The sequence below is a fragment of the Stegodyphus dumicola genome, chromosome 2 (genome assembly GCF_044657685.1).
Source record: "Stegodyphus dumicola isolate Sdum_Otavi_A_Nest chromosome 2, ASM4465768v1".
NCBI lineage: Eukaryota > Metazoa > Arthropoda > Arachnida > Araneae > Eresidae > Stegodyphus > Stegodyphus dumicola.
Genome location: NC_140769.1, coordinates 246,552,040 through 246,795,832, shown reverse-complemented (window position 1 = coordinate 246,795,832; position 243,793 = coordinate 246,552,040). Strand labels below are relative to the sequence as shown.

Here is a 243,793-nt window from a genome sequence, read left to right as displayed (position 1 = left end):
TGTAGGTGTGCACCTCGTATTTTGGTTGCAATCGGCCGCACCAAACGTATATAAATATATTTATATATATATATCCGCTCTGTTACCTGGCTCAGTGATCTCAGGTTGTTTACTCTTATATGTTTCAAATTTGCACATTTTTTGTTTTAAAAATGATTGAATTATGTTGTTTTTATCTCCGGTTAAGGCTTTTATGCCTTTAGTAAATCTCTATGCAATATTTTTAGAATCATCAACAATTTTAATGTTGTTTAAGTGCCGCTAAGCCTAATCCTCTTCTTGATGGCTACCATTGTTTGTTTACATTTGGAACAGCAGACTAGTGGATTTGTTGCCAATCTAGAGAAACTTAGCTTCGCAGCAACAAAGATAACGCCTTCATTTATTATTGCCAATTAAATCATGCTTAATCCTTTCTGGAATTTTTTGGAGGAAATAAGTGTTTAAGATTTACTTCGTAATTTTTAATATAGATATTTTGTGTTTTTATGTATTTTTGCCTTGTCGCGAAGTGAAAACTGAATTAATTGAATGAGAAATACTCAGTCGTCTGTGAAAAACTGTTTCTTTTTTGTTTTATTTGCTTAATTTCTTTTATACATCTTTCTAGCTTTATTATAGTATTTGAATAGAACATGTGGCAATGATTATATAATTCTTTAAATGATATACATTTTGTGCATTCTGAGTTATAATATGAACGAAATATAAGACTGTTATAAGTGAATCTAGCGCCAGAGTGTCGCTATGGTAAACAAATATAGGGTGGCCCAGAAGTCACTTTACATTTTGAAAATTAAATAACTTTTTCTTAAATGACTGTATTTAATTCTTTTTTAGTTTTTGCTTATTCACATGTCCATTCAAATGGAAATGAGCTTCATCTCCCATGATCAACTTGTGAATAAACTCGTTGTCATTTCTTGCAGTTCTCTGAAACCTGACAGCATAATTTACTCGTTTCTGAAAGTCTGCTGGTTTTAAAGATTGCACTAATTGAACCTTGAAAACGCGTCACTAAGTTCCTTATTGCAGGCCTACTAGGGGGATGTCGAACATTAAAATGGCGCATATCTTTGCGTTGCAACAATTGACCGTCCATTTTCAAAGTAAAATTCAATTGTCTTCACTCGTTGTTCTGTTGTAAACTTATCCATGCCAAAAATTTCCAGGGATTATATTTTTTAATTCTGAAAAGAGAAAAAGAAATATATTAATAGAAAAAAAGTTATTTAATTTTCAAAATGTAAAGTGACTTCTGGGCCACCCTATACTAGCGGGAATTTTAAAGAATGCATTTATTCTATTGTGGTTTATGCGCTGTCGGCGAAGTAGATTTAATTCAATCCAATAAGTTTAAATGAAATGCAAGAAAAAAATGCGTATAATTTAATATTCCGTACAAGGAAGTCATGTGATGTACACATCAGATTTTTTTAATATTATTGTTATGAATTGTGTTTTAATAATATTTTTACGAAATGCCTAGCTGCGGTAAGATAGCTTACCCGCACAGCGGGTTTAGCATTTCCAAAAAATGACAAGGAAAGGCAGGTTTGCCATATTTCGCGTGAAATCGCTCATTTGGCGACAAAATTTATGATATGCCATACACGGATATAGAACATTCTAGAGCGAATTCTTACCGGTTTATCCCCGAATTTTTTCGAAGGTAAGCCAAAAGTTATATAAGCCATCCCTGTAGGCGGAGTAGCAGTGCATCGCGAAGAGTATCTTAAATATGTTGAGTTCAATAATAGTGTTTTGAGTTCAGAGATTAGCCAAACCGAGTCGGGAGCTGTACTTTAGTGCTTTGCCGTGAAGCTGCTTTCACCGTTATAGCCTGAAAGCTGTATTGCTGTTTGTTTCAGCGTGTTTATCGCAGTTTTTTTACGGCTGTAAACGAGCCTTTAGAACTCTCCTGTGTAATACTGGCAAATAAATTGTGTTTCGATTCTTCATCAAGTGTTTTCATCAATCACTCTAAATCCACGAACCGGGCCCACCAGCAGCCGAGCGGTAAAGTCGCTGAACACTGGTAGTTCGGTCCGAGGTTCGAATCCCGCGAACGGGCTGGCTGCATGGGCGTTTTCGTGGTTTTCCCCATGTGTAACGTGTATACGAGCCAGTTTCCCTTAGAAAGTCCTCCACGAAAGGCATCTCTTCCCTTAGGCAGATAGCCCTAGTGTGCTTTGCCATAATTAAATACACCACACCACCACCACCAAATCCACGAACCCGTAGAACGCAACAATATGTTGTTTTTCTGAATTTTAAGATTTGTTTGTTACGAAATAAATGAAATCAAAATATCCTTTGCAATAAAATAATTTGTTTCAAACGTGTTAATCAGTAACTCAAATAATAATTTGAACACTGAAAATTCGTCGAGATCTTTTTGAAGACCACGTTTTTGGTCATTTTAATTTTAAATGAAAATACATCACAAGAATTATCGTCTGCATTTGGAAATGATAACTTGTGTGGGGGGGAGGTAGCAAAACATATTAACAGCTGCATGTCGGAAGTGAGCATGACAAGACGCTACCAATTAACAATACGTTCTGTTCGAAATTTAATTCCTCACCATTTTAAAGATGATAAAATTATTCAAAGTACCGGGTGATCAAAAAGTCAGTATAAATTTGAAAACTTAATAAATCACGGAATAATGTAGATAGAGAGGTAAAAATTGACACACATACTTAGAATGACATGGGGTTTTATTAGAACCAAAAAAAAAAAAAATACTGTTATCGGGCCTTTTTTTCTTCGAGGAAATGCGTGATTCTGGTTTTGTAACTGCTACCGTGACGGGTGAGAGGTACGCCGATATGTTACAGAATCGCATCGTCCCCAGCCTGGCTGATAAACACCTGCTGGAACGTACGATTTTTATGTAGGATGGCGCTCCACCCCATATTGCTAGACGCGTGAAAGATCTCTCGCGCGCGTCGTTTGGTGATGATAGTGTGTTTAGCAGCCACTTTCGTCACGCTTGGCCTCCCAGGTCCCCAGACCTCAGTCCGTGCGATTATTGGCTTTGGGGTTACCTGAAGTCGCAAGTGTATCGTGATCGACCGAGATCTCTAGGGATGCATCATGATGATAAGACAACATCCGACGCCAATGCCTCACCATAACTCCGGACATGCTTTACAGTGCAGTTCACAACATTATTTCTCGACTACAGCTATTGTTGAGGAATGATGGTGAACATATTGAGCATTTCCTGTAAAGAACATCATCTTTGCTTTATCTTAATTTGTTATGCTAATTATTGCTTTTCTAATAAAACCCCATGTCATTCTAAGTATGTGTCTCAATTTTTACCTCTCTATCTACATTATTTCATGATTTATTGAGTTTTCAAATTTATACTGACTTTTTGATCACCCTGTATATTAACAAATTTTTCCCATTTTGAAATCCAAAATATATTCAAGTTCCTGTTAAGATAATAAACTCTCTGATCCGTGTTAGACACCTTTCATTTTATACTGATATTTTCTTGGGTCGGCTTAGCTGTGTGCAGCCGATTTAGCGTTAAGCTAAGGAGCCAGTCGTTAGCTATCTTAATTTAATGTACATTTTACATTCTTATTTTCTGTTAATTTAGTTAGCCGCAAGTGGTGTGTGAGCACTAAGTGTGTGCATCTGTTCATTTTAGTTCAAATAAAAGGTTATTAAAAACCTTCTTCCGTAGTATTTATTATTCAAGACATAGCAAGAATTCGCTGCTTGGGCTTCTACGTAGAGTCTACATTGCATGCTACCTAAAACGCGAAGACTCTATTAGGTTCACTTTCAGAACTTTTCGAATAAACGTTTTTTCACCAAAAAAAAAAAAAAACGTTTTCAATAATAGTTTCGAAAACAAGCATGTTTTTAAAAAAAATGATGATGAATAGCATAATTGAAAGAAAAAGAAGTCATTTGTTTAATATTTATATTTGCAAATAAAATTGAAAAACACAAATGCCGGAAAATAAATGTAAGCCACTGTATAATTAAAATATCGATTAAGGTTCAACAATGTTTTTATATGACGTATGAAAAGAGGAATTCAGGAAAATAATTCAAGAGAAATTTAGGAAAAAAAGATTTGAAAGGAATACGTAAAATTCATCCAAGACAAATATACAAAAGTTAGTTTCCTAGTATCGTTTCCTCCTTTATTTTAAACATTTAATATGAAGTAGAATCTTCGCATTAGAATTAAAATTTTCAACCGCATCCTTTTCATACCGGATCCAACCTTTATTTCTGAGAAAACTTTCGAGAATTCTCGCATCTTGGCTTGAGCACAAATGTCACAGCTGTGAAAATCCCCCGCGATTAACTTCCCTTTGGCCTACTCACGAGCACCCCTCCCTCTGACATTCAAACTAGAAAACTTTCCAACTTGGTAAAAAAAAAAAAAGAAAAGAAAAAAGAAATTGACGTACGCGTGCGACCTTCGTTTTATTTCTTTTCGATACCGCGGCCTCCCTACACTGGAATGGCAACTTTCGCTTTCCCGTTCAGCCGCGCACCCCTACTTTCTCCCATACCGATGCACCCCTTTCTGCAAAACAGACTACTGCTGGGGGTTTCGCCTTCTCTCGGCAATCGACAAATTTCCTAGAAGGCGCGAAAAAATAGCAAACGATATACTGATAATAACCACACCAAAAAAAGAAGAGAAGAACTTGCGGTTTGGATGATGATTAAATGGCCATACTTGCGGTTTTCTTTTTTTTTTTTTTTTTTGTATGTGTGTGTCCCCTCCTCCCATTGACGTGTATTAATAGGGTGTATTATAGTCAAAGTAAATATCTATCGAAAAGTGTATTTACTACGACTATACTACAGCATCTTAGTGACATTCATGAAAAACATGCATCACAGCAAATCTCGATCGAATCGCCTTGAGTGGAAAATATTTTGACCATTTTTGAAACAGTTGTGATTGTTTCTAACGCTAAGCAATTATACATTTAACGACAGAAGAAACTCAATTGTCCAAAGAAAATATGGACCGATGTTACCCAGGTACCCGAAAACTCGGACAGCTTGAAAATACTAATGTGATATTTGAACAAAAATCATGCATATATAATGCACCGGCACATACAAGTACAAAAAAACATATAAAAGCACAAATTACATTTAGGCACATAAAACACATATAAAGGCTTACAATCACTTAAGCATTCATAATAAAATACATATCAATATATAAATCCCATATAGGCACATGTTTTTCGTCAATTGCGGGTTTTGGACGTTTATAGGCGTTGGCCACTTTTAAGGCCGGAAGCGGTGGTCTGTTTATTATGAGGGCACCTAATAGGTGGAGAACTGTTACCTCCTATAAATGGACGGGAAAATTACAACATATTGGCACATAAAACATGTATTAACAATTATAACTACGACATACATATAATACTTACTAAGACTAAAATGTAGTTAATTGCTTACAATTCGATACTGTTTGTATGTCATGGTGTAGATGCTAAGACAGCCTCTCAGATGGTACAGTGGTTAGGGGAGCCTACTGAAGTGCACAGGTTCGAGTCCCGCAGAAAGCACGGATGTTTGTAAATGTATAGTATCTTTGAGGCATGGGGGCATTCTAAATATATGGCGAATGAAAAGTCCTCTCGAGAGGTTGGGGTAGGGAAAGGGGGGTGGAAGACCCACGGACCCATCTTCTCCTGGGGTGCTCTCCATGAAAATTGGGAGCGGAACTGAATGAAGTCATACTGTCGGTGTCTTCCTTTTTCCGTAATTCCTGTTTCCGCGGTTGTCAAAAAAGTTCCTGTTCTTCGCGAAATCATCAATCATCATTACCCCCCATCCGAAAGGGGTTACATAGTGGGGGGTCGAGTGGACCTTGGCCTCTCCCGAAATGCAGGAAAGCAAAAAATTTTTAGATTTAAAAAGAAGAATTTTTATAAGAAATAATATAAAAATATTTACGATCTCAGATCTTTGCATGAATGAAGCTAATACTGTATTTAAAAGGAGAGAAAGAGATATTCAAACTCTGAGATAATTTTAGCAATGAACTAAAAGATTGTTTCCTAAAGTGAAAAACAATATTCTTCCGAAATTCTGCATAAAGGTGAGTTATAACAAAAAATTTTCAGAATAAGTATTCGTTATAGAACGACTTTTTTTTTTTTTCTAAAACGATGACTTCTTTGGTCTTAATTGCACTTTTGCAGCTTTTAATTCTTTCGGTTACGCAAATCCAATAAACTACATTTTCCTAATTTTTATTCTGAATTCGATGCTGATAACCTTTATAAAGGACTTAAGGTTTTTTTTTCCTTTTTAGTTCCAATAATGTCTAAAACATCTATATCGGTTAATTAAGATGTGAAAATAACAGCTAATATTGTAGCAGAATAACAAATGGAATGAAATTAAAGATTTCGAGGGGAGCCTAAAGCCGTGTCGTCTTTAATCTAACGGAGACTAACTTATTCACAAAGAAACTGCCCAGCTCATCTTAATGACTCACCGTGACATTTTCTGAGGAGCTGTGGGAGGAAAACTGTACTCCTATTTCTCGGGAACAGGAAAATTTTGAAAAATGAGGGAAAAGGAATCGCAGAAACAGAACTAATTCGTACTGTCAAACACAATTGATACTTTAGAGATAGTTCACACAGCTATAGGTAGACTGAATTTTTACATAGGAATACATATTGTTACGAAATGTCAAGGCGCGGTGAGTTATCTTCACCGCAAAGTAGGTTTAGGGTTGCCAAAAAATGGCAATGGAAGGCAGCGTTGCCGCATTTGGAGAGAAATCGCCCAATTGGCGACAAAATTGGAGATATGCCATAGACAGGTGGGGAACCTTCTGGAACTAATTCTTACTATTTTAGCCCAGAATGTGCTCGAACACAAGCCAGAAGCTATATAAACCCTGCTGGTACGCGGAGAATTAGTTAGCCTCGTCTAGCGAGGAGTTAGTCCGTGCGGAGTCCATAGAGTTGATAGTGCCGAGTTGGTTGCCGAGTGCACCGGAAGACTCTCTTAGTGTATCGCGATTACTGCATCGTCGAGAGAGTGTGTTGAGCTCCGGCAACGATTGAACCGAGGAGTCGGGAGCTGTACTCTAATGTATCGTCGAATGCATCGCGAATGGTAGAGTGGAGAGGCTGGAGAGTACGTGAAGTTCCGGGAACGACCTAGAAGAGTCTGGAGCTGTAGTCTGGTGTTTTGCAGTGATGCTGTCTTCACCGTTGTAGCCTGATTGCCTGAAGGCTGTGTCGCTGATTGTCCCAGCGTGTTTGAAGTAGATCTTCGACGACTGTAAACGTGCTATTGGAGCTGTCCTGATTAATATTGGCTAAATAAAGCGTGTTCCGATACTTCAATCAAGTGCTGTTGTCGTTATTAACTCCAAATCCGAAAGAACCCGTACGTACATAACGTAAAGGAAGAAAAAAAAATAACGCAACAATATCCATATATATATATATATATATATATATATATACAAAGGCGTATAAGACAAGCTTAGTAAAAGTGTAATACTATGACTTAAAATTAAATTATGATGTAGATAGATGTTGAAGATTCCGTATGATGCAGAAATAAGGAACCTTAGAAATACATAGTATGGAGGCAAAATAAATGCGAAAACGTGAAATCACATCGGGTATTGGAATGCAAAATGCAAACCGGCATGCAGTTATAATAATGCTTTAACACGAAGTTGTACCTTAATTACACATAATACACAGAAGTACAAATGTCACTTAAGAAAACAGAGCACTATCAAATATATCACGTAGTGACAGCCCAATTAATGTACATTCGTATGTGCACACTACACAAAATAGCTCATGTGGGCAATACAACGTACGGCCTATTAAATTATATTAATTATATTAATGCTCGTAATCCTTTCGTACGGCCTGTTAAATTATACACATATTTTGCTGCACTTCAATTAAACTTATTTCCTAGAATTATGCTAACTTTTAACCGATTCCTCAACGCGAATTTAAAATGACAAAAAAAACTGCAAATTTTGAAATTAAATATCCTGGTCAATTTTTGTTGTACGAGAATCAAACTTTTTGCAAATTTATTTTTCCGTAACGAGCAATTTAAATTTTCCAACTACGTATTAGTATACGGCCGGGTGACCGCATTAAAAGCTAGATTTCATTATTTGACGAAAATTATTATTATTTTTTTACTTGACATTCAGAAACATGAATATTTTCGTAATTTAAAAACACTTCTGTATTTGGAATTATATGTCTACGACCAACGACTGCGAAAATAAAAGCCGGGTAAGGACTTTCAAGCCCGGCTAGAGTTGTATATATATATACTTTTGGTACTGCCAATTTCAGTAAAAAAGGGAGGTGCACAACTAGATGTTACAGTAGTCTCATACACAATATTTCAGCATTCCACGGCTATTCAACTTAGAGTTATACGAGATACAAACGGACTGAAGTCACGAAAAAATTCCTGTTGAACACATTTTGAATTAATTTTAGTATTCGTTTTGGAAAAAAGAGTCATTTATTCTGTCTAAAAGTACAAACGGCAGCAAAAAGATCGTCTAAATAGATTCGGAAATGGTCAAAATGGATATTTCCGTTGAAATATGTATGACACCTGAAATTTTTCACGATTACAGCGCTTTGTTACTTCGTACAGTGAAGTAAAAAGAACGAAATTGATGTCCTGTAGCAATAAATCAGATTTTAATACACTAGAAGACATAAAGAAGAATGTTACGACGGTAGATTACAACCTGCTTCAGACCAAAATGTGGTCATATTATCCTATTTGGGGCCTCTTTTTGGTCAGTAATGGACGCGCGCCAAGCACTTGCGTGTATTTATTGAACAGATGGGTTAATTTGGTGTATTTACTTAAGGCAAAGCACCCGAGGGCTAACTGTATGAAAGGAAGTATGCTTTCATGAAAGACTTTCCAAGAAAAATTGGCTAGTATACACATTACGCAAGGGTACTTATAGTTTTCTATCATTCGGTATTTTCAAAAGAAATAATGAATTTCAAATGCTTCAGCAAAGTGTTATTAAGGTGTTAAATATTACAGAAATGTTTCGATTTTTTATTAATTCACTGTTAAAGTGGAGAAGACTGGGATACTTTAACGGCTTTTTTAATTATTTGATGTATTAATTTTTCATCTGCACGTACGCGAGCTTAACTCTGTCAGTAGATCGATTATTTTGCCAATTCATTTCGATATTCTTCAACAGGTGTGCTTCGTAAAAAAGCAATATTGGATGATATTGATATTTAAGAGCTCGTTTTTGTTAATCGGTTGAATGAAGTGCGTGAGTGGTAAAATTATTATAGTAACATTTTCCGGTGTTAGAGCAAGTGTTTTCTGTTTCTGTTACTAACCTGCATTGTTTTGTTGGGACAAATAAAGCCGTTTGAAGAAAAGAAACACTGTCTTACAAGCCATGCCTACCACAGTAAATACTACGTGAGTCCGATTAACGTATGCGTGTTCGCGTTCGGAGTCGCCATTGCCGTAGGAAGACAGCAAGTTAATTGTACAGATAAAAATCCTTCCATGTATAAATGGCAATGCCAATCCTTTTCCCGTACCTGTTGCAATCATTTGTCACGAGAAGTTTATTCAACAGAGTTACGTTACAAACGTAACACGTTATGTAACCATCCCCTTATCGCAAACAACACTCTTAAGTTCTCCATTGTAATCGATGTATAGTTCTTAACAAAAATGCATTCAAAAGATTATATATAATTTTACACTAGACGTGTTACATGGCTTTGTTCGGGTAGATATCCTCTTTTCTGGCATAATGCCGAAATATCATGCACTGTACATCAGATTGGTCACCTTGATCGGTATACTGATTCAGATGAGCCAGTTTCGAATCCCGCATACTTGTAAGCTTGCGTGGGATAGTGGCACTTAGCATAGTGGTGAGCCGAAATTTCTCTCGAGTGTTGGTGGTAGGGAAAGACGAATGGAGTTTCTGAGACAGTCCCCCGGTATTCTTCCTCTTTTCAAACAAATACAAGAGCATGTTTGCAACAGTATAATATTTGGAGAACTCACAAAAAGACAGCTGTGTTTTTAAACCAAAACCAAAAGAACACCGCATGCACTGCCCCTTTCAGTTTACTAGTAAAGCAGACTGCTTTCACTCCTTACACTGTACTTTCGTTGCCCGTCGCTATTAAGACAGCTCCTTTCATCAGGACTTGTGAACAAAATAAGAATCACTGGCTTTAAACAGTTTAAACAGGCTGATAAGCACCTCTTCAAACGAACCAGCTGCCTGTGTCATTGGAGTAAAATAAGTAGAGTGTTCCTCAAAATTTGGGTGGATATGAACAGTTAGATCATTGGAACTATACCTGTATTAAAAAATTGCGAAATTCTGATGTCCCACCCACTTTTGCCTGTACTCATATATCTGATTTTGGAACAGGTACAGAAACGCGTATTAAATTTCAGGGTACCGCCAAAATAATTATACACGTTGTGTTGCAATAGGTGGCTAAAAGTTTTATTTAGGAAATTTCATGCGAATTATTTCAGCATAGCGAACAGAAGGATTCAGTATAGAAATAATATAACTTTTTACATGGTCGCCGTTGATAAAATATCCTGCTAATAAAATACTATTTACGATAGTTTAATAAATACAAAATATTCGACACATATATATGCAAATTTAACGAGACTATTCCAGGAGTAAACGGACATGGAACATTTTTCTATGCCTAATCAAAGCGATTACGATAAGATTTTGAGTAGATATAAGGAGAAATTCTAAAACAAAAAATCGCTTTAGCCAGCAACAATTACGTATTAATTTTAAAAAATCGCTCGTTTCATCTTGTAGATAGTCTCATGGAGTTGTTAATTAGTAGATTATCTGCAAATTTTGCAGGTAAATGCAAGACTCTTCGGATTTAGCTTATAAAAGATATACACCATTTTATCAATTAGACTTTTTGCTCTATAAAAAACATATAAAAAAGTGGTCTCAAAATGGTGGCCCGAGAGCTGCATACCGCCCCGCAATTTTATGCCGCCCGCGAAGTCATTTCAATCATGTATTTGATGTAAATACGGTGTTTCAAAGATTTCAAGTTTTTAATTATTTGAGGTGCGAATTTACATTTTTCGTTAAAAACGAACATGAATAATGCACCAGAGAATCTGTAAATGGAGCTAATTAATTTACATTGGGATATAAATTTTATTCAAAGATTTGAAAATGCACATTGGATTAACTTTTTCTCAAAAAAAAAAAAAAAAAAGTTTAGTTACGAAATGCTGCATTAAGAATAATCCTCTAGTTTCCGAACATATTTAAATTGAAAATTATGGAAATAATAATAATCGAAAATTAATAAGAGACGAACCCAATTAACTGATGAGCATCTACAATCCGCGATGAAGATAATTTTTATTAATTTTTCTCCAAGACCACAGATTTTATCAGAATCGAAACACCATCTAGTGTCAAGCTATGCTAAGAAATAAAGAAGTTTATAATCATTTACCTACAAAATAACAGTAGAATCCCGCAAACTCGACTCCCGATATCTCGACATTCCGTATAACTCGACAACTTTTTAGGAACCTTTTTAAGATATCTTTAGGCCAAACACAGCAAATACTACATAAGTACATATAATTATTATTCATGCGTATGTCCTTTCTGTTCTGTTCAAAGATTTGATTGTCCTTTTTCTGTAATTTTTGCAGTATTTGCAGTATTTGCAGTATTTTCCCCATGTGTAATGCGAGTCCGAGCCAATTTCCTTAGAAAATTCTCCACAAAAGCATCCACCTCTTAAGGAAATAGTTTTGTGCGCTTTTGCCACAATCAGTTTGTAGAGACAGGCATTTTTCTGAAAGCAAGACAGATGAAAAATAGGTAATGCCTTCGCCGGATTCTAACCACGGACCTCTCAAATACGCGCCGAGCGTGCTGACCATTACACCACGAAGGCATGCAAAGAAGGCGGAAGAAATACCTTATAATTTAACTCAACAATAATGATAACTACTGATTTTAAGAAACAATTATTTAATATTAACTCGTTTATCAACTCATTTAACATTATATTTCCGACAAATGAACAATTACGCTTCATTTCATTCATGTAAAACCCCATCTTCATACAGATAATATAATACAGAACCTGCTATTCTTTATGCGACTGATAATTCTACAAGTCAGAAATGTCAGCACTATTAACTCAAGCTGTTTACTCCAAAATTTCGTTCGCAGTTACAAGGAATTAAGTTGTTTGTCCCCATTTTGGGGTTAAAAGGTCACGATTGCATTCTGACATATTCTCTAAAATTCTGTAAAGCTTTCCGAGAAATTTCTTTTGCTGCCTTTTTGCAATAGTAAGGAAGACAGTGGCGTAGTCAAGTTGCAAGAAACGTTTCAATGTATTTTGCGTATAAGTTGGCAACACTTGATTCATCGCCTAGCAGGAATTTACCCTTTGTAATATCAAAGGAAATGCCTTTGTTCTTCAGTTACTTGTATACTTTCTCTAAATATTTGCATCAAAATCGAGAATCTTAGTTATTAAAAATACAGCGCCAGATAAGTTTATCATGGAACACACTATTGCAAAAAAACTTTAAAATGTACCAAAGGGAAACATAATAAAACAATCAATAGTCCCTTCCTTTATGTAAGATTAATTAAAAATTTAAGATTAATTAAAATATTATACAGGCTCTAGAAACTGTATTTTGGAAAATGTTTGCCTATTTAAAATAATTATTCTATTTTTACTTCCTTGTACGAAGTAAAAAGGAAGTTTTGTAATCGCGAAAAATTTCGGGTATCATATTTCAACGAAATTATCCATTTTGACCGCTATCGATTGCAATTTAAAGATGTTTTTGCGTGACATCTGTACGCTGAGAGAGAATAAAGGACAAATTTTCCCCCAAAAAATTATAAAATTGATATAAAATGGATTCTGAGGACCAAAAGTATAATTTTTATATGTTTGTAAATTGTGCATTTTTTGCTTTAAAAATTATTGAATTGTGTTGTTCTTATCTTCTGGTTACGTTTTTTATACTTTACTTAACCTGCATGTTATAGTTGTAGAATTATCAAGAATTTAAAAGTGGTTTAAGTGCGGCTAAGCCTAATTTTTTTTTCCTGCCATAGCAATCATATTTCTTTATATTTGAAATTTAGCAGAATAATGGATTTGCTGCCAGTCTAGAGAAACTAAGCTTCGCAACAACAAAGTAACGTCTTCTTTTATTATTGCGATTTAAATTATGCTTAATCTATTCTGGAATTATCATTTAAGTTAATGAATTATCTCATGTATTGACTCAGCATAGCGTCCACAACAAATGAAATCAGTTTCTACGTCTTCAGTGTCTTTTTTGCCGAGTGAGACCAAAAGTAAACTTTCAGTTTTGTGCACCGAAAACGATGTCTTTTTGCCCGCTGGCCGAATTGCTTGTTTTTGCTTAGAAACTGTAATTTTAATTGTAAAAATAGTTTTTTTTAATTTTTTAAACTGTATTTGATGTTTTATGTTTTTCTATATCTTTCAATTTTTAAGGAATATATTTTGTGTTTTTATTATTTCTACCTTGCTGCGAAGTGAGACCTGAATTAATTGAATGAGAAATACATCTCTAACGAAATTCGAGGAAATAAGTGTGCCATATTAGAGGAAAATACTGTCGCCAGTCTGTTTCGGACAGAGGGGAATGTTTAGGAGTAGCGCATGCGAGTAGCATTAGGTAAGCAACGCTGAATCGTCTGTGAAGAACTGTATTCATTTTTATTTGTTTAATTTCTTTTATACATCGTTTCAGATTTATTATAGTATTTGTATAGAACATGTGGCAAAGATTAGATAATTTTTCAAATGATATAATTTTTGCGCATTCTGAGTTATAAAATGAATGTGATGTGAACCTAGCGCCAGAGTATCGTTATGGTTAATAAATACAGTTAATTTTAAACAGCGCATTTATTCTATTGTGGTTTATGCGCTACGAAGTAGATTTCATTCAATCCAGTAAGTTTAAAGGAAATGCAAGAAAAAATGCTTATAATTTAATATTTCTTAGAAGGAAGCCATGTGGAGTACATATCAGATTTTTAACTTTGGAAAAGTGTGAACTTGAGTGTAATAATTTTTATTTATACCGACACGTGACATAAGATAGATCACGATTTCGATGCAAACCTATAAATGGCATCATACTGTCAATTACTATGTTATGAGATCTTTTTCAGTTTCGTCATGCTGCATTAAGCTACATCACAGGTATTATGGGTTAATTGCCTAATTAATTAAATCTGGGTTAATTGCCTTAATCTTCTAAGTAGATGCTATATTGCTATTTCATAAGGTACCAGAACTTTTATTAATTTGTGCTTCCTCATGTGAAGTAAAGGAAGTATTGTAATCGCGAAAAATTTCATTTACCATATTTCAACAGAAATATCCATTTTGACCGTTCCCGAATCCATCTGGACAATTTTTTGGCGTGATTTCTGTACGCATGGACAGAATAAAAGACTCAATGTTCCAAAACGGATTATAAAATGGATTTAAATGCGATTGAGAAGAGATTTTTTTAATTAGACCAAGTAATTTATTTCTTAATTGCAACGTACCATTTAACACTTTTCCACACGACATCCACTTCCCTTCTATATGAAGAAATAAACATTCGCAGCCTACTTCCATAGATGCACACAAAGTTATTTAAAGTTTCGTATTTTCATCGCTCTGATTTTAATGAAATTAACTAAGATAAGTTCACGTTTCGTTTAGTTTCTTAGGCATTGTCTTTGTGTCAAGCACTTCTCGGTACAAAAATCACTATTCAAATATTATATTAAATTGATTGTTTTCGCTAACATCACAAATCCTTTGACTGCTCCCATCATGGATGCTTCGTCGATAAAAATGCCGACACATTGATGGCATGATAATTTGAACATATTCAGACACGACGCCATCGTGTCAATAAAGAGCTGGCCAGTTGTGCGGCCCAAAACGTATCTGCAGCATAAAAATTACGTTATTATGGTCTGCTCATGAATAATTCGTATACGTCCTAAGGCATGCGTTTCGACATCTATATTTGCTCATTCGTCTACTTGTAATGCAAAGGGCATGTTAACATGTTCACCTACGACTATTTTTCCAACGTTGCAGGACATGTCATTAATTTTTTTTGCGAATCGTGTCATCAGATATCAGAATCTTCAAAATTCCCTTCTTTGCTTTTTCCCCCAAGTGTTATTTCCATTCTTGCACAGCAGATAGGTACAACGAGAGATTATGCTGTCGTGTGTGGCTTTAAATTTAATGCTACTAACACGGCAATTTCTTACGACGCAAATTGAGCTTTATCTCTTATTTTTTGTAGATTTTGTTTTTGTATTTTTAAGAAAGTATTTTTTATACTCATTGAAAAATGACGCCGTAACTTAGGGAGCAAGTTTTCTTCCGCTCACAACGCAGAAGAGAGTTGGACAACTTGTATTTCCGGTCCAGGTAAATCCTAAGTATTTTTCGTCGCACAAGCGATTGACATTTCGAGTTGAAATTAAAAATTTTTATCTCTATTGCCATCGTCTTCAAATCTATTAATACTAACAACATTAACATCATCGTCATCACTGATATCAAAAAGAGATTTCTTCACGAGAAAATTATCCATTATCTGCAATAAAAATGTTTATGAAAGCGACTGTTGTTTCATCCCATTAATGTCGCCAAGTTTGGCGACAACAAAAAGTCCCCAGAGAGATAGTAGTAGATTTAACTCGATACTAAATGGACTTACCTTTATAACCTTATTTTTCCTGCGCTGCTATGCATTTTGAAGCATTTCATGTTATATTAAACAAGAGTCAGAAAAATTTGCATATAATTTCACTAAAATTATTTACATATACATGAATTTCGTAATGGTGTTGTACCCTTCCCAAGACTGCACGTTCCGGGCAGAAGAATTAATTCCTGTACGGTAAACCATACGTAGAATTAAGGAAAATCATTAACTGAGCATTAAATGCAATATTAAAACGAAAACTTCGATAAATAACATACGACAAATTAAATACTAAATCAATCAATCAGTGCAGCAATTTAAAAATTTATATATTCATAGGATTATGGTCTTAGTATACTACTTACATTATGCTCATTATGTGTATTCATTATATTCGTAGGTTATCGGACTGAGTACTAAAGCCATAGTAAGGGACTAGCCACAAGACATCACAATGATGTCTTGTGGACATCACTGCGATAAGCCAGTAAGAACCAAGGTAATTTCTGGTCCCTGTCCTGTTGGTTTCTGGAAACTATCAGCGAGATGTTATTAAGAATGGTTCGGCTAAATCTCTCTATCATGCTGGCTAACTCGTATATAAAGTATCGTTTGTGTTTTGTCTACGCCAAGTAGTTTACAGAGTTTCTTCGATCGCAGTGTAGCTCAACAGACACTCCAACCTAGATTTCCATGTTGGTTGCAAGTATACCCTTGCTACCAAGACAGCCTTTTGATGAGAGATAGGATACTCTTCAGGCCACTCTGTGAAGTAAGTAATGACGACGAGAACATATTTCTTGCCATCAGCAGATCGTGATAGAGGTCCAAGGGTTTGAAGACGATGCCTTCAAAAGACGTTTTTAGGTTGTAACGTCGCATCTAATCTTGACTGTGTTCCTTCGGCCTTTTCCATTCCGTGCATGATAAGCATCGCTTTCGCACGTCAGCCTTTGCTTTCCTGCTGTAAAAGCGCTCTCGAACTCTCTGCAAAGTCTTCATTATTCCGAAGTAGCCTCTTGTAGGACTTTCCGGGATTCAGGATCTTGGAAGCATCAGCTGCCATCGGAATACCTTTCAATATCTTCAAATTTGTTTCCTATTACGGCAGTAATTTTTCTCTTCTTCTTGACTTGCTTCAGTCTTTTTTTTTTAACTCTCTGGACGGTCCCTTTCATCTTTTCTTGGCTCGCTTTAATCTTTTCTTTAACAGACTTCATGGCTACTGCCTTTTTTTCTTGGAATGCAGCAAAGGCTGTCGCCAGTTGTCTTAGTTTCTCTTCCATCACTCTTGTCACCAGCATTCAATCCCACTTCTGATACCAAAAATTGTTAAGTGCTTAAGGGTTCGTAATGGATTTAATGCACACGGAACTGATGATAGCTTGGTGAAATTTATTTTTCAAAAACATTTTACAATTCTGGAACTTTTCTAAAGTACAAAAGTGTTTGTACAACTCATATGAGACAGCACAATCAGTAGTTACCCCTTCAAACTACTAAGAAAGGGAAACAAGGAGATAAAAAAGGCCTTAAATGCGTAAGCTCCCACAATGATCTCTCATTACACTCAATGCTCTGAACTTAACTCTAAATTATAAACTGATTCTGCCTCCGGTCGTATATAATTTTACCCTAAGGCAGGCACAGTTACAGCTACAGAAGGATACCATCGCCAGCTTGGCGCTATCTCAAATATTAAATGGACTTATCGCTCTAACCTCATTTTTCCGGCAATGCTTCGTATCCTGAAGCCTTTCATGTTACATTATAGAAGAGTTATAACAATTTACATATAATTTCATTAGAATTATTTACATATACATTTAACAATACAGTGTGGGGAAGTTTTTTTCAAAATTCGATTTAGATTTATTTAATTTAATGTTGAAATGATTTTTCGCCAAGATGCTCTTTTAACGAAAAAACTTTTTAAAATTTATTAGCCCAGAAAGGCTATTAAATATATATATGTGTCTGGCATTGTGAGAAAAACACCAAAGGTATCTGGAGCCGTCAAATTTTGAATAGCATAGTCGTCCACCCAAATATGTGTGCCTGGAAACCGGAAATTGGAATTTCGAATTTGTTTTATTATCTGTTTTGCATTTTATAAAACTTTAACGAAATTTTGATTAAAATATTCAAGGATTTCAAAGCGAGCAGTGGCAACACTGTGCGGAATATGTGAATATCTATCAGAAATTCTAAAGATATGCTATTTTTAAATATTTTTAGCCTCTCGAAACGTGTATGTGTGTGTAAATGAAAGAAATGCCTCTTTCGGGGTAATATAAAATTTGAAAGCTTTCAGAATTTTTTTTAAGTTTTTATTTTGGATTTTTATTTTTAAATATCATATTCCAGCAAAATGGCTAAGAATAGTTTAAATTTCGAAGAAAGATCGGCGCATTGCTCTAAATTTTATGGATATGCATTGCGCATTTATATTTTTAAATGTCATATTACAGAAAAATGGCTAAGAATAGCTTAAATTCTTAAAGAAAGATCGGCGTGTTACTTTAGACTTTATGGATATGCTCTCGGTGCATTTATATTTTTTAATGTTATATTCCAGCAAAATGGCTAAGAATAATTTAAATTCTTGAAGAAAAATCCGCGTGTTGTTTTGGACTTTATGGAAATGCTTAATATCAATACAAGATTGGGTTTTACAAGACTTGCCACTCTTCTTTATTCATAACAAATGTATTTTTTTTTTAAATTAAAGTAACTTATCAAAGCATTTTCAGCTATGTGCCATTCAGATGCATCAGCTACCATCTTTAAATCATTTCAGGATAAATTAATTATTTCCTTTTTTCAACCACGCAGTAGGCAAAGTTTTAATCTCAAAAGGAAAATTAAATTAAAAGTCTTGTAGCAACAAAATGTAGATAAGAGTATATATGATCATGATCAGCTATTTCCAGCGCAATCTAAAAAGAAATACTGAAAATGATGAGAAGACAAGACGAACATTTTTCTTGCTGAACACGTCTTTTCGTTTGGTTCATGTGTACCCAATGTTCTAAGGTACTGTATCAAAGTAAACGCAGACGATATTACCGCTCGAACGAAAATGATTACGGTTATCGTTAGTGATAACGAATCTAGTCAATTTTGTTAAGCGTGTTGAGTCACGAGTCACTGACTTTTCGGGCATTTTTTTTCCTTTTCTTTCTACCTCTGTTTGTTTTTCCATTCATTCTTAGAAAATTGTCGAACGTTCTGATAACAATTTAAGGCTAAAATTAGATTCATTTCGATACAGTTAGTATTTTTCTTTCAATTCTTTTTTATTCTTGAAAAAGGCGGGAAATGAAAAAAATTCATATCAGTAAAACGTTTAGCGTATTTTTAGATGAATTACTTAAGAAACAAGTATGAAACATCCATATTTTGCTGCGTTTAATCCCCCCTTGAAATAATAACCCAATATTATAGACTTTTTGGCCTTTGAACTATTTTTAAATGTGCACAAAAATCATAAGAATTGTTTGGATTAACTCTGATATCTTTCAAAATGGTAAAACCGACAAATAATGGTCTATACATTTAAAATATATAAGTAAAATTTAATTATTGGGGTTTCAGTTGTAAAGCGCCAGACTTAGAAGCCTATTTAATTATGAACTTTTGTGTAATGATAATATGTTTAATGTTTAATGCGCGCAATGCTGAAACTGTGCGCGATGCCGAGTTTCTACAATTAACTAATGTTTTTAGCGATATACATAGGGAGACCATTAGTTCCTTTCTTCTCGTTCACACAGCGATTTATTTTTATTTAGAAATATTCGATAATTTAACTAATTTGGGCTTCGCCCGTTACGCAAATTGAACATTGTATGTTTTATATCCACTACATATAAAACAGTTATTTAAAAAAAATGCTTTCAATATTTTTGCGGGTTTTTTTTTTTTTTTTTTTTTTTTTTTTATGACACCAGTTGTTATGTTATTTTCTTCCTTCACGTTCGTACAGGGTTCGTCAGGATTTGGAGTTAATAACGACGACACTTGATGATGAAGTATCGAAACACACTTTATTTACCAACATTATATCAGGACAGCCCCAAAACACTTTGACAGTCATCAAAGATCTACTAGACACTCGCTGGAACAATCAACAACAAATCCTTCAGGCTATCAGTCTATCACGGTGAAGACAACTTCACTGCAAAGCACCAGAGTACAGCTCCCGACTCTGCTCGGTCGTTCTCCGAATTCCACTTACTCTCGAGACTCTCCACGCTACAACTCGCGATGCACTCGACGACACACAGAGCACAGCTCTCGACTCTTCGGTTCAGTCGTTCACAGAGCTTAACACACTCTCTTGACGATGCACTAATGGCGATACACTAAGAGACTCTTCGATGCACTCGACGACTCACTCGGTGCTAGACTTCGAGACACTCGCTCAATGACTGACTATCAACTCGCTAGACGAGGCACACTCTATTTCGCACTCTCTGCGAGGCACACTCTGACTCGCCCTCAACGAAGCACTCACTAACTCTCACTTGAACCAGCAGGGTTTATATAGCTTTTGGCTTTTGTTCGAGAACGCTCTGGGCTAACCCGGTAAGAATTCGTTCCAGAAGGTTCTCCCGTTCCAGAAGGTTCTCCATCCGTCCATGGCATATCGCCAAATGTCACCAAATGGGCGATTTCTCGCTAAATGCGGCAATCCTGCCTTCTTTGCTATTTTATGGCAACCATAAACCTGCTTTGCGGGGAAACCATCTTACCGCTCCTGTACATTTCGTAACAATATCATTAGAATACCACCATTTAGTTAGATTTCGAGTCAACGTTTTCGTTTGATGCTAAGTGAAGTCCTATTAAAAGAAAAGTACTTTTATTTAATATACATTTATAGTAAAATATTAAAACAATATTATACTACACTGTAAATTTACGGGGTACGTCTCCTTTTTACTTCCTTGTACGAAATGAAGGAAGTATCGTAATTGAGAAAAATTTCAGGTCAAAGGAAATATCCACTTAGATCGTTTCCGAATTCGTTTGGACAAATTTTTCTCTCTCTATCCCCCCCCCCAGCTGTACGCACGGACAGAATACAGGAAACTGCTTTTCCAAAGCAGTTTGTAAAATGGATTTAAAATAAATTCAGAAGAGATTTTTTTTTTGTAACGTCTGTACGTACACTGCGCAAAAAAATGTGGAGCAGTTCTATACCTCCTGTTCTACTCGGCCGATTGACGAAATTCAGCAAGTTCGGGTGGAGGGCTATATTATTCAAAATTTGAAGACTTTAGCTACCGGTGTTTTCTCACAATGCGAGAAGTATACATACATTCATGAAGATTCTTCATTATTTAATTTCTTTAAATATAAAACAGGGCGATAATATTTAGTGGCAACAATTTGAAAATGATTCAGCTGTTTGTAAGGATTCAACAGAAAATGCAGTTTCGAGAATAACAGCCCTTCTGAGATAACGTCCATTTGGCCTAATAAAAAATATATATTTACAATTAATATTTCCATATATCGTTTATTGCAGAATTAATGCATGCAAGTTTTAAGACTAATAGTGTGTATTATTGTTGTTAAATTGCAATATGAATAGTTATTTAAACTGAAATAACTATTCACATTGCAATTTAATATATTATATTGCAATATTAAGGTCTATATAAAGACCTATTAATAAAAACAAATCATAGCTTGACTACTCAACTCTCCATTGAGATGATATCCACTTGAGGTCTTTATATAGACCAAATTTCAAGTATATAAGTTATCCCGTTGGTATATATATCTTTACTGAGCCTTAGTAAGAAATTTACAAATTTACGTAATTTATTTTGATACATTTCCAGTAACGTCCAGTAACATCTATCTCTTTCTTCCCCCCCCCCTGCAGTACGTTCTGAAATGATATAGAATTCGAAACATGGTAAACTGTCCGTTCAAACTCCTCATTTTGCCAAAGTCATCATGCAAATTTAAAGTAGAAAATGCCAGTTCAATGTATATTATCCATTTCAAAATAAATTCGGCATAAAACTTACTCAAAGTTGATTCACATTGTTCCTTATCATTGCTCTTTGTCATTGTTCATTGTCATAATTCATTGTCATTGATCTTTGCCATTGTCGTCGCTTCGTTAAATGCTTTGCAGACACATAAAAAAATCAAAATAAATTCAAAATCAAAATAATAAATTCGAATCAAAATCAATTCTCATTTCATTCTCTTAATTCAAGAAAATTCTCAATTCGTAGTCAAAGTCAGTATCATTTTTCCAAAATTAAAATCCTCATTCATGTTCAAAATTGTCCAAGTAATAAAGTAAATTGCAGAAATCAAAGCAAATTGAAAGTAAAATTCATTCGAACGTCTAATATTTGCTACAATTCTGAACTTGGTCAAAAGAGCATACCGAAATTTTTATCCCAAAAAAGAGACGTCAGTCCCGAATGGGATATTAGTCTCGAAACGCCATTTTGCGCTGAGTCACTGTAAACGGCTAATCACTTTTTGAATTATTGCCACCAAATATTATCGTCCTGCTTTATAGCTAAAGAAACTAAATAATGAAGAATCTGCATGAATGTATGCATGTTCCTCGTATTGGGAAAAAGCAAACGTACCAAGAGCCATCAAATTCTGATTACCGTAGTCCTCCACCCGAACATGAGCACCTGGAAGTCCGAATTTGAAATTTGTTTTATTACCTGTTTCATGTTTTGTAAAACTTTAACGAATTTTTGATTAACAAACTCAACGATTTCAAAGCGAGTAGTGGCAACACTGTACGGAATAAAACATTTTTATATCCAGCGCGCCAGACTGTCTGACGGAAATACGAAAGATATGCTGTTTTTAAATATTTTATGATTCTGCTGTTGAATCGAATTTTATGTGGCGTAAGTGCCAAGAACATGGTATTTAATAAATAAAGTAAACACGCAAAACGTTAATAATAAAGAGACAAATAAAAGTTTTGTAAAGCTATCATGATAATAAAACATAATTGATATGATGATTTGAGAAAAATGTCGGGGACTTCTAAACGTTTACTGCTATGAAATTTGTGTAATTTTGCTGTTGAATTGTATTTGGAGTAGGTGCGAAGAAAATGATGCCTAATAATAAAGCTAAAAAGACAGAAAAGTGGTCAGTAGCGGTGAGTGTAACAGCATTTTGGTAGACTGCGATCTCAGTGAGATCGCAAAAAATCTTAACAAACCCTTTTGGGAGAACTTAAAATCTGAAATCTTTCAGATTTTTATTTTAATATAATTTTTTATTTATGTATTTATTTATTTATTTTTAATTTTTAATGACTTCTCCTGTTTATACTGGTGTGTGTTCCGCAATCGTCTCAGCATCAGATTCTTAGCCAATGAATTGCTGAATGAAGCCAATGAATCTTAGCCAATTCAATTGTTAGTTTGTGAAACAACAGTCTCGATTGGATTTTTACCATATAATTGATACACAGTTTTCTGCGTTTCAGTTTTAGTTTAGTAGTATTGTATGCAGTTCAGGTTTAGTTCAATAATATTGTATTCTAATTCAGTTTTAAAAAATGTTAAAAAATATAAAACAAACATTACTGTAACGATTTCATTTACGACAAACTACAGTATGTTACTGTATTTAATAAACAATAATTTATTTAGGATTACTTCAGGTTTAGTTCAATAATATTGTATTCTAATTCAGCTTTAAAAAATGTTAAAAAATATAAAACAAACATTACTGTAACGATTTCATTTACGACAAACTACAGTATGTTACTGTATTTAATAAACAATAATTTATTTAGGATTACTTCAGGTTTAGTTCAATAATATTGTATTCTAATTCAGCTTTAAAAATGTTAAAAAATATAAAACAAACATTACTGTAACGATTTCATTTACGACAAACTACAGTATGTTACTGTATTTAATAAACAATAATTTATTTAGGATTCCGCTTAGATTTTACCCTCCAATTTTTTGTGCACATAATGTAAATGCGACAATAATGGCGCCACATTAATTAACTGACATAACAAATGTCAATCACATACGAGGAAGGTGTATCATCGGTATAATCGTTCTTAAAAAAAAAATTAATGTGTATTTTTTTAGCTTCTTCAATGGCAACAGCAACAAGTGAACGCAGAATAACAATCCTTCTAAAGCTGACCTAGACAGAAAAAAAAAAAAAAAAAAAAGGGGTGAAAAAAGACCTCTATTAAAAAAAAAGTTATTCACCACTAAAAATATAGATACACAACAACGGAAGCCAGGTAATACAGAATAGATAAATCCTTGTAAACCCTGCAGGGGGCGGACGCGACTGTCATGTTGCCATTCAATAGGAACAAAAGAAGCGAAAAAAAATATTATCGTTTGCCGTGTCACTGGGAACGCTAACCGGCACGCCTTTATATAAGAAGAGTTGTAGGAAATTAAAGGTGAAAAAAAATAAAGTAGGAAAACGATGTTACCTCCAAGACATTTTTGAGATTTTTAACGCTAAATATAATACTTATTGTTATCTGTAAGGTCTTGAAATAATAACAGGCTTCTCAGAAGTCTCAGGTTTGTTTCAAACATTGTTCGAAAGAAAAAAGCTATTTTTAAAAGACATAATATAATTAAAATAAGGAAATCTTTTCGTTTTATTACACAACTGAAACTACAGAACGAAAAGATTACGTAAGCATTAAAGATTACGTAAATAAATTAAACTTTTTAGTAATTACTGCTACCTGAAGCGAACCTTTACGATAAAATAATAAAAGAATTTAAAACAAAGCTTAGTTAATATAAATAAAAGCAATGAATTGAAATCAAGGTCATAAAATGCAATTTTTTTTTTCATCTAAAGATCCGTCCTATCCGTCCTTTCATAGGAGGCAAACTGGCCCACATATTAGGTGCTTCCATAACAAATTTGGTTCCCACCTCTGGCTTTAGTTGTGGCCAAGCCGAAGTCCGCTGAGGACCCGCCATTGGGAAAACATATTTCACCGATGATAGCATTTTGACCGCTCTTGAAAAATGTGCTAGAGAAATGTGTTTCCATTACCCGAAATAAAATATTTTTCTCTTCTAGGCGCCAGTTTATTGCCGTTCCGTAAAGTGATATTTAATTTTTCTTTGAAATTTAATCCGCATGTTACTGATTAAAAAAACTCAGCGTTTTTTTTTTTTTTTTTTTTTTTTTTCACTTTTCCTAACTGGTCCTGCCCGGTCATCAAAATGCTCCGGCCAGTACTACGCGGACTGGCCTTCACACCAGAACATTACCTAGCAAATTCGGTGCCATCCCAACACTGGGCTACAGAACCATCAGTTCTAGGTCTTCCCTAGAATGCCAGTGTCCGAAGGTTAAATCGTATAGATGATCAATCCGAAATTCTAAACCCCCAGGTTCATGAATTAACTAGCCGAGACTGCCTAGGTACAGATCCTAGACAATAGCTTCATAGAATTCCCTGCGTCGAACGCCTGGGGGGAGAAGATAATATAGAGAATCGATTAATTGGAACTTGAATAATCCGTTTTTTACCACTTTTCAAAAATTTATATACCTTCAGTTTCTTTTCGGGCAAAATGGAGATAAAGAATTATTTGGAATTCTAAATAAAGTATGTCAGAGGAAAACCATTCCAAATCTTAAGGTTTCAGTTTTGCAATGTATTAAAAAACTGATCAATCTTAGCAATTCATTGCAAACTCGTGTTAAATGTTTCCCCAAACTTAGCTTGGGTATTGTATTGTATTGGGACAGTATTGTTTTAAGAAGCTTTTGATAATTTCTACAGGTGTCGCTTTCAACTGAAAATAAATATACCGAATTTTTTTAATGTTAATTTACTGGAAGTTAAAATTAATTGCTTCTCAGGAAAACAGAATGTTCATGTAATTTTTTTTATGTTTAGCGAGAGCAATATATGTCTGGCAAGCAACCATATTAACATTTTCGTGCACAAAAGAGTTAATTAATTTCTCCGATTCAAATGTTTCAGAGCTTGGAAAATTTTTTCAAAATTTCTCGTTTATTTTAATGATAACAGAACTTTATTTTTTGGGGGTAAGAAAGAGTGAAAACTACGCAATGTACATATAAATAAAAAAAATCTAAGAAACTGACGATTCCTTACATGTATTGAGATACTCATTAATAATGAATTATGATTAATGAATACCATATATTCTTTTTCCTTAAAAGATGGAAGAACACTAATAATAAATAGGATATTATTTGAATTCCAAAAAATTCTGAAATATTTTACGTGGTTCACATTTGTTTTCGGGCGCTTGTATTTTTCGGTTTTATTTAGGCAAATATCAGTTCCTAAATATTAGCGAAATAACATTATTTTTTTTCATATATACATTATTATTTTTCATATATTTTTTTTCATATATATTCATATATATTTGATGATTTCTTTTAAAACCTGCTTCTTTTGAAAAATGCTCTTAAAAACATTTTGGTTAAAATAATAATAATAATAATAAAATCTCAATGGTTTCAGATTTTAAATTACGTCAAAAGGGGCGTTTTTTTAATATTTTGTGTGTTTTAATAAATAAAGATAGTACACCTAATAATAATTTTCTTCTCTGATGCTAATGATTTTATTATTAGCTAATAATTTTCTTCTCATTTAAACCATAAAGTTCAATCAAACAGCAATATCGCAAAGTAATTTTAAAATGAGCATATCTTTAGAATTTTCAATACAGAGTCTATCGCGTTGGAGATTTAAAAAAAAAAAAATTTTTTTTTTCGTACAGTGTTGCCATTTCTCGCTTTAAAATCGTTGAGTTTGTTAATAAAAAATTCGTTGAAGTGTTACAAATCCATAATAAAACAAATTTCAAAGTCACATAAGGGCTTCGGCCGCACCAAACAGAGTCGATATATATATATAAATATATTTATATATATATCGACTCTGTTACCCAGCTCAGTGATCTCAGTTTCTTTACTCTTATATGTTTGTAAATTGTACATTTTTTTGCTTTAAAAATGATTGAATTATGTTGTTTTTATCTTCCGGTTAAAGTTTTTATTACTTTAGTAAATCTCTATGCAATATTTTTAGAATTATCAACAATTTTAAAGTTGTTTAAGTGCCGCTAAGCCTAATCCTCTCTTCTTGATGGCGGCCATTGTTTGTTTACATTTGGAACAGAAGACTAGTGGATTTGTTGCCAATATAGAGAAACGTAGCCTCGCAACAACAAAAATAACGCCTTCATTTATTATTGCAAATCAAATCATGCTTAATCCTTTCTGGAATTTGTTCGATTAAATAAATGTTTAAGATTTACTTCGTAATTTTTAATATAGATATTTTGAGTTTTTATGCATTTTTGCCTTCTCGCGAAGTGAGAACTGAATTAATTGAATGAGAAATACTCAATCGTCTGTGAAAAACTGTTTCTTTTTTGTTTTGTTTGCTTAATTTCTTTTATACATCGTTCTAGCTTTATTATAGTATTTGAATAGAACATGTGGCAACGATTAGATAATTCTATTCTTTAAATGATATAAATTTTGTGCATTCTGAGTTATAATATGAACGAAATATAATACTGTTAAGTGAATCTAGTGCCAGAGTGTCGCTATGGTAAACAAATACTAGAGTGAATTTTAAAGAATGCATTTATTCTATTGTGGGTTATGCGCTGTAGATTTAATTCAATCCAATAAGTTTAAATGAAATCCAAGAAAAAATTTGTATAATTTAATATTCCGTACAAGGATTAATGCTGTTTTGGAGTAATAATTTATACAAAACATTCTGAAAATTAATAAGTATTCAGACACTTCGAATAAACATTTTATATTTAATAAAAGGATGAAAATGACGTGACATTTAATATTTTGTTGGATATCTTTTGGCTGAAATTACATTTTTCGTGCGCTTTGGCATGAATTCAACTAACGTTTTCTTATAAGAATATTCCATTTTGCTGTATTCCTACGTACGAATGGCTTTTAAAAGAGCTTTCGAAGAAGTGTCATGTTGTTTTCTTATTCTTTTTTCCAACTCGCTCTATATACGAGTATGTTCGCCAGGATTTAAGTGTGAAAAATACGGATGCGTTTTGATAACTTTAGAACAGTTGTTTAATAACCACTAGCGAACGTTTAAGTCTTTGTGCTTACTGATCGCTATCTTGATAGAACTTGAATATGTACTACATTCCAAGTTTTGTTGCAGATGCTTTAAGGTTTTTATTAAGAATACTATATACAGCTCCATAATATTTTCTTTAAAAAATAAATTTCTCGTCCCAGAGGCAATGAAACCCCCCGCAAAACATTATATTATGCCTTCACCTCCGTGCTGAAGAACTAGCAATAGATTTTTTCGTCGTGAAGTAATTCGTCCATCGAGCCGAAATATATTCAATTTTGACTCGTCTGCGAATATAACGTTATTCCAATATGATAAATCTTTGCTTACTGCAGATTTTTTGAGCGCCAGGCGTATTTTCTTTGCTTTTTTGCTGAGGAAACGTTTCCTACTTGTTGATCGCACGTTGTATCCGTATGACCTTCTGACTCTTCTAACAGTTTTAAGGTTAACTTTTATCGCAAACCTTTTTTTCTAAATGTGGTACAAATTTTACAATATTAATTTTTTAGGCTTACCTGATTTTTTATTTGATAAATCTCCGATTCTTTGGCGTTAGTTTGGAATTCTGTCCAAACTTCAGGACATTTTCAACAATTCCATGCAACTTCTGTGGTTCTAATACATCAGAGACAGCTGAATGTTTTTCGTCAAGGATTTCTTTGATATTTCGAACACTTTTGCCATGTTTAAAATGATAAATAATTAAATTTCTAACAGAACTTGTTGCTGTAGCGTCTTTCCGAGTTCACTTTTAACATGGAACTGTTAATATACTACTTTGCTAAACAAGGAATAATTTCCAAATGCAGGCGATAATTCTTGGAATATATTTTTATTTAAAACAAAAAATTATGACCGTTCACATCGTCTGCCAAAAGATTTCAAAAAAATTTTTGAGTGTTCCAATTATTATTATGTGATTTATTGAATAGCACTTTTTGAATAAATTATTTTATTACAAAGAATTTTTTGATAATACTTATTTCATAACATGCCAGGCTTGAAATACAGAAAAAAAAATGCATTATAAGAAAAGTTCAGGTCTATGTTTCGAAGTTCGAAATCGTAAAATTGTCTTGAATCTCTTGAATCCTTCATACGACATTAATAAAAAGCAAAAGGCAAAATACTTAATATCTAAAGCTTTTATTTAAAGCAAAATATTAAACCTGCGTTTTAAACAAAATTTAAAATACATTTTTCAAATATATATCGACATATACAAAGAAAATGCTAAACGAATTTAGTGAGAGAGAAACTAAATTAAAACTCTTCAAATTTGAGGCTCATTTTCCTAACGTAATTTGACAAAATATTGTTACGAAATGTCCAGGCGCGCTAAGATGGCTTTCCCGCAAAGCAGGTTTAGGGTTGCTATAAAATGGCAAGGGTAGTCAAGAATTATTATTTCAAGAGCTAACGCAGAGAAGCATAAAAGGGATTATAAGATTCCCTCTTTAAACTCTCAGAGCCCAAACGAAGTGATCGAGATCAAGTTAAAATTGTATCAGTCGCATTTTTTTGCACTAGCGGCGCTATTAAACTTAATCCTCATCTTTTCGTTCCTATCACTTTCCAAGGGTATATCAAAAACATAATTAATCCTACCTGACATGTAGACACTTTGTCGTTCACGTTTCTGGCACAAATTCTACCTGTCGAGCTATCTCAGTCGGAGTTTCCCAAGGGTCCCTTCTCAACCCTTTAATTTAATATCTATACTGCTAGAAATATCTATACTACTAAATACAAAAAACTATGCAATTATCTCAAACTCTTGGAAAATCCTCTGGCTTGGGCAAAGCAAGTCACTTACATTGGAATGATCCTCAAAAATTCACTAACATGGACCTACACATTACCTCTATTCTATTTCGATTTAGTTTAGTATGGCAAAGCACACGAGGGCTATCTACCTAAGGGGAAGGATGTCCTCGTGGAGGACTTTTTAAGGGAAACTGGACCGTGTACTCTTTACACAAGGGGAAAACCAAGAAAACGCCCATGCAGCCAGCCCGTTCGCCTGAATTCGAACTCAGGTAGAAGGTACCAGAGTTCAGCGATTTTACCGCTCGGTCGCAGGTGGGTTCCTCCTTTTTTTCTATTATCAGTAAGTTTCGAACTTGCAAAGCTAAATTTTTCCCTTTGATTTTTTGAAATACCGTTCTATCTATTGATAACAAGTTACTAATTTATAAATCCATTCTACGTCTCATGCTATTTTTGCATGCATACTGATTCGTAATGGATTGAATGCACGACACAGAACCGATGATAACTCCATAAAATTTATTTTTACCAAAAAAGAACATTTTACACCTCTGGAGCTCTCCACAAAAATATTCGTACAACTCTTCTCAGTATCACAGAGCACAATCAATATTTACACTTCAAACTACTAAGAACGTTGAACAAACAATGCAAAACGCGTCTAACAGAAGCTCACATGGAGATCTCCCAATACTCCGAACTTAACAACTCAGAACTGATGTTCTGCTCCCGGCCGTCAGAAAATCTCTAATACTTCCATTGCTCGAAGTTACTGGCAGGCCTATATTACAGTAACATATAGGGATCAATTATAGTTATTTAATTACAGAACCAGTTATACAAATAGCAGATCTGACTTTTGGCGATTTTTCGCCAAAACCTTTTCTAGCTTAGCGATATCTCGCCAACTTTGCGAAATAGCCATTTATTTCAATGTTAAATAAACTTGTCCATGTAATCTTATTTTTCCAACGCAGCTTCGTTTCTTCAGAAACACACTTCAAAACACAATTAGTAATTATCATTTCAAACTACTAAGAACACAAAGCAATGCAAAAAAAACCTCAAATGAGTAAGCTTGCACTGTGATCGCTCAGTACTCCAAACTGTGAACCCAACTGAGAACTGATACTTTGTCCTGTCTAATATAGTTTTCCCCCATCCGCCGAGAAATTTCTAGTACCTTCTATTTCAATTATAAAGGGATCAGACTATAATGTTGCCATGTTTGGCGACTTTTGAAGATTTTCTGCCAAATTTGGCGAGCAAAATTAGTTATTAAAACCATCGCCAGCTTGGTACTATCTCGCCATGATATAACCTTAGTGTTAAATGGCGTAGTAAAACCCCTGAAATCCTATTTTTCCGGCGAAGCGTCGTATTTCTGAGGCCTTTCATGTTACATTATATAAGAGATAATACAATTGGCATATAATTTCACTAAAATTATTTCAGAAAATTATGAAATATTCATAAAATATATAATATTTTATAAATATATTCATATAATATTTCATAAAATTCATATAATATTTCGTAAAATTATATAATTCATATAATGTTTCATAGAATTCGTAACAATATTTTAAATGGCATTATCTGCATTATACTCTACAACTATATAAAAAATTATATAGATGTATAATTTACCAATATATTGTCGCATTATTGTTATACTGAAGATAGTAAAGAATAACTTAAATGCGATTCAGTCCTTTTGTCGTAAAAGTTCAAAGAAAACATTTATTCGATAGGCGTGTCGCATTCTGCACTGGTACTACGTCATTCGACACAGCAGAAAATACACACACACACACACACACAAAAAAAAAAAAAAAAAAAAAAAAAAAAAAAAAAAAAAAATGCAACACATAACACTATCGGCAATCCTAAAAACATGCTGCTTTTAAAAAATTTTGTGATTTTACTGTCGAATTTTATGTGGCATAAATACGAAGATAGAGAACATATTCAGTGTTTCTAATTGGGCATTTCATGATTTAAATGCATTTTTAATTAAACTAATCTTACTAAAAATATACAAAATATTCTTAAGAACTATGTTTTTTGCTTTTAATTCTCTTCATTTATTACTCATTCGCAGACAGATTAAATCTGAAAGTTAAATATTTTGTTTAATTATTTTTAAATATTGAAATAGATAAAATTATTTTTAAATATTGATTGTGCTCTGTGATACTTGCTGAATAACAACACGCTGTCGCAAAGAATATAACGTTCGAAAACCATTGGTTTTAAATACCCGAGTTTATTGATTAAAACTGAAAGATAAATGTCATTTGCCGAATGGCAACAGTCTGGCCCGCTGGAGTAAATATATTTTATTTCGAACACTGTTGCCATTACTCTCTTTCAACTCACTAAATTTCTTTAAAAAAAATTCATTAAATTCCTAGGAAGTATAAAATAAATCAAAACCATATTCCAAACATGGACTTCGAGGTGCACATGGGCGGGTGGAGGACATCGTGCATCAAAATTTGGTGGCGCTAGGCGTTTTCGTTTTTCCGCAATAAGAACATACATACATATGTACAGATTCTTCCTTATTTAGAAACTAATAAGCGCCAACTGTCTAACAAATCGAATAACGCTTTAAATTAAAATGATAGAAAAGGGGGGACAGTTCTATCTCTCTCGTTCTACTGGGCTTATTGACGAAATTATCATGTCCGGAAAGCGCGACTTAGGATATACATTAGATTTATAAATAGCAGTTATTCTAACATAGGTATTTTGACACAAAATTGGACTTTTTCTGAAATGACATACCATTTGTTCTTCCATATTTCGATTGTACGACTCAAATTATGCCTAGATGTTAAATTTTGTAAAATTCTGTGCAAAATTTACGGAGAAATTCAAAAATTTATCTTGGCGTATTTCTTTCAGTTTGCGCCAAGAATAATTTACTTGGCGAACTTTTTAATTTATAGCAACCTAATTTTCCTTTCTTGTTTTGCATTGAAGACGAGCGGGGGGAAAAGTCATCTTTCATACCTTCAAATAATTTTAAAAAAGTGCGTAAACCATATTTGGCATTATTATCCTTCAAAAAGATGCCAATTATCAAACCGCGTCAGTATGTAATTTCGTGTATATCTTAGAAAATTTTGAATAAAAAACTGTAAATTTGTGCAGGTGTTCCTAAGAATACATCTACTTTAAGAGGATGTTAAAAATTTTATAACACAAAATTTTTTTTCGAAAAATTTATAAAAAATATTTAAAAATACAAGTTTTAAAAATAAATCATAAAAAATGTGCGAATTATATTTGGATTAAGCCTAAATTTTGAATTCTGAAAGAAGGAATCAAGTAAGTTTAATAAAAAAAGAGACATTAATAAATATATATCCAATGCAATTAACATTAAAGAACTAAAACTTTTTTAAAAAGTACTCGCGTGATTTTTACAAAATTTGTCAGTTTGACATAATTTGAATCGTAGAATCGGAAAATGGGAAAAAAAAAAAAATTGGCATGTCATTTCAGAAAAAAGTCCGATTTTTTGTCAAAATACCTGTGTTAGAATTATTGCTATATATAAATCTAATATTATATCTTAAGTCGCGCTTTCGAGACTTGAAAAAAGCAATTTGAATTTCATCAATTCAGCCCAGTAGAAAGAGAGATATAAAACTGACCCCTCCCTCTTTTCCCTCCCCCCAGCGCAGTGTACCTGTGTCATGTATAAAGTTCAACTCTTATTTTCAGTCCTCAATGATCTATCTCGTTTTTTTTATTGATGTTAACTCTTTCAGCACGCGGAGGCAGTTAAACTTTTTTGACTGCTCAATGATCTTAGTTCGTTTTTTAATTACTCTCTTTTGGAAAACATTGCTTGTAAACTTTGGTTAGTTGAGTGCGTCCACGCCATATATTTTTTTCCTCTTCACCTTTTTGAATCATATTAACCAAGACGCTGATGATACTGCTAACGCCGAAAATACAATTAAACAACAAACAATTACTAAAGTAGGCAAATGATGCTTTAAATCTCGTTCATCTCATAATATCTTAAATATAACATCAAAGCAGTTCGCAGAATGCAAATCATAAAATTAGATCATAATAATAGGACTTGTAACATTCTTAGGATTATATTCGAAATTTTTCGGCTTCCAGGTGCGTATTTTCGGGCGGAGGATTGCGTTATTCAGAATTTGATAGCTCTAGGTAGTGTTGTTTTTCACACTGCGAGAAACATACATACATTCATGCAGATTCTTCATTATTTAATTTTTTTAAATATAATCAGGGAGATAACATTTGGTGGCAACAATTTGAAAAGTAAACGCATTTGAGTGTTTCCGCCAAGAGGTTTAAAATACAGGTATATTATGTAAGCATTATTAAGAAAACTTTGAATCTATTCAAAACTCATGATGCAGCCCTTCTAAATTGATTCTGGCCCTTATTTCGATTTCAAAATTTTTAAATTAGGTCCTCCAGTGTTTTTACATATTTTTCACTGTGGAAGGCAGTTTCCCATTTGTTTTATTGACAATTCCACACGAAATTTTACCTCTTTGCGGAACCCCTCTTTTGATGATAATAATTAATCCTTGATGACATGAAGGATAAAGGCAGAGTGCCTAAGTGCGTCGTAATTGAACCCTTCCTTGGTCCTTGGCGTTACTCCATTTGTTACAATCTCCTTTGTTTCGACGCAAAGAGACGAGACTAATAACCCATTCAGGACTAACATCCCTTTTGGGCTAAAAGAAGAAGAAAAGAAAAAAAAAAAGTGCAACCTTTTTTTTTACAACTTGAAGCAGTAATAATTTTTACAGGTGTAGCTACGCGTAGCTAATCTGGACATTTGCATTCTTCATACACTTTCACCAATTTACATCCCTGATATAAATAGCCCAGCGAATGTCCCCCCCCAAAAAAAAAATGGCTGCATTTAACACTCTGTAAACGTGAGCATTGCTCAGTTGACTGCTTCTATAGTACGCACATTTTTTTCTCTTCGCCTAATATAAGATAGAGATTAAGCTTTCGTAATTCTAATATTCATCTGAAATTGTTTATATTTTATTTTAGCTTCTCTGTATCCTTATAATGCTAAGTGCTTATATTGAATGTAATAAAATAATCGTTAAAACTGCGATAAAAATTCTCAGACGTAATTTTTCACTTAAGAATTGAATAATAATCTATAAATAGAAGTACAACGTTTTTGCATGGAAGACGCGTATTGCTTGACCTTGCAAGGGCGAATGATGACGCATTTACGGCGTCAAATAATCTTGGTAATACCTGCAAAGAATTCAGAAGCAATTTTTTTTCTCTTCTTATGTTTATTTTGAGAAACACAACTAAGTTTATTCTAAGTAGATAACAAAACTATGCTGACTGTAGAAAATACCTACGAAAGGAATTTTAATCTCAGCGAAAAAAATTATAAATAAATAAATTCTGGTTTTATAATGAATAGAAATCTCTGGGAAAAAGCAATATTTTAGATAAAGTAAAAAAAAAAACTACGGGAAAGGAAGTGAAGACATAATCCAATCCTGGTAACATTATCCGTTATCCTGCGTTACATAACGGATCAAAAAAATTACAACGCGAAAGCATCCTGAAATAAACATATCCACGGGTGCACTTTAAAAAAAAAGAGTCTCTAAACAAACACGGGGATGAACAACTTATTGACAACGTGTGGGTGTGTTTGCCTGTTCAAGCAAAAAAAAAAAAAAAAAAATTAATTAATAAAATTGCAAAAGGGTTTTAAATTCAAGGGCAATCGGATGAACACAGTTGCTTGTAGGTCAACCCAGCTACAGTTCCTCCACTAGTTGGCCACGTGAATCATTTCCATAACAACACACGCTCCAAAAAGATTTTCTTTCCTTTTAAATTGTACTGCAGACGATCAGTTGTATTGGTTTGTTTATTCTTCGCTTTTTGCAGTTGGTGCTACTCTTAACACTTTCACTTCTACATTTTATTTTAGTTTTTTTATTCATTCATTTCCCCTTTTTCGCTCATTGTTTTATGTGACATTATTATTGTTTTCTTCATTGTTGTTATTATTATCATCATTATTACCCGTCGATGTTTTTTTTTTTTTTTTTTTTTTTCCTCTTCGCATTTTATGAATCGTTCGAGTCCACTTGTAAGCTAGGGCACTAGGTCGCCGCTAGGCGTCGCTGGTTTTCGGTCATTAATAATGACAAACGATAGTAGTTTTTCGCTGTTTTTTTTTTTTTTTTTTTTTTTTTTTTCTCTCTCTCTTTTATTTATTGAAAAGGGAAAGTTAAGAAAAAAATGGCGGTCTTAAAATATGATTTGTGTTTTTATTTTTTATTTGCATTTTATTATATTTTATTTTTTGTTCGGAGTGATTTGCATGCTCCAATGCCACTGAATCAGTGAAAGTTGCATCAGCGGACACAATCGAGATTTAAGTCTAGCAAGTTACTAGAACGCGACAATTTCTAGTGAGAAATATAAATATGTATGTAACACAGATAATGAAAGGAAGATTTGTGAAGAACACAAACAATAATGCGAAGAGAACTGAACAAACAAACAAAACAAAATCTGAAACGGTTTCAGATTTTAAATTACGTACAAATGGGCGTTTTTTAACATTTTGTCTGTTACCTTAATTTATTAAATATCATGTTCTTCGCACTTAAACCATAAAATTCAGTTCAAAAGCAATGCCGCAAAATAATTTAAAAATGAGCATATCTTTAGAATTTCCGATACAGTTCAGCACGCTGGAGATAAAAATGTCCCCCCCCCGTAGAGTTTTGCCATTGCTCGCTTTGAAATCCTTGAATTTGTTAATCAAAAATTCGTTAAAGTTTTACAAAATAGGAAATCGATCATAAAACAAATTCCAAATTTCGAATTTGGTCTTCCACATGCCCATATTCGCAGTAGGATTACGTCATTCAAAATTCGATGGCTCTAGGTACCGTTGTTTTATTACAATGCGAGAAATATGCATACATTTATGCAGATTTTTCATTATTTAATTTCTTCAAATATAATACAGGACTCTAACATTTGGTGGCAACAGTTTGAAAAGTGAAACGGACATTTATAGTGAACTAGGGCAAAATCGCAAAACGAAAACAGTAGTCCTTCAGCGACAAAGCCCCTTTGAACTAACAAAACAAAAAACCACTGTTATTACCTTTTCTATTGATAATCATATATCGATAACCCTTTTATTTCAACTTAGCTATATATTTTATCGATCTTCATTTGCCTTTTATTGACAAATCAGCTCGAGATCATTGATTTATTCTGCAACATCATTCTTCAATGTATAAAACGTCTAGGTTTTGAATAGTACAATAGTCTTCCATCAGCTGGTCAATTGGTTTTCCATCACTTAAAAATCCTGTGTATTCCAAGATGCCTGTATAAAACTCTGCATAATGTTTTAATTTTTTCATAATTTATCTATCATATATTAACTAAAAATATTTAATTTTCAATGATCTTCAAAGTTATTGGAAATTCATTAAAAATATTTCATTTTAAATTAGCAAAAGCATTATTTACCACAAATTACCATGCTTGCTATTTGTTTGATCTCAAAACATTGAATTTAAAAATGGTGGAAATATATTACTAATCTCAAAATATGGAGTCTGAATCTCAAAATAACGAATACTTGAATATTTGAATTTAAATCTCAAGATATTGAACATCGTATTGGAATTTCAAAATACTGAATATTATGCGTTAAGTATTTAATGATTAATCTCAAAATATTGAGTACAGAATTTGAATCTCGAAGTATTTGAATTTTAATAATAGAATGTAGAATTTGAATGTATTTTGAATGTAGAATGTTATGCACAATATTTGAATTTGTATCTCAAAATACTGAATATCGTACTTGAATCTGAAAATATTGAATATCAAAATAATTAAACGATTAAACTTAAAAAATGAATTCAAAAATCATAAAAATAGGTGATTTATTTCAAAATATTGAATATTTTACATTAAATATTTGAATTTTAATCTCAAAATATTTAATAGTTTAGAATGAATATTTGAATTTAATTTTCAAAATACTAACAATTATATCTGAATTTTAAAATATTGAATACTATACATTCGGTATTTGAATCTGAATCTCAAAATACTGAAATGGCTAATTTCAAAATATTGAACTTGAACGGCAGAACAGCGAATATCATCTACATTGATTATTTGAATTTGAATTTCAAAATATTGAAATGATTAATCTGAAGGTATTGAATTTGAAAATGATGGAAACTGATAATTAATCTAAAAAAACTCAGTACTGAATATGCATCTCGAAGTATTTGAATTTTAAAATATTGAACATTATGCATTGAACAACTGAATTTGAATCACAAAATGCTAAAATGATTAATCCGCAAATTTTGAATTTAAAAGAGATAGAAAAATGTCTTCTTTGCTTTGCACCAAATCTTTATTTTCATTCAAGATAACCTCTGTTATGCAAATGTCACATCTTGATCTCTGACAGTTATGCAAATGTCACATCTTGATTTCATGGAATTTACCAAACCGTTCACCGAGTCTCATAAAATTGCACAACAATTAATTTCTGAAAAGAAAATGCACTGTTTGGATCTTGGAGGGTCTGGAAAAACGTTTGACTCACTGCATGCCCATACATGCCTGAAACATGTCCGGGAAGGAAAATGGTCAGTCCATTCGAGTTTAAAAAATGCTTTTGTTTCCGCAAGAAACACCAAAGATGTTCGATGTAGTTATTTGAGATTGAGACTGAATGAATGATCAGTCAGTCTAAAAAAATATTAGCCAATAGCACCTCTAAACAGCCTTCCGTGGGTTTCCAAGGTGTCATCTACCTGTTGGTGATTGGTTAAAGAACCTTCGTCAAAGATATGCAACTCGGCGTGGCCATTTTTGATAATCCCAAGACAAAACATGAAATTACTTCCGTGGAAATGCGACTTGTCATGGACCAGCGAAGGCCAACTGCGGGCCCTCTCTCCCTCCAGATTAAAACATGCCAAAAATAGCAGCTCAAGGGTCATATCTGGAGTTGTCAGTAAACAGTATGCGATCTTATTCTTCTTGACGACATCACTGCTCTCAAAGGGGCCCCCTTGGAAGATAAAGTAGTGGAACAAAAACCACTAATTTTCTCGCATAAAGTCCAACTTCTTGAAGCCTTCTTTCAGCACTAGAACTGCTGATTTGAGTTTTTATGACAGCCTGAAGCTCTACAACCATCTCTCTTGTAATAGCTTCACGGTTCTTCGAATTAAAAATCGCAGAAAGTGGTTTTCAGATGCTGTTATTGTTCATGCCCCCCTTCCCCAGGCTGTCTACTAACTAATTCACTGCATAAAAAGTGATACCATTTTCTATATATAACGCTATGAGAGGTACTTACGTAGTTCTTTGATCTCCGCCATTTATGTTTGCTTGTTCCATCGAGTCTACTAATTAGCAAATTCTTATTTAAATTATACCTTTGGATCGTAGCTAATGAATAATGATCACTTACAGAAAACATATTAACTATAAGCAAAACTACATACCGGTATAATATACGTATGCGTCCAGTGTGCAACAGCTTGCCAATCGTATTTGCATATTTCCTTCGCATATGCCATGCATCTAGTTTTGTGATCAGTTCCAGATAGCCAACATAAATTATTACACAATTAAACGCCGATTGAAATCTTTAAATAGTAAGCATATTTTTAAGATTATTCTTTTAGCGTTTCAACACTATTGCAATTAATAACAGCTGTTTATACGATTTCTTTTAAATATCTCGATACAATTCGGCCAGCGGGCAAGAAGGCAGATTTTTCGGTGCACAAAACTGAAAGTTTACTTTTGGTCCTACTCGGCAAAAATACACTGAAGGTGCAGAAATGGAATTCACTATTTTGCTAAGTTTCAAATGTAAACAAATATGGCTGCTCTGGCTTAGTCGCACTTAAACAACTTTTATATTGTTGATAATTCTACAACTGTTGCATGCAGATAAAGTAAAGGCATAAAAATCTAAACCGGAACATAAGAACAACATAATTTAATCACTTTTAAAGCAAAAAATACCCATTTTACCAAAATGAGTAATAAATAATAAATAGAATAAAATAAGAATAAAAAAACTGAGCTCAACGAGCCGAGTAATAGAGTGGGTGTATATATATATATATACTGCATCAAATCTCTGTCTCTCTCTCTCTTTCTCTCTCTCTCTCTCTATATATATATGTATTTGAAACAAAGAGGGGTAAACAAAAAAGGCCGATTTGAAACAAAATGGGAGGTGGACAACTAAATGTTATAGCAGTCCCATACACAAAATATCAACGCTCTGAGGCTACTCGTTTCTGAGTTAGGCGAGATATATACATACGTACGTAGAGACGTCACAAAAAGTCTCTTCTGAAGCCATTTTAAATCTATCATATAATCCGTTTAGGGAAAAAAGTCCTTTATTCCATCCGTAAGTACAGATGTCACGCAAAAACATCGTTAAATTGCAACTGGTAGCGGGCAAAATGGATATTTTCGTTGAAATATGATACCCGAAATTTTTCATGATTACAATATTTCCCTTACTTCGTACAAGGATGTAAAAACTATATTAAATCAACAAAATACATTTAAAGTATGCGCGAAATAAAGCTCTGGGCATAATAGAGTAGTTATACTTCTTGAACCACATATAATCGAAACTGTATTACTACTTAAAACCACGGAAACTCTCTATAATAATTTTGTTGTTACAATAAATTGAAACTTTGCAACGATGGAGGAATTGAAATGTTGCTGTACCATTAAGGATATAATATCTTTCCGAAATACAAATATGAAACCAATTATATAGTCTATTCAAATTTAAGTAAATGGGTTATTTAACTAATTATGAAACTAATTACGAATATACAAAATGATTTAATACTTCATGCAAACATTAGAAAAGAGTAAAAGAGTATTGTTGTCTGAATTAATTGGGCAGTTATTAAAAGGAAATCAGCTTTGATTTAAAAATAAGAAACTGAAAAGAAATATTCTTCCTTCATACCAGGAAATATTCCACGAGAATTCTGTATTAAAAGTATTTTAATGGGTAGTATTTAATAATTAGATATCCATCTTATGCTGATTCACGGAAATATTCTGTTTTACAAAGTACGCTAATCTATTTCCACCTTTAATTGAAGTTGAAAAACAAAAATACAATGCAATTTTAAGGAAATAATTGATTTATTTTGATCATTTTTTTATAAAAAAATGTAACAAAACGTATCTGTTTTTATTTCAAAGAAGCTAAAATATGTAAGAGATATATTTTACACATCTGAAATGTATTTTACACATCTGAAATGTAGCCGAACCGTTATCTGGATAACAAGATACCCTTTATCGAGGGAAAATCCCGGAAGACCCTAATTTTTTATCTGTATAACTTGACACAACACTCTGTACCCCTTGTCCCTATTTCAAGACCTCTGATCGGTGCAATGGTTAGCGATGTAGGCTGCTGACCATGATTGTGTTGTGAAGGAACTTGGTAAAATGGTCGACGAAGGTATTTTTAAAGGGAACGATATAAGAAAATTTTTGGGAATTCCTGGACTAATTCATGAGAATGGAAAGAACTGTAAAGATACTGAAAATAAAAATTTCAGTACATCACAAACTACGACATTTTGGCAATTCACGCAAAAGTTTCTTCACCTGTCATTGTTCAGAGCTATGTTTAAATGCATTTCTTATGCAAGAGTTAATCGTCAGCGAGACAGAAACAAAGAAATTGTTAGTTATCAATTTTCTCAAAGGGAAACGAAACACTTTAAAGGTGACATAACTCAACAATCATATAAGGGAAGGAAAAACGAACTACCTAATACGAAATCGTTATCTCTTTGTGCTATATTAATAGCGTCATTTTTAGAACCACTAAAACCCAACAGAAATCTCAAACTGGAGCTCCTTCTTCGGATTGTTTCGGGATTCAAGCTGTATTAGCCCTTTGGATAACCACTCTGCTCTTTTCTGTTGAGGCCATCCTGCTAAATTCTCCTTAGAACAAAATCATCATCGCGATTCTTCTTGTCTATCAGAATTTTAAACCGTCTTCGCTTACAATGGACGAAATGGAAAGTAGGCTAACGGAAAAAAGCGAGAGGGAAAACTTGGCGCCGTGTAACCCCCTTTTTCCATCTTCCTTCGCCTCTCCATCCCGCCCGTTTGGACGGAATCATGCGTGCGCGGCGGTCACAGTTAAACCAACTGACCCAGCGACATACTTGAGGAATTTCCGGTCAAGTAACATTGATAGTGAAAATAATCGCCCGGAGGAATGGAGTACGTAGAGGGCAAGAAGAGGAAAAGGAAAAGGAGAATGAAGTGCGTGATGGTCTGGTGCAGCAGATTTGCAGGTTGTACACGTGGAGCCCCGAAACAGGATTTGGAAGAAGTTTAATGATGGGAAGGGTTCTATTGAACGCGTTTCCTGGCTGTGGCCCAGCAGGCCCACGTGTCTGTCTAACATTTGACTCTGCCATTCCACAAGGAAGTATGAAGAGTCTTCCAAATGGGAAGCTTTCGCCTGAATTTATTTCCCTGCCAGGGATTAACGGGAATAGTCTGACCAGAGGGGACAATTTGAAAAAAACCCGGTATCTTTTTTTGTATATTGGCCACTAATTCAGAAATAAGTCCTTTTTAGCAAAACATTCTTTTCCTGAGCCGGCGTTCATTGCTATTTCTGCCGCCATTAGCTTTTGGTGACGACAACATCAGATTGCTCCTTTCTTACCAAATGACCCCAAACGCATCCACAAACAGATAGAAGTTGAACATAACTGAGCTTCACTCGTCCGTCATCCGTCACTGCGCATCGACCAAGGCCCATCGACCGGATTGCAAATGCCAATCAAAGCGAATTCGCTCCCTGATTGGGGAAACGCATACGCACCTAACGCGTATGCAAGTAGTGAGTGTAAATTTAACATTTGGCATTAAATTTTACCCCTTTGCGGAACCCTCTTTTTGGCGATAAAAATAATTCTTTGATGATGTGGGGATAAAGGCAATAAGCCTAAGTGCCTTGTAAAAGAACACTTCCTTGGTCCTTGGTCAGTAGTGAGTGGAAACGGGCCTCAGGTCACGGGAGTGCCCGGCACCCTCACGAAGTTCAGTTTGCATCATGAAGAATGCCATCAAGATGCCGGGATGTCATGTTAAGATCTTTATAGATTTGAATAGTCCCCGACCTGCATATGAGTGCCGGAATTTTTATGAAATTGTCAGGGTGGCAGCACATGAAAATTACCCCATTTTATGGTATGAAGTAAACAATTACATCGAATAATTATGAATTTGCAACGAGCTATGACGACGGGATTTAAGTCAGTCAATTCAGTTCTCACTTCGCAGCAAGGCACAAATACACAAAACCTCAATCTTCAGTAAAAATTGTAAACTGTAGAAAGGCACAAAAGACCAATTAGAGTTAAAAATAGTTAAAAAGCAATTTTTACAATTAAAATTAGAGTTCGTAAGCTAAAATAAACAATTCATCCAGGGGGCAGGAAGACAGACTTTTCGCTGCCCCAAACTGAAAGTTTACTTTTAGTCCCTCTCGGCAAAAAGACAATGAAGTTGCTTCATCAACTGACTTAATTCGCTATTCTACTAAGAGTTTCAAATGTAAACAAATGGTGCCTCCGTTAGGCTTAGTACTACTTAAGCAACTACTAAATTTTTGACAATTTCAACAACTATTGCATGCAAATTAACTAAAGGCACAAAAACTTTATCTGCGATATAGGAGCAATTCAGTCACTTTTAAAGCAAAAACTTCACAATTTACCAACGCAGAAGGAAAAAAAAAACATGAGTTCATCAAGCCGTGTAACACAGTGGATATGTACATATATCTGTGTTTGGCCGATTGCAATCAAAAAGGAAGCTTGCACAACTACATGTTATAGCAATCCCATATACAAAATTTCAACGCTTTGAGACTACTCGTTTTTGAGTTATGCGAGCTACATACGTACGTGCATACGTACAGATGACACAAAGAAAAATCGCTTCTGAATTCATTTAATTCATGTTATAATCGGTTTTGGAAAAAAAAAAAAGAAAAAAAAGAAAAAAAAAGAGTCCGTTATTCTGTTCCGTACGTATAGATCTCACGCACAAACATCGTTGAAATGGAATCGAGAGGTGTGAAAACGGATATTTTCGTTCAATATGATACCGGAAATTCTTCGCAATTACAATAATTCCTTTACTTCGTATAAGGATGGGGAAAAAAAGTTTATGTCAACTTTCGACCATTTTTGGTTCTTAATTAAAAAAAAAAAAAAAAAAAAAAAAAAAAAAAAAAAAAAGCCAACAGCTCTGTTTCCGCTAATACTAAAGGATATAATACAGCTGTAAAAAATGCAGAAAACTAAACTTTTGCATAATAACGATCTATGAACACAATTAGGAAAGTGTAATTATTTCCACTAAGAAGATTTAAAAGAGCATTCTCTGATGATTTTTAAAAGCGACTTCCTGATTTTGATTTTAAAAACATCAGTTTTAAAGTTTAAAAATTTTCCTGTTCTGATTTTAAGACTTTGAAATTTCAAAAAAAGACAGTATAATCTTTCCTGCTCTGTTTTCATAAAACATTCCGAAGTTTACTACATCGGTTTAAAAGCAGCATCACTTTTCATTAGTTGAATTGATAACGTCTGAGTGCTGCCATCAGAACAATGGAAAATTTCCAAATTACTTGTTAACGAACAAAGGCACTTAAGGTTTGCTGCTCAACTGTAAAGTGAAAACAAAAGTATACATAGATAGAGAAATGTGTGTATAAAACTGTAGCTTGAAGAGTTCAGATTGTTATCTAACACTCAAAAAAAATGTTCTCCTTTAAAATGTTGATTTGTTTTTAACATTAAAAAAAAATAAAATATTTTAAAGCTTTCATATTTTATATTACCCCCAAACAAGCGGGTTTTTTTTTTTTTTACATTTGATGCGTTACCATTATTTATTAAATATCATGTTCTTCGCACTTAAACTATAAAAATCAATTCAACTGCAATATCACAAAATATTTAAAAAAGAGCATATGTTTAGAATTTCCGATACACAGTCTTGCGCGCTAGAGATAATTTTTTTTCCATACAGTGTTGCCATTGCTGGCTTTGAAATCGCTGAGTTTGTTAAACAAAAATTCTTTAAAGTTTTACAAAGTATAAAATAGATAATAAAAACAAATTTCAAATTCTAAATTTGGGTTTCAAGATGCCGATATTCGAGTGGAGGACCACGTTGATGTCTCTAGGGTAGCGTTATTTATTCACAGTGCGAGAAACATACATATTTATGCGGATTCTTCATTATTTAGTTTCTTTAAGTATAATGCAGGGCTTTATTAGTCGGTGGCAACAATTTTAAAGTGAGACGCCGTTTATATTGAACCAACAGAAAATTCTAAAACGAAATTCCGGGCAAATTGGCTCTTCGAGCTAAAAATTAAAATCAAGAAAAGCGTGCAAATATTTTATTTTCTTCTTAAATAAAAGTAATATGTACTGAAACTAAATTTTTATTGAATTAACACACGAGATTTAATTTTTATTATAGAATTAAAGTAAATGTAAATTAAAAACGGATTCCAGTTTTAAAAGTTGTGTTTGTTTCTGCATTTCCTTTTAAAGAAAATATGAAATAGTATAACTAGAAATATATCAGACTGTTTAAAGCGAACAAAATTAAAAACAGAAACACAAATAAAATGTTTGCAACCATATGATACTGCAAAATTTTGTCTCATCCAATAGACTTTATTCTGGATGCAGACGATAGCGTACACAAGAAACAGAGATATAAATTTTTCAATCCATTCATTACAGAATTTTAAAAAGTCTATTTTATTTATAGCTTCATGGTATAAAAATAAGATTTTTCAGAAAGGTTAACTCGCTTTCCATATAGAATGACTTAATTTACATTGCATCGAGCAGCCTACTGTTATAACACTGAAAAGAATGAAATAATTTACGCATCGTCAATTGGCAACAGCGTCTATTTATTGTAGACATGAATTTATGGCAAACTGAAGCAATAAATATATGGAAAAGACTTTTCTTCGAAGTGTTTAAAAAATTACTTTTCAAACGGTACTACTGCCTTTAGAATAACGGAAATGTTTTCTGAAGTAATGTATTGTTGTCACGTGTGTAGTACAAATGAGTTCGCATTTTTTATGTGTGTTGTTCCAAACAACCTTCGCCATTTCTTTCCTATGAAGTTAAATAAGATTTCTTTTGTTTTGGTACTTTTACAGCATACTGTATAAATTAAATCCTAAAATCCTAGAACATATAACAAAGTGAAAGTTAAAATAATAACAACTGTTTATTTCGTTTAACTTTTAACTCATTCATACCTGGCCTTGAAAGTGTTATAATATTAATAATTTACTACACTTTTAAACAAAGCCATTGTTTAAGCAGTGCAAAATAGCATTTCTTTAACAAGTTTAATTCAAAACGGTTGCTATAATTTCAGTATCAGTTATCGTTCTAATATGCTTGCAATAAAGATATCAAAATGAAGTTTTAAGTTACAGAATGGATTATTCCATTGTAGTTCTGCCTCATCAGCTTACTTTAAATACGCCTTTTGCACTTTTAAAATGCATTAAAATGTTTGAATTCTAACTCTGTCTAAAAGCTCTTGGAGCACTTTAAAATAGAAAATCCGTATGTTACATAATATAAAACACCTGGGTGTCATCCACAGTATAAAACACAATATATGATAGTAGTAAGCTAAGGTAACTTGACAACGAAAGTGACGTCAGAGCAAAGGATAGTGGCCTACATCAATTGCTATTATTGATCACGTGATCCAATATGGCGGCGTATTAATGAGGTGTCATGTGGACTAACAGTTTGTAGCGTCATACCTCTGGTGTCACGTGATTGAAGATGGCGGTGATGTAGGCTACACACTTTCCTGAGACGTCATTTTCGCAGCCAGCTTAGCATGGCTTTTTACTTATGGTCCTCTCTTCGTAGCATCCCATTACTTAAGAACTGCAATCGAACTACCAATCTTTAAAAGCTAATTTGTTCCGGAATTATACGTTTTGCTGAGTTTTTTATTGTGTTTGAGCTACTGAAGAAGCATAGCTGTACGAAGATAATTCAGTTTTGCCAGAAATAAATTTACGATATAATTTATTTCATGCAAAGCAAATTTCCATGCGGTCAGTCGAAATGATAGGTTGTACAAGATATCATTTTGATGGTGTATACGAGAAAAAGGAATTAATTGTCAGAGGTTTTCAGATTTCCGTGAACTTGGAACTGTCATTGGATCCCATAAACCCCGACGAATTGCTAAGCTCAAAATTTATTATAAGTAATAGTCATTTAGAAAGAGCGTAAAAGGGAAAATCTTTCTCTCGGACGGTACCAAATTCACATCGAATCTTGCTTAAAATAGACATCGTGCAACAGGTGGAACAGGCTGTTCTGGGAGTAATCTAAGATAATGATGTCCAGAAAGTTGACATACGAATTCTGTCTCATATTGGATCGGAATCTTTGATTAAATTAAAGCACAATATGAATTTTCTGATGGTGACGCCCAGAAATGGTTGTCATCTCTTTTGGACACGTCTGAAAATTCTCCAATCAAATGATCATCTTGCTAGAATGAATGCAAAATACAACCTATTCACACTCTCTGGACGTCTGGTGAACTCACGGTGTTCTGCTGCGACCACGGTGTGAGTTATGATATAACTCACGGTGTGAGTTATGATATAACAGCGCCTATTATGGGATGGTGTGCAAGGTCTTAATCGGATATTGTGTTCAAAAGCCATCGATGATGAAATTCTGAGAATACAAACTGTCAACATCTCATCACCGATACTTAGTGGTCTTTATTAGTCCGAATGGGCTTTGTCCCTGAAGGACTATTGCTTTCGTTTTGCGATTTTGCATTGAATCACTATAAATGTCCGTTTCACTTTTCAAACTGTTGCCACCAAATGTTAGAGTTCTGTATTATATCTTTGAAGGAATTAAATAATGAAAAATCGGCATAAATGTACGTATATTTCTCGCATTGTGATAAAACAACGTTACATAGAGCCATCGAATTTTGAATGACGTAATCCTCCTACGAATATGGGCATGGGGAAGATCAAATTTGCAATTTGGAAATTGTTTTATGATCGATTTCATATTTTGTTAAACGTTAACGAATTTTTGAGTAAAAAACTCAACGATTTAAAAGCGAGCAATGGCAACACTCTACGGGGGGGGGGGGGGGTAAAAAAACCCTTTTATCTCCAGCGCGCGAGGTTGTGTATCAGAAATTCTAAGGATACGCTCATTTTAAAATTATTTTGCGACATTGTTATTGAACTGAATTTTATGGTTTAAGTGCAAAGAATGTGATATTTAGTAAATAAAAGCAACACACAAAACGCTAAAAAAAAAAAAAAAAAAAAAAAAAAAAAAAAAACCCTCCTTTGGACGTAATTTAAAATCTGAAACCTTTCAGATTTTTTTTTTTTTTTTTTAGTCCAAAGGGATTTGAATCCCGAAGGACTATTAGTTTCGTTTTGGCATTTTGCGTCGGACTCATAAATGTCGGTTCACTTTTCAAACTGTTGCCACAAAATGTTAGAGTCCTGCATTATATTTGAAGAAATTAAATAATGAAAAATCTGCATAAATGTATGTATATTTCTCGTATTGTGATAAAACAACGGTACATAGAGTCATCGAATTTTGAATAACGTAATCCTCCAACGAATATGAGCATGTGGAAGACCAAATTTGAAATTTGAAATTTGTTTTATGATCGATTTCCTATTTTTTAAAACTTTGACGAATTTTTGATTAACAAACTCAAGGATTTCAAAGCGAGCAATGGCAACGTTGTGCAGAAAAAACATTTTTATCTCCAGCGCGTGAGTCTCTGTATCGGAAATTCTAAAGATATGCTCGTTTTAAAACTATTTTGCGATATTGCTGTTGCACTGGATCTTATGGTTTAAGTGCGAGGAACATGATATTTAATAAAGAAAGGTAACACACAAAATGTTAAAAAACGCCCCTTTGGACGTAATTTAAAATCTGAAACATTTCAGACTTTTTTTTTTTTTTTCCCCAATACAGAAAAATCCGAATCGTGGTCTTGAAGCATTAGAACCAGCATCTGTTTCTCAGCAATTCTTACATCCAGACATTTCCTTTAGAGAAGAGGTATTTTTCAAACTTTATGGCAGTGCAACTCAATAAAAATGTAAACAACTCCAAAAAACAATTTCGCGACCCCAGTCAGAGCTTCAGCCCTTGGTTATATATAATCAATTCAGACTTTTGGGGATTTCTAAATTTCCGCTATGTCAAAAAGGGCCGTTACCCATAGTTTGAATACCACTTCTTTAGAATAATCTATAATAGAGCAAATGGTATATTGTTCTGATGCCCTTTACTTAAGTTTTGCAATCTGCCATTATAGAAGCTATTCGTTAACATAATTTTTCAATCTTATTGCAAGATCGATTTTATAGTTTAATAATTTAAAAAAAAATAGCAGCTTCAAAAACTGTCCAAAATTTCTCCGTATTCTTAGATCGATCTTAATTAAGTACCATTATAGTACATCAAAAAGAAGGACATAAAAAGTTACATGTTTGACTATTATGCCAGATGAACATTGAAACTTTCATTTATAAATCATTCTGTTATCATATTCTGTAGCATTATTTACTATGTTTTCTTAAAACATAGTTTTACGTAAATATTGAAGTTTCGATCATGTTTAAGAATTGTTGAGTTATGATGTCATATTAATGCTGGAACACGAAAAATATGCAAATCCATCTCTGGAATTCCAACTCCCGAATACGAGTCGAGCGTGTTTCCAATTATATGACGAGGTATGAGAAAAGGAGGAAGAATCTCCCTTTTAAAAAGCGACTGCGAATTACAGTCTAACATTTTTTTCCCAAGCCACTTTAGAGTGATTTAAGAATTTTTCGATGTCAGCAAATCGAAGAAATCCGCAATGCCGCCGCTGAGATTCGAAATCTGGACCTCCGGAAAAAAGCGTCGAAGCGTGCTTCCTGCTACTCCATGAAGGTATGCGGAAAGGAGGGAGAAGATATTTTATATAAATAAAATTTATAAAATATATAAACTTCTGAAATATATAAATTATACCTTATAAAACTATCAGAATTTTCGGGGAGGGAGCCGTTTCGCTAGAGGTAGAAAATACCTTATACATTCATGTCCATAAATTAAGGATAATGCAAAATCAGGCAAAGGAAGAGTTAGAAGGAAAACAAATTTGACTTATTTGTAAAGCTTATTTATTAAACACAAGGTAAAGAGCAAAAAAAGATGCTATATGTTTGATATTATTAAAATTATTAGCGATTTTTTCTCCCTGGAGCAAATTACAAAAAACACCTATTTACAAAAAACCAATATTACATGGTTGGTATGATTGTTAATACATTCTGTGTCTCCCAGACAATTACAGTCCGTACAACACCTAGGCATGCTGAGTATCAAATTATCGATCTGATCTTGGGGGATATTACACCACTCAAAAAAATAATGCTCTCCGAAGTTCCGTCAGACATGTAGGAGGAGGTTGACGGGATGCAACTCGTCGGCCAAGCATATCCCACACGTGCTCTACTGGATTCAAGTCCGGTGAGAATGCTGGCCAGTCCATACATAGAGCCATTCTGTTATACGGGTGATATCCTCCGATCGAAGGCATTCGCTTACGATGTTTGCACGGTGAGGACGGGCGTTGTCATCCATAAACACAAATTGTGCGCCCATTGTGCCCCAAAACAAACGTACATGTTGTTCCAGAATGACGTCCCGATAGATTTGGCTTGTCATGGTTCCAATTTGAACATGCAGCTCAGTTCTGGAACCCAGAATAATTCCACCCCAAACGAGCACTTCTGCACCACCATAACGGTGTCGTTCAATGATGTTTTCTTGGTGGTAACGGGTACCTGGAGCTCTCCATATGAAATTCCGTCGAGAATCAGACTGCAAGCTAAACCTGGACTCGTCGGAAAACATCACACAAGCCCACTGTAGCGGTGTCCACAATGCGTGCTCCCTACTCCAGGCTAACCGCAGGCAACAGTGAGTTGCAGTAAGTGGAACGCATCTGACAGGTCTACGAGCATATAGACCAAACTGCACTAAGCGTCTGTACACGGTCTGCCTTGAAATTGTCGTACCAGTGGCTGAAGAAAGCTGAGGAGACAGGTCTGAGGCTGTGCTCCGCCTGTTTCTTTTGGCAGTAACTGCCAAATACCGGTCCTCATTCGGCGTTGTAACTCTGGGGCGACCTGTACTGTAACGTCTACTCACATTACCATCATCTTCGAATCGTTGCCAAAGCCTGGAGATGACACTCTGGGCAATTCCAAGTTCGTCTGATACTTCCAGTTGGGTACGCTCACATTCCAGATGGCCGATAATTCTACCATGTAAAAAATCATCCAAATGCGTTCTTTGTGTCATAACTATTCGGTTATTGCACTGAAATGCTTATAAAGCGCCTGCGAACAGTTTTACTTCTTTGCCTGTATTCCTTATATATCACTCTCTTACACTCTCGTCATTGTGACGTACCATCGGTGTCATCTGGTTACTTCCTGAAATTTGCATATGATTCATGAAGATGTGTGTAGTGATTTTACAGGTGATATATTTATTTTAGAGTTCGATTTCCGCGTGACCCCGAATTATCCTTAATTTCTGCACATGAGTGTAGAATAACAAGATGTAACTCTCTCAAATCGAAAAAGGAAAAGAAAAGAAAGACCCTTCTTGCTACACTTATTGTTTTTGTTAGAAATATATAGAACTTAGTTAAATATATATATATATATATATATATATATATTTAACTAAGTTCTATATAATAAATAGATAAATTATATATATATATATATATATATATAATTTATCAAGCAAAGCAGTAATTATAATTTTAAAAAAACCAATTTTGGTCTAGAAAACATCTTGCGCAATATGCTGCAAAATAAGTAAAATATAAAAATTGTAGTAAGCTCGCCTAAAAGTTACCAAGAGCTGCTGATATATATATATATATATTAAGCTCAAAGGAGCAATTTTCCTAGAAGGGCTATTAATTTCGTTTTGGCATTTTGTGTCATCCATTATAAAACGGCGTTTCACTTTTCAAATTGTTGCCACCAAATCGTAGAGCCCTGCATTATATTTCAAGAAATTAAGCAATGAATAAGCTGCATACATGTATGTAATGTTTCTCGCCCTGTGAAAAAACAACGGTACCTAGAGCCATCAAATTTGGAATAAAGTAATCCTCCTCTAGAATATGGGCATTTAGAAGTCCAAATTTGGAATTTGTTTTATTGTCTGTTTCATATTTTGTAAAACTTTAACAAATTGTGGATTGACAAACTCGACGATTTCAAAGCGAGCAATGGTAACACTATACGGAAAGAAAAATATTTTATCTCCAACGCACAAGAATGTATATCGGAAATTCTAAAGATATACTCTTTTTAATTATTTTGGGATATGGCTGTTGAACTGAATTTTATGGTTTAAGTGCGAAGAACATGATATTTAATAAATATAGGTAACACAGAAGACGTTACGAAAACGCCCCTTTGAGCGTAATATAAAATCTGAAAGATTTCAGATTTCTTTTTAATTTTATTTAATTTTTTCCCTTTTCTTTTCATGGCCCATATTCAATTGTGTTTAAATATTCTGTTACTCTTATACCGTGTTTTTTGACTAGCCTGTTATGTGTTATCTCATATTTTCAAAATTCTAATATGAAAAATAGATTATGTTACTGTATAGTGTGAAGTAAATGAAAAATGGTTTTATTGCAGACCCATTCAATTTTTATACCTCCATTTGACACATTCTCTAAAGTCAAATAATACATATTATTACGGTAACAGAATATTTAAGCGAAATCTTCAAATTTAAACTAACACAATTAAAAATTAAAAACAGTTACATCAAATATATGACGAATGTTCAACTAGTTAACGTCTTAGATTTGTCAAAATCTCTGGCCATCTCAATATAATCAGACGATTGTTTTTCTAACTTTTCTCATTATTTTCAGAGTTGCCTAGGAACCAGCAAAGACAATCTCTATCTTACCGTTGCCAAAAATATTTCATTTATACCAAAAATAAAGCAAATTACTAAAATGCAGCAAGATATATGAAATATAAAAGCATAAATGCAAAAGTGTTTAGTTTATGAATTTAGAATGGAAAAAAAGAGAGACAAAGAAGCAGAAGTAAGATAGGAAGTAGCAACGAGAAAATATTATGAGAAAAGATTACACATATCTTTGCTGTCTGCACTTTATTAAAGATATCAACAAAATGAGCAAAATTTATCATTTAACCAAACGGCAGTTTAAAATTAATGAAGAAATTAGAGCTACGTCTGATCTTTATTTAAAGCTATATATTTTTAGACAAATGTATATTTATATACACTGCCCTCCAAAAATTAAGGAACAACATGGTTTTTCGTGTCTAATTTGAGAAGGAAGCAACATAGAAACAAGAAATCTACAGCACATGTTCGCTAAACAGTTCTTTAATTAATGACACATAGAATGTTTCTAAAGTTCAATACAAACATGACATACAACAAAAAAAATTGCGCTCTTGGCAGAGAAATCAAGTCTTCGAGAAACAGTATGTCACAGTTTTTTGAGAAAAAATGGGGTGGTAACATTACAGAAATGGGTTCCAATAAGCAATATGTCCACCCCTAGCAGCAATACATTGGCGGCAGCGACGTTCCATGCTGTCAATCAAGTTGTCGGTCAGTGAAATGGAAGCAACGACCAGACACAGAGTAATTCTTGTTCAAGTTCTTCTAACGACCTTGAAGGAGGACTTAAAGTGTCTCCCAAGGTAGTCCCAAAGATGCTGTATCGCATTCAGGTGTGGAGATTAAGCTGGCCATTCCATCCGTTCCATACCATAATCCTCAAGATATTCTTCAACAACCCGAGCTCGGTGCGGTCGCACATTGTCGACCAACAGAAGAAACCCAGTACTACCAGTAACAGCAGCATATGAGCTGACATATTGATCAAGGATCCCGTCTCGATATCTCACACCGGTCAAAGTTTCTCCATGGAACACATGCAGGTCTGTGTGACCACTCAGAGAGATCCCAGCCCAAAGCATTATTCTACCACCTCTGTAACTGTGTCTTTCCACAATGTGGGATTGGTTGATTGTGGTGCGTTGTTCCCTCCAGACCAACTGACGAGCTGAATCACTTTCCAATGTGAACCTGGTCTCTTCTGTGAAGAGAACAGACGCCCATTGTTGACTGGTCCAGAAGACGAGTTCTCTTGCCCATAATGAATGGCCACCTCTTTGTCCTCGGGTCAAGGGGACACAAACAACTGGTCGTCTTGCATACAGACCTGTATTGTGCAGGCATCTACGCTCTGTAGTAGCTGAGATTCTTGTTCCTGTTGCCACTAAATTATATGAGCAGCGGCACAGTAATGTTACTCCTCCTTCGGGCCGAAAGAGCTAAATAACGGTCTCCCGCAGGTGTTGTAACTCTAGGTCTGCCTAGAACATGTCTTCCAGACACAGAATCCTCGGATTCAAACTGATTCCGTAATCGGTGGACCAAACTACAAGAGACATTGAAACGTCTAGAAGCATCAGCTAGTGCCATCCCCATTTCCATCCATCCGATTGCCTGCTACCCCAACGAATCGGGCAAACGACTTCTCCTGGACATTGATAGACTCTCCTGGATATTGTCCACGAAACTGTAATAACAACTAAAGATCAACACTCGCGAACAAAAATTACAATTTTTGCATTTTTTCTCCAACTCCTATATAAGTAAGTATTCATTTTTGTAAAATAAAAGTAGTAGCTCTTGTTTTTGCATATATTTTCTTAAACTTCATTACTGTCATGCATATGAATTGTGAATTTAAACGTTACTGGCGTTTTTGTAATGGTGAGCTTTGAAAAAAACATGCTGTTCCTTAACTTTTAGAGGGCAATATATTTTATTTTACGCTTTTTAGTTTACACAGTGCGAAAAAAAATAACACCAAATTATTGCCATCGTACATATGAAAATTACTTTTTCTGATCAGCTGAAGGTCAGTGAAGGACGCATGACGACATATTTTCCTCAGGGATATCTAATTTATTCAGTGGCGTAAACCTATATACAACTCATTTTGAACTTCTCTTTGACAGACGATCTCATTTAACTTAAATTCGCGGGGCTGCTTGCTACCAATGAAGAATTTAATTTTTCCTTATAAAAATTCTTCATTACTAGCAACCGCAAAATAGGTTCAGTTTCGAACTAATTTAAAAAAAACCATTCAAAATTCTACAAATTACGTTAAAAATTTCAAAAAACTTTTCATTTGGAATATTATTTTTTGGGGTTATCCAACAAAGTAAAGATTAAAATTCTGCGATGGTTAGTTTGACTGCTGAAGAAGATTTACTATGAAAAAAAGTCAGCATTAAATAAAAAAAAAATACGTTTACAGAATTTTGGAAACATTTCCGTGGAAGTTTGCAATTGCACATGCGAAAAATATCTTTAAAAAATTGTTTTATAGAAAAAGTCAAAAGCTATTTTTAAAATTTAGCCCCATAACCAATAATTCCCTCCCAAAAACGAATTAAATAAAATGGTACAAAAAATAAAACATAAATTCTATAGAGATAGAGAAAAATTCATTTCAACTTTATTTCTTATCTATCAGCTTAAGCGAAATAAGTTCAAGTAGGTTTCACTTATTTCGAATAAATTCCATTCACTCTTTTAAAATAAAAAAATAATAATAAACTTGATGTATACACCACGTGACTACCTTGTACGGCTTATTAAGTTATACATAATTTTTTGCTGCGCTTCATTTAAACTTATTTCCTCGATTTATTCTAACCTAAACGAACTCTTAAAGCAAACTGAAAATGGCGTCAAAAATCCCAAATTTTGAAAAAAGCATGGTGCATTCTTGTTGTACGATAATCAAACTTATTATAATTTTATTTTTCCTTAACGATTATAAAACTTTTCTAAATATAAATATAGGAACCTGGAGACCTTATCAAAAGTTCGTTATTTTTCTAAATATTTTTTTCTGAGTTATGCGAGGATACGTACACGTCTCGTGATGTGTCACATCTGTGATACCTCATCTAAAATATCATTATTTTGGTGCCATTGAAGAGATTCATAAGACAGTCAAAATAGGCTTTTCAAAACATGGCTTTCAAATATGGCTTCCAAAATATGAGTTCTTAGGAGGAATCAAGCAGCTTTATGAAAGTGCCAAACCTTGTTTAGATTAAGAAGCACAGCCGATACGCACATGAGCAAAACTGTGCACTTTTAGAACAATCGCTTGAAATAGGCCAGTAACAATATATTAACTAGGCCCACGATGATAAGGTCACAAGGCCAGAAATTTGTTTACTATCTTTATACTTTGTTTATTTATATATTTGTTTATTGTACTTCTTACTTTGTTCAATTCGCAGCAAATATTTTATTTTAATGTTTATAGCTACTGAATTTCCATATCTAAATGCTCAACGAGGAAAACATTTTTCGTAACATACGAACATCAAAATGCAAACAAACTTCTGGCAATATGACATCATCATTATAGGCGGAGTTCATCTGGACTATTATTGGTCAAACTCAAAAGGTTGCTCTAGCAATGTACACTTCGTTTATACGAAGCTCAGACAAGAGTGAGACTCAAGACGCTCAGACAAGAGTGAACGACTTAGAAGAGGTGTCAAATTAGCTGAGAAAAGTTAGAAATTAATTTAAAAAAAAATAATTACGGTTGTAAACTAAGCTTGAAATACGTTAAAAGGCACAGATTTAAAATATCATATTTAAAATAATAAAATTGTATTTACAATATTTATGATAATTTGCAAGTATTACATTCTTGGTACATCTTTCATTCGCTCTGCCATATAACCTAGTTTTCATTAATTATCTTTCCCAGCCTGGAAATAAAAATTATAAAATGGAAAGTATGAAGTTTTCTAGAGACATTATTATTATTATTATTATGGTTATTTTGTGGTTATTTTAAGCAGAAGACATGAAAAATTAGCAATGGCCTTGCCAGGACTCGAACCTCTCGATATGCGCCGAGTGTGTTGGCCATTACATCACGAAGGTATGCTAAGAAGGCTGAAGAACTACCATATTGTCTCTCCGTTTCTGTAGTACGACAATTCATGGTATCAACATAACAAGTTCAAATATGAATGAATTGATTCGTTTTATTAATTTACCACAAGTAAGTTTACCACAAGTTTTTTAGTAAACATTTTCATCTCATTTTTATTCTCCAGACATTTGTACTAAATGCAGTTTAGGTGAATTAAATGAAGACTTCATGGTGTCGATTTGTTCTCAAAAGCATATAGAGTTAAAATTTATTCCATCGTATTAAAGTTGATTTACGTTCTTGGTAATGAGCTTCATAGACTAAACCTGCTAAGGAAACAATACATTACCAATATCAGTAATTCTCGTCTGTTTCCCTTAATCTCAACGACAACTCTACAGCTCTCATTTCGCCATAAGTTTGCCAGACTTCACTAACTGTCACCTAAAATTTGTTTCGGCAGACTTAGTACTCTGGAATGGCATCTGGAGGTTAAACAAGGATGTTTAAGAATGAAGTGACCTTATTATCGGTATCTTTTCGCGTAAAGTTTGGCTTGCTCCACTTATAGTTAAAATTTCGCTATTATATAAAGGTACAGTTTTAATTTTTTGTCTTGATGTCCCATAAACTGCAATGGTGCAGAAGGGGCTACTTCTCGGAATTCAAAATACTATATGTTCTTATACAGGGTGGTCATAAAAAACTTCCCCGATATACGAATTCCTGGCGGCTTATCCGCTCAACCAATAGAAATGAAATTTCAGATATTGTTATTTGAAGGTATGCCCTCGATATTGTGATGATTTAAAATAATACAGTTCTCGTGGTTCCGATTGCAGTTGTTTGACGAATCAGATGAATCGGTACTTTAATTTCATTATACGTTAAGATTGGGAAGTAAAGAGACTAGACAGGACTTGTTGCCAAGACATGGTCTTTGTTGCCAAACTTTGTTAATCAGACCTGCAGAGAAAAATGTTAAAATGATGTCTCCAAAAGACGCTGACAGTTAATTCTGTGGCATAGCGTACCTCAAAATACTTTCGAAAATTACATGTTGCCGATTTGAGTGTTCGTAACTCGAAAAGTGATTCGTAATCTGAGCCGTTTTGTCCTTCCTTGTACGAAGTAAAGCAAGTATTGTAATCACAAAAAAATTCTGGGTATCATATTTCAACAAAAATATCCATTTTGACCTTCATCGAATGCAACTAAATTATTATTTTGCGTGACATCTGTACGTAAGGACAGAATAAAGGACTTTCATTCCCCAAAAGAAAATTATAAAACTGATTTGAAATGGATTCAAAAGGGATTTTTTCGTGGCGTAAGTACGTACGTACGTATGTACATATGTATGTATCTCGCATAACTCAAAAACAGTAGCCTCAGAATGTTGGAATTTTGTATATAGGTCTGCTAGAGCATGTAGATGTGATATAGCATGTAGATATATAAGAGTATGTATGTATATATATATATATATATATATATATATAACATACATACATACATATATATACATACTCTTTTGCAAAAAAAATCGAAGCACCAAGAAGGGCTTTTGCGAGTGTGACGAAATTTGGTATGAAAAACATCTTGATCGAACATGCAAATGATCAAATGAACAGGAATTGTGATCATAGCGCGCATTTCTAGTGCGCAATTCGCAAAGTATAAAACCAGTAATAGAGGCGGAAAACTTATCTTTTTTTGTTGCTGCCATTGCAATTCCGTAAAGAAGCAACTAAAGATGCCATTACGACGATATCGAAGACCTTACATACAACTAAACGACTTAGATCAGAAGTCGTTTAGTTGTATGTAAGGTTAATCGTTGATCACATTGTAGGGTTGCGTGAAGCTGGGTGGTCATACCGAGCAATAGGCCGCCACCTGCAGAGTACATGCACTGCTCTGAAGATGTTGGCAGCAGTGGTTGCTACAAGGAAATTGCCGACGAAATGAAGGCTCTGAAAGGCCAAGGATCACAAATGCGAGGCAAGATAGACCGAACCGCCCCAACGGTATCATTGTCGACTATTCAACGACTATAGCCACGTATATACCTCCCGTGGTACCGTCCACCATCTCACGGGCTTGTCTGAGGCGGGGTTACGATTACAGAAGCCTTTAAGACGTTTGCCTTTGACCCCACAACATCGGCGGTGTCGTCTGGAATGGTGTCGCAGCCGATCATCATAGCTGCCATCAGAGTGGCACCATATAATGTTCAGCAATGAATCCCGCTTCACTCTTGATGCAGATGATCCCCGTGTTCATGTCTGGAGAGGACGAGGCGAGCGGTCCCAATCAGCCTTCGTTTTACAAAGGCATACAGCCATAAGCCCTGGTGTGATGGTGCGGGGCGCTGTTTCTTATGACAGCAGGTCATCTTTAGTCATCCTCCGTACATCTTTAACAGCTCAACGATATGTTGATACCATCCTGCGGCCGTTTGAATTACCCTTCATGGCACGTCATCCTGGGTCCATTTTCCAACAAGATAATGCCAGGCTACATACCGCTCGCATATCTTTGGACTGTCTCCGTGCGGCTGATACTCTTCCTTAACCAGCCAGGTCACCATACCTTTCACCAATCGAGCATGTTGGGGACATGGTAGGCCGCCAGATTCGGGCATCACAAAATATTGCAGATCTGGAGCGACAACTGATGAATGCCTGGCAGAATGTGTCGCAGGATGACATTAGGAACCTCTACCACTCCTTGCCTCGACGAATTCAAGCATGCATTGTCGCAAGAAGCGGTTCAACCAACTACTAATTTGAACACTCAATGGGTGATTATGAGCCGTGAACAGGTACTATGAAGTTGATTTTTTAATCATTTTATTATCTGTGTATGAGCTATACACATATTCAACTTCATCAGAAACAAGCACTTCCTTCAAAGTGCTACAATTTTTTTTTTTTTTTTTTTTTTTGCAAAAGAGTGTATGTTATATTACCACTCTATTACACGGCTTGGGGATCACAATTTCTTTGTTCTTATATGCTTGTAAATTGTGCATTTTTTTATGTAAAGATGACTGAATTAAGTTATTCTTATCTTCCGGTTAAGGTTTTTATGCCTTTATTTAACCTGCATGTTTTAGTTCTAGAATTATCAAGAATTTAAAAGTTGCTTTAGGTGAGTCTAAACCTAATTTTTTTTTTTTTTTTTTTTTTTTTTTTTTTTTTTTTTGCCATAGCAGCCATATTCGTTTGTATTTGAAATTTAGCAGAATAGTGAATGTAGTCTTTCTGCACCTTCAGTGTCTTTTTGCCGAGTGGGACCAAAATGGAACTTTTAGTTATGTGCACCAAAAAATCTGTCTTCTTGCCTGTTGGCTGAATTGCTTGTTTTGGCGTAGAAACTGTAATTTTAATCGTAACAAAAAAAAAAAAAAAAAAAAAAAAAATTGTGAAAGGTTTCAGATTTTAAATTTCGTTTAAAGGAGAGTTTTTTTAATGTTCTGTGTGTTACCTTTATTTATTAAATATCATGTTTTTTGCACTTAAACCATAAAATTCAGTTCAACAGCAATATTGCAGAATAATTTTAAAATGAGCATTTCTTTAAAATATCCGATCCACAGTTCCGCGCACTAGAGATAAAAAGGTTTTTTTCCCGTACAATGTTGCCATTGCTCGCTTTTAAATCGTTCAGTTTGTTAATGAAAAATTCCTTAAAGTTTTACAAAATATGAAATAGACAATAAAAAAAATCCAAATTCTAAATTTGGGCTTGCAGATGCCCATATTCGGGTGGAAACGTACGTTATTCAAAACTGAATGGCTCTAGGTACCGTCGTTCTATCACAATGTGAGAAGCATACATACATGTGTGCAGATTCTTCATTATTTAATTTCTTTAAATACACTGCTCAAAACAATTAAAGGATATTGTAAGTTTTATATAAAATAAAGATATAAGCGAAATTTTTTTTGTCGAAAATGGAAGAAGAGAATCACAAATGCAAATTTTTCTGATTTTCAAACTGTGGAGTATGCTAATTTTGAGTTCGATGTCCAAAACGTCGCTTCAGCGGCAGCGAATGAAATTTGACTTTCAACTGAGCAAAAGGCAATGAAGACAAGGATGATCGGCATTCAGTGACTGCTTTGTTTCGATGAGTACGATGTCTCAGCGAAGTCATTTAACTGATTCAGAAGCTTGGAGAGTTGTTGGTAGGTTAGAAGGGGGCCAAACTCAAGCCGAAGTAGCGCAAGCCATTGGAGTGTCACAAAGTGTGATTTCCAGGATCTGGAACCGTTTTTTGGAAACTGGAAGTGCAGGCCGAAGACCAGGGCAGGGTCGTAGACGGGCAACAACGCCCAATGAAGATCGTTGTTTAGTGTTAACGACTCGGAGACACCGAAACATGAATGCTACTCTTCTCCAACAACACCTTCGCTCGGCTACTGGCAGCACGGTTTCAACTCAGACTGTCCGAAACCGACTCCGTGGTGTAGGTCTGTATGCTCGCCGACCGATGGTATGTGTTAGACTAATATCAAGGCATCTTCGCGACCGCAGGGAGTGGGCAACAGAGCATGTGAATTGGAGGAGAAATGAATGGAGCAATGTTCTTTTTCTGACGAGTCCCGTTTTTCTGTTCATCGTGATAATAAGCGTATTTTCATCTGGAGGGACCGTGGCAGTAGGAATAATCCTGCGTTCGTGCACGAAAGTGTCAGATTTGGCGTTGGGGGAGTGTTGGTGTAGGGTGGCATCTCCATTGACGGGCGCCCAGACCTCTACATCATTCGAGATGGACCTCTGACTGGTCGCCGATATAGGGATGAGATCCTCAGACTTACGCTGCAGCAATCGGAGATGACTTCATTTTAATAGACGATAACTGCAGGCCACATCGTGCTAACCTGGTAGAGGATTTCCTTTTCGAGGAAGGAATCGTACGAATGGAATGGCCAGCGTGTTCTCCAGACATGAATCCAATAGAGCACGTTTGGAACGCTCTAGGAAGACGAGTTGCTGGCCGCCAACCACCCCCACAAACTCTCCAAGAACTGGAAAGAGCTTTCCTGAAAGAGTGGGACAGAATATCCCAACTCATGATTAATAGCCTCATTGTTTCCATGCCTCAAAGGTGTTCAACGTTGCTGGCCGTCCGTGGAAACCATACCCCCTACTGAAAATGATTTACTTTGAAGAAAACACCTTTTCTTATTCTTTTTTCTCATATGCACAAATTGTGCTTTTTTTCCTTTTGTACACAAATGCGCAATAAAATGCGTTTTTTTCTGCCAAACATGTGTAATTTATTCTCATATAACCTACTACGTCTGTCGACCATGTATCAATCAGCTAAAACGTTTCACAGCCACAAGATCCACCTAAAACCGCAATATCCTTTAATTGTTTTGAGCAGTGTATAATACAACGCGATAATATTTGGTGGCAACAATTTGAAAAGTGAATCGGATGTTTATAATGAACCAAAGCAAAATGCCAAACCGAAAATTATAGTCCTCCAGCGCGAATTGCCTCTTTGGACTAAAAATTGTTTTTTAATTGTTTTAATTGTATTTGGTATTTTATGTTTCTCTATATATTTCAATTTTTCATAAAGATATTTTATGTATTTTTGCCTTGCCGCAAAGGGAGAACTGAATTAAATGAATGAGAAATGCAAGTCTAACGAAATTCAATTAAATAATTTGAAATGAAATGCAGGAAAAAATGGGTATAATTTAATATTCCGTACAAGGAAAGTCATGTAGTGTGCACATCAGATTTTTATTCATATTATTTTCTCGTGAAGGGAGGAGTTCGAGATTCGCGGTTTTTCTGTATTTCCTATTTGCAAAAAGGTACCTTTCAGCGATTTATATTTAAAAGCTGAGTTTGTTGTAAATCATTGCATCATTTCCCCAAATACATATAAAGCTACGATTAAAATGTTATAAGAGTTAGAATACCATTTCTCAATCTGTGGCCCTCAAAGCCTTGTGGCTCTTCTAGATTTTCAAAAATGTGCTGTTATTTGTAGAGAAACAAGATTTTACATCATTTCTTGCTGATGGCATCTGGCTAAGTACACTGATATATCTTTATCAAAACTTAATGCTCAATTTACTCTACAAAACTAAATTAACTAAAGCTCAGTCTACAAGTAATTCTTCTGGGCACTGTTCTTAATGTCCTTGCATAAGTTAAGGAGTTTGAGAAAAAACTTAGGTGTGTGGTGTAAAACAGAGAAGTTTAGGTCCGTGGTTCCATTCCCGGCGAAGGCAGTTGCGATTTTTCATCTTTCTTGCTTCCAAAGATATACCTAATGTCTCTATAGTGGAGCCCGAACTAAAAGGGTTGTTGGATGAGGATTCTCCACACCCAGGATTTGGCGATTGGTTACCCTGAAAACCCCAGTAGCCCCTTTAAAAAGGGGCGTATATAAGGTATTTCTCAAACTTTCATAATGTGCCTTTGTTGTGCAGTGGTTCTGCACGCTGGGCCGGTATTCCAGAGGTCCGTGGTTCAATTCTCGGCGAAGGCGGATGCTATTTTTCATCTTTCCCGCTTCCAAAAATATACGTAACATCTCTACAACTTTTGAAATTGTTTCTACCAAATATAGAGCCCTGCATTGCTCGTATTTATACCTAGAGCCATCTAATTTTGAATAACGTAATCTTCCATCGAATATGGGTATCTGGATTCTTCCACTTACCCACATTCGGTGGAATTCCAAATTGTGCAAATTTGGAAAATTCCAAAATTCTAAATTGTGCAAATTTGGAATTTGTTTTATTATCTATTTAATATTTTGTAAAGCATTTATGAGTTTTGATTAACAAACTCAACGATTTCAATGCGAGAAATGGCAATATTGAACGAAAAAGAAAAAGCATTTTTATTTCCAGCGCGGGAGACTGTGCATCGGGAATTCTGAAGATATGCTCATTTTAAAATTATTTTGCCCTATTGCTGTTGAATTTAATTTTATGGTTTAAGTGCGAAGAACGTGATATTTAATAAATAAAGGCAGCACACAAAACGTTAAAAAAAGTCCCTTTGAGACATAATATAAAATGTGAAAGGTTTCAGATTTTATTTAATTTTTAGTCCAAAGGGACTATTAATTTCGTTACGCATTTTGCATCGAAAACTTTAAAAGGCTGTATGACTTTTCAAATCGTTGCCACCATATTTTATCGATCTGTCTTATACTTAAAGAAATTAAATAGTGAAGAATCTGCATAAATGTAGGTATGTTTCTCGCATTGTGATAAAAAACGGTACCTAGAGCCACCAAAATTTGAATAACGTAATCTTCCATAGAATGTGCGCATGTAGAAGCCCTAATTTGAATTTGAAATGTGTTTTATTATCGATTTCAGATTTTGTAACACTTCAACGAATTTTTGATTAATAATCTCAACGATTTCAAAGCTTGCAATGGCAACACTGTAGGGAAAAAAAAAAATCTCTAGCCCGCGAGACTTTGTATCAGAAATTCTAACGGTTATTTTAAAATTAATTTGCGATATTGCTGTTAAATTGAATTTTATAGTTTGAGTACGTAGAACATGATATTTAATAAATAAAAATAACACAAAGAACGGTAAAAAAAATGACCCCTTGGACGTAATTTAAAATCTGAAAACTTTCAGATTTTTATTATTTTTTTTATTATTATTATTAATTTTTTTGAACTTGTGCGAACTTAGTCGGGAAATTTTGCAGACTGCCGTGCAGTAACACCGCACGCAAAACGCTTAGTGCCCAATAATGTAATAAAAATTCCAGAAAAATTAGAATTTCTGAAAATGCATAGCCATCTTTTGCTGAGTTATCTTGAAATAATTTTAAATTAAATTTCTAGAGAATATGTCATTTGTTTACTATAAAAAATTTCCTGTTTTTAAAGTAAGCAAGCACGGTAGATATTTCACGTGTAACAATTACCTCATTAACAACTGATTCGTAAATATATAAGTACATAGAAACAAAGCACAACATATTGTGCTTATCCTAGAAAGATACCGAATTCTGCCTCACTCTGATCTAATTCAACATCCGTTAACAGCAACAAAAAACGATACGCTGTATGTCATATTAAACATAGCACTTTGGGTATGCATACAAAGTACTTCTGCGGATTGCAATTTGCATGCGGTATTTTATTTTGTGGCTTATTTTAATTGTTTCATTCCTTCCCCCCTCTTCCCATTTAAGATCGCATCCGCCCAATTAATATGCAGGGATTGGCGTTCCAGTTACCCACATTCAAAATGGCCGAGAGTGATGCGCGGAGGAATTTCGGTTTATTTTCCACCAGCAGAGTTAGTTAATAAGCAGGTTCATTTAGCTTAGCTAATTATGCATTCGTTCGGAGTGTCATCATGTAACGTCATGCGCTCCTTTCCCTTTTTATGGAAAACGGTGTGGAAAATGAAACATGACGTGAACTTCTCGTTCTCGTGAAAGTTTATTCGCTTATTTAACCGGAATTTCCTCCATATAAATACACATACGTATACATATATATAAAATTATATATATATATATATATAATTTATTTCCTAAACAGTATTGATTAATTGATTATATTATCTCCTAAGTTTAATTAAAGTAGAATTATTTTGTGATCCATACTGGTAAGTGTGAATCCATACTGGTAAGTTATATTTTGAAAGATGTTTTGAAGTAATTTGAAAGCAAAATGTTAATAATGTTTTAACGGGGACTGGAGTTAAATCATCATGAAGATTAAAATTTCAATTGTAAAAGGAAAAATTAAAACATGTAATCATTGTCATTGATCGGAAATTAGTTGACTTTTCAAGGGGAACAAACCAACTCCCGTTCAATGAACAATAATTGATAAAAATACGTAAATACGAAAGTGTTTCGTCTTTACTCGAGTTATAAGTTAAAGCCAAACCGGCAATTCTAGTCAGGCCAAATATTTCCGCGAAAAGAAGGAATTATGAACCAATGTTGATGCTCAAAGAACTTATTCTTATGAAGCATTTTAGTCAATTCAATTTGGAGTAAAAATCAATTACTGTAGAGAAATCCTATTTAACTCGAGTAAGCGTCCCCGACACTTTCATGTTTATGCATTTGAGTACTATATTATTTGTAGAAATTAAACATTGGAAATTTTACAATTTACAATTACAAATTACAAATTTTACAATTGAAATTTTAATCTTCATGATGATTTAACTCCAGTCCCCGTTAAAACATTATTAACATTTTGCTTTCAAATTACTTCAAAACATCTTTCAAAATATAACTTACCAGTAAGGATTCACACTTTTAAAATAATTCTACTTTAATTAAACTTAGGAGATAATATAATCAATTAATCAATACTGTTTAGGAAATAAATTATTATTAACTAACTTTGCAGCAATTGCGCAAGTAGTAATTACTTGTATTCGCACTAAATGGATTTAAGATCATACAACATATAAATATATATATATATATATATATATATATATATATATAATTAATAAGCTAGGTAGTAAGTACAAAAGACCAATTTAGTCTAAAAATTTTTTTTGCGCAATACGCTGCAAAATTAAGGAAATGAGAAGAGAAATTGTAATTAGCTCGCCAAAAAGTTACCAGGAGCCGTGGCTCCAAGAAAAAGTTCATCACAGTTTTTTTAAAAAAACAATGACATTGAAGGGTGAAAAATTAGGCTACACGCGAAATAAAATGTAAAATATAAAACACAGTAAAATACTAATCGATGGAAACAAGTTAATGGCAAAAAATACAGTAAAATACCTATCGATGTGATAAGTGAAAAGTTAAAACATATAAAAAAAACCAATCGATGGAACAAGTTAAAACAAATAAAACAAATAAAAACATATTATAAATTATAAAGCGGAAAATGGTAAATTAGCTCAATTCGAGGTCCAACCTGGCTTTTCAAGGGAAATTTCTGGTTAAACGTCGAACCAAGTTAACTCCATTACGCGTTTCGCCGAAACAGACAATTGAAACTTTTGCGTTACGAAATTTTTAATTAATTAGATGAATTATCCTAAAAAAATTTTTAGTCTCAATTCTCTGTTCCAATTTCCCGACGCGTCCGCACAAAATGATACATTAAGGTGTAAAAAATGTAAATGCAACTCCGAAGTACAGCAAGTTTCCTATTCCTTATGGATTAGCATTCTATGCAATCGAAATCCTTCCCCTTGAATATACAATCTACATTCTACGTCATCAACATTTGCTACTTTTTTTCTTTTTTTCTTTTTTCTTTTTTTTTTTTTTTTCTGTTTTAATCACAATGAAGCATCAAGTATCTATGCCATCAGTTTTCTACTTTCTACGTTTCAGTGTTCCTACATCAGTATTCTCAGTTTGCTTTTATTACAAATATATACACATATATGTATCATTTATGATCTCAAATCATCACTTTATATAGTTAAATAAATAGATACATATATATATAAAGCGATCGATCTTTTACCCACTATGTCATTAAAATCTCATACAAAATTATTGAAATTTTTCAACTGAGGCTACTTTGACTACTTTCAGGCTACTTGATTGACAGGAAATCACATGTTCACCTGTTCGGGTCCTCCACCAGGACATGTGCACCTCGAAGCCCGAATTTTGAATTTCAAATTTGTTTTCCGTTTCCTCCATATTTTGCTCAAATATAAGGAACTTTGGATTTAAAAACTCAGCTTTATGTTGCCATTCATCAGAGCAGAAGGTATGTATGTTTCAAATTTAATAAAATAACTCAACGCTATAAAACAATTGTGCACCCGCTGTGGAAAACGCGTATATATGCCTTTCTAATTTTTTCAATAAACTCAACGGTGTATAAGAAATGTGTTGCCTCCGCCCGAATTAAAATATTTTTAACTTCGACGCGGCAGTGTGTTATCATTCAGCCAAGCATAAGACTGTATTTCCTCGCATATTTTCCCCCTTAGATTTATACCAGGTTCTGAAAATTAAAAAAAATATTCGTGTAATTTTCAGTTTCCATAGTGTGTTCAGAGAGCTTCCCTAAATTTTCAATTTGATCCGCCCATGCAATCATTGTTTCCGTCTACTAACAAAGACAAACCTTCGCAAACTACCTGCGAAGGTTACTCCGAACCTTTCATTTCTAACTGTTGACCTCAATACAAGAACAAGCCCATCACAGCGAAGCAAGCACAAACTACGATTTCATTCAACTGGACCTTCTCTAGTTATCTATGGAGGATTTGAGGTTTGAGGAGTAACAGAGACATAAGAATGGACGAGATTCAAGTTATAGGAAAGAGATTTTATTAGGCATTGTAATGTTAGTATTACTACTTATTCTTTTTGAAATGTAATTTTCTTTTAAAGAAAGAATATTGTAATAGTTACCTGCACTTTATCTATGACTACTTTTCATTGTTTTGTGGTTACTGTAACCATTTCCTTCGGAAATTAAACTATTTGCATTTTTCTCCTCTCGATTTTCAGATGGCAATAAGTAAAAAAAAAAAAAAAAGGAGGGAATACGAGAGAAAATATGGCACTTTAATTTTTCTTTCAAATTTATTTTGTTATTAATTAACTAAATGATTTAAAAACAATAAAAGCAAATTCCTTTAGTTATTATTAACTATTAGCTGGTTTCACTAAAATAATTATATATTCTCTTTTTTATAATAAATATAAGCCGCTGATTGTTAATAAAGAATGAATAATAACGTGTTCAATTTCCGCTGTAAAGTTAAAGTTTTTCAGTTGTAAAATTATCAACAATTAAAAGCGGCGGCTAGGCCTAACTCGGTGGCTGTTTGTTTACATTCGAAAATCTTAGCAGTTAAATGAATTAACTTAGTAGGTGCACCAACTTCAGTGTCTTTTCGCCCAGTGGGACGAAATGGTAACTTCAAATTTTTGTGACCGAAAATATTGTAAATAATAAGAATAATTTATAATTTTGAAAATTAATAAATTTGAAAGAAAAATTAACGGCTTATTGCTCAAAGTTTGAAAAATAATTAATTAAAATAAATTTTAATTACTATTAACCGGAAATATTTTCAGATAAATGGTTAGACACTGCATTGCTTTTTTGTACTTTATCTCATTAAATTAATAAGTTCCCAATAACATTTATTGTTATTTAAAATTCTTTTTCTACTTTTCGATGCCAAAATGGATACTTTCGCGTATATCCTCATAAAACATTTGTGAATGTTTTCTTGTTCTGCGCCACAACACTAAACTTTTATGCTTTTCCGGGTGCGCAAGTGAATCCGGTTTGGAGTTTTCAAAATTTAATAACAAGGGAAGTAGAAAGCAGTTTAAATCCTTCGCAGTATAACTATATTGCATACTTCCCTGGGATATATGCCTGTGCTTTGTAAAACGAGCTCTACAAAAGCGAACACATGTAGCATTTCAGTAGACTAGCAGAATTAAATTAATTCTTAGGGGTGAGCAACAAATATATAAAATTCATCATACGGGATCTTGACGTAAGGAGAAAATTATATCAATAAAAGCTTGTGATTTAACATATCTTTACCTTTCTTATTAATAAAACTGACACCAAATTGTGCTCAATCAGCCATGAGCAGAAATGGATTTAATTCTTTTTCTATCACATAAAAATGCTTTTTACCAATAATTTTTATAAAGACAAGGATGACACCACCAAAACGTATATTATTGTTACTTAAAACATTTATGTAACTGTAAGTGTTATGTAACATTTATGTAACCTAAGAACAATGATTGCGAAAAAACCCAGGAATTTTTGTGTAAGGAGCGTTACCCTAAAAGGGCTTTTAGTCTCGAAACGGCATTTCGTGTTCAATCAACTAAAAGCGGTGTATCACTTTTCAAATTGTTGCCACCAAATATTATCACCTTGCATTATATTAAAAAAAATTAAATAATGAGGAATTAGAATACATGTATGCCTGTTTCTCACATTTTAAAAATAACAACGGTACCTAAAGCCATCAAAATTTGAATACCCTAGTTCTCCACCTGAACATGGGCACCTGGAAGCCAGAATTTCGAATTTCGAATTTGCTTTATTATCTATTTCATAGTCTGTAAAACTTTAACGAATTTTTTATTAACAAACTCAGTGTTTTCAAAGCGAGCAGTTGCAACTCTGTAAGGGAGAAAAAAAACTTTTTATCTTCAGCCCATGAAACTTTCAACCGGAAATTCTAAAGATATGTTGTTTTTAAATATTTTTACCCCAAAGAGAGATGAGCCTAAATGCACTTGAAACGTGTATGTGTTTATAAGTGGGAAAAACGCCTCTTTGTGAGTAATATAAAATCTGAAATCAGATTTTTTTATTACTATTTATTATTTTTTTTAATTATTACTAATTTCATTAGATCTTAACATTAAGAAGAAATAATAATTTTTCGTTTTAGTTCAGACATTTCCTTTTTAATTTATATATAGAGAGAAAGAGATTGAATTCCTCTTCTATTATGTTCCTTTTCTTTAAATTTCATTGATTTTTTTAAACTGGGGTATTGCTTGCTTGAAGAGTTTTGGTTTTAACATTTATTAAATTATTTATTGCATTTATAGGATTACTTAAAATGTATTATTAATGAAAGTCTTTGTGAAAAATTGTTCTAAATTTCTTACTTTATATATATATATTTCAAGGTTCCTTCCCCCCCCTCCTCCGATGAAGTGACATTGAGAGTGATTGAACTCCTCTTCTGTTTTTGTTCATTTTTCTTTTAATTTCATAATTTTTGAAGAGGGGTTTCGATTGTTTGAAATGTTTTGGTTTTAAAAATTTTTAATTTATTATTGCATTTCTATGATTATTTGAAATTTATTAATTATGAATTTCAATTTCTGGTCTTTGTGAAATATTAGTTCTAAATTTCTTACTTTATGTCTTTAATGATAATTTTTCTGAAGCTTAATGCGCGAAAATAACTAACCATTTTTGTGTTTTGTTTTCAAAAGAATTATTTTGTAATATAATATTGTGATGTAGCCGTTTCTCAATAGACACTAATGCCGGCTAGCTTTAAAAAGGATTTATTAACAGAGCAGACAGGAACGGTTACAAACAAAAGAAATATACATAAAAATGGAACATATACCAAATGGAACATCAAACATTAGAATAACAGAGACATAGTAAACTATTATCATGGCGGCTAGAGGTCGACTGACTTTTTTTCATATCGCCACGAGATGGCGTTTAAATAAAATAGTTCGGTTACAGTTCATGAGTTCATGGCGTTGAATAAAATAGTTCAATTACACTTAAATAGTTCTGTTACAATATATATATATATATATATATATATATACTTGTATATTTAGTATCTTTATATATACATATACATATTTCGTATTACCGATTGCAGTAAAAATGGGAGGGGCACAACAATATGTTACAGCAGTGCCATATACAAAATTTCGATGTTCTGCGGCTAATTGTTGTTGAGTTATGCGAGGTACAAATGTACGCATGTACGCTCAGACGTCACAAAAATTCCATTTTAAATCCATTTTACGATTCATTTGGGGGGAAGAATCCTTTATTCTGTACGTACAGATGTCACTCAAAAAAATATTGCAGATGGTCAAAATAGATATTTCCGTTGAAAATTGATTCGGATTCCGTCAAAACAATTTTTTATTAACAAACTCAGTGTTTTCAAAGCGAGCAGTTGCAACTCTGTAAGGGAGAAAAAAAACTTTTTATCTTCAGCCCATGAAACTTTCAACCGGAAATTCTAAAGATATGTTGTTTTTAAATATTTTTACCCCAAAGAGAGATGAGCCTAAATGCACTTGAAACGTGTATGTGTCGTAAATTTGTATGTAAATTTTCCGTCGAAATATGATACACGATATGTTTCGCAATTACAATATTTCTTTAATTTCCTACAAGAAAATAAAAAGAATGAAAATATTTATAAAGATAGTATTTTAAAAGATAAAAGGATGATTTATTATTATTTTCTCATAACTCTGCTTAGCCTTCTTTATCTTTACCGTGTTCATTTCCTGTAAAAGGTAGCTAACTTATTGTTATTAGACTGCAATTTAACTCCCTAAACTTTACTTTAAAATATTTTACGAATTCGTTAAGTTTTCAGTACATCTATGACTAAAATTTTAATTTACTGGAAAATTTATAAAAATTCTTTGTAGAGACATTATGTGTTTTTGGAAGCAGGCAAGATGAAAAATTAGCAACGCCTTCGCCGGGAATCGAACCGCGGACCTCTGGAATACGCGCCCAGCGTGCAGACCACTACACAAAGGCATGCCAAGAAGACGGGAGAAATACCTTATATACTTCCCCTTTTAAAGGGCGACTGGGGTTTTTAGGAGACCCAATCCCCAAATTCTGGTTGGAGAGAATCATCACCCACCCCCCTTTTAATTCGGGTGCCACTGTAGGGACATTAGGTTAATTGGGAAAGCTGGAGAGATGAAAAATATGCAACGCCTTCGCCGGGAATCGAACCGCGGACCTCTGGAATACGCGCTCAGTGTGCAGACCACCACACCACGAAGGCATGCCAAGAAGGCGGGAGAAATACCTTATAACTTAATTCTATCATAGAATTTTAGTTAATAATGTTTAATACTGATATAGAAATTTTATAATACACACACACACACACACACACACATATATATATATATATATATATATATATATATTATTAAAGAGTTAAATTTAATTAAATTTAATAAACTTGAAAATAAACAAACTTTTATAGCTTTAAATTACTAAATAAAAAATAATTTGAAGTTATTTAAAAAAGCAGCAATAGTATCTAGAAAGAGCATGCATCCATTGATGTGATTAGTTAAAGTGAATTACAGTACACCAATGATCTAGGCGTTTGTGTACGAATGATCTAAGGTCATCTATGTTATCCTTTGATTTAATCAATTTCTACTGTTTTGAACTATGAACTGAAAACTAAAATTCTCGATTTCTAAGAAGAAATTTAAACAAGGTCAAAGAATTAATGAAACTTCCCTAATAAAATACTCAAAACAATCTGAATCTCGTTGACCATCTCTGTTGGACGGTAGAAACAATAACACGACACTCACGTGATGCGGCTCGACCCCGAGGGAGTCCCATCACAACAAGCGAACTGACCCCCAGTGCGAAACAACCCCTTCTCCGCTCCCAATTTCGAACAATGCCGGCACATTAAAAAAAGGAACACAAACTCTCTTGCCTAATAAACAAAACCTCTGCGAAACAAAACAGAATGCCGCTCGTCGAGTGATAGTTATAATAGTACTCGCGCGCATTAAAACTCAATCGCGTTCAGTCCCAGTTATTCAATCACGCGGAACGGGACACTTTCTCTGCGACTGTCCGATTTCTCTTGATCCAACTGACAAGTGACCCAAGCAGAGAATTGTGGGAATTGTTTCAAGGTGGAAGACTAGCCATTCGGAACCTACTTGTTCCTCGCGGCCTGATGGGGATCTAATATTAGTGGGGGCTCACCCCGATGCTTGGACTCCTGGAACGATGCAATTCCGATTAGACAATCAGATGAAAGGGTGAATACTGTGATTCCGAAAGTGAGTGTTTATGAAAGTTATCGAAGCATACAGAACAATCCGCGAATTTAGATATCACGCAGATAACAACTTGGTTTGGTTTATACATTCACTATTTCTTGAAATCTTATCAGCTGTTTAGGATACGCTAATGCATCTTAAGCATTTTGGTAGCATAGCTATTTATACAGTAAATTATATACTAGCATCTTCAGACCTCAGGTTCTTTCTCAAGTATACTTATTGTATATGATCACACTGAGTTGAATCACATGCATTGAATTATGTACTACATTGAATACAATCACGATCACGCAACACGCGGTGAAATGAAGAGAAGTAGTATGCATCTTCGGATCTTCGCTTCCCACTAAATCAAAAGTCGGCAGAAATATTTCAAAATTTTATTTTTCGCAAATAATTAGACATCCAGAGTTTTCATTTTTACTAAAACAGTTCCCGTATTTATATTAAATGATGGTACAATCTAAACAGAAATTGATATTATACTCATTTTATGGCGTTTGTATATCGTACAATATCTTAAATTTATTGATTAATCGTTTTTAAATCTAATTATTTAAATCTTTTATTAGACTTACGTACTTTAATTTTTAATAAAATTCTGAATATTATTATAATACTAATATTACCAATTACTGAAATTAACGTTTTTACTTTAATAAGAACGTCGTGAAAATGGTGCAAGGAGTAGCGGAAAAAGTCTTCTGCTAAAATGGAATTAAGATGGAAGTTATTTAAGAAACTCTGCCTAAAGACGTACGCATTAATTGAAAGTTTTTAGTTGAAAGGGCTTTGTCTCTGAGGTACTATTGCTTCGATTTTGCGATTTTGCGTCGAATCACTCTGAATGTCCGTTTCACTTTTTCAAACTGGAGCCAGTTTCCCTTAGAAAGTCCTCTACGAAGGCATCCCTTCCCTTAGGCAGATAGCACTCGAGGCTTTGCCATAAACACACATACACATACACATACACTTTTCAAACTGTTGCCACCCAATATCATCGCCCTGTATTATATTTAAAGAAATTAAATAATGAAGAATCTGCATAAATGTATGTATGGTTCTCGCATTGTGATAAAACAACGGTACCTAGAGCCATCCACTTTTGAATGACGTAATTCCACTGCGAATATGGGCATCTGAAAGCCCAAATTTGAAATTTGGAATTTGTTTTATGATCGATTTCATATTTTGTAAAACTTTTAACGAATTTTTGATTAACAAACTCAACGATTTCAAAGCGAGCAAAGGCAACGTTGTACAGAAAAAACATTTTTATCTCCAACGCGCGAGACTGTGTATCAGAAATTCTAAAGATAAGCTCAATTTAAAATTATTTTGCGATATTGCTGTTGAACTGAATTTTATGGTTTAAGTGCGAAAAACATGATATTTAATAAATAAAGGTAACACACAAAATGTAAAAAAAAAACACCCCTTTGGGTGCAAATTAAAATCTAAAACCTTTCAGTTCCCCCCCCCCTCGAATCTCAAACTTGTACAGACACATCAATGAAGACTTCTGAAACGCTGGTGTTTTCAGTATTATACGCTGCGAATCACAAAAGAACTAGAGGGTTAATAGGTACGGTTAATCGAAAACCCTTCAGTGAATGAGAAAAAAATATAAAAACTGAAAATTCGGAATACATAAATAAAAAATCGCTAGTGTGCGGCTTCTTTCTTTATGTTAGATATCGTGAAATTTGCTCCTAGTTGTGAAAAGAAGACCTTGAAACTCTTCTCTATATGGTTATTCTGGTAGTACTGGGGAAATAATTTTTAATTTGGATTCAGGCGTTTTATTAATATTCTTAACCGCTTTCGGTTTCGGTTTATTTGATTACGGTAAAGGACTCGAGAGCTAACTTTCTTGAGAGAGGATTGCCTTCGTGGAAGACTTTCTAAGGAAACTGTCTCGTATACCTATTATACAAGGGGGAAACCAAGAAAAAGCCCATTCGCCGGGATCGCTTATGGGCCATTCTTACCCAGAGGGCACTGTGTATGGACCATTCGAACGATCTGCTCTGAGCTGGGTAATTATTCCTAAGTTGAACCTGATGAAAAAATTTATGCGAATCCTACAAAATAAACCTGTTGCCAGTGTGCAAAAAATAGTCTAATATTGGATTCTAAGTTGAACTGCAAAGCTCATTGTTACCTAGGATCTGTGAAATACTTTTAACCGCGGGGCAAAAAGGTCTTTTTTAATGCATCTTGTGGGTAGGGATATCGCAGAATGCAATGGTAGTTGTGTAACGATCTTTTACGGTACCTGCACTGTTTGATGAGTTTCATTTCGGGTCAGATTAAGCAATTAAAAGGACCACATATGTCCCGAGGACCGGTTTTATTCCTCTTTGGTCTACGATAATACTGATGCCAAGCAAAACTTCAACGAGCCACTTTCTCGTTTTGAAGAGTCATTAGGTTTCTTTCTTTTCTTTTCTTTTTTTTTTATGCGGAAGACATGAAAAATGTGAAATACCCTCGCCGGGACAAACCCTGGACCTCTCGAATACGCGGCGAATATACTTCCAGTTACACCACAAGGGTATACGGAAAGGAGAAAGAAAATACCTGACAGTTTTATACAGAAAGGAATATGTCTCATGCGATCAGCACTGTCACGTGCTATCCAAATTCAATGACCATGGTCATCAAAAGGAGAGCTGTATTAACCATCAAGCAAAATAAGCCCGAGGTTATTGTATCAAGAAAAAAGGTCATTCCATAAACGTCATTAAGAACTCAAGGGAAAGTGGCATCACAAAAAATTCTCATTTTCGGTTTCTACCACGAAATAGTTCACCTAAACCAAGACCCAGACAGAAGAAATGGGAAGAAACAGGTGTATATATACAAGCGGGCACCAAATCTTGTAAATGTACAGTCCTTCTGAAAGTCTTAATCCGGCCTTGATTAAGAATCACAGTTGTCTGAAAACAAAACATTTCTGCAGTGATTTAGTGCCTTTGATTTATGAGATATTGGCCTTTTCAACCGATGATAACGATACGCAAAAACAAATCCATATCAGGTCTACTTCTAGCGACTTGAATTGTCATAGTAATTCCAACCCATTCATGAAAATAGGTGGTTTTCCCATGTGTAACGTGTATTCCAGTTTCCCTTAAAAATTTCCAGTTTCCCTTAGAAAGTTCTCCACGAAGGCAACCCTCCCTTCGGGCAGATAGCCCTAGTGTGCTTTGCCATAATTGAATGATCCAATCCAATCCATCCATGAAAACAGTTGTAAATGCCGAAGTTGTTCTTGACGAATCCTTCAGAGCTATTAGCAGAAGATCGTCATTGTGGCTTGACACTGTTGTTTTGAGATCTTCGCAGAACCGACCATTTTCCAGAAAGATGTTCGAAGATGTAGGTCATCATTATGGCGTCATCCAGAATCTTGTGCAACGTAACGAAATGCCAGGCCTTGACGATCAAATACAGCCTGACAAAGATAATGCGATCAAAATCCCAGCGATGGCGTTAGAAGTGTTCATGGTTTTCCCCACGTGCAAAGTAAATACGAGTCAGTTTCTCTTAAAAGGTTATCCATGAAAACAGATCATCCTTAAGGAAGATGGCCTTCGAGTTCTTTGCCATAATCAAATAATTGGAATCCTAGTTTTGATACATTTGTCATAACAACTCTCTTTATTCGATACAGACATTTTCCTCGTTACCAAAAGTTTACAACTTCTAATTTAAAGCTTGCAAAAAATCCTAGAATAAAATAGCTGTACTTACAATTCTAATTTTCGTACTCTTCTCTTTTGAAATGATTAAAAATATTATATATTTCTGAAACGGAGACTCACAGCTTTGGCAGCCAATTTGTAACAGGAACATCAATTGCGGAAGGATTAAAAACAAGTGGCAACAAATTAAGTTTATGAACTATAACTGGATAAAGTAGTATATATAATTGTAATATTTAATGTCACCCTTAAAGCAAAATCTGTACAATATTTTGAAGGTAAAATAATAGTATTAATAAATAAATAAAAAAAATCTAAAAGTTTTCGGATTTAATATTACGCCCAAATTGGATTTTTTAACGTTTTGTGAGTTACCTTTATTTATTACATATCACGTTCTTCGCACTTAAAATTCAATTCAACAGCAATATCACAAAATATTTAAAAAAGCATATCTTTAGAATTTCCGATACACCTTTTCGCGCGCTGGAGATACATTTTATTATTATTTTTTCCCCTTGAACAGTGTTACCATGCCTCGCTTTGCAATCGTAGAGTTTGTTAATAAAAAAACTCATAAATGCTTTACAAAATATGAAATAGATTATAAAAAAAATTCCAAATTCCAAATTTGGTTCCATTTGCCCATATTCAGGTGGAGACGTACGTTATACAAAACTGAATGGCTCCGGGTACCGTCGTTTTATCACAATACGAGAAACATGCATACATGTATGCAGATTCTTCATTATTTAATTTCTTTAAATATAATACATGACTCTAATATTTGGTGGCAACAGTGATTCTCCGTTTATAAGTGATTCTCCGTATAAGTGATTCTCCGTTTATAATGAAACAACGCAATATGCCAAAACGAAATAATTAACCCTTCTGGGTTAACCACCTTTGAGCTAATAAACAAAATATTTGAATCTCGAAAATTTCAACATATTTTTATCAGTAAAAAGGGTGTGAAATTTAAATTTTTGACGTTAATCGTGTTTTTTTTTTTTTTTTATTATTATTATTATTTTTTCTTGTGTGTGTGTGTGTGTGTGTGTGTAAAAAACTCGTAAGTAATACGTAATTTTAAATATTTTAAGCAGAGTTATGTCTTATGTTAAGGTTTTATTAATTTCAAGAAATGAAGCGAGAATTTTGCTTTTAGAATAAATCTATTTTTCTATTTTCTTTGAAAAACCCTTCAGTGGAAAAAAACGTATATTTTTCTAATACTAACTGTAAATAAATATCATCAAGAAAATTTAGTTTAGCAATACTAGTTGAAATATTCTTGAAAGAAAGGTTTTTCGAATTTTGACGTACATACACACACACACACATATATAATGGAATGGATGTTTGGAAAAGATAAATGTACTTTTTACAAGCTCATTTTGTAGTTGGAAGTTTCTAAATACCTCATATTGCGAAAAATTTCTGAAAATTTATCTTTTTAATTTCCTAGAAACCAAATTTAGTAAAAGCATTTGGATTTAAGAATCCCATTTCTTTCTGGATGCAAAAGGATCAAATGTCTGTTTATACAATAAGAATTGTGCAACAACCATAGAAATATTGCAAATTACGTACTTTTTTTGCATTTGAAAGTATCTTGTCGTCAGTTTTAAAACTCGAATCTACTAATTAATTATTGGAAGTTCTTTTCCTAATTCTTTGATGAAAGCCGTCTTTTACTTTATGCTTTTTATAAAAGGTAAAAAAAAGCACAGAGGTATATACTATAAAAATTTTGTATGTGTATGAATTAAAATTATTGTTGAGTAACAAGTGATGTTTTAGTTGCACGACACGCGAACCCCAAAACCGAAGATCTGCTTTAATCAAAAGAGAGACAATTTATGTAGAATAATTAATTTTAAGGGGGTAACAGAAGTTTTTCATACTTGAGTTTAGGTAACTTTTAAGGTTGTGGTTTAGTTTATTATGGCAAAGCACGCTAGGGCTATCTGCGTAAGAGGAGGGATGGCTTCGTGCAGGACTTTCTAAGGAAACCTGGCTCATATACACTTTACACAAGGGGAAAAACAAAACTATGAAAACACACATGCAGCCAGCCCGTTCACATGGATTTGAACGCAAAGGAACTACTAGTGCTTAGCGGTTTTACCGCTCGGCCGGTTTGTACACTTTTTTGGATACAGGAGCCATTAAAGCACCTATGGGGGCACAGGATAAATACAGGTACACGGGAATGTATTGTTACGTGCACACATATTCGTAATGGACTGAACTCCTACAGAATCGATAATGGCTTGATAAAATTTATTTACCAAGAGAAACACTTTACAGTTCTGGAACTTTCCCCAAAAATATTGTATAGCTCTTCTCAACGTGACACAGCACAATCGGTACTAATCAGTATTTCCCACGTAAGACTAAAAAGAACGTTAAACACAACGCAACACAAAGCGCCTCTAAAGAGTGAGGCTCGCACGGAGATATCTCAGTACTCCAAAGTCGACTCTGAGCTAAAAATTGACAACTGATGCTTTCTCCATTCTTAGAGTTCCCTCCCCCTTCCGACGAGAAATCTCTAGTAAATTCCATTTTCTCGGCATTCCTGGAAGGCTTACACGGTTAAAGTTACATTTAAGGTCCCGATAGGGTTAAAGTTACATGTAGGGATCAATTACGTTAATTCAATTACAGTTATACAGGGAACGGACTAAAATGTCACCAAATTTCTGCCAAGTTTGGCGACAAAAATTAGTCGCCAAAACCATCACCAGCGTGGCAATATCTCGCCAATTTATCGAGATAGCCATTTTCCTCAATGTGAAACAGACTTGCTCATGTAATCTTATTTATCCAGCAGAGCTTTGTTTTTAAAGCCGTTTAAGTTACGTTATACAAAAATCGCAACAATATAAATAAATAGCTTTACAGATTATCTGCGCTTGAACTCGTCACCTGGCATAAGTTCACACAGTAATCGAGTTCTTGCAGCAACTCGATATCGGTGGTTGAATAGGCTAAATAGCGAATCATGAGTCTGACATGTTTTAAGCGTCACATGTAGTCGAGTGGTTAAAACCCCTGAATGCTAGAAGTTCGACCTGGCTTTGGGTTTGATCCCACGCAAACGGGTTGGCTGCAGGGTTGGTATCGTGTCTTCCCCATGTATAACGTGAACTCGAACCAGCTTCCCTCAGAAAGTTCTCCACGAAGTCTGTTTTCCTCTTAGCAGATAGCCCTCGTGGCTTTGCCATATTCAAACAACCTAACCTAACCAAACCTGACAGGTTCTTGAGATAGAGGCTGGATAAGTGTACATATCGTCTTTGCACCTTTGTAAACATCGCAGGTTGTAATGTCAAGTGAGCTTGGTCTATTTGCGAAATCTCAGTTTATTGGGAGTAGCGAGATCCCCTTGTATTATACACAGTTTCTTTCCTATTGCCTTATGCCAACAACTTTGAATATGTACCATATATCATTCCAAATGTCTCCTCAGATGGTTGCTGCGCACTACTAGTTCGGTCCAGTTCAAATCCCTCTGCACAGCAGTTTCTGTCGTTTTTCCTATATGTAACATGAATGCGAGCACGTTTTCCTCAGAAAGTTCTGCCTGAAGGCAACTTACATTTATTAATTTGTAACTTCCAATAATCATCGAAGGCTCCTATGTGGACCTTGTTGTGAAGCCCTTTCCTTAACTTGGTATCATTGCCATTCCCTTTAGGTAGTTACTCCTCGTGTACTTTGTCTTATTCGATTAAACAAATCCAATTTATCTCAAGATTTGGGGAGCTAACATAGCACAGGAGAGAGTTCCAGACCATCTAGACAATGAAGCTGATCGTAAGGCCTAGTTAATATAGCATATTCAACAGTCATCGGCATCGATCTTTTTGCAACTTACATTTATTAATCTGTAACTTAATTATTCAATAATCATCGAAGGCTCCTATGTGGACCTTGTTGTGAAGCCCTTTCATTAACTTGGTATCACTGCCATCTGATCATAGGCTGTGTGACGGATGTTTTAAGCAAAATAAATTTATAAATTCTATCCTGGTGTTAGAAAAATTACGATATTTCTTCTGTTCGTGGATATCTTAATCATTTCGAACCAAAAGTTCCGAGAACAGTTTCATTCTTTTTGTGCATCCTGTACATTAGATATTGTGCGTATAAAAATAAAAATGAATAATTTGAAACATTTAATTCTATATAACTATTAAAGAGTCCGTACTTAATTAATATGGTTTTTGAATAGGTAGTTGTTTTTTACCAATTTATCTATATTAGGATTAGTTCTCAAAGATGCTAACAGAATTAGGTGCATATCAGTTATTCTTGAACGATATTTTGATTTTATTATGTTAATAATAGAAAACGTGTCTTCACAAGCATATGTTGATCCAAACCTACAACAGTTTATGACAGTCATATCGTGTAAATTTGGAAAAGCGCCTATTGATACAAATTACCAAAATCCAATATAATTTGGATCACTTTCAGATGAAATAAATTCCTTATATTTTCTTTTTAAGCGTAGTATGCTGCCGTAGATCAATAATTTCGATTTGGATTTCAGTTGCGTAACATTTAACTCTTTCCGGCACGCTACCTTTTAAAGTTGGAGTTTTGATTAAAAAAAAAAAAAAAAGGTAGGTAGTCTAATTAGGCCTAGAGGAGTACATAAATAAAATTTTGTGAAGATAGCACTAATCTTTTAATTCTGTGGATGTGCCCAAAGTGGGCACACTGATTGAATAGAGCTTCGAAAAGAGTGCTGAAACGAGCATTGTTGTCAATGAACTGACCGATGAGATGCGTAGAAACAAAGAATACAGACTCTCAGTCGTCCTAGATGATCGGTGAGCTCGGTCTGGGCACACCTAGGGTTCGCCGTTTGATTTTAGGAAGATTTCAAGGTAAAAATTTTAAACTAATATAGAATAAGGCGATTAGCATACAGCCAAAAAAAAAAAAAAAAAAAAAAAAAAAACATAGAAATTTCTTTTCAAACAATTCCTTTTATACCCTAAAAAAATGTGGAAGATTTCTTTGAAAAAGGATCATCAGTTTAAATCTGGTAAGATGGCATGCAGAAATTCTAAAATTAAAAATATGAAACCGTAATTCATGAAATAAAGAACAATTATGATCTAACGGGTATCAAAATTTACAAAAAAAAAGCTTAATATTTATTTGTTTACTTTATTAAACATTTCTTTCAATGTAAGTTGTTTAAGTTGCTTCGTTTTTTTATGTGATAATACATTCTCTTTAATTCTATAAACAAACATAATTTCTTGTTCAGTTACAAAGTTTCGCTGTTCAAGTCCTATAATTGCTGTGTCGAGAATACCGACTAATTTGTCAATCGAAATTTTTTCGTTTTCAATAACCTCTGTTACTTTCTTCGCTATCGGAAGCGAATTATAATGACGAGGAACTTGATTTAAATCATATCAAAGACGGAGTACATCGAGATGAAATACTACATTTAGTAAGGAATTATAAGCCAAATAAAATAAAAACATCTGCCCTGAAGATAAGGATAGTGCTGACAGATCAACTTCCAATTTATTGCGCGCCCCGGAGTTAAAGATAAACAAAGTTTAGCCAAACAAACGTTAAAGTTTAGATAAACAAAGGATATGTCTTTATCCATTTTTTGCAGCAATTCCACTTTTTGTTTAATGGACTTCGAAACGTACTTTCGCTTTGTAGATCCTTTACATATTAGTAAATATACATCAGAAATTCTATTTGACATAATCGACAGTTCAAACTTACTTTTATAAAATTGCTGTTAGGGATGGCAGTCTGCAAAAAATAATAAGCCGAATTCAATTCGAAGATTAAGGAACAACGCAATCTGCAACATTAACTGAATTAGATAATTTTAGCTTAGCTTATACCGTCCGTTATACATTAAACGCGCATTCGTAAACGTATTTTGCACACACGCGTATTCGCAGCCGTAAAGGTCTTACGCGCATGTGTCAACGCAGCTTTGAGGTCCGGATTTTAGATCATTCCGGATTATGGGTGTCCGAATTAACGACTTTTGACTCTATATATATCGCAGTTGTAGAAGAAATAGAGAGATTGATTATTCAAGGGCAATTACTGTTCGAACTAGCATTCGTAACTGTTAGTCATAAATAGAAGCAACTGGTTCTGAATATTAAGGAATTTTTAGCCAAATGGGCAAAATGGTGAAAAAACTGTGAAAGGTATCAATTTTCAACTCTACATGAATTCTGCTGTTATGAACGTACCGCGGGGAAAAGATTACTATATTTGTTGCAATCCTAAATTGGTTCAAGCAGATGTTCTTAGATATACGCATAAATCTCATTTAACTGAATACGGTAAGCAACATGCTCTTGTAAATAATAACAAAATCCTTTCATTTATTATTTTCGCTACTGTTGCCATTTTGTTTAAAAATGTAGCTGGAATTTGAAACAAAACTTATGCGTCACAAAGGATTAGCAGAATAATATAAACGTTGTTAAGATGCACGTAACAGACTGCGAATTCCACTAATCTTTATGATTCTTGCTGCCATTTCTGAATTCCGAATTCTTGCGTGAACAAGCTATAATCCTCTTACATTTAAAGCAATTTTTATTGATTTTGTAGCATTTTCAAGAGTAATTAAGAGTGATTTTTTTTTAAGTAATCTGTTTTCTTTCATCCCTGAAATTTGAAACATAGTTAGAATTTTCTACGTTTAGTTTGCTGAATGTCCTATTTGTTTGTCTAAGCGCATGATCTCTGGCCAGAGACACAAGGTCAAATTCGAACGTGGTTTTGACTTTGATTTCATTTTCCGATGTTAAATAGAGCGCGTTCTCCAATTGCATCGCTTAAACTGATTCCGGCCGCTTGCTTAATTTTAGAAAATTGGGAGAGAAAGTTGAGAAAGTGCTCGAAATAGTTTTTGAAATATCGCCCTACATAAGCCGGCTTTAACTGCACCCACTTTTACGGGTCGCTAGTTCCGTTTGACATGCAATCATTCGGAGATTGACTTCTGGACATTTAACGCAGAGGTAAATAAAGTATCTGGATTTTGTTTTTATTTCAAATGGTTCTCTGCTTCTGAAATTTCTTACGTAACCAACGGAACAAATCATTTAATGTACGTTTAGAGGTAAACTATGAAGGGGACAGCCATAAGAAATAAGGAATTTTGAAACAATATCTACAAAACTTACTTTTCACAGAACAAAATGTGTTACTTTAAAAATTTCATTTTCTCCACGCAGCTATTATTATTTCTTCATCTGAAAGTATCCGAACCTTCATTTTATTCAAGTGTATACAATGTTAAGCATACTTTTCCCGAGCAGTTTTTAAAGCTTTTCTTATTAAGAAAATTAATTCTGCAAAGTTTATATAATTCTTCTTAACAAATATCACGTATTTCTTATATATATTTGTGATGATGAAAAATATCACATAAAAAGTTATTGCATAAGATGGTAATGACAGTGTATCATAAAACTTTGTGCTGCCACTCCGCAAAAGTAAAAATACCTATGTTTCAAATTTTATCAGAAAAGAAGAGCGTTGCCACTCGAAACATATTTATTCTTCAAACTTAATCAACAAGATCGGTGATTTAAGACAAATGTGTGGCCACTGCCCGAATTAAATTTTTTATCTTCCTCGCGGCAGTATTTTGTTGTTCAGCAAAGCGTAAGGCATTTTTTTTTTTCAAATTTATTATAATTTTAATTAACAAACTAAGTGATTTAAAAGCAATAAACACAGATTCATTTGAATTATTATTAATTATTAATTGGACAGGAGCTGGATTCATTGAAATCGTCTATGTTTATAAAGAAGAGTTTCCGTTTTTAGATTATGTGCCTATAATTCATATAAATTTACAATTTTATTCCAATCTTGATGAAATTTTATAAAATCAGCCAACAAAGACATTTATATTAGAACGTTGCGCTCATGTCACCCATCTTATGCTCACGTCGAAGGTGTTACGTTCCCGTTATCAGTGGAATTCATACATGCTAAGCAAGAATTTATATATGTATAGGTCTTTTTAGTATTGCACTTACAACCTAGTTTATAATATTATATATAGATAGATAGATAGATAAATATATTTACAAAAATTAAATACTATATTTCTACACATTTTCAGTTTTGAAATTACGTCACCCATTTTCGGTTTTCGTCGTCGTTGTTGGGTTCCCGCTATCATTTCTTAATCAAACTGTCAGATGGCGTCATATTCGTTTACGTTTTAGAATGATGTTGAACATTTACAGAAGAATTTAGTCCTCTCTGTATTAGTTTTCTACGAACATTTCGAAAACGATAAAGAAAACGGTCAAAGTGCATAGTGATTTTCCGAAAGCTCACTTCCAAAAGAATAATAATAATAAATAACTGGTTAGCACCAATTTTTACTATACATGGCGCGATGTTAGTTCTACACTGTTCTACAGTTTTATTCGAGCTTGGTAAAATTTTATGCAAATCATCTTGAACAAAATAAGAAGAGCCCAAAAACGGCCAAGCGCTAAAGTCTCTGAACACTGGTAGTTCGGTCTGGGATTCGAATCTCGCCGAACGGGCTGAGAACACTACTTTTCGTTCTCATTTTACCGAATGGCAACAGTCTCGCCCGCTGTAGATAACTGTCTGCTTTATTTCGAAAAGCATTGCCATTGCTCGCCTCCATATCGGAGAGTTTGTTAATAAACAATTTATAAGTTTTACAAAATCTGAAATAAAAATATCGTTGCCAAACATTAAATATATTACTATTATATAAGGTCATGTCCTGACGTTGAAGAAAGCACGCGTTTTCATGTGACGTCATTGTGTGTCGAAAATTTTTTGTTAGTGTCAGCATTTAGAATGAATAAATGCTGTTGGCATTTTTTTTTTTTTTTTTTTTTTTTTTTTTTTTTTTTTTTTTTTTAGTCCAAAGGGATCTGAATCCCGAAGGACTATTAGTTTCGTTTTGGCATTTTGCGTCGGACTCATAAATGTCGGTTCACTTTTCAAACTGTTGCCACAAAATGTTAGAGTCCTGCATTATATTTGAAGAAATTAAATAATGAAAAATCTGCATAAATGTATGTATATTTCTCGTATTGTGATAAAACAACGGTACATAGAGTCATCGAATTTTGAATAACGTAATCCTCCAACGAATATGAGCATGTGGAAGACCAAATTTGAAATTTAAAATTTGTTTTATGATCGATTTCCTATTTTTTAAAACTTTGACGAATTTTTGATTAACAAACTCAAGGATTTCAAAGCGAGCAATGGCAACGTTGTGCAGAAAAAACATTTTTATCTCCAGCGCGTGAGTCTCTGTATCGGAAATTCTAAAGATAGGCTCGTTTTAAAACTATTTTGCGATATTGCTGTTGCACTGGATCTTATGGTTTAAGTGCGAGGAACATGATATTTAATAAAGAAAGGTAACACACAAAATGTTAAAAAAACGCCCCTTTGGACGTAATTTAAAATCTGAAACATCTCTTTTTTTTTTTTTTTTTTTTTGTTGTTGTTGTTGTTGTTGTTTTGTTTCAGATTAAGATAATTGACACGGCATTTATTACCACGTTAAATATTTCATTGAAATTGAGAAAAAGTTGTTAATTACATTAAATTTAAATTATGACGTCATACGTATACATACCTGAAATGTCCAAAGTTTTTATTTCCTGGTTTGGCAGCAAAAAAAATTATTTACGAATTGGTTGTTGCTTGAAATGAATGAACAGATTTCATTCATACTGAAAGGATTTTTATGCACTTCCTTTTCAGGTGTACATAGAACTCATAAATTTTACTTTGGTCGCAGCTAGCAGCTTTGTATATAGTACATTAAATCAATAGTTCATTACATTTTCAGTTAGTTGTTAATAAAACTTCAGATTGTGGTTCATTAGAATTGCACGAAAACAATTACTAAATGCCATGACTATTTTAAATAATAAGAAAGTAGAACACTATAATTTTCCTTCAGATTGGAATTTGGAAAGTTTTTAGTAATTTTCAGAAATTTTCTTGTAGTATATAACAGAAGCTTATATTCTCAATGTTTCAAATCCTTGCTTTATGGTTTGTGCACATTTTAAATTCACTGCCATTTGCTAAATTTATTTTAAAGAAAGTAGAATCATTTAATAGGATATTAAGTAGAAAAATAGTCAAGAATCTGTAAATCAGAAATCTCAATGAATCCAGATTTATCTTTACAGCTTAAACTACTGTTTGTTCCGAAAAATTCTTTTATTTTTTCGATTTTCAATAAAAATAATTTTATGTGAAACCAATAAACAGGATATCTGTAATAAAACTGATATAAGAAGAAATGATAATTACCTTCTTTTACCTACAGCAGTTTTGAAATTTAAACTATGTATTTTTTTAATTTTCTGGAATTTCAAAACTCATCCGGAAGTTTTACAGGAAATAGATTTTTCAATATCCTTCAAGTCTCGGAAGGAAGATTCGTTAAAAAAAAAAATAACAACAATTGAGGTCAAAGTATTTCGAGATTGCAGATCAAGAAATCGGGGTCAGTTTCATGAGTTTTTGTTCATAAATCGAATGGATAATCAAAACACAGCTAATGGTGTGCAGGTATCATCTTATGAGTAAAATGTAGAATTCAGTTGCAGACATATTTCAATATTACGTTAAACATATTTAATATTACTGAACTGTGTCTAAAGAGAAACTCCAGGAAAAAAAAAAAAGAAAAGAAAAGAGAATCTGAAAGGTTTCAGATTTTAAATTACGTTCAAAGCGCCGTTTTTTTAACATTTTGTGTGTTACATTTATTTATTAAATATCAAGCTCTTCGCACTCAAGCCATAAAATTCAGTTCAATTTATCGCGAAATAATTTTAAACTGAGCATATCTTTAGAATTTCCGATACAAAGTCTCGCGCGCTGGTGATAATATTTTTTTTTTTTTTTTTTTTTTTGTTTGTTTGTTTGTTTAACGTTGCCATTGCTCGCTTTGAAATCGTTGAGTTTGTTAATAGAAAATTCGTTAAAGTTTTACAAAATAAGACATCGATAATAAAACAAATTCCAAATTTCAAATTTGTTCTTCCAGATGTCCATATTCGCAGTAGGATTACGTCATTCAAAACTGGATGACTCTATGTATCGTCGTTTTATCATGCGAGAAACATGAATAAATTTATACAGATTCTTCATTATTCAATTTCTTAAAATATAATACAGGGCAATAATATTTGGTGGTAACAGTTTGAAAAGTGAAACGGACATTCAGAGTGATTCGACGCAAAATCGCCAAAAGCTCACCTTTTTCATACGACTACTGCGAAAACAATCCATCTTGCATGGCCTGCGCAATGCTAATGACGTGGGTAATTCAAAACCTAAACTCAAAATTTTAAGAACTAAAACCTTTCTAACCTAAAACAAAACCTTCCTGTTGGCGATCTTCCAAACTGGATAAATGCGTACTTTTAGCTTCACCCCCTGGGTGAATATATATATATATATATATATATATATATTGAATGATCTAAAATTCACTGAGTTCGAAAACAAGTTTTTCTAATACTTGCGTTATAGCTGCAAAGTAAGATAATAATAATTTATTTACTTAAAATTATTGTTCATTGAACGGGAGTTGTTTTTTTCCTTTGAAAAGTCAACTAATTTCTGATCAATATCGATATTTTTTTTTTAAATTTCTTTTTCAAAGTTTGAAATTTTGTTATTCATAATTTAAATTCAAGTCCCCGTAAATCGTTTTTTCATGATTTATATTCAAGTTACTTTAAAACACAATTTTCGGAATTAAACTTTCTACATATGGGTTCCCGCTTTTTTGATACATTCTACTAAATTTATATTAGGAGATAATATAATCAATATTTCTTTAGTATATATATATGATGTATCAATCAGCTTTAGTCGTAGCTTAGATAATCAGACGATAAGTTTAAAACACAGGATCCATTTATTATTATTCAGGAGAAATAACAGTTACAAAAATCAGATATCCGAAGTAAATAAAAAGAATTACTAATAACTTTATGTATGAAGTTTACTGCATCGTGACATTTCAGAAAAAGCCCGATATTCCTTTTGCGAGTCTTTTTATAGCCTCTGGAAAGGCGGAGCTTCCAAGAAATGACGTCAGCCTCGTCAGCCAATCCAGTTGGCTTTAAATATCTCGAGAACATTCTATAACTGTACGTGTAGAAAAGGCGGGAAAAACAACTTGACTACGGGCTGTGGATTTCATTCCACGTACTTTCAAATAAGAGACCGTCGCCATTAAAAATGAAAAGAACATGCAATTAGAATTTTAAGTGTAATCTTGACTATGGAATTTTATTATTACAAATATATATATATATATATATATATATATATATATATATATATATATATAATTTAACAAACATTCTCTATTCGTAAAAAGCAAATTAAAAGTTAATTAAATTTAATTGCAAACAAATAAAGGATTAATTATTGCTTCGAACTAATCTACAATATCATTTAAATTCTGAGATCACATGTAAATCAAGTGCAAGCATCAAAATCCCTGAATAAATATATAACTAAAAAAATTTTTTAATCCTAAAAAATTTTATAAAAATCCATAAGTGAATAATTGTTGAGCAGGCAGGAGACAGACTTATCATGGGAAAGTTGCCTCCAAACCTAAGTCTTCAATTATTCAATTCATGTTTCGTCAATCATGTAGGCAAGGGTAAAAGTAAAATTCAAAACCGAAAGTAAAACCAAATGCTGTGAATTACTAAAAAAAAAAAATTAAACAAGTGGAATTTTGAGAAATTAGCAAGTAAATGACTAGAATTAAAATAAAAAAGTCAATTAAGAGTCAATTAAGAGTAGGAAACCAAAGTAATTTAGAAACTCTTGCCGTACAGAAAACTTCCCCGGCATGAATTATGCATATAAATCAAAAAAAAAAAAAAAAAAAGAAAGAAAGAAAGAAAGAAAGAAAGCAACTAGGTACTATCTATGAAAAATATATAAATAATACTAAAACAATAAAACTAAAAAGGTAAGTAAATAGTAAGTTTTAATTTAACTTACCAATGATATTCGTATTTGGAGAGTGGAGGAGCATTTGCCAAACTAAGTGATGTTAAGTAGTGTGTTCCTGCTAACTTTATAAATAGAGGGCGCTAATTTAAAGTTAAGTTGAGTGTTAAGCTGCTAGCTGTTAGATCTATTTTATAAACCTATTTTGTAAACTTTTAAGTAATGTAAAATATGTGTTCAGTTGCAAAAATGTTGCTAACTGTGAAATATTGTAAAAATGTGTAAAAAATTGTAAAAATGCAAACTGTAACGTTATGTGAAAAAAATGGTTGCAAACTATTAAGGATTGTAAAATAATAAGGATTGTAAAAAACTGAAAATGTTTTTGAAATAAAGTACGAAAAAACATTTTTGAAGGGCAATTAAAAAATTTAATTTTAATTTTGAAAAATATTTTAAGTGTTTTTAATAAAGATAAAAAATTTATTCTAAAAGTCTTAATTAATTTAATTAATTAGTCTTAATAATTAGCTGAATTTCAACAGCTTTAATCAAAATTTTACTAAACACTAGCCAAAAGTTAGGAAAATTAGAAAAAATTAAAACTCTTCACTCAATTTGGGCTATAATTGAGACTTTTGAAAAGAGTTTATAAGGCATTTTCTCCCACTTCCCTAGCGTGCCTTCGTGGTGTAACGGTAGCACGCTGGGCCGGTATTCCAGAGGTCCGTGGTTCGATTCCCGGCGAAGGCGGCTGCATATTTTTCATCTATTCTGCTTCCAATTAACCTAAAGACTCTACAAGTTGGACCTTCATTAGTAAAAGGAAAGAATCCAGTATTGATTATATATACATTTTTACAAATTAATATTTACAATAAATATCTACAAGATAATCCCTTGACTCTTCAAAATCCTCCATTACCCCTCCAGTTAAAGTTTAAGGTAATGTTATCATACCATAAAGAGTCAAAAAATTATAAAGAAAAGTTAATGCCTGCCTTTTTAATATATAAATTAATGAATTGTGTTGCGACTTGGTTATTTATTAACTTGAACATTAATTAGCTTTATTATTTCTTCCTTTAAATCTTCTATTTGAGCACATATATTTTTTATTCTGATTATTTGGCTATAAAAAGTGTTACCTATTACTTTTCTAGAGATATTAGAGTTTCAATTGATTAGTTTAACAGTATTAAACTGGAAATTCCTCCTTTTATCATATAATTTAATTTTGCTGTGTTTAATTATGAGCAGGTATAGGTATTCAATAGTATCTTGATTCGTACTAGTTTTATTAAGGGTTAAACTATTTGGGTAAATTTTGAATTGTTCAAGAGCAGATATATAATTAACATAAAGCAACCAAAATTTAAAATACAATTTAATTGGAATCAAGACAAGGCAACGCCCTATTAATATTAATAATAATTGAAACTGTGGAAAAAGTTCACATTGTAACTAAACATAATCAAAATTAATATCAGAGTTCATCAGTAGAATATACCCTAAAAATAAAAAGCAAATTGGTAATCGAAATTGGTAATAAAAACAGCGTTCGAGCAGGAAATTCGATTATGTCCATCAATCCTTAGGCATTCAGAAAGGTCATCTCCTCGGGATTGGCTTGAAAACGCCAGAACTTCCGGGATAGAGTTTTTAAAAAGTTCCTTTTTAGAGCTCCTTGTTTAACCTGCTGCTCTTTCCTAAAAAGAAGCTGAGCCGGAAAATTTCGCTGCATAATTGAGAACTTAACATCAGGGGTACGTATTATAATTCTTCTTCTTCTATCTTACCGCCAGTCAACTTTTCCTCTAAAATGTCCTGAGTAGTAAGTTCTGGAAAGCTGAAAAATATCCTCGCACATACAATGAAATGTAAGGCATAAACACATGCATGATCTACATGATGCATTTTGCTATGCAACGTAAAAGAAGCCAGTTTCCCGCAGGAAGTCCTCCATGATGGCACGTTATCCCTTTGAAAGTAGCTCTCGTACTCTTTTGCAATAATTGGCCAAATAAACTTTATGTATCTTGCAGCTATGTTTTTTTTTTTTCCTTCTCCAGGAGCTATAATTTTACTCTACGCAGGTATCATAAGAATTTGACAAAACGTTGTTTCCACCGTCGTTCGCGCGTCGCGTTGAGATACAATTTTTTTTAACGGCCGAGCGCTTTATTTGATAGCCATTAGCCTTGCGCCAATATAAGGGCCGAAAGTTGTGGCCATTTCTGTATGGAAGCACCTATTAGGTTGACACCGTTGCCTCCTATGAAGAGATGGACAGTTACAGCCATGTCTTCTCTTCCGGCATTCGAAACCAGATCCATCGCTACGGTACTCAGGGTCACTAACCACTATACTGGCTGGGCTTAAGATACAACTTACAGGACGCAGTTTGCTTACGGAAAACATAAACAAAAGCAAGCTAACTTTTAAATCATTAATGTAAGGACTAACTCGAGCATGATAAACAAACAAATGAATACATAAATAGAGAGAAACAAACAAACAAACAAAGAAAAAAAAGGAAAACGACCTTCCTGTGGAAATCAAGTAACTGTGTCTTGAATTCTACAACTTAATAACAATTTCTCAAATCCAGGATCAATAACCCCTTCTAATCTTTGCGCAAGGATTAAAGCGGAAAACAAAACTTCCAAAACTATTATGTGTAAGATATTTCCATAGATCTCTTATGCGGCTCAAGGTAACAAAAAGTTCGACGTACGCGGCACCAATAACGCAACACTGGAAGGTTTATAACCTCTCTCGAAAAAAACCTTGAGCGCGCGTTGTTGCCTAACTCTTCCTTAGGGACCATAACAAATATTGCACAAGCAGAAAGCTGAACTTTTCCTGACGCTCGGTTGAACCTTTCTGGACGGCTTGCGGAAAGTGTCAGTGACAGAACTATAGCCGGTCATTGCTAATCGGGAACTGTCCTAGATGTCCCAACCAAGATCTGCCTAGCTATAGTAACAGAAGGAATCACAAGAAAGCGTGGAAAGTTACTGCCATGATAACATTTTACACTACATTTAAAACCTTTACGACTTGGAGACTTTTTCTTGCATCTTTAGCTCCAAAACTTAGATACTTTTTTCTATGACTTTTATCACTAATATGAAAAAAAAATTCTTACTGAAATACCTTCATTGCTATTGGATGGCCGACATACACCAAACCGGACATGGGAGTCATCACTTGCTTTAGATTCGGTTTATCTTGGAACACTCGATAATGTTTATTAGCATTTAGGATTGCAACTAACTATTCAAAACCACTGAATACTAGTAATTTCTTTCTGAATTTTTATTTCTGTGAGAGATTAAATTCGGTTTGCATAGCGGCGACAACGGCACTGGGGATGTACTATATATAATCCTGCATAGGTGGCATCTTTGGAGTTTCAAAGCTTTGATGATCATATGAGCTAATTCAGCTTCTTGGAACTATACAGAGAAGAAAGAATAGTTTTTACCTCAAACTTCCATGTCGATGTTAAAAAATTTTCGAAAAAAAAAGTCGGTATTCTAAATCTCTAGAAACTTCTTAATGACATGTGAAAGTAAAGAGTATTCCTAAGCCTATGTCTGCTAGTAAAATTAATTCGGGTTCTTTATAGCCCTAGGTGTAAATTAAACAAATAAGTTGCTCTTTTCTGATTTGAAATGCCTAAATGAATGATCGTTGTTTCCGCGTTGAGAAGAATGTCTAGCCTAGGGTAAAAAAATGAAGCCGTTTTTCATCCGTGCTGCATAAATGCTTTTCACTTAATTTTCAAATTATAACAGTACGTAATATTAGTTGAACAAAGTGTTCCATTTAGGAATATCTACCTGTTCTAATATTTCAATATTTTATTAAGGTGACAAGGTATTTTAACCTTCCAGCACGCGCGCTTCGCAATTTTACCGTTTTGGTCACGAAAAACGACAGAAATGAGTGAATATTGATAATAAATTTGTTAAGAAATAAAATATTAATCTTATTATTGTAAAATACAAATGATATCACATTCAAATATAAGTAAATTATTTTTAAGTTCTTATGTTAGTGAGATGGAAATGCAATGATGTATTTCATTATATAAAATTTTAAATTTATTATTTAATAATTATATTTTAAAATCGAAGCTAATTTTAATATTCATCAAAGACAAGTATAGACAATAAAAAAGGAAAACACTTTGGTAGAAGAAAGGTAAGTACTAATACCATTATTAAAGCTAATAAAGAAGTATTTCTACATTTCATCTACAGATATTTCCCTCTAGCTGTATATAATGTTATCAAAGTTCATAATTTAAATGTTTTTGCAGTTCAAATACAAGATTTTGTTAAAATTTTCATTGCAATTTATATTCATTTTTTAAGATTAGAATCCCAGAATATAGATATTTCAATAGTATCTGTATTCTAGCGTTAATTGTTATGAATGAATGTTAGTGCATAACAAAAACCTTCATAGAAAGATAATAAATTTTAATATGCTGTTAACTATTTTACATTTTTTTTTTTTTAAATTTTGTTTCGATTTTATTTGTTTATTTGTTTTCGATTTTTTAGTTTTACCGGATGGTAAAATGGGCATTATTTTTCATTAAAAGAGAAAAGAAATATTTACACGATATTTCTGTTCATACTGCAGCAAAATTCTGCCCTTTGATTTTGGAAATTTTATATTCCCTGCTTACTTATTATATCTATGAACGAATAAATACTTCTTGTTACCAAACGAAAAAAAATCGATTGTGATTTTTGATGGACTCGAGTATTTCATGTGCAAAGAATACCAAGGTACGATGGATGCTTTTAGTATTTAGAAACTGGAATCAGAAATATAAAGATTGCTTTCGGTCGATAATGATATTTGCTGATTACGATTATAATAAGAATTGTAACATCAATTTTATTAAACTTATTGGAAAACGATCAGATTATATTTAAACCGATTTTAACACGCTGTTGTTGTGACTTGTCTGACAGTAGCATCAGAACAAGCCCACGAAATTCTTCGTGGCAAAGAATGCAAGATTCCGCCACTCGGCAAGAGCCATACGCACCATACAGGCAAAGAGTGCAATTCATCGTGGCAAAGACTGCAAGATTCCGCCTGTCGTTGGCAAAAGCCATGTGCATCAGGCAGGTAAAGAGTTAAATTTGTCGGAGCAAAGACTGCAAGATTCCGCCAGTCCTTGGCAAGAGCCATGCGCACCGTACAGGTGACGGTAGTACAAATTTCTTCCGCCCCTTTGATTGGAAGAACCCTTGAGAGGACCGGTTCGAAAGTCTCCCACCTCTGTTTTCCTACCATCAACCTCTCCAGAGGACTTTCGGCTCGCCGCATATTTAGAGGGCCCCATGCTGCACAAACACTATACATTTACAAACATCCATGCCTTCTCCGGGATTCGAACCCGGGCCCTTTAGTACGGCAGTCAGTGTCGCTAACCACTAATTTTCCCGATTGGAGGCCCGGGATTTAAATATTAAATTTACAAGGTATTTTTTCCACCTTCTTGGCATGCCTTCATGGTGCGGTGGTCTGCACGCTCAGTGTGTAATTATGAGGTCCTCGGTTCGATTCCCGACGAAGGCGTTGCTAACTTTTTCATCTTTCCTACTTCCAAAAATACCTAATATCTCTACATTGGCGCCCGAACTAAAAGGGTGTTGAAGATGATGATCCTCGTCCAGGATTTGGTGACTGGGTCCCCTAAAAATTCCAGTCACCCTTTAAAAGGGGCAGTATATAAGGTATTTCTCCCACCTTCTTGGCATACCTTCGTGGTGTGGTGGTCTGCACGCTCAGCGCGTAATTGTGAGGTCCGCGGTTAGATTCCCGACGAAGGCGTTGCTAATTTTTCATCTTGCCTGCTTCAAAAAATACCTAATGTCTCTACAAATTGTAAAAGGATTTACAGCATATTCATGCATGAACACAATTAAATTATATACAAGCAAACAAAGAGGGCAAAAAACACTGAGAATAATTCAAGAATACGCATATGATTATCTTTATGGCTCTATGACTTAATTCGTCGTATTTTCAAAAACAGTCAAAAGGGTTGATATAGATCCCTCCCAAGAGTCTATATGACATGTAAAAAAGTTTGAAAAGTAAATTATAAAAGAACATATAGTATTTTAAGTTCCAGGAATTACCAGCCTCTTTACTCTATTGCAGACAGCAAGAGTCAGATATCATAATTAGCAGTGGAATGTCCATTAAGAATATTTAAATTTTTCTTAGTATGAAGACAGCAAAATGCCGCTTAATATGATTTTAATTATTACAAAAGAAAAGTATTTGTTGGATATGTCTGTTATTTTTGTACTGAGGTTCATGATTTGGAATTAAAATTATAGTGCTTTAATGATGCTTAATACCGCAGTAAAAACGGTGAGCAGTTTTGGAGAAGCATTTTTTTTAATAGTTTCGATTTTTAAATCAAATGTTAATGTGCTATTTCTTATAAGCCAAGGAGAATTGGTTATTTTTCTTAAGGGCTTTATTTTATAGAACTTGTAATTTATAGAGATTTATTTTTGCAGCATGTTTTCATATAGAAGAAGCGTAATGTAAGGTTTTAAAGATTATTGTTTTACGTAATTAGAAACAAAACGACTCCCATGTTTTCTGAAAAAAGTCTTAAGTTAGCTATTGAACCATTATTTTTTTTTTTTTTTTTTTTTTTTTTTTTTTTTTTTTTTAGTTGGGCAAAATAAGTGTTTTAAAAGTGAGTTTGTTATTAAGCATGTTGCCTTGTTATGTGAATTCTTATTTCCAATGTATTTTTGCTTCAAATAACGTGGAAGTGGATGCTAAAAATGAGCGAATGGCCTTCGCGGAAACATGTTTGCTGTTTTCTCTACTTATTTTGTAAATGCTGCGATTATGTGAAAGAAGCATTTGTAATTAATGAATAATGCACATAATTAGCGAAGCAGTGTATTTACTGTGTCAGGAAACGATAGCCGCATTTAAAGAGTACAATCTAAAACGACACCACGAAATAATAAATAAACTGAGATTAGTACAATAAATAAATTGAATAAAACTGCCACTGTTTTATTTAATCTACCTATATTTATTGATTTTTGTGGTGCAATTTACACTTTTTTTGAAAGGCAAAGTTAATTAATAAATGCAATTATTTTTAAAAATGCGGCGTTCCGCTACCACAATGTGTCCCCCCCCGAGTCGAAACAATTGCTCACCCATCCAGCTATTACCACCCATCCAGCTATTACTATCTTCAAGACCAGATCTCAGATTTTCATTATACAGTATAGTTAATTAATTTTTCAAGTGAATGTACATAATAGGGCATCAATGGTAGAGAAAGGATAACTGCTCTTCTCTCTCTGAAAACTATTCGTAAAAGTTATATTTGGGGGGAAAAAAAACTAGTACTGAGATTCTTTGAATCTAAAGCTGAATAACCAGCTCGGGAACTTAGACTATAAGAATTTCAGTGTTTCCTGGAAATGGAGTAAAAAAGAAGAAATACAAAAGGACATTTTAATAAATAAAGGACAGGGAAATGGACGTCTTTAAGCACCATTTAAACACCTCCTATCCGTTTAGAAATGTCCTGGAACTCATAAAAAAGTTGGTTCATTAAATTAAATTAAAATATGTAAAGGCTGCCTCTCGAAACCAGGACGATTTCGTGGAGGACTTCTTGCAGGCAATCGTTTTATATTTATTTTACTAATAGAAAAAACCCTGAAAATCCTGTACAGCCAGTCGCAGAAAACAGAACTCGGAAAGTCTACCAGTCCGAGACTTTAGCCATTAATGAAAAGGAACACACATTTGTTTAGTACACTACAGTGTAAGATATCCAATTCCTAATTCGAAAAATAACCACAACTGAAGGTGTCGTCGGTAAATCGGTAACTGTATTTTGCATCAAAGTATAATAATTTGTAACAAACGTTATTTATGCGTTTGAGATAGCCAAAATGGATTTAGAAATAGGTCCCTTGGACATAAATTGAAGTGCCTCAAAATGATAATTGTTACTTACTAACAGGTTATGATGAATCAACGATAAAAAAACAGCACATCAAGAGCGCGCAAAGCAAGAAATAAACCCAAAGACATGTTCGAAACATTTAAATTTAACGAAGCGATAACATTTAAACACAATTGCAGTTAGAAGTGCAGAATTAAATGGAACTACGGTACAGAATCGCAGGCGAGATGTTATAACACCTATAGTTTAGATGAGTGGTCGCCAACCGGTGGTCCGCAGAAACATTTTGATGGTCCGCAGAAAAATTGGGAGATTATTTATATTTTTATGAAGATTCAGTTTAAAAAAATGACAAGTAACGAAACATATTATGGAATACGGATTATTAATTTCTTAAATTTTAGCTACTACTTTTAGCGAAATTCCTTCTGAATTTAGCGACATTTTAGCTATTTTTGCAGGTGTATCTAGCGACATTTGAAAGGGAGAGTTGGCGTCCATGGATAGGCTGCTGTTATCAATAACAGCTCGAACTGGAATTCTCTTTCCTTTTGAATTACAAATCACACAGTTTTTCTCCGTGTCAATAGACAACTTGATGAATTTTTGTGAAAACCATCTGCATTCGTGTTTTTAATTGCATCTCTGTAAGTTTCCGTTTTCGTTTTGTCTAACTGTTGATCGATGACGCCATTGCTGAGAAAACGATGATTATTATGTTTACAACAGTTAAAAATTGGTGACCTAACACTTTCAGTTTATTGATATTGGTTTGTGTTTCCCGGTTTGTTCTTGCTTTTCGTGAAGTTCCTTTTCAGTGACATGAAATATGAAGCTTTCTGTACAACAAGGTAAGATTTTTGTACTTTTCATATAATTTTTCAATGTGAGCAAAATATGTGTATCAGATTGTTTTAATTGCTACTCATAATCAGAGGTGTAGAATTATTTCCATAAAGGCATGCTGCTGAATACCAAATGTTTCGAAAAGTATATTAACAAATGAAAATTATAATTGCATATATTAGAAAGTTGAATATTGGTTTTGCGTATTAATATGTTTTTTAAGGTCTGATTTAAAGGGTTTTTTTTTTTTTTTTTTTTTTTTTTTAAATTCCTAAGCATACCTAGGGACTTGTCAGCATATACGATAAGGCGAAAGGATCTCTCAAAGTTCAGAAAACAGGGATTCCCATTTCATAAATTCCTCATTATATGGTGCGTATATACCTCTAGCTTAGTGTTAGAGTTTAAAAGAGGAGCGCTCCTCGTTTTCGAAGGTTTTCATGTACAAGTTACCGACGACACGAAGTTATCGAATACGAAGATGTCCTTGGCAGCTCCTAACCTAATTGAAAACTTGGCCATAACATAGGATAGAGCAAAATGTAAGTATAATTCTTGTAGTTAAAATCAGTGTTAAAATGCTACATGAAATAATAGCTCAAAATAAGAGAGAATTATTATATCATTTTGATGTAATTCATATGGAAGCTTATTTTCAGTACAAAGAGGCTTTTTCCCTGAGGTACTATTGCTTTCGTTTTGCGATATTGCGTCGAATCACTCTGAATGTCCGCTTCACTTTTCATACTGTTGCCACCAAATGTTATCGCCCTGTATTATATTTGAAGAAATTAAATAATGAAGAATCTTCATAAATGTATGTGTATTTATCGCACTGTGATAAAACAAGGGTAATTAGAGTCATCCAATTTTGAATGACGTAATCCTACTTCGAATATGGCCATCTGGAACCCCAAATTTGAATTTTGGAGTTTGTTTTATTATCGATTTTATAGTTCATAAAACTTTGACGAATTTTTGATTAACAAACTCGAGGATTTCAAAGCGAGCAATGGCAACGTTGTACAGAAAAATCATTTTTATCTCCAGCGCGTGAGACTGTGTATCATAAATTCTAAAGATATGCTCAATTTAAAATTATTTTGCGATATTGCTCTTGAACTGAATTTTATGGTTTAGTACGAAGAACATGATACTTAATAAAAAAAAAGGTAACACGCAAAATATTAAAAAAACGCCCCGTTGGACGCAATTTAAAATCTGAAACCTTTCAGATTTTCTTTCCTTTTTTTTTTTTTTTTTTTATTATTTAATAAACATTTTTTCTTACATCAAATATCGCATTTCAAAATGAAGCGTTTCCTTACATGATGGATTTGAAGATACTACCATGAAAATATTTTTAAATTTATATTTGTTCTTTCTGTTTTTTATAAAAAGGAAAACAAAAATTGAAAAATAATTTTCCTTACATACATTTATTTTTACTCTTCAGTAGACGAATTTCTTTAAACCGAAATAGAAATGTCAGAAGATCAATCAAGCAATCAAATGCCCGGCAAGTGGTTTTTCTTTGCTCAAAAACATCATCGCTTTTATTTCCAAAATAATGCATCAGCAGATTACTTAATGGTGTCAAAACAATCCTGCATTCGACAAGAGAAAAAAAAGGGCAGGCGATTAAGGGCTATCACAAACTATAGTCCCTAATCATAGTCTTGTCACGTCGTTCCCAACCACAGCAGTAGGACAGTAGGACAATCCTACCTGTCGTGGGGTTTTAAAGAGGTTCGGAATTTTTTTCTTGGAATTTTACGGACAGAGTGTCCTTGGCCAGTTTCCGTGTGTGTGTATGTACTTACGTGCTTTATGTGTGACGCCGATCCCCCCATTGTTCCTTACCCCTTTACCGGTGCGAAACAATGAAAGTGCTTTGTTTGTTCTCTTCGAATATGCAACGAGTAAGGTGGCTGGAATTGTTTGCCGTAATCACGTGTTTGTTACGACGAGTTATGCCCGTGGAACGATAATTTGATTCATCGCAGATGTTTTTTACCCAGTTAAGTTTCGTCTGCAATAGAAGCCTTTTTTTCATTTGTTGAACCGATTTGTTCTGGAAAAAAACAGAAAAACCAGCTAAGCTCTAGAAGAAAATCCTTAGATTTTTACCACCTTTAATCGAAAAACACTCTGTAAGGAACTGTTTGTTTCAGCCAAAATTGCCACTTGTATGATAATAATTTTTAATTATGATTTAAAAGCATAATTAAACTGTGAAAGTAAACATGTGATTCTGAAAGGAAAAGAAATCTAATCTAAGATTTAAAAATAGGCAGAGTTATTGTTTTTAGGGAACATTTTTGTAGTTTATATTTGGATATGCTTTGAGGTTGATGTGTAGCGTCACTAGAATATGCTGGAGGCGTGAAAAATGAGCAATGCCCTCGCCGAGGCTCGAACCTGGACCTCTCGAATACGCGCCGAGTGTGCGACCATTACACTACGAATGCGTGCAGAAAAGAGGGAGAAAGTACTTTACAGATGTTTTTTGAGATTTTTCACTCAAAATAAGCTCTAAACTAAAACTGCTTTATTAATTACTTTTACATTCTTATCCCACAATTTTAATTACTAAAATGTTCACGGTTTTGAAGGCATGCTAAGAACTTCAGATTCTTAACGTCTTTTAAGTCCTCAAACCCTTTTAGGAGGGAGACTCAAGACCATCCAGTAGTTCCTTCTAATCCTATTCCACCCTTGTAGAAACAGAGAAAATACGAATCGGGAGATACAGGAATTATGTTGTGTCAAAACCCACAGAGTTTCTTAATCCGGGCTTGAAAGTATAAAACGTTCACGGTGCAGTTAACTGTTGTCATAAAATTTTGTCTGAGATTCCTTATGACAGTAATCTCAAACTCAAATTACGTGCGGACCGAATGCACGTTTTGAAAATAGCTGACAGGCCAGAATTTATTTATTTATTTAGAAAAATGAATATTTTTTATGAAAAAAGTAACATTTATTTTAAATAAGTTTTAAATTTTACTTACTGTATATTTGTCAAATAATACGTAAACAATAATAATAATATCGAAAAGGAAAAAATCGAATTTTTATTTATTTTCTCTTTGAAATCTTAAGTTTGACTTGCAGGGTGTTTTCGTTGATTACACTTTGTAATTCAAATGACAGTCAAAATATAAAATTCAAACTTGCACTTATCTATAGATCTAAAAAAGAATGTGTGTGTGTTTGGTTGCCCTAATAATAACTCACTACTATAGCTATCGTCACCAAACTTTCTACAATTCTTTTCTAGGTTTTGAAAAACGTTGACGTCCACTTTTTTCCAAAAAAATGTAGCTAAAATCAGAGATATTAATTAAAACTCGGAAAAGCAATCATTTTCGCTCTCATTTTTCTGAGTGGCGACAGTCTCGCAAGCTGGAGATGAAAATCTGCTTTATTTCTAAAGCTGTTGCCACTAAATCCTAGAGTCTGTTAGTAAAAAATTTCTAAGTTTTACGATGAAATAAAAATAGCATTGCCAAACATTAAATACATTATTCCCGATTCCAAAAATTCTTGGGAAACTACTTCGACTGCGTACGACTTTAATCAGCCGAGATATTAATTAAAAACACTCATTTTCGCACTCATTTTTCCGAGTGGCAACAGTCTCTCGCGATGGAGATAAAAATGCTTTATTTCGAAACATGTTGCTACTGCTCGCTTTCAAATCGTAGAGTTTGTTAATCAAAAATTTTTAAGTTTTTCAAAATCTATATGTATAAGGTTCTGTGTGTTTGTTCGCGTTATTGATTTCTGATCAATTACGACCAATTTTTTGACATAATATTTTTTTTTTTCATTTTAATCTACTAAAATTGAATATAAATGAAAAAATGGATGGAAATTGACCATTTAATTAGAAAGACGAAAATCATTAAAAACTGCGTGCCATTGTTGCTGATATATTGAGAGAGAATTAGTTTATTTTTCTATCGAAATTTTTTATGTGTTCCATATCACATTATTACAGAAGGATTATAGCGGTATCGTTGTCTCTGTTAGATGCATTACTCTAAATACAGATTAACTGGCATCGGGTACTTCCGCTAGTTTAAAATAATTCTAACATATTTAATAAATCATTAGAAATGAATTATGATAATTTTCAAAGTTTTCGGAGAAAATTTCCCAAAAGGAGAACAAAAACTGAAATAAAATTATGACAATTTAGTCTCTTACTCTTATTTATTCAGCTTTCCTTCCATGCATAAATAAAATGCATAATCTTCATTTCTTACTGTAGCTTGACCTATGATGACACTTCGATTCTAATAATGTTTGTAGCACTGGGGCCTTCGTCAAGGATTATAGTAGATGCTCATAGATTAATCAAGCTCTTTTCTTCTTAATTTTCAACTAAAAAAAATGCTGACATATAAATTTATTCCCAAACAAAGCTATTATTCTTAGACAAAAATTTGTAAATGAGTGTATTTATTTTTTACAACCATGAATAAAAGTTAACAAAACCTGTATCTTAAAATCTTTGAATAAAACTTATATCACACTGTCAATTAATTAACTCAATTTATAGACTGTCTGGAGCGTCACCAGATTTTTAGTGGTAATAGCAATGATGTTAATTCGCGCTTTAAATAACTAGAATTGTTCAGATTTTATTGTTCATATTTTTAACGGTAGCCCTAAAGGGTTTGTTAAGGTTTTTTTAAGTTCTCGTTGACCTCACAGTATACCGGTTTGTCGCTAATTTAAACCTGTTGATACTTTTTTTAGTCTATTTATTTTCATTATTAAGCATCATTGTCTTCGCACTTACGCCATATGCAATTCAACAGATATATTACAGAAAGTTTAAAAGCAGCATAAGAGCATACGCTAAGAATTCCCGATGCAGCATTAAGTGTTCGCATACATTTCTTCTTCTTTCACTCTTTCATCAGTTCATCATATTAATGTTCAGTTTTCTTACTAGATGGCTTTACAAAACTTTTTTTATTATTAATGGTTTCTGCGTGTACTTTGTATATTAAATATTGATATATTTATAAAAATTAATATAGTTATTAAATATTAATGTATTTATTTTGTGTGGCGCTTACACCACATAAATTTTGATTCAACAGCAGAATCAGAAAAAAAAATTAAATACAGAATATCTTTCGAATTTCCGTTAGGCAGTCTCGCCCTCTGGAGATAAAAATGTTTTATTCCATATAGCGTTGCCATTGCTCGCTTTGAAATCGTCGAGTTTATTAATCAAAAGTTTTACAAAATACGAAATAGATAATAAAACAAATTCGAAATTCAAAATTCGGGCTTAGAGGTGCACATATTCGGGAGAGGACTACTTTATTCGAAATTGGATGGCTCTAGGTACCGTTGTTTTACCTCAGAGCGAGAAACATACAAATATTCATGCAGCTTTCTTTATTATTTAATTTGCTTAAATATAATACAGGGATATAATATTTGGTGGCAACAATCTGAAAAGTGATATGCCGTTTATAATGATTCAACGCAAAATGCCATTTCGATCCTAATATCCCATTTGGGACCAACGTCCCTTTTGGGCCAATAATTTTCCTATTGGCAGCCATTCCTTAGTAAACTTTCTTTCGATTCTCTAATAGGCATTAAAAACGCATTATGCGCAATTTTTAACGCTCAACGCATTAAAAATTGTATAAGATTTTTCAGTCTAAAAAAGTATAACCATATTGTTTAAGTAAAGAAGATAACTGAACGTAACTGGATGAATTCCATCTTGAAGAACAGTGTAACCACAGACACCGAAGTAGCCTTGTTGTCAACAGACCGTCTTGTCATCAGCATGTCATCGGTAACGAAGAAGTGAATGGCTATTGTAACCGACAGCTTCCCACAGCACGAAAACATATGCTGGCACAAATATGGCTTTCCGAAATGTAAATTTGATTATCCGAATTGTTTCCATACAAAAGACTGTCACTGAGTACCAATCAAGCATGATCTATCACTGTCACCAATAAGTTATACGAAACTGTTACACATTATCAAAGCAGATAGAAACAACAATAGGCATAACAGAAATTTATATTCTCATTTCTCTATGATAGCAGACTGGATGTATTGATGCGCAGGCGTTGTGGAGGACGGTATTACACAAATGAATTTTTTTAATGAAATTTCTGTGTTAATTGATGCATCGCAAAGATAATTTCATTCTGAGATCTTTGTGATGGTTAAAAAGCATGTTATCGTGTCCAAGAACGTTCTGGTAACATTGTTAGCGATAGCTTTCAGTTATTAATCAAACAGATAAAATCATTGTATATTAGTAGATGGACTGCTGAACAATGGACAATCACTGAGCGAAAACAAAATAGCTACGTAGCATTTTCCTCTGTTTGCCTGAGAGTTAATGTGCAGAAATCTTTCAGAAAGTCATTCTCTAAAGCAGATGGTTTACATATACTTCTCTTACTTTGTTCTAATATGAATATTTGACTATTTTGATGTAATTCACATGAAATGCAGTTGTTGAAGACTCCCATATTATGTATAATACAGACAATGTTCGCACATTTTTTTAGACGATTTTCATTGTATGTAAAGAAATATTTTACCTAAAATTTTTGTGTTTCAGATATCCCTTTTGATACCCTTTACTCTTTACCATTTTTCTAAGAGTAAGTAAAGAGAATATATTTGAAAATTGGATATAAAATATGCTCCTGGTAATATGTGAATTTGACCTTAACAGTTCTTTTGCACTCTGTTTAATTTTTATTTGTCGTGATATCAAGAACCAGCAACAATCATAAATCTCTTTAAAAAACGTTCCTTAATTTCTTTGAACACTATTCTAATTTTTTTTATCTTTGATGATAATAAATGGATCTCTTTTTACTGCGGTCATTTAAATATATCCAAAATTCATCTACTGTGGCAACACTTTTGCATTTGGGTCCGAATATTTTTTCCTAATGGAGAATTTTGTAGCGCATTCTGCTTTCGGCTATTATGTTAGGAAGAAAGACGATGCACATTACGTTTATTGACCTTTTAAGATTCAAATCGGCATTAATAATGTTGTTTATAGTTGACACTGAGCATTTTAATGACTTTACTTTAACTTCACAGATTGTCTTTTAACATTAAAGTTCTTACCTTTGCAACATTCGAAACATTCCCTTTTCGCTTTGGATATGTAATTTGAAAAATTTGAACCCAAACTCTGACTTTTTTCCCTTTCTTATTGATAATATTATCTATCGTTGCTTTAGATATGGAAAAATCATGGCCTTTCACAGCGTTTTTAATAACTAAATATAAATAATTTGCTTCCGAAAGAGCACAAACATAGCTTTTTGTCCATTGAGACTTTAAAAGCGCCATTTTGCACGAAAACAAAATTGTCAAGAAGCAGACGATAATTTACACTTTCAAAACTGTAGTTGGAATTAAAAGAGAATTTTCCAAGCAGGCGATTTTTTTTAATAGCAAAGTCGTCTAAAATAGCTTCTACATAAATGATACTTTTTGGTTCATGCCAAAATACTGCTTTTTTCAAATGAGATGTAATAAATTCAAGAATTCTGAAGAAAGCCAACTAACGATTTTTTAACTATAGAACATAACATTTAGGAGTCACCAAACCGATTATGCGTAATGAAGATGGAAGAATTTTGAATTTTTTTTACAAATATAACAGAATAATCGCCATAAATAATAATTTAAAAAAATTGTAAAATGCCGAAAAATATAAAATACAAATACAACTGTATTTATATTTTATATTTTTATTAGTATATATTTGTATTAGTTGTAAAAATTGTTTTGTTTTAACTAAAACAAAACAATTTTTACAATTAAAATTAGAATTTCTACGCAAAAACAAGCAATTCGGCCAGAACAGGATAAAATTTTCAATGCCAAAAATTGACAGTTAAATTTTGTTTTTGGAAAATACTTTATTTTAGGCAGTGGCACTTTTAAATTGCTTAGTTTGTTAATTAAATTCGAAAGATAAATATTTTACGTTTTGCAGAGTGGCAACACACTTCTTTCAAATCGCCGAAATCTATAAACTGAATTTGAAAAATAAATATCTTAAGACCTTGCTATGTAAAAAATGATTGCTTTTAAATCGCCGAGTTTGTTTATCAAAAACTCATTCAATTCGCACAAAATATGAAATAATTGAAAAAAGTGCACAAATGTGAAATTCAAAACCTAGACTTCTAGGGGTACGTGACCAAAATTTTGTTTCCTTTACTTGTCGCCACTTTTCCACAATGTGAAGAACATACGTAAATAATACGTACATACAGATTCTTCATTATTTTATAAAAGCGATAAGCACAGCAATTTATAAGCAATCGTAAGCAATGGCTTCTGAAAATATACATATCTGGGGAAGGAAGAACAATACTACGTACGTCACATATTTTACGTATAAAAAAAATAATTCATTATTGTATTTTAGGGTATCAGAATTGCTGTAGATAAGATATAATCACATACCAGGAAAATAATATGAGCAAAAAAATATTTTTATAAATAAAGGTCAATGAGCTAACTCATAGCAGGTAAAGGAAGAATTTTCTTTTAGACGAAAACAGAAATGCATAATTCAAAGATTTCGATAAAAATCAATAAATTATTGTTTATCTACATTTTAGGGCTAAATGCAGATATTTATTTACTTTAATAGATATATGCGTCCATTGCTGTAAATTTGTACAAATATTTGCGTTTATTTGATTACATTTTAATTTTTTTACACACTTTTATTGTGTTATGCATTGTTTTTATTATTTTAGTTGTTAGCATACTTGATGCACTTAATGTAATAATTTTACCGGGTATTTTTAACTAATAGAATTTATATCTGTGTTACCCATTGCACTACGCTGAATTACTCATTATGTTTGTATCTTTCTTTCCAGAAGTACGTATTATGTTATGAATCTCGTGCTGCCGAACTGAAGCTTAAAATATTGGGAAAACTTCAAAATAATTTAATAAAATTTCGTTGCCATGAAACTATTAGTAAATTGCTTCTTTTTACAAAGCAAGGGAAGCATTGTAATCGCGAATAATTTCGGGTTCAACGAAAATATCCATTTTCGTTGCTCTCGCATCCATCTGAACGATGTTTTTGACACATGTACAGAATGGGCATTTGGACAGAATAAAGGACTCTTTTTTACAAACAGATTGTAAAATAAAGAGTTTACGTACGTAAGCCTGTACGTACGTACGTACGAATGTGTGTCGCAATATATATATATGCATGTATATATATTCATATCAAATATTGAATAATTAATTGAAATTCACTAAAATCGAAATAAATTTCCTAATAGTTGCAAATAGCCTTCGCATTTATTAATTATTGTTAATTGAACGGGGGTTGGTCTGTTCCCCTTGAAAAGTCAACCAATTTCCAATCAATGACGATAATTATTTAGTTTATTAATTTTCATTTTTAAAGATGCCATTTCAATTTTTCATGATTTAAATTCAAGTTCCTTTAAAAATATTAGTTTCGGTACTTAATTTCAATGCTTCTGAGTTACTTCATTCAGATACATTCTGCTATATATTAGAACATATTACTTTAATAAATAGTCAATATTACTTTAGTGAATAAATTATATATCCGCTCTGTTAAACAGATAGGTGAGCTCGGTTTTTTATTCTTATGCGTTGGTAAATTATGATTTTTTTATCTTTAAAAGGGACAGAATTATGTTGTTCTTATGGTCCAATTAAGCTTTTTAGGCCTTTAGTTAATCTGCATGCAGTAGTTGTACAATTATTAGCAATTTAAAAGTTGTTTAAGTACGGCTAGGCCTAATTTTTTTATCATAGCAGCCATATTTGTTTACAAGGGAAGTGAATTAAGTCACTTTCTGCACCTTCAGTGTCTTTCTGCCGAGTGGGACCAAGAGTAAACTTTCAGTTTTGCGCACCGAATCACGTGATAAAAATAACATGATTTTACGTTACTTAACAAATTATTATGATGTAAAGCTTTAATATCTTCTTTGCGTACTCCTCACCAAAATACAAATTAGTTATACAGTATTTATTTAAGAAAAGGGTTTGAATGTTTTAGAGCTTCTGGCAGCGTCCCTTGCTATGCACATCTTACGGTCAGCTCTGCCAAAGTTTATTCCGGTTTTAGCCGTTTCGCTGGCCGACGTTTTAAATACTCGCGTTTAATTACTTAAGTCAGCTTAAGTACACTATTCTGTGTGTAGTCTTAGACTACATTACTGGAATTTTAACTTTCAGTTTTATGTTATTTTAAATACCAGCCATTAGCGGGATTATATTCTGTAGTACAAACGGAGTCTTTTGTTAATTTTGTCCGATAAAAGGGTTATTTCAACCTTTATAAGACTTTGTTATCTTAATTCAGGCTAGAGTGATAACTTGCTTGCTGTCTAGTAGGGTCTGAAACTTCAGTACAAAAAGTAACCCTACAAGGTTTACTAGCCTAAAGTAACCCTATAAGTTTTGTTTCTAAGCTCAAAAGTAAATTAATGCTTTTTGAAATAGAAAATAATCAAGTTTCGAAAAAAAAATTATAATGTCATCAAAATTCTGAAAAAAGTCGTCGTAGTTTGAAACAAGTATAATTAATATGAACTTACAATTTTTATATTTTAACTCCGAGAAAGTTACGTAATTAACCTAATTAAAAAAATTAATTTACGGAAGCTCTAATCGATTTTCTGAGAAAAAAAAAGGTCTTTAGAAGAATATCAAAATGGACTAAAGTATCTAATGTTTAAATTAATTGCTTAAACGTTAATATTTGAATTTTGTTTACAAAAAAAGATTTTTTTTTAAACAGAAATTTTTTGCCCTTTCCTTTGCAGAAAAGATGAAAAATAACTATATTAAATTTACATGGAAAACGATATATTTATTCACTAATTCTAGAACTTTTTAATCTTTTGTGAAGGAGGCGATTTTAAACAGAGAAATTTAATGAAAAGAAGATTGAATTCTGCACATTGTTATATTTAACGCAAAAATTTGTTTTGTCGTAAAGGTATAGCTAAAAAAGTGTCTAAAATTTTATTGCTGCAAACATTCGTTCGATATTTCTTAGAGACAATAAAAATATCGGAATATTGGTTTACATCTAAGTATATCGTGATTGCTTGGCAGATTTCTATTTATGAACTCTTTAGTTTTGAACTTCACTTGAGAATTTTCATTTCGTTCTCATTATCAACTGAAATATTTAATCAAAATAAAATGTTTATTTTATAAACTATCACATCATCTTTAATCAAAAAGTTCTTTGTTTAACTCTTAGATCTCTAACTGCATTTTTTAAACACTTGTCATAATTGTTTTTTTCTTAGCTTAAATGCATTATTTTTTCTCCCGGTGTGGGAGAGTTAGGTTATAAGGTATTTCTCTCCCGTTCTTAGCATGCCTTCGTGGTTCGGTGGTCTGCACGCTGGGCGCGTATTCAAGAGGCCCGTGTTTCGATTCCCGGCGAAGGCGTTGTTCATTTTCCATCTCTCCTGCTTTCAAAAAATACCTAATATCTCTGCAGTGGCGCCCGAACTAAAAGGAGGGTGGATGGTGATTCTCCACACACAGGATTTGGCGATTGGGCCTCTAAAAACCCCAGTCGCTCTTTAAAAGAGGGAGTATATAAGGTATTTCTCCCGCCATCTTGGCATGCTTTCGTGGTATGGTGGTATGCATGCTAGGCACGTATTCCAGAGGTCCGTAGTTCGATTCCCGGCGAAGGCGTTGTTTATTTTTCATCTCTCCTGCTTTTAAAAATACCTAATGTCGCTACAAGCTCAGCGATTATTCGCTACACAGTTAAGCATTCTAGCTTTCGAGGACTACAATTTAGCTAGAATATTACAACCTCTAAGCTTGAAATTCTCGGTGGGAAATATTTAAAATGCTCTCTGATATGAGACAAAATTACGATGGCCAAGATCATCATGGAATATTCGTTTTATCTAGTTAAATAATGACCATTGTCTATCATCTTAAGACAATGATCGATTAGACGTTGCTAAGGTTGTACGAATCCAAAATACTTTGAACTTTAATTCCCGGAGACGTACAGACGACATACTGTCTCGTCTTAACCTTCTGAATAAAATAACACCGAGACAGAGGGAAGTTCAAAATAAACCTTTTTATTTATACATCAGACCGACGGTTACATAACCTGTGTAATAATAGAAAATCAAAGTCTCGGCAACTCGCCAGAGTTCAGAAATAAAAGCTCTCAAGTAAAATTAAAATGTTAAATACAAAGTAACATGCGCCTAAAAACTTTCACGGTCAATTACAGGAAGCAGAGCTGAAGTCGATTTGAGTATCTTGTTGCAAAAAGAAGTAATAGCGAGACGATCAGCGAACAGCTGCCAAAAGCTGTTTCTGGAATTTGAAATTTCTTCAGGTCTACAATCACTGGAGGTTTTTAACTGAATCTCTGGATAATGAACTCTGAGAGATTGACTCTCTGGATAGAATTCACCGAAAAGAAGAAATAATGTGCTTAGTGCCACACTACCAATACGAAATCGTATTGTCGTGCTGGGGATGCGGGGGGGGGTTACATCTTTGGAACTCAAGAATTATAAATACGTTAATTAATACATCTCGGTGTGAGACGACAAAAGTTAAAGTGAAAGTTCAGACAAAGTAATTAGATAAACGTTGAACTAACATGAAAACCCTACAAGGTGATTGTAATGTCATAATTATATTCTTGGAATGAGCAAGACAATATCGATAAGTAAATAATAATCGTTTATTTACACTATCGATGTTGCAAGAGGTGTCAGAATTTCTTCAACTGCTGACTTTCGCTAAAACAATTAATATATGCAGAAGCAATTTTAAATTTTAAATGTTATTAGCACTTAAGAAAATACAGTTTCTAGAAGTATAAATAATATTACGTCCTTATGATGCTCGTATAATGAGAAATACCTCAAGGTCATTCGGTAGGTTCTTTATAATTTAGTTTCTGTCATAGAGTCACCTTTTGAGCAATCACCGCACCAGGAGTCGAACCCTGGAACTCTCGAATACGCTCCGAGTGTGCAACCGTTACGCCAGAAAGGCATGCTGGAAGGAGGGAGAAAATACCTTACATACTCCCCCTTTTAAAGGGCGCTTAGGGATTAGGAGACCTATTTGCCAAATCCTGGGGGTGACGAATGATTGTCCACCACATTTTTTTGTTCGGGCGCCACTGTAGATCCTTTGATTATTTTCAAGCAGGAGACGTGAAGAATGAGCAGTGCCCTCGCCGGGACTCGAACCTTACCTCTCGAATACGCGTCGAGCGTGCTGACCACTACACTACGAAGGTATGCTGAGAAGGAGGGAGAAATACCTTATAATGCAAGTTGCAACTTTTGACAAAATATTTCTTATATATATATATATATATAAGAGGTTTAACACAATATCAAAACTAGTTCAATTAAAGGAAGAATTCAAAATTGAACACTCCGAGATTTATCCGAATTGTCTTACACTTAATAAAACTAATAATTCACAGATACAATAGATTTACAACGCGAAATTTTGATCCTTATCAAAATTCTCAAAAATAATCTAATTCCCTTTCAATTTATCAACCATTGCCTTAAAAGAGCAGGCGTTAAATACTCACTCTAAATCATTTAACTGATAGGGATATGATAATTTATTCCTAAACTTGAGAAGGCGGTATAAGTTGGATGACTGTCAGTTGGAAGATTTGTATATAGTGTAATTACTCAATTGTATATATTGTAAAAAGCTAATTGTCTTCAGACATATACTGTTACTACACTGTTACTAAAAAAATGGGCCTATTTCATGCCTTTAGACTGTCTATTAGCTCTTGGACAGTGAAAATGCCTTTTTCCTTTCTTAAATTCTTAATCATTGCGACACGACAATTAGCCAGAAATTAATTAATTTACATTCACTAGTATTTTCAAAAAATCTTAACAGACGGTCTCTCTCAGATAAGAACTCCACAAAATACATCCCTCAAGAATTCCGAGTCCCACCCACTACCATAAATTACTTCACCCAAGTCTTACCGACTGATATTATTCAAAGCCCCTACTGCCGCTAAGAATTTTCGGACACCCTACACTTCTGAGTCAGACACGAAGAGAACACTTTGCCAACTCCCCCACTAGAAAGAATGTAAGTTACTTAATACCTTTCTGGCCTTTATATCTCCATGTACATTCACTGATCTTATTTATATTACTATTATTTCTATATTATTTTTATATTATTTTTATATTTTCTTTGATATGTTTTTACAAAGTTTGCATTATTTATCTTTTTTTTTTATAATCTTCTATGTTTATTTCAACTTTACTTTGAATTCGATTTCATAATGACAATTTCCAATGTTTAATTTATACAAATAATATAGTACTCAAATGCATAAACTTGGAAGTGTCGGGGACGGTTACTCGAGTTTTACAGGATTTCTCTACAGTAATTGATTTTTACTCCAAATTGAATTGACTAAAATGCTTCATAAGAATAAGTTCTTTGAGTATCAGCATTGGTTCATAATTCCTACTATTCGCGGAAATATTTGGCCTGACTAGAATTGCTGGTTTGGCTTTAACTTATAACTCGAGTAAAGACGAAACACTTTCGTATTTACGTATTTTTATCAATTATTGTTCATTGAACGGGAGTTGGTTTGCTCCCCTTGAAAAGTCAACTAATTTCCGATCAATGACAATGATTACATGTTTTAATTTTTCCTTTTACAATTGAAATATTATTCTTCGTGATGATTTAACTCCAGTCCCCGTTAAAACATTATTAACATTTTGCTTTCAAATTACTTCAAAACATCTTTCAAAATATAACTTACTAGTATGGATGCACACTTTTAAAATAATTCTACTTTAATTAAACTTAGGAGATAATATAATCAATTAATCAATACTGTTTAGGAAATAAATTATTATTATTATTATTATATATATATATATATATATATATATACATACATAGGCTAAAAATTCGAATTAAAAAATTAGAATAATTTTTTTTAAACCCGTCCTGCGCTATAGCTGTAGGATTGAAGTAGAATAAACTTAAAGCATCTAAGTAAATTAGTAAATTTGAATAAACGCAAGACAATTCCTCTATAATATAATAATTGAAACCGTGTATAAGAGGTTTAACACAATATCAAAACTAGTTCAATTAAAGGAAGAATTCATAGTAGAACAATCTCGAAAAATAAAATTGCGAAATGGAAAATATACAAAATTATACAAATAAAAATTAATTTCCTTTTATTGAAACGCGAAAATGAATTAAAGCTTCATAAAAGTCGATTAATATGTTTCGTTCTTAAAAGAATTTCATCCAATTTTGATTAAAGACTTTAAAATTCATATAAAACCGAAAACTTGAATCTCAAATGTACCAGAATTTTCCCTACACATTTTCGAAACTCTTGAAAGAAACAAAAAAGAATAAAACATTACATAGTGCCAAAATGACAATTAAAAAACTCTTATCTATCTATATATATATATATGTAATGATATTTTTAAATCAATTGATTAAATTAAATTCTAATAATATTGCTTAATAATGTGTTGGCGATTCTCTACCTAAATTGCATCCCTGTTCCTAAATTTTGGCGAAATCCTTTCTTTAGTATAAAATATATTAACTTGTTGGCGCCCGCCAAATCGCCAAACTCATAAATCTGTCACATTACATAACGTTACATGCTAGTTGTGCGAATGTCACATTACATGCTAGTTGTGCGAATAAGTTTTCAGCAATATTTACAACCAACAGTAACGGTATTGTCTTATCCGCCCCTTAGTTGCGGGGACGTTACATGGTTTGATATCGAAGGTTGTACTAGGTGGTTTGGCTATCCTTGTTCAACATTGGGTGGATGCGTGCCGCCACCAATTCCCTTTGCGTACTTATACTCAGGTTGTATGAAACAAAAATCGTCCCCCTGGGTTGAGCGGGTGGTGTTAGTCCTGCTTGGATCACCTCTAGATGTTGGGGCATTTAACTGGCCTCGAGCTAGCCAGATCTGGATGCCTCTTGCTACTAAGGCTGCGATCAGAAGGCGGCGTAAACGTCACAGAGGCATAGTCACAAGGAATAAAATTTGGGAGTCCCCTTCACACCTGCGACACAGGGTCTAAGCCGCATTCAATTAGAGAAGCTAAATCTGCGCATGAGTGGATTGTGCTTACAGCTTTCCCGCTCTGTTTTCCCAATCACGTTCCCTCTGGACGGGTCGACGCTTAAAGTTGAAAACTTCGAACTTGCTAAGAGCCTCAAACCAGATTTTGTGACGTAGCACAGACTGGTAGCCTGGCAACGCAGCTCGGCTTAAACCACTTATAACGTCGTCTGAACCCAGCTTAATATACTGTTGCCAACTTGGCATAAGAACGAAGTAATCACAGAGAAGTAAAGACGAATTGATATCTGGTTGACGGTTCCGCTGAGTGAGTTACGCATATGCGCATGTGCAGATTTACCTTACCTGATTGTCTGCGATTTAAATCCTATGTAAACAGGTGTGAATGGGCTTAACGACTTTTACGCCTCAACAACAAAACCTTATCATCAAAAAGCCTTCACCTAAATGAAGCCGAAAAGGTTTAAATGTTTGTAGGAGTGCAGTGTCTTTGAGATACGGGGGCGAGTAATATACACCAGCCAAAAATCCTCTTTCCTGGGGAATCCTCCTTCAAAATGATCTGTTTAAACCATGAATAAAATGGATCAAATTTGCAAGTAGTCGGTGACTTAATAATCCTACAGCTGAATCCAAAGATTGTGGCGTAACAGTTTCACTTCTTTTACGGTAAAAAAAATTCTTAATATAACATTTAAACTGAAAGTTTGAATGCCTGCATGCTTGGTATATCATTTTCTATATTTGGCCAATGCTAGTTGTGCGAATAAGTTTTCAGCAATATTTACAACCAACAGTAATTACGAAGAACTCGATAACATCTTAAGCTTTTTAATGGAAATGGTGTATCTATATGCTTGGTATATCGTTTCTTATATTTGGCAAATACTAGCTGTCTGAGTAAATTTTCAACAATGGTAAGCAAATAGTAATTACTCAGAACTCGATAACATCTTCAGCTTTTAAATATAAATGATGTATATGTTATGAAACGGTAATTTTTCAATGTCACCTAGAAAGGATACCGTAATTTTCTAAAGCAAACAACTTTTTTTTTTTTTTTTTTTTTTTTTTTTTTTTTTTTCTTAATCTTTCTTTATCGCCAAATTTCTTCGAAGTCCACAACCTATTTTCAAGCGATTTCATCGATAAATTGAGACAGGTTTGTTACAGTAATGAGGATGATATTTTTTCCTGGTCGTAAGACGTCCTTTTATTATGAATTTTTGTACACGATTGGAACCAATACGGATTAAAACAACTTGAATTCAAGCAACTGTGACAGATAACATCTTAAGCGTTTCTCACGAAAATGTTTTTCGTAATTTTACTTAAGAAAATACAAATTATGCTTCTTCTGACAATGGACAAGTATTCTAAGAGAATTTTAATGACTTGTTTATATCTTTAGAACAATTTTAATCTCGAGCGTTTTGAATATTTTTAGTTAAAGATGATTCTGAATTTCTCGATGGGGTAGGTATATTTTTTATTCCTACATTTTTAGCCCAAAGAGGCTATTTGCCCAGAAGGGCTAATAATTTCGTTTAGCCATTTTGCGTCGGTTCACTTTTCAAATTGTTGCCACCAAATATTAGAGCCCTGCATTATACTTAAAAAAAATTAAATAATGAAGAATCTGCATGAATGTGTGTATCATTCTGGCACTGGGAAAAAACAACGGTACCTAGAGAAATCAAATTTTGAATAAAGTATCCTCCACTCGAATATGGGCATCTGGAAGCCCAAATTTCGAATTTGTTTTATTATATATTTCATATTTTGTAAAGCTTTAACGACTTTTTGATTAAAAAAGTCCACAATTTCAAAGCGAGCGATGGCAACACTGTAGAGAAAGAGAAGTATTTTTATCTCCAGAGCCGCGAGATTGTGTATCGGAAATTCTAAAGATGTGCTGTTTTTAAAATATTCTGTAATATTGCTGTTGAATTGAATTTTATGGTTTCAGTGCGAAGAACATGATTTTCAATAAATAAAGGTAACACATGAAGTGTTAAAAACTACCCCTTTGGACGTCGTATAAAATCAGAAAAGTGTTTAGATTTATTATTATTATTATTATTTATATTTTATGATACTTAACCCTTGTGTTCTATTTCGTCCTTTCGGATAACCGCAGCTGAACGTTATGATCCTGATATGATTCTGCAATTCACAACTGCATTTATATTGCATTAAATATTCCACATGATAAACTGTGCATTGTCATCGTATTTAATGTTAAAAACAATTTGCTGTTAATTTTGTAGGATTTCCTCAAATCAACATCATGATGAATATAATCGTAAGAAACTTAAAAGGAGAAAAGAAGAAGGTACTGCAATCTTTAGTAAATTCTGTTGTACTGTAGAATCACTAATAAGAAACACTGTGATATCAAAAACTATATTCTTACATAAATAGCCAAACTTTTGACTTCGTTGTGCGAAGTAAAGGAAGTATTATAAAGTACAAAGTAAAGGACGCATTATAAGTATCGCAAAAAATTTCAGGTATCCGATTTCGACGAAAATATCCATTTTGACCGAATTTTTTTTTTTTTTTTTCGAGGGGGGGGGGTACATCTGTAGGTATGGACAGAATAAAGGACTATGCTTTTTTTTTTTTTTTTATTTTTTCCCCCGAAACGGATTGCAAAATTAATTCAGAAGACATTTTTTGTGACGTAACACCTAGATGTGCACCTCTCCTTTTTGATGCAATCGGCCGCACAGACTAAAAGAATAAATAATTTTGAACCAATCCATTCAACGATTTAAAAGAAAATAAATAAATTTAAATTAGTACCATTTTGAAACGTCTTTATTAGTTTGAGCAAATTAAAAATGTAAAATTCAGTAAGTTTAAATCACAAGAAGTTTAAAAACTATAGAAATACGTACAAAATTTGAAAAGGAATACAATTAAAATATGATTTTACTAAAAAATTACTTATTATTTTAGTCTTTTGTAGAGACATTAGGTATTTTTTGGAAACAGACAAGATGAAAAATGACCAAACACCTTCGCCGGGAATCGAACCACGAACCTCTTGAATACCGGCCCAGCGTGCAGAACCACTGCACCACGAAAGCACGTTAGGAAGGCGGGAGAAATACCTTATATACTCCCCCTTTTAAGGGGTGACAGGAGATTTTAGGGGACCCAATCGCCATATTCTGGGTGGGGAGACTCATCATCCACACCCTTTTAGTTCGGGCGCCACTGTAGAGACATTAAGTATTTTTTGGAAGCTGGCAAGATGAAAAATGAGCAATCGCTTTCGCCGGGAATCGAACCACTGACCTCTGGAATAACGGCCCAACGTGCAGAACCACTACACCACGAAGGCACGCTAGGAAGGTGGGAGAAATACCTTACACTTTAATTATTTAATTTTTAAGCAGCATTTTACGCAGGAATAATTTTAAGATCTTTTTGCTTAAAAATTTCTACAGATACCCACTCTGTTATCCCGCTCGGTGCGCTCAGTTTTTATTCTGATATGTTGGTAAATTGTGCGTTTTTGGCTTCAAAAGTGAGTGAATTATGTCGCTCTTATGTTCCGGTTAAGGTTCCTATGCTTTTAATATATCCGCATGCAATAGTTGTAGAAGTATCAACAATTAAACAGTGTAAGTGGCGCTAAGCCTAACGAAGGCTTCACTTATTTATATTTGAAAAAACTCTTAGTAGAATAGTGAATTAAGTCCAGTTGGTACACTAACTTCAGGGTCTTTTTTCCCAATGAAAACTAGAGTTAACCTTCAGTTTTGAGAACCGTAAAATCTGTCTTTTTGCCCGCTGGTCGAATTGCTCGTTTTTGAGTAAAAACTCTAATTTAAATTATAAAAATTGTTTTTTTAACTTTTTTAACTGTATTTGGTGTTTTAGGTTTTTTTTTTTTTTTTTTTTTCTTTCCGTATTTTACAATTTTAATAAAAATTGAGTTTTTATGTGTAATTGCCTTGCCGCGAAGAGAATTGAATTAACTGAATGAGAAATATATCTCTAATGAAATTCGAAGTAATAAATTTTAATGAAATACAGAAAAATGTGTGTAATTTAATAGACACTAAAGAAGTCATGTGGTGTCCGCATCAGGTATTTTTATCAAAAGCATTTGAAGTTCTGTTGTCTAATATGTTTCTTATTTTGTGTACGTTTTATCGCTTATTTCCTTATCTGTACGATCTTAAATTTATCCTGTCATTCTATTGCAGAATCTTCCAGACCATCCAAAAAAGAAAATTAAATATAATGAAATGACAAGTTTTTAACTACATACCTACCTAACAATGACTTAAACTAGTAGCCTGGCCTTCAAAATGGCCTCAGTCCAAACCAGTATTCTTCTAATAGCATTTTGCAGTAGTTTCCATCCAAAGCCATGTGTTAGCAACAGTCAGTTGGCATATTATCATCTTTTTTATTAAACACAGCTCCTCTAAGCCTGTTCGACACCTTCATAATGCTAAGGGTGTTATGAGAGCTGGTATAGGATTTGACGTCACACGTGCTCTGGGATTTCTGTGCAATGATTTTATGGCATTTATGTTAAGTCTTAGGAAAGAAATGTTAATTTAATTCTTTTCTTTCTGCCTCTTTTTGCCACGAGGTTGCTCATTCCAGAATTTACGTAGATTTTGAATGGCAAACAATTTTACTATAAAGAGTAGAATTTTACGAATATGGGCTAGAGCATTGGCCTGTTTTCGCTACCCTGCCGATCGAAGAAAAAAACTGCTCCTGCTGGGAATGCTTTATATAGTTAGTTAGTTAGTTCTAAGCACTGGCCCCCAGCCCACCTAGCAGGCAAAACCTGCCATATGGCTATGAGGGGATAGGCCAAGCCACAAAGGCACAACAACAAAAAAAAAAAAAAAAAAAAAACGTAAAATAGATACATACATTCCAAGCACTCCCGGGGAATTAGTATATAAATGCGTCGTTTCCATTTCTGACTTTTTTCTGAAGTTTAAAATCTTTATAAGTTTTACTTTCAATTAGTTATTATTATTCAAATCTTCTTTATATTATCAAAATTCATCTTAAATTTATAAGTTACCTCAATTATTTCTGCTTTCAGTAAGATTTTCTGCTTTATAAAGTATTTTGCCCCCTCCAACCAGAAATACCTTCGTGTTGTAACGGTAGCACACTCGGCGCGTAGTCGAGAGGTTCAGGTCCTAGTACCGGCGAGGGCACTGGACATGTTTCACATCCCCTGCTTCAAAATAATCTAAAGACCACTGGCACCCAATCAGGGACTCAAACCTAGACCTCTCGAATACGCGCCGAGTATGCTACCGTTACGCCACGAAGGCATGCTGGACAAAGGGAGCAAATACTTCCCCCCAATCGCCAAATCCTGGTGGTGACTAATTAACGTCCACCACTTTTTAGTCCAAAATAATCTGAAAACTCTACAGTGTAGCGCAGTCAGGGACTCGAACCTAGACCTCTCGAATACGCGCAGAGTATGCAACCGTTAAGCCACGAAGGCATGCTGGACGGAGGGAGAGAAACCTTACATAATAGGCCTTTTAAAGAGCGACTGCGGGTTAGGAGTCCCAATTTCCAAATCCTGGTGGTGGCGAATTAATATCCACCTCCTTTTAGTTCGGGCGCGCTACTGTAGAGTCATTAGGTTTTTTTTATGCTGGAGACATGCAAGATAAGCAATGCCTTCGCCGGAACTCGAACCTGGACCTCTCGAATACGCGTCGAGTGTGCTACTCTTAACCACGAAGGCATGCTGGAAGGAGGGAGAAAGTACCTCATAAACTGAGGTTAGGTCCTTCTTGGTAAGTACGTGTTCGAACTTATATCACGGTATAAGAAATTTTGTAATCACTGCCTAGGTGAAGTTTAAACTGATGAATTTATAGTCTTTAGGAAAGGAAGCTTTGTTTTGAAACCAGGTCCAAATTGGTTGATAATTTTATGTTTGAACATTTCAATTTAAACACTAACTGTATATGTATATATCTGCGACTTCACATCAGTCTTCCCAAAACATTCTATTCGTGTCCAGCAGATCTACAGAATGTGTCTTTGTCTGCTGACTACCTTATTTTTATGTCCATAATATCATTCAGTTGATAAGTCTTCCATTAACGATTCATCTGTATATTTCATTATTAAAAATTTTTTAAAGGTACATCAAACATATTATATTTTTATCACATATTTTCTTCAGTATCTACATTATTATTAAAACTTCGTAGCTTGCAATTACCTGCATATTGCAAGGTATGAAGACATTGCAAGATTGATACATCTTTATCTAAAATTGCACGAATTTGCAATCCAATCACGCCATACGAACAAACTGTAGAATTCCGTGCATGAATGGCGCTTAAATGAGGGATAAATATACGCTGACGGAAATTGACTCCGTTCTTGAAATGTGCTTATGTAATGATTTACGTGGCAGGAAAATATTACGCGGTAAGATCGTCGAGGTGGTGTTCATTCTGGTAAAAGAACTATAGTTGGACAAGAACTCTAGTAGCATATTACATTTTCAGGTAGAAATTCGATGAATGACAGAATTATTGTTTAATATGACGAACTTGAGCCTGTTTGCAAACTGCGTTGCATTGCTGCAATATGGTAGTTTGAGATTGGGAATATGTTGGTAATTTTTTTTAATGGCCAGGCGCTTTATTTAAGAGCCATTAGCCTTGCGCCACTACAAGGGCGGGATTTGAACCCAGGGCCCATCGCTACGACAGTCAGGATCATGAACCACTCTATCGGCTTAGCGGCAAGTTTGAAAATTATTGGTTGCAAAACATGACGATTCGAGACTGGGAATTACCAACTGCAGAGTGCGATATGCTGCAGAATATGTGAAAATGTAATGAGTTTGGGAATTATTGTTTGCAGAATGCAATGCGCTGCCGAAACGCGAGGATCTGAGGGTGATTTATTAGTTTCAAAATCCAATATAGTTATTAAAAATGAGGCTTTAATTTGCAAATGCGATGATTCTGAGAATTATTAATTGCAGAATGGGATTTATTGCAAAATTTAATGTTTGAGTTTGAAAATTATTAGTTGCAGAATGCAATGCGTTTTAGAAATATGACGAGTTAAGGAGTTATTTGAGTTAAGGAGTGTGAAAAGTTTGGAAATTATTTGCTGCAAAATGCGATGTATTGCAGAAATATGACGGTTTGAGTTTGAGAATCATTGGTTGCAGAATGCGATGTGTTTTAGAAGTATAATGGTTTAAGTTTAGAAATGTAACGAGTCTGGGAATTATTTGTTGCAGAAAAATGGGGATTTGAGAAATTACTGGGAATGTCAAAATTTGGGAATCATTTGCTGCAGAAGGCAATGCGTTTAAGAAATATATTTTGAGATTGGGAATTATTTACTGCAGAAGACGACGTGTTTCGGAAATATGATGGTTTGAGTTTGAGAATTATTTTCGGCAGACAGAGATGGATTTCAAATATATGGTGGTTTGAGTTTGAGAATTATTTGCTGCAGAAGGTGATGGGTTTCAAAAAATATAATGGTTTGAGTTTGAGAATTATTTGCTGCAGAAGGTGATGGGTTTCAAAAGTATGATGGTTTGAGTTTGGGAATTATTTGTTGCGGAATGCGATGTATTGCAGAAATACAAGGTGCACACAAAGGGAGAAAACAAATTAAGAGACCAAACGATAAAATTTAAAAAAAAAAAAAAAAAAAAAAAACGAAAGAATAAATGTATGTTTAGAAACGATGGCCTCTCACTTCTTGCTAAGTCAGTTTAAACTGGTTATTTTATCATTTGCATATTCAAACGGCGGAGTCATTTTCATTTATTGAGAAGACACTGTACAGAAAAATTTGCTTAGATGGAAGAATGTTGTAACATTAAATTTTGTGACAAATTAAGTAAATCTGCTACCGAAACGTTCGAAATGATTCGAAGAGTATATGATGATTCATCGTTATCAAAAACAAATGCGTATGAGTTGTATAACCGCTTTAACCCTTTGCAGCACAGTGTGTCCGGTCTGGACACACCAAAAAATATCCTTCTGTACACACAGAAAAATTGAATGAAAAAGGATTTATAGGTTACTCTGAACCTTCTTTATTTATAGTAGACGGCAACTCAATACAAACCAGTCCATATATTTTAGCCATGTTTCGTTTTTTAAGACCCTCATTTTTCAAAGAAATCTTTCAGATTTTTTTTAGGGTTTAAAAGGAATTGTTTGAAAAGAAATTTCTATGTTATTTTCTGGCTGTATGCTAATCTCCTTATTCTATATTAGTTTTAAATTTTTACCTTGAAATCTTGCCTAAAATCAAACGGCGAACCCTAGGTGTGTCTAGACCGGGCTCACCGATAATCTAGGACAACTGAGAGTCTGTATTCTTTGTTTCTCCGCATCTCATCGGTCAGTTCATTGACAACAATGCTCGTTTCAGCACTCTTTTCGAAGCTCTATTCAATCAGTGTGCCACTTTGAATACACCCACAGAATTAAAACAATAACGATAAGTGCTATCTTCACAAAATTTTACTTGTGTACTCCTCTGGGCCTAATTACATTGCCTACTTTTTTTTTTTTTTTTTTTTTTAAAATCAAAATTTCGATTTTAAAAGGTAGCGTGCCGGAAAGGATTAAATTTGGGCGCGAAAGCGTTAAAGATCAACCAAAACAAATGTTTAGGCGTACTTTGCGAACGATTAATATAATATATAGTATATAAATACTAGGCATATAAATAATGTTTCGATGAAGAAACGCTGGCAAAATTGTATAGGTTTCTCTAGCGAGTATTTTGAAGGAGATAAGTTTATTTGAAGGATAGTAATCTTTTTCTTATTTATAAGAAATTGTCCGATTAATTTATCAGCATACCTTGTATGATGATTTGAGTTTGAGAATTATTGGATATATAAACGCTACGGGTATGAATTTGTTGTAACAATCCCTTACCCAATACCAACTGCGCAGAGAATGAGTGTTTTCAGCGTCTACTCCTATGCAAAATATTTTACATAGTTGGTCAGAGCAGCACATTATTATTATGTGTAGTTAACTCTAACTTTTCGTCACTGTTGTCCAAATATTGGATAATTATTATGTGCAGTTAACTCTAACTTTTCGTCACTGTTGTCCAAATATTGGATAATTATTATGTGTAGTTAACTCTAACTTTTCTTCATTGTTGTCAATATTGGATAATTATTATGTGTAGTTAACTCTAACTTTTCGTCATTGTTGTCCAAATATTGGATAATTATTATGGGTAGTTAACTCTAACTTTTCGTCATTGTTGTCCAAATATTGGATAATTATTATGGGTAGTTAAATCTAACTTTTCTTCATTGTTGTCCAAATATTGGATAATTATTATGTGTAGTTAACTCTAACTTTTCTTCATTGTTGTCCAAACATTGGATAATTATTATGTGTAGTTAACTCTAACTTTTCGTCATTGTTGTCCAAATATTGGATAATTATTATGGGTAGTTAACTCTAACTTTTCGTCATTGTTGTCCAAATATTGGATAGTTATTATGTGTAGTTAACTCTAACTTTTCGTCATTGTTGTCCAAATATTGGATAGTTATTATGTGTAGTTAACTCTAACTTTTCGTCATTGTTGTCCAAATATTGGATAGTTATTATGTGTAGTTAACTCTAACTTTTCGTCATTGTTGTCCAAATATTGGATAAAACAGTATCCTAATTCAGCATATATACTGAAATATTGGTGAACGAATTATGGTTAAGTAATTATTATAAACAGTGGCTAGTGCGTCGCGCAGCTCGCACCGGGGTTCGATCCCCGGGCTGGGCAAGGTTGACTCAGCCTTTCATCCCTTAGTACCAAGTTCGCCTGGTGACTAAACCTCGGGGGGGGGGGTCCTGCGACAACCTGACAACTTGCCCAGAGCGCAAGGTCAAGAAAGCAGATTTTGGGGCACTACTAGGCCCGCTAGGGCTGTTGCGACACTGAGTTTAGTTAATTATTATAAAGATATAAAATCCTGCTTTAAAATTAGAAAACATAACAAATAGGAAAAAAAAATCGCACGTTGTGGATAATACCTCATAACAATGGTTTTGGCAAAAGATTTTCTCAGTTCAAATCCTTATTTCATATTCAGTACATTTTATTTTGAAAGTGCTGATTCTCAATTACAGCTCTTCATTAGAATTTTTAAGAATAGAGGTTTATAAGACTAAGATTGTCTTAAAATTTCAGGATCAAATTCAGAACACAGTAGCAAATTTTGTTCGCACCCCAATCTTCGAATGTTATGCATTGTCGTCTTCACATCATAAATCTTTTCAGCAGGTCAAAAATGCAAAGTCTGTGATGAATGCATAGCAAAAATTAATGGGAGTACGTATGTAAGACAAGAAGATACTGTAAGATAATATATAAGACGCCAGTAAAACAGAAGAGTCTATAAGACAGTGGTATAAGTGGTCTGTAAAGCACAGATAAAACATTGGTGTTAGACACTATAAGACACTGTAAAACATTATCAGATGATAAGCGGAATCAATACCATTTTTGCATCTTCTCCTTTTCTAAACAAAAGGGCTTACCAGCGACAAAAGTCGATGAACACTGGGAGTTCGGTTCGAGGCTCCAATCTCACGGACAACGGGCTTGCTGCATGGGTGTTTCACCTACGTAAAGTGTATACGACCCGTTTCCCTTAGAAAGTCCTCCTCGAAGGCAACCCTTCCTCTTAGGCAGATAACCCTCTAGTCCAGGGGTTCTCGACCGGTGGTACGCAAGAGAAAAATAGGTGGTACGTAAGAAGAGAGATATTTTTAACTTTTAAATTTAAAAATTAAAACCCTAACATCCTGATTGAGTTTTTTTCTCTAACACTCGTAAATTTATGAAATCTAAGCTTTGTTCAAGAGTGGTGATGGTAGCAGTACTTTGTAGTGGTGGTACTAAAGTTTTTAAATTTTTGTCTAGATGGTACTCTTTAGTCAAAAGGTTGAAAACCGCTGCTTTACCATAATTAAATAAACCAAACCAATCTAAACACACACAAACTGGAAATTTTATGCAAAATCTTTTGCCACTATAATACCGCTCGGGATATTTTCTTTACTTATCGAAAGCGCGTTATAAGGTTTTTTTAAATTTATCTTGGTGTGCCACCGAAATGGTAAAGGGGTTAGGGGAGCCAACTACGATAACGAAGGGTCTGGGTTCGAATCCAGGAGAAGGCATGGTTGTAACTGTCCGTCCCTTTATAGGAGGTAACGATGGCCGCTAGGTGCCTCCGCAATAAAATGACCATCACTTCCGGTCTTAGTGCCCGCAGTTCGGGGGGGGGGAGGGGGAACTTTATCTTGGTGTGGGGAAGAGGTAATTTTTTTCTGCTGCAAATTCATGAACAGATCTATTTTCCCTCTAGTGTAAGTTTATTAATAGCCCTTCCGGATAAATTGGGCTAAAAACTAAGTTAGGCACATCGGCACCAGACCCAAACCACGAATCTGCTTCCCCTTACGCGCATTTTCTAATTTATTTTTCGGTGTTTCAAACTTTGCTGCAAGAATGTGTTGAGTACATATGAATTATTATGCAGGAGACAATCTAATCCTTACTAATATTATAAATGCGAATGTGAGTTTGTTTGTTGGTTTGTTTGTTACGCTTTCACGCCTTAATTACTTAACCGATCATCATGAAATTTTCAAGAAATATTTTTGATATACTGTAAAAAGCTATAGGCTGTAAAATGTCTTCGTACGACTTTAATTAGCCGAGATATTAATTAAAAGCTACTTTACTTTTCCCCATCATTTTTTGTTGAGTTTTCCCTATTAAAGGGATTTGGCTACGCGCCAATTTATATTTTCACAAATATCTATGGAACGGCGGTTAGTCGAATTTCGAGACACATATCCCCTGATTCCAAAAATTCGTCGGAATCCATCGATACCATTCTCATCTTCGTACGACTTTAATCAGCAGAGATATTAAATAAAAACTCTGAAAACGCTAATTTGAATGAGACTCTAATTGCGACATTAGGGATTTTTTCTTAGGTTTTTTACCGTGTGGGTCCAATTAGTGATAAAAATTATAACTTTTGATCTAATTATCCAAATTTGTCGAAATTTAGAAACTTGTGTCGCTCTCTAAATGATAGGAACAATGGTGGTGTAACTAACTGATTTTGTCGCTTAATTACACTCATCTCCATAAATTAAGGATAATGCAAAATCAGGCAAAAGAAGAGTTAGAAGCAAACAAATTTGATTTATTTGTAAAGCTTATTTATTAAACAAAAGGTACAGAGCAAAAAAAAAAAAAAGATGCTATATGTTTGATATTATTAAAAAAAATTAGCGATTTTTTTCTCCCTGGCGCAAATTACACACACACACACAAAAAAAACCTATTTACAAAAAAAAAAAAAAAACAATATTACATGGTTGGTATGATTGTTAATACATTGTATGTCTCCCAGACAATGCAATACAGTCCGTACAACGCCTTGGCCCGCTGAGTATCAAATTATCGATCTTATCTTGGGGGATATTACACCACTCAAAAAGCAATGCTCTCCGGAGTTCCGGTAGACATGTAGGAGGAGTTGACGGGCTGCAACTCGTCGGCCAAGCATGTCCCACACGTGCTCTACTGGATTCAAGTCCGGTGAGAATGCTGGCCAGTCCATACGGGTGATAACCTCCGATTGAAGGCATTCGCTTACGATGTTTGCACGGTGAGGACGGGCGTTGTCATCCATAAACACAAATTGTGCGCCCATGGCGCCCCGAAACAAATATACATTCCAGAATGTGTTGTTCCAGAATGACGTCCCGATACATTTGGCTTGTCATGGTTCCAATTTGAACATGCAGGTCAGTTCTGGAACCCAGAATAATTCCACTCCAAACGAGCACTCCTGCACCACCGTAGCGGTGTCGTTCAATGATGATTTCTTCGTGGTAACGGGTACCTGGAGCTCTATATATGAAAGTCCGGCGAGAATCAGACTGCAAGCTAAACCTGGACTCGTCGGAAAACATCACACAAGCCCACTGTTGCGGTGTCCACAATGCATGCTCTCTACTCCAGGCTAACCGCAGGCGACAGTGAGTTGCAGTAAGTGGAACGCACCTGACAGGTCTACGATCATATAGACCAATCTGCCCTAAGCGTCTGTACACGGTCTGCCTTGAAATTGTCGTACCAGAGAATGTCGCTGAAGAGAGCTGACGAGACAGGTCTGAGGCTGTGCTTCGCCTGTTTCTTTCGGCAGTAACTGCCAAATACCGGTCCTCATTCGGCGTTGTAACTCTGGGGCGACCTATGTTGTAACGTCTACTCACATTACCATCATTTTGGGATCGTTGGCAAAGCCTGGAGATGACACTCTGGGCAATTCCAAGTTCGTCTGATACTTCCAGTTGGGTACGTCCACATTCCAGACGGCCGATAATTCTACCACGTAAAAAATCATCCAAATGCGTCCTTTTGTGTCATAACTATTCGGTCATTGCACTGAACTGCTTATAAAGCGCCTGCGAACAATTTTACTTCTTTGCCTGTATTCCTTATGTATCACTCTCGTCATTGTGACGTACCATCGGTGTCATCTGGTCACTTCCTGAAATTTGCATATGATTCTTGAAAATGTGTGTAGTGATTTTACAGGTGATATATTTATTTTAGAGTTCGATTTCCGCGTGACTCCGAATGATCCTTAATTTATGGACATGAGTGTATTTCCAGCTTAATCACAGATAAAACAATACTTCGCTTCCTATTGCTAACTTTTTATTGACAAGCTGCAATTCGAAAGCGACAAAGGGAGAGAGCTGGTATCCGGTCGACCGTTGGGTTGGCGAAAGGGTCAAAGTTCACGGATTTACACGTGGAAAATCATTTTAAAATTAATAACTTCTAATTAACTTACCGACTTAATACTATTATCAACATTTCGATATTTGTCATATATTTGATGTTTTGTTTCATATTTTTTTTAAAGATCTATTCATTCGCGTTGTATATTTCTGTTATTGTTGCTTGAAAAATCGCATTTACATTTTATATTCTTTACATTTTACTGTGTGCGATAAAAAATTTTGTTTTATCATTTTAAGGCCCTCGAATGTTCTTTATTTTGAAATTTTACGCGGAGTGTATTTTTTAAATTCACGCGGAGTTGAAACTTATTGAAGGATATCAACGCGAGCGAAGCCGCAGGTAAATCTAGTATTTCATAAAACCAAACATGTGTCGAAATTTAAAATGATTATTTCTGTAAAGTACAATTTTGCAGATTCGTTGATTTGGCACAGTGCCGTCGATACACTAAAAGATGTAGCTATAATGACTGGCACGCGTGTCATTCATTTGCTGCCGCTGATACTGTAGTGTTCACAGTTAGTTGTTACGTGTTATAAATACAAATCGTATTTTGCATTTGTTCTTGACGCTTGTACTTAATAATCTCCGTGGCACAGATATGGGGAAGGAAGGGTCATCCGGCCTGCTGTACACACATGATGACAAAGCGGCATCCGACAAAACTACCCGATTTCACTTGCAAACAACTACCAACAAATCAGAGCGTGGCAAATTAACGCGACTCCCTACGGCTCCTCCGGCTGCTGGCTAACGGTTCATCCCCCACTTTTACAACACCCCCCTCCTTTTGTACCTGCTAATTGGAATACACAAAGGGAAACAACAGCAGAAACAAAAAAGAAATATTCTCGTCCCGCTGACCCTTTCGAATTGAATGATGAATGTCAAGCGGTAAAAACAAATGAAATAATAAAAGCAAAAGAACAAATAACGGAACGAACAGAACAGCAAGCCGTAAAAACAAAACAAAAAGTCGAGCGGAGAAACCCCACTTTCCGTCGGGACTTTGGTCACAGGTCGGTAAAGAACGGGGACAATTTCTTCACACATCGTCGCTCCTCGGTTGGGGTAGTGTGGGGGGTGGGGTTGTTGAGTGAGAGCATAACCGTTTCTTTCTTAAATGCTTTCGCTTTTTATTGGTCACGTGAGCGTCATGCTCGTGCGTCACACAGTAGTTATGTGACTGCTTCTCCCCCTTGCGAATTCCGGAGAAGGGGAGGTTTTTCTTCAACAGGTAGGGGATGGGATGTGAAAACTAATTTGTAAACTGCTAAAAACTTGAAATATGAAATACACCTTCAATTATTCATTCTTACTAAGAAGACAGGAGAAGTGGAGAAAAATAGTTCGCAAAAACAAATGTTTGTTCCGAACAGTTTGTTTTTCAAAACGGAAGTGCTAAAAATGGTTTATACGTAACGTAAGGGGCAAGAAAATGGGGAAAAGAGACTTAAACATAGGTTACAGTTATATTTTTCATTCTGTTTGCTCCATTTTACGAAAACTAATCGCTTAAAAACCGCTTAACTGAAACGGTGGGGGAAAAATTACATTGAATCGCAAATCTGAAAACCAGTTATTTCCACCACTTTTTATATAAACTTACTATTATTATTATTACTTTTATCATTAATAGTACTTTTGAACCATAGGCACTCCATAACTTATAATCATTGGCATTAATAGTAGTAGTACTTCATTTTATACACGCAAATAAACGTTTTATAATGTAAATAAATGATCTCAAGACTTTACATGCAAAAGTTAATGGACAGTGAAACCTGTACCAGATACTACTTTTGCTGTTGCTGGGACTTATCTCAATTATCGTCTGACAATAACATTCGATCAAGTCCAAGAGTCAAAGGTTGAGCCTATCATTGACTTAGGCCTTTGGTCACCTTATAGGGAACAATACAATTTTTTCCAGCTCCATCCCAGCTTTGAAGGAAAATCCTCCGGGACACGGATCCGAAGATCTGCCTCCAACCTCTCGAGAGGACTTCCAGGTCGACAGTATATTAAGTACCATCATGCCGTAAAGATGCTACACATTAACAAACGTCCATATCTTCTCAGAGATTTGAACCTGAGCCCAAGTTTATAGTAACTAATTCCCTTATCACTGCGCCGACAGAGCAGTGGAGATTACTTTTTATAAGTACCTATATTTGTTAATGGATTATGTCAGCTAAAATTTGCTTTGCTTTAAGAAAAATCACTAAAAATGAGTATGATCTTTTAATTGTCGGGGAAAGTAAATTATACTCTAACCCCCCATTAACCTCCAAAAAGAAAAAAAACTGAGTAGTATCTTTAAGTGAATTTTTCTGCCACTCTATGACGAAATCTATAAATAGATTACCAGTTCAGTTAACTGCAACACCGAGGAATACTACATATAAGCAGCAGAATTAATTGTTATTTAGTAAAGGATATTATGAGTTTTTAATTGCATGGTTTTGTAAATTGTTTATATTGAGAACACATGTGCGTTTATAGTGTAATTCACATTTATACTGCTTTTTCCGAGTTGTTTTAAAAGCTGTGAATGCTGTTTTATTACTTTTAAAGGGAATATTGTCACTATATATGCGTCGTTTCACTTTAATTCGAATATGCTGCCATTCGGCAAAACGTAAAATATTTGTCTTTCATACTGACTCTATGTGTTGTGGATTAACAAACTGAGCTATTTCAAAGCAACAGATACAGTTCTGAAGAATATTTATTTCTGACTTTTGAAGCTGAATGGTTTAAATAATAAAAAAGGAACTTAATTCATGAATTAATTTGAATCTCATTAAAAATATTCAATATTTTCCTTGAATATATAAAACTAATAATTCACAAAATAGCATAGACTTTCTAGATCTTCAAATCATTAACTACAAAAAAATTTTACTTTTTGACAAAACAAGAAACTTCAATTTCAATACTAACAAATTAATAAATTGGAACTCCAACATATCCAAAAAAGTAATTAACAATACTATAATTAATCAAATACAACGAATTAAAACTATATGCACATATACAATAGATTTACAACGCGAAATTTTGATCCTTATCAAAATTCTCAAAAAAAATCTAATTCCCTTTCAATTTATCAACCATTGCCTTAAAAGAGCAGGCGTTAAATACTCACTCTAAATCATTTAACTGATAGGGATATGATAATTTATTCCTAAACCTGAGAAGGCGGTATAAGTTGGATGACTGTCAGTTGAAAGATTTGTATATAGTGTAATTACTCAATTGTATATATTGTAAAAAGCTAATTGTCTTCAGACATATACTGTTACTATACTGTTACTAAAAAAATGGGCCTATTTCCTGCCTTTAGACTGTCCATTAGCTCTTGGACAGCGAAAATGCCTTTTTCCTTTCTTAAATTCTTAATCATTGCGACACGACAATTAGCCAGAAATTAATTAATTTACATTCACTAGTATTTTCAAAAAATCTTAACAGACGGTCTCTCTCAGATAAGAACTCCACAAAATACATCCCTCAAGAATTCCGAGTCCCACCCACTACCATAAATTACTTCACCCAAGTCTTACCGACTGATATTATTCAAAGCCCCTACTGCCGCTAAGAATTTTCGGACACCCTACACTTCTGAGTCAGACACGAAGAGAACACTTTGCCAACTCCCCCACTAGAAAGAATGTAAGTTACTTAATACCTTTCTGGCCTTTATATCTCCATGTACATTCACTGATCTTATTTATATTACTATTATTTTTATATTATTTTTATATTTTCTTTGATTTGTTTTTACAAAGTTTGCATTATTTATCTTTTTTATAATCCTCTATGTTTATTTCAACTTTACTTTGAATTCGATTTCATAATGACAATTTCCAATGTTTAATTTCTACAAATAATATAGTACTCAAATGCGTAACGATGAAAGTGTCGGGGACGGTTACTCGAGTTTTACAGGATTTCTCTACAGTAATTGATTTTTACTCCAAATTGAATTGACTAAAATGCTTCATGAGAATAAGTTCTTTGAGTATCAGCATTGGTTCATAATTCCTACTATTTGCGGAAATATTTGGCCTGACTAGAATTGCCGGTTTGGCTTTAACTTATAACTCGAGTAAAGACGAAACACTTTCGTATTTACGTATTTTTATCAATTATTGTTCATTGAACGGGAGTTGGTTTGTTCCCCTTGAAAAGTCAACTAATTTCCGATGAATGACAATGATTACATGTTTTAATTTTTCCTTTTACAATTGAAATATTATTCTTCGTGATGATTTAACTCCAGTCCCCGTTAAAACATTATTAACATTTTGCTTTCAAATTACTTCAAAACATCTTTCAAAATATAACTTACCAGTATGGATGCACACTTTTAAAATAATTCTACTTTAATTAAACTTAGGAGATAATATAATCAATTAATCAATACTGTTTAGGAAATAAATTATTATTAACTAACTTTGCAGCAATTGCGCAAGTAATAATAACTAGTATTCGCACTAAATGGATTTAAGATCATACAACATTATATATATATATATATATATATATATATTATTATTATTATTATTATTATTATTATTTCTTTAATATTTCGTAAAAATTAAAAATATTTCTGATTAACAAACTCAACGCTTTCAAAACGATCAGTGGAACTTTAACGAATACTGTAAGAAATAAAATATTTTTATGTCCAGGGCGCGAAAATATCTGTCGGAAAATCTTAAGATACGCTGTTTTTAAATATATTACTTAAGTGACTTAAGTGCAAAGAACTTGATATTTAATAAATAAAGTCAACCCACAAAACGTTAATAATAAAAAGGCAAAAAACGTTTTGCAAGTGATCTTACTAAGGAAACTGAACTTAGAAAGATGAATATGATGAACTCGGAAAAAAGTGAAAAAATATAAAAATGTACACCATCACTTAATACTGCATTCGGAGTGCTAAACATATGATACTGTTAAAATTTTCGTGATTTTCCTGTTAAATTATATAAGAAATTCAACAGCAATGTGAAGCAAACGATGCTAATAAAGCTAAAATGACAAGAAAAAAAGGGTGGGAATATGAAGGCTTTCACATTTTACGTTACGTCCAAAGAAGCGTTCTTCTTTTTTTTCCTTTACATGCACATACACGTTTCGATAGCATTTGGGCTAAAAATATTTTAAAAAGTGTATCTTTAATATTTCCGATAGAGAGTCTCAAAGCGCTGGAGATAAAAATGTTTTTTCTCCTACAGTGTTGCTCGCTTTGAATTGGATTGGATTGGATTATTTAATTACGGCAAAGCACACGACGGCTATCTGCCTAACGAGAGGGATGCCTTCGGGGAGGACTTTTAAGGGAACTTGCTCATGTACAAGTTACACATGGGGAAAACCACGAAAACTTCCATGCAGCTAGCCCGTTCGCGGGATTTGAACCTCGGACTAAACTAGCAGTGTTCAGCGTCTTTACCGCTCTGCCGCTGGTGGGCCTGCTCGCTTTGAAATCGTTGAGTTTGTTAATCAAAAATTCGTCAACCTTTTTTTACAAAATTTGAAATACATAATAAAATATTTAAAAACAGCATATCTTTAGAATTTCCGATAGACAATCTCACGCGCTGGATATATTCCCCCACCCCTCCCGTACAGTGTAGCTAGCCATTTTGAAATCATTGAGTTTGTTAATCAAAGATTCGTTAAAGTTCCATAAAATATGAAATACACAACAAAACAAATTCAAAATTCAAAATTCGTGCATCTAGATGTCCATATTCGTGTGGAGGACTACGTTATTCAAAATCTGATGGCTCTAAGTACCGTTGTTTTTTCACAGCGCGAAAAACACACGCATGCATTCATGCAAATTCTTCATTATTTAATTTCTTTAAAGGCAATAATAATTATTGGCAACAATTTTAAAAGTGATTCAGACTTTTATAGTGATTCAATGCAAAAGAACCATTTTGAGAATAATAGCCCTGCTAGGCGAACGCTCCTTTGGGCTAAAAAGCGAGCTGACAGTAGTGAATGTAACAGCAGAATGGTAGACTGCTAGCTCATGAGTTTATGTTTTTTTTTGGGGGGGGGGCGAAAGAGCATTAGCCCAGAAGGGCTATTAATTTCGTTTTGGCATTTTGCGTCGAAAACTTTAAACGTTTTGCAAAACGTTTCACTTTTCAAATTGTTGCCCCCCCCCCCCCGATAAAACAAAGGTACCTGGAGACATCGATTTTTAAATAACGTAATCTTTCACCAAATATGGGCATCTGGAAGCCCTAATTTTGAATTTTGAATTTGTTTTATTATCCATTTCATATTTCGTTACCCTTTAACGAATTTTTGATGAACAAACTTAGCGATTTCAAAGCGGGGAATGGCAACACTTACGAAAGAAAAATTTATCTCCAGCGCGCGAGACTGTGTATCCGAAATTCTAAAGATAGGCTCATTTTAAAATCCCTTTGGGATATTACTGTTGAATTCAATTTTATGATTTAAGTGCGACGATCGTGATATTTAATAAGTAAAGTTAACACACGAAACAACGTTAAAAAAACGCCCCTTTGGGCTCAGTGTAAAATCTAAAAGCTTTCAGTTTTTTTTATTTATTTATATAGGTGGAAATGACTTTGACGATAAATTGTCTAAAGTAACATCTTCTAGATTCCAAATTAGTTCCGTGGTTTTCCCCATGTGTAACGTGTATACGAGCCAGTTTCCCTTAGAAAGTCCTCCACGAAGGCATCCCTCCCCTTAGGCAGATAGCCTTAGTATGTTTTGCCATAATTAAATACACCACCACCACACCACCAAATTAGTTCCGATGACCAGAACGGTAGTGAGCTTTAAATTCTTAAAACTTGAGTTCAAGCATTGTAGTATGACCCCCCCCCCAAAACGTCCCACTTACAGAAGTTTGTAAGACAATTCATGACAGTCATCTAAGAATCTTAACAGCTTGAGAAATAACTTTTTTTTATTAAGTTACCTTCATTAATATCGGCTCACCCGAAACCGAGCGAACTCGAATAATCCGCTATACGTTCTCTCCACAAGTGTCGCATTCTATGCATATTTCATCATACTCTGATTTGTCCAATAGAACTGTTTTTAATCTTTGCTTGGTTCTTACCTAACCTTCTTTAGCCGTATGATTATGTTTCGTAGCTTTATTTGAACTTTCTATATTTTATACTCTTATGTGTTTTGTAAATTTGGGAAATTTGCTCGCATTGCTACACACTGGTGATTATATGAGTTGATCCATCATCTTGTACGTTTGTGGATGTCCAAACCAACTACTTTAAGGACAACGGCGTTTCCAATTTAATTTTGCGACCAGAAATGTAATTAGTAGATTCCTTTCGTAATTTTGATGGAAAAAACTTTCGTAACGGAGTGTTTCCAAAAGTTGCGGAAAATTACGACACATTACACCACCGAAGATAAATCAGCCGTCCGCCCTAGCAAGTAACGAAGCATAAGATGTTTCATCTGCTATATGTCTCGGAATAATCAGTTCTCAGAGTGTTACCAATAGGCAAAAACATAAGAACTTCAATTTATTAGTCCAAAGGAGCAACTTGCCCAAAAGGGCTATTAATTTCGTTTTGGCATTTTGCTTCGCCCGCTATAAAACGGCGATTCGCTTTTCAAATCGTTGCCACCAAATATTAGAGTCCTGCATTATATTTGAAGAAATTAAGTAACGAAGAATCTGCTTCAATGTATGCGTGTTTCTTGCATTGTGAAAAAACAACGGTATCTAGAGACATCAAATTTTGAATTATGTAATCCTCCACCCGAATATGGGTATCTGGAAGCCCAAATTTGGAATTTGTTTCGTTATCTATTTCATATTTTGTAAAACTTTAACAAATTTTTGATTAACAAACTCACCGATTTCAAAGCTAGCAATGGCAACTATGTACGGGGAAAAATATATATATATATATATATATATCCAGCGCGCTAGAGTGCGCATCGGAAATTCTAAAGATATGTTCGTTTTAAATTATTTTATCATATTTCTGTTAAAATGAATTTTATGGTTTGAGTGCGAAGAATATGATATTTAATAACTAAAGGTAATACACAAAACGTTAAAAAAACGTAATATGAAATCTGAAAGCTTTCAGATTTTTTATTTTTAGTCCAAAGGGGCTTTGTCTCTGAAGGACCATTGGTTTCGTTTTGTGTTGAATCACTATAAATGGCCGTTTCACTTTTTTAAACTGTCGCCACCAAATGTTAGAGTCTTGCATTATATTTGAAGAAATTAAATAATGAAAAATCTGCATAAATGTATGTATATTTTTCGCATTGTGATAAAACAACGGTACATAGAGCCATCGAATTCTGAATGACGTAATCCTCCTACGAATATGGGCACGTGGAAAGCAAATTTAAAATTTGTTGTGTTATCGATTTCATATTTTGTAAAACTTTAACGAATTTTTGATTAACAAACTCTAGGATTTCAAAGCGAGCAATGGCAACACTCTACGGAGGGGGGAAAAAAAATTTATCTCCAGCGCCGCGGAACTGTGTATCGGAAATTCTATAAATATTATTAAATAATTAAATTAAAAATTATTTTGCCACATTGCTATTGAACTGAATTTTATGGTTTAAGTGCAAAGAACATGATATTTAATAAATAAAGGTAACACACAAAACCTTAAAAAAACGCCCCTTTGGACGTAATTTAAAATCTGAAACCTTTCAGATTTTTTTTTAAATTTTATTTATTTATTTATTGTGACAGAAAGAGAATGTTAAGGAATTTTTTCTACCATGTAAAATAGGAATGGACATAATTGCAGAATGCATCATTTCTGTTTAATGTAATTGAACATATTTAGGTAAATCCCAGTGCTATTTATTTCTTTTTCTTCTTCTGAATTCACCTGCTGCACGTATATTTTTATTTATTGTATATATAGCTCGTTTCCTACCGCCCCAGGAAATCTTTTACTCAGCTAAACAAGAACAACAAACCGGCACTTCAATCCAACAAAGACGGGGAAAAAAGCACTTTCTGCCATTTTTTCGTTATGTATTATTCCGTGAGGGAAGTTTTTGTTTTATTTGCTTTTATTTTATTTATTTATTTATTTAGTAATGAGACGAACTCTTACATTTAACCCAGTTTTCGCTTGGGATACGCTCGACCCAATGTGGCGTTTATCCGCAACCGCACCGAAAGAGAAAGTTAAACGGTGTGACGTCACGTGGCCGCTCAAGGTTATGTAGGCGGGGTTTCGCTCGCAAGAAGTGCGTTTCCTTTTCATTCTGTTTATGTCACTCGGAAAAGCGAAGAGTAATCGGGCGGAACGAACCGGGATTTTCTGTTTACCTTTTTCTAACTAACCTATTGAATATACATCGCTGTATTTTCGTACCTTCTCAGTAAGAAATAATACGTTTTAAATATCAGCTATTAAAAAAATAACGCTTGATCTGTAATGTGTTTACATTCCTAGTTACGTTACTTTGCATAACAAGTTTAGGTTCGCCGTCAAAGAACTTAACGATGACAGCAAAATATTACAAGAATGACGCATTTTTACTTCATCTCCTCACTTCAGTTTTTTGTTATTTAATATCATTCATTTTTAAAATATGTAAAATGTTCTCATTATTTATTTTTTAGTCATTTCTTTTTCCTCATTTTGTCATGTGTTATTACTCCGATTATATATGCAGTTTTGCAAACTGTAATAAAAGATGCTTTATCGTCATATTTATGTATCCTCGCTCTAGAGGAATAATCGTTTGCAAAAATCTTAATAATTTGTAAATAATAATTTTACTTGAAGTATATCAAACAGAAATACATGATCCTAAGAAATGCTTGAATTACTTTTTTATTTTTTGAATTTATGCAAATAAGAAATTAAACTGTCTTCTAAATGCTGTATTTTGAATATATAAAATGCTTGACTTAAAATATAATTTTTAATCAAGAAGTTTGAAAATCATATCTTAGAATGAATTTATAGAAAGAACAGATATAGTATTTAGTTTATATTTTTTCGATATAATTTAACTTCTGCTACTGTAGTTAACTATAACAGTTTAACATTGTTCAGTAAAATATCTTTTGAATTTTTATCTAATTTAAAATTTAAAACTATCACGCTTCCTTTTTGTATATTAGGTTTATGGAACTACTTTTAACGTGTTATTTTAATCTATAATGAAATAGTTTTACAAAGCGTTTACAATTTTTTAAATATTTTAAACATTTACTGTTTACAGTAAACTTAACCTTTGTAGGCATGTTGTGGACGCTATTTTGAACCAATATATGGTATGATTTAATAACTTAAATGATAATTCCAGAATAATTTAATTCACAATAATAAAAGAAGACTTTGCAGTTGCGACATCAAAGTGAACTCTTTTTTTGTTTACATTTTTTCTGTTGCCAATCTAGAGATATTAAACCTCGCAACAACAAAGAAAATACTATACGTGTAGAGGGAACTACTACAGACAGGTGTTTGAGTTCAGTTAGGTTATTAGCGTGTAACAAACAAGTAAAATTAAATTAAAACAAACTGACTTTTGTAATATTTTATAATAATCTCACCCATTTTTTATCAGATTTATTTGTTTCTTTTCTCTTCTGTTTTCTGTCAACCCTGTATTTGAATATCTTAAAGGAAAATAATTCATATTTACAGTAACAATTTATAAATTTTAAATAATTAGCAAGAACTGTGAGGGTACTATTATTATTCTTTCTAAGATCATATTTATAAATTTATGATAAGCAAAATAATAAGATACCTTAAAATATACTAATGAGAAGAAAATTATTACTTTCACATTTGCTACGGAAACCAAGAACTTAAGCATTTTTAGTTTACAGAACGTAACAAAAATATGAATTATGTTACGTATTGAAAAATATGAACAACAGCGTTAAAAAATATGGATGTTTTTAACACAATTGTAAATTCGGTTTACTTCGTTATTAAGTAATTAATTAGTTGTGTCATTTAAAGGAAGTCGAGAAAACATTTCTATGTGTTTCAGTCTACTTCAAAAGCTGAGTCGTCTGCAAAAAAAAAAAAAAAAAAGTCTTTTCTGTATTTTGATTTCCTTTACAGTTTTTATAAGCATTTAGAGCAATAACAAGCTATATTTGGCAACAGGTGTTTAAATATTCATTACCACTGTATCTTAGTTTGTGACGTCAACCGGAAAGAGGTAAGGCCGCTTTTTACGCGCTCTAGTTTGAATTTAACAACCAGAGCAGAAACAAAAGTAAATTCAAGTTCGCAGTTTTCTAATATGCATCACAAAATTAAAATCAAATGTGAAACAGATTGTGTTAAAATTCACATGTTACCCTTCTATATATCATGCTGTTGCATTTTAATCTGATAAATGATTTTAAATCTCGTAAATAATGCATTTAGGTCATGATATATCTAATTAAAACATAAAATATTTGTATGAAATTACTTTACATATTTTTTTTAGTTTTTTTAATATACAGAAGACTTATAAGGTTCCCATGCTAGTCTAAATGCATATTCATATAATATCCTATAAAATATTTCAATATTATGCTTGGGCCATCTCTATATTATATATAGGCCATATAAAACTTTAAGAGCTCCTCTGGGTGCTCGCTAAAATCTGAATCCTTTCAGATTATTAAGCAAAAGATTTTCGTACTTTAATAGCATATTTTTAGATGAGTTACTGCTTAAAATATGCTAATATATAACAAACAAAAAAAAAAGTAATTCTAGGGAGGGGGAATCTGAATGCTTTCAGATTTTATATTACTCCCAAAGGTTATTTAATTAGTTAATTAATGTTATTTAATTAGAAAACGTTTATTTTTTTAATGGAAAACACAGTGAATGCTTCTGTAGGAGTGATTTCCTCTATAAAACGGCGACCTTTAAAAGGATAAATACTTTTAATAACGTAAATAAACATCGGTACTGAACATCTTCCCTCTAAGGTGACCATCTCCGCAAAAGACCGAAATCTTGAACTGTGGATAACACCTTAGAGAAGTTGAAAGTGTTGAAAATATTCTGCAGATAAGTTTAATGTTGCAGATTTTGACTACAGATCACCTATCGTTGCATATTGTTTATAGATTCAAGCTGTTCGAAATGCTATATATTTAAAATAATTAGAAATAAATAAATAATATTTAATAATATAAATAATATAAATAAATAAAATAATATTAATAAATAAAATAAAATAATATTTAATATAATTCGAAAATTCTATATATTTAAAAATCTAACTCTATAGATAATTTTTTCCTCCATTTATTTTGAAGCTAAGTTTAAAAAATTAAGTTTTAAGCCAAGTTAAAAAAAATAAATGTCACGTGGTTCAATTATCTAATGATATCAAAATATTTTACTAATTCTTCTACATTTACAATGTAGTTATTTTGTTCTCCTGATTCGAAACTGGTAATTTTACACACTTCTCATGACATTCAAGGCCCCTGTGAAAAGCAATTATTCATCAGCAAGATATTTTCATACTTAAATACTGTTTGCTCTTAGGGAAAAAGATAAAAATGTACCTGCTTGAAAATTTTTAGCCCAATTTGCAATCAGGACATTAATTTTTATCGTAATTTCGCATGTTGGGTATGTTCAAATGCCGCGTCAGAAACCAGTTTCTTTATATATTCCTCAATTTGCAATATATATTCAGCATTGAACACGTAATAGTGAGTTCTTTCAAGCATCTAAAATAAACCTAACATAACTACAATAAAATAATATTTTTAAATCTTTAGAAAAAGTCAATTCGAAAATTTAAGATTGGACATTTTTGCACGATGATGATCATATATAAATTAGATTTTGTATCCACGGCGTAACAGAATTCATGGTTACATCTTTAGGGGGGACATTAAGGGGGAAAAAAGAAGTTTTTGCAATGGAGTACGTGATGGAATGTGAAATGCGAACGCGCGGGAACCCGAAATACGAATACGAAGAACATGTAAAACGAAAAGTTATCCGTTTATAACAGCTGTTTTAATCACGCATAAAAATGTTTACTAAATGTTAAAGAATCTGTACGTATGTATGTTTCTCGGAAAAGGGGGGCACATAGAGCCACGAAATGTTAAATAAATGCAATCATTCATCTGAATATGTGCACCTCGAAGCCTAAATTTCGAATTTTTATTTATTTATTAGCCGAAAGGGGACGTTAGTCCCAAATGGGATATTAGTTTCGAAACGACATTTTGTGTTGAATCCTTATAAACGGCTTTTCAAATTGCCACCAAATATTATCGCCCTGTATTATATTTCAAGAAATTAAGTAATGTAGAATCTGCGGGAATGTATGTATTTTTCTGGCTTTGTGAAAAAACGACGGTACCCAGAGCCATCCAATTTTGAATAATTTAGTCCTCGACCCGAACGTGGCACCTGGAAGACCGAATATTGAATTTCCAATTTGTTTTATTATCTTTTCCATATTTTGTAAAACTTTAACGAATTTTTGATTAACAAACTCAATTATTTTAAAGGAAGCAATGGCAACACTGTACGGGAAAAAAAAATTATCTGCGATGATCAAAAACTTTGTAAACTGTGTGTTGCTATTCTGCAAAGAGTAATATTAACATTTCCAATTTAATAAGAAAGTTCGACTGCATAAAGGTGGTTGCCACTCGGCAAAATGCAATATATTTGTCTTTTGAATTTAATCGCATTCTGGAAAATGACGGAACCATCAAGTTTTGAGCACAGTCTTCCATTCCAAGATGTACACTTTGAAATCTATTTTTTCAATTTCGAATTTGATTTTTATTTATACTTTGGACGAATTTAACAAACTTTCGATTTAAAATTCAGCTATATAAAACCTTTAGAGATAGTTTCAGTGATATAAAAGCTTTAGAAAGGAAGCTTTAAATTTCTCACGCATTGCCATTCGGAAAAGCTAAATATGTTTTAAATTTAATTAGAAAACGTTGCTGCATAAAAGAAGAGTGTTGCCAGTCAGCAAAACGCAATATAGCTGTCTTTCTAATTTAATCAAGAAACTCAATGATTAAAAAAAAGGGTTGCGACTGCCCGGGTTAAAATATTTTTATCTTCCGCGCGGCAGTTTATTTTCGTTCAGCAAAGCGTTAAATTATATTTTTTTCCAAATTTATTCTGTTATTAATTAACATATTAAGAGACATAAAATCAAAAAATGCAGATTTATTGCAATTACGATTAAATACTAACTGGACAGGTGAAATGACATTAGCTGGATTAGTTAAAATAATTATATATTTTTAATTCTTCGAAATAGCTATTTTGGGCGGCTAGCCGCACAAGCGACTAATGTTTAATATTTAAAAGAATTTTTCAAATGGACGACTAATATCTTAAGTATAATTTTTCTAAATTGTAAAGCACGCTTCTAAAATTTCGTAGGCGAGGAGAAGAATATCTGCTTTTAATAGAAGGCTAAAAAAACTTGAATGTAGCCTGCAAAAAGTTATTTCTGAAACAGAAGTAGTATATATTTTGGGATAAATGTTAGAGTAATTGTAAATGAATAACAGAATCTCACATTCAAGGCTCTCCACACACCAGCTGCGAATTTTGGAGGGTTAGGTTGCCTGTTCACTGTGATTATCTGACACTCGTGTTTATTCTTATCGGAATCACGAGTCTTTTTTTCTGATGTCATTTCCGCTTTAGTTTTCGCGTGCGTCACGTCGAAACCGCATTCATTCACTAGCCGATTATTACAACCATTGTATTATGATGGATTTTTATAGAATACATGTTGAAATGTTCAGATAGGTGAATTTTTATTTGAGTTTAACTGTCGCAGATAGCAACAAAACATTCCTAGCATTCTTTTAGAACATAGCTAGGGTCCAAAATGTAGAGTTACAAAGAAGAAAAAAAATTCTCGAAGCGTATATGGCAAATACCTGTATTTGTTTCTTTGCTTAAATTCCAATTAAAACGTGAAGATTTAGTTTTCTTAGCTGGCAGTAGAGGGCGTATACTTTTTCAATAGAAATAAGCTTTAGAATGATTAATAAGTAAATTTTACATGATGTATGCTTTTAGAAATTTCTTTTCTAAATAGTAAAAATGGTGTAAATTCGATGCATAAAAGTAGATAATATATATAATGGTATAATATATATAATGATCGCAGCAATAAATGGATAGTAATGTTGTGTATAATTAAATCATATTTAATAATTATCTCATAATTATTTAATTAATTTTGCAGCATATTGCACGACTTTAATAATATGTACTATCTTTATCTGAAATTTCTCAAATGATATATATATATATATATATTATTTATACATGTTGCGTTATATTTATATTATAAACAACATTTATAAATATTAATTAACGTTTTCAAACAACCGTTTTTAGGGTAAGAAGCAATGTTATACCCTGTAATTCGAAAAATAAGATATAAAAAATTTGATGTTGACACCACATGATTTCTTTGTATAACCTATTGCATTATACACACGTTTTGCTGCACTTCATTTAAACTTATTTCCTTGAATTTCCTTAGAGATATATTTTTCATATCAGTTTTCACTTAGCGGCAAGGCAAAATTATATAAAAATTCAAAACTTCTTCATTAAAAATTGTAAAAATAAATAAATAAATAAATCAGAACACCAAATACATTTAAAAACACCTAAAAGAATTTAAAAAAATGCAATTAAAATTGGTTTCTACGGACAAAGAAGCAATTACGCAAGATAGAAAAAAATTTTCGGTGTGCAAAACATTCCTAGCAAGACTTGACAAAAAGACACTAAAGTTTGTGCATCAACTGACTTGATTCAGTATACTATAGTTCGACCGCCTCATCCGCGACCATAAGCGTAAACACGCATGCGTCATTCGGAATGGATTATTCTCAGAATAGGGTGGAAAGATGGGGACTTTTTCCCCCTCGAGCATATTAATTCTGTCTTTCCGGAAGTTTTTTACGTGATTTTTCTCGTCGCAGCAAGTGATAACTCCCCTTTTGGATGTATTTTGGCAGAATGCCAGCCAAGATCGCGTCTGAGACGGTCGAACTGTACTTATAAGAGTTTCAAATGTAAACAAATAGCCGACATGTTAGGCCTAGCACAACTTATACTTTTAAACTATTGATAATTTTACAACTGATCCATGCAGAATAACTTTTGTGTAAACTGAAGTTTTAAGATTCAAGTATGCGCCTTTTAAGCTTCGAAATGTCTGTAGGGAAAATGACAAACCTCTATCGTAATGTAATATAGGTTAATGAAAACAGTGAAGCAGAGATCTCATGAAGCTGGAAATTCATCACATTCAAATTTCAGTGAGGTTAGATTAATAATTTTTACATGATTATTAGATCATGATTAATAAAACTATGTGAGAATATTACTAATATAAATTTGACCTTCGAAAACACTGCATGTGTGAAAATTCTGATATTTTCGACAAATCCTGAAGGCAGTTATGAGTGGGCCAGTTTCTTTGAGACGATTTCAGAACAATCCATGATGTCAAAAATACATTTATCACGTGTTCACATGAATGAAATTCATACATGGAATTCGTCTGCTAAAACGCACGAAATGTATGTAAATATGTATACAGTGAGGTCACATACACACACACACACACAAAAAGACTTCCTTGCTATATGAACCCCTAGCGCCTTATCCTCTCAACCAATCGAAATAAAATTTCAGATATTGTTATTTGATCGTATGAGTTCGTGATTGTGAGGATTTAAAAGAGCAGAGCTCTCACAGTTACGGTTGCAGTGAAAATATTTCGCAACTTTTGAATGGCAACACCCAGTTGTTACTAGGAAAAGTACAGAAATGTACATGCATCAGGAAGTCCGAAGTCATTAATAATGATGATGATGATGATGAAGTGCTGCCATTAAAAAACATAAATCCTTGCATAATATCCTTAATTTAACATTCACATTACTCGGGAAAGTACCAGTTTTCGCTAGCGTTTCATTTCTTGCAGTATGACTTTCTGTTTCAGATTAAAACTGGAAATTGCTTAAGAGACTGAGTGACTTAAAAGCAATTTAGTTATCTTTTATAACTCTATTTTATGTGTTATAATATATTCAATCGATAAAATTTACGATATATATAATTGATAATTTCGGCAAACGTCTGCACCATCAATGTAAATAAATAAAATATGCTTCTAACGCCTCGCTTCTTAACACAGAATAATCGTTTGTTCGCTTACCGCCTAGCAACAAGTTTGTTCTCTTTTTTTTTTCGGGGGGAGGGTGGACTGATTTTTAAAGACGCGGTCTTAGATGAATAACTTTAAATGGAGTTATAAAACTTTTTGTAAGTGGCAAAATGGCAGAAAGGGGCAAAATAATAGTAAAATTATTCCCTTGAATTCATGAGAAAATAAAATTTCGCGTAGCTCGGGCAATTTTGCAGTATCAGTACCAGACTGAGAAAACGAAGACATTTTTTATGCCCACCTCCCGCGAACAGAGCTGATAGAAACAGCGGGTAAACACGCGAGGTCTTCCGTGACGTCACAATGACGTCGCTCTCAGTGTGACGTCGTCCGTCATGCAGTGCTGCCAGATTTCGCAGGCCTTTCTCTTTGCGACAGCAACGTCTAACCCCTTCCCCTTCCATCGACTCGTAGATTCAAAAGAGAAAATGAGAAACGTGCACACATATATAAAAACAGCAAATGTTTTTGAAAACAGGGAAACAATCTAACGAAATAAATATCACAAATGAAATAATGCGAAAGAGAAAAAGTCGGGTTATCATTTTGTTTTATTTTTTTACAAATAGCCATCAATTTATGAAAGTTTTAATGAATAACTTGAAAGCTTATTTTTAATGTTTTTTTTTAATATAAATTTGCAAAAGTACATGTGCAGTATTAGAACTAGGAAGATTTTTACTTCGAAGGTGTCATTGTTTCACCATACTCATTTATTAATCTGATGAAACACCTTTTAATAACAATTTCGAAATTTGCGCGTAAAGAATTAGAGTTTTGATTTAAAGTATTAAAGCTTAAGGAGCATTTTAGATTTTTTTTTTTTTAAATTTATTTACAAAGACAACATAAACAATTTGTTACTTTCGCAATCATAGCTAGGGTTTTCAGCGTCCAGGGGCAGCTGAAGATTTTGCGCCCCTCCTGATTGCTAAGAATGGAAAATATTCAATTCTAAAATTTCGTAACATCAGTTTGGCTCCCCCTGGACGCTTCACCCCCTTGCTTCCTCTAGCTACACCTCTGATTACTTTTACAAAGGGGGGGGGGAAACGAAGAAATCATATGTTTTATAGGAACATCATACAGTGCTGAACTGTTCGAATAGTGTTAAAACAGTGTTCAAAGAGTTTCTTATATGCATGTTGTATATTGTTCTTATGTGCATGCTGTATGTTGTTGTATGTTGTGCATGTTGTTTAAAGAGTTTCTTATGTGCACCTCAGGGTAGAGGCGCGGTCTTCACGAAATTATCACGTACTCAAGCCCAGGCTACAAACAATTTATTTTTAACTGCAGAACCCAGTTTATCCGAAGTAATTGAAAGAAGGAAATTTCGGATAACCGATTGTCAGGCATGTTTTCTGGAATAGCAGAAACTGTTCGTTTTTGCATGTATCATTTTTATAGCGACGTTATTTTTGAATAAATGTGGAGTAAGAAATATTTCAAAATTTCCAATTTAAACTTACATTTTTATTTAAATCACATAAAAAGCAATAAATATACGTTTGTAATTGCAATAAATAAACAAATTAAAATAATTTTTAAAAAGTTCGTTGGAGACGTCAGATTAAAACGGCATTTGGGGATTTTTCTTCTGGCATTCGGGAACGCGAAAAAAAAAAAAAAAAAAAAAGAACTATATATGAAAAGCTGTAAAAATTTTTCAGGTATTTTTCAGTTAAAGCTCCACACTTGGCGCTTCTTTTGTTTTGGCGCTTTTCTTCAGCGTCAGGGTTTCACCAAATCGGTTTCACTCTTTGTTTGGTCGTAACTGCTTTTAACAACTGCTCGCAGGATCACGTTACTCCCCCCCCCCCCGCAAACTGATCAGTAATCCACACTCTACCTCAAACTAGAACAACTTTGTTTTCCCCAACCAGGGCTTTGTAAAAAAATGAAAAAGTGGCTGTCATGTTTCTTCAAGAAAGAGTTCTTGACGAGGAAAAACTGGGCTCGAAATAATCATCTCATGAAATTAAAATGTGATTCGAAACTGAAATGGATATGCAGGTCTCGTCCGCGTAGGCAAGAAAAAGGAGTCCAAAAGCAACTGTGGTAGTTGCTGGATTACGCATTCCTCTTCATTATTGCCATACGATCTATTTACTTATAGTATCAGGAGTTAAGATCTGTTGAGTTTTGCAAACCCAACCTTGCTTCACGTGAATCAATCACAACACAACAGTTGATTCGAATAATTATATACTATATACTAATTCCTTGTTAGCTAGTCCTTACTTTTAAATAGATGGATGCAACAAAATTGGGAAACCGTTGAAAATACTATATTCACAAAATGAAAAAGGAAAATCTGAAAGGTTTCAGATTTTAAATTACGTCCAAAGGGGCGTTTTTTTAACGTTTTGTGTGTTATCTTTATTCATTTTAAATATCATGTTCCATATAATCTTAAACCATAAAAATCAGTTCAACAGCAATGTCGCAAAATAATTTTAAAATGAGCCTATCTTTACAATTTCCGATACACAGTTCAGTTCCGCGCGCTAGAGATAAAAAGGTTCCTCCCCCCCCCCGTAGAGTGTTGTCATGGCTCGCTTTTAAATCGTTGAGTTTGTTCATCAAAAATTCGTCAAAATTTTACAAAATATAGAATCGGTAGTAAAACAAATTCCAAATTTGGGCTTTCAAATGCCCCTAAGTAGGATTACGTCATTCAAAACTGGATGGGTCTAGGTACCGTTGTTTTATCACAGTGCGAGAGACATATATTTCAGAAAAAGTCCGATTTTGTGCCAAAATACCTATGTTAGAACAATGCTATATATAAATATAATATATATCTGAAGTTGCGCTTTCGAGACATGAAAAACGCAATTTGAATTTTATCAAATGGCCCAGTAGAACAGGAAATATATAACTACCCCCTTTTTCTTTTGCGTAGTGTAAACAATGCCCCACAGAAAAAAAAAAAAAAAAAAAAAAAAAAAAAAATTTGTCTCGAAAATAATACAGTAAGACCCCGCTTAACGCTGTTTCGTATACCGCTATTTCGGTTTAGCGCTCTTTTATTTCAACCCGGGGATTCCACGAAATCGCTCGCAGCATACGGGGATTCCCCGAAATATTATGCAGCGATAGGTTTCAAATACATATCCGAACGAGTGTACTTGTATTTCTTGTTTGGTGCGGTATTGTACAGACATATTTTGAAGGGGTAAATGTGGAAGATGTCGAAGAAATAATTCAAGAAACAGCGGCTAGTCTTTCTAATGATGAGCTCAAGGAATTAACTGAACAAGAAGAAAACAAAAATGTTGACAGCAGTGATTCAGAAGAAGAGCAAAAAGAACTTTCGATGGCGTTTGTAAAAAGGAGTTTGTCTACCATAACTGAAATAATGGATCAATTCATTGAAAATGATCCGAATTTTGACAGGAGCTCAAAAGTAAGGCGTGGTGTTAGAGATGCTCTATCCGTTTATGAAGAACTTTTAAGAGAACAACGCAAAAGAAAAAGGCAAACAACATTAGATGCTTTTGTCACAAAAAGGCAGAACACTGAAAACGCGGAAGGCTAACTAAATATGACCGACTTAGAATTTTATTTGTTTTTTTTAAGAATATTCGTTTTGTTATTTATATTTTGTTTTTATTTTTGCAAGAAATAATAATGTGGTATTAATTTGGGCTTTAAGAAATAAATGTTTGGTTTTATTTTTATTAAAAAAACATACTTTTTAAATTTAATACCTAACCAATTTCCTAGCCATCTTCCCCTAACCCCAATATTTACATGTAAAGATAGCCTCGTTTAGCGCTGTTTCGCATTACGCTCTACTTTGATGGAACGTATCCCCCGCGTTAAGCGGGGTCTTACTGTATATGCACAAACTCGTGTTTTGCATCAAATATTGCGTAAATATATTTAAAAAAGAAAAAGAAAAAAGGAATTGCTTAGCGAAGTTCGATATAATTACTACAGCGAAGAATGGCGATTTTTCCCCCTTAAAAGTACGAGATTAATTTTTTTATGAAAAAAGTAGAACCAAATCACGCATCCGAGCTTTAGAAAAGTCGAAAATTCAAATCATCGTTCAATTTTTGCACGACAGCCATATACTCTCAATTAATTATTTTAAGCTTACGGAGTTAAAGTAATTAGCCTGCGAGAACAACCCCTCACTTCGGCGACTTCTCGTTACGACACACACCACCCCTAACGATGCCAAAATTTTAAGTCCCAAATAATGACTCGCAAGGAAAATTCCAGAAAAGTGCTAGGGCTCTCGCTCGTCGTCTTTCCACCCGTGTCGAAGCGATTCTTAATTAGACCGTTTTGACGGCCCGGGATTTCCGAATTATTGTTAAATCCTGGATCCGAAGCGAGAAAAGTTTGTTTTCCGATAAAATTCGGGATTACAATTACGACGCGTTCCGATTTCTGCTTAAATCTTGGTGTGAGTTTAGTTGCCTTTGCGCCCCACGGCTGTGTGTTTGCCTGAAAGCGGACGGCGATGATGTGTGGTGGAGTTAACTGCGAAATGCTGACAGAAATGGTAATTTGGTTTTAAATTTATCATTAAATTTCGTCGAGAATGAAGTATCCCTCCATCGGGAATAAAGTTACGTTTCCTGAAATTAGAAATACGCAGCAGAATTTCAATTATCCGCATTTCTGATGTCCGGAACTTTAATTATCCGGATTTCTTCTTTTCTGTCTTTTTACAGTAAAATTAAATTCAGTAAAATTTGCATTTGGTTTCAGTTTTTCTGTTGATATTTAAATACATTAAAGATAAAATGATACAGTAACATTGTTTCGAAAAAAATTTTATTAAATTAATTTAAGAAATGGTATTCAAAATATTTTTGAAAGCAATGAATTTACAGTAAAAAGCTGAATATGAAAACAGCGAAAAGAAAATGTAGTATGTATTGGAATAGCACTTCTCAATCGAAAAAACACTTCGCCTCTCCCAGGACAGGAATTATTCGATACCAGATTGGTAGATTCAAAGTGTAATGAAAACCACAGGGGGGGATTCTTTCAGTCCTGATTGAAATCATGTGATCATACAGAATAGAAAAATTCTGTTTATTTAATTATTACATAAGAGCGAGCCTTCGTGTTGGCAGGGGGGGGGACACCAGCTGCCGAGCGGTAAAGTCGCTGAAAATCTGTCTTTTTGCACCTGAGGCCGTGTTTTGCTTAGAAACTCCAATCTTAATTCTAAAAATTACTTTTTTAGATTTTTTCACCTGTATTTAGTGTTTTATATTTTTCCGCATTTGACAGTTTTCAGTGAAGACGTTATGAGATTTTACGCATTTTTGCCTTGCCGCGAAGTGAGAAGTGAATTAATGGAATGAGGAATATACAGTGTCTCACAAAAGTGATGGGTCACTTGTGCTTTACGAAAGGAAAAGGTAATAAAATAAATTAAAAGAACATGTAAACAATTTTTGTGGGTGTGTTTCATACTTAAATTTAATAACAATTATTACATAACATACATTTTCTCATAATATTAAAATATTAATTTAATAAAAATACAATTGTTTAGAACGGAGCAAAAAATGGCTCACATAAGTGATGGGACACCATTAGATACTACTACGTACTACAATAAAAATATTTTTGGGGTTTTTTATTTTTACTCAAAAGCAATTGGCTATAATTTATAAAATCGTCCGCAGTATTTCGCTCCAATTTGTTTGGGAATTTTTCTGTTTTTTAGCTCTGTGCAGCCATGAATGCTAAACGAAAAGAAACTCTGCTCGAAATTCGAAAATTAGTTATTAATTTGCATATTGAACGGGGAAAATCTATTATAAAAACTGCTGAAACAGTTAACTTGAGTCATTCAACAATTTTCAATATCATTAAACGATATAAAAAGAATCATATGATTCAGGATATAAGAAGACCTGGCCGACCATCAAAGCTATCCAACGGAATAAAGCGAATTATCGTTCGAAGTATTAAAAAAAAATCCAATAATGAGTGCTCCTAAAGTTGCTGCTGATTTACAAGCATTATATGGAGTAATTGTTAATCCTGAGACTATTAGAAGAGTAATTCGATCTACTGGATATCACGGTAGAGCAGCCAGGAAAAAATTCTTCGTAAGTGAAAAGAATAGAAAACTCAGACTGGCTTTCGCAAAATTCAATATAAATAAGAATTCTGATTACTGGAATGAAGTTATATTTGCTGATGAGAGTAAATTTAATATATTTGGTTCTGACGGTAGAATCTTGATGTGGAGAAAACCCAGGGAAGAGTTTCGCAAACAGAACTTGGAGCCAACAGTAAAACATGGTGGAGGAGGAGTTATGATATGGGGGTGTATGTCGTCCGCTGGAGTTGGTAATCTTGTTTTTATTGACAGTATAATGGATCAGTACAAGTATATTGACATTTTAAATCAAAATTTGAAATCTTCAGCAGGAAAATTGAACCTTCATAACGATTTTAAATTCTACCAGGACAATGACCCCAAGCACACTGCTTTGAACGTCAGACTCTGGCTGCTGTATAACTATCCTGAAATAATAAAAACACCACCACAATCTCCAGACTTAAATCCCATAGAGAATATTTGGCAAGAATTGGAATCAAGAATTCGCAAACACACCATTTCTTCAAAACAACAATTAAAATCGGTGCTTCAAGAAGAATGGGGTAAAAATCACTCCAGAAATCATAAAAAAAAATTAGTCGAAACCATCCCAAGAAGATTAAATCCTGTTTTAAAAGTAAAAGGATATCCAACAAAATATTAAGACCTTTTAAAAAGTAAAATTTTTGGATAAATATTTGACGTAAAAGTAAGTATCCTATCACTTATGTGAGCCATTTTTTGCTCTTCTAAACAATTGTACTTTTATTAAATTATTATTTTAATATTTTGAGAAAATGTATATTAGGTAATAATTGTTACTTAATTTAAGTATGAAACACACAAAAAAATTTTACATGTTTTTTTAATTTATTTTACTAGTTTCCTTTTGTAAAGCACAAGTGTCCCGTCACTTTTGTGAGACACTGTATATAATGAAATTCGAGGAAATAAGTTTAAATGGAGTGCTGCAAAAAATGTATATAATTTAACAGGTAGTACAAGGGACTCACATAATGTCCACATCAGATTTTTTTCCTTTTTAGTTTCTTATTTATTTATTTGAATTTTCTGACACACTAAGAGGGATTTCTTCGAAAGGTTAGACTTCAGGCTAAATATTTTTCCCTTTTGTATTTTCCCTTTTATTTATTGCAAAGTGGGAATTTTCTCACGTAGCTTTTGTTCGAGATCATTTAAGTTTTTAAACAGATTGATTGAATTTACAGCGACGATTATACTGCCCCTTGAACTTCGCTTCCATGTTAAAAGATCACTGACGTCATAAGAGAAAGAAAACACTGCAGTATTCGCCGTAATTTGGAGTAAAGTAAACAATAACAGTTCCCTGAACAACGTACCCTGACCTAATCTCCCAAAACATGCGGCAGTTATCACAGAGGAGCTCTTGATTTATGCGTTCTTCAAAATTCACCAACAATTTAATCGATAAAACGTAACAACAGGTTTAGCGAACAAGCAAAGAAGCGATCGCAGTTGTCATAACAGAAAAGACGACGCAATGAAGGTTAAAAGAAGAGAAAAACAAGTCTTCTTCCAGAAATGTAGTCTGACCTGGTCAGGTGTACATCCAAAAACTGTCAACAACAGCACGTTTAAATTATCTAGCAGGGAAATCCAGATACCTCTTCCCCTTCATTATACACTATCTATCTATTAAGCAGATAAGCGGACACAGTTAAGCACTCCATCGAATTTTCGATGACGCGCTTTTTGAACCCTTTTGGCTTGTTGATATGCTTGCTGTAATGGGAGTAAAGTCCCCTCTTCCCCCCCCATAATGATAAAAGAATGTTTCCCGAAAGGGTCGAAAGTTATATAACTAAATATTTCGAAAGCTTTTTTTTTTTTTTTTTCCCTTTCTTTCTGCTCAGAAGGCCAATTATTGGAACGCGTAGCATTTGCCTGTGGCAGACGATACGGACGAGATATGCGCACGCATTTTAATTGACTTAGTCTTAGAACGGTTTGGGAGAAAAGGTGGGGGGAAGTAAAAATAAAGAACGAATCTCTTGTATCATCAGCTGATTTTAAAACTATCAAATATGTCATACTTTGTTTCCAAAGTACATGTTGTATTTATTATTACTATGATAGTCTTTATGGTAAGCAAAATTACATTAATTTTAATTTTTTTATACATGCACTTTTTTAATCGACCACTACCACCTAAAATTGTTATTATAAAAAAGAATGATATATATCATATAAACACTACGTATAAAACTTTACGTATAAAACTTACACTACGTATAAAACTTACGTATAAAATTCACGTACTTCCCCCTCTCTCTAATATTGTGATAGTTACCTGTAGTTATCCATGTGTACTTTTCTTTTGTTATGTTCTTATTGTAATCATGTCTTTCGGATATTAATTATTCGCATAATTTTCCCCTCTCTATTTTTGGTAAGTATAAAAAATCTGATGCGGATACTACATAACTTCCTTACACATACTATAATATTAAATTATACGTATTTTTGTTGCATTTCATTTAAACTTATTTCCTCGAATTTCATTAGAGATATATTTCTCATTCAATCAAATAAGTTCTTACTTCGCGCCAAGGCAAAAATACATAAAACCTCAATATATCTTCATTAAAATTTGAAAGATAGAGAAAAACATAAAACACCCAAAACAGTTAAAACAATTAAAAAAAAACAATTTTTACAATTAAAATTAGAGTTTCTACGCAAAAACAAGCGATTCGGCCAGCAGGCAAGAAGGCAGATTTTTATTGGTCCCACACGGCAAAAAGACGCTTAAGGTACAGAATCTGACTTAATTCACTATTCTGTTAAGTTTCAAATGTAAGCAAATATGGCTACTATGGTTAAAAAAAAAAAAAAAAAAAAAAAAGTGGGCTTAGCCGCTTTTAAATTGTTGATAATTCTACAACTACTGCATGCAGATTAATATGATAACCGGAATTTCTCGCGATTGGAATACATCCTTTACTTCATACGAGGAAGTAGAAATAGGCATAAAATACGCTAATAAATAGGGTATAATGATTTTTGCATTCACTGCTTTTAAATCGCTTAGTTTGTTAATTACTAACCGAATAAATTCGAAAAAGAAAATTAAATAATATCTTACGCTCTGCTGAAGACAACATACTGCCGCGTCTAAGATAAAAATATCTTAATTTGAGCAGCGACAACACATTTCTCTTAAACTAATGAATTTGTTGATTAAATTCTAAAGCCACACATATATTGCGAATTGCTGAGAGACAACGCACTTCTTTTATGTCGATGCATTTTCTGATTAAATTAGAAGCATACATTACGATTTTCAGGATTGGCAACGCAAGACTTTTATATGTATGTATGTTCCTCGCATACATGCATACGCGTATCTAACAATACAGATAAAAGTGAGTAAAGATCCTGCCGAACTTGCACCAATCATTCCAGCGGAAGTTTAAAGAACACACCGCTCCTAATTTAATTACATTATCAACAGATACAAGCAACAAATAAACCTCAGTACAGTTATAAATATAATTTTGGAACCTTCCTGAATGACCTTCACTTTCGTGTGTCACAAATTTCCACGTTGCATCGCCATTGTTTATCCTATTTCAGCTAAAATCTTTTGTTATTTCCATTGACCAGGATTGGATTAAGACCTTCAGAAGTCTAAAACACTTAAAATATTTCGTTGCCACACATACATTTACTATTTATTATGAATGATGAGTCTTGCTAGAATAATTTCACAAAAATATATATTTCTGATAAGACATCTCAAGATTTTAATGCATTTTAGTTTAAATCACTCAGATTTAAAAATACGTAGACATATTCCCTTAAGAAATGAGCTCATTTCAAATTCCTTGGCTTGTTAACCTACAGCAGAAAGATTAAATGTGAAAGTTGAATATATTACGCTTTACTGAACGGTAATACATTAGCGCGTGGAAGATAAACGTATTTTATTTCCGGCAATACCAACATAGCCGAGCTTGCTGGTTAAAATTGAAAAATATATATTTTACATTTTATCAAGTGGCAACAGTGTTAAATAAAAAATGTTTTACTTTAAGCAGTGTTGCCAATGTTCGCTTTTAAACTGCTGTGTTTTTAATCAAAATTCTGCCGAGTTTCCAGAGTCCAAGGAACATACATATTTACTATTTCTTTATCATTTAATAAATGAGATAATATAATAACTGAGATTGTCCCCCCCCCCCAATTTCTTGTTTCTGGCTCCTGATTTAGCTGCACCATATGGACCGCGGTAAAGCTGGCTATAGGACATTTTTGTGGTATCTTCTTTCATTTATGCCCGAAACACGTGCTTTTGTTACTTAATTGTTAACCCTTTGCACTCGAAAGGTGACTGACAGTCACCACTTTGTTTGATGCAGTAACTCGAGATGTGACTTTTGATCAATAGGAAAAAAAAAAAGGTATGTCATTTCAGAAGAGGTCTGATTTTGAGTTAGAATACCTATGTTAGAACAATGCCGCTATATAAATGTAAAGTCGCGCTTTCGAGCCATAAAAAGTTTAATTTTGTCAATCGGCCCAATAGAACGGGGGATATGCCTTTTTAGCCCCAAAGCGCGTTAGCCCAGAAGGACTATTAATTTCGTTTTGGCATTTTGCGTCGAAAACTTTAAATGTCCGTTTCACTTCTCTAATTGTTGCCACCAAATATTATCGCCCTGCTTTATATTTAAAGAAATTAAATAAGGGAGAATCTGCATAAATGTATGTACGTATGTTTTTGGAAATGGGATAAAACAACGGTAATTAGAGCCATCCAATTTTGAATAACGAAATCCTCCACCGAATATGAGCATCTGGAAACCCTAATTTGAAATTTGTTTTATGATCTATTTCATATTTTCTAAAGCATTTATGAGTTTTAAGAATCACAACGATTTCAAAGCGAGCAGTGGCAACACTGTACGGAATAAAAAACATTTTTATCTCCAGCGAGCGAAACTGTGTATCGGAAGTTCTAAATATATGCTCTTTAAACTATTCTATGGTATTCCTGTTGAAATACATATTATGGTTTAAGTGCGAAGAACATGATATTTAATAAATAAAGGTAACACACATAACATTAAAAAAAGAAAAGCCCATTTGAGCGTAATATAAAATTAGCAAACTTTCAGATTTTTAAAAAATAATTTTTAGTCCAAAAGGGCAATTTGCCAAGAAGGACTATTAATTTCGTTTTGGCATTTTGCGTTGATTCACTACAAGCGTTGTTTCACTTTTTAAATCGTTGCCATCGAATATTATCGTCCTGTATTATATTTAAAGAAATTGTCATAAAGAATCTGCATAAATGTACGTATTTTCTCGCATTGTGATAAAACAAAGGTACCTAGAGCCATCCAATTTCGAATAACGTAATCCTCCTGCGAATATGGGTATCTGGAAGCCCAAATTTGAAATCTGGAATTTGTTTTATTATCAATTTCATATTTTCTAAAATTTTAACGAATTTTTTATTAACAAACTCAAGGATTTCGAAGCGAGCCATGGCAACGTTGTGCAGAAAAAACGTTTTTATCTCTAGCGCGCGAGACTGTGTATCGGAAATTCTAAAGATATACCCATTTTAAAATTATTTTGCGATCGCGCTCTTGAACTAACTGAGTTTTATGATTTAAGTGCGAAGAACATGATATTTAATAAAAAAAAAGGTAACACACAAAATCTTAAAAAAAAAAAAACGCCCCTTTGTACGTAATTCAAAATCTGAAACCTTTCAGATTTGTTTTGTTTAAAATGTAGTTACTTATCAAGTAGCAACAGAAATCCTTTCAATTAACACTTGTTTAATTTTTTTCCTTTTTAATTTTAGAACAAATGGAAATTAACGCAATTTTTCAATGGAAAATTAATGGAATTAAATTTTAATCCATTTTGAACTAATTTTAATTTAAGTTACAAGTTACAAGAAATAAATTTCAATTCACTGAGAACCGTTTTATACCGAGAACCTTTTATAGATTAAAAGGTCATTCAAGTGATGCACATTTACAGAATTATGAATATTTGAAGTAAATACGATAAAAAAAAAAAAACACGGGGAAAATAATAGAAGCAAATTGAAGAAAATTCAAATGAAATTTACGAAAAACGCAGTGAGCATAATCTAACTCAAAACCTAATACATTTTCAATGATCAAGGAAAATGTCTTTCATCATTGACAGGAAATCTATCACTTTATCCTCCACTTCACAGAACTCAAATTTCGAATTCACTTGAAAATATTTACATTTACGCCAACGTAAGTGTCTGGTATCAGACAACGTATAATGTTTGAGATGAGTTTCATTTGAATTTCAAAATTTTGAAAAACATGTCCTTGAAATTTCTAAAAATTTATTCTTCACAGAATGTTACCTGAATATGACACTAAGTGAGTAAAAAATACTGTTGTGAATACATGACAAGAATATTTCAGAAGATGGAATTTGTTAAGAAAATATCTAAAGAGTTCAATATCTAAAGAGGATTATTTTTGCATTTGTTTCTATAAGCATATACAATGAAATTTAGCATAATTTTGACAAAACGTTTCTAATCAAATTCAACAGAGTTTGAAATTAAAATATATATATATATATATATATATATCAAATCTGAAAGATTTCAGATTTTATATTACGCCCAAAAGGTTTTTTTTAACATTTCGTGTGTAACCTTTCAGAGGTATAGAAAAGTGTCTATTCAAACCCGAACAAGTAATAAATGACTCTGTAAAGAGTATATAAAATACGGTATTAGAAACGACGCTTCTGAATTACAGAGTACATTTTGATACTGACTTTATACAGCTAAAAATTAGTGACCAATCACTTTCAGTTTTCACCTCTACTATTAAATAACGAAGAATCTGTTTGTATGTTCCTCGCATTGTAAAAAAAAATGGCAGCACCTAGAAACATTAAATTTTGAACAAACGTAATCTTCCACCCGAACATGAACACCTTGAAATCAGAATTTTGAATTTTATATGTGTTTCTTATTTATTTCCTATTTTGTAAGAATTTAATGAACTTAGGATTCAGCGATTTGAAAACAAGCACTGGCAACACTATTCGAAACAAAGTATTTTTATCTTCGACGCGAGAGACTGTTGCCGTGCGACAAAATGTAATATATTAGTATTTCAGTTTTATTGTATGTTTATATGCTCTTGACATTGCGGAAAAACGACAGCGCCTACAGCTACCAGATTTTAAACACGTGTATTTTTTTAACCCGAACATGTGCACCTCGAAGCCACAATTTGTTTTAAATTTATTTCATATTTTGTACGAATTTAGTGATTTCTTTTATTAACAAATGCAGCGATCTGGAAACGAGCAGTGGTGACACTGTTCAAACTAAAACAGTTTTGTTGTTGTGGCTTATCTCAATTGTCTTACAGTAACATCGCAACAAACCAACGAAACTCATCGTAGCTTTCAATCCAATCAACCAATTTCGCTTTTTAAAAGCAATGCTTCGCCACTGCCTGAAATAAAATCCTTTTATCTTCCACGCGTTAGAATGCTGCCATGCAGTAAAGCTTAAATTTAACTATCAAATTTAATCTGACTTAATGCAATAAATTTAGGGATTTGTTAACAATAAACGCAGTTCTTAAGAATATATTTATACTTTTTAATCTGGTTGATTTAAATAAAAATCTGATGTATACCACATGACTTCCTCGTATGGAATATTAAATTATACGCATATTTTCCTGCATTTCATTTAAACTTATTGGATTGAATTAAATCTACTTCGTCGATAGCGCATAAAACTACAATAGAATAAATGCACTCTTTAAAATTCATTATATATATTTACCATAGTGACACTTTGGCGCAAGGTTCACTTAACAGCGTTACATTTCATTCATTTTATAACGGTAGATCGGCAGTTATGTAGCGAAATGTGCAATCCGAATATCTTTACTCCCATATATCACTTAAAGTTCATAGCCTCGAAATACGTAAGTTCGTGAAATTCCGAAAATTCGGAGGTAATGGCTGGAGGAATAATATGGCATTTGCATTCCTCATATTTAAAAACAGTCTCTTGAGTAATAGTAATCTCATAGGATGTCATTTTTTAACTCAGAATGCACAAAATTTATATCATCTGAAAAATTATCTAATCGTTGCACATGTTCTATTCAAATATCATAATAAATCTAAAACGGTGTATAAAAGAAATTAAACAAATGAGAAAGAAACTGTTTTTCACAGACGATTCGGTATTTCTCATTCAGTTAATTCAGTCCTCACTTCGCGACAAAACTAAAATACATAAAAACTCAAAATATATATATTAAAAATTAGGAAGTATATCTTAAACACTTATTTCCTCGAATAAATTCCAGAATGGATTAAGCATGATTTAATTCGCAATAATAAAAGAAGGCGTTATCTTTGTTGTTGCGAAGCTTAGTTTCTCTAGATTGGTAACAAATCCACTAGTTTAAGTTCGAATGTAAAAAAACATGTCCGCCATGGCAAAAATAATTAGGCTTAGCCGCACTTAAACAACATTTAAATTGTTGATAATTCTACAAATACTGCATGCAGATTTACTAAAGGCAGAAAAACCTTAACCGGAAGACAAGAACAACATAATTCAATCATTTTTAAACCAAAAAATGCACAATTTACAAACATTTAATTCTTGCCTTTAATTTATTCCTTTTACAATTGAAATTTTGTTATTCATGATTCCAGTCCCCGTTAAAACATTTTTAACAATTAACTTTCAAGTTTCTTCGAAACATCTTTCAAAATATAATTTACTAGTATGGATTCACTCTTTTAAGATAATCCTACTATAATTAAACTTAGGAGATAATATAATCAATTAATCAATATTATTTAGTAAATAAATTATTATTAACTTACTTTGCAGCAATTGCGCAAGTAGTAGTAACTTGTTTTCGCACTAAATGAATTTAAGATCATGCAACATATATATATATATATATATATAATATATATACTTTTGGTGTGGCCAATCGCAACTAAAATACGAGGTACACATCTACATGTTATAACAGTCGTATATACAAAATTTCAACGTTCTGAGGCTACTCGTTTTTGAATTATGCGAGGTACGTACGTACGTACGCACAGACGCCATGAAAAGTTCTCTTCAGAATTCATTTTAAATTATTTTTAAAAATTTTTAGGGGAAAAGAGTCTTTTATTCTGTCCTTACGTACAGATGTCACGCAAAAACATCGTTAAATTGCATTCGATAGCGGTGAAAATGGATATTTTCGTTGAAATATGATGCTTGAAACTTTTCGCGATTACAATACTTCCTTTTTACTTCGTACAAGGAAGTAAAAATGTATTTAAATCATGAGATGTGTCATTAGAAGTATTAAATATTTTTATGAAATTACACTAGCTCGGACTATTATCATTACATATATATATTTTTTTTATGATAACTGTTTTAAGCGGCTAGTTCAGTAAATAGCAGTGAGGGCATCTGTGGAATCAAAGAGCAGTTTGGGTTCTAATTAATTTTTCTCTATTTTAATTTTCCCAGCTTTAAGGCGTACGGTATCGTTTGGCACTTTTAGCGCCAGCATGGAGAATTTAAATCTGGTCTTCATTTGTTGTAACGATTCTCATACAATCACAACATTCCTCCCTCCAGACGCGTTTTCGTATTATCGAATAAAATATAATATTTAATTTTTGCTGTATAGGGGAAAATACGAGAACACAAAGAAAAAAAAAATACACACTTTGCTAGTTTATATGTTAACACTTTTACTGAGCAATGACTGAGGTCGAAGATGATATTATCTACGAAATGGATGAAAATTGCGTTAATAATGTAATGGAAAACGACGACATTTACAAAGACTTACATCTAGCAGATGTAGACTTCGAGAATTCCCAGGAAATTCCGAATCGAATACTTATATTGAGGAATTTGATTAATGTATATTAAGGTTAAAAATTAAATAATTTCAATTATTTAATATAAATTAACTTAATAGTTTAGTAATCAAATTATTTATAAATCATTTTTAGCTCGTATATTACAGACCTCTAAATTTTATAGTGAAGAATTTGCTGAAAATTCTCAAATTGTACTCGGAAATATATGATTTATGAAATCAACCTGTCGCTTCTCGTTGAGATATTTGAAATCGAAAGCACGAAAAAAGAACAGTACTTTAAAAGGGCTGAACAATGCCGTTTTCCCTATCTTTTTCTCACCTGTTCTCCTTTTTTCTCCTTCTCTTCTTTTTTCATTTTTTCCTCCATTTTTTTTCTTTCCCCTCCTTACCCTTCAAAGGAAAGTGAAAGTGATCTGATTCTCTTCGCGGGCGAAGAACGTGACGGCTTTGAAATCGCTTCTAGGTTGCTAGAAAAGAAAAATAAACAAATAAACAGCATAAAGAACAAACAATGAATAAAAACATAAATAAGAAGGCAGCAGAATAAGTTCTCGACGTGATCTGAAAGTAGCATGAATGCAGATGACCTATGACCCAGATGTTTGGTTCGATGTAGAACATTGGAATGCTTTTTTACTCTCTCCTTACAACGTGCACTCTGAATTGTCGTCTGAACACATAAAAGAATTTGAAATATGGAATAGGAATTTATTTTTTGTATTTAAATATCTGTCTTAATTTTTAGCCATTTTGAAAATGGATCACGGGCTCTAATAGCCACAAATTGTTGTCTATTTGATATAAAAATAAATAAATAAATAAAATAAAAAAATACACATTCTGCTGTTTCAGCAGAAGAAAAATTTTCTTGTTTGATTATTAGTCACAACACGTGATTAAAACCGAAAATTTAGCGCGTTAAGTACAATACAATATTTGATTCCTCCCCCCCCCCCGTATACGGTATTTAATTTACTGCATACGGTACTTTAGTTTTTTTATTTTATTTTATTTTATTTTTAGCCCAAAGCGAGTTACCCCAGAAGGACTATTAATTTCATTTTGGCATTTTGCGTTGGTTTACTACAAACGACGTTTCATTTTTTAAACTGTTGCCACCAAATATTAGAGCCCTGCATTATATTTAAATAAATTAAATAACGAAGAATCTGCATGACTGTATGTATATTTCTCGCTATGTGAAAAAACATCGGTACCTAGAGACATAAAATTTTGAATAGCGTAGTCCTCCACTCGAATATGGGCATCTGGAAGCCCAAATTTGGAATTTGTTTTATTATCGACTTCTTATTTTGTAAATCTTTAACGAATTTTTGATTGACAAACTCAACGATTTCAAAGCGAGCAATGGCAACGTTGTGCAGAAAAAACATTTTTATCTCCAGCGTGCGAGACTGTGTATCGGATATTCTAAAGATATGCTCATTTTAAAATTATTTTGCGATATTGCTGTTGGATTGAATTTTATGGTTGAACTGCGAAGAAAATGACATTTAATTTAAAAAAAAAAAAAAAAGGTAACACACAAAACGTTAAATAAACGCCCGGTTTGGGCGTAATATAAAACCTAAAAGATTTTTTTATTGTTTTCTTAAGTTTTAAAAATCCGAAATTTTTTAAATGTTTAGATTCTAAATTCCGTAATATATCTGTACTAATAAATACCATACATCCTCGGGTATTTTCCATCTAGTTTTAAACTGTAGGTTCTGAAAATTTAAAAATATTAACATAACATTCTTCTTCCTTTATTGTTCATAATTTTCGCTTTTAGAGCTAGTTTGCTGGTAAATTTTATTCCCTTGATTATTTTTTATTTTCATTCACAGCATTCAATTTGTATTTGCTTTTTTTGTATTAGCATTTCATTCATTTTATTTCCCCTTGCGTTCATTATATGGAACTTATTTTTTACAGATTCTTCGATAAGCTACCCTACCGTGGCAGGTGTTCTTATACTTTGCAAACAAGTGATTTTACTATAATTTTGTTTTTTACATCTGCCTCATTGTATTAGCCTTTTCTACTACTGTAGGTTTTTCTACTGCTTCTAATTATTGAAATCCGGGTGTTTTGTTCGCTTCCTTCTCCTTTACTTCTCTGATGTTCCTCTTGGGAACTGAGGTCGATATTCATTCATGTGATATGCCCCTGGGGTTTTACAAGATAACTGAGCCGGACACGTTGCACAAAGCGAGACACGTTCTGCTCAATTACCACCAGATATCGTCTGAATATCCGTCAGATATTGTAATGTTAATATTGTTATCTATTCTTATTGGAATGTAGATTTCTTTTAAAGAAATAATATTGTCACAGGTATCAATTACCCATTTGCTGTATTCGTACAGTAAGACCCCGCTTAACGCGGGGGATACGTTCCATCAAAGTAGAGCGTAATGCGAAACAGCGCTAAACGAGGCTATCTTTACATGTAAATATTGGGGTTAGGGAAAGATGGCTAGGAAATTGGTTAGGTATTAAATTTAAAAAGTATGTTTTTTTAATAAAAATAAAACCAAACATTTATTTCTTAAAGCCCAAATTAATACCACATTATTATTTCTTGCAAAAATAAAAACGAAATATAAATAACAAAACGAATATTCTTAAAAAAAAAATAAATAAAATAAAATTCTAAGTCGGTCATATTTAGTTAGCCTTCCGCGTTTTCAGTGTCCTGCCTTTTTGCGACAAAAGCATCTAATGTTGTTTGCCTTTTTCTTTTGCGTTGTTCTCTTAAAAGTTCTTCATAAACGGATAGAGCATCTCTAACACCACGCCTTACTTTTGAGCTCCTGTCAAAATTCGGATCATTTTCAATGAATTGATCCATTATTTCAGTTATGGTAGACAAACTCCTTTTTACAAACGCCATCGAAAGTTCTTTTTGCTCTTCTTCTGAATCACTGCTGTCAACATTTTTGTTTTCTTCTTATTCAGCTAATTCCTTGAGCTCATCATTAGAAAGACTAGCCGCTGCTTCTTGAATTATTTCTTCGACATCTTCCACATTTACCCCTTCAAAATATGTCTATACAATACCGCAACAAACAAGAAATACAAATACACTCTTTCGGATATGTATTTGAAACCTATCGCTGCATAATATTTCGGGGAATCCCCGTATGCTGCGAGCGATTTCGTGGAATCCCCGGGTTGAAATAAAAGAGCGCTAAACCGAAACAGCGCTAAACGAAACAGCGTTAAGCGGGGTCTTACTGTACTATAACCGTGTTCTTTGGAAAGTAAACTACTGGCATAATTTTGAGAAGATAAGCCACCAAATTTTGAAATATATATCAGTCGCATTACACCAAATATACATGGCAGTCTTCCAAGAATGTGCACTTTGAAATTCGAATTTTGAATTTCGAAAATTTATTTTACTTATTTCCTAATATCTGCGTGTTTAATAACATCTTGATTAACAAACTGGATGACTTAAAAGCAATGTGTTGCCCCTCTGCAAATCGTAAACTATTTGCTTTCAGTTTAATCAGAAAACTCAGCTATTTGAAAGAAATACGCTGGTAGTCGGTATAGCAGACATTTGGAAGAGACCATTTTATTTTGGAGAAGGAAACGGGAAACATGTGCAATGCCCTCGCCGGGATTCGAACTCCTGATCTTCCGATGCTTCCAGCACGTACTTCCAATTACATCACGAAGGCACAAGAGAAAAAACATAAAATTATTCTTTCTAATTTATTAAAAAAACTGGGCGATTTTAAAAAAAAAGTGTGGCCACTGCCCACTATAAAATATTTTTATCTTCCACTCGGCAGTCTGTTGCCATTCCGATAATGCATAACATATTTAATTTTTTTAATTAATTTTATCTGTTATTCATTAACAAACTAAGAATTAAAAAACGCATTTTTTCTAATGTATTATTAGTTATTACTTTCTCGACCCAGAAAATTAATACTAGCTATCATCAATCAATTAAAATGATTACAAATATATTTTTCTTTTCTATAACTAGGTTAGAGGCTAATTATTGCACAATTAAAAGTGCTTTTCAATTACGTCCCAAAACAGGCATTCTTACTTCCTTGTACGAAGTAAAAAGGAAGTATAGTAATTGTGAAAAGTTTCAGGCAGCATATTTCAACGAAAATATTGTTACGAATTTGGTATTTAAAAAGCTAATGTTAGTTCAATTATAAATTAAATGGTTTTATTTCTCGCGCAGTGCAGCGCGTGACGAATATTAAAAGAAAGCTAAGCCGGAAAATTGAAAATACAAGAGCGCGTGCATTAAATAAATAAATATCTTTTTTTGATTTCCAGAAAGTACTAGAAAATTCTAGCGCGTGATTTTAAAATCTTATAAAAGGAGGAAAACATCTCAGTTCGTAGTAGTTGCTTAGTTGGTTGTTGTTTAGAAAACTGCTCTTGTTGATTGTAGCGAATTCGCGGATTAGCTTTCTTTAGCTGTTTTGAATTAAGTTCTATTGGACATTTGAGTAGTTAAAAGATAACTACTGTGAGATATTGTAATATTGCATGATAATTTGAGAAAATTTAAGCATTTTTGTTGTGATAATAATAAATTTTTGTTCCTTTTTCATCGGACGTGTGCATTCATTTCATAACGAACCCGTACGCACGCAACAATATCCATTTTGACCGCTATCGAATGCTATTTAACGATGTTTTTGCTTGATATCTGTACGTAAGGACAGAATAAAATACTCTTTTCCTTCAAAAAAATTATAACACTGCCTTAAAATTAATTCTGAAGAGAATTTTTCGTGGCGTCTGTACGAACGTATGTACGTACGTATCTCGCATAACTCAAAAACGAGTAGCCTCAAAACGTTGAAATTTTGTATATAGGACTGTTATAACATGTAGATGTGCACCTCGTATTTTGGTTGCAATCGGCTGCACCAAACGTATATAAATCTATTTATATATATATCCACTCTGTTACACGGCTCAGTGATCTCAGTTTCTTTACTCTTATATGTTTGTAAATTGTATATTTTTTGCTTTAAAAATGATTGAATTATGTTGTTTTTATCTTCCGGTTAAGGATTTTATGTCTTTAGTAAATCTGTGTGCAATATTTTTAGAATTATCAGCAATTTTAAAGTTGTTTAATTGCCGCTAAGCCTTTTTTAATGGCGGCCATTGATGTTTACATTTGAAACAGGAGACTAGTGGATTTGTTGCCAATCTAGAGAAACTTAGCTTCGCAACAATAAAGATAACGCATTCATTTAATATTGCCAATTAAATCATGCTTAATTCTTTCTGGAATTTTTTCGAGGAAATAAGTGTTTGAGATTTACTTCGTAATTTTTAATATAGATATTTTGAGTTTTTATGTATTTTTGCCTTCTCGCGAAGTGAGAACTGAATTAATTAAATGAGAAATACTCAAACGTCTGTGAAAAACTGTTTCTTTTTTGTTTTCTTTGCTTAATTTCTTTTATACATCATTCTAGCTTTATTATAGTATTCGAATAGAACATGTGGCAACGATTAGATAATTCTATTCTTTAAATGATATAAATTTTGTGCATTATGAGTTATAATATGAACGAAATATATAAGTTAACTGTTATATAATTATTGGTTGATATAACAGTTAACTTAGTTTCCGTTATATAATTATTATTTAAGTTAACTGTTATATAATTATTAATACTGTTAAATAAATCTAGCGCCAGAGTGTCGCTATAGTAAACAAATACTAGAGTGAATTTTAAAAAATTCATTTATTTCATTGTGGTTTATGCGCTGTCGGTGAAGTAGATTTAATTCAATCCAATAAGTTTAAATGAAATGCAAGAAAAAATGCGTATAATTTAATATTCCAATACAAGTAAGTCATGTGGTGTACACATCAGATTTTTTTTTTTTTTTTTTTTTTCAATTTAACTTTGAAAAGCACTTTTTATGGGAAGAATCTATTAACAAAACGTTCAATTTTTTTTTTTTTACAATTTACCAGTACAAATTTCAAATTATTTTAAAATTATGAAAAATTTTTAAAACGGGAAACACGATTAGTATTTTAAAGAATGGTTTTTTACCAGTTGCTTAGCAAATTACGTCAGAAATAGCTTTTATTATTTACGATATCAATTAGATACATTAAAAATTAAATTTCCTTATTAAATTTACTTACCAGTTAAGTACGTTATTCAAAATGTAAAATAAAATTTAAATTAATTGAACAGTGTGTTCATTCCTTTTAAATCACTCACTTGTTAATCAATAATAAATCTTATTAGTTTTTAAAAATAAATTAAAGCTCTTATGTTTTGCTTAATTGAATATTTTGAAGACCTGCTATACGCGAAGGCTTCGGGAGACGTTATGGTTCGAACAGTTGCAAAAACGGGAGAAAACAGTCACGTAAAATATTCAACATAAAATGGCATTAATTGGAGGAAAATACAATATCGGCATAATTTAAGAGCTTGGATCAGTTGATCATTCGAAATGATTCGAAAAATTCTAAAATTTCCGATTGCTTAATTTTACATACATCCAGGATTTTGAATAAATTCAAATTGCATTCAATACATTTCATAAATTAAATACATATGTGATGAGTTTTTATTGCGTGGCTGTGGCCTTTATAATTTTCATCCCACCAAAAAAAAATAACGAATTACCGTATTCCCTCTCGTATTTTTCTCCTTTTATCGTCCGAAAATCGAAAGGAGAAAAATGTGCTAGTAATTTAATTTCCATTAGAACGCGGTTACAGTAAGAAGATGACAAATGAAAAGTAGTCATGATGAATTACAAGTAAGTATTACAATATTACTTCTTTAAAAGAAACCTACATTCCAATATGAATTAAAAGTAGTATTAACATTTCAATATCTGATGTTAATATAGAGGAGCATATGGTTTAGTGCTCGATATTTGGATTCAGTTAGTTTATAAAGCCCCAGGGGCACCTCACATGAACGAGTCTTGGCTAAAAATTCTCAAAAAGAACATCAGAAAACCCAAAGAGAAGGAAGGACTAACAAAAGACTCGAATTTCGAAAGATTGGACGCATCAGCAACAGATAAAGCTATAATGAACTGGAACGTAAATAACAGAAGTAAGGTGAAATCACGTGTATAGAAAGTGTCTGAAGTGTGAAAGCAACTGCCACGGCTAGGTAACTTAACGAAGAATCTGCACAAAATGCGGAAAAATAAAGTGGATGAAATGTTAATACAAAATTGTGAATACAAATTGAATACACCGAATAAAAATTAAAATAATCAAGGGAATACAATTTAACAATAAACTAGCCCCCAGAGAAAAAAGCCATGTGCAACAGAGGAATGTAAGAAACGCATAATTTTCCCTTATCGACAGAAGAAGGGGAAATATTTAAATATAGTAGATTTTAAAAGTGCTCTATTTAAATTTGCTACTTTCTTGTAACATTATCCTCTTATTTATTCTTAATTTGATCTCTTTTACTTTGAAAACTTTTATAAATCAAATAAGTACGCTTAGCAAATTCATTATAGACGAAAAACTTTAACATTTTTTAATTTTGTATAATATTAATGATTCTTATTAAGTGAAGTATTCAAACATTGATTATAGAAATGGTTATAAAAATTTAATGAAAACTGCTTCCATGTCTAGGCCATGTTTTGTAAAATTAAAATTTAATGCAATTAAATAACAAAAACTTTCAGGTTGGATAATGAACAAAGAATACCTAAAATAACTTCAGAATATAAAATGTACAATCTAGCCATTAAAAGCTATTTTGTCAAAGAAATTTGTTCAGTATTTAAATACCTATTATATATAATTTAACTCTGCATTTTATTATGCTATATTTTACAAGCAGGAAAAAGGTCACCTAGCAAAGGAAGTAACCTGAAATACGATCTCGGAAGAAGCAGACGACAAATCGGACAGAAAAATAAAACTGCACAAGATGGCGGACAGTCAAAGATGTTTATGGAGCCAATTTTGACAGAACAGTGCAACTGAGGGCAAACAACTCGGCCTGCTTTCGTATCATTGTGTGTAAATGATTTAGCCACTGTCAATGAAAAGGGGTCAGAAGTCAGATATTGTTTTCTGGTTTCTAAATACACATGCATATTTAAATATTAAACTTTAAAGTGATAATAATTTAATGAAAACAAATCCGTTTCATTTTGAAGCATGAAGGAATATAATTTCAGGGTCTCTAAACTACTGTGTGATTTATTAAAAGAAATTTAAATTACTTTTAGAATATGATTTATTAGGTAATTTTTCGAACATTTATTTACGAGTAAGCATATGCTGGACATTATTGTAAAGTTTTTTGGGTTGTTCTTTAGCAAAAGCCATAAGAAACGAGACTATTTCTTATTATGAGTATAATTAGCAAAAGCATGGTGTCATAAACAATAAAACCTAAATGGCTAAATTTTATTTTATCCTCTTAAAGCAATAGATTGTTTTCTATTCCATAGTGGCGCTTAAAAGATAAATATTCATGGTTAATTATTCCTTTAATGAAATATAATGTTAACAGTATTAATATATTAATATTGTTACCAATATTTTTACAATATTAAAGTAATAAACAATTCATTTCATATTGTACAGAATATTAAACTAAATTGTGACAATAGTTTTATTAATTACAATAGGGCAGCAGTAGCAGAAACTGCAGTAGTTAATATAGATTTCCATGCAATATTAAAGCTTCTGTTTGGATGCTGTGTCAGAAAAAAAAGCAGCTAAAATCGTACGAGTTCTAAATCAATATATTCAGTTCATAGAATAAATAAATAAATTATGAGCTGCACAGTTCTATTGGTTCTAATTTAATTACGTTTTAATATTACGCATCAATTTTATTAGTTAGCAATTATTACTTTTATGCAGAAGTCTTATTCTGCTGATTGCAGAGAATTTTTATTTTAACGTTAGAAACTTCGATAATCTGGTACTTCTTTTTTTTCACTTCATGTTATAGTCATTATGTTACACTACGTTACCAGGGCAATTATCATCCAGGCAGCCTGGTAAAAATTGCCATTCCAAGAGACTTGAGATCTTTTCCTTTGTCGGCCTCATGATTTGGCAGACGCCAATTCTCAGAGTGTTGCCATTATGCAGGGCATAAGATATTAAGAATACCTACAGATTAAAATTATATATTGGAAAACTGAGTGAGTGATATGGAAGATTTTCAAAATAACAGCCAGAATTAAGCATTATAGCTCAATTTTTTTTAAATCTTATTTCCTGAAAGATGTAGCTCATGTTATAATGACTAAATATATTACATTCTGGAACTATAGAATAACAATAAAGTTCCCAGGGGATCCAACAACTCAGAATGTTTCATTATCTGTAAACATCTGTATGACTAAATTCTGTACATTAAAAGAAATTGGAAGTTTCAGACAGTTAGCAACAAAATAACCAATAAAAACATAAAAAATAACATATTATTTTGCTTTGAATTTACATATTCTTTAAGGTATTATTTAGCAAAAGACTTTATTTCTCCAAAATTCCAATAATTATTATGCGAGAAATAAACATTCATTCCTCTTAACTCATTCGAAGGACAAAATGCTGTTCCGTTTTCTAGATATATGTGCATGTTATTTGCGGATCACATAATCACATGAAAGCATCAACAATGAGGATCAGAAAGAAGTAAAAGTAGAAGTAAATGTCGAGTTTCAAACGATGGCCTATGAACTACTTCGACGGGAACTGGAAAACGAAAGCAGGACACCACTTGTTGGATGGTTGTCCCACTTTTCTAGTCTTCAGCACGCATACTCTCGCTCTCAGACCTGCTTTGGAACTTTCTTTTTGAAAAAAGGTAGGGAGGCTTTCTTGGTTTCCTCCCTACCCACACGAACACCTTTTAAAGTTGACTCGAGTTGTCGTGCTTCGGCTACATAATTTTAAAAATTGTTGAAAAAATATTTAATATTTCACAGTTAATTCACGTAAACATATGCAATATCAACATTTTTCTTATTGAGTACAGTGAGTTCGTGACATGATTTAATCATGCAATGAAAGTGATTAGCACATTTTTTTAAAACGAAAAGTGCTGCTAAATTTAAAACGAAAAAGTGCTGAAATTAAAATGAAAATAAATAATGATCTTGTTGTGGACGCTATGCTGAGTCAGTATGTGAGATAATTTAATAACTTAAATGATAATCCAGAGCGTATTAAGCATATTTTTATTTCTAATGATAAAAGAAGACATTAGGGTTACAACATCAAGGCGAACTCGTTATTTATTTACATTTTTTCGAGTTGCCAATCTAGAGAAACTAAACTTCGCAACAACAAAGATAATATTATATGTAGAGGAAGCTGCTACAGTCTTAAAATAATTAAATAAAAATAAAATATCAACGGAAGTGAATATTTGCCGTTATTCTTTACGAATTCTGTGACTTTCTCTGCATTCTTCCCGTACATCACTATTTCATTCGAAATAAAATTCAGAACTATTTAAGAACATTGTATTAAATAATTACTGCATATTTTTTTAGCAGTGTGAAATAGTTTCGAAACTTAATAATTTATCAAACATCACGCAAAAAATGTAGCACATTTATAAAATTTTAAGATGGAATTTTTTTAGCTGAGCTGTCAGACGACAACTCATGGCTATGATTAAACTTCCTTTCTGTTGAAGCATCATTTATTAAAGCCAAAAATAGTATTTGAATTCTGAAGGACAAATAATGTTATGTGCGTAATATTTTACTCACTATTTTGTTTAGTATTTATTGCAATTAATCAATTTTTGCGAAATGTTTGAGTTGTATACAAGTCGAATGTATAAATGCACCAAAGGATGCATAATATTTGAAGGAATCTGTATGGAATGTTGAAAAGAGAAATTTTTAGACTCGATATTTTACGAATACTACTCTAAGGTGTGTATATTTATTCGGAAATGGAAAGGGACATTAATTTAGTTCCAATTCTCAGGTCAATTTTATCATATTAATAGCTTTCTATTCATCCTCATTCGGCACTTACAAGAATTTCGAAGTGCTTGAAATGCAGGCTGAGTTTGGTTATAAATCTTTGATTCAAATTTAAGAAATAATGAAATTATTATTATTATTATTATTATTATTATTTTTTTTTTTTTTTTTTTTTTTTTTTTTGTGTGTGTGTGTGTGTGTGTGTGTGTGTGTGTATTTTACGAGGAAAATTATTAATGAGCAGAAGTGATTTCGTAACGAAAGTGATAAAAAGAATTCCAGTGTCTTGCGATCGAAATTATTGGAAAAAAAAATTCGAACATTTTGATGTTACAAAAATACCAGTTTAAAAGCAATGTTTTCAAATTGTCATTAGTCGTGAAGCTGAAATTCGGAATTTTGTATAAAAATTTGTTTTTTCAAGACGACTTTCATCGGGTGTGATGATTTTTAGAATTAATTTTGTATACTTTGAAAAGTTAATTTCCTTTTATTTAAGATATTAAATATGTTTTAAAGTCAACTTTTAACATTGCATTCTTCATTGAAGATTATGCTAATTAAAGTCATTAAATAAGAGGAATTAAATCTTATCCTATTCTCTTAGAAACAGGGAAGAATTTACCCAGTTTACTTACACTGCAGTTTCTTAGTAAAATTCTAGAAATTTTTAAAATTTTATCTTGTTTCAATCACAATCTTGAGCGAAAAAAAAAATTGATTGATTGACAAAAAGCTTTCATTTTTATTATTGTAAGCATATTTTCATTTTCTTCTCTTTCTTAAAGCAGAACATATATCTGTGACAAAAAAAATTACATTTTTTTACCTTGCTCTTTAAATTATCAGAAGATCGTTACGGTCATAAAGGTGAAAAGAAAAGAACAAGCGTTTAAAAAAACTGACCCAACTTGCCGCCCAAATGTAACCCAGATTTTAAGCCCTAACGTTCCCCCTTCTTAACCCCGCCCCACTGTTAAAATGCACCGCTGAACACGGTAACAAAGTTTCTCATCTTTTGACACTTTCCTTTTCTTTTCCTCTCTCTCTCACGTGCAGATATCTGTCTTCTTTCTTTTAAAAAAATGGAACAGTGGTGAGCAGGTACATAATAATAATAAAAAAAATTACGGAAGAATAAGCTTTTATATTTTATGCTCTGTTGCAACAGATTCCGCAGTTTTATACATACATTTTCACGGTGGAAAAATTACAAATAAAATCTAGAACAGAACGCTAGACATTCTGTAAAATGTATAAGAAAACTGAGCAAAATGAAACTGAAAAGTGAAAAGGAATTTATTAGTTCTAATCCACTTATTTTGTAATACTAGCCGCTTGCGCGAATTTCTACTTAAAATAGTTATCATAAAAGAAAAAGTGTATAACATTAAAAAAAAAAAAAAAAAAAAAAAAAAAAAAAAAAAAAAAAAAAAACGAAAGCTTTCAGATTTTATATTACCCTCAAAGGGGTGTTTTTTACCTTTTGTGCGTTACCTTTATTTATTAAATATCATGGTCTTCGCACTTAAACCATGAAATTCAATTCAACAGCAATATCACAAGATATTTAAAACATCATATCTTTAGGATTTCCGATACACAGTCTCGCGCGCTGGAGATAATTTTTTTTTTTTTTTTTTTTTTTTTTTTTTTTTTAAAGTCCAAAGGGATTTGAATCCCGAAGGACTATTAGTTTCGTTTTGGCATTTTGCGTCGGACTCATAAATGTCGGTTCACTTTTCAAACTGTTGCCACAAAATGTTAGAGTCCTGCATTATATTTGAAGAAATTAAATAATGAAAAATCTGCATAAATGTATGTATATTTCTCGTATTGTGATAAAACAACGGTACATAGAGTCATCGAATTTTGAATAACGTAATCCTCCAACGAATATGAGCATGTGGAAGACCAAATTTGAAATTTGAAATTTGTTTTATGATCGATTTCCTATTTTTTAAAACTTTGACGAATTTTTGATTAACAAACTCAAGGATTTCAAAGCGAGCAATGGCAACGTTGTGCAGAAAAAACATTTTTATCTCCAGCGCGTGAGTCTCTATATCGGAAATTCTAAAGATATGCTCGTTTTAAAACTATTTTGCGATATTGCTGTTGCACTGGATCTTATGGTTTAAGTGCGAGGAACATGATATTTAATAAAGAAAGGTAACACACAAAATGTTAAAAAACGCCCCTTTGGACGTAATTTAAAATCTGAAACATTTCAGATTTTTTTTTTTTTTTCCCCCCGTACGATGTTGCCATTGCTCGCTTTGAAATTGTTGAGTTTCTTAATCAAAAATTCTTTACTGTCTGACAAAATATGAAACAGATAATAAAAGAAATTCCAAATTAGGGTTTCTAGATGTCCATATTCGGTGGAGGATTACGTTATTCAAAATTGGATGGCTTTAGGTACCGTTGTTTTATCACAATGCGAGAAACACACATATATTTTTGCAGATTCTTCATTATTTAATTTCTTTAAATATAACACAGGCGAAAATATTTGGTGGCAACAATTTGAAAAGCGAAACGGGCATTTACAGTTTTCGTCGCAAAATGGCAAAACGAAATTAATAGCCCTTCTGGGATAACGCCTTTTAGGCAAATAATAATTTTAATGAATCCAGATAAGGTAATTTTAGTGTAGTAACTAATAATAATTATTACCCTAACTATCAATTATAACTAGTTCAGCTAGTAATTAATAATAAATGCGTAAAATTTCGCGATTTGAAGCTAAGGACTTACTCTAAGCAATTTAATAAAACTAAGCAATGCGGATCCATTGTTTTTAAATTTAGTTTGTAATAAGAGGATAACATTAAAAGAAAAATAAATTTTATTTTAAGTTTTTCTGAACGACAACACACTGCCGCGTGGAAGATATAAATATTTTATTTCGAGTGATGACAACACATTTTCAATCACTGAGGGTTTTTTTTTTTTTTTTTTTTTTTTTATTAATTTCTAAGGACTTTTATATCGCATTTTGCTGTTGGTGACGTACTTCTTTTATATCGCTGAGGTTTCTGATTCAACTGGAAACACGCTTTGCCGAGTGGAAACACAAAACTTTTAATTTGCAGTTTTTAATCAAAAGTTCCTTAAATTCGCACAAAATATGAAAATAAATAAATAAATAAAGAGAAAAACCAATATCCGAAATCGAAATTCATACTAGAAGGAGTACATGTTTTATGAGGTTTAATATATTGCCTTTTATAAGGTGGCAACCTATTTCATTTCTATCGCTGAATTTTATGATTAAATTTTGAATATAAATAAATAACTCACACTTTGCCGAGTGGCAACACAATTTTCCGATCATTAAGATTTTAGTCAAAAGATCCTTAAATTATCACTAATAAATGCAGGGGGGGGGAAATCTGAAAGCTTTTAGATTTTACATTACGCCCAAAGGGTCTTTTTTAAAATTTTTGTGTGCTGCCTTTATTTATTAAATATGTTCTTCGCACTTAAACCACAAAATTGAATTCAATAGCAATATGGCAAAGTAATTTAAAAACAAATAACCTTTCCAATGAGTTTTTTTCGAGCAGTCCAGTTCTTCAATTAATATTCCATCTAATAATTTCACACGACTCCAGGCGACATATGCTTACACCTGCTGCGAAGAGTTTTTCGTAGGAAGCTTTTTTTTTTGCGCTTATGTTTGTTTCTCTTTGTCTAATTGTCGCTTGCGTTGTGTTGTAGTTTCTTTTCGCTTTCTCCGTCTTTTCTTTTCGCTTGAAGCAAGGGATATTTAAAGGGTTATATTTTAAATATATATTATTATCACGTTAATAAAGAAATATGTAGAGAATTTTGGCTACATAACGGGACGTTACATCCGCTTCATCCAACTCTATAAAACTACAATTTTTTAATTCCATACAATTTAAAAATCTTTAGAACGCTGTCTTACTGTTGCCACTTATTTTTGTTAAATATTACAATCCCATTTATCACAGTCATGTACTATTATTTATAAGTTGTTACAAAATTAGTTTTTACATCACGTTAGAATTCTTAATAAACGGTCATTATTTGTCAGTCTTATAATATATTTAATAGAACTCTGTCTCACTGTTGCCACTTATTTTTGTTAAATATTACAATCCCATTTATCACAGTCATGTACTATTATTTATAAGTTGTCACAAAATTAATTTTTACACCACGTGAGAATTCCTAATAAACGGTCATTATTTGTCAGTGTTATAATATATTTAATAAAAACAGAGTGCTGACTTTAATTTGTGAAAAAAACTGTATTAAGATCAAGCGCCCACCACTACAAATTTTAAAAAATGTATCTGAACTTGAGTGGATGAATAAAAAGTATTTTATTAGCAACTGAAAATTTGAACAAGATATAGGAAGAATGCCAGCTAATAGTAGGAATTTAATGAGCATATCTTTAGAATTTCCGATACACAGTCTCGCGCGCTTGGAGATAATTCCCTCCCCCCGCACAGTTTTGCCATTGCTCGCTTTGAAACTTCAAAAAGAGAATATTTAAGTTAATTTAAGGAATGCCGGTTATACCTTTAAAAGGCAATATTCTTGCAGTTCTAAACACCTAATTTATGATTCCAAACATTAATAAATTTTAATATATTATTATTCGGCGGCATACGAATGAAGCGGCAGAAAGGGGAACGTCCAACCTCCCGCGATCATTTGCCGACGATATATTACACATTTACTGACAGGTACTTTAAGACGGCATCTACAGTAAAGGAAAATCATCATGAAATATTTCCAGAAATCTTCTTTAACGTGATTAATCCTTCTTTGGAAAACTAGCGCAAGGATTTTTCTGCAGTCTAGTCCAACGAGTTTTTAATCTTTCATTATTTTTATTTTATTTTATTTAATTACTCTAATTTTATTTTTTTCTTCTTACCTCTGCTGCTAAGTACGTATTCCACTCTTTCGACATCCAACCGCGAGGGGGGCCTTCTTAAGGTAATAAGGAAAAAAAACCCGAAAAATGTAGGTAGGAAACTAGTTTGTCTAAACTTCCTGGTTGATTTCTTTTCAGTGATCTAGATACTTTTTCCCCGTGCTTCGACAAGCCCCTCGTTCGATTTATAGGTACGAGTAACATGTTCCACATTTTTTTTACTTTTGTAAAGCTCAGGTGCTAAGTTAATCGATTTTAGGCTGTAACAAAATGCGTAAATATTGTTATTAAGATCACAAGGAAGGAAGAAAAGTCTAGATAAGATCGAATGCTAAAATGTCTCGAATACGAATCCGAAACTTGAATGGTACTTCAGTTGGTCAAATCCTTCATGAAAGAAGAAGAAAAAAATTGAAAGGTTTCAGATTTTAACGATCACCCAAAAGAGTTGGGTTAAAGCCTTTTTCTCGTTCGCTGAGCTCGTAGTCTACTTAATCTGCAGTCACATGCACATCAGCTGGCACATTTGTTTCGCCTTTTTCGCATCATTATTAAGCATCACTTTCTTCACATGCAAAATTTTTATTAATTTAACAAAATTTAGAATTCCCAGTCCAGTGTTAAGTGTTGATAGGCGTTTTAGCCCAAAGGGGCAATTTGCCCAAAAGGGCTATTAATTTCGTTTTGGCATTTTACGTCTCCACTATAAAACGGCATTTTATTTTCAGATTGTTGCCACTAAATGTTATCGGCCTGCATTAAATTTAAAGAAATTAAATAGTGACGAATCTGCATGAAGTTATATATGTTTCTCGCACTGTGAAGAAACAACGGTACCTAGACACAACAAATTTTTTATTAACATAGTCCTCCGCCCAAATATGGACACTCGGAAGACCGAATTTTGAATTTCAAATTTGTTTTATTATTTATTTCATATTTTGTAAAACTTTAACGAATCGTTGATAAACACACTCAACGATTTCAAAGCGAGCAATGACAACACTGTATGAAAAAAACATTTTTATCTCCAGCGCGTGAAACTGTGTATCGGAAATTCTAAAGATATGCTCTTTTTAAATTATTTTGTGATATTGCTGATGCTGAACTGAATTTTATGTGATTTATGGTGTGAAGAATATGATATTGAATAAATAAACTGAACACGCAAAACGTTAAAAAAACGCCCCTTTGGACGAAATATAAACCCTTGAAAGACTTTCAGTTTTTATTATTATTATTTTAATTTTATTTATTTATTTTTATTTTTATTTTTTTTTATTTTTATTTATTTATTTATTTATTTATTTTTATTTTTATTTTTTTATTTTTATTTATTTATTTATTTATTTATTTTTATTCCTTTCTCAGTTTATCTTATGAGTGTTCAGCTTTCTTAGTAAAATCACTAGCAAATTTTATTTTTGTCTTTTTATTATGAAACCGTTTTGCGTGTTAACTTTATTAAATATCACAATTTCCCGTCTTATGCCACATAAAATTCAATTCAACATCAAATATTCATTCAATTCAATCAGATATTTGAAAAAAAAATATCTTTAAAATTTTCAATAGGCAGTCTGGCGCACTGGAGATAAAACTGTTTTATTCTCTACATTTTTTGACACTGCTCGCTTTTAAATCATTAAGTTTGTTAATCAAAAATTCGTTAAAGTTTTACATCATATGAAATAGATAATAAAACAAATTCGTAATTCAAAATTAGGACTACGGTATTCAATATTTGATGTCTCTGGTTATCGTTGTTTTTCCACATTGCGAAGAACATTCACACATTGATGCAGATTCTTCATCCGTTAATTTCTTTAAAAATAACACAGGGCGATAATAACTTGTGGCAACAATTTGAAAAGTGATACCCCGTTTATAGTGATTCCATACAGAATCCCGTTTCGCAACTAATATTGCATTTGGGCTAACACCCTTTTTGGAGCTAAAAATGAAACAAATGAGTATCATTCAGTAAGTTTCAAAACTATTAATTAAAACCTAATCTGAAATCCATATTTCAGGGAAAACAAATGTAAAAATTTATTGTTTTAAATTATATTAACAAGGCTAAACTGATTTTGGCTTGATTCTAATTCTTTCTCTACCTTTTTAATATTGCTTTAACTCGCGTGCCAAAAGAATATTCGTACCAGTTTTAGCTAATAATACAAGAATATAACAGATTAACGACTAGCTAGCTATTAACTAGATTTGACTAAACTGACGGAACAAGCTCAACATCTGGGAAGCCGTTGATATCGGAGAGAAAAATAAAATTTATTCAATTATGTTTGTTTTTATAATAATTTTAAGCGTATTGTAATTATTTCCTCGATTAAATTTATCTTATTATTCACCAAAAAAGACTTTTGAAAGGAAAATAAACTGACCCGAAATATCGTCTTAATTATATACATTTTGGTTGATCTTGACCCAGAATGTTGTAAGGCTTTTTATAAATTAAACAACAAAAAGTATTAAAAAAATCTGAAAGCTTTCAGACTTTATATTACATCCAAACTGGAGTTTTGTGTGCAACTTTTATTTATTAAATATCATGTTCTTCGCACTTAAACCATAAAGTTCAATTCAACAGCAACATCCCAAAATAATTTTAAACTGAGCGTATCTTTAGAACTTTCGATACACAGTTTCGCGCGCTGGAGACAAAAATGTTTTATAGTCCAAAGGGACCACTTGCCCTGAGGGACTATTATTTTCGTTTTCGCATTTTTCGTTGGTTGACTATAAATGTCCAATTCAGTTTTCAAATTTTTGCCACCAAATATTATCGCCCTGTATTATATTTAAAGAAATTAAATAATGAAGAATCTGCATGAATGTATGTATGTTTCACGCATTGCGATAAAACAACGGTACCTAGAGGCATCCAATTTTGAATAACGTACGTTTCCACCCGAATATGGGCATCTGGAAGTCCAAATTTGGTATTTATTTTATTATCGATTTCAGATTTTATAACACTCTAACGAGTATTTGATTAACAAACTCAACGATTTCAAAGCGAGCAATGGCAACATTGTACGGAAAAAAGAACACTTTTATTCCCAACGCGCGAGACTGTGTATCGGAAATTCTGCAGATAAGCTCATTTTAATATTATTTTGCGATATCGCTGTTGAACTTAATTTATTGTTTAAGTGCGAAGAACAAAATATTTAATAAAGTTAACACAAAACGTTAAAAAAACGCCCCTTTGGATGTAATTTAAAATCTGAAATCTTTCAGAATCCTCCCCCTCCCCCCTCTCGTATTGAGATTGCTCCCTTTGAAATCCTTGAGTTTGTTAATCAAAAATTCGTTAAAGTCTTACAAAATATGAAATCGATAATAAAACAAATTCCGAATTTTTGGCTTCCAGATACTCATATTCGAATGGAGGTCTACGTTATTCAAAATTAGATGTGTACCGTTGTTTTTTCACAGTGCGAGAAACATACACCCATTTATGCAGATTCTTCATCATTTAATTTCTTTAAATATAACACAGGGCAATAACATTTGGTGGCAACAATTTGAATACTGAAACGTCTTCAGTGATTCCAAGACAGTGATTTCAAACACATAGGTAGATATAGTATATTTATGTGCAATTAGTAAGTTGAAACTCAGACATTACCCAACTATACGTGAATTTTACCTAGAGCATAAGATGAATATAGTTTTAAAATTAATGGGAATTTCTACTGCAGTGAATTAAAAACAAATTCGTAAATGGCATGAAAGAATAATACTTAAAAAATCTTGAGCTCTTTAAATGAAATGTTAAAATCTAAAAATTCAGATATTTGCAGAATTTTGTTAATTTAGTCTGGAAATTTATAAAAATATAAAAGCGACAGACGAAGCTATTAAAAATATTAATGCGAAAAGGGAGTTATTTCCTGAAAAGATGAAAGGAATTTTTAAATAGTTTCCTGTATTTTCTTAGGCTTCCAAAAGATATTATCTTTCTAGATTCCTTTTGAAACTCGAAAGCGTGAAATGTTTCGGGAAACACACGAGCAGACGATTTTCGCATGTATAAGTTTGTAAACAGCAGACGACGAGACTAAGGTTACGGCATATCGCCAGTCACTATTCCAAATAGGGAGGCGTTTGATATTGTTCGTCTGGTTTTTAAAAGGCACCGCAGACGAAAAGGATACCCCATTAAAACCGTCTAGGACAGGCCTACAAACATATTTATTGGCTGGAGACAGCTCTTAAGGTATGTCTGGAAAGAAAGATACATAATGTCTGCAAACGACACGAGATTTTTGAAGATCAAAGATCATGAAAGCTGATGCCACAGGAAGGAAAATAATTGAACCGGTATCGTAATTGGTATGTTTTCGAGAACAAGAAAGTAGGCGAACTTGAGCACGACATTAGTAACAAAAGAACAAAGATACTAAACGGGAATTAATCATAAGTAAAAATGAGAAAAGGGAGAAAAGAGGGAAAGAAAATCTGAAAGGATTCAGATTTTAACGACGTATCAGAGCGTTTGTTAAGGTATTTATTCTCTTATTGAGCATCGGAGGTTACTAATCTGCTCTTGGACTCACGGCTAAAAAGAAAAAGTATATAATGATTTTAACAAATCTACCCAGGGTCATTTCGTAAAAAATATTGAATATTTCTAATTAATTTTAATGCATATGTAATTAAATAAATGACATTAAAAAGTACAAAAATGTATTTTTAAGAACTGCATTTGCTGCTATTAAATCACTTGTTTTATAACGTATTTTCTCCTTCCTTCCACCATGCCTTCGTGGTGCAATGGTTAGCACACTCGGCGCGTATTTGAGACGTCCAGGTTGGAGTGTCGGCGAGGGCATTGCTCATTTTTACGTCTCCAGCTTTAAATAAACCTAATGACTACAAGTTTATTACTCAGAAACCTTCCAGATTAAGTTTGAAGAAGCGCGTGGAAGATAGAAATATTTTATTTCCGGCAGCGGTTACGCATTGTTTTCATAAAACCGAATTTGTAAATTAAAATTGAAAGATAAGTATCTTACATCTTTCTGAATGGCAACAGCCTTGCACGCTGGCGAAAAAAATTTTTTATTTCGAACTCTTTGCTTTCAAATCGTTAAGTTTGTTAATATTAAATTAATTAAAGTTTTACAAAATATGAATAAAATAAAATAACGGATTCGAAATTCAAAATTCAGCTTTCTAAGTGCCTATGTATGTGTATTAAAAATTTGTTGGGTTTAGGTGCCTTCGTTTTCCCGCAATGCGACCAACATACCAACATATATACGTAGGTAAGTTGAAAAATAAGTTCTCCCTGTCGACTGTGGTCAGAGTTGTGTATGAAAGTCAAAAAATAGAATGAGACATTAAAGATATGACATACCTTTATTTTATTATTCTCGTACGAGTACGTTCAGACATTTGTCATATCGCTTGATAAGCTTCAAAAAGTCCTCCAAGAAAAATTCACGCTTTGCATATGGAAGAAGCGTTGAACGGCTATGGGCAAAAGGCGACACAGCAAGAAAACGCGCAAGTCACCGATACACCATTGGGTAGAGGTTGCTGCAAATCAAGCAGATGGCGCTGTTGCAGTGCCTGCGCAAAGCGGAGACCAGCCTCTCATTTGAGCCCCGGTAGGTATGGAGTGAAGGTGCGTTTTGAATTCGTGGTCAAAGGAGGAAGTGAGAGCGGTTATCCGCTATGAATGGACACGTGGAGTATCAGGAACAGAAATTCATAACCGCCTCGTGGAAGTCTATGGGCCAGGTGTGACCGAGAGCTGGACGGACGCGCACGGCCACTACAGATGCAAATGTCAGGAAGGTGGATGACATGATTAGAGTGAACCGGCGTATCACCATCGATGAAGTAGCGGAAGAACTTGGAATCTCACATAAGCGAGCTCAAAACATCATCCACGACATTCTTCGATACAGAAAAGTGTCAGCACGATGGGTGCCCCGACAATTGACCTCGACACACAAGGAACAACGCATGGGGGTCAGCCTGGAACATCTCGTGCGTTACCGTGAAAATGGCAATGACTTTCTGTTTCGGATTGTGACGGGGGATGAAACGTGGGTCCACCATTTCACGCCAGAATCGAAGGCCGCATCTATGGAGTGGAAACATCCGTCATCACCTGTCCGAAAGAAGTTCAAGACAACTCCCTCTGCAAGGTAAAGTGCTCCTCACAGTTTTCTGGGACACCCAAGGAGTTTTGTTGCTGGACCTTTTTGGAGGTTGGAACCATCAATGCTACGCGCTACTGCGACACCCTGTCGAAATTGAAAGAGGCGATTCGGAAAAAGCGGCCTGGCCTTCTCGCATCTGGCGTTCTGCTGTTGGATGACAATGCCAGACCACATTCGGCGACGGCAACGCAAAACCATATTGCAACTCTTGGTTGGGAGCGCCTACACCATCCGCCATAGTCCTGATCTCGCACCAAGCGACTTCCATCTCTTTCCGGCTTTGAAGAAAAATCTCGGGGGAAGGCGCTTTGGAAGCAATACTGAAGTGAAACAAGCCGTTCAACGCTTCTTCCGTATGCAAAGCCCTGATTTTTTCCTGGAGGGCTTTTTGAAGCTTATCAAGCGATATGACAAATGTCTCAATGTACTTGGTACCTATGTGGAAAAATAAAGGTATGTCATATCTTTAATGTCTCATTCTATTTTTTGACTTTCAGACACAACTCTGACCACAGTCGACAGGGGAAACTTATTTTTCAACTTACCCTCGTACATTCTTCATTATTACCCCAAAAGAGTAATTTGCTCAGAAGGGCTATTAATTTCGTTTTGGCATTTTGCGTTGATTCCATCAAATTTTGAATAACGTACCTCTTTACCCGAATATGGGTATCTAGAAGCCCAAATTCGGGAACTGGAATTTGTTTTATTATCTATTTCGTATTTAGTAAAGTAATTATGAGTTTTTTATTATGAAACTCAACAATTTCAAAGCGAGCAATGGTAACACTGTACGGGAAAAAAAAAAAAAAAAAATTCTTGGCGCGACGAGTTTCTGTATCAGAAATTCTAAAGATATGCTTTTTTAAATATTTTGTGACATTGCCGTTGAATTGAATTTTATGGTTTAAGTGCGAAGAACATGATATTTAAACGCCAATTTGGAAGTAATTAAATTTTTTTTAAAAATATTTTTAAATAATTTAAACAATTTTAATTGTTATGAAACTCAACAATTTCAAAGCAATGGTAACTCTGTACGGGGGAAAAAAAATTTCCCCGCGCGAGTCTCTGTATCGGAAATTCTAAAGATTTATGGTTTAAATGAGAAGAATATGATATTTAAACGCCAATTTGGAAATAATTTAAATTTTTTTAAAAATCTTTTTAAATAATACATCAGACACATAAGTGATACTAAAAAAAAAGTGGGTTTCCTCTGGAAAAGAAACTCGTAACTATTCGAGATTTAAATAACAGGGCATAGTTAAAATTCTTATAAATCGTCTGAAAAAAAAAAAAAAAAAAAAAAAAAGAAAGGATGCGATGTAAATCTGTTCACAAAAGAACCCCGCCATTCTGATTAATTATGATAGAACCCATCTGAATATCCCAAAAATATAAGTCAAAGGTGCCCCTAAGCTGGTATTTTGTTTTTACCATTATAAAGTTTTATATAGATCGCTCAGGGCGTCATGTTGTTTGTTGCATAGTCTAACGTTTGTCATCGATTTTTCAAACTCCTTCTTGACAAGCTATCAAATATCATGTTCAAATTTTAATCACACACTGCTTGTCGATGACAATTCATTATGGTGAAGCAATTTTTTCAAAATTTGATTCAGTTTTTTTTTTTTAATTAAATGTTAAAACGAATTTTCGTACTTAGTTTCGTTTAACGAACAAAATAATGATATCACAAATTTGTGTTTACAGCATCGGATAGAGCGGAAAGAAAAAAGTGATGTGCACTGCACATAACCTCCTTGTACGGCCTATTAAATTACGAACATTTTCCCCTGCACTTCATTTAAACTTATTTCCTCGAATTTCATCACAGATATGTTTCTCATTCAATCAATTCGGTCCTAAATTCGCAACAAGGCAAAAATACATAAAAATTCAAAACAACTTCATTAAAAATTGTAAAAAAAAGAAAAGCATAAAACACCAACTACATTTAAAAACAGTTTAAAAAACAATTTTTGCAATTAAAATTACAGATTTTTTGCAAAAACAAGCTATTCGGCCAGCGGGCTGAAGACAGATTTTTCGGTGGACAAAACTGAAAGTTTACTTTTGGCAAAAAACACTACTGAAGTTGGTGCACAAACAGACGTAATTCACTGTTCTACTAAGCGTTTCAAATGTAAACAAATGGCGGCTTCGTTAGGCTTAGTAGTACTTCAACAACTTTTAGACTGTTGATAATTCTACAACTGTTGCATTCACATTAAGTACAGGTATAAAAATCTTAACCGGAACAGAATAACTACATAATTCAATCACTTTTAAAGCATAAAAAGGCACAATATATAAGAATTAAAAAAAAGTGTTCGAAAAATCGTTTAAACAGTTAACTAGAAAAAAAAAAAAAAAAAAAAAAAATCTAAATCGAATTTTTAAAAAAATTGTTTCACCACATTGTATTATAATCTACAAATAGCGCAGGTTCAAAATCTGAGTTCGTAGCTTATCAGGAAGTGGTTTAAATATCGATGACAAACTAAAAACACCACGAGAAAAACCAAATAAAAGTTTATTATAATTATTTCAAAAGTTTGGTTAAGATACATTTTAATTAGAAGATCAAAATATCGAAAAAAATCTGAAAGGTTTCAGATTTTAAATTACGTCCAAAGGGGCGTTTTTTTAACATTTTGTGTGTTACCTTTATTTATTAAATATCATGTTCTTTGCACTTAAACCATAAAATTTAGTTCAATAGCAATGTCGGAAAATAATTTTAAAATGAGCATATCTTTAGAATTTCCAAAAATATAAGTCAAAAAATTTTCGCGCGCTGGAGATTAAAAAAAAAATTTCTTTTTTTCTTTTTTTTTTTTTTTTTTTTTCGTAGAGTGTTGCCATTGCTCGCTTTGAAATCCTTGAGTTTGTTAATCAGAAATTCGTTAAAGTTTTACCAAATATGAAATCCATCATAAAACAAATTCCAAATTTCAAATTTGGTCTTCCACATGCCCATATTCGTAGGAGAATTATATCATTTAAAATTCGATGGCTTTATGTACCGTTGTTTTATCACAATGCGAGAAATATAAATACATTTATGCACATTTTTCATTATTTAATTTCTTCAAATATAATGCAGGACTCTAACATTTGGTGGCAACAGTTTTAAAAGTGAAACGGCCATTTATAGTGATTCAACGCAAATTCGCAAAACGAAAACAATAGTCTTTCAGGGACAAAGCCCATTTGGACTTTAAAAAAAAAAAAAAAAAAAAAAAAAAAAAACTGAAAGCTTTTAGATTTTACATTACGCCCAAAGGGAATTTTTTTTTTTTTTTCATTTAGATATACTTACAAGTTTCGAGGGCATTTGGGCTAATGTTCCTTTGGATTAAAAATATTTAAAAATAGCCTAACTTTGGAATTTTTTACAGACAGTCTCGCGCGATAGAGATAAAAATTATTTTTCCCGTACAATGTTGCCATTGCTTGCTGTGAAATTATTGAGTTTGTTAATGAAAAATTCGTTAAAGTTTTATAAAATATGAAATACACAATAAAATAAATTTGAAATCAAAAATTCAGGTTTCCAGTTGTCCATATTCGGGTGGAGGACTACGTTATTCAAAATTTGATGGCTCTAGATCCCGTTGTTTTCTTTTACAATGCAAAAAAACACACATACATTCATGCAAATTCATTATATAATTATTTTTTTTTAAACACGATACAATATTTGGTTGCAACAAAAGTGAATCACACTTTTATAGTGATTCAACGCAAAATCTGATTTTGAGACTGTTAGTCCTTCTGGGCTAACGCTCCCTTTGTGCTAAAAAGGGAAAAAAAAGAGATTTTGTGTTTTGACTACCGAGCTTTAAACTTAACACCTGCAAGAGAATTTTTATAATTTCTCAGGTTCTGTCATTTTGATTGCTTGTCACTAAAACTATTAATAAAAATGAAATGTATTTAACTACTTCTACAACTACAAATATGATTCTTAATGAGTGGTAACTTTGCGCGGTATTTACACTCTTGCTGTAATCGTAACGGCACTTATTTTACTGGATAACACCCTGCAATATCCACAAACCCAAATTTACTGCAAAATATACAAAATTGCGTCCGAATGATTCTATCAACTGCAAAGGAATATTTGAAAAACAGAGCTTAAAATGTCTAGACGTGCGGGACAGTTCTCTGCAATGAAAAAGAAAATGAATCGTTTAAAATTCGTTCGCTAACAGGCCTACCAAAAAAAAAAAAAAAAAAAAAAAAAAAAAAAATTACGGAAATTTATTTAGTTGTTTACTTACACAGGTTCCCTACTAGACATATAAATAAAACGGAATCCAAGAATCAAACAGAAAAATTTGCATGATCTTCGTAAACAAGATGGTAGTCGATATTCCAGGTACTGCCGCGAGATTTTTAACTAGAATACATATATATATTATATCTTAAATTAATTTAGTGCGAAATCGAGTTATTCTACTACTTGCGCAATTGCTGCAAAGTAAGTTAATAATAATTTATTTACTAAAGATTATTGATTATATTATCTCTTCAGGTTAATTTTAGTAGAATTATCTTAAAAGAGTGAATCCATACTTAGTAAGTTCCATTTCGAAAAAAGTTTTAAAGTAACTTGAATGTAAATTGTTAAAAATGTTTAACGGGGACTTGAATTAAATCATGAATAGCAAAATTTCAATTGTAAAAAGAAATAAATTAAAAGCAAGTAATTAAATTAAATGCAAGTAATTAAATTAAATGCAAGTAATCATTGCCATTGATATGAAATTATTTGACTTCTCAAGGGGAACAAACCAACTCCCGTTCAACGAACAATAATTAAGAAATAAATACGAAGGTGTTTCATCCTTTACTCGAGTAATAAGGCGATGCCAAACCGACAATTCTAGCTAGGCCAAACATTTCCGTGAATAGAAGTGATTAAGAACCAACGCAGAGAGCCAAAGAACTCATTCCGATTAAGCATTTTAGCCAATTCAATTTTGAGTGAAAAGCAATTTTACATTCAGGTTACTTTAAAACCTTTTTCGAAACTGAACTTACTAAGTACGGATTCACTCTTTTAAGATACTTCTACTAAAATTAATCTTAGGAGATAATATAATCAATATTCTTTAGTATATATATGTCATATTAAAGCACAAAGGAAATTGACGGAGCACTGTAGATGCTTGATTAGACCCATACTGAAGAAGAATTTGATTGCGTAGTATTTAAAGAACTTGGCAGTCGAGGCAGTTTTACTTCCATTTTTATTTCCAATTGATATTTGTGGCCACAATCACTTGGCACTCTAGTCGTGCCTTTCCACAGAAGATTTACATTTTTGATATTGTTGGGATAGAAAGCAAGCCAGCGAAATCACATCTTAGCACAGTAGCGAGCAAAAGCTGAAGTGCGTAGTTATGAAAGATGTAAGTACGTGAAGAGAAAAGTTTTGGTTTACAATTCGGTGATTGGTTGTTAAGAGGCATCTGGTATTAACGGTTACGTAAGATCGCATGATTAATTTGAATGACGCAATGCAGATAAGTTATTACGATTTTAGAATAGAGAGGAAGAATTAATGTTTATAGTTATAATTCTGATTCACAGTGTCTCAAAAAAGTGATGGGACACTTATGCTTTACAAAAGGAAACTGTAATAAAATTAATTAAAAAAACATGTAAAAAATTTTTTGTGGGTGTGTTTCATACTTAAATTTAATAACAATTATTACATAACATAGATTTTCTCAAAATATTAAAATATTAATTTAATAAAAATACAATTGTTTAGAACGGAGCAGAAAATGGCTCACATAAGTGATGGGACACTTACTTTTCCATCAAATATTTATCCAAAAATTTTACTTTTTAAAAGGTTTTAATATTTTGTTGGATTTCCTTTTATTTTTAAAACATGATTTAATCTTCTTGTGATGGATTCGACTAATTTTTTTGTGATTTCTGGAGTGATTTAACCCATTCTTCTTGAAGCACCGATTTTAATTGTTGTTTTGAAGAAATGGTGTGTTTGCGAATTCTTGATTCCAATTCTTGCCAAATATTCTCTATGGGATTTAATTGTGGAGATTGTGGGGGTGTTTTTATTATTTCAGGACAGTTATACAGCAGCCAGAGTATAACGTTCAAAGCACTGTGCTTGGGGTCATTGTCCTGGTAGAATTTAAAACAGTTATGAAGGTTCAATTTTCGTGCTGAAGATTTCAAATTTTGATTTAAAATGTCAATATACTTGTACTGATCCATTATACTGTCAATAAAAACAAGACTACCGACCTCAGCGGACGACATACACCCCCATACCATAACTCCTCCTCCACCATGTTTTACTGCTGGCACCAAGTTCTGTTTGTGAAATTCTTCCCTGGGTTTTCTCCACACCAAGATTCTACCGTCAGAACCAAATATATTAAATTTACTCTCATCAGCAAATGTAACTTCATTCCAGTAATCAGAATTCTTATTTATGTTGGATTTTGAGAAAGCCAGTCTGAGTTTTCTATTCTTTTCACTTACGAAGAATTTTTTCCTGGCTGCTCTACCGTGATATCCAGCAGATCGAATTACTCTTCTAATAGTCTCAGGTTTAACAATTACTCCATATAATAAATACTTGTAAATCAGCATCAACTTTAGGAGCACTCATTCTTGGATTTTTTTTTAATATTTCGAACGATAATTCACTTTATTCCATTGGATAGCTTTGATGGTCGGCCAGGTCTTCTTTTATCCTGAATCATATGATTCTTTTTATATCGTTTAGTGATATTGTAAACTGTTGAATGACTCAAGTTAACTGTTTCAGGAGTTTCTCTAATAGATTTTTCACGTTCAATATGCAAATTAATAACTAATTTTCGAATTTCAGGCAAAGTTTCTTTTCGTTTAGCATTCATGGCTGCACAGAGCTAAAAACACAAAAATTCCAAACGAAACTGGAGAGAAATACTGCAGACGATTTTATAAATTATTGCCAATTGCTTTTGAGTAAAAATAAAAACCCCCAAAAATATTTTTATTGTAGTACGTAGTAGTCCCATCACTTATGTGAGCCATTTTTTGCTCCGTTTTAAAGAATTATATTTTTTATTAAATTAATATTTTAATATTTTGAGAAAATGTATGTTATGTAATAATTGTTACTAAATTTAAGTATGAAACACACCCACAAAAAATTTTTCATGTTTTTTTAATTAATTTTATTACAGTTTCCTTTTGTAAAGCACAAGTGTCCCATCACTTTTTTGAGACACTGTATATATATATATATATATATATATATTAGAAGATGGAGAATAATTGACTCATTTATGAAACCAGCCGTTGATGCTGTTTTGTACCTAAAACAGTTATTATAAAAGAGAGAAAAAAATATGAAAGCATTCAGATTTTAATGTCACAACAGAGGATTTGTTAAGGTTATTTAAAGATATCGCTTACACATCACAGCTTACCAATCTACCCTTGGACTTACACATTGCCTTTTTTTTTTTTTTTTCAAATTTTAGCTTTATTATTAAGCATTACTTTCTTCGCCTATGCGCCAAATACAACTCAACAGCAAATAGCAAAATATTTAATAACAGCATATCTTTGGAATTCCCGATACAAGTGTTAGAGTTTATCATTCACTTTAATTTATATATATATATATTATATATTCGCTGTATTATTTCTTTGAAAAACCAGTTGCTTGAGCTGCCAGCCGCCTAAAAGAGTTCTTGTAAAAAAAGAAGAAAAGAAAACATACGATGATTTTAATGATTTCAGCTTACGTCATTTGATAAAAATATTTTCTGATTAGAATTTAACAAATATTCTCTACTCGTATAAAGCTAACATAAATTAAAAATTTAATTAACAAATTTTAATTGCAAAAGTAAAATAAAAAAAGATTAATTATTGCTGCGGACTAATTTACAATATCATTTAAATTCTGAGAGCATATGTAAAGTAAGTGCACATATACAAAACCACGAAAAAATATAATAATACAAAAAATTAATCTCGAATTGTTTTTTTAAATGAATTTTTAAGACCAAATTAATTTGCATAAGTGAATAATTGTTGAGCAGGCGGAAGACATACTTATCAAGGGGAAGTTGCCTCCAAACCTTACTCTTCAATTACTCAATTTGTGTTTCGTCATCCATATAGGCGCAAGGATATAGTAAAATTCAAAACCAAGAGTAAAACCAAATGTTGTGAGCTACTAAAAAAGAAATTTAAACTAGTAGGAATTTTGAGAAATTAGCATGTAAATGACTAGGAATTAAAATATTTATTAAATGTCAAAATAATTAAGAGAAAAAGCCAAATTTTTTAGAAAACCAAAGTAATTTCGAAACTTATTGCCTATTGAAAACTTCCCCTACACGAATTATGCATGTACTAAACCTAAAATAAACTATACACAATCCATCAAAATATAAAAATAATACTGTATAATATTACTAAAAAGGCTAGTAAATATAAAATATTACTAAAAAGGCTAGTAAATATAAGTTTTAATTTAACTTACCTAGAACAACACATTTGAATTCCTGAGAGTGGATTAGCATTTGCTAAAGTGAGTGAGGTTGAGTAGTTTGTTACTGCTAACTGTACAAATAGAGGGCGCCAATACAATGTAAAGTTGAGTTTTAAGCTCCTACCTGTGAGACCTATTGTAAAAAACCTATGCTGTAAACTTTAAGTAATATAAAATGTAAAATGCTTGTTTTGTGTGCAAAAATGTTGCAACTTTGAGGCATTGTAAAAATGTGTAAAAAATGGTAAAAATTGTAAACTGCTATTGTATGTAAAAACTGTTAAAGTAAAAATTCGTAAAAAAGTCGAAAAAAAAGTTTAAAAAAAAATTTTCTTTTGGAGTAAAATGAAAAGTTCAAATAAACACTTTAATTGAATAAATTTAATTTAATTTTTAATTTTAAGTTAAAATTTATTTATTTTTTTTAATTTTAAAAATCACAAATTGAAATAATAGAGAATTATTGTAAGAAAATTTCTTGTACTAGACTGCATTATTAAAAACTGAAGTTCTACAAGTTTAATTTTAAAACTTTAACTAAACACTGGCCAAAGGTAAGGAGAATACGAAAAATTAGATAAAAATTTTCACTCAATTCCGCCTATAATTCGTCCTTTTAATAATGAAGAGTTGGCCCTTCATCCAGTATTGATTAAATATACCTTTTTACAAATTTATACAAATAATTAATTAATATTTACAAGTATAATCCTTTAACTCTTCAAAATCCTCCATTACCCTCCAGTTAAGAATTAAGGTAATATTATCATACCATAAAGAGTTAAAAAATTAAAAAGAAAAGTTATTGCCTGCCTTTTTAATATAGAAATTAATAAATTGTGTTGGGACCTGGTTATTAACTTGAACATTAATTAGTTTTATTATTTCTTCCTTTAAATCTTCTATTTCAGTACATATATTTTTTATTCTAATTATTTGGCTATAAAAAGTGCCACCTATTACTTTTTTAGAGATATTAGAGTTCCAATTAATTAGTTTGATAGTTCCAAACTGGAATGTCCTCCTTTTATCATATAATTTAATTTTGCTGCGTTTAATTATGAGCAGGTCTGGGTATTTAATATTATCTTGATTCGTATTAGTTAAGTGTTAAACTACTGGGTAAATTTTGAATTGTTCAAAAGCAGAATTATTATTGAAAGTTATAATACCATCAATGTATCTAAATGTATTTGCAAATAACTTTAATTCATCCTTATTCAAACTTAGTTGGAATTTACATTTATTAGCAAAAAAAAAAAAAGTTACTTATTTGTGTAGAACTGTTTGCTCCCATTGGAATTCCTTCCACCTGCTGAAAGATCTTATGATTGAATTTAATGTAGTTAATAAATAATGCACAATGCAGGTAAATTTTCCATTTTTCAATTCAGAGGATGCTTAGCATGTCAGGAAAAAGTTGTGGGAGTTACATTAAACTAGTATAAATTTCTTCCAATGGTATAGAATTATAAATGTTTTCAGTCATAGAAGTTAATGTTCTTGATTTTTAAACTTTTAAAATTGTTGAGAAATGGAGCGTTATTATAAATAATCCAACAATAGTTGTGCTGCTTGTTGACTAGTTGATGAGTTAAAATACAGATTTTTTAAAGTTTAATTGCAAATATAATCTATATTCTTTTTATAATTATTTGTACCATTTGCTATAAATCTAAATTTGAGTGGTGATTTATGGAATTTAGGAAGAGCATAAAGATTTGCTAATCTATTGTTGTTAGATGGTTGTGTAATTTGTAGTTTCTTACGAATTGCTTTAAGCTTTTTTGCTATCACATTTTCTTGTGTATTGGTAAGTTTGTAAGTAATGGAATTATTCAGTTCAGTATCAACTAGTGAGACACAAACAAATTTTCCAATAATGCTTAAATTATTACTTTGTCAATTTTGGGGATTACGAATTTTTGTTTCAAATGTTGTATGAGAGGATCGAGAAAATTCCATGGTAAACTGCTGTTAAATTCAATCCTTCGAATTCTTTGCTTCATTTCTTCTAATACTTCATGTTTCCAAGCCATAAAGGCAGAATTTTGAATATTTAATTTGTAACTAGTTTTAACTATGAACTCGTCAAGATTTTTTTCGAATCTTCTAAAACTGTGATTTTTGGCAATTTTCAGTACTGGTCTAATTTTTTTGCCTTTTCTCATTAAATTTCTTAAAAGCTGGTTTTGAACTATTGTTAAACTGCCATTAACGGTAAGTTTATGAAATCCGTCTGCTTAGTCTTTGTACTGAAGCTCTTTGCTGTAGAAGCTAGATCATGGTGGTTAATTAGCAATTTGCTAAGAGGTTTTTGATACTTGAAAGCTGGTGAGATTTGTACTTTAGTAGCTGGAAAAAGTGTTGGCATTTTCTGAAAATTTTGCTGAACTGAATATTGTCATAGTTCGGATGTAGGAAGTTAATTGTGCAGTAATATTTATTGTACTTGTTTGTGGTAGAGAATTTAAAACTGCAAAAATCTATAACAAGGTCTTTGATTATATTGGGTCCCGTAAATTGCTGTCGAACAAAATTTATAAGTTTCATTAAAAATTTGTGCTTACGAGTATGCAACCAAGTAATGATATTTCTGGTGAAATTTTCACTTAGAAAGTAATTATTAATATTATCGTTTAACTTTACTGTGTCTATTGTAGAAAATAATTTATTTTTCTGTTTATTACCTGCTCTAGTTCCTCGTAATGTTTTTTTACTGAATAATTTAAAATGTCTGTAAGCTGGAATTTCAGAATTTGGAATGGAAATTTATGTGATTGAGACGAGCTATTATAGAAGTAAAGAGGAAGCTAACTTACAATGCAGTGAATTTTTAAAGTAAAAATTCTTAACTCAATTTTTAGACAGGAAAATTAAAAAAACTGGGAATCTAAATGGTATTGCTAATTTAATTCACTATAATTTAAAAATTTTAAATGAACCATTGTTATTAAAAAAGATACTGTAAGTTAAAAAATGTTTAATAAAGTTTAAAAAAAATAAGTGCAAAATTATTTAAAAGGAAACCAAACTATTAGAATTTGAAAATGTAGTTACATTTGGAAAAAGTGGATATTCTGATTAGATATCTCGTGATTTAAGTAAATTTTTATTTAAATCAATTATATATAAAGGTTGAAAAAATATTTTAAGTACTACGTTTATTAATTTTCAATCCCTTGGTTTTTTACACAATAAACAAAAAGATTAAATTTGAAAGTTAAACATCTTTTGCTTTACTGAATGGCAACACGCTGGTTCGCGGGGATAATAAGAATACTATCCGAGACAGTGGCAACACATCGGTTTCAAATAACCGAATTTGAGGATTCACATTAATAAATAAATATCTTATAATTTGTCAAACGGCAACAGTCTGACGCGCTGGAGACAAAAATGTTTTATTTGGAAGAATGTTGCCACTTGACGCTCTCAAATTGCTAAGTTTGTTCACAAACATTCGTTAATTTGTACCACATATGAAATTAATCAAAAACAAACTCGAAATTCAAAACTGAGGTTCTGAAATGCCTATATTCAGGTATAGAAGACTACGTATATTAAAAATTCGATGTCTTATATGGCATCTTTTTCCCACAGTTGCAAGGACATGCATACATTTCTATAGATTCTTTATTATTTAAATTTTTTAACCAATACTTCATTTGGTGGCAACAATTTGAGAGAAATGATGCGGGCACAAAAGTGATACGGACAAAAAGTTAGTTATGAGACTGATAGCACCTTTGGTGCTTACATATATATATATAAAATAATAGTAATAAATTCAGATAGTTATGGTTCATGAGCTTTGTCATGGATATAAGGATAAACGGAATTACCGCAGAACGTACTATAAGGTATTTTGCCTCTTTTGGCATGCCTTCATGGTGTAATGGTAGAACACTCGGAGGATATTCGAGAGGCCCAGGTTTGAGTTGAGTCCCGGCGACGACATTGCTCATTTTCCACGTATCCCGCTTCAAAATAACCGAATGTCTCTACAGTACGAGAGCTAATTTATTTAAAAGAAGAGATGTCTTCGTTTAGGATGTTTTGAGAGAACTTGACTTCTTTTCTGACTTGTATTCACGTTATCATGTGGAGAAAAACTAAACTAGCCCGTTCGCCAGCATTTTAAAACGGGTCAAACACTTTCAGTTTTCAGGATTTTAGCACTCGACCGCCGCTGGGCCTCAACTTTGTTAAGTAAGAATTTCCTTCGCAAGAAAGAAAACTTCCTTCAGATTCTTAAGATACATACAAAACTCTGCAATATATTTTAAAATTTCAAAAAATTAAGAAAGAAATTTCAGTCTGCGTAGAATAATAATGCGTATAATAAATAAGTCTGCGTAGATTTGACAAATTTTAAATCAAAGATTGTAACTTAATTTAGCTGAAGGATCACCAATTCTTATCGAAATCAAAACGGAAATCATTCATCAGAACCAAATATCAGTGCTGAAGGCCATTGATAAAATCCCTAAATCACACTGCTGGACATCAAAACTGTTACAATAGAAAGGAAAGCAACCAGAAGAATTTTATTTATTGTACATATATATTAATGTATGGGAGGAAGACATGATTAAATTTTCAGATGCTTTGGAGAACACAACGTGCAGAATTCATAGAGTTTGCAGAGTTGCTATTTCTCGTAGTAGCAGCTGCTGCTGCAGTGCGGTTGACAGATACAAGTACTTCATTCCATAAGACTTCGATTCTGTTTCAGAGTTCATCAATCATACTGGTCAGGGAGTAATGACGTGCCAGTCTATCTGCACCCTGTGACTTCAGTGGGCAAGAGATCTGGAGAATGTGCTAGCAAGACCGTCTGCATCGAGGAAGATCGTGACAGCAAGGGCAACATGCAGTCGTGCGGTACCGTTGACTGATGGCGTCATATAGCCCGGATTTTAACGCGGCAGTAACGTAATGGTGGCTGTTCACATAACCGGCTGTGTGAAGAAGAGTGGCGGGGATTGTATCCAACGGCACCCCATACCAGCACGCCGGTTGCTGACCCCATATGACGATGACAAATACAAGCTGGTAACGTTCATTCTCCTCGATGCCGTCACACACGAATACGTTCAACGCAATGCTGTCTGCAGCATTAAGGGAAGGTGCAACAATGGTCCCCGTCCTCACAGTCTCCATAGTGTTGCAGACCTTGTCGCACTGCCTATGCGGACACTTGTGGTCCTGTTAAACATGAGCCAAATTCCTGACTCAGATAACGTGAAGTAGCTGCATGATCCCGCAGTGCCGAAAGGACAATCTGTGCTGCGTTAGTAGCTGTTTAGATCCTGCAAGGTGTTCAGTATAGCCCTCCTCCGGCAATCGATTTTATATTCCCCTGACAGGATTGCGATCAACATTGTCATCGGTGTCTCGGAATGACAAACTTGAGTACCAATAGGCCATGATCCTGTCGCGGTCGAATTCTGACACGTGCTGGTAGGAATTTCTCACTTTTAACGAGCCATAACATAACCTTCACGCAATAATCAACCTTTATACGCGATTTCCAAATTAGTAAGCCACTGTGTAATCTTCCCATTTATAGAGTGTAGATGACGTCACCCATACCTGCTTTATGCGCATGTACGTTGAATGCTAACATATTCCAGCACGTAGTACCTTTTTATGCAAATTTGACGTTTGTTCCATGCCGCCTCAATGGTATATAAATTTTAATAGGTAGCAGAGTAAGTAGCCATAACATTATAAAGCCGGCATATACTTTCTTTCGTTGAATTTTCATTATGCTAATGTGATAACAGAAGACAATTATCACTATGTGAAAATACAGAATCTTTCTTCTCTTGTAGGCCCGTATAATGGAATTTGCTTGTAGATTCTTATGATTAAAATAGATTGCATGGTAAATATGTCAACCTGAGACTGTTTATCAAATGTTAGCACATGACTAAGATGTCGCTTTTAATGTAAGTGAGAATCAGGAATAGGATATTCGAAGCATCGAATTCCAGGAATATTAAAAAAGATTCAAGATTCGGAAACTCAAATCGTTGCGCATTTTTCATGATTTGAATCAATCGCATCCTATCTTAAAAAACTAAAAAATTTAAAAGAAAACATTATTTTGACTTAAAAACCTTTAGAAAAGATGATTTTTGATGACATCTAATAAAAAAAAAAGTTAAGAAAGAAGGTAATTGTTGCAATTTCATTTGGTACTTGGATTATTAATACCTAAAGCTGGCGGCACCAAGTAAATGTATGCTTATATAAAAACTTTAAATAGAAAGTTTTTGATTTTTGCAATTTTATGTGTAGCAATCCATGTTTTATAATTACCTAAGTAAACTTTTAAAATAATCCTAACCGATAACAAGAGTAAGCCCTTGTTGCTGTTCTGATCTCAAGCCATCTCTTCTGATCTTAGAGGATCTCGATCAGGTTCACGAATTCATCGTGATCAAGGTGCGAACTTTAAACCTCTAAGATTTTTGGTTTGTTCGATAAAGGAAGATTTGTAAAGAAAAATGTTTCTACATTAAGTTTAAAAAAATATCTAAATTTTATTTTGAAACAATCGCTTCACCATAGTTTGTATTGTTATATACAAATAGTGCGTATAAAATCTTTAAATTCAAAAGCTCAATCAGATTAAGAAATCAGTGAAAAGAACTCCAAAGTTTTTTTGACCGTAGTGACAAACGCCGGGAATAAGCTAAATGAAATCTTATGAAAAATGGGCACTTCTCAAGGTCTATACATCCTCCGGCATTTTGCGTATCGTCATCATCACACAGTGCTTATTTTCTTCACCTCATTTGAAACTATAGCTCAAATCCGACTCCATTTGTAAGCTTGTTACGAGGAAAACACGATAAACGGAAGTGAAGTGCAACAAAAACAAATTCAACATCAGCAACAGCTGTAACCATGGTTACTAGACAAGTTGGGCTAGGAAAAATGGCCATAAAGTGCCTGTTCTAAAGTCACAGACTGTACGTAGAAAAAGAAGAAAAGAACTCCAAACGAATTCTCGCCATAACATAGTTTCTTTAAGTGTTATTATTTTATTTATTCTAAATTAACCATAGTGTACTTAAAACGAGAAAATTATAAATACTATCACTTTGAAATATGATACAAATTATGGAAATTGCAATTTCTACGTGAATTTGAACAAAATCAGAAACAGTCTTTTTTTAGGTTCTAAAATACACACTCATGATATGATAAAATTATGAGAAAATAGAAAATTCTCAGACATGCTTTTACAAGTTGAATGGCGAAGAAAAACATTTCGAGACGTCGCGAACTTGCTTATTATTTGTTTGCAGTGGCATATTGTGTCTGGTAACTGAGTAACACGAATTTGTTATACGTGTTTTTTTTTTAATTTTTCCTACTTATTGGCTGATATGAATTTATTTTCATTCTACCAATTCACTTCTTCTTTCGCCATATTGTTAATATACTGCTGAAAAAGAAAAAAAAAATGCGTCTGGTTTTCAAGTGTATAAAATCATCCATTTTTTTTTTTTTTTTTTTTTTTTTATTTTGCATGTTCTTGAACGAAAATGTTTGCTTAAATATTGACTTCCGGCTACGTTTATATTCTAGACATATTTTGTGGAATTTGTTTTTTGAGTGAGAGTTTTCTTTTTGTTTCATTTTTTCGCTTGCAGTTTCCTGGAAATTTCAGAGAATTCTATGCTTTTAAAAATAATATTCTTTTACAAAAGTCTCTTTCTGAAAGGGAAATTCGTTTATGAATAAACATCGAAGCAGACGATGTTTTTTTCGTAATTAAATAGCTGTTGCCATTCATATTCGATCTCTTCTCGAAATTCTGGTGGGATGATTTTATTGCATTAAAAAAACTACATGTTTTCTGTACGGTATATTTAGAAATATGCATGTTATTTATTTAATTTCTTATGTCTGTAGAGTAGTCTGTAGATTTGATATGTATTGCTAATATTCAAAATATGTTATGTTTAATTTATCTTCCGAAGGGCTTCGCAAATCGTCAGTACTCTCAGAGTTGCCATTCGGCAAAGGATAAAATATTTAAGATAGCTTTTAAATGTAATCACTTTGTAATCTGAGCGATTAAGAAACAATAAAAGCGCTTTTTTTAGTTTAAATCGTCGCCATATTTTTATAATTATAAAATCATGATATTGTAAAGAAATTTTTTCCCGCTTCTTGCTCCTAATGCTACAATAGTAGTTTCGACACAAAGTAACTAAAAAAAATTCTGAAATGTTTCGGATTTTAAATTACGTCGAAAGGGGCGTTTTTTTAACGTTTTGTGTGCTACCTTTATTTATTAAATATCATGTTATTCGCATTTAAACCTTAAAATTCATGTCAACAGCAATATCGCAAAATAATTTTAAAATGAGCATATTTTTAGAATTTCCGATACACGGTTCCACGCGCTGGAGATAAAAAGGCTTCTTTTTATTTTTCCCCCCTTCGTAGAGCGTTGCCATTGCTGGCTTTTAAATCGTTGAGTTTGTTAATAAAATTTCGTTAAAGTTCTACAAAATATGAAATAAATAGTAAAACAAAATTCATATACCAAATTTGTGTTTCCAGATGCCCATATTCGGATGGAAACGTACGTTATTCAAAATTCGATAGCTCTAGGTTTTGTTTTTGTTTTGTTAGGGCATTGTTTTGTTAGCCCGGTCCAAGGATGGCTCTAGGTTTATCACAGTGCGAGAAACATACATATATTTATGCAGATTTTTCATTATTTAATTTCTTTAAATATAATACAGGGCGATAATATTGGGTGGCAACAGTTTGAAAAGTGAATCGGACATTTATAGTGAACCAACGCAAAATGACAAAACGAAAATAGTCCTTTAGAATTTAGTCCTTCAGGGCAAATTTTCCCTTTGGACTAATAATAAATTTGTTTATAATTATATCTAATATAACTAAAATAAATTTCTTTATAATTATAAGCAACTGATAAGTTTTGATGAAAGTTTGCAATATTTTAATTACTAAAAGATTAAGTGCTATATGTTTCGGGACAAAATTGTTGCCTTTATTTTAGTAATTTGTCTATATTATAATTTAAAATAAATTTAATTTACAATATATCCATTTCCTAAAAAATGTTTTTATCGCCTTTCCTTCTTTTTAAATATTATTTAGTTATTAGCCCAAAGGGCGTCAGACCAGAAGGGCTACGGATTTCGTTTCGGCATTTTGAGTTGGTTTATTAGAAATGTCGGTTCATTTTTCAAATTTTTGCCACCAAATGTTAGAGTCCTGCATTATATTTAAAGAAATTAAATAATGAAGAATCTGCATGAATGTATGTATGTTTCTCGCATTGTGATAAAACAACGGTACCTAGAGACATCAAATTTTGAATAACGTAATCTTCCACCGGATATGGGTTTCTGGAAGCCCATATTTGGAATTTGTTTTATTATCTATTTCATATTTCGTAAAGCATTTATGAGTTTTTGATTAAGAAAGTCGACGATTTCTCGACGAAGCGAGCAATGGTAATATTGTACGAAGTGGGGGGATTTTTTTTACATGCAGCGCGCGAAACTGTGTACCGGAAATTCTGAAGATACGCTCATTTTAAAATTATTTTGCCATATTGCTTTTGAATTGAATTTTATGGTTTAAGTGCGTAGAATGTGATATTTAATAAATAAAGACAGCTCGCAAATCGTTAAAAAACGCCCCTCTGAAAGTACTGTAAAATCTGAAAACTTTAAGTTTTTTTTTTTTTTTTTTTCTTTTCTTTTTTGGTACAGTGTTGCCATTGCTCGTTTCGATATCCTTGAGTTTGTTAACCAAAAACTCATTAAAGGTTTACAAAACATAGAATTGGTAATAAAAGAAATTCGAAATTCGAGTGTCCGGGTGGCATATTTCACAAGTGCACATCGGCGTAGCCACTGATGGAGGGGTTTCGAGAATATATCAATGAGCTGCTTTTGCTCTTGTGACGCTAATTCGTGCATGTGAGCGTATGCTGTTTACGTTTTAATTTGCATTTGTTTCGCAGTTATAAATATATGGCGTAATAGTAGAAAATCTCGTAGTGCTTTCGTTTTCAGAGTCTGATTAATCGCTGACATTTCACTTTCGCAATTTTTATCACAAATTAATATTAGGATTGATGTTCACGGCATATTATGTGGATTAAGAGAATTCAAGTGTATGTATATATTTTTTTTAAATTGAGCTGAGAATGACTGAAAGTGTTACAATGAATCTAGTGTTTTCTTATTTCAGTGCTTGCATTCTTTTGATTTTTAAAGTGTAAGATTCAAAATACATATAATATGATTATATCCATTGTTAACATTAAAAATTATATGTGAATAAATTGAAAATGCTCATTGTGAATACGATCAATTCACTCTGTTTGATGAGTATTTCTTGTGTAGAAAGTAGTTATTAAATGTGAAATTTAACAAGCTAAATGTATACGAATTAAAGTTCCCTTTGAATAAAATTCTGCATTGCAAATTAAATAAATAACATGCATATTTCTAAATATACCATACAGAAAACATGTAGTTTTTTTAATGCAATAAAATCATCCCACCAGAATTTCGAGAAGAGATCGAATATGAATGGCAACAGCTATTTAATTACGAAAAAAACATCGTCTGCTTCGATGTTTATTCATAAACGAATTTCCCTTCAAGAAAGAGACTTTTGTAAAATAATATTATTTTTAAAAGCATAGAATTCTCTGAAATTTCCAGGAAACTGCAAGCGAAAAAATGAAACAAAAAGAAAACTCTCACTCAAAAAACAAATTCCACAAAATATGTCTAGAATATAAACGTAGCCGGAAGTCAATATTTAATCAAACATTTTCGTTCAAGAACATGCAAAATAAAATTAAAAAAAAAAAAAAAGAATGGATGATTTTATACACTTGAAAACCAGACGCATTTTTGCATTGGTTATTATTATAGAACATCTTTTTCATGTAGACTGCAGTAAAAAGTGCTGACTTCCATTTACATACATAATTGGTGTAAATATTTTTCTCATACGCATAGTTTTATGTAAAGATTGCATTTGGGCTCAGATGTTTATCACATATTTCTTTCTTCATATTATTTACCACTTATTAAGTAATATTTCACATGGATACTTTTGCGAAGTATCCAACATGTGCTTGTATTTATTTCAACCAGGTAGTGAAGTCTTCATAATTTCCTATATTCGATCTAACTTTGCAATGTAAAGTTTCAGAAGCAATCGACGGTGGTTTAATTATTTCGTACAGAAAATTGCGTGGCAGAATATTTTCATCCATCTTGCTTATTTTAAAGCACGTGAAAGGTCATCTGACATGACAGAAATATTACTGGATGCTCATTGGTCCATCCTAGAAGCCACTCCCTCAGTGGCTACACAGATGTGCACTTGCCTTCTTGAAAAAAATTTCACAATTTGTTTATTTTTTATTTAAGTAAGTTATTTAGATGTTAATTCAATATATTCGAATTATTTGAAATAAATTTCAGTGGGAAAATTAAATATTTTTCTGTCAATACGTTTGAATTACAAAGTGAAACCGAGAGAAATTTCTTGTAGATACCAACTTTTAGATTTCATGGCAGAAAATAAGTATAAATTTGAATTTTTTCTTTGTGTTATTCTTATATGTATGTTTTGATAAATATGTAGTAAATAGTTTTTTAATGTAATTAATAAATTACCAAGTTTTGTTTTTGTTAAAATAATTTTGAATTTTATTAGCGAAAAGGGCGTTAGCCTAGAAGGGCTATTAATTTCGTTTTGGCATTTTGAGTCGAAAACTTTAAATGTCCGTTTCACTTTTCAAATTGTTGCCGCCAAATATTATCGCCCTGCGTTATATTTAAAGAAATTAAATAATGAAGAATCTGCATAAATATATGTATGTTTCTTGCATTGTGATAAAACACCGGCATCTAGAGCCATCGAATTTTGAATAAGGTAAACCTCTACGGAATAAGGGCAACTAGAAGACCTAATTTGGAATTTATTTTATTATCGATTTCATATTTTGTAACACTTTAACAAAATTTTTATTAACAAACTCAACGAGTTCAAAGAGAGTAATAGCAATACTGTACTGGGGGGGGGATTTACCTCCAGCGCGCGAGACTGTGTATCGTAAATTCTAAATTATTTTGTGATATTGATACTAATTTTAAATTATTTTGAGATATTGCTGTTGAACTGAATTTTATGGTTTGAGTGCTAAGCACATGATATTTAGTATATAAAGGTAACACACAAAACAAACAAACAAACAAAAAAAAAAAACAAAAAAAAAAAAAAAACTTTTTTTTTGGGCGTAATATATAATCTGAAAACTTTCAGATTCCCCCCCCCCCGTTGAAAATTACTAAGATAAGAACGTCATTGATCAATGAACATCTGAAGCTTGTCATTAAGATATTTTCTAGTAATTTTTCTCCTAGATTACAAAATTGCAAAACTCTATGAGGTATTAGGAAATAAAGTTATTACCTTTAGCATTTAAGATTTCTGACAGAAAACAAATAGGAATTCGAATTTTTCCTTTGCGTCATTATTATTACTGTTTATACGTGATTTGCTAAACACTTAATAAATATAATTTTAAATTTAGTTAAAAGTTTTGTTTTGTTTAGAAAAACTTCTAATTTTGGTTCTGGGAAAAAAAAATATATATATATATATATATTCGGCTCATTGCTGTTTTTATATCAGGTATTTGGCCCACATACAATAGAGTTTGAGACGACTGGTATATAACGTAACTTAACCTAACAAAAACAGATAATGACTGCTAAATCAATTAATCATTTACCGACAGTTTTGAAAAGGCATAAGAGAAATTAAAATTACGATAATTATTAGAATTCAGTAACTCCTAAAATTATTAAGCCAGGTAAATTACGATAATTTGTCAAATTTATTTAATCAAGGTAAACAGCAAAATTATGAAATAAAATTCAAAAGAATGTTTCGAGATGTATTTATATTAGCCTCTTCATTAACACTCCTTGTGAATCTCTTTATGGTGTATCGTGGAATCTTGGAGTAGTGGAAAATCCAGGTTGAGAAATGCTAATTTTAACTTGTTTTTTTTTTTTTTTTTTTTTTTTTGTTTGTTTGTTTGTTTTGTGTGTTACCTTTATATACTAAATATAAAGGATAATTTAATGATGCGCAGACGATATAAGAAAATAACGCGGAAATGTTTACCACGAACGGGACTTTCGAATCCCCTCCTGAAAAAAAAAAGCAGACTGCCACCGAATAAAAAGTTCGTCCCAGAGACCCTGAAAACACCCAAACAGTAAACCGGAAATGCTTCCCCGCTTAGCCACTTCCGCAAACAACGGCTCAGTGGTGAAAAGAAATCACGGTCGCAGTTACATAAACATTCTCTATCCCCCCCACTCCTCCTGAACCCTTTCCCAGCCAGCTCTACTCTCCCCGTTCTCCAAGTTAAAATAAGGCACTCTCGCATCTCTTCGATATTCCGAACACGCAGACGATTTTTTCCGAAATAACAACAAGCCAAATAATAAACATGCCGGCTGATCCCCGTTCCGGTTAAATTTTTCGCTTTCATTCTTTTCACAATACTCACCTCCCCCCTTTGTGGAGTTCGTGGTCATTCAAGGTCAATATTTTGTTGCTGTTGTTCGACTGGTCCTCGGAGTGGAAGTTGCAGTATTTTATTATATTTTTATCGTACGGGGAAAGAAAGGGGTTGTATTCTTTTTTTCTCCCGTTAAATGCTATGGTTTGGCGGCGGTCCCGATCGCTCTCCTTCCGCGTAGAAGCGAGATGGTGAATTGCCAGACGGAAATCACGAAGTGAGGCTAGACAATGATCAGACATCGTCTGGTTTTTCAGTCGTTCGCGACGTCTACGCCCACCCCTCCACTCGCACACTTCGCTCGCCACCCCGCAGTCTATTTACTATGCAAAGTTGTCTCGCCCCTCGCTCTTCCGTCTCCCCTCGAAATCGTCTGCTATGTATCAATTTTGTTCCAAAAGTTACGATACCCAATACTCGATTTGTAACTATCGGGGTCGGCGTTAAGGAGTCGTTATGTTTCGAATCGTTCTCGTGGCACGGTGCGTCACTCGCAGATGATGATGCATTCTTATTTATTTTTGAAGAGACCTTGACACGTGTTCGTAAATTCTAGTAACCTGTTTTTATTGTACTAATTGCTATTGTTTTCTTCTCAATGGTAGATTATTTCTTTGTTTTGATGACTTAAAAATAAACAATTACGCTTAATATATTACAAAAAACGATGAAAATTACCTGCTCGATGCGGGAGAAACTGACCTTCATACAGAGCGAGATATATTCTGTACATTCAGCTCCCGATTAGGTGCAATAAAAACGGGAACGATATCCACAATTAACCGAAAATCACGGATAATACAAAGGTGGTTAATAAAAAAACACACAGAAAGGAAAAAAAGCACATTATTAGTCACAAAACAGTACTGTTAACAGCTTACCTGTATTTTCAGGTGCTTTAAATTGGAGCAGTGGTTTTCAACCACCGTGCCACGGCACTTTATTTCGGAAGTGTGCCGCCAAATTCTACAAATGTGTACAATAAAAATTATTTTGTAAATACTTAAATACAATATGACTGTTCTCGTGCAATACGAAATATTTTTCTTATGGTGCGTGTATGATTTTCCTACACCTCTATGTAGCGAGACCCACTGCAAGTACCTATACATGAGCGATAGATGAGATAAGTAGTTCAATCGGTTCTAACTTCCTACCAGAAAAGTCTTAGATAATATCCGACAATATCGCAAAAAGCTGAAAGTGTGTAATTACACTTTTCTACATTTTATTCGTGAGAATTGGGATTTACGGCTTTGACAAATAAATAAAAATAAAAATAAAATAAATCGGAAAGCTTTCAGATTTTTATATTATGCCCAAACAGATGTTTTTCATTTACAGACACTTGCATGTTTTGAAAGCATTTGGGCTAACGCCACGTTGTGCTAAAACTATTTAAAAACAGCATATCTTTAGAATTTCCGATAGACAGTCTCGAGCGCTGGAGATAAAAATGTTTGATTCCCTACAGTGTTGCCACTGCACGCTTTGAAACTGATGACTTTTTTACTCAAAAATTTATTAAAGTTTTAGAAAATATGAAGTAAAGAAACAAAACAAAAAAAAACAAAACAAAAAAAAAAAAAAAATCGAAATTCAAAATTCGGCTTCCCAGTGCCCATTTTCGGTTGGAGGACTACGTTATTAATAATTTGATGACTCTAGGTACCGTTGTTTTTTCACAATGCGAGAAAATGCATACATTCATGTAGATTCTTCAGTTGTCCAAAGGGGCAATTTGCTCGGAAGGACTATTAATTTTGTTTTGGCATTTTGCGTTGAAAACTGTAAACGGCGAATCACTTTTCAAATTGTTGCCACCAAATATTGGGACATCTGTATTATATTTAAAGAAATTAAATAATGAAGAATCCGCATGAATGTTTGCATGTTTCTCGCATTGTGGTAAAACAACGGTACCTAGATCCATCGAAATTTGAATAACGTAATCTTCCATAGAATAATGCGCCCGTGGAAGCTCTAATTTGAATTTGAAATTTGTTTTATTATTGATTTCCTATTTTGAAACATTTTAACGAATTTTCGATTAAGCAACTCAACGATTTCAAAGTGAGCAGTAGCAAAACTCTGCGGAAAAAATAAAAAACATTTTTACCTCCAGCGCGCGAGACTGTGTATCGGAAATTCTAAAGATATGCTCTTTTTAAATTATTTTGTGATATTACTGTTCAATTGAATTTTATGGTTTAAGGGCGAAGAACATGATGTTTAGTAAATGAAGCTAACAGACAAAATGTTAAGAAAACGCTCCGTTGGGCGTAATATAAAATCTGAAAGCTTTCAGATTCCCCCCCCTTTTTTTGTTTTCCTCGTATGTAACATAAATATGAATCAGTTTGCCTTAAAAATTCCTCGGCGAAGTTGTTCTTCCCTTTAACCAGATAGGCTCTTGTGCTTCGTCGTATTCAAATAACCTGACCTAACTAATGCCATATATTTAATATCCAATACGATGAATTACAAAAAACAGCATTTCACAAAATCGTCTTAGTGCTAATTATCGGAAACTCCTAAAAATCTACGGAAGTGAAATTTTATTACTTAAAACCAAAATTTACCGCCTGAACAGTTTCCATCAAAATTCAGTGATTAGTCTGAAAACTATTTCTAATAAGTTACTTCAAACGCCTGTCCTTGAAATATGTTGACTTTACCTTAAATTTTAGTCATTTAAATTTTCACTTAATTTTAATTAGCAAATGACAGACAGTACAATATTCCACCAGCAGGAAGAAAAATTTGACCTTGAATTTTTCACGGTCATTTCCGTGTTTCAAACCACAAAGGAAACCATAAAACCCACTTTCTGCTTGCCACATATGTACGCGCTTGTATGCACAATAATTGTTCAGATTACCGTGGAAATTCGAAAGTTATGTTCTTTTCTAATATAGGGGAAGACCTCTGTAATTGTCTTCCGGTTAACTTACGTCAACTTTCCGAGAAATAAAACACTTTTCTCTAAATATTTGTTTTCGTTTTAATTGTTTACGTATTCATAACAAATCCTGTTTTCTTTCACATTTCATTATTAATCGGTTCCCGTATTAATTTTCAGTTGGCAATGAAAAACAGAACCTTGGTGAAATGTTGTCGTTTCAAATTTTTATTTTGTAGTTCTGTGGGAACAAAGAAGCAAAATTTCAAAATATAAAAAATTACAAAATTTACAAAAAATTACAAAAATTGCCTTTTTCTTTTCATCTGGCTCTCCTCCTAGGCGGTCAACTGCCTGAAATACTAATCTCTACCATTAAAAAACGAAGAATCTGCGTGTATACTTGCCCGCCCCTCGTTACGCCACTGCGTAGGTTTACGTAGCTTCCGAAAACATATTTACAATGTTTTCAAAAACATGATTTTAAGTTTTAAATATAGATATAACTTAACAAACACATTAGAAATTTATTTCACGTCAGCAGCAGTGAATTTAACAGAATTTACATTTTATAAATCTCTACAAAGTTCTTTAGCATGCACTTGTAACTGACACTGTTACGAATTTTGGATGTGTGTAAATAATCTTAGTGAAATTCTGTGTGAAATTTAGTATTTCTTTGCATAATGTAATATGAGATGCTTTAAAGAAACGAAGCTTTGCCGGTAAAAAAAAAAAAAAAAAAAAAAAAAAAAAAAAAAAAAAAAAAAAAAAAAATTTAGGTCCGGTCCCTTTATAACTGTAACTGATTAACTGTAATTGATTCCTGTATGTAACTTTAATCGTATTCGGCTCTTATATGTAATTTTAACCGTACATGTCTTTCGCTAATTTCGAGAAATTGAAAATAATAAGAAATTTCTCGGCAGCCGGTTGAAAACTACGTAAGATAGGAGACAGCATCAGTTTCTCTGTTTCAGGTCAGAGTTTTTCTCAGTTTCAGTTCAGAGTTGACTTCGGAGTATTGAGATATATACAGACTGTCTATCATAAGAAAAACTCTCGCCAGTTAGCCTGCAGCTGTCTGTTGCCGTAGAAACGAGTCTTGACCCATTTTCCGTAGGGGTGTCTTGAAGATTTATTTTCAGTTTGCCATCTTGGGGTATTTAAAGATGAACTGGCAACCATTGGTCACCACTATTTGAACTATACTATCCCCGTTGCTATAGCGACCACCACCCGCCAGACACTGTGGCGGGAGCTATTCTTCTCGTAGACAGACAGTAGTTCGACCACCTCAGCCACGACCATGAGCACAAACACGCATGCGCCATTCGGACCGAATTATTCCGAAATTAGGATGGAAGGATGGGGACTTTCTTTCCCTCGAACATATATATTCTCTCTTTCCAGAGAAGAGAAAACTTTCAAGTCGCAGCAAGTAATAAAGCCCCTTTTGGACGAGTGTAAGTGTTTTAGCAGAATGCTAGCCAAGGTTGCGTTTTAAATGGTCGAACTATAAATACTTTCTTAGGGGGGGGTCGACCTATACCTGTGTGAGCTTTCCTCTTTAGATGCGCTTTGCATTGTTTGTATTTAACGCTTCTAGCAGGTTGAAGTGCAGCAGTGTCAATGTAGTTTGTTACCTCTTCTCCAAAATTAAAGGTATTTTCTGAAAATACCAAGTTTAGATCATTTCTACAAAGCATTTTTGTACAAAATCGTCTAGTAGTAATGTGCGCCTTCTTGGGGACTTAACGGAATTTTATGTAAATTGAATACTATCACTTTGGGTTTCTCCTCATATCTCCTAAATACTGGCAATTAACCTTGATGTTTGGCAGCAAGTCTCATCATGAGAAACACTACAGTTTCTCGATCATAAACTTGTAGGTCTGATACATCGTGACGAAATATTGGATTTAAGATAACGATTTGGTGACGAGAAAGATGAATTTTTGTTTTCGGATTCCCTTTTCTATGTTTTTCATTATATCCAAACCTGCTACCATCTTTTATCCTCTCGGGAAACTCTCTTTCGCTTATTGGAATTATTTTTGAGTCCCGCGTCTCTCTAAAGAAGGGGGGGGGTGAAGTTCTATCAAACTATGATAAATATATCGATGCCTCGTCTAGTATAACTGTTTTTCCATTTAACGCTGGCCAAAATATTTCTGTAATTGATCTTCAAAGATTGGTGCTTTTCTTCTTGCAGGCAACAGTAATGACATTTGAAGGTTATTTCAAGGTCAAGATCTTGGCGAGTTACTCGGAGAAATATTATTTGAAGGATATGTTTTTAAAGCATATGCTACGTGTCAGCGGTCGGAGTTTTCTGTTTATAAGAGAGAGATTACGTATTTATTTCGAAAACATTTTTTGGTCACCATTTATTTTGAAAACGGCTAAGCTGACATTTTTGTTCTACGTTTCATTAAAAATTACATATTAAAGTAAAATTTAACACTTAACACAATATTAAAATTACATATTAAAGCAAAGTTTAATTCTTATATGAATGTAAAGTTACTTTCTTCCGCCTTTCTGCATGCCTTCGTGGTGTAACGGCGCTTATTCGAGAGGTCAAGATTCAAGTCTCGGTGAGGGCATTGATTATTTTTCTCGTCTGCAGCTTCAAAAAACTAATAACTCTACAGTGGCGCCCGAACTAGAAGGTAGTGGATGATGTTTCTTCACCACCGGCATTTGGCGACTGGGCTCCCTAATCCCCAGTCGCCAAAGTTTCAAATAAATAAAGAAAGAAAGAACTTATGCCTCTACAAATGTTTTTGCGTTAATTGGCAATTAAAACTTGCCAACAAAAAATTAAAGTCTTCATTAAATATTTTATTATAAATTTTTAGTTTTGCGTGTTCGCAATTATTTAAAAAAAGAAAATCGTTTCGCGTATTACATACTTTGCAAAAATCCTGTGACATGCTACCTTTCATTGCCAGATACCCTGCATTAAAATTATATTTATTAGGTAAGCAAAAAAAAGCATTCTAATTTTACTTACACTGGAATCGTGAATGAAAACATCCTTTCACGGAACTTGGGAAACGGTCCCCTTTCACGTTCCATTCGACCTTGTGCACTGACATTGTCACCTAGTAACAGAAAAAGGGGAGGTCTCTATCAACAAAATAGAATTAAAAAATAGAAGGTTTTTTTAAACATGAAACAAAATAAAATGCGCCGAAAGAGTTCCCGTGAATGATGACGATAAAAAGATACTGAGTGTTTTGTTCCGGTAAACACCTACTGTCTAGCCGCTGGCTTCAAAAACGCTTTTACTTGCATAGAGGGGGAAAAATTCACAATCTCTGTCTATATTTCTGCTACAGCTTATGTTCCCTATTAGAGCTGTTGGTAGAAATTTATCAAGTTTCTGGGTCCTTAAAATATTTTATCATTTCACTTACGTTTTCAATTCTTTCTATAGAGTTCTGTTTATTTAAAGGTAAAAAAATTTAATTGGAATTTACTTTGTTTTTTCCTTTGCTTTGAGGAGGGTTCAGAATTCTCGGGTGAACTAGTATAATTAAAATACATTGAAATGGTTCATCGGCTAAGCTCTAGATACAGAAAAGTAAGGATGTTTGTGGAAGAGGGATTTCAATTGATTTCAATGTTCCTCCTTCTGACGAAGTGGCATTGAGGTTGATTGAATTCCTATTCTATTTTGTTCTTTTTTATTTAACTCGTTTTTGGAACTGGGGTATTGCTTATTCGAAGGGTTTTGGTTTTAACATTTATTAAATTATTTTTTGCCTTTATAGGATTATTTGAAATTTATTACTTAAGAATTTCAATTTTTGGTCTTTGTGAAAAATTGATTCTAAATTTTTTACTTCATATATATATATATATATATAAGTAAGTATATATATTTCTAAATAAAAAGATAAAGTAAGTATATATCTGTGATCAGTGCACAGCGATAAAGATATCTGTCATCTGTGTATAGTGACATGATATGAATGTAACTAAAGATAGATAAGGCAAGTACTGTTTTTGAAAGATGACGTAAGTACACATATACAAAAATAAAAAAGATAAAGTAATTATATGTGAACTGTATGTAGTGATAAAGAAAGTATACGTATTTGTTTGAAAGATAAAGTAAGTATATAGTAAGGATGTGATTAGGGAATCAAGGATATAGGGCACCACAAAAAAGTCCTTGGAATTGTGGAGAAGGGGGCACCACCAAAAATTCTCTTTGCTGGTTTTACCGTGGCATGTATGATGCAATTAAAACCAAGTTCGAGAGAGAGAGAAGAAATTGGGGAAAATTCAAGCATTATATTGTAGATAAATTATGTGAGGGGCACCAAAATCTTTTAAATGCATACGGTCTCTAAAAGTCTTAATCTGGTCCTGCACAGACTCCTTGGGGGTCCATGATAATATACAGATAGTCCTCGACTTATGACGGCTAAGAACTAAGATTAAAAGTCCTTTAAGTTTATCGCCGTACTCTCCAGCCAAGCTTACTGTATTGCAAGGTTTGTTCTTCCCGTCTAGAAATCTTTGAGCGTGTGACTTAATTGACTCATAGTCTGCTTAAGAGCAACTATTCCCTAATCCTTTTGTGTCTTCGTTTTTTCCCCTTCTGTAAGTCAAGTGACGTCATTGAACTCAAGCTTGGGAAGAGCACAGCCTTGTAATGCCTACTGACCTTGGTTTCCCCTATAAAATAAGCTATACGATCTTGCTCGATAATATTTATTTTCATTAATTGCTTTTTGTGATAATTGGCAAAATATTTTGGTGACGTAAACTATCTTCAAAAAGCGGTAATTATGTGATTTTTCAAAAAATAAAATAAAACTGTGGAACTGGTCAATTCCAAAATATTGGAATTTGTGGAAAGAAATCTCAAAACGATACAAGCGAGGAATTTGAAAAATGTTTGTGCTTGCAACGAAACGCTGGAAGATTTACAATAAGTATGATATCTTGGAACTAACTGGCGAAGAAATGGCTGAAATAGCAACGTATGCTCGATCTTAACATCAATATGGAAGATATAGAATAGTGAATGGGTTACGAAGATGGTGAAGTGAATGGTGACGATCTGGCTAATTTCCAAAACGAAGTATCTGCGGAAGAGGAAAGAAAAGAAATAACTCAGGAAAAAGAGGTTAAAAGAAGCTGTTAAGCAGATTAACTAAAAAAGAATCATTTGAAGCATTTTACTAAAAACAAAACATTTTATCTACTCGAAAATATTGATCAAAACACTCACCGTTTAACCAAAGTTGAAAAGCAAATCAAGAAGAAATTGGAATGTTGTAGCGAAATATATGGAGGCGGAGGAGGGAAAAAGACAACATTAATGATTTAACCAAGCCGACAAAGAGAATTTCCTGATTAAAGAATAAGGAAACTATTGCCGGTTGCAGTGAATCATCCAAATAAGTAACAATTACTCACTTATTATTTTCAGTTAATGGCATCGTTCGTCTGCTTTCGTGTTTTTGTTCAGGTTAATTAATTCAAAGAAAGAATACGGTTAATTTTATGAAATTTGTATGTATGTAGTGCATATGTATGCCTATACAGTAAACTTCTGAATTACGTAATATCCGATTTACGTAAATTCGCATTACGCAAGGGAGCAAAAGCCATAACATTCAAACTGAAACTTTCCAACTATAAATAAGGATTCTGTAAACAATTTCCCCTATACTTTGATTAAATGCGTTAAATAGTATTAAAAATATAGTATCTGTATGTCGGTTACAGTTACCGCTAGGAGGCAGTAATGAATTAATTTCAATATTCTTTTCGATGATATTACACAACCCCAAAATTTGTCAACTAATTTAATTTTTTTCCGCTCATGATAACATGGTGGCGAAGATCTGTTTACTTGTTAGAAAAAAGAATAATTACAAAATTGTAGCAAGTTGCAAAATTAGTCAATATAACAAAGACACAAGTCAATGTAAAATATAAAATTAGACCAAGACAGATCAAATATATAAATAAAAAAATCTGAAAAAAAAAAAATCTGAAATGTTTCAGATTTTAAATTACGTCCAAAGGGGCGTTTTTTAACATTTTGTGTGTTACCTTTCTTTATTAAATATCATGTTCCTCGCACTTAAACCATAAGATCCAGTGCAACAGCAATATCGCAAAATAGTTTTAAAACGAGCATATCTTTAGAATTTCCGATACAGAGACTCACGCGCTGGAGATAAAAATGTTTTTTCTGCACAACGTTGCCATTGCTCGCTTTGAAATCCTTGAGTTTGTTAATCAAAAATTCGTCAAAGTTTTAAAAAATAGGAAATCGATCATAAAACAAATTTCAAATTTCAAATTTGGTCTTCCACATGCTCATATTCGTTGGAAGATTACGTTATTCAAAATTCGATGACTCTATGTACCGTTGTTTTATCACAATACGAGAAATATACATACATTTATGCAGATTTTTCATTATTTAATTTCTTCAAATATAATGCAGGACTCTAACATTTTGTGGCAACAGTTTGAAAAGTGAACCGACATTTATGAGTCCGACGCAAAATGCCAAAACGAAAGTAATAGTCCTTCGGGACTCAAGTCCCTTTGGACTAATAATAAAAATCATAAATACATAATTAAATAAATAATACATATAAATGAAATAAAATAAAAAAATAAAGTTTAGAATCGGCCTAGATTTTACATAAAATTTAATTGATTTCTAGGAAGACTTTCGACTGTTAAGATTTTCAGCCGGAGAAACGTGGTAAAATCATTTACGCCTCTGTGGCAGGATTCGAACCGTCAATGTTACAAATGTCATTTGAAAGTATTAACCACATACACCACAACAACATGCATGGAAGCACGTGATATTTCCGTAGAGATTGACGCAGAAAAAGAGATAAAAAGGAAAAGTAAATTGTAAAGTACGATTTATTACTATTATAATTAATATTGTTAAGTCTTAGCTGATCGAAAATGATCAATTATACATTATTTATGTATGTGCATAAATATCATTCTGTAAGGTAGTTTATCCCTCTTTACTGCGTGTCTTCGTGGTGTGATTGGAAGCTCTTTGGAACACATTGTTGTAAATTTATGTAAGTATTTGAATCGATCTAGTTGCGTTTTTCTTTTTTTTTAAGTCCAAAAGGGCTTTGTCCCTGAAGGACTATTGTTTTCGTTTTGCGATTTTGCGTTGGTTCACTATAAATGTCCGTTTCACTTTTCAAACTGTTGCCATCCAATGTTAGAAGCCTGCATTATATTTGAAGAAATTAAATAGTGAAAAATCTGCATAAATGTAGGTATATTTCTCGCATTGTGATAAAACAATGATACATAGAGCTATCGAATTTTGAATGACGTAATCCTACTGTGAATAGTGGCATGTGAAAGCCCAAATTTGAAATTTGGAATTTGTTTTATGATCGATTTCATATTTTGTAAAGCTTTAACGAATTTCTGATTAACAAACTCAATGATTTCAAAGCGAGCAATGGCAACGTTGTACAGAAAAAAACTTTTTTATCTCCAGCGCGCGAGACTCTGTATCGGATGTTCTAAAGATATGCTGTTTTTAATTAATTTGCGGTATTGCGCTTGAACTGAATTTTATGCTTTAAGTGCGAAGAACGTGATACTTAATAAATAAAGGTAGCATTGAAATTCGTTAATTAATTTTGAACTTTTTCCTTTAGTCATCATATACGAGTAAAATCTAAAATCTAAAAGATTTTTTTTTTTCATCATCTTAATTTTTTCTGAATACGAAAACTCAGTCTTTGCACCTTCCAACTATCAGTCTGTATACAGAATATTATCATATATCTGGCAAAAGCTAAAACTAATTGCTCAGTATCCGAATGATACCAAAGTATCGCAGTCAGTCAGTCAGGGTTCCGTAGTTATAATATGTTATTTTAAAACTGGCACTTCAAGGCCGTGCAGGCCCTTCCTTATTTACGATTGTAACATTGTCGTGCATTCGTCACCGCACGGAGAGAACGGGGTTTTAGTAAATGAGAAGATTCGACCTATTTCCGGAACAGTGGTCGCCTTGGTTATGAATCACGGTTCGGAAGGGAAAGAAATGACCTTGAAGTGACTATTCTAAATTAAATTACTTCCGAGATTTCAAAGAATGACTGTGTTTAGAGTTTATTCGCTTTGTTATTTATTTGAATAAATTATTAATTTCTTCCGATTTTGGCGAAGTTATTAAAGAAGTGTCAAAAAGCCCGTAGTATTTAACACACCATTAATACAGGTAAGAAGCACTGCTGAATATATTAAATGCAAGAATAATGTAACTGAAGAGTAGAACAAACAGATCAGAGTTTTGATTTTTGACTATGGATATAAAATATCCGATTTTATTGACTAATGTATGCAAATATTCAGCAATTTCCCAGCTGCGTTTTATTTGTAACTCACCGCATTTTATGTTCCGACGTTATTGATATAACACGCAGTCGGTGGATGAGTTTGTTTAAAGAATCTACTGAAAAACAAACACATTAAGGGAAAAAGATCGTTTGCTTTCGAAAACAACAAAAGGGCGCACTCCTTCCTCCAAGACTCCGCTTTTCCGTAAACAAAGTAGCTATTCCGGCTAGACATTGTGTCCAATGTGTTGACGTGTTCGTCTGTTCCTATCTTTATTTCGGTCAGACGAACTAGGGGAGAGGGCGGAGCATTCCAGACGACGCGCGCCTTATTAAAACGCAGACGATAAAAGTTCCAGACGTCGGTTTTTGTATGTACGTCCCAAAAATGATGTGTTGTCGTGCCAACCCTTCAGACTGAGAGCAAGAGATATTCTGTTTACTATAGTCGATCGATGAATTTCGGAAGCTACCACCTCATGCCCCCCCCTTTATGCACACTCAAATCACGGAAAGTAAAGGGTATGTATATGTGTAACGGAAGATACATTTTAGAAGATCGTTTAAAAAAGGCGGGAGGGAAATGTTTTAACGCTGAATTTCATGGATGAGAGAAGAAATTTTGTATTATAAGCCTGGGAATACATAAATATTTTGACTAGGAAAATCTCTTGAGAGTGAAAATGTTGAATGGTTTCGAAGAATAACTCATTAAAACAAAACTTCGATTAATACCGGGAACGACGCCCACGGATAACATGAAACCACGGTTAAGTTAGGTTAGATTAAGTATGGTAAAGTACACGAGGGCAATCTCCTTTAGGAAAGGGATGATTTCGTGAAGGATTTATAAATGACACTTGGTCGTATTCACGTAAACCACGAGAAAGTCCTATGCAGTCTAACTGTTCGCTTGGGTTCGAACTTGGTCGAACTACCAGCATTCAGTGATCTTAACCACTTGGCCACTGGTAGAAAACGCAGGAAAAAGAAATAATCGATATCATAATTATCAGAAAAATATTATTAGCAATTTACCTGCGTTTTTAAGCAGCTCAATAATAAATTCACATAATTACGCAAATTAAATCCGCTTCAGAACAAAACGAGCACATTATTAATAATGAAATAATTAACATTATTAGAAATCAAGAAATTAAGCTGCAAGGGACGTTGAAGAATAATATTTAAAACAGAATTTGAACATGCCATTGAGTTCAAAATCGCGAAAAATGTCGGTGAGAACTTTTTATTTTATATGCTTATTTCTTATCGTCAGCAGTTAAATTGCGTATCATTTCGAATGAAAGCAACTCCCCAAATATTATAACATCATCAGCTACTATTAACCTTACATACTTTTCTTTTCCTTTTTATACTTTCCGTATGCAGTTTAGTTTTATGCTGGTGGCATGTTATAGCTGTTTCTACACGATTACGAAATAAACAAACTTGACTTTTTTGAAACTATTATTATTATTATTATTTATTATTATTAGACGGTTTATTGGAAGTGTTCTGTACATACAATTAAATTCAGTCATGAATTTAGGGGAATGACTTGAAAAATGTTACCGCATTAAATTCGAAATTTAGAAAGAAAAGAATCCACTAAACTCTCGATTATCTCCGCATCCTTGCTTCTCCTCACTCTCCCCCTCCCCGACAACTGCTTAAAAAATGCAAGAAACTTACGAAATTTTTAAAGAAACTGTTTTTAGGAGGCTTGTAATGGAGTTGTAGAGTTATTAGACTTCTTTTCGATATCAGGAAAATGGAGAAAACCGCACTGCCCTTGCCTGGAGTCGAACTCCGGAACTCCCGACCAGGCGTCGAGCTTGCTCCCAGTTACACCACAAGGACAGCGGAAAGGAGGGGGGGAATATAGAGTTAAAAGCTTAATGCTAATTTACTGTTGGTTTGTTTTATTTCACTATGGCAAAGTCTTGAGGGCTATCTGCCTAAGGGAAGGGATGCCTTCGTAGAGGACTTTCTAAGGGAAACTGTCTCGTACACACAAGGAAAACCACGAAAACGCCGATGCAGCCACCGCGTTCACGGGATTCAAACCTCGGACCGAACTACCAGTGTTCAGCGACATTACCGCTCGGCCACTGGTGGGCTAATTCACTGCTGGAAAAGTCTGACATCGAAAGCAATGATGGTTTAATGTAACAAGATGTCGGAAAAGATATTCTTGGTGTTAAGCGTTTGAAAAAAAAAAAAAATTGGGAAGTAACTTACAAGTACGTATGAAGAAGATGGTGTTGGTGTATTTAATTATGGCAAAGCACACGAGGGCTATCTGCCTAAAGGGAGGGATGCCTTTCGTGGAGGACTTTCTAAGGGAAACTGGCTCGTATACACGTTACACATGGGGAAAACCACGAAAACGCCCATGCAGCCAGCCCGTTCGCGGGATTCGAACCTCAGACCGAACTACCAGTGTTCAGCGTCTTTACCGCTCGGCCGCTGGTGGGCTCGTATGAAGAAGAAGAGCGACTGCTGGAAAAAATAGTCAAAGCCTCTAATTTATCAAAATCCATCAATCCTCTCTGTGCAGTGATGGCGACATATGTTGCCATCGTAAATGAGAGGAGGTCGTTACGAGATTGAAGTTCTGATTTTAAAGTATAATAGAATATACCAGAAATAATTCCAAAAAGGTTTATAAGTCGGCGAAATTTTATCAAAATTCTATTATTTCCGCCCAGAGATGCTTGCCTCTTACTATTGAAAAACGTCCCTATCTAGCAAACTGCAATAATTTTAGATTTTTTTCCAACAGAAATAGCATACCTTAATTTTTTTTTAGCATACTTTTTGAAATCAAAATTTATATCTCAAAATTTATATAATTAAAGAAAGGATAGCAAACTAAAAAAGACCTTTGTGGTCAAGAATTTTGCACATTGAGCTGCAAAAATTAGAAAATAAGGTAAAAAGTGTAGAGTTCCTCACTTTGTAATTCTAAGTCAATGTTGGAAGTGAAGAATCTTAAGAACTGATAAGCGAATAATCGCTGAAGTTCGGGTGAAAAGAAACAACAAGATAGAAGGGTAACTAACCTTTTATTATTCCAATAAGATTTAACAAAACTCCGCCTGGGAGTGTACAAACAAAGCCCTCACTTGGGCTTGAACTTAAGAGACTAAGAATTAAACTAAAACTAAGATCAACTAAAAGAAATATAGCCGAAGCTATCAAGATTCAAATCGAGTTGGCCCCTTAACTTATTTGACTACGAAGCTTAGCAAGGGCCTGAGTACGGCCGAGCGTAATAACAGCTTTGAGAGAGAGAGTGGCCAAAAAGACAGACGCGCGTAAATCAGAAACTCTAATTCTCTCTGACTCTGTAAGTAACTTCGTGGTTTAAATACCGCTCCTCCTCATTAAATATTCAGCAAGATTCCAAAACTACGTTCTGGCCGGAAGTAGTAAGTTGAAGTTAAGAATTTGACAGGAAAGGAACTTGAAATTTAACTGTTACTAAAATTAACATAATCCTTACAAAAGAATATTCTTAATGCTTCCGCTAAAAAGTGGCTTTGATACTGTGGTTCCGGTGAAAAAAAAATTTTTAACATAAGTAAAATAAAGTGCAATGAAAAGTATAAATACAAAATAAACAAAATTATTACCAGAATATTTACAAATAAAAAGCGTATTAAAAACTCAAATCTAATTGGAAGTAATATGTTGATTAAAGTAAGGCAAGCTTTTATATATATCTAATAAAAACAAACTTAGAAGTAATGACGAGCAGAATTTTGATGGCATACAAGTGTTGATCCATGATGAATAGGAAATTGGATCAAAGGCAGATTAAATCTTTAGTTTTTATTTCAGCAAACATGTTTCGGCCACAATCAAGTTGGCACATTAGCTTACATTTTAGATAATTTTGCAGTAAGAAAGGAGGAACAGACAGACTGCTGTCCAGCTAGGCCAAAGCCTAGAAAGCAAGTGCAATATTCAGGGTGAAATTTTAATTCAGACTGAGGTAGTTTTAGTTCTCAATGCATTCTGATTACAAAATTAACATTGCTGTAAAATTACTATTGGCTGCTTGAGTTTTAGTTCCATTTACATCATCAGAATTATGTAAGAGTCGTATGACATGGATTAATCTAGGAATGATGCAGTGCAGAAAGAAGTTACCATTTTTAGACTAGAGAAAGGAAATTAATTTACGCTGCTACTTTAATCTTTTACATATTCTTTATTTTTCTTACATATATATGTGTGTGTGTGTAATAAGACTGTGCCATTATTGTAATACGATGACTTAGTGAAAGAAAGTTGCAACGGATTGACGATGGTTCTCTTCATTGCAATAGCTTGCACAAGCTTTACTGCGCAGTTAGTATGACGACACTCGAAGACAGATGTGACCGCTGATTTTGGAAACATAATTTTATCTTTGATAATGCACATCATCACTGTGGGTGCGCTATGCACCCCACAATTTTATACAGCTTCCATTTCTTAAATAATAGACGAACATTAGAAAAGTAAACTCTGCGTGGCGAGCAGCAAGGCGATGCAGCGAAAAGAAGCAGAAGAGAAGAGCGAAGAAGAGAAGAGACGCAATTACCTTTTATACCGAATTACATTTCAGATCACATGACAGATTGATGTTCAGATTTCATAGTGTTACGAATTTGGTATTTAAAAAGCTAATGTTAGTTCAATTATAAATTAAATGGTTTTATTTCTCGCGCAGTGCAGCGCGTGACGAATATTAAAAGAAAACTAAGCCGGAAAATTGAAAATACAAGAGCGCGTGCATTAAATACATAAATATCTCTTTTTGATTTCGAGAAAGTACTGGAAAATTCTAGCGCGTGATTTTAAAATCTTATAAAAGGAGGAAAACATCTCAGTGTGTAGTAGTTGCTTAGTTTGTTGTTGTTTAGAAAACTGCTCTTGTTGATTGTAGCGAATTCGCGGATTAGCGTTCTTTGGCTGTTTTGAATTACGTTCTATTGGACATTTGAGTAGTTAAAAGATAACTACTGTGAGATATTGTAATACTGCATGATAATTTGAGAAAATTTAAGCATTTTTGTTGTGATAATAATAAATTTTTGTTCATTTTTCCTCGGACTTGTGCATTCATTTCATAACGAACCCGTACGCACGCAACAATATATAAGTTCGCATCAGAACTTCAGGAAGTTTAGTTAGAAAAATTATTGCTCTGTTATTTTTAGAATGAAGATAGGAGTTAAAGGGTATCAATTTATTATTTGAAAGATAGGTATTTTATATTTTACACACACATACATAAATATATATATTACTCTATCGCCTGTCTTGTTTTCTTGCAAGTTATATGCTTTTTTTCATTTTACTAATTAACTCCAAAATTAAACTTCTAATTTTTTACGGCGCAAACGGGACTTATTTCCTCCAAATATCTTATGATCAAGTCAAAGATCCCGTGGTTCGAATACCGGCGACAATTCTCTTGATTCTCTTTCCCCTTGTTTCTTGTTCCGAAAAAGCCTAAAAGTTTCATTAGGTGTTTCATTAAATCACCTGTTTTCATTTTCTGTAGTCCTTATCTGATAATGATTAATGATCATTTTACAAGGTAATTTCTATTTTATCCGAATTTCAAACTCATGCGGCTGATGACGGATAATCGAGAATTCATTACGATTTGTTTTGCTTAGATATCATTTTTATTTTATTTTAAAACCGAGTTTGGGCCGTCCAAACTGTATAGTGAGTGGATAGGAAAGCCTACTGCGATACCGAAGTATGCGGGCTCGAATCCCGGAGAAGGCATAGTTGTAAGTGTCCGGCGCTTATTAGGAGATAACGATGGCCCACCTATTAGGTTCTTCCACAATAAAATGGCCACCACTTTCGGTCTTAGGTACCACTGCTTTTTTCGCTGTTTAGGTCTAGGTACCACTGTTTTTTCACAGTGCGAGAAACATATATCCATTCATACAGATTCTTCATTGTTTGATTTCTTTAAATATAATACAGGACTGTAATATTTGGTGGCAACAATTTGAAAAGTGAAACGCCGTTTATTGTGAAGCAAGGCAATTGTTTGATTTCTTTAAATATAATACAGGACTGTAATATTTGGTGGCAACAATCTGAAAAGTGAAACGCCGTTTATTGTGAAGCAAGGCAATTGTTTGATTTCTTTAAATATAATACAGGACTGTAATATTTGGTGGCAACAATTTGAAAAGTGAAATGCCATTTATTGTGAAGCAAGGCAATTGTTTGATTTCTTTAAATATAATACAGGACTGTAATATTTGGTGGCAACAATCTGAAAAGTGAAACGCTATTTATTGTGAAGCAAGGCAATTGTTTGATTTCTTTAAATATAATACAGGACTGTAATATTTGGTGGCAACAATCTGAAAAGTGAAACGCCGTTTATTGTGAAGCAAGGCAAAATGTCAAAACGAAATTAATAGCCCTTCTGGGCTAATAGTTCCTTTGGGCTAGAAAGTGGAGAGCCACTTCTTCTCCCTCCAGAAATGTGATGTCCTCTGAGACTGTGAACAACAATCTTTCGATCATCCCTTCTTCTTTCCAAGTATTCATTTCAAAAAATGTCGTCTAGACCAGGGGCTCTCAATACTCTTTTTTTCCATGCACCCTTTCACCATTGCTAGGCGATCATTTCCACCCCCTCATTCCAAGACCCAAAAAATACGTAAACATGTACTTAAATTTAGATTATTTTTTAATGTGTTTTATAAATTAAACACGAAAAAGTTATGAAAAATGTTAATAAAGACAAAAATTTAAAGAAACGTATTTTTTTTTTTTTATATTCATAAAACAAAACTAAATACTCGATAGGAGAATTAAAAAAACTGACAACGTTTTCCCTCTGAAACTATTAAATTCTGCCCCGATTGAAAACTCCTAGTCTTTCTTCAGAGTATTAGTCATAGCTGTGTATGACATGCGAGTGGTAAGTTTTAATGATGTTTAGTAAATAATTAACATAATTTATTGTTTTTTAATTCTCTATTTTTAATTAAAATTCAAGTCTCCAGTATTAAAAATCTCTGCTAGAAGTGGAAGGTAATTATTTTTTAGAAACTAATAAATTAAATATGTTCAAAGTATTAAATAATTAAAACTATGTAATAAAAATGTTTACAAAAATGTTTACACTTACTTATTTATTTCGGGCGAAATACAATAAAACATATTTTGAAGGGCTCAAATAAGAATATTTCCTTAACACTGAGTTTACTATTAATTTATGTTAATAATGTTATATTTCTGTTGAAATATTTTATTTTAATGTAGTTTTTTTTCTTTACATTTGAGAAATAAAAGTTTTAGTGATATTAAATTCAAAAATTCTAATTGTTATTTTGGCACAATGTTATGTTTTATTCTTTCTTCCAAGTGTTTCGAAATTGTATAGGGGAAATTCTGGGACATTTGAGATTCGAGTTTTCGGTTTACTATGAATATCTTCAATAAAAATTTGATGAATCCTTTTACGGTTTTTGATCTCAAATGACCAGGAGAACGAAACATATTTTCGAAACATATTAATCGACTTTTATGAAGCTTTAATTTATTTTCCCCTGTTGAGTTCTGAGTTGGAGTTTTAGTGAAAGGAGAATAATTTTTAGTAGTAAAATTTTGTATATTCTCCTTTTCGCATTCTTATTTTTCGAGTTTGTTCTACTATGAATCCTTTCTTTAATTGCATTTGTTTTGATATTGTGTTAAACCTCTTATACACGGTTTCAATTATTATATTATAGAGGAATTGCCTTGCTTTTATCCAATTTAATAATAAATTTAGATGCTCTAAGTTTATATATATATATAAACTTAGTGTGTATTTGTATATATACGTGAAAGTTATACGTGAAAGTGTTGTATTTTTCTGTGTAATGTAACAGGAAACATCTAGAGAGACAAGCTATGCCAGAAAAGTAAGAATACAGGGTCAAGTCTGTTTAAGATTGAGTAAATTGATATCTCGGTAATTTGGCGAGATATCGCCAAGCTGGCAACGGTTTGGGCGACTTTGTCAAACAAATTTGGCGGAAAATTGCCAGAAGTCGCCACACTTGGCAACTTTTTGGTCCGGTCCCTCTATCACCGTAATAATTATTGTAACTGAATAAATGTAATTGACCACTATATTAGCTGTAACCGTAATTCGACCTTCATGTTGCCTTCCAGTAGTTTCTAGAAGCAGAAAATACTAGAAATATGTCGGCGACCGGATGAAAACTACATAATGCCGGAGACAGCATCTGCTCTCAGTTATTGTTGTTAGCTCTTAGCTCAAAGTGAGTTCCTAGTACTATCTCTGGGGTAGCTTTCTCTTTAGATGCACTTTGCACTGTGTTGTGTTTAACGTTCTTAGTAGTTTGAAGTGTAACTACTGACTGTACTCTGTGTTACTGTGAACACCTGTGCTATTATTTTCGTGGTCAGATCAGTGTGCATTCAATCTATTGCCAACCCGTTCGCACGCAACAATATATGTACGCATAAAAGTTTGCTTCCTAAGTTAAAAAATTTTATGACGTCAAAAGGAAGCAGGAAGTGTCTTAGTTCTCGTAAATCGCTTTATGAGTAAGATTATATTTATACCGTTACATTCAGATAACAATGTGCACACTTTAGCCATCTTCAGTGCTTACGATTGTTCGAAAACTTTTCAAATTTTATACAAGTGTTCAAAATATTTCCTCCTTTGAATAACTTAACTTATTTTTGATTGAGTCAACATAATAACGTATAAGAATGACGAAGAAACACGAGAGAAACATGACTTCACCACATCCTGTAATTAGCTAAAATAGACTAAACCTTTGCGACATAAATCCCTTCGCGAAGAGACTCCTCGAAGAGGTGTTGATGTTTTGATTGGCTCGTATAAATTCTACTCGGAACATACAATTGTTAAAAATACTTAATTAAATATACTTCAAATACGTAATAGGAAATAAATAATATTAAAAATACTTAATGCAGTATAAGTGTGCTGCTATCTGTAGCATCGAAAAGATATTTTTAAAATTTTTTAACTCACAGGTCTTCTACGGTGTCGATATTGACCCGCTAGGGATCGACTGGGAGGGGAGTCGATGACCGAATATGCATCGGCAATTGATCAACATAATCAAGATCCCAATAATTATCAAAAAGATAATTAATAAAATTGGTTATTAATTGTTCATTGATATAAATTATATTGCCAATTAACTATTCACTGATATAAAGCTGTATTATGCAGTAAGGAAAAAATCATGTAAATTAATATAAAGGGAAAATATACAAAAAAAAAAAAAAAAAAAAAAAAAAAAATCTGAAATGTTTCAGATTTTAAATTACGTCCAAAGGGGCGTTTTTTAACATTTTGTGTGTTACCTTTCTTTATTAGATATCATGTTCCTCGCACTTAAACCATAAGATCCAGTGCAACAGAAATATCGCAAAATAGTTTTAAAACGAGCATATCTTTAGAATTTCCGATACAGAGACTCACGCGCTGGAGATAAAAATGTTTTTTCTGCACAACGTTGCCATTGCTCGCTTTGAAATCCTTGAGTTTGTTAATCAAAAATTCGTCAAAGTTTTAAAAAATAGGAAATCGATCATAAAACAAATTTCAAATTTCAAATTTGGTCTTCCACATGCTCATATTCGTTGGAGGATTACGTTATTCAAAATTCGATGACTCTATGTACCGTTGTTTTATCACAATACGAGAAATATACATACATTTATGCAGATTTTTCATTATTTAATTTCTTCAAATATAATGCAGGACTCTAACATTTTGTGGCAACAGTTTGAAAAGTGAACCGACATTTATGAGTCGACGCAAAATGCCAAAACGAAACTAATAGTCCTTCGGGATTCAAATCCCTTTGGACTAAAAAGTCTGAAAGGTTTCAGATTTTAAATTACGTCCAAAAAGGCTTTTTTAAACATTTTGCGTGTTACCTTTATTTATCAAATATCATGTTCTTCCCCTTAAACCACAAAATTCAGTTCAAAAGCAATATCACAAAATAATTTTCAAATGAGACGTATCTTTAGAATTTCCTCCGATACGCTGGAGATAAAAATATTTTTACAACGTTGCCATTGCTCACTCTCAAATCTTTGAATTTGGTAATCAGAAATTCGTTATAAAGTTTTACAAAATAAGAAATAGATAATAAAACAAATTCCAAATTTGGGCTTCCAGATGCCTATATTCGCAGGAGGATTACTTTATTCAAAATTGTATGGCTCTAGTTTTACCGTTGTTTTATCACAATGCGAGAAATATATATACATTTAGGTAGATTCTTCATTATTTAATTTCTTTAAATATAACGTAGGGAGATAATATTTGGTGGCAACAACAATTTGTAAAGTGAAAACATGCTTGTAGTGAATGAACAAAAAATGGCAAAACGAAATTAATAGTCCTTCTGGGGAAATTGTGCCTTTGGACTAAAATTGTAGTTATTATATTTTAAAAAATCAGTAATATTTTTATATGAAAATTTTTATGCAGTAAGTGCAATATAAAAAATTAAATCGCTAAACCACAAGAAAATACAATCACAAAAATACAAAAAACGCAAAACTAGAATGGAAACCAAGAAACAGATTGAATATTTCCGTGCGACGTGATTTAAATTCTAAATTAAGTAATTTTATGGCAAATATTAAAAAAAATGCATCAGTACATGAAGCACAGCCTTCACGTCAATTACGCAATTAAAATCTGCGATTTTGTTTCTGAAAACGTCTTTATATTAGTAAAATTAAAAATAATAATAATACAAAAAATAGTTAAACGTAAATCTAAAAAAAAAAAAAAAATACTTCGAAATTTTTCTTAAACGTTCTTAACTTAAACACATTTTTTTATCTAATTGTTATCTTCAAGCTATTTACGTGTAGTTGCTTATATTAGGCTTCTATTGTATACCGCAGTCATCTAAAAGTGGCAGCCTTCGGAGAAATTTTATCCGGCCCGCGAAGATTTTTCAATTACACTGTTGTAAAGATTTTAAGATTATATAGGTACTTGAAGCTTAAGTTTGCATTATTTTCATTTCGGTTAAAACTGAACATAAATAACGCACCAAAAATCTAAAAAGAAAGCTGATTTACTTACAATACAGCCCACCAGCAGCAGAGCGGTAAATGACACTGAAGGCTGGTACTTCGATCTGGGGTTCGAGCGCCAATTAACGGGCTGGCTAAATGAGCCTTTTCGTGGTTTTTCTCCCTGCGTATGTATACGAGCCAGTTTCCCTTAAAAAGTCCTCCAAGAGACATCCCTTCGATTCTGTGTACTGCCAAATTGCAGACCACGTAATGATTTTTAAAAATTAATTTACAATATGATATACAATCGTATCAAAAGTAAATTAATAAGCTCAGTTACGATTTTTTGCAGTAAAAAATAATCACTTTGTGTGCGAATACATTTAAATGTGAACAGTTTTTCTTTTCACGATTGGAAATTAATAAGAAAGAACCACATTGACCAATGAGCATATCTACAATCCAAAATGAAGATAATTTTTTTAATAATTTCTCACCAAAACTACAAATTTTATGAGAATCGAAACGCCATCACGTGCTGTAATGCTGTAATGAGAAATAAAGACATTTATAATTATTTACATACAGACATAGTTATGTTTATTTACATGACAAAAACTCTAATAAATAAGAGAAAGAGACTAGATTGTTATCATTTATTTATCCAGAAGTTTTGTCCCACTTAAAAAGTTTTCTCTGAAAACTTATAAGGTTTTCATAATTTATTTATTCATACAGTTCATACATACAAATTTATGCATTTTTAATTATGCGTCGAATATAAATTTAATTAGAGAAAGAGACTATTATTTAGTCTCAAGTATTGTCCCACTCGATACATTTTCTCTGAAACCTTTATTTTGAATTTAAATTAAAATACGTTACTCAATGATTACATAAACTTGTTAGAACTATTTGAAAGAATGTCAGTCTCAGAATTTAATATTTAGGTCTTAGTTTATTTGAATTACAAAGTGAATTCAACAAAAATGTCTTACAGATGCCAAACTTTAGATTTTTTTCAGACAGAAAATAAATATAAATTAGAACTTTAGATTTTTTTCAGACAGAAAATAAATATAAATTAGAATTTTATTCCCTTTGCGATAGTATTATTATTCTTTATGTAAGTTTCGATAAATATTTCGTAAGCAAAATTTAAAATTTATTTAAAATGCTTTTCATTTTGGTAATAAAAATTTTCATTTTGTTAAAAAAAAGGGAGAAATAATAATAAAAAAAAAAGTTTGAAAGCTTTCAGATTTTATATTACCCCCAAAGAGGACTTTTTTTAACGTTTTGTGTGTTACCTTTATTATTAAGTATAGAGTTCTTCGCGCTTAAACCATAAAATTCAGTTCAGCAACAATATCACAAAATAGCGTAAAAAGAGCATATCTTTAGAATTTCCGATACACACTCTAGCTCGCTGGAGATATTTTTCGTACAGTGTTGCCATTGCTCGCTTTGAAATCGTTGAGTTCGTTAATCAAAACCTCCTTAAAGTTTGACAAAACAGAAAATGGATATTAAAACAGACTCCAAATTCCAAATTTGGGTTTCCAAATGTCCATATTCGAGTGTAAGACTACATTATTTAAAATTCGATGTCTCTAGGTACCGTTTTTTATTCACAATGCGAGAAACATACATATATTCACGCAGATTCTTCATTATTTAATTTCTCTAAATATAATGCAGCGCTCTAATATTTGGTGGCAACAGTTTGAAAAGCGAAATGCCGTTTTATAGTGAACCAACGTAAAATGCCAAAACGAAATTAATAGCCCTTCTGGGCTAAACAAAGAGGGTCTGTCAGCTGATTTAATTTGTGCACACATACAATTTGAGTTTGAAACCACGGAGTCGTAAGACACATGATATATATATATATATATAAACTGCAAGGTATGAAAAGGCGATTCTTAATACCTTTTCTAAAATAACCTGTTTGTTTAATGTAAGATTATTTCTGCATTATAAATAACACGAAATGTTTGTAAGTAGCTTCGCTATTTCTTAGAAGTTTCATTTGCGGCTACATTACTTATCGTCTTTAATTACTTACGAAATTACGGCCACTAAGAGAAACGTTCGTTGCCATTGTTGCGGGGGATGATTCACGTCAGTTTCAAGAACAACAACATCACAGGTGCGACGGTGAGTCAACATTATTATTATTATTATAGCGGCAATTAACGCGGCCGATAGCGTCCGACGTAATTAAAGATGTTCAGTATATCATGTTCGGAGGGTCTGAAGGTCAAAAACGCCGTTTCAAGGTCAGTAATATTCCGGCATGCACAAATAAACTACCAACAGCTACAACAAAAAGAAACTTCTCGATCTGAAAAACACTGCGCTGCTACCGAGACAGCGTTGTTTTATATCCGGTAAACATCGCCAAACTGGAACGTCGCCAAGACTCGGAACATCTGTTAGTGTAATTAATACAGTGCCACTGAAATTTCTAATAAAAGAAATATTGAAACATAAATCTAGAGAAACGAGTGCCTTTCCTTCTGTATGAAACGGCTGCTTCTACCTTGAAGTAAACTTCATTGCTGCTGTCCCCGCTTGTCATAGTTCACGGGGCAAGAGTGCTTCTAAAATACAAAAGTAGTCAAATGCAAACTTGATCTTTCTCAAATTGCAAATTTGCAAAGTAACTTTAGCATAATGTTAGGAAAATCGTATTTCGGCGAATTTTCGATGCATAACGACGCACATAAATCCACGGTGCTTTCTGTGAAGAATTTCTTATCACATACTTCTTAATTAAAATTACGTCACTTCATACTCAAAGCAACACAAAATACACCACGATAAATGCTTCTTGCTACCAGCATTACAGGCACTGTCTGAAGAGAGGTTAAGATGCGTGAATCACAGCCTGTTGTAGTATAACATCTTTTGACAATGAGTCACGTAGAGAAGACGCATAATTTGGAATACTAAAATTTCACACGTGGAGATCTGGATGATAATTCATACTTAAAACTGTACAGCTATTAGGTACTTATCAGAGAAGGAAATATAGGAAATCAGCGATGTCCTACTCGGGATTCGAACTCTTGATCTTCCCGATTGCTAGCCGAACGAGCTTCCAGTTACATCACGTAGGTACTCGGTAAAGAAGGAGAAAATTCTTTACATTTTCGCTCACTTAAACGGAGACTGAGCAGAAGGCCACAGTTGCCAAATCCACGTGGTGGCGAATTATTGCCCAACTTGTAGATCGATTTAAATATTTTGGCCGCTGAAAACATGGAGAAGGTTATTGTTTCTTATCCTCGAAAGATCTGACATATCAGCTTCAGAAGATCAGCTTCAGATCAGCTTCAGAAGGTTGTTGACCAATGTAATCCAGTATGTGATCCAGTGAAGCTAGATGGTCACAGAATTTTTTACAAGCGAGGGGGGGATTTTTTTGACACTATCAAAGGAAAGACCTTTAAGGTGGCTACTTGTTTGTCTAGCCAGAGCAGTCTGGGAACCACGGTCACATTTGATTTCCAGGAGAAAGCCAGGGGATGTTCCTGTGTACCACTAGTGCATGGGTGGAATGCGCTTTATTAAACTGAGTTTAGATCTTAAGTTCTTGGTAAGTAACCGAAGCGCGAGAGACCGTTTCATTCTCACTACCCCCTTTGGCCACCCTATCAGTGACCTCATTACCACTAATGTTAACATGCGATGGGATCTATTGGAGGTGGACGTCGTGGGTCTGAGATATCTTTCTCAGTTGGAGCAGAATAGATACGCTGGTTTCATGGTTTGCGGAGAACCAGCCACCAAGATGTTATAGTGCACTGCGGCTGTCCGATAAAATCCATAGTTCCCCAAAATCACAATCATATGACGAGATAGCATCAAACCCCACATTAATCGCAATTAACTCGCTCCTGAAGACAGAGCAAGTGCCCGGTTTGCGTTGCTTTATTGTAGTTTCAAAGTGAGGGGTCTTAATAAAGATACCGCTGCCAGTACGATCTTCTGGTACGACTACCGTCAGTATAGACATGAGCTGCATCTTTAGGAATGCAACTAATAATTTCCAGAGCCAGCTGTCTAAGGTCTTCATGGCGAGTTTGCTTGCTTGCAGTGGATTTCACATCAAAGTGAAAGAAACCCTCGGTAGTCCCACTGAGGGATCAATAAAGGATCTTACAAATAAAGGTAGAAGCTCCCGAGAGATTAGATTCTGAGTGCACATGGAGAAGGAAACAACGCAAGCGGAAAACATCGTCGTGCAAAACATCGTGGGGGAAAAGAAGGCAAGGAGAAAACATCGTGCTTCTAAAACAGATTCGTGCAGATTAAAGCGGTTCAAAAACTTCTCAGTTTTAAAACATCATCGTCGAAAATATAGCTTGGCAAAAAATAAATACAAATCATTGCATTATAACAATATCGCAGACATATGTTTATAGACGTTAAAAATTATTAATTTATTTTCGTACTACCATTATAAATTTATAAAACAGATGAGTGCTGATGCAAATTGTAAAAGACTTTGATGAAAAAATGAAGTGCTGATGTTTGTGATCATCATGCGATGATTTGTAGGTGCTTTATTTTACTACGACATTTTATACAACAAGGTTTTAAAACCGCAATCTTTTTGAAGCGCCTTATCTTCCACGACGATGTTTTTTACCACGATGTTTCACAGCTGCGATGTTTTCTTTTTACTTTCTCTCTCCCATGGTGTTTTGTACGAGGATATTTTTCCCTCGCGTTGTTTTCATCTTAACGTTTTCATTCCGATGTTTATGTCTGTATGACTTTGTCTATAACCTTTTTGAAACTAGGAAGCCTCAACTTTGCCCTCGCTGGGATTTGAACTCGGGACCTTCCGCTTGTCAGCTGGATAAGCTTTCAAGTACACTACGAAGAAAACTGTTTACGAATGATTTTGGCTTACTACTTCAGTTTTGGCAAATGTTATTATTATTTATGTGTGCGGCCCTAAGGCACTACATGAAGGGATGACATGTCTTCGTGGAGGACTTTCTAGAGAAAACTGGCTCTTATTAATACGTTACACATGGAGAAAACCATGAAAACGCTGGTTTCGAACCTCGGACCGAACTACCAGTGTTCGGGGACTTTACCGCTTGTCCGCTCGTGGAGATTTGGCAAAGGTTGAGAGTAAGAAATAAGAGCATGGAGTGGTGCTCTACCTTGCATAAATTTCTCAAAATCAAGGTTTACTTTTCATTCAGGTTATCATGTTATCAAAAATACTGTTTCGCAAAAAAATACGTCATAATAAAGGCATAACCCTAACTTTTCACAGTGATATTTCAAAAGAGCGGTCATATATTTGGAACTTTAAGGTAAATGTCATTTAATTCCAAAATAAATCTCATTCTAAGGCATCCTTATTCGGCCAGCCTTTACTTTCGCAAACGTAAACGATCATAGGCATACACTTCCGATCACAAAATTGTTTTAAGTAACGCAAACATTCATGTTTTAGCGTTTTTAAATTTAAAAAATAAATTTTGCAACAATTACGAAATCTACTTTTTTAAATGGCTCTCTGGTGCCTACTGAAGCTTCGAGTAACGTCAGGAAACTTGAAATAACAAAAATATGTCTGAGATACTTCAGTTTGTCAAGGAAAAAATATTCTCTATCTATCGAATACAATTATTCAGTAGTCAAGTAGCAAAAAAAAATATTTTGAGGAAAAAATATTATTACTGATTTTACTTCGTTAAAAAAATTAAAAAGTTAAATGCAAGAAACCTGCCTGAATTGTTGTTATATTGGGTCATATAAAAAGTCTCCGCGCTTTTTTGGTACATTTTTAACAAAAATTTTCTTTATTAAAAATCAATTTTAATCAAGTACATATTGACGATTATTATCTACGATCTTTTGCCATTTTTCGGGTAGCTTCATAATTCCATCGATGTAGAACTTCTGTGGTTTATCGTCGAAAACTTGGGCGGGTGATTTTCAGCGGCTTTTCTTCAATCGGCCAATTTTTTACTATCAAGAGAGTTTTGCAGAGACTGAAGAAAATGATAGTCAGAAGGTGCAAGGTTCGGGCTGTATGGAGGATGCATAAAAACTTCCCAGTCAAGTTCTGTCAATTTGTTCTAAGTCATCAAAGACGTGTGTGGCCGCGCATTGTCATGATGGAACATTTCTTTGACCAATTCTGGTCGCTTTTTCTGTATTGCTTCGTTCAAACGGTCGAGTTGGGCACAGTACAGGGCCGAATTGATAGTTTCGCCAGGTTGCAATTTATATGGCACCCAAACATTGAGCTTCTTTTTGTAACCTGCTCTTTTCAAATGATTCCAAACTGTCATGTGGTTGATGTTTAGTGCCTCTGCTATTTCCTGACAGCTTGTGTGCCGGTCTTGCTCCACCACTTGCAAAATGTCATCGAATTTTTCAGCGACTGGCCGACCAGAGCTAGGTGTATCTTTGATATCGAAATTTACGGAACGGAATCGAGCAAACCACTCCTGGATCCTTCGTTCACTCACAGCATTCTCAACATACACTTCATAAATTTTTCGGCATGTTTTTGCAGCCTTTTCACCTTTTTTATGAACTAAAAAAGTATCACACAACGTATTTCTTCAGATATTTCACTCATTTTCAAATCAATATAACGTTTTACACAAGCAACGAATTAGAAAACTGTTTTCACATAAACAATGGAAGCTGAATGTCAACTTTTAAGAACATGATCGTTTGAGACAATCGGGTGAGTGTTGCCGGATATATAGGCATCAACACCATCAAGTGGCAAAAAAAACGCGGTGGCTTTTTATATGACCCAATACTATTTACCCAGTTTCGCTATATTTTTTAAAAATTTTTGCTGAATTATCAAATTTCCATTTTTTTTTCTCTTTTCAAACTATTAATCATTGTATTATTTTTATGAACGCAAAACTGCATTACTCAAAGTTGTTATGGCAGTTACGTTGTACGGTTAAACTCACTTTTCCTTAAACTAAACTAGTCTAGCCTTCAAGCCTGACAGACAAATTTTCTTCCCGGCTTCTCAGAATGATAAATAACAGCAACAGGAGAATAAAATAACTAAAATTTATCGTAGACTTCAACTTGAAATAGAAAACGTACTTCCCACAATACCACCGCTTCTTTCGGTCATAACAAACAACATGTAAATTCAGATTACGTACCATTCCTAAGTTCAAATCGATCCTAGTTCCTGCCTCGGTAAATTGCATAAATTATATTTAGTATACAACAGCAAGAGCAAAACTCATCAATCCATAGAATTATTACTCGCATCAAGTAAAACCAGAAGAGTTATTTTAAGGACTGGTGAAGTCAAACCTTATTCTCGTAATTGATATTCTTATCTTAATTAAATCTCCTTTAATTTACATATTCTAGTAGAAGCAGAAGAAATAGTAGGAGTATAGGACAGATTTGAATATAATAAACACTGTTAAAATAAAATTTACAATGTGTGATAATTTAAAGCACTTACGGAAATATCTATTAAAAGCACTTACGGCAATGTCTATTAAAAGCATTTAAAGCACTCATGGCAGTATCTATTAGACGGAAAAGTATAGGAGACACATTTTCGTTTTCGCTTTAAGGGAAGAAATACCTAAGCATAATTTCGCAGACTGCACAGATTAATTTTAAAAAATGTATAAAGACCCAATACAGAGCTTAAATTGCGCCGGAGCCCACCGGAGTCCGGCACCGATACTTCTCAATTTTTGAGACAAATTGTAATTGTAGCCGAAGCACACGGGAAGCGTTAAGAGAGTTTCCGCACTTCTTGTATGGAACTAAACCACAATTTCAGTAGAAAATTCTTTTGAACTCGAAAATTTTGTTTTAATAATAAATAAATCCTTGAAAATCGATTCTAATTGCCGAATGCATGTCTGTTTTTCCCTAGGAAGCAAACCTCTGAGCGGAGGTTGAGACTATTAAGGAAATTAAAACCCTACCCAAATATCAAAGGGTTATTCTGAGGAAAGTACAGTGAATTCATGACAGCAGACTTTCTGGAAGGACGTAACTAAATATAAGGGACTGAAATTGTCACTGGGAGAGAATTTTCTGCTTGTTCGGAGCCTACGGAACAACACTCGCATCCAGGAGAAATTTTGTCGGTTGTAATATTCCGTGCGACAGTTAGAATATCGGTAGGAGATCATGGTCAAAAAGTGTTGTACTCTCTTTGCTTTAATACCTACACATCAGCGTTAAAATTTCTTTCCATAATCTAATGTTGTTTCTAGCATTTTGTTTACTGTATATTCAGTGCATAAATTGAGCCTGAGATCGGCAACTATTTCTTACTTTTTGAGTGGCGTACTAATTCTAGCCGGCGATTCCAAATAAGAGCCATGTCCAGTAATTTTAGCCTAAAGGAGCAGTAGCCCAGAATGACTATTAGTCGCAAAACGGCATTTTGTGGCGCTTCACTATAAACGGCGAATCATTTTTTAAATTGCTGCCACAAAATATTATCACCGTATTATATTTAAAGAAATTAAATAATGAAGAATCTGTATGAATGTATGCAAATTTCTCGCATTGTGAAAAAAAACGACGGTACTTAGAGTCATCCAATTTTGAATAACGTAATCCTCCACCCGAACGTGGCCACCTGGAAGCCCGAATCTTGAATTTCGAAATTGTTTTATTATTTATTTCATATTTTTAAAACTTTAAACAAATTTTTGATTAACGCACTCAACGATTTCAAAACGAGAAATGGCAACACTGTACGGGAAAAAAATCATTTTTATCTCCAGCGCACGAGACTGTCTATCGGAAGTTCTGGAGGTGTGTTGCTTCTAAATATTTTGTGATATTGCTGTTGAATTGAATTTTATGTCGTTTAAGTGCGAAGAATATGATATTTAATAAGTAAAGGTAACATACTAAATGTTAAAATAAGTCCCTTTGGGCGTGATATAAAATCTTAAAGCTTACAGATTTCTCCTTTTTACTTTACTGTTTAATTATTTATCATTTATTTAAAAAATATTGTATTTTTATTTATGCATTATTTATTATTTTTATCTTAGCATTTTGCTGAACTTTAATTATAATTATTTAGTTTATTTATCTTTTCTATGCATGCGTTTTATCCTGTGTCCTGAGGGCTCTCCATAGAGCTGCGGTATTTCTAATTTTAGAAATTAAGACCTGGCCCAGTATAATGAAAGGGAAATTTTAAATTTGAATAGTGGCTAAAGTGTTTTCAAATAGAAAGAAATCTCATACTTTTACAACATAACTGACAAGAATCCAAAATAAACTGAAAAACTGCTTAATAATTTAAGATCAGAACGAGAAGTCAGCATGACTAAGATAAAAACAAGGAAATAAAAGGAGGAAAATGGACACATTTATTCTGATATTTGGATTCGAATGTTTGAAAGAAAAAAGAAGCTAAAAAAAAATTCAATCTTGAAACGTCAGCTTAGAATTTTATTTCTCGGAGAACCATTGGAAAAACGCCATAGATATTCAAAAGCTTTTATCCAAAATTTTCAAAAATTAAAAAATGTAAGATTAAAACAAGTTGCTATTTGATCTAGCATTTGAAACAATTTTATTTTAAGTAAGCCTAATGATTTAAAACCTGGTCCCATAGAAATTAAAGACATTAGAGTAGAGCATAAAATATTACATTCAAAATGTGCTGTTCGAAATGACAAAGCCAAATGACAGGAGGAAAAACCGCTATGAAATAATTTCATCGTAACTTCACGTCGAGTTGAGACTTGTACACTCTTTTAGCAAAGAAAAAACTTAATTATAAAAAGTGCTAGCTATGCATTTATTTCATAGGGCTCCTGAGCACGGAGGTTGTATCAAATATTTCGCGTTACATTCTGTGAAATCTGCGAAAGGAAACCAGAAAATACGTTAAAGAGGTTTTCTTTAAGGTGCTTAAAAAATTAAAAGTCTGAAGGGTTTTAGATTTTAATTTTTAATTTCGCCCAAAAGGGTACGCTGTCGCTGAGCTCGTCTGCCAATCTGCTGTTACACTCCCCCTCCCCCCTTTTTTTTTTGCCTTTTTAGCTTTATTATTAAGCATCATTTTAGCTTCTCCGGAATTATTCATCAATATAATTCCTCATATCAATGTTCATTTTTCTTAGTAAGATGGTTTTACGAAACCTTTTTTGTCTTTATTAACGTTTTGTATGTTTACGATATTTATTAAATATCACGTTCTTGGCGCTTACGTCACCAAAAATTCGATTCAGCAACAAAGTCACAACATATTTAAAAACGGCATATCTTTGGAATTTCCGACAGACTGTCTTGTAGGCTGGAGATAAAAATGTTTTATTCCGCACAGTGTTGCCACAGCTCGCTTTGAAATCCTTGAGTTTGTTAATCAAAAATTCGTTAACGTTTTACAAAATACGAAATAGACGATAAAACAAATTTGAAATTCAAAATTCGTTTCCAGGTACCCATGTCCAAGTGGAAGACTACCTTGTTCAAAACTGGACGGTTCTAAGTACCGTCGTTTTTCGCAATACGAGAAACATACAAGCATTCATGCAGATTCTTCATTATTTAATTTCTTTAAATATAATACAGGGTGATAATATTTGGTGGCAACAATTTGAAAAGTAATACGCCGCTAATACTTATTGTGTTTTATTTTTTGTAACGAGTACAAAAGTTACCTAAATCTAAGTATAAGATTCGCAGAAACGTATAAAAAGCTAATTAACTTCTTTTTTAATTTGAAAATACAGAAACACGAATCTTTGCGTCATGTAAACCCTTTTTGTGTTTGGAGCTATATATGTCTACGACCAACGATTGCGAAAGTAAAGGCCAGTTAAGGACATCTACAGACATGGCGTATATTATTGTAAACTTTGAGAATATTTATCTTTATGTACTTACATTCTGATTTATTTGTATGCTTACATTATTCATCAGTATAACTCATTTTATTTGGAAATTTCATCTTTGCTTAGTGTGCATTTTGTTTACCCTGAATTTTGGCCACTTAATGTGCTTCTGTTATTTAACCAATGGATTATTTTGCAGATTGATTCTGCGTTGACTGACGTTAGAATTATAAAGCTACTTCAACAAGTGCCTGAGATATGAGGAGTAACCTCTGTTAAAACTTAAACACAATTTTTGGTTCCAACTTGGTGACATACCGCCATTCCGCCCAAATTCATGATATTCTGAAAGTTTGTAGAAAATGCGTTTTCGAAACCTTAGGCGTAATTTTTCTCGAAAGTTTCAATTGTTCCTACTCTGCCCCCTTTAGCAATATGAGGCTGCATTTGAACTTGATTCACTTCAACTCGGAGTGTTTACAGATTGCTGTTCCCTTGGGCTTACTGTTCAAAGATTACGGCTTTGTTCTGCGAGTGATTTTGTGATATACGATATTCTTCGAACGTTAAAAAGATTGTCGATTTATGTCTTTAATATTCTTTGTCATAACTAATGTCCTTGGTATTCGTATTTTTAGTATAACATGTATCTTCAGTAATTTTTAAGTCGTTGTTGTTGTCTTGTCCATATTATATCGAACAATGGCTACGAGAGCCTTCTCCGAAGAGAGGTTAGACTTCTATTTTCCATCGCCAGTTTTGAGGAAGTACCCCGGAGGAGGAGATCCGGGGGTCTGCCACCTATCTACGCGAGAGGACTTTCGGCTAGCCGCATATTTAGAGTGCCGCCATATTAGAGTACCATAGTAGGGTCCCCCCTAACCACTATACTGACATTATTTGTTAAGTACCCAATACATTACCCCCATGCATATGCTGTCCACGTGGTATAGTGGTGTTTGGGAAGCCGACTACGATATCGAAGTATACCGGTTCGAATCCCGAAGAAAAAATGGTTTTTGTGAACTATCCGTCCCTTCATAGGAGGTAACGGTGGCCCGCCTATTAGGTGCCTCCACAATAAAATGGCCACCACTTTTGGCCTTAGTAGTGGCCAGTGTCGAAAAAAGACAAAATAGTGCTCTCCTTTCGGAGGGGGGAAGTTCACATTATAAGGTATTTCTCCCACCTTCCTAGCATGCCTTCGAGGTGTGGTGGTCTGCACGCTGGGTGCGTATTCCAGAGGTCCATGGTTCGATTCCCTGCGGAGGCGTTGCTCATTTTTCATCTTGCCTGCTTCTAAGAAATACCTAACAGGTCTACAACACGCATACAGTATTTATTTGTATAATTAGTGCTTGTCTCACTGGATACAGTGTTTGTTTTTATTAGTATTTAGTATTTTTCTCTAGAGTTATTATATCTGATGGTAAGTGACGTACTGCCTGGAGTATAGGTGTCTGTATTATATTGTTACGTTATTTCTTCCTTCACGTTCGTACGAGGTTCGTAGATTTGGAGTGAATAACGACGACATTTGATGAAGTATCGAAATACACTTTATTTACCAATATCAATCAGGACAGCTCCAAAACACATTTACAGTCGGCGAAGATCTACTATAAACACGCTGGAACAATCAGCGACACGGCCTTCACACTGTCAGGCAATAACGGTGGAGACAGCTTCACTGCAAAGCAGCAGAGTACAGCTCCCGACTCTACTCGGTCGTTCTCGGAACTCCACGTACTCTCGAGACTGTCCACGCTACAACTCGCAATGCACTCGACGATACACAAGAGTATAGCTCTCGACTCAGTCTAAGACAATACTCGACGATGCACTAACTCGCGATACATTAAAAGACTCTCTCGATGCACTCGACGACCAACTCGGCGCTAGACTTCGAGACACTCGCTCAATGACTGACTATCAGCTCGCTAGACGAGACGCACACTCTCGCCCTCTCGACGAGGCACATTCACTCGATATTAACTATCTCGCAGTCCAGCAGAGTTTATATAGCTTTCGGATTGTGTTCCAGAACATTCTGGGCTAAACCGGTAAGAATTCGTTCCAGAAGGTTCTCCATCACTCCATGGTATATCACCAATTTTGCCGCCAAATGGGATATTTCTCGCCAAATATGGCAACCCTAACTTTCCTTGCCATTTTATGGCAACCCTAAAACTGCTTTGCGGGGAAGCCATCTCACCGCTCCTGTAAATTTCGTAACAATATGTTGATTCTGCAATATCCATGCCTCAAACGTCGTACCGTCCGTCTACAATCAGCAAATACCATTCCTTTGTATTTCTTGGCATCTAGCTCTTGTTTGGCGTTATATGGTTTTGAACGTCTTTAAATGAACTCCTAATGCGATGCTCTTGGAGCATCAGGAGCTGCTTGTCCTAGACAGTTGTGAGCTCCAGGCAGTATCCGAATAGTTTCTGTAAGCCGGCCGGGTCACCGGACCCTCTTTATCTTAAACTATGTTTAACTGATTAACTTAGCTATAAGAACAGATATTCATCTCAAGCTGGAAATTTCATGTTTTCCTGCCCATACTGCCTAATTACTTTGGAAATTCAACTCACTGATACCACGCAACAGTGTATGTTATGTTTGTGATTGATAATGAAACGATAGAATAATACTCATACTAATTTTGAATAAAAATGTAGGAACTAAAAAAAGTCTGAAAGCTTTGAGATTTTATATTACGCCCAAAAGGCCGTTTTCTTAACGTTTTCTGTGTTACCATTTTTATTAAATATCAGGTTCTTCGCACTTAAACCATAAAATTAAATTCAACAGCAATATCACAAAATAGTTAAAAGAGCAGATATGGTTAGACTGGTTTCATTTACATCATTCAGCTTCACTGATTTAGTAATTTCCGATATACAGTTTCGCGCGCTGGAGATAAAAAAAATTTTTTTTTACCCTACAATGTTGCCATTGCTCGCTTTGAAATCGTCAAGTTTCTTAATCAATAACTCATGAATGCTTTACAAAATATAAAACAGGTAATAAAACAAATCCCAAGTTATGAATGTGGGCTTCCAGATGCAAATTTTCGGGTGGAGACGTATGTTATTCAAAATTCGATGGCTCTAGGCACCGTTCTTTTATCCCAGTGCGAGAAACATACATATATTTATGCAGATTATTCGTTATTTAATTTCTTTAAATATAATACAGGGCTGTAATATTTGGCGGCAACAATTTAAAAAGTGAAACGCTTTTTTATAGCGGACTACGCACAACGCCAAAACGAAATTAATAGGCCTTCTGGGCAAATTGCCCATTTGGGTTAAAAAAAATTTTTTTTAATTAACTAATAATAATAATTTTATAATAATAATTTTTAATAACTAATAACTTAATTTAATTGTTGAGCTCTGATTATTTGTTTAAAAAAAAAAAAAAAGACTTGTAACTTTTCTAAAACAATGTATTTTTAGAAGTTGTTAAAGGAAAGCAATTTAAGCCTTTTAATAACCTTATCATAAATGATAACAAACTCAATAAATTTAATTAAAGAGAGCAGAACCTTCTTTTTAACACAACATTAATAATATTTTAAATATATTAAAATTGGAAAAAAATAATAATGAATAACTTTTTGGAGCACGAATATTGTTTTTCAAGTAGTAAATTAATATTCTTAACATTT

General features: G+C 33.2%; 1 long non-coding RNA gene across 1 annotated transcript; it reads right to left on the bottom strand.

The window, feature by feature from the left end:
• Nucleotides 1-558: 558 nt before the first annotated feature.
• LOC146998918 (uncharacterized) lies at nt 559-143,965 on the bottom strand. The gene is made up of 3 exons (XR_015039363.1): nt 143,898-143,965; nt 103,451-103,627; nt 559-1,190 (listed from the first exon to the last, which is right to left on the bottom strand). It is a non-coding gene; the product is annotated as an uncharacterized LOC146998918 (long non-coding RNA).
• Nucleotides 143,966-243,793: the final 99,828 nt, after the last annotated feature.